Source organism: Chrysoperla carnea, chromosome 1, assembly GCF_905475395.1.
Source record: "Chrysoperla carnea chromosome 1, inChrCarn1.1, whole genome shotgun sequence".
Lineage (NCBI taxonomy): Eukaryota > Metazoa > Arthropoda > Insecta > Neuroptera > Chrysopidae > Chrysoperla > Chrysoperla carnea.
In genome coordinates, this window is record NC_058337.1 from 93,501,855 (window position 1) to 93,783,401 (window position 281,547).

Genomic DNA, 281,547 nt, shown 5'->3' on the forward strand with positions numbered 1-281,547 from the left:
CAGTTTCATTGCGTTTACGCAAAAAAAATAAACAATGGAAGAGTGAGTAGTGACAAAAAGTTGGAACCAAGTATGTTACTGAAACCAAACTGAAATTCAAAAGCTTTCCTCAAACATTTTATCTTTAATGTTAAATTTTCGCTAACATTCACTTTTGTTTTAAATATCAGAAGTAGGATTCAGAATCTAGCAATCGATTAAAGATAGGTTAAATAAGACCACAAATTTGAAAATTATGACCCAAATTTAGTAGGATTACATACTTGGTTTATCAAAATTGAATATAATTTGAAGGTAATAGTAATTTAACACAAATATTATTGATACCTATAGATTGTTACATGGGGTGTATTAAGTAGTTATGCGTTTTTTTTTTTCTTCGAAAATACCCAAAATTATTGTCGGTTATATCACTCATTGTATTGCAAACACTATTACAAGAAGCACAAACTGAAAATTATAAGTGAACCCTAACTGATGAGGTTAGTCTTACACTTTTTACCTTGCTTTCGCTTTTTCTACCCTTAGAACTCGATAAAAATAGTTTCTTTACGGCCTCTACTATTATAAAAAATACATATCCAAATCATTTCAATGTCAACAAAATAATAGATTCCTTCAAGATATCCCGATTCCTTTCTAGATAGACAATCAGCCTCCCATGTGTATTTCTGCTCTCATTTTCTCTCTATCTGCCCTGCTTGGCAAAAAAATAAAGTAAATTATTTTATACTTTTGTTTAGTTTTTAATTCGATTATAGCTTTTACACTTTTAAAGCGCGTAAAAAACATCGAATATAAATTGCTCACGCCCGCACTGCGAATTCAATAAATCCACAACCAAACTTCACCGACATACATCTGTTTTTGATATAATTAACTCATGAGGTAGACTTTACAGGGTTTTCCAAGATTTAACAGCTGGACTTCATCAAATAGTAAATAATGTTAAGATAATGACAATTTGTCACAGCCGAGAGTGTCCTTTTCTTGATACAGGGTGTTGAATTTTCGAAAAGAAAGATATTTTTGTGAATTTATAGTGATAAATTATGAAAACCAGATTTCAAATTTTTAAGCAACCGTTTTAGCAAAATTCATAATAGCATCCTATGTTAAGAAATTGTCATTATTTTAACGTTATCTACCATTTGATGAAGACCTGCTGTTATAACTTGGATCACTCTGCAAATTCATTAAATAAATAAAAAATTTACTGGTTATCTTTGTTTTATTAAAAACAATATTTTTAAAACATACAAATAAAAAAAAAATTAATTTGGCTTTGGTTAACAAATTAAACGCATCAATAAATGTATTAATAAAATCAGGCAGGAAGAAGATATTACGTTATATACGTTATATATAAAAGATTAATTTATTTTGGTCGAATTTTTTCATAAATATATTTCTGAGGATTTGCAACTTTGTCGCCACCATTTTGTAAAACACGTCGTTTCACAAAATGAAATTGTTCCAATGCAAATTCGTATAATTCATTCTCCATTTTCCATACAGGTGATTGTTTAATTTCTTCAACAGTTTTATTTGATGGTAAGATTTTTTGTGCAGTTTTACGTAAATGTGTTTTATTGCTTTTTAAGAAGTGTTCAGTAGCACCTTTAAATATGCGTGGTAATGTTGCCTCTAATATTGCAACAAAATCTTCTAATTCCTCTGTGACACCTACTAATAAATAATGATTGATTAAATTCTTTTTGGCTTCATTTAATGCCCATTCATTGCCCGGTATCCAGCATTCATAAGCATGGCCACAAAAAAATGGTATTTGTAACCACATATTATTTGGATCACAATCAGCTTGCTTCTTTTGAACACATTCATCAAATGACTGTAACAAAATATCATTTGCTAAAAAATTTATAGTGCAATAAATCAAGATTTAATGACGAAAAATTTTGGGCCACCGCTGATTATTCGGTTCATGGAGACTAGAGAAGCAGACCGAACTCCATGTAAACAAATGGTTGTCAAATGGCTTAAAATTTTTGAATCTAACAGTTTTCAAGTATTTCCACCACGATATTTTAGCAAGAGTCACGCTGTTAATGTAGCGTGTAACTGACGAAATTATCAATCGCCAGAGATTATGCAATGGGCATTTAAATTAATTTTGATAATATATGATGATTATGATGACAAGTTGAAGATTTCGTCTATTTGACGAAGCATGTAGAACACGATTAAGAAGTATTACAGCTTTAAGAAGAAGTATTACAATTCATTAGCTAAATTGAGGGTGTGTGTAGAATTGTTTGGAGCCGTTTATGACATGTGGTTGGAAATAAAAGTCTCTTATAAATAAAAGGCCCTTAAGAAAGGTTCCTTTATTCTATTAAGTTTGAGTGTTGACTTTGAATACAGAGATTACCGAATATTATTTGATTTGAAACACATATTTCAAAGCAACTTGAGGTGATAGATTTACTGAACCAGTGTCATGGTGATTTTAATCTAAATCTTTCTTTTCATAAACTTCTGGTCACTTTTGCAAAACTAATGAAAAGGATACAAGAAATTTAAAACTTTTACTTTGAGTTTTTGGAAAATCAAAAACCAATTTTGCGGAAAACTAGCTCTGGGCACGACTCTGGATAATCTATGTTTTATTTCTATATGCTTTTTTTTTCATATATAGTAATAAATTAACTGTTCAAATAATTCAAAATCATACTAACCATTTTATTGCCATGCTTTCTCCTAACTAGATATGGCCGAAAATCATCTCCATAACGTAGAAAATAGTAATAAGAAATAAGTCTATCTAACGGCTTTCTTATTATATTTATGTACGTGGGTTGTTCGGATGCACCAAGTCTAAAAACAATATAAAAAAAAAATTCATTTTTAGTGAAAATTTTTTAGAAAAAATATAATTCGAACTAAAATAATTAATTATATTTTCACAAGAAACAATTTTATAGCTTGAAGCTTCGCTGGACCTCTCTTAACTTTACTGTATTAATAATAGAAGCCAAAAATATTATTGATCATACCTTGTAAAGTCTAAAAATGCAAGGTGTCCATGATACAACGCTGGTTTCATAGCATCCCAATGTGTTATATTTTGCACAAATTTATACTGATTTGGCAAAGATAATACATGCATATTCGCAGTAATATTTATATGAAGCACATGAAACTTATTCTTTTTACATAAATCATACGGTATACCAACAAAACTAGTGGATCCTGTTTTCGGCACACGATTATAAATCACAACCAGATTATCGACTGCTTTAATATTAGTACTTAAATGTGCACTTTCAGCCGTTTGTGATTTAAGTAACAATTGACTTTCTGATTGTATTTGCGCTATTCTAGATTCTAAAAATAAAAATCATTTTAATAAATTTTATATAAATAATATCGCTGATCAATGATATTTACCTAATATTTGTTTATTTTGCTCCAGTTTATTGATTTGAACTTGAAAATATATAACTATTGTACTAAAGCCACTTAATAATATCAACAATATTAACTTTAATGAAACCATTGTTTTATACATTTTAATTATTTTAATAAATTATAATATTTATTTATTTATTTATGTACTGTGCCGGTGAATGTTGTGATTTAATAGTTAGGTTATGTATTTAACGATTTGGCATTCGAAAGGTATAAATATAATGGAAGAAACAGACCATAGTTATTTGTTTTATTCATGTAGAATATCCGAATTTGAATATTTAAGAAGAAATAAAATTTTCATAACTTATATGTTAAATATATTTACAACATGAACATAAGTATTGAGAATAAAACGAATCGTTATCTTATTTGACGTACGTCGATACGTCAAAAATAAACATTTATCATAACAAATGGAGTACGTTCTACATGTACTAGGAATCGGTGAAGATTCACTGATATAGTCTCTGATAAGTTCTTTCCAGTTCTTTCACTTCGACTTGAATAGATATTTATTTTACGTCGTTCGTCTCGTCAAGAACAATTGACGCTTTATAGACTCTTCTGAATCGGCACCGGACTTCATAGTAATGTACGTCTACAATATATTATAACATACATATTAAATATGTGGGCAAGAAAAAAATAAGTTAGAGATTAGACTTTTCTAGGCTGCAGTGCTCAATTCAAGGTTGGAGGGAGAAACCGGGCCTCCGCCCGGATCGGCAAAAATGAAGGGCGGCAAATTCTTAAAATATAATATAGAGTAATCTTCGAAAAAAATTTTCAATAAATCCATTAAAAGTGGTTCGTTTTTCTATAAAGACCATTTTAGTTCAAATTAAATGAACAAACGCACAAAAAGCTAAATTTTCGCTACCATAAAATACTGTCTAAACTATTTGGTTTACAAAAAAAAGTTTGCGTATTTATAAAGAACAACTTTCAACAAAATTTTGTAAGTTTCAAAAACTTAAAATGATTTTCTTTTATAAAATTCGTGAATGTTTGGTCAGCATCTCAGTAATTGACCTTATAGAAAAGTACTGGAAAATGAAAATTTTTAAAATTAAATTTCAATAATGATTGTTTACATCCTGTATGATTGCTATGAATAATAGTTTTTTATTTATTGGCATTAATATATCAAAATTAAAAATAATTATTTAAATTACACAAACTTTTTACATTGTGAGTAAATTATTTAATTGAAACTAACATTTTTTTTAAACTGATAAAATATTAATTATAACAAATATAAAAATTTTTAATTTGGCGCTCTTCCAATTAAATGTCAAGTATGTATGGATAATGCGCAGAAAAATACATTTTTACATAAAAATTTAATCTTTGAAGTTTAGTACACGTCAGGTTTTCAAAAAAGGAACACATTATGATTCCGTGTATCGTTTCATAAAATAAAATTTTAAATAATGTTTAATTTATCAATAAAATTTATTACTTAATAAAAATGAAAATAAGTGGTAGTATTTTATATTGGTTGTTTTTAATACTAATATGTGCATTAAGGTAAGTTTGTTATGAAAAAGTATTTTTGAATTTTCGATTAAAGCTTATAAATGTTTTAATTTTAGGCCTGTGTCGTTTTTATTAGTTGATGTCGAAGATGTGAACACATCTTACGGCAATAGTAATATTGAATATATAGAAGATTTAAATGAAACAGAAAATAGTGATAAATTCGAATATATTGATCCAAATATAAGGGATGAAATGCCCAGTACAGAGGATCAACAGCATATTGATGGTGATATTCCAGATGCAAATGAGATACATTCTAGTTTTACGGATAATTTAGACTTTCAAAATACAGTGGATAAAATACAAAGTGGGTTCCAACAAATTATTTCTGAAGGAGTGTCACAGAATTCGGGTGCTTTAAATGAGTAAGTACTATTTTCATTTACTCATTTTAAAAAAGTAGTATGATTTTTTATTTATTTTGAAAAAAATGGAATAGTTTCCATTAGCTTAAGTATTTTATTTAATATTAACCTTCAATAAATTGGCCCCCAATAAATTGATAAAAGCAGCGTGAATATGTATTCAACGTTAAATTTTAATATTTTTAATTTATGCTTGAATAATCTTAAGTTTGATAAACGGATATTCTAGAAAATGAATTTTAATTACAAATTCTATTGTATGTGGATAAACAAACGATTATATTTTAAAAATTCCCGATAAGCGTGACATTGACTCACACTTAAAAGATTCTAATATCTTATTTCATTCTCGGGAAAATGTCTAGTAGATTTTTAACAAGAAATGTCAAACCATATGTATCTATGTCAGGGCAATGGAGATTAAATAAAAAAGGAGTTAGAATTTAGAAAGTTTAAAAAATATTGTAGTTTGATCGTAGTGTGATAATATAAAGGTTTAATATTAGATAACAAACAGGCGGGAAAATATGTATCTGTATTCTTCCTGTGTATTTCTTATAAGAGTTTATTGTGTTTTGGTTCTTTGTTTTGATACACCTTAAAATTTAAATTAATTAAGTGTAGATGACTATGATTTTTAAAATGATACTTTTTGGGAGAGCCAAACAACCGCCATTACAATCGCTATGAACAGCCGTTAAAATACGGCATCTGTGCGTTTAACGTTGAACCAATCAGAAACAATCTTTGAACTAATTGTCAGCCAATTGAATTATCTATCGACGGCCAATACATCTTAGACCATTTTTGTTTTTGAACATTTACAAGATAAACAGTTTGAAAATTTCCATTTATTATTAGAAAGGGTGGCTTTAAGGCTATGTTTTACTAAACGAAGTGAAAAGAAGTGTATAAAATGTGGGATTTAATATTCCAATAAGTAGTTTAATAATTATATCTTACGTTTGGGCTTAGTTTGCAAAAACCGAGAATGATTTTGCTATTTTTTGAATGCTTTGCACCCATGACTAATTTTTAGACATTATTTAGATAAGTGTATGGAGAATTTACAAAATTAAAAAAACTCCTGACGTAGACGGTGCAAATTTTGGGGTGTATAAATCTGTGAGCGCTGGGAAATAAATTATTTCAAAATTAGTAATATAGAATCCAAGACTCGAGATACTCTTCCTGATGTTCTCACATTTTTGTACCATTTATCAGATTTATAAATTTCGGGTGCCTTAATCAATTTTTAACAAACATAGCTATAAATAACTCTGATTAAGCAGGCCTCAAATATAAAAAATAATATCATCAAAATCGTTTATCTTTTAGTAACTACGTCACCAGTGACATAGACAACCAGAAATGAACTACAATACCTTACTTTTTTGTGCCGTTTTTCTTAATAAAATATGAAATAATTTTATCAATAACTGATATCAAATTTATCTCTTTAATTTTTATATTTTAAATTTTTTTATCTATTTTTCCTGGATCATTAAACGAATATTAAAAAATAAAAAAAATGTTATCAAAAAGAAAATTATTCTTCACTGGTTTCGTGATATTAAATTGGAATTTCATATTACGTCAGCAATGTTTGTCTTAGCTCAATAAATATTTTTCAATGTAATATTAAACGAAAGTAACTGCATATTTCCCTTATTTTTAAATGCCCCTTCTATCAATCTATGACTTGTATTTTTTATTGCCTGAGAAATTTGCAACTTTTTACAAAATATCATGGATGAGTAGTTATGCGTAGCAGATATTTTTTATTGTCAAAAGCTAATTTATGTGGAATTCGTAAATGCCTATTATTGCATACTTAACCGCAATTTTTAAGAATGTACAAATTGCCGATTTGCATATTTTATAATTCATTTTTTAGCAGAAAGTTGGATATGTTGGACACAGTTCGTATCAGTTCTGCAACGCTATTGCGTTTATCTCTTTGGTAATTTTTATTCTATACAAAACTAGAAAATGTGATCTCTTAAACATATATCGGCTGGAACAGAGAAGTGTGCAATTTTAAAAACAATTTATTTTTATCTTTTTTATATCGATCTACAATGTTTGAGCTATGCAGCAATGATCGGTTGAACTAATCAGTCAATCAACGCCGCGTTATCCTTTACCCACATTTCAAACAAATATGTCCCAGTATAGACTTACTTTGCTCAATCGGGGGTCCATTAAATCATTTCGCCGTTCAATTCATTGTGACATTTTGTTATAATTGTCACATTATTTAATAGTCTGAAACTAAAATTTAGCTTGTATGGCTCTTGGATATCCATTCCTGCTAACATTAATATCGATAAAAAAATTGTTTAATCATCGACATTCTGTGTACGTAACTACTGGTGCTTGTTTTTTTGCATATGAATCTTATAATAACTTTTTGTTGTGACGACAATATGACTTTTTAATGAATTCATAAGCTTTTAAAATAGTATTAAAATCTGATAAAACTTTCACAGGAGGAGTATTGTTTTGCAAAAATAATAGTAAAAATTTGCTGATGCCGCTTTAAGTATAATTATTGTTATCAGTACTTATCATTAATTTGTAATATTTTAAAACAAACGTATTATTATTTACCTAATTATATGATGTAATGTTTTTAAAATAAGATCATTAACAATACACTAATTATGCTTATCATGAAATAATCAATTACGGTATCAAAATTACGTTTTGTATTTATATAGTGGCGGATTTATAATTTTAACACAATTAGCCTGTTGGAAGCAATCTGTTTCAAGTATTATGAAATCCCAATGTAATTAAGGCTCCTATACAATTGTCAGACTTCTAAAAAATAATTCTTAAAAAATACACAAATACAAATATTTGTTTCTGTAGGTATTTAAATGCAAAAAATCACTGTTCGAAAGGTGTTTAAATACCGAAAAAATATTCTGAACGTATTTTAAATACAAGTACAAATACTTCTAGTCCTAGTAAGAAAAGTTTATTTAAGTGTCAGATATGATAACCAAGCTTGAAATTACACTAGCCGGACAGATATGATACCCAGCAGAGCTGTCTTAAACATGTCGGATTCTGGTATGTGAAAATCAGACGAGGCGCCGTTTTTTTAGCCTTTGTAAATCAATCTGGTGTTTTTTGCTCTTTGTGGCGCCCTTCTCTACTCTTAATTTTTTTGTAGTCTTCTTTAATCCTGGCGCTTTAGTCTTCATAAATCTAACTGACGCCACTTTGGAATGATTAGCATGGTTTCCTATCCCGAGGGGCTCTCCTGGGTGCCACGTATCTCTTGCGCCGCCGTCTAAAGATGATCATACACTCAAGCTTGGTACAAGCATGCCACCTTTGATCTCTGCCCAAGTTTAGTTACAAATACAAAGAAAAAATTAAATTTCAAATTCTGACTTGAAGCATTATCTGTAAATTGGATCCTTTACTATCGGGACTAATCCATCTACTATCATAATAGTAAGAAACAAAAATAAGGCATGATAATAAATTTGGTTCATCAGTCTTTCTTTGTCAAGGCTTGGATAATAGCTGGCAAATCAAGAATTAGTCATATGCAAGTATTGAGCAAGGACCCGCAAATCAAGACTTGATTTATTATCTTTGGCCACGAACTGATCAAGGGTTGGTAAACCAGGCTTTGAATTTATTACCCTTTGTTGAGGCTTGGGAAAGGGTAGAAATAACAAGGCTGTATTCCCGATTCTGACTCGACATTGATTTCATCGGCAAGTTCATGCAGGATAAAATAATGTGCCACATGCAAGAGACCTATTTATAAGGCCATATTTTATAGTTTTTTTAAATCTGCCGTATCTATAAACAAGAATTGGAAAAATATACATTTTTTGGAAATATTCTTGCAGGCGTGACTTTACAAGGAACATGATATATAGACACTTCCATTTACAGTTAAATAATATATGATTATGTACTTTTAAATAATATTATTGATATTTGCATAACAATTATACTTTTTTCATCATTATAATTACTAGTAATGAATTTATTAATGAATAATGCAAAATGTATTATGAAGTAATTAATTTTATTGTAGATAAATTGTTATAATTAATCTTGATAATAGCTTTTTTTTGTCAACTCATAATACGTAAAAAATGTAAATAATATGCGTTAGAAATATTTTATAACTGATAATTTTAATAAATTAATTATTACGGATAAATTTAATTGCAAATTACAGGAATAGTTTACTTAATTATAAGGTTTGTTATTCTGGAAATAAAAATTATTTGGTAGGAGTGTGAAATTTTGATTACATTAAGTATGTAGTTGCTTTAAAAGTATGTTGACATTAGGTAGTGATATTTTGAGGTGCCTACGTGACCATTGACACATCCTCATCGAAGGCATCGTTACTTATTCTGCTTTGCTACCAGTTCCCACTCGACAGACGCTTACCTTAGACATATTTTTAAGCGAGCTTTTTCTGCTTCTACGAAATAACGTGTTTTCAACTTTCTAATTGCGAAATCTTTAAGCTTTGAGACTTTGATGGTAATAACTTCTAAATAATTAATTTAAATAAAATAAGGTTCAAAAATTAAAAACCCGACTACTACAAAATCACTCTCTAAAAAGTATAATAAGAATATAAGAAAATATTCTCATCAGAAATTGTTATGATAAGTAAACTTGTCATCTCAGTCGGGAGATCTTTTTGTGGGAATTTTTTTAATCCTAGGGATTACCTGACGGTAATGACAATTTTACTTATTATGTCAATTTCAGATGAAAATATTTTCATGGTTTGTAGAGCAGCTATTTTGTAGTAGCCGGGGTTTTTAGTTTGTAAACTTTTTTATTTCATACCTATGATTAAATAAATATTACACAAATAATAAACAAAGTTAAACATTACTTAACTAGCTAATATTTATTCATTTTAGATATGGAATAATTTTTATCACTGTTGCCATTTGCGCTATAGACATTATTTAAATATTATTTACTCTTTGCAAAAAAATTTAGGAAAATTTCGCGAAATTATTAAAATTTCCCTGTCTAGCAGAAGTAACTATATCTATATAAATAAAGTCATAACCTGTTTCATGCTTGTGCGCATGAAACCTGTTTCATGCTTGTGCGCATGGAACCATACTTACGAAATGGAAAAACTCTCCAAATTGTGGACTTTTTGTTCAGTATAGTGGATAGGCATCCGATAGCTAATATCTAATAACAATTAAGTCCACGAAAAAAGTCGTAGCGAATTTTTTCAAAATCCGTTGTATTTGTCTTGAAAAACAAGTTAGCCATTATTTGACCTTCCTTTTATTTTAAACAATACGCAACTTTGTCTCCCTCTGTTGCATTAAAGGGAATTTTGTGAGCGATATTGTCATACGAAGATCCGTATTATCATATAAGCAAACAGTTTGACTTTAATATCTTTTTATTGGTTGGGGCCAAAAATAAAGACTGTATCTAAGTAATTATGGACCCAAGATAAGGCTAACATCAATTCAAGAGTGATAAAAAGAAAATAAATATATTTATAGAAATGTTTCATTCAGAAAATATTGATTATACTTGTTATTTAATCAGTAATTTTAAAGCTTCCCATTTAGGATCTGCTAAGTCTGACGATGGATTAGATGCTGAATCCTCCTTGGTTAATTAAGCCTTGGTTTGCCAGACCCAAGAAACTCCTTGATCAAGGATAATAATTCGAAGCTGGAGTGTCACTTCTTGACCAAGCTCGACCAAGTATTTATTATGTAATTTGGTTTAAACTTATTTAACATATTTTACCTTCAAAATTTTTAAAACAATAACAATAATAGGTTAACGGTTTAATAATTATTAAATTAATCGCATAATAAAAATAAGCCATAATAAATGAATTTATTTTTATTATTTCTGGTTAAATTAAAAAATTTTGTTGAAAATGTTATCAAATTAAAAATGATAATATTTTATATGCATATTGTAAAATACATAAATATTTTTCTACTGATATTATTTTTGTTTTAATGATTGCAACCAACCATATGGTAGCCGAGAAATGTTTTTTGTTATTGTTAAAAAGCGTAGGAATTAATAACGTCATTGACATTCTATGCTTGCGAATGGTGTGGTGTAGTACTATGGGAAAAAAATTGACACCCAGCTAAACACCCAGTATCAGATGTTTTTGTGAACAGTTATGTATAAGCTATTTTATGAATGTTTGATTCTGATGTAATATTTTATTCGAATTTTTGAATAAATTGAAGGGTACAGGGAAAGAACATGCTAATTCGCACGGACATTGAACTGAGATACTTGCAATTAAATTTCTTTTGAATTATATCTGCACACATTGTGAAATACAAATAAATTAAAATATTTATTTAGTTAGAGGCAAGTGAAATTTACAAAATATAAAAACTCCCGACAAATTTTGTGGGTACGGAACCCTAATTTCGACCCTGAAACATATCTAAGAACACTCCATTAAATTACGTTTATCCTTAGAGCCTTCTCCAAACTGAACCGATTTTGAGGATCATGGCCTATTTTTTAGCTGTTCCGGTTTATCTCAATATTTGACCCCATAGCTCGTTTTTTTTTTGATTTGTTGAAAACGGTCCAAATGCATCCAAAATAACTTAGGTATTTGCATTGCACATCATTTTAAAATATTCATCGTAAACCAATATTCGATTGAGAGGCTTTCAAGACGTCTGCTTTATAAAACTTGGTATTGTATTTGTTTATTACTAATGCTAGATAAATACATACTATTTTTCGTATTGCTCTCACTTCGAACAGAGAATTCCGTACTCATAAAAAAACAGTAAGTGCAACTCTTCCGAATTATCTTATTACTCACTCGAGTGATAAAATTAGTAACTTCGTTTGTATTTCTAACTTCTAGCGCGCGATTTTAAGTTATCCTATTTAATTTGAAATTGTAACTTACAAAACAACGTCCGAAGAATGGTACGAAAAAATCTTTTATCTACGGAAATAATGAAAATGCTTCAATTAATAGATGTAAAAGATTATATATGAGCAAAAAGAATATTTAACTTCCAACAACAATTATATCTATAAATAAAAATCTACGGGGGTCATATTATAATTTTGTTAAAAATAAAATATTTTAAAAATAAACAAAGGGCAATTTTATCTGAAATTCAAGATGACCCATACAAAATAAATTTTTGGAATTAATAAATAAATAATTATAAAGAAAGATTCAAGAATAATTTAGTGAAAATATTTAAACAATAAATTTTTTAAATAATGACATTTAAAATTTTGTTGTTGTTGTTGTTTAAGAAAGTTGAAAAAATAATAATAATTTACGAGAAATAACAAACTACTAAAACGCGGCAAATAATTCTAATTGGGAATTACAAAAGTGTAAGAAGTATGTAACGTATCCATTTTAAGATCTAAACATAACCGAATAAACACGATTTAATGAATTTCCGCAAGTCAAAAGTACAAACAAAACATTCGAAACATTCGATAAAAACGCAGTCACGATGTCGTTCCAAAGAAAGATTGTGATTCTTTTTTATGGTAACTATGTCGGAGTTTGTCGACATTCTCAAATGTAACCAAATACTTAAATCTTTTTTCTTACCCACTTTTTAAATGATTAGTTATTACCTGTAACATGAATGGTTAAATATCTTCACCTTTTTAAAGGATAATAAAACAAGTTAAAAATTTTATGTTTGGCCTCAATCTGTTAAAAATTATTTTTCAGATAATATTTTGTTTTCATTTACAATGAATAAAAACTATTGTTTTATCAAGTGAGATTCGAAAACGCATAAAAATTTTTATATTTCTCAGAAAATTTTAGCCAAAAAAGAGTTTTATAAATAATTAAATAAATAATATTTGAAGTTTTCCTGTAAACTACGAATGAAACCCTATTCGAACCCTACATGAGTTTTAATTCAGGCATTTCCGTGTTAACGATACACTACTTTATTAATATAAATGTATGGATAGACATAAAAATCTATGGTTTGTATATATGGCTTACATTGAAATTTATGTTAATTAACATTTTCGTCTCTTATTTTCACAATTTCTAATGCAACAAGTTTAATTAATTTTTTTTTTTCAATAATTTTAATTTGACATTTACTATACCATTTACATGCAAACAATTGAAAATTAGTCATATTTTAAATAAAACGAATGATTTATTGCAACTTTTGTAAACAGTAACAGTAGCTGCAATCGATCCTTCACCTACTAATGCACACAACGAATACCGTTTGTTCTAATTTGTTTAAATTTTAGACTCGATTACTTCCGAGATAAAGCGAGGAGGAGAAATTGTCTATTTTCACTTCTTTTTTTTTTTTTTTAAATTTTCGAATCTAAACATTTTGAAAAATTAATATACATGTGCACTCCCCATAACGTGCTCTTCAATTTGATGTGTCACATGATATAATTGGGAAAACTTACCCCCGAAAATAATTCCCAAAATCAGAATTTGATTGTTTATACTCGATACGTTTGTGACTTATACACAAAACTGTATGTAAGTACCCAATTTCAACTTATTTCACCAAATTGATAGACACAAAAGTGCTCTTATATAAAAACTCCAAAATAAAGTAAACAAATTGTAAAAATGTTTCCTAGTCTGTAATTAGTAAAAAGTTGTAATAACACATAAAGCTAAAAATCATGTAATTAAAAGTAATTATTTTGCATTAAAATGTTAATAAAATGAAAAATAATTTCACTTTATAACGAACGCATGTTAATAAACTTGACCTTACAACAAATACTGTTTGATTTAAATGTTGAATTAAAAATTTAAAAATACATATAGCAAAAAAATTAAATATAATTAAGTACGTTTGGCGTCATTATGATACTGTGTATTGTAGCTAAATTCTGTGATTATTATGTACATTCTTAGTAATAAAAAACTGAACATACCTCAAAGAAAAAAATTTATTAAAAATTACTTTTCAAGTTACAAGCTTTTCTTCCACTAAAATGTGAAAAATACAATTACTGAGTTAAAAAAAAAAAATCAAAATTGTGGATCGTATCACTGTTGAGATATTTTAACGCAAAGAGTAATTTTATTGTTGAACAGAAATAACTAAAGTTCTAGTTATGTAGTTAAAAAGAGTTAACTATATTAACTAAAATTTAAACTCATCGTACTCTGTATATTGTATTTAGAGAAACACTTTAGATGCACAGTAGAATAAATTTCGATTTTAGCCCCAATTTCCTTTTTTTTATTGTTTTTAGTATTTTATACATACGTATTTCGACTACCAAGTAGTCATCATCAGTAAGAATTAGCTAGTCGTGATTATTCTTATTATGAATGTTACTCTTTGCTTATTTGGTGACGAACTGCACGTACACGTCGAAATACGTATTTATAAAATACAAAAAACTGATCTAGGAAATTGGGTCAAAAATCGAAATTTATTTCGAAATATCCTAGGTATGTACAGTATCCTAGGTATGTATCCTTTATGTGTACAGTAGTATATTTAAACATGTATTATTTCCAAATTATATAATCCAAAATTTTTTTTGCAATATTGCAGGAAGACTTTAATTGAACAATAAGCTTTTCAAAAATTTCACTGCTCATTACTGTGTCTTAATTATTAATAGGTGGTATTTCGTCAAAAAAATATCAAAATCTGATTTGGATTACATTTATATTAAATTTATTCAAATTTCTTTAAATATTTCTATTTTACCTAGTCTTTCTTTTTAACTAGACTGCAAAATTTAGATTTTAAATTTTAAGTGATCAAATTAAATAAAATTTGTACTATAATTTGTTTTGGACACGGATTTTTAAGATTGTTTCATTTTTTTTAGTTGATTAATGCATCAAATATGCGGAGTTGTGTTAACTGAATTATGACGTTTTACTATAATATGTTGAGTATGTTGATTTAAGCGTATGTGTGTGTGTATGTGTTATATGTTATATATTATTACTCTAGCAAGTTTTTTTCTATCCTACCCTTATCTTCCTTATTCCTGTATCAAATTGCATTATTCACCCCTAATTTTCAAGCTTATTTTATCTAGGTTTAACGAAAAATATACTCACGGTCTAAAAATGTATCGCTTAGGAAAAAACATGCTAGACAAATAATTTGAACGAAAAAATATCCATAAATTTATTGGGCAAACATGTTACTTTTTAAAGATGCTCTGCTAATACTCTAGACATTTAATACTCCAAACATTATTAGGCAAACATGTTAGTTTTTACAGATGCTCTCATAATACTCTAGTCATATAATTACTATTTTTAATAATGTTCTCCTAATATTAATTTAAAAATTTTTGATTTTTTTCACCACCTTTCTACGAAATTTGGTGTTTGTTGTTCTTAGCCGCGGGTACAGATAGCCACGGGTTACGGTAACTACAGGAGTAGAATTCCTCGCGGGTCGAGCTAGTTTAGTATTATTTAAACATGTGGTCGAGTATGGATATGTCAATAGTTAAGCGTTAGAGTATTTATGTTGATACTAAGTTGTTAAATGCTGTTAATGTTAATCATTTTAAAATTATATATTTATGTACTATTAATAGAAATATTGTTTTCTTTTAATTATTTTATTATATTATATATTGCGTAATATAAATTTTTTTTTATATTATCTTTGTAATATGTTTCTTTAAAGTTGTTCCGTATCAAAAAAATGTTTTTTTTTTTGTTATGCTGCTTATTTCGCTAACCTTGAGTTTGACACATATTTTTGTACTGAAAGGGAACTGCAATTGTTAATTTTCTAAAAATCGAATTTTCTTTTTGCGTAATGTGTCTAAAATACGTGCCTACCTTACCTTGAGATATTTCTATACTGGGTGTGGTGTCTCAAAAGTAACGCACTTCCGATGCACTTCTATTTCCCCTATCTTAATCTACCCGTGTATTGGATCAAAAAATGGAAAAGGATTTTTCGTCTTGATGCAACATGGGGTGCGTTACTTTTGGAACACTCAGTATATACATACTAGGGAAAATGAAATAAAAAATAATATATCAACAAATTACATCATTTAATGAATAACTTATATAAAAAAATATTGATCAAATTACATCAATTAATCAATATTTTTTGTCAGTGATCAATATTTCCAAAAGTAACTTCTTAATTGAAGTTAGGAATATAGGGTATAAAAAATATTTTTGGGTGACAAAAACTGTAATATATATATATAGGTCTTATCTTCTTACTTCCTGATTTAATAATGAATGGTTCTATATTATGAAAAAATAGTAAAGAAATTTAATATTTTATCATATCTATTATCTACCTTGAACATAAAACCTAAATTTGCGGTTACTTGAATATGTGCTTTGAATATTTCAAAATATTTTATATAAACCTATTCTTATAAACATGCTATCAGATTTCGGTGAAGATTTAATTTACAATAAATTTTTTTATAAACAAAATGAAAAATGTTGTCGCATGAAAATTTTTTTCCATGCGATAACCGTAGGGTTAAAATAGATTCTATTAAAAACATTATTTTATAAATGGCCAAGATTTTCACATAATCCGATTTCATTCACTTACATCACCCCAAAAGATATAAATTTCTTTAAGGGAGGCATTTAAATATTACAAGTATTGCGACAAGTAAGCAAATTTTCGATGACTTTAGACCCTTACCTCACCTCTGTAGGAGAAAATAAGAAAATCTTTCCAGAAAATAAGAAAATCTGTCCAAAGTCATAGAAAATTGGCTAAAGTAATGCTAGCTTAAATGCTCCATTACGGGAAACTTACCCAATAAAATATCATTTATCAGGTAACTGTTATTATAAATTTTAAATTGTCCAATAAAGAGGTAACAGGTAATAGAATTTCTCAAGCTTTTACAGAGAAGAATCATATATTAGGAGTGATTCAGGGAAAAATGATTATGTATTTATTTTTTGAAGCTTATATCACACAATCAGACACGTACAAAAAACGACTTAGTTAAAGCATTTAATTATATGAGTTTTATATCGCCGTATATGAGTTTTATTTCAAGCGTTTCCACGGGAACGATACATTATTTTAGATTTAATTGTATGGATAGAAATATAAGTCTATGGTTTGTATACATGGCTTATATTGAAAATTTAATACTATTTTCTCACAAATTTTTCAATAATTTTAAATTAACATTTACCATACCATTTGCATGTAAGCAATTGAAAATTAGTCGTATTTTTAAATAAAACGAATGATTTATTTCAAATTTTATTAGATGGCAGTACTGCGATCGATCACTTTAACCCTCCGCCTACTACGCACCCAACGAATAGGCGATATGTACACTGGGGTCAAATTTATTATTTTTCATAAGGTTTTAAATGTTAATTAACCTTTTGCATAAATTGTTAACATAAATCCTAATAAAATAATTTTTAATCTAAAGATTGTAATTTTAATCTCGGATATAACATAACTTGTTACGTTTGTTTTCAATTAGAATACATATAAAAAATAAAAGTAATTCTAATTACAATGGTCCACACATCACATATATGTGTTTAATGTTGTTGTTATTTGACTATTTATAATTAATATTAATAAATAATAAAATAAAATATGAATGAGAATATAATAACTATCAAGGAATTAATAAACTGAGATATTTTCTCTTAATATTATGCACATATATAGTAGATTTATTTACTTCATTTATTACTCCGTCGATTTTAGATGTAAATTAAAGAAGTTTAAAAAAAAGACCAGTACCACCTTGGTAAATTGTAGCTTTTGAATTTCAGAAATTTTTATAAGCGGGTAGTTTCGGAAAAAATTTTTAATTTTCAAAAAACTAAGCATTTTAGGGAAAGATAACATATCAGTTCATAGTTGTAAAATTTTACCAAATTCTATCGAATTTTCAAAATTGCTCGTTTTTAACTTTAGCTGTATGGTCTGGGGAATGATTCTATATCGGGAAATTGTCATTTGTAAAGGATGTCCTAAAATTAACGCAAGATTTAACTGTTTGCCCATTTGCGTGATGCTGATCGGTGACAAGTGTTGACAATGAAAAAGCAAATACAGCGAGACAGCTGGCAAGATTTTTAAAATAATAAAATTTATGCAGCTACAGCTAACGATTTTCGTATAAATTATGGTTGAAATAGAGATTTAGCTTGATCAAATGTGTAAAGAAAAATTTTTTAAAATTCAGAGATTAAACCATTATAGACCGCTCGAATAATGGGATTTAGCATTATTTAATTTTTTCCACGGAGTTTTTTTTTAAATTTAATGTTTTTGGCAACAAGTCTGCGACCACTCACACCTTGTGGGGGCATATCAGATCTGTATCACCACTATTCGGCTACATTTATGCAAAATGTGCATGGCCCTGCACGTTAAGAAATGCATGGAAATTTTGGGGCACCCTCTATATACTATACAGCTTTTAGATTCAAAACTAAAATAAGTAATGTATTTATCGAAAGTTTGAAGGAATCTTGGGTGAAGATGATAAAAAGGTTAGCCGAAACAGCATTTTGGCATTAAAAATATATGTTTAGAAACGTTTACTAAGTTTACAGATCAATTAAAATATAGACAATTTTAATTGACAGTCAATTTTACACTTTAAAGCTTTGGGTTAAACTCTAATAAGCATTGTTTTTGACTAAATTACAATCAACAATAAAGAAGCTTGAAGAGCTTTGAAATTTTCATTTTTTTTTTCCAATCGTTTCTTTATAAAGCTACTTTTTTTACTTCTGAAATTAGCGATATTCGATCTAAAGTCAACTGAGTATATCATAATAACTTGACTATTATAAACAGACTGTTGTGATTATCTGTCTTATTTCACTCTCTTCAATCAATTTAAACATAGCCTTAAGCCATTTCTTTTCTCTCTATTTGTCTACGATATTGACTGGTGTGTTGATTTTTTTTTATACATATATGCAAGAATATGTTATATATTTATTTCTTATTCTATTTAAATTCGTTTTTATTATTCAAGATAGTACGCCATGCGCCATTGCTTGGAAGTGCATACAAAAAATTTCTGCTAGTAATTACGAGGGTAATCATAGAATTAACCAAGTTAGTAGTAGAAAATTGGTGGAGTGGTTTAAACAGTTATTGAAAATCATGAATCGATGTTGTTTTTGTTGGTTCAAAATGCCTAAATTTTACGAAACTGTGATATTTAGAAAGTAACTGATTAAAAGCATTTCTTTCGTTAGGGTTATTTTTTCAATGATGTTATGTCATTTTATTAGCCACGAAGCATTTTTTATAGCCTTCGCTACAAGAAAATAAATCTAAAATAGTATAATCACACTACAGTTTAATGTTTTCTGTATAAAAGATAAGAATATGAAATTAATAATTGCATTTTTCCTTTGATTTGATGCATTCTTATCTTTTAATATTCTTGTTCAACACTAAAAATATCGCATGCGGAAATCTTTAAAGCACGGGCTGTTTAAAATTCAAGATAATCAAATAATTGAAATATTATAAATAACATGAAGCTGACAATCAAAATTGAAAGTAAATTAGGTTTATAAGGTCAAATTTTTAACTACCAATTATAAATTTTTAAATACTCATGAAGAAATTATGTTTTGTATTTTGAAAATCAATTTTCATCAATTTTGAATTTGAAAGGTTATAATTTTATATGCTGTTAACTTGCTTCGTAAACAAAAAAAATTTTCCATATAAGTTTTTTACTGTTTTTGATCTGCTAGAGTTTCGAAAAAAAACCGTAAAAGAAGATCATTTGCAACTCTCACAATTTTATCTGTATAATTTGCTACAGCACTAATGTCGATACTGTAGCCTTTTTAGTCTTCATTTAATATACATAATTAATATTTCAGAATAATTTAATATGACATTCCTTGTATAGCATTAAAATATATCCATAATCAAATACATGATATGGTGATAAACTTTAGAAATAAAATTGTCATAGTAACTAAAATTCCTTTAACTTAATTTTAGAATCCTTTCCCAAAGATAAAAAAATAAGATCATACAAATCAATGGCCAGAGATTGTTTATTTTCAAAATATACGTTATAATATATATGTTACAATTCCGGCCAATTTTAAGATTCTTTATTTTATTGTGTTTCTAGATAGTGGAGTATCTTTGATGCGCTGAATTATCTTATCTTTATAATCGAAATAATCAAAAAATGAGGGTGACATGCTAACCAGGTTTCCTCCAACTCTCCCTCCTGGAAAAGTCTACAATCCCGAACAATGAAATTTCCAACCAAGTAACTTGCTGTGATCGTATTTCGGTCTTTCTTTGCACCTGCAATTACTTTGTTTTGCTGTAGTTCACTTTTTTGTCTAACGGATTTGTGATTGGTTTCAAAATGCCAGTTGTAATCCACGATGTAACTACAATAACAAACGTGTGCGCGTTCGTTCGTAATATAACACTTCATAAGGAACTTTGTTTACGTGGCGTGGCCAAAATATTGTGTCGCGTGCCATCAATTGCACGCATGAGATTGATTGGCCATCCTTGAACTACAGCTACATTCAAATTAAGTTGTAAATTTATCTATATATTCTGATCACTGATTTTAAATTAAAATACGCCAAATATGCTATTACTTCAAAATAGGTAATATAGACATTTTCGATGAAATTTTATGTATCATTAAAAATATTAATTGTGTTTATATAATTAGATAAGTGCGAATAAAAAATATTTAAATCGCAAAAAGTAGCTATTTGATGACAGTGTATTATATACAGCCACGCCATTGTGAGTATAACGTTAATTTGTTCCGGGATAGTTCAATTTTATTTCATACAAATAAAATAAAGTTCGCCTAATCCTCTTAATATTTTTTAAATAAGGAAACTATACTATAATTCTGTTTAAATTTTAAATTCTAAGAAATAAACTTTAATAACTACAAATTGAAAAGAAAAATATCTAATCTGTTTAAAGGACCCCGCAAAGTTAGATAGGAAAATGACTTTCCCACGAAACTTATTCTAACCCACGATAAAATTTTTTTTGGATCATTCTGATTAAAAGCTCTCACGGCCACAAAATTTTTTAACGGGTAGTTTTCTAGCTGCTCGAGATCAAAGCCACACATACATTATAGTTTCGTAGCCCGTAGCTCGAAAACTATCCTTTAAAAAGTTTTGTGGCCGTGAGAGCTTTTGATTAGAACGAACCGAAGGAGATTTTGGGGGTGATTTTGGCCCTGGTCATATGTTACTAAAACTATAATATATTAGTAGCTTTGATCGCCCGTAGCTTGAAAGCTACTCGTTAAAAAGTTTTCTGTCCGTCACAGCTTTTGATCAGAATGTTCCAAAGAACATTTTAGGATGGGTTAGTAAAAGTTTCACAGAAAGCCACTTTCTTATCTAATTTTACGGGATCCTTTGACAAATTGTATATAATTCGTATTCAAGCATGCATTATAAAAACATAAGTGATTTAAAAAAATTAATCAAAATATTTCACAGTTAAAAACATAAAATTCACAAATGTACAAAACTATAACAATACAAAGTATTGAATTTTGTGACGTATCCATAAAAGTTTTTTAAATAAAAAACTATTTAATTTAACACAATGTATACGTATTTTATGTTGAATAATAATATTAATAATATAAAGTCTCTTATCAAGAGAAAGGTACCCCCTTTCCTTATTAAAAACTAATCTTATATGATGCACCTTTTAATATCAGTGATATCTACAATAGTAATAATAATTGATTTTATTCAATTCTTGACTCAGTGCGGAGTCGCACGAGTTTCTGTGTTGTGTGCACTTCATCTCTTTACTCGTCAAATCAAAACGATGTCACTTAATAATCAATTAAAATTGATAATTAATTATTTAATTTAAATTGTTGTGGTGTAAATAAACAATTTTACTGATTACTCTAAAGAAAAACGTGTTGTATTGCAAGCAGATAATTATAACACGTGTCACTGAACACACCGGTGTGACTGTGTGCTTGATAGTGTGACCATATGACGGTGACGGTGACGGATTAGTGGTTGTAATTCATAAGTGCTGCACATTTTGTGTGTGTTTGTGTTTGAACTAGATGAAGATGAAGCCATTTAAATGCAACATACTTCACTGGAATTATGTCGTTGTTACAATATTTATTGTGAAGGCATTCTATCATGTTATTGATTTAATTGCATCCGATGCAATTCATAATGGGTAGGTGTGATCATGTATTAAGGGTTGCCAATTAAAAAATCTTATCTTATCTTCTAAAAATAAAAATAAACATCTGATAATAATATAATGTATTCCCACCACTCTCACACTAGTGCGTAGAGTTTTTATTGGACTACTATACATTATCTAAATTACTGGAATACAAAATTGTAATTTTTGGCCTCTTGCGAATCACCACCACTACCAACATTTGTGACAATTACCAAGACAAAAAATTCTCTCATGAAACTAAGGTTGTGGAAATAAAGGAATAAATACGGTAGCTAACTTTAAGACGTCATATCGGAGTAATTTTAGCTGTTTTACGTCGGGGTTTTTTTAATAATATAAAATGTCCTCATAATAAAATAAATAATTTTTTACTAAAATGTTTAAAAAAATCTTTTTAAGACATAACAGATTAATGATTATTAATATTTACATAATTAGTCAAAAAGTTACTGTTTAACAAACAAATATTACGAAAATCTTATGAATATAATAAATAGATAAACATTGATTTTTAAAAATCTTAAATGTCATTTCCTACTATTTGTTTATCAAAAGTCTTAAATTTCTTCCCTTCATGCATTTAGCATCCTCTCATTTCATTTGATGAATCAACATGCGCCATTCGAGCCTTGTTCGCAAACGCAAAAATGAAACAAGCAATAGACTAATCAAAAATTTAGTTTCATTCACAGAGTGTTCGCAACTATTGTATACTTAAAATACAGTGGTTATCGGTGCGAAAATTTTATTTCGAGAACAAAACCACGCAGAAAAATATTTCTGTTCAGTTCATTGATTTTGTTAGTTTGAAAATCTGGAAACTGGCTTTATTTTGATAGAAAATTGTATTCTTATGAATGTCTATATTTTTTTGAGGAAATTACAGATCTCATCTAACGAGAATATCGTCGTTTCGATTAGCGCCCAATAATTTATATAAACCAAAAGCAATTTAAAAATATCGATTGGCATAGAATATTGCTATATTATCTAATTAAAATTTGATATGAAAATGTTAAAATAAATGATGCATTAATTACACATTTGACTTATAAAATAGAGTAGAATATTTTTAGAATTTTTTTCATTATTATAGTAACAACAAATTTTTTGTATAAAATTAACTATGTGAACATTTTATTATCTGCACAGAAATAATTTTTATTACAAAGCAATTTTAACTATAGTTTTTAAATAATAATTTGATAAAAATAAATAAATTTAACAGAATTACAAAGAAAAATAATTGTTTTTTAATTAAAAATTTTTGAGAATTTTCACATGTGATATGTTGTTTAATTTAGTTTTTCTATAAGTAGACTAATTGTGTTTTTACTAAAAGTTACCCACACGCTTCGCTGGGTAATTTCAACTTTAACACTAGTAACTAACGCCTTATAGCCTTATATCTTTCCCTCACTTATCCCCTCTTCATAATACTCGTAATATAGACAATCCCAACTTTTAACACAAATTCATCATATGTTGGCATTTATACGGATTTCGTCCACAGAGCTCGCTGTTCTGATAAAATACACCTCATGTCTTATTCTGATGTACAAATGATGTGCAATTTCATCAAAATCCGTCCCGTATTTTTTGAGAGAAAGCGTAAAAAACATCCATACCCTCAAGCATCCAAACAAACTGTTACGATTATAATAGTAGTGTGTACAAATGTAATGAAATTTTTTCATTTTTTTATCCACTTCCGAACGTTTTAATAATTCAAAATTTTACAGACGTATTTAGAGACGATGACACCTAATAAAAATACGATCTGTTTTAGAAATTTGAATGTTGTAGAATGTAAAATTTTTTGTTCAAAGGAGTAGGGCTTGATGTTCATCCTTTCTCATAATTAGCCTACCTTATCCCACGCTTTTTAACATTAAAGTTTAAAGTTATAACTGCATTCTATCATTGTAAAACGTTATATTTTTTTAAATTATAATATTTTATTCCTTTTAATTCAAAGTCTCTGTCTCGTGAAATCAATTGAAATTGTATTTAGTAATAAAATTAAATCATTTTGTTATGATAAACCATTAATTTTCTCATACATCTATTTGTATTCATAATAAAATATAATTGAATCTTATAAGATTAATAACATTTTACAGAATGTAAAAAACATGTGTGTATTCTAGCACGCCAACTACTTATAGCTTCGTAAACGAAAAAATCTCACACTAGAATCAAGTCATATGTTTCTCATCAATCTCATTAGCTCAAAAAGAATTATTGTAAACGGGGTAGATATCAACTTTCGTCATTTAAAATCTTAGGGTAAAGTTAAAGTATTTCGAAATAAATGTAAATGTAGAATTTCTTTGAAGCACTTATTCCTAGGTACGTTTGCTTGCAATTTCAGTTCAAAAATCGTTTATGAAGAGTCATATTATTATTATCAGTATTTTAGTATATTGTAATATTGTAGCTTTTATTTAACTTCACTTGTATATCTTGGAATTTTGCTATCAAATTTGGAGCGCTTCCCGGTGTTCGAGTGAGCTGAAATTTTGCATACTAAATTAGGTATGTAAATTGGATAATAATTAATATTTTGTGATAACCATATTTTATATACGCACGTATTTTAGTTTTAAATAAAATAAAAACATTTTAAGGAATAAGCGTTTACAAATGAGTCAAGTATGAGTAATAGGAAAAATTATTTTTTCTTTTTAGTACAATATAGTATAGTTTAAATTAAGTACTATTAAGTATTGCTCCCTTTTTATATGAATGCTCCCTTATTATTTTCTTGTCAAGTATAATCCGTAAATAATCACATTAGAAGACCAGAGTGAATACAGAATAAAGCTTTTTTTAGAAAGAAAATTATTTATTTTTTGATTCTGATATACCTACCATTAACAAACAAAATGGGTCTTCAAATTAAAAAACCAAAAAATTAACCAAATTGAAAATTTAATTGCCTTATGTAAAATTGAATACATGAATATTTCAGTTTCTAACATATTAAAAAATCGTCTTAGAACAAGAAAATTTCTTAAAAAGATTATTTTCTGCATATGAGTGAACCAAACCGAATAATCCGATTAGTATAACATAAAAGAAAACTAAATAAAGTGGTAGCTAATGCTGCTTAAAGTCTTGCTTTGATAAAAAGATGTATCTCTAAAAGGTCGTTTTAAGATAAAACAATTTTTTTTTATTATACCATGTATATGAAATATACATAGTATATTAAGTTTAGTCCCAAGTTTGTAACGCTTAAAAATAATGATGCTAGGAAAAAAATTTTGTCATAGGTGTTCATAAAATCACCTTATTAGTCCATTTCCGGTTGTCCGCCCGTCTGTGGACACGATAACTCAAAAACGAAAAAAGATATCGAGCTGAAATTTTTACAGCGTATTCAGGACGTAAAAAGTGAGGTCAAGTTCGTAAATGAGCATCATAGGTCAATTGGGTCTTGGGTCCGTAGGACCCATCTTGTAAACCGTTAGAGATAGAACAAAAGTTTAAATGTAAAAAATGTTCCTTATCAAAAATTAAATAACTTTTGTTTGAAACATTTTTTCGTAAACATCACTGTTTACCCGTGAGGGCGCCAATTAGGCGGAAATTTTATAATATGTACTATACTTGATTATCAGTTATGTATGTGTCCATGTTTGTATGTGTAGTGTGATAAAGAAATCAACACTGACTATGCATGGTATTTCAACAATTAACTCAGTCAATTGTTTGTTTTCACTTGTTTATACCTCAGTTTAATTTTAAAAAATATATAACTTTTTGCTACAATTTAATCAACGATATTTGCGTAATTTTTTTAAATAACGAATACTTGATTGCATATCATTAAGATATACGGCATATGGTAGAAAAAGAGGGAAGAAAACATATTTTTTATTATTTTCTTAGAATGATTATGATGGAGATATATCGTTTGATCCGAAGTCTTATTTTAAGGCATAGCGTGGTAACAGACAACTACTATATTATGTTATTATATAAATTTTATTGATGACAAATCATTTTAAATTAAAATATTCAAATATATGTCAACAATAAAGTATAAATTGCATTTATACTAAGGTTTATGAATTTATTATTTTTATTATATTGATATTATTTAGATGAATAGATTAATTTAATTGAAAAAATAATTTATTTACTTTAGCCAAATAAAATTTAATACTTTACAATAAGGACAAAATTAAATTCAACACTGCCATACTAATACTTCCAGCAGTGGTTTCTATCACCAAAACAAGCAAAAAGTTTATTAAATTGTAAGGTTCATTTTCGAGATACAGGCTGATATTTCGAAACAAATATTATATGACAAAAATAAAAAAATTTGCCCAGAGCACGTAATTTTATTTTGTTTTTTCTTGCGTTGGGATACTGCCTGCCTTATTCGTGTATGCACCAGACAGAAAAACAAAAAATATTATGTATCAAAAACCGCTTCAATATATAGAATATACAACTAAACGTTCTTTTAGTTTATGCGGTTTTGCAACGCATGTCGGTTACAGCTAGTATTTAATAAAAAATCCTGTCCGTGATTTTAAAATGATTGTCATTTTATAATAGTACTGGCGCAAATAACTTCCTATTGGCCGACATTGTTGGATTTTTAATGTATTTTAACGTCCTGGTCAAGAAGAGAAAGATGTTCGTTCGCTTAGGCATAAGTTTATTGAATTTCATTTTATACCATGTATATATGAAATATACATAGTATATTAAGTTTAGTCCAAAGTTTGTAACGCTTAAAAATATTGATGCTAGGAAAAAAATTTTGTCATAGGTGTTCATAAAATCACCTAATTAGTCCATTTCCGGTTGTCCGTCCGTCCGTCTGTGGACACGATAACTCAAAGACGAAAAAAGATATCGGGGTGAAATTTTTACAGCGTACTCAGGACGTAAAAAGTGAGGTCAAGTTCGTAAATGAGCATCATGGGTCAATTGGGTCTTGGGTCCGTAGGACCCATCTTGTAAACCGTTAGAGATAGAACAAAAGTTTAAATGTAAAAAATGTTCCTTATCAAAAATTAAACAACTTTTGTTTGAAACATTTTTTCGTAAACATCACTGTTTACCCACGAGGGCGTTAACTAGGTGCAAATTTTATAGTATGTATTAATATAGGAATATCAGTTGTGTGTGTGTCTATTTTAAAGTGAATATCTTTTGTTATTTACGTGACGTCAAAAAAACAAACGATTGCGCATCAACATGTATGTATGTGTAATGTGATAGAGTAATTAACACTGTCTATGCGTGGTATTTCAACAATTAACTCAGTCAATTGTTTGTTTTCACTTGTTAGTTATGTCTTCAGAAATTTTTTAAATTTTGTTGACAATGTTTCTAAAATTAAAATGAAATATCCGAACTAGAATCAACTTCAAAACGAAAAAACTTGTGGCTTTGGGGTCTTTGAGAATATATGGAATTAATATTTGGACACATCAACAATTTTTATCGAAAACTAAGTGTAAGGGGAAATAACCACAAGAGTAAAAAATATTGAATTAACAGATATTATCTTTTAGTTTTTTCTGTCGTTTAGTTTTTGAAATAGGAAATTCATATAATAAAATGTTTTATGTATAATGTCGTGGACAATTATTTTGCGAAATATTCATGTTTATTTAAGTGTAGACTATTTTTCTCCTAATAAAAAAAGTGGAAATTTATTATTGCATTTGTTTTATAAAATACATTTTCATTGCATGTCTTTTATAAAATATTATAAAAGCTCAAAGTCCACTTATTTTAGTTGTTAAAAGTTTCAAAAATAGTTTTTTTCAATTCACCTGTAAAAAATATGATACATAATATAGGCAGAAAGTAAACAGAGCACTTTTTATCTGCGTTAAAATATTTCCGAAATGAACTATTAAAGAAAATACAAACAATTTAGGAAAAAATATCTTTATCTGTCAAAAATAGTCTTATTTCAACTCGATACACTTTTTCCAGCGATGTTCAATAGCTTTGAATCGATACCTATATAAGCAAGCACCGCCGTGCTCTTTAAAATAATCATCAAACGCAGATTCCATCTACACATTGTTTACAAATCTTTACCACTGATCATTATGAACAGGATATTAGGAATACGAATCTTGATGAAACAGTATCTTTTTCGATCGTTTTAACTTGATAAATAACAGCCACTAATTCCATCGTAGCGCCTAAACGGATGAACCGTTTTAGATTTTTGTTCTTACTGAGAAACGTGCTCAATTTACGTAGAACCATTAGTATTAATATCTTTATTTTTCGATAGAGAAAAGTAAGTAGATACAATTTCCTTGTCGTTGTTTACCATCGTTATACACCGATATTACACTTATCAATTCATTTACCTTCTACCATACCAGAGATTCATGCCAATAATAACATATAAATCGCATTAAAAATAACATTCTTTAACCTTGGTGCATATGTAATTTATGTTTTGAATTCTTAAAACATTTTTACGTGAATGGGGAAATGCCTTTCATTTTCATGACTTTTTAATTATAAACTAGCTAAAAAAATTTGGATATAGGTAGCTTTTTGGATGTATAATTCGACTCTTATACGATATTTAAAGGATTCTCACGATATTTAAAGGATTAAAAGGGTGAGAAACGAAGATGTAAGTTTAATAGCATAAGTATAATTCAAAACACGATATTTTGGATTTTGTCGCTATGAATTCGGGGAGTTATTTCATTAATTCGGAGTCTGTGTTTTGAAATATGCGTTATCAAGTGCAAAAATGCTCAATAAATACTTCCTAGGTTGAAAAAATATTTAAGGATTCAGGGAAAGGAAATGACATTTTTTTTGGAATAACTGAGAATTACGAGTTAACGAAGTTCGATTTATCGAGGTTTCACTGGAATTTAATTTCACAGTTCATTGTGAAATTTGGTAAAATATTACAATGATTTCAGGGCAATAATTTATATTTCGTCAATTAAACTTGTCAATTAAATTAAAGCGAAGTAAAATAGTATTTCAAAACCACGATAATTATCATACAATATGTTCTTTAACATATGAACTTTTATATACAATTGTGTGAATAAATCACTAAACTATAAAAATCGCCAGAGTCGAAGTAGTATGGCCACCAAAGAAAATATGGATTATTTTTTTAAAGTTAGTGAGAATATATTAATGACAGCAAAATGGTTTTTAGGTAAAAATTCTATCAAAATTTTGCTTGTAAGTCGAAATTTAATACATATTAGAAATCTAATTTTATGTACATTTCGACTTATCTTCGATATTATTTTTCAAAACTTGTATTCTTTATTCAAATTTTAAAATCTTAAATGTTCTTTTTATCCACTTTAAATTTTATAAATAATAAACTGTAAGTTTTAGTGGAACTGACCCTTTACTAACAACATGTTCTGAAAAAAGAGATATAATCTTAAGTTAAAAAAGGGAAGGGGTTCGAGAAATCTTATGTACCCTTACAGGGGGGAGGGGGGGGTCAAAATCGCTAAAATCATCCTTACGTAATTAATGAATGGACTCTTACCGTTTACAATGCTAATAACATAGTAAAAATTTGACCAAAATAACGAAATAAACATAAGCATTGTTTCGAAATTTCCACGAAAATTTCTACGAAGTTTCGCTTATAGCTCCTATTAATAATGCAGTTTAAGAATTCTATAAGTCCTTAACGATTGTGAGGTTGGAAACATGTTTTTAGAGGGCGAGAAAATCGAAGGGATAAGTTTGCACCAAAATTCCATAAAGATAAATACATCTCTGGTGTATTAATAAGAAAAAATACACCATCGTATAAAAAACCTTATACAAACATCTTTAATATATACAATATTACTCTTTTTGTGCTCTAATTATTTGTTTTAAAATATAATTTATTAGTTCTAATTCTAATATACATATAATTGAATAAACTGCTAACTTTAATATATCTTCATTACAAAATTATTATAATTATTTATGTATTTATAATGTGAACGTACATTCGTTTAAAATCAATTAGCAACAAGTGGCTTACTTTACAAAAGATTTACCGGCTCGATACTCAAACCAAAGCTACGTACACTTTACAAAAAAAGTATCTGGAAAAGGAAAACTGTTAATTTAACCGTTTTTAATTTAATAAATAGATTTAATTTTGTAGTCATTGATAGCATTTTTAATATAGTTCTTAACAGGCTGGAAAGAAAGCGATATCACTTTCATTTTTCCGTAATAAAAGTTAATAAATATATTCGTTAGACCTTATTTATATGGACCTAAATTTTGAAAAATCTCCGAAAAAAATCAAAAAAATAAATATAAAAACGCTCATAAATGACCATAAAGCTCCACCACTAAGGCTATATTTTCCCCGTCATTAGACGCTTTTTATGCAAATGGAATTGTTGTCTTTTATTCATGTTTTTGAACCTATGTAATAAGATATTCATATCTTCTATACATATAAAATGCTTTGTCCTGAATGACTTACTGACGGATCAATACACAGCCTAAAACGCTAATCGAAGAGGCCTGAAACTTGGAGGGTGTACTCTTTGTATGGCGTAAACATCCGATAAGAAAGGATTTTCCGAAAGTTTATTCCTAAGGGGGTAAAAAACGAGGTGAAAGTTTGTATTGGACAACGCGATTCCTTGGTACAATCTACTTCAAATTTTGCATAAAGATTTTTTAACAGAATTGATAGAAGGCATGTTTCGTTTATTGAAACTCCTCGCCTAACGGAGTTAAAATGGGCTAAAAATTTCATCTGGGGCTTTAAATTTTGATATACTAAGCATATCATAGCTTTTAATGAATTAGAGCTGCAAGTTAATTAAGATTAATAATCGCTTATCAAAAGCTAAAATCAAATAAATTTTAGGTGAAACGAAGGTCACCGGGTCAGCTAGTCTTTACATAAAAAGCGAATCAAGGAGTCGACACTATCAAAAGCACTTTCTTATTTACTTTCGGAGATATTTGCAAACAAAAACCCTTCCCTTTTAAGTTCTCACGGAAATCCTTACACCGGCCGTTGCAACATCTGTTTAAAAGTAGATGTGGTCAAAATGAACTTGTGATCCTCCAAAGTTTCATATTTTTATAAACTGGGTCTCATATTTGAAAGTTGCCAGGTTGCCACTCGTTTGAAAGTGATATGGTAAAACTAATGTAGACTTCATTTTCAACCACGCCAATTTTTGTGTTTATATCAGCCTGTTAATAAAGCAAATTTAAAAAAAAAATGATTAGGTATTTGATTTCTTTGATAGGCGTATATGCCTGAGGAACGGAGGTTAAACCCCATTATTATTATTATTATTATTATTTGATTTCTTTATGTACGCAGTAATAAATAAACAATTTGTGCTAAAAACAGTAAAATTTAATTTATATCACGAAGTTCCATGTTTTAGTTCATTCAACAGAAGTATTTGACAGCTAATTTATTAAACATAAAATCTATTTCATTCATTTTCTATGTTCATTATTACACTGCAAAAAAAAACTACAAGTACGATGAAACATTATGAATTGATTTTTAATATCTATATGATATATATATTTTTTTAAATATTGATAAAATGAGAAAGGGTGAAAGTCTTTCTTATATTTTAATTGAAAAGTTAAGATCTACTTGTATACGCGTTTTTTAATATAGGTTACGAAATGTTCATGTGTAGGTGTTACTTTTCTAATACTACTCTCAGTTTGTGTCTGTCACTTTGCTGCCTGTGTGCAATTTTAATAAACATAAAAGCGAAAACGAAAAATGTGGGCGAGTAATAATATACTCTTTATTAAAAGAAAAAGTATGAAACGCAAATGACTCTAAAAAACCAATTAAATGAAGTGAAGTATATACGGAATATTTTCTGTATAAACAACCTTAGCGGAGTCCTGCACAGTTTTATCTCAGACTTCGCAACGAGTTTAGGAATTGTCTCTTACTACTGTTTTCCCCATCAAAAACTATAAATTAATCAACGAAATTATTGGTTGACTTGATAAAAAGAGAAAATTTTGATTTATGATCACATTAGTTTTTAGTATAGACTTCATATTTAAAAAAAAAATTAACTCGTCCGATTTTTCAACGGATAATTAGGAGAAAAATAGTAGCTTTTAAGAACAAATACTTTGAAAAATCGAAATTTGGAAAGTTATCTAAAAAAATCGGAAAAGTGCCAAAAAGCGGTTTTTTTGAAAAAAAAAGAGAAAAAAGATAGTCAGTCATGGTGACTGCGAATGAGGTGAAAACTTAAAACTTTACTATCCTTCGGCTTGGCTAGAGCCTTCAGCAGTGGAGCTTGCTGCGCTCGCATATAGCTCTAATAAATACCTATTCACAATACCTGAATAATAATAAAGAATACCTCAATACTAGTAAAATAGCTGTTCACAATTTTAGATAAATATGTTGGGAGCCCAAATAAATGCATTTGAATAGAAAGATGTAATGTAATATATTATTTATATGCGTTTCAACCCTTTAGGATATTATTACCACCTTACCACCTTAATAATAAAAATACAAAAAATAGGGGATTGTAACGCTAAAAAACGAAAAAAAATAATTTAGTTAAAGTCAAATCCGTTCGATACTTTACGAGAAAACATTTTTTTGTTGCGAAAATATCGCATTTTTCGCCGTTAATTTTCTCGATTTCTACGATAAAAAATAATATGTTTGCGCACAATTTGCAAAAATGAGTGCTTCAGAAAAGCCCTGCGCGATCGGTAACGAAGCATTCTACGACATTAAAATAAAGCCTTTTTTGTGTTATAAATGCATGATAAAACCGTGATAACACCTCCTGCAAATACGTATAATGAAGCAATTCGGCCTAGGATTTTTATCAATCTTAATAATAATTAATTATAAAAAATTTAAGCATTGTTGCTCTATTTAGTATATGCGAAATATACAATCAATTAAATTTGACCGTAGATATTTTCACTTTTTCGAAGTAAAATTAGAAATTTTATTTATTTTATATGATGTTTAAACGTATAGTTAGTTCACTGAGAAGAGAATAAAAAATAAAATTGTTGACTTATTAAAATAAAATTTTCAAAGAGGATGAATATATCATATACGGTTAAGAAATATAGAGTCATAAATAGTATATTGTAAAATGTATAATATATCCTGTAGTAACAAATAGCAATAAATTGCAAGATTATTAGATTTATGGACAAATATAAATATCAGTAATATCAATACGATCGATTGAAAGCGTCTTCTATTAAATACATAACGTGGTACATCCGAAATGTTACTCTTAATCAGAGAGCTTAGCTTGATTTTTGGCAAGTATCATGGAAACTTTATTCTCCCCAATAGTTTGGTAAAGATCCATATTAAGTCGTGGTCTCTAAGTATCAGCCTCAGAAAAGTACTTGATTTTCCAATATTCTGAAAACTTTATGATTAGATCATTAGTCATTGTGATAGATTTAGTTATTGAGATATACTATGTTAAATTTTAGATCAATAGGTAGTAAAATTTGAACTACAGTTTTCAAATTTGCCCGCCTATAAGTCTAAAATTTTAAATGGTATATATACTATATCTCAATACTTAAATATATAAAAAGGGCTATCAGAATTCTTCAGAAAATCAGTGCTCTTCTGATGCCGATATTTGCAACACGGTAAACACGGTACAAAATAGAACAGAGATGCTTAATACCCTGATAAAAAAGTCTGATTAATGAATCATAAATTTCGAATTCAAAATAAACATATTCTTCCTTAAAATAATTTAGGAATTCACTTCTTAAATCCCTGCTTCAAATGAAAAGAAACAGTTTTGCCAACATTTTATAAAAAATGTCACAGTTTTAGCAGACAAAAACAGTTGAAATAACATGGCGAATTCGAAATTTACGATTTATGAATCCTACTTTTTTATCATGGTCGGCTATTGGGACCGATTTCAGGTCCCACATAGTTTTCATGTCATAAAATCCGTATGGACTCTCTGATCATTTGTGTTTTTTATATTTGATTACATAATAGTGTCACTAATGTGTACGTACTACTGCTAAAAGTGTGGTTTAGGCCAAATTTTAGCATCAAATACAAAAAAACCATAGGCAATATTATTACATAAACGATGAAATCATTGTGTGAAAAGTCAGGTTAATAAAATAATTAAACGATAAAATAATAAGTATTTCCGCGAACGGCGCTTAAAACGAATTCTGTACGAAACGAATAAAAGATAATAATTTTCTGATAACTCACAATTCGATTCAAATATTTTTGTTTTTTAACAATTTTTCAGAAATTAGGTTATGAAGAATAAGCTGGAATTCCACATTCTATGTGAATGGGAAAGTGTCTTTTTAAAAAGACACTTTGGGATCTCTAATTATTTAACCTTTGAAGAAACTGAGGTACAATAGCCAACTTTAGTTTTATCTAATTTACGTACGAATTAACAGTATAAAAATTTTGTTGAAAATTTTCTGTTACTAAATCATTTTAAGATGATTCACTTTTTATCAGTACAAGTATACATCATAACAGGCAGTTCCATACAAAGTTAATAATCCAGAACCAAAAAAAATCACAATGGCTATAAAATAATTTTAATTGAATATATAAACTAATAAAGCCCTGGAGAAATTTGACTAAATCCCTTTTGCCATTTGTTATACATATTGTTAACGATGATAGTTTTATAATCTCAATTATATCAACTTTCTAACAGTTTTATGTACTTTTGGAAGCATCAAATATTACACATGCAGTCAACTATTTTTTATAACTTAAATGAAACCTATTGAAATATAAAATTATTTCACAGTGAAAAAAATTACAGAATTTCTAAAACAGCCCTTTTGTTCCGTTAACTAACGACAGTGACAAAATAACTTTGTGATTCGGCAGAGTTGGGAAATTGAATTAGGATAGCTATTGATAAATAAAGACACAACCTAAGACACATAATCGGGATATTAAATTAGGATAGCTATTGATATATAAAGACACAACCTAAGACACATAATCGACAGAATAAAAACAGTGAATACATTTTGGCCACTTTTAATACTCTGCAAATCATTTCACAAGAACTTTTACGTTCATTTTGCAAATTTTTACTTGCTAGAAATTTTGGAACCAAATTTTAACTTTTGGTAAAAATTTTGCATTTAAAAAATTAGTTTTAAAACATGTAGATTTCAAACAACTTATCCCCAGATGTACTTTTCTTTGAATTTTCAAACCCTTTTTTGTTCTATTGTGCCCCAACTATCCGTACAGCTTACGTTCAAAATTTGGCTCTTGGTATATACAAAAACACGATGTAACATTTCGAATATATCATCTTGTATATTAACTAGAGAATAATTATTTTAACTCCCATTCCTTGCACATCCCTAATATTATTAGGTGAGGTTGGTATGAAATTGGACACAATAATCAATATAGAACCTAACAGTATTTAAACTATAATATTTTCGTTATTCTAAGTGCATTTGGTGTCACATTCCGGACATTCGGATTATAATAATTTCTTGCGTCGACTATCGAGCATTCGGTATATATCGACTGTTGTACGATTGCTTCAATAAATTCTGATAGAGCGAGGGGTATAATATGAAATACATCTGCAGAGTGCTTTTCGAAACAAACCAGAAATTTTCTGATCAATTTCTAACAATATCCGACCGACCTTAAAAAGATTTAAGATTTATAAGACCAAGCATATTTGATTTAGCAAAAGACAATGTACATACAAGATAAATGCATGCATGTAAATATTTAGTAAATTGTAGTAAATACGTGCGAATTACGCTGTTACTGTACACATGATTTATTTATGTGCTGTATGTTGGTATATATTTATATATTTAATTATATTTCCATTTAACAAGATCATATCAAATCAAATCATTTTTAGATCCAATTTCCAAGATCGATATATCTTTTATTTTAATACTTGCGATAAATATTATTAATAATAGCAACAAAGGGAGAAAGTGTTTTATTTATTTTAACTATTTGATTTTTATTTGTTTAATAATAATTTAAGCGTAACGTAGTTGAATCAATTATCATAATCTAAGAGCCAAAAGGTGAAAAATGTTGTCATTATAAAGTGGCGTGGGTATAAAAAATAGCCCTTTTATACTATTGTGAAAGTGAATTATGTAAAATTTAAAAAAACTTCCTTCTTAAAAGTAGGCAAATTATTTGCTTCAAGTGCTTACTATATTTCTATTATTGGAGCACAGAGATGGTCATATATTTTAAAATTTAACAATATATAAATTTATTCATTCGAATATTCCCAATGCTTCCACATTATCACAAACAGAAAAACGCTGACTATCTTCAAATTAACACGATTAAATCAGTTTTCAAATGGTTCAGGAAATATTATTCATTTTGAAAACGAAAGCTAATAGATTAAGACGTTTCGATATCAAAACGAGTGTTACCAAAAATCTGAAAAATTTTGTGTGTCAATTAATGAGTACGTCTGTATAAACTTCAAGTCAATTCTCTGCTTATTAAAAATCATGAAATTTTATTTCTGGGAAATATTTCTCGTGCCCTTGTACACGCTGTAGTAAATAATAAAATACTCTCTAGAAAGAGGAACAATATTTATTTTAGTTTACAAACACTCGACAGAGATTTATTTATTAATCAAATCAATTTTTTTTGTTACAGATTTACTGATACTGGACAAGTTTTATTAACAATTGTCGATACAGCAGGTGCTGAATTAAAATCTACTGCTGAATTAACAAAATCACAATCAGATGTATCATATAGTGATCAACATGAAAACATCAATCAAAGTCATTCATCAGCATCTTTACCTAGTCATAGTGTACCATTAATTCCTATTAAACATTCAACATCAAACTTATCAGATAATAATAATGATAACTTCGATGAGCCTGATGATACATTTCGAAATATATCATTAGATGAAAACAATAACATTGTTGATTTGCCGGAAGTCATTGATCAAACTACAACTATTGTTCCATCAGAAGAAATCGAACCCAGTGATGTCTCAGCAGAAAATGATTCAATAAAACTTGATGAATTATTATCTTCCAGTGAAGTTGCCAAAGAAGATTCAATTGTAGTTTCAACAACACCTAAAGCACAAGATTTAGAAGTAAAAGATAAAGAAGACATTCCATCATTTGCCGAATGGGCACAAAAACAATTAGAAGAAGCCGAAAAGAAAAAAGAAATTCAAAATATATCATTTCAACAAAATCAACAGAATCAACGTAATAATGGTAGACATTCAACATCCAATATTAAATTACGTTCAAAAAATTATGCATCACCCGATTGTGGTGCAAAAATTGTTGCTGCAAATGCAGAAGCAACAAGTCCGTCATTAATTTTATCCCCATCCAAAGATGAATACATGTTGAACACATGTAACAGTCGAATATGGTTTGTTGTTGAGCTATGTGAAGCTGTACAAGCAAAACGTGTTGAGTTAGCAAATTTTGAATTGTTTTCGTCAACACCCAAAGATTTTTCTGTATATATAAGCGATCGGTATCCAACTCGTGATTGGAATTCAATTGGACAATTTGTAGCGAAAGACGAACGTGATATACAAATGTATGACCTACAGCCCCCATATATTTTTGGAAAATATGTGAAAGTCGAATTAAATTCACATTACGGTTCAGAACATTATTGTCCAATCTCGTTATTTCGTTTATATGGCACGTCCGAGTATGAAGTACTCGAAACTGAAGACTTTCATCATAATCAACATAATATTCACCATCATACCCATGATTCTGATGATGAAGATGAGTTTATCGAAGAAGAGTTAATAAAAGGTGATGAAGGTGAAACAAGTTATTTGTTTGGATCAGCACGAGAAGTTGTTATGTCATTTGTAAAAAAAGCAGCACAGGTTTTAGTTATGACTAGTGATAGTACAACAAATCGTACAACACAGCGGACAGTGGATTGTAATTTATCAAAACTACCTATTATCACTGAAAAATGTCAAACTCCAAGTCATTTAATTGTGTGTGATAATTGCAGTGATTTGTTTTTCGGGAATGTGTACAGTTTATTAAGTTGTCGAAATAATTATTTAAAATATATGAGTGAAACGTATTTAATTTTGAATGCACTTACTAGGACCGATATATGTTCAATGTATGGTTTAAACTTTAATTCAAAAGAAACATCTTGTTATCCACGACGGTCGTCAAAAATGGTGTCAGCATTTTTTGGTCCTGAATATATTGCTGCTCTATGTAATATCTTAGCGATCAGAGAAAAGAAAGTTGTACTTAATACTAGTAATTCGTTATTAAATAACGTTATTGATGATACTTTTGATAATTATTCCACAACCACGGAAACTCAACAATTTAATGTAGTTCCAAATGAACGGCAAGTGAGTGAAACAGATCAGCAAATTATTCTAAATGAATCCTTAAGTGAGGGAGGATTAACAACGGAAACTAATCCACAATTGTCCTCTAATGAGGAAACAGATAAAATTTTAACTGAAAATGTGGATACTGTTACAAAACCAGAGATTGAAAGTTCTGAATCTATTTGGACAACTCCATCGGAAACAGATAGTTATCAAACATTAGAAACGGATGCATCATCTTCAATAATTACAGAGATTCATCACACTGAAACTCCTCCGATTTCCGCAACTAAAACTATTGTCGATGAAGTTCCGCCTACTGTACAACAAAATGAAGAACAGCAGCAACGAATTGCTGCTGATACTCCTAGTAACGGGGGTGAAAATTATGAAATTGTTCAAGAAATTGATTCATTCTTATCTGAGTGGGATCAATATCCACCGAATAATAATCCTGTTACAACAACACCAATAACACCACCAAGTTCGATGCCACAACAAGGTCAAAAAGAATCAGTGTTTGTACGATTGGTTAATCGAATTAAGGTATGTACTTCATTTTTTCGTTAGCATCAAGATATTAACACTTAAAATTTACATGAATGGCAGGAATGACTCGGAAAGAAATATCTCTATGAAGTAGTTTATTCAAATTTAGTTTCGTAGAAACATTAAAAAAAAGAATAAACTCATTAGGGATCGATTTTTCATATTTTTGTCAACAACTTCTTCATGATAGTCCTTAATTTTTTATGGTTCTAAAATTTCGATACGTATTAATAAAATCAATACGCCAACACTTTCATCTAAGTAAATTTTGTTCAATCGTTTTGAAATACGCTTGGCAAATTGGACGTTTTTTGAAAATCGTTTTATCAACTTCTACCTAAAGTTTTTAACTTTTTTATGTAATTCTCCTTTAAGATCACTAATTTAAAACTGTCTATTTTATAAATTGTAAATTTTTGTTTTCTGCATGTAATTGATGTCAAATATCGGAAAATTGTCTGTCTTAGAATGGTATTGCAAAAATTTCCAAAATTCGATTTGTAAATCAATTTTATTTCGTTTTAATAATTTGGACATATCTAAGTGCAGAGAATAATTATTTTTTATACAGTTATTGAATAAACTGTGTAGGGTTGCCAGATTATTTCGTTTAAATAGGCAAGAAAAATATAAAATTTGAACAAAAATTTTAAACTTGTTGCAACTAGTCATTACTTGATGCGCGCAAACAAAATTAAAAAATTTATAATTAAAAAGATAAATTTTTTAAGGATATTTTGTATATCTAATAGAAACACTAAATGTATTTTTTTATCTTTTACAGGCATTAGAAAGAAATATGTCCTTATCTAGTCAATATTTAGAAGAATTAAGTCGTCGTTATAAAAAACAAATGGAAGAAATGCAACGTTCATTTGATCAAGTATTAACAATTGTTAAAGAAGAAAGTAAAAAATCTGAAGATTTTTATGAACAATGTACCGATACACAAGCTCGCATGAACTCCCAACTAACAACATTAACTAATACTGTTGAAATATTAATGGCGGAACGTAATTCATGGACAAATGTTGTTTCATGGTTTATGCATTTTTTCATTACCCAATTATTTATAATTACTATTGTACTCTATTTTTGTGGTAAATCAGATACGCGAAAATACAGTACAGATTCATCAAATTCAGATGAACAACAGAAAACAAATGAAATAGCAATACCAAAACGTCGTAAATCTGTAGATGTTGTTCGACATGAATCACCTGCAAAGAGACGTAAACGTAGACCAAGTGAAGAAGCATTAAATATAACTGGTACATATAACGATTTGTTAATACCAGATATCACTGAAGTTGATAGTAAACCATGGCAGTTAAGTAAAGCAGATAAACGTCGAAAGCGGAAAAAAAATGCGATATTACGACGCAGTAATTCGAATAGTACATTAGTTTCCACTAAAATCAAACAGCATCACCATCGCAACGTAATTAATACACATTCTTACGATTTTGTGACAACAAAACAAAACTTTAACATACAAAACAGTTCGGTAAATAACATTGATGATTTTGAAACAATTTCAATTGAATCTGTTTCCTCATCATCGGATAGAACAACACCACCACGTCGTCAAGAGAATCTCTTTGATCGTGAAAATGTACTTGCCAAGTTAATAAATCCAATTGTTATGAAATCAGCGGTAACCGAACGTAAAAAACGTTATTCTTTACAAGATAATAGTACAATTGAAGCAGCAACATTGCCACCTAGAAAAGATCCACCAAAACAACAGAAAACTCATGCAAATCACATTACAAATGAGAAAAATTTAGTATTAACTAATGGAAGTGGTAATGTACCTACACGTTCGAATAGTGTGACATCATCGTCGGGTAATCTAGTTACTCCAAAAAAGGAGAAAAAAACAGGCGGACTTAAAAAAATTTTAAAGAAAGTGTTTTAAAAAATTTGTTTCGTTTTTTATTTTTTACCTTTTTATAAACTTAATTTATTTTTAGTAATTCCACTTAAAAAGTGTTCGGAAAATAAAATGAAAATATCGGAGAACTGACTGTTATTTAAAAGAGTGTTTTATGTGTAAAAATATTTTTGAAAACAAGAAAGAAACTTATTTATTATTAAAAATTAAAAATTTGAAAAACTTTTACTGTTATTTTGCTATTTAAATATTATTATTTTTTTAAATACAAGCTTAGAGATAAGTTGAAATAATTGAGACTGAATTCATAATATAATAAAATTTAAAAATTGGCTTGAAAAGCAAAAAACTAAATGAGTTAGTCAAATTAAAAATTCATTATCTTTATTGTTTTGACTGATTTCTTTTTGAGAAATGCATTCTTATTTTTCTTGTTTACTCCTTTTCACTTATTATTTATATTATGTTATCCTTGTGTTACGCTTTAAGGAGTACATTCCATTTAACGAATTATAATTACTTTTTTATATTCGTAGCATTCCAATCTAAAAATTTCTCACTAAACGCACTGTTATAAGATTTATTAAATGTATTAAATAAATCCCAATTACTGTTGCTCTCATGTGGTCATGACTTTACTGCATTCTAGCATAAACTACCATTTTGGTGCGGGTCTTCGTTAATTTTATTTGTTATTTATTCGTTATTTCGAGATTCTATTCTGGTCTCTACAAACCATTTAGCAAACGGAATCATAATACTAGTAAGATGTGCCACTAATATTGCACTTTATATAATATTTGAAGAATATCGTGCTCACTTTCTACGATTTGTTCTCTTATCCATTATCACGTTTCTAATAAAACCAAAATGTTGTAGTAACTGAGTCGGAAAACATCAGCTTGTAGTTCTAAACATTTCTTTACAGTGCAAGGTGGCCTGCATCGACCTTCATTCTACATGAATGCCAAACGAGTTACAAAATTAGGTTGCAACTTATTCATTGGAGCATCTTTAAACTTACAAACGATAACCTACATACCCAAACTTACATACATACCCAATAATATTAATTAAAAATATTAGAAATGCAACCTTTGGAATTATGGTGGATATAAAAAATAAATTATAATTTTATTTAGTAAAATTGTACGTGGAGAACAAATACGTAACGCTGTGCGCTAGTCTGCAACCCTTTTTAAAAATACTATTAGTTAGACAACTTTGTTTCTAACAGTATTTAGAAACCATATCAATGGAAACGACGATTTTACGAAACTATGTGCCATTAATTGGAACGTACTCTTTATAAAACCAAAAAATTTTCCTCTTTCAAGATTTTGTTTTGTGAAATGCGATATACGAAGGCCTAATTGGTGGTGTAGTTTTTAAATGTTTTAAAAGTGGAAGTACACTTTTAGTTAGTCATGTAAATTTATTTTCATAATTGTTAAATTTTTTTATAAAGATATTTTTATCAATTTTTCGGTAATTTTATTTAAATGATATGAAAATAGATCTGGACGTGTCAAATTTTATTGTAGAGATATTCCTAAAAAATTTTAATCATCTTAAACTTGGGAATTCCGCTTACTTTTTTTTTAGTTCTCGCTGGTCGCTTCTTTTAAATATTCCTTGCCGAACATTAGAGGTTGATTAGATAATAATGAATTTATACCTGAGTGGCGAGCGATATTGAGAAAGAATTATTCAATAAACTAACTGAATCATGATTGATGGTGGTTGAGAAACAGATGTTTCAATCAGGATTATTTGGTTTGTTGGTCATTGTTCGGTTCTCTCACGGTATAATAACGCATTTAATTGTAAAATTTTTTTGTGATGAGTAAGACTGAGGTCACATGAACATCGATTTTAACGCACACTTTTCCCAATTCACGTTCATTTAACCGCACGTTTGATAGAAAAATTTACTGTTGAATAGAGCGTCGTAACGTGGGTTGAAATTGACATCCATATGAATAGCTCTATTTAACACAACGTATTGCTAAAACACGTTTGATCCATTATGCGACCTCAAACTAAAATGTTGAATACAAAATTAAAATTGTATAAATTTAATTATTATGATTCGAAATGCGTTGTGGTCTATTGATTAATGTGCAAAACACGACACAAGAGAATTTTCTGAAGTCTTGAATTTTCCCTAATAATATAAAAACCATCCAAGCATTGAATATATTTTAATAAAGCCTAAGTTAAGCGACTAAAAATTTTGCTAGAATAGAACGCGGACGCAAACAAAAATGTGGGGTCCATTTATCGGCTCTTGTTTCATATATAAAATTATATGAAACATTATACGTAAAAAGTAATTTCCTCTTTTTACGTAAAATGTGCGCTCTTAACTTTCTGCTAACGAGAGAATCTATTTAACACTTTATTGGATAATAAGAAAACCCTTATAATATATCTAGCACCACGAAGAAAGAATTAGGTATCGTTAAAAATCATTTCTTGATATCTCCCGATTTTGTTTCTGAAATTTTGAGTATATTTAAGATGAATGCATATTAAACAATCTTATGCTCAATTGAAAGAGTGTTTATTATTAAAAAGCGAAAGTTGAATTAATTGATTGAGATGACATGCATAAAATCAAAAAAAGTTTTAACACAGTGTGAGCATGAAATATCACGATTGAAATATTATTTATAAATTTTTTTCATTAAGTTAAATGTTGAATGAAATCTTTACATTGATGAAAGTATGCACAACGCACGATGAAGATTAATTCAATGAATTGGATGATTTTTGAATGAATGTGAACTTTTCTTCAATTCATAAATATTTTTGAGGTAAAGAGAATGTACCCAACCAAAAATTATATACAAACTGGTTTTTGAACTTTACATAATTCAAATCCAATATCGAAAAATCAAAAAAAATTTGCTGAGTTCAAAAGGAAACACTTTCAATTGAAAATTAATCCTTGCAAAAAGAAGGTTGGAGCAAGTTTTTCAAAAAACGAATAGATTCGACAGAAATTAAATCCTAAAAACTACTCAAACTAATATTTAAATTAAAAAAAAACAAATGGTAACATTTGGTTTGAAATTTTTTTTTTGTAAACCAATTAAATTCAATAGAAGTAGAATGCAAATTAAAATAGTACGAAAAACTCTTTTAACGAAAAGAAAAGCATTTTTCTCTCTTTTGTCGATAACGGATTTGAATTGTCTTTCGAACTATAAAGCTAGCTTACAATTGACAAGTGGCCTAGAAATTAAAAAAAATTACAAAAATTTCCAAGGTAGGATAATTTACTGGAAAAAATCACGATATGGGTACAATTTTACACTTTGCTAGAAATAATTAATTTTTTTATCTCTTATTTAAATATTTTATTATATTAAAAAAAAAAAAAAAAAAAAATACACATTGACTATGTTCGAAGTTGCGACAGTTTTTCTAAAAAAATTTTGAGGTAAGGCTTGCGTATATCATACTACCAGTTGGAAGGACAATATACGCACGTATTTCCTGCAAACAAAATCTATTCAGAATTAGTCATTAAAATAATCTTTGACTTTATGTAATCTTGTTAAAAAGTTTTTTTGTTTGATTAATGTACTCTGAGATTATCCGTACAGTAACATGAAGTGAGCTATTTTAATCACCAAAAATATCCAAAAATACACCAGCTATAAAAGTCTGGTTAAGACAAAAATTTTTGAGTTTGAAGGGGGTAGCTTATTCTTACTATTAGTTTTTTGTTGAGGAAGAACTTTTTAACTGAAAGTGTTTTGTTCAAATTTTTATTGCTGGTGTATTTTAGCAAATTTTCGAATACATGGATTAAAATGACACAACTTGTATAATGAAAATTTAACTTCAGTAAACGAACTTTTCCTACCAATGCAAATCATATTACAGTCAAATAATTTGGAGTGAATATATTTATAGTCTTTATTGGAACGAAGTTCCTTTTATGTTATTGATTTTTCTACTTTTTTTTTTAATTTAGCGAAGAATAAAAATCCACGCACGAATTATGTGTTTATTATTTAAAAATTGACACTAAATACACATTTGTTTTTAAAATCATTTAGCATTTTCTTTAATTTTTTTTATTATTCCTATATTTTTTTCTCACTATTTCCTCTTATTTTTAAGTTGTGTAGTTAATTTTTACTTAAGTTCTATTTGAACATAAAAGAAAGTGGAAACGACTTCGGAAATTATGAATTCTGCTAACTGCTGTATAAAATATATTTTTCCTAATAATACAGTAAAAATAATGATTTTACTTAAAAATATAATTCTCTCGAGTTCTCGCACAAAATATAAATTTGGCAACAGAAATGTTGAAAAAACAAAAAGTAAAGAGAATGCAATAGGGCTTTCCATTTAAAAGATAATTTTTTTTTGTTTCGGACAGATGTCAAACAAGTAAAGACATATTCTCACATATGTTCTATCTTTGTCAAAAAGCGTTGTTTGATAAAGCTAAAATATATTAGATTTTCTTTAGTTGAATAGTTTTTTGACAACTGTTCGAAATAAAAGCAAATGGATGAAAAGGTCTATTGTCTCCTCTGGAAAAACTTTATCGTATGGTAGTTTTTGTATATATATATAATTTATTTTGCAAATGAGAGCAATTTTTTAAAGAGAAACATGGTTTTTGAAAATTATTTTTTTTATTAAAAGACATTAAAGATTACAGTAATTACCACATTTGTTATTCTATGCTTATATACTCCCAATTAATGTTTAGAATTTTCTCAAATAAAAATATTTCGGACTCGGTTATATTGAATTATATTGAATTATATATAATTATATTTCGGTTATAATGAAACCACATACAAGGTTACTTCTTTAATTGTTTATTAATAAAGCAAACCCTTATAGTTTTATTTAAACTTTAGCTTCCGTAAATTTTTTCGATTGCCAAATATATTTTTTGCAACATTTGGATTATGGAATTTATTTTTCTTAGTAAAATTATTATTTATATTGTGCTAATAAAATATTATGTAATTATAATAAAAAAATTTATGTAAAAATTATTCCTAATCGAGAGTTTGAAAATATTAAATAAAAAAAAAACTATTCTTGGTTGTCAGATTGCCAAATTATTAATATTATATAAATATGTTAAATAATTATTAATTTTAGAATGAAAAATGTATATTGCTGTGATAATTTGCACCTGTTAGGCAATCGACTTTCAATTATAAATATAATATTTAAATTACAATTTCATTTTATTTGAATACAAAATATATTATATTAGTCAAATAAAATTTATGCAAAATTTAAATGGTTTGTGTTTTTTATATTTGGTGCGTAAAGGAGTCGCTTTCCTCGCTACGAGGATTCGTCTCAGACCTAATTGAGTAATAGAAATGCTTAATATTTGTTATTATACGATCGAAGTAAGAATAGCGTAGAGTGCAGATTCCTTTATATTTTAAAAGTAAAAAAATTTAAGAAATCTTTATTTTTCTATTTAGTACAAACGGAATATGGAAATTATTACAAGTAAGTATTTTGTGTTGCAAGCATGAAATTTGTCAGAAATGTTTTAAACGACAGAAGGAAAATTTTGCATCCCCTACTCTCTAAACAATTTTCGATGCAATTCGAAAACATATTTCATAAGTCGATTTTGATTTTCGGTATTTTCCAACATTTGCTTTTGAAGGATCTTTACGTTTTTTTACATCGTTAACGGTTGTACTCCCAAAAATTATACCAGACTTCCTTCTATGTGCAGTACTTTTAAAAATCGGTGGAAAATTGAACTCTTCGTACGATAATCTCGACACAAATATCACAAGCGTATATCTCTGTATCGCATATAATTTCTGGTCAATTTTAAACAAAAACGTTAGAATAGCACATCCATAATACCATCTCAAACCCAACATCGAAAATTTTTTGTTTGCTTTTATTATGTTGTCAGTCGCCGATCCTTTAAGTGAAATCAACGATCGTTGATTTAAAATACTTCACACACAAAATGTATTATTACTCAAAGTGCACCACTAGTAAGCGTGTAGATGAAGCATTGTGATAGCTCTCAACCTGTTTTCTCCAACTTAGGTGGCACATTTGAGAAACTAGAGAGGGGTATCAAACGGCACCATCTCCAATGGATTGGGGCCACCTGTTATGACTTCTGTCTAACACCTGCTAATGGATGGTAAGTGAAACCAAACTAGGGTCAAATAACAATATTTTGGGTTTTATTTCAGAAATAACGACACGCTAAAAAATAGAAAGTACCCCAAACATTCCTAGTTTGTTAAATGACAAATTAAATTTGAAAACAATTTTTTGAAGGTGTTACAGATAGAATGTTTATTAGAGAGATTTTGTTTTTTTTAAAAATATATATTTTTTATTTTTATTCTTTTTATACAATCTGAGGAAATAGCAAGCCAAAAATAATTGGTTAAAAAAGTGAAAAATTTGCCTGTATCAAACTCTTAATCATTCTGCGATTACGCACTCTCAAGGCCAGCGCTGTGACCGTAATCTCATAACATTATACATGCGAAAGTGACTTTGTTTGTTCGTTTGTTTGTTAGGCTTTCACGCAAAAACTACTGAATGGATTTTAATGAAACTAAACATTAATATAGCTCATACATCAGAATAAAACATGGGCTATAATATAGAAAACAAAGACTAAATAGTTTGGATTCATAATAAAGCGTATTTCGAGTGTTATGGAAGTAGAATAAGTAAGAGCAAGGGAGGTCAAGGCTATACGTGGGGATCTTTACTTGAAAATTACCCAGCGAAAGGGGCGATATTATGCTAGTTTTTTTTTATAATTAAGCAATTTGGCCTATGAACGGTCACCATACATTGTAACAAATGCTTTGAAATTTTGTGTCATTTGAATCTCCAAATTTAGAATTCTATAATCGATACGCACTTTACAGTTTTTCAAGAAGAATCATCGAATCTAGTAAAATAGATTATTCACACTTGTAAGTAAATTGTAAACAAAGTGTAACAAGCATAACAATTCTGAGGGTCATACACATAAATATAATCAAGGTTTATTCAAGTAAAAGTATAATTTGCGGTATTCAAATACCTTTATTAATATGTGATCAACATTTAAGCTAATTAATTTTAATAGCCAATTAAAACCCGTTAAACCTACAACGAGAGCTCAACCGCTCAATAAATTTTAGCAAAATCGCATACTCCGTTTGCAATTGATTAAAAAAATACATTTAAACCACCTTTTGTACTTATTTTTCAAAAATGTTCCTAGTGGCCATTCATTAATTACGCAAGCATAATTTTGACGATTTTTGAGTAAGCGTATATACATAAGCTTCCCACGTAAGCGTTCATAAGATTGCTCGAACCCCTCCACCTTCTCACGTAAGATTCATTCTCGTTTTGCCGAATAAGAAAGTGTTGTTAGAAAAGGATCAGTTACTCTTAATTATTTAGCACAGAGACGATAGTTCAAGATAAAATAAAATATTACGTAAGAATGGGTTTAACACCCCTCTCCCCACATAAGCACATGAATAGATTTTTTAAACCCCTCCCCCCAAAATGCTTACGTAATTTATGAATGGCCTCATATACATTTCAATTGCTTCCCATCTAAAATTGGAAGCTTATCGCACCCATATAAAAAAATAACTAGCATCTAGAAAACTTGAGTGCGTATAGGTATATTTACTACGGCCAAGTAAGAAGGCGAACACCACATTAACGGACGTAGGCACGTACCAAACACTATTTATGGCATTCAAAAATTATGGACACAGTCGAACACGCGTCCTATATATTTTAATAAAATTGGTAATAACCTCTAAGCTGCGGCTGGGATAAAAAAAAGTTTTTAATCTTAAATGAAAACTCTTATTTTTTATTAGATACAGTTTTATTACAGATTCAGATTCTCCATACTGAAAAAAAGTAATTTTATACAAAATGTTTTTTCATTCCCATTAGTTAACGCTATAAAAAAAATTATTTTTTGTCAATTTTTGAAAAATAAAAAGATGATATTATGTATGCTAATTTGATATAAATGAATAATTTGAAATTTTCTAAAAATTATGAAATAATTTTTTCTGCGATTATAGCATTAAGTTACTAGTCAAAAAAAAACTACTTCAAATAAGCATCTGCATGATAATTTCATGGAAATGAACTTTATTATTTTTCACTTTTGTATGTGTTTTCTAAAAATTATGAAATGTACTTTACGTTGTTGTTTGGTGTTCGCCTTCGTGTCTGGCCACAGCCTTATGATACGCTGACCCACTAAACAATGTTTTTACCTCATAGTAAGATGATATTTTACGAAAGAAAACAAAATGCCTTTACCAGTGGTTAGTTACTATTTGCTTTTAATCATACTCAATAATTTTCTCAGATTTTTAATTTGCAGTAGGTACGTACCTAAAGGTAATTTCAAATTATTAAATTTTTAAATATCGAAGGGATATACGAAGTTTCCAATTAGTAATCACTTAAAAAGGACAATGTACTGTAGACCATAGACAACCAATTAGTATAATATAAATATTTATTATCTATGCTGTAGACTATTTTGGATACACAGAACATCGGACATGCACGTGAATTATAATCGAATATGCATATGAATGTAATATTAAGCATTTCGGCGAACGGTTAAAGGTAATGTTTGATACACTAAAAAGTGAAGAAGGAGAAAATATCAAGTGAATCTTCAACATTTTTTCTCATTATTTGTGGTATATTAATAAAATTAAAAAGGATATTTGATAAATTAAAATAACTTAAACTAGTTGCTAAATTATTAAATTTTGAGCTTGTGTTTAATATTTTATTTTCTGCCTTTAGGTAAGTATTTTACGCATAATGAATTTATATTGTTTAACATACTTTATAATACACAAAAAACATTGAGCATGAATAATTTTCGCACTGAAAATTTTTGTAAGATACCGTTTAAAACATGCTCGGTAACGTAAAAGTGCAGGTTGCCGGTGAAAAAACCGGTAGAATATTGTTTAAACTAATTTTTTTTTTAAACAAATAAGTAATATTGACCGAATCGCTTAGATATTTTTCTCTAAACCCTCCAGTTTTCGAGTAAATTTGTAAAATTTGAAAAAACGCGATTTTTATGATTTTCAACCCTCAAAAAGCCTATGAAAAAATCAGATTTTTAATATGTTTAAAATTTGTTTACGTATTAGTAGTGTAAAGCTTACTCAACAATATCTCACAAATATTTGGGGCCTAATTGCATTTAAAGTGCTTGATTGTTAAATTGTTAATAGAGCGATTGTTAAAAAGCGTTAATAGAGTGAAATAACGATTTTCTGTTCTATACATGCTAGAAATATGGTATTTTCACCAATCGATTTCAAATAAAGTCAAATTAACAGAAAAGTTAATGGAATTAACATTTTCCACAATACAACCCCCGAAAAATGACAAACAAAAACAGTTTTCGGATATTCCGGGAGGTTTTATTGTGGAAAATGATTTTTTTCAATCTTTTCTGTTGATTTGACTTTATTCCGAGTCGATTGGTGAAAATCCCACCTTTTTAGCATGTATAGAGAAAAATGTCATAAAGTACATTTTTTATTAATTTTGACCACGATTATGTGATAAACTTTTCCGAAGCGATCCAATATTACTTTAAACAATATCCCACTAGCTACCCCCGGCAACCTGCACTTTTACGTTCAGGGGCATGTTTTAAGCGGGATTCTGCGAAAATTAATAATGTACAATGACAGATTTTGCGGGATCAATTTCCAAAACGATATGGTAAAACTTGTTAAAAATACCAATTACATGTACCTTTCTTCTTTGTATAGTTTTCTGTGAGATTTTTTGTGGTCTTAGTACAAAACACAGAGTAATAAAGAATAATTATAGGTAAATTACTATAAAATAAAATTACGTAATACCTTAAAATTTTTTTTTTCTAATTAAAATATATATAAAAACAGTTTATTTAATTAAAAATTTTTTTTATTATGAATTTTATAATATTAAAGCAGCATAAAGTTTAATTACCTACGTACTTTGAAAAAACGAAGAAAATTCTGTTAAAATTTTAAAATGACTAGCGGAGAAATGAGAATAAAAAAAAAATGAATTTATATTTGCTCACTACTCGTCGTAGTATTAAAACAATACCAAAAATTCCAGTTTTGCTTCCATTAAACCAAGAGCTGGGTACGCCCATGTTTGGCTTCCTTTCCAGTTATTTTCTTGTTCTGAAGACATTGCCTCTGTCAAGGAAATATTTTTTCATCAATTTAAAACTACGCAGAAATTTCTTGATTTTCTTTACTATCCGGAAGTAAAGAATTTACAATTAGTAGTATGTGTCACATAAACATATCGATTTTTTTAACGATTACCTTGATTGCAAATAAATCACATTTCACGTGCAATAGAATCATTCATCCATAATCTAATTTTTTTTTATCAAACTTCAATGTAACAAATTTTTGTATATAAAAAGAATGTAAACAAATTATTTTTCCGCATTAATTACTTAGCGATTAATAGAAAGAAGGTATATATTATGCATATTACACGTTTATTTTAAATTTTATAATATTAAATAATTTTCACTTCAAGTGTTTCAACATAAATTTTTTATTGTTGGTGCGTTAAACAATGTTACGCTGAGAATAAACCAAATTGTTTTAAACCCACTTACTCCAGGCGCGAGATGTAGACTAGTTTTAGACTTACCATCTTGATCAATTTTACGCGATTTCACAATTTTAGGGCGTTTTTATCACGTATTTTTATCGTAAAACTCGGGTTGAGAATGACCAACGCATAAAAATGCAGTTGGTGGAAAACTTATTCTACTGGTTTTGATTACACATCAAAAAGTATTCTACTGGTTGAAAACATCGGAAATGATATATATCTCAAGAAAATCTTACAGTGCCTATAGAAAATCTGCTAGCGCTTGAACTTTCTTTAGTTTTGTATTTTGTTAATGAAAGTTATTTGAAAAATAACTAGAAACTAGAGACGTTCGATTAGAAATCACAATGTCGTTTCGAAATTATTTTCTCAAAATAGAGACATTACTTGAAATAGCTTAACATAGGCCTCAATTATTGCAATATTTTTATTTTTTGTTGTGTAGTATAAAGGAGCATCTTCACTTTGTCGAGTGCTTAATACACTGGCATAATATGGACGCAGCATTTAAAATTTACTGTGGCATTTATAAGATTAAAATTTACAATAGTACTGCAATACCTATTTGTACTAAAAACGGCATTTTTATTGAATACCGTTGTAAAACGTTTCTAGCATATTTTATTAAATAGCCTTAAAGTATTTAGGTAAAACAAAGTTTGTTTTAAAAAATAAAAATTAAAGGTGATATGTGCTCATTTGTGTGGGTTTAGTTTGAAGAAAATACAGTGAAAATCGTTTATCAGTACCTCTGATAAAAATAAAATAACTAAACTCTAACTGGGGAAATACTTTCTCTATAAAGATATATAAACTCTTCTAATTCTAAAGTGTATTTTTTTGATTATGATTGATTAAGTGATTTATTTTTGATTATTATAAATAAAAGCTTAAAATCGGTTTCTTATAAAATTTTCCAAAATTCGTTAGTTGTGGAAAATTTGCTTGTTTTAGTGTAAATGATTTTTGGAATCTACTCATTTTGAAACAAATTATTAAAAATAAAATTGTTGGTCCCAACAAATTTTTTCCCGTGGTGAAAAAAGTAAAAAAATTATCTATAGTCTGCATTTATCTCTAGAGCGGAATGAAAATAGAATGCGACGGTTTTGTGATGTAACTGATTGGCTTTTTAATATTTTGGCCTGTTTCTAGCATGATTAAAACTTTTCCAGAGAATATATCGTTTACTGAAATAGTCTCTGAACTTTTCACTCTAAAAACTATTGTAGTTTTATTAGGTACTTATTAGAGAGAGATTTAGTTTTATTATAAAGAATTTACTACGGTCAGATCTCTTATTATATCTTACTAGACCGAGGACATGACTAAAAATTGCTATTTGTTAATTTCGCTCAGACTTTATGAATATAATAATAATAAATTATTAGAAACTTCATGGAAAAATTTTGATAAATGGTAGCCGAAAGAGAGGTTTTATCTAATTACTACGTTATAAATTTCATTATTTCTGGAGCTATAATTACTAATCAAAGAAAGTTACATTGAAAATCAAATAAGTGTCTTTTTATTTACCAACTTTGGGAATTGAACGCTAATGATTCTATTTCGCTGTAAATGATTTTTACCGTAATGTACTCGGAAAAAAACTTTCAGTAAATGTGAAAAATGTTTTTATCATCAACTATAATACCTGATAATAATTTTTCTATTTAATTTCAGCAATAAAACTTATTATAATTCCTGGTTGCTGTATGTGGAAATAACATTTGCAAAATGGTATTAAAATATGAAACTATAGAGGGTAAAAGTGGTCAAATTTTAAACGAAAAATTCACTTCGATATTTCGAACAGGATATGTGACTGCTAAAAACACAACAATGCCAGAATATTTTAAGAAATTTGGTGATCGTATTCTAAATATGAATGTTTACGATAGTGATATTTGGGTATGCAGTTTTCCTAAAACTGGTAAGTAATTAATTTAACTTTTGAGCTTTAAAAATATTTCTTGGCTGTTACAAAACTTCCAAATATGTGTGCCACAGTTCAAAAAACTAAAGCATAGAGTTTAGTTCAAATATTATAAGGATTTTTTATTTTAAGTATGAAAATTTGTAAGTCTATTTTTCCATGTCATTGAGGCCTTTTTATTGGGGTAGGTAATTACTTATAATGTGGAATTGAATAAGCTCTGGTCACCTCCGTTGGTTAATTTATAAATTAAAAATTTGTCACAATGTTTTCCAATTTTGGATACATTACTGTAGGTAACATTATAAAATTTAATTATTTTTATAGGAACAACATGGACTCAAGAAATGGTTTGGTGCATTGCAAATAACTTAGATTTTACAGGAGCCCAAGAGTACTTAGACGCAAGATTTCCATTTTTGGAGTAAGAATTGCTAAACTTATTTTGAATTTTATATCAGAAAGTAAAATAAATATATGTTTTAGGCATTCACCTTTATTTGATTATTCTGAAGCACTCAAAATAAATCCTGAAATGTCATCTGTAATTCCAAAGTATGCAGTGGAATCTCTTTCATTCATTGAAGATCTTAAACAGCCCAGATTTATTAAAAGCCATTTACCATGGAACTTGTTACCAGAACAAATACAAACGGGTGCAAAAAAACCAAAGGTACTTATAGGTTTTAAGTTTTTATTTCTTTTAAACTATACAAAATGTTTTCGTTTTTGGAACATGGACCGATTTTGACGTAATAGGGCTCATTTTGTTAATAAATTTTTTTTAAACCTGAACATTTTTATGCAAAATTTAATTTTAAAATAACGTTACCCAAAGGATTTTCGGCATATCTGAATGAAAATTTTAAGTCAGAAAATTTGAAAATTCGAATCGTAGTACCAAATGTTAGAAAATGAGAAAAAATTCAATTTCAAGACAATATAAAAAACTTTTTTGAAATGGAAGCATTTAACATTTTTCAACAGATTTGTATTCCTTGGTTAAAAATACGAGACTTTAGATTAAAACTTTTATTCTTAGGCTTCAATTTCAATTGTCTCTTCTTTCAATAGAGTATCTTTTTTTTCGCATTTAATATCGATCTATATGTATTGTTATAATTAATAGCAAATTTGAATATTTTCAAGGTGATTTATGTAACCAGAAATCCAAAGGATACATGTGTTTCATATTATCATCATTGTTGTTTAATGGAAGGCTACAAAGGAAATTTCGAAGAATTTTTCTCACTATTTATCGATAATAAACGTAAGTCAATTGATAATCAGTACCTAACATGCCAAAATAATTTTTTTCGTATCAAAATTAAAATCTATATAATAGAAATTCTTGAGAAAGCTTTTAAAAATTTATTCAAAATGCTAATTTTTCAATGCCGTATAATACACCAGTTGTTCCCGAAACTTTATCTAAAACCGGCAATTCTGATAATTACCCATTCCTCCTTATGAGGATAAAATAATTTATATGCCTACATTATACTTAATTATTTCTATTAACTTCCTTTGTACAGTATGCTTCGCACCTTTTTTTGATAACGTACTTGGATTTTGGAAGCATCGCAACGATGAAAATGTGTTGTTTTTGCGTTTTGAAGATCTTAAAAAGAATTTAGATTCGGTTATTCGTCGAGTGAGTAAATTTCTTGATAAAAATTTAAGTGAAGAGGACATAGAGAAATTAAAAAAACATTTAAGCTTCGAATCGATGAAAAATAATAAAGCTGTCAATTATGAACATGTTATTGCATTTAATAAACGTTTTAATTTAATTGATGCACAAGGAAAATTTATGAGATCAGGTCAGGTAGGTGATCATAAAGCAGTTATGACCGAAGAAATGGAATTGATTTTTGATACATGGGTTAAAGATAATTTACGTGATACTGATTTTAAATTTTAAAAGGTCTCTAAATAAGATTTAAATAGTATAGATTAAAAAACAGAATGATATAACATTTTGTGAATATTGTTGTAAAGAAAATAAAAAAAATTGTATTGTTTTTGGTTTTTGTAAATGTGTTTTATTTCGTCCCATTTTCCCCTTATGCTGTGGCCAGATACGAAGACAAACGAAAATGTTCAAGTATCAAATGGGTATAATTACATCGCATAATGAATGGATTGTTTTCATTTTGCCTGCGGTGCTATATACTGTTTGATGATTTTCGTCGATGTTTGGTGTTCGTCTTCGTGCCTGCCCATAGTTTTATATAAAGAGATTCTTTATTTTCAGATAGAAATTTTCAAATTGAAATTTTATTTAACAAGAATCTTTAGGGGGTATATGTACCTTTAGATATGAAATGCCACCAAAAAAATTTAGGATCAAAATAATTTTTTCTAAAAACAATTAATTTTTATTGGAAAGGAAAATAGAAAAATATATTTGTTCTTTCGAAGATTTAAGGAAAGAAATATCTTTGTTTAAAGATTTGATAGAAGAGTAATTTCGGGTAATATAGAATACTCATCATATTAAAAAAATTTTTAATCACTGTATTTAGATTACATAAATATATTTTTTAATGTAAGTTTTTGGTAAATTTAAAAACAAGGGCATAACCTATAAGTAACTTAAAGGAAGCCTTTATTAGGAAAATATTATTTTAGATATGACATTTTTTTCTAAAAAGGTGGATTAAGAACCAGTGATGACCAGTGATGATCATATAAATTCCATTCTTGTATAAACTATCACGGACAAAAAGGTAACCCCACCTAGACACAAATACGCCCCCATTTCAACGGTGGATCTTAGTTTTCAGTGGCTTAACAAAGTGAGTGCATGTTTTATAACTTCAAATGTGCAATATTATTAAAGAAAAGTAGCTAAAATAGTTAAAGTTATTTTGTAATAAGCAGTACATTTTCATACCAAAGCGTTTGGACATTAAGTGAAAGGAAATTTTCTGTTTTTTATTTGATAATTACTCTTTTACCAAGAATTTATTACAATTGAGTAATCCTTTGTATGATGGCCTGATACTTGATTTGCCAAAAAGACCCAGCCCTTTAAAAAAGATTTTAAATATTGCATTTGATAGCCCTCCAAGCAATCAAATATGGTTCACAAAATATTTTCACTAAATGGCTAAATAAACTACGTATTTCTTATACTTTGTTATAAATGAATTTATGTTAAAAAAAATGACTTACAGGTCCTTTTTTGACACAATTTTCCATTTCCAATGACTCAATTCTCAATAAAATGGATGTATATATGTATATTAATTAAAAAAAACGCAATGAAATGTTAATTTTACATAATTTTTTCTTCTATATGTAACGGGCGTCCTTGGGCAACAATATTCTTAAGATGGTCCATCACCTATATTTTTAAATTTAGTTATCTTTCAGTTCTAAAACCACTTTCATATGACAAGTTTATGAACTTTCTTTTGCCGGTAAATAAGTAATTATTTTTCTCATGGGAATTTTTTGAAATAATTTATTTTAGAGGATTTGTGGGGTTTTGAAGTTAAGTGCATGGGTCTTATAAGGTTCGAGTACCTTAGTCATTTTTATATGAAAAATAAGATAAGTGTAACGAAAATAGTTTTGGTATTTTAACAATTATAAAAAAGAAACTCCTGAGCACCAGAGCTCCATTATTAGAACCATATTATTATAATCATAAATCAGATTTTATTGTATTCAAATGGCCTTTTGGTGTGTTGCCAAAAACATACAATATCTTCAAGCAAATCTGCTTAAAAACAAGTTTTGAGGTATAAAAAAGGGAGTGAATTTGCTATAAACTTAACACTTACAGAAGGCACATATTTGATACTAACTGAACTAGCATTCCAATTATCAACCTTCTAGCTAAATTTGATGAGGCTGTAGAGGTGTGCAAAGCCTTAAAACCCACAAAAAACATGTTTTTGAGATAGAAAAAAGGGAAAAGGGTGTTTGAGGCACACCCTTACTTAACATTGGCCTAGATTTGCTAGATTTTTTGAAAACCAATTGAAGTTCATAACCAATAAGAATAGAAGAAAAATTTAAATTAGGAAGCTTTTCTTTATAAAATAACAACTTTTGTTGAAATAATTTTTCCATCAACCTTATAATTTCGCTACTTTCGAAATCGAAAGCAAATAGTTTTTCCATTTGATTTCATTTAAAAATACGGGCTTAATGAAAAACCCTTTATAATTTAAATTAGTTATATATTGTGCATTTATTTGCGCTCCCACCATATTTATTAAACTATTAAAAAGTCAAATGATTTTGAAATACAATCACCCTGGATAAAAACGTCTCTTGTGCGACATCTTGTATGAACCATCAATGTACCTATCTGTGATATACAAAATTCGTATGAATTTTTCTTTTAATATAGTACATTATTGACTTTCCCTACTTATTTTCCTGTGTATATTAACACGGTTGGTATATAGGTATATATGTACGCTACGTTAAAGGTATATTATGATAATATAAATAACTAATCATGATATTTTTTCTAATACCACATACCCCAACTATACGAATACTATAAACACGATAATATCACCACGTTTAGTCAATGTAACTATATTAAATGTTGTTTATAAGGTTCCATGGTAACCATTATCCTTATAGCAAATATATAAAAAAGTATATTTTATTTATATGTGTAAATAATATAAAAGATTGTTCTACATCACCCAGTGTTAATGAACTTTTCATAGAAATTGCATAAGTGTACGAAAAAGATTAGGAAATGACAGAACAATGTGGGCATTGTTGATCGAATCATACTTGTTATAAATATATTTTTTATTGTAAAATCTGTTAAAAATTGTAAGTACTTAAAAAAAATTTTATTTAAAAAAAAATTAGTTGTAATTTTTTAAGGAGTTTTGATAAATCTAAAATTACTTTGGAAATTCTTGATAAAGTTATTTAGGTAGTGCCGATTAACAAAATTTTGGAGAATATAAAAAGAGGAATACATTTTTTTGTTTATAATAAATCTATAATCGAGATAAGATCATCTAATACGTATTATTCATGAACTTCCTTAAAAATAAAAATGGTTTAACGGGACTGTTGGAAATATTCCTTTTGGCGCGTAAATTTATGAGCTCTTTTAATAAATTTAATAAAAAAAATTTTTTTACTAAGATAGTTTTTTTTTAGTTAACTTTAATGATTAAATATTATTGCATTGCGTGAGTTAAACAATTTAATATTTTATTATCTTTCCAAGTAAAGTTATTCAATACCTAAATAAATAGATTTGTAGATATTCTATAATTGTTTGGTATAGACTTTGTTGCTAGGAAAGAAAATATCATTCATCGGAAAATCAAATAAAAACAAGTGAAAATAAACAATTGACTGAGTTGCTTATTGAAATACCCTATAAAAATCGTGTTGAATGTTAGTGCTTGTATTATTCTATTAGGAATGTTTTTCGTCTTTTGGAATCTAAATCCCTTGAAACAAATTTTTTAACAAACAAATTTTCCAACGAAAATTTTTGTTCACCCCCTTCCCACTTAATATTATCGAATGAGTTTAATACGAAATTATAATCAACAGACTCACTATTTGAAGTCACTCACAAATTTTTTCGAAAAAAATGCTTCAAACAAAAGCTGTTTATTTTTAAATAAAGAACATTTTTTACTTTTAAACTTTTGTTGGCTTACATGATGGGTTCTATGACTTAAAATTAACCTATGTTGCTCATTTGCGAACTCAAACGCACTTTTTACGTCTTAAGTACGCTATAAAAATTTCAGCTCAATATCTCTTTTCATTTTTGAGGGATCGTGCTCAGGGATGGACTGATAGACTGGCAAACGAATATGAACTAATTAGGTGAATTTATGAATACCTATATCGAAACTTTGTTTATAGCATCAATTTTTCTAAGCATTTCAAACTTGGGACTAAACTTAATATAGGTACTCAGATATATTTCATATATAGGGTATAATGAAGAATTTGAAAATAAAACAAGTGTAACAATGGAATACGTTTTTATTAATTTTATACTACAGCTTTATATTGTTATATTCAATATTTCAAAAGCCATTCTTGCAATTAAATGTTTTAAGTTTTGAACGAATGACATTAAAATTAACTTTTCGTAGCATATTTTAATTTTATTATTGTATTTTATATAAATATTAAGAAAATAATTAATTAACATATATCGTAAATTAAAAATTAAATAGAATTTATTAATTTATTTAAAAAAAAAATTATTAATGCGCTAAAAAATATAATAGTTAAAGGATAATTTTGAGAATAAATTCAAAAAACTCGATCATGATACAAAAATTTTTGGTACTAGTCCAAAATGATTTTTTAATTTGTGACGAAGCAAATTATGGACCACCGACTAAGTTGACAGTCGGGCTTTAAACATAGACTTCCTATTTGGTCAATATCTTATATATTTTTACTATAGCCTGTTTTTTTCCTATCCACCCGATACTTCTTTATCAAATTTAATAATTTACTCCTCATTTTGAAACTTATTTATTATTATGTGCTGTACCGTTTAAGAAAAAAAGGTTGAAAAAATAATTAAATAATTTACTTTTGTTTATTATGTAATTCATATATCATATCTGTAATAAAATTGCCGAGAAATAAAAAGAAAGTAAAGTACTAATACTTGAGTTGTTTTATCGAGGCCAACTTTTTCAACTTGAAAGTGTGTTTTCGAGCCGAATAGTTCAATTTAATTGATTCGAATTTATATTTTTGCTAAATAAAAGGTATTTTAAATTAGAATTAAAAGATCGAATTACTAAAATTTAACTGTGTGCTTTAAAAATGTACTTTGTTTTTTTAAATGTTGGCTTCGATAAAACAACTTAAGTATATATATTATTTGTTTCAGGTCGTTTTTTTATAAAAATCAAAACAATTGAGAAAGACATGTGGTAATTACAAAAATAAAAATCTCTAATGACGTCACAAATTATACATGTAGTTGTGGGACTTTACACCTGTTGGATTTTAATAAAATTATGTTATGGTGGCTTTGCATGTTTAAGTAGTCCATGCATTAATGGAATTTGTATAGATGATGTAAATAGGTAAATATTTTCTAAACGTTTGAGATTTAGAATACAGAATGTTTCATTATAAACGAATCGAATATTTATATTGCCATAGATAAATTTTTCAAACAAGTTTCTAATTAAATATGAGTCATTTCATGGAAAAACAAGTGCAAATCTTGGGGCGAAACCATGAAGGTCAAGACTGTTATCGATAATATGTTTTTCCATACAAAATACCTAAATGATTTTATTAAGCAATTTTTTTTCAAAAGTTTGTCCCTGGCAAGGTTACGTTTAAATGAACATTCTATACAAAAAAATATTGCGTTTAAAAACAAAAATACAAAATTTGGCTTATTTTACAGTACTTATTCATGCTATTGTATTGACGGATTTACGGGTATACAATGTCAAACCAACTGGAATGAATGTTGGTCTTCGCCGTGTAAAAACGGCGGAACTTGTACTGATGGTATAGCTTCGTACAATTGCACTTGCATCGATGGATTTGTCGGTAAATATTTATTCAGCCTTCCCTTACTGGTTTAGCTATCTCAGAAAAAAACAAAATTTTTAACAGATCCATGATTTTTATGTGAATTTCTATTAATAGTATCTTGTTCAGCTGCTTTTCTTCGCTCAGGTATATCGTATTTTGTGAAGCTATCTTTATTAAACACAACGTGTCATGTTTTGCTGAACTTAATAAGATAGGTGAATATACAATAATTGTGATAGACTTCCTGGAATCTGCAGTTTACTTCTAATAAGACTTTTGCTTACAGAAAATTTTGTATTGAATGAAGCTCTTTTCCACAGGTGCAGATTGTGAAATTAATTACGATGAATGTGCTTCGAATCCGTGTTCAAACAATGGCACATGTATTGACGTAGACAATGGTTACGAGTGCATGTGTTCACCAGGCTATGAAGGTATTAATTGTGAAATTGATATAGCGGTTTGTAATATAACCGGGTCTGACAGATGTGCCAATGGTGGGACATGCATTGAGGGACGAGGCTTTACATTTTTTTGTAACTGCACTCCAGGTATAAAATTTTCCAATTGTCAAAGCATAGATAATAAATTATCATTAATCATGGAAATTTATTTTTAGGCTGGAAGGGTCCATTTTGTGAGGATCAAGTTAATGAATGCGAATCTTCTCCCTGTCAGAATGGTGGAATTTGTATTGATTTAATAGCCACATATGCTTGCGCTTGTCATTTTGGTAATATTCAACTAATAATAAGCAAAGACACTCTTGGTCTTGCCATCTTGGACTTGATTAAGATCAAGAGCAATAATACTTATGTGGACAAAGACTAAGACGTCACAAAATTCTTGGTCTTACAAAAGTCTTGTAAAACCATGCAGATCCTTTTTTGTTCTTACGGAAATGGCAGATTAAACTTTTTCTTGCGGAAACTTTTCCTTCCCTTATGATCCTTCAAAGTTGTTGAAAAATAAAAAAGGTGCATGTACCAAAGTCAGCATTTAAGTTTAAACAGAAAACAAGACTCCTTCGGCAAGGCCAAGACTAAGACTAGCTATAAAGACCAAAGCGAAATGCGCAAGACCGAGACCAAGGCCAAGACTAAATATACAAGACCTAAGAACAGTGATATCATCAAATTTTTAATTTTGTAATACAGACTCGACTTTTTTAAGTACCTACGCTTAGAGACTAATATAATTTTTACATCCAAATCCAGTTTGGACTAAACTATTAAAAATATTTTCAGGGTATACCGGTAGTAATTGTGAAGAAAGTATACTACTCTGCAATGATAACCCCTGCGAAAATGAAGCATTATGCTTAATGGAAGATGACAGACTGGTATGCTATTGTGTTCCTGACTATCATGGTGATCGATGTCAATATCAATATGATGAATGCCAACTAGGACCCAGGTGATTAATAAAATACACACACATTTTACCTTAACGTCTATGTTACGCTTATTGGCAATATTGCACGAAAATCTAGATCATTTCTCTCTAGAGATCATTTTCTCTTGCTTAAGGTAGCTTGTACAATCAAACTTCATTACAAGCAAGCAATGTAATCCCACTTAGAAAGATTTTTACTCACCACTAAGTCCTTCTATTGCGAGTTGAGGTAATCTTATATATATATATATATATATTATAAAATATGGAAATGGTTAGTTAATCCTGAAAATCCTGGTCAGGATAATCAAATTATCTTATTAAATTATTGTTTAATTGTCATCGGTCCTTGATAAGTATACCAAATTTCGAGAGTAAATTCGACGTAATGAAAAGGGGGAAATACTAACATACTAACATACGTTTGAAGCTAATAAACGAGTGTTTAAAAAAAGATGAAGCATCGTCTGTAACCTCAACTTTTAAAGCATGTAAAAACGTGGAACAAAATAATAAAAAGTAGCTTACAACTATTAACAAATAAAAATTTGTTCTTTTATAGATGCATGAATGGCGGAACTTGCATTGATGGTATCGACTCATTTATATGTTCCTGTCCACCAGATTTAACGGGCGTGCTTTGTGAATGTTTAATTTTATCCAATGATACGTATGATTGTACATATATCGCTCCAACAACCACAACAATATCAACAACATTACCTTCAACAATATCGACAACAATTAGTCATACTGTACCTGAATTTTCAACGATAAGTTCGACAAATTCTACTCAGCCATACTTTACTTTTTCGACTGAAATTCTTGAATTGAGTAGCTTTACAGTGCCAAAAACATTCCCTTCCATTACTACAGAGTATGAAACTTCTACGCCAATTACTTTATATCAAACTACTGAATACTTTCCAGGCACAACTGATATTGTGCAAAATATCACTTCAGAATTTACTACAGCACAGCGAGAAAATGCTACAGATCTGACATTAACCAGTGTTTCATCACGACTACCCAAAGATACTGTGACAATTGTACCAGTAACCGGCTTTTCGACTGTTCCGACGACAGTGGTTAAGGAAATAACGACAAAGGAATCATTTCCTGGCAAAGCAACAACTTCTAGTTATAACAAATCAAGCTTACCTGACGTTACTGAAAGTGAAATTGTAACATTCTTCACAGTAAAACCTACTTCCATTTTGACTACGAAAATTTTACCACGTACCACTATTGGCGAAGAAACAACAATGGAAACAATATTTTTGAGTAGTACAACAACAGATTTAATAACCACTGAATATCCCGTAAAAAATAAAACAACAACACCTGGAATTGTGGACTGCACAAAATATCCATGCAAAAATGGTGGATCCTGTATTCATAAATTAGAAGGTCCAAAGGTATTGTATAATATTCAGTGGATATCGGTTATAAAGGATCTGAGAAACACATTCTTATTACTCTGGTATCACATATAGAATTCAGTTAAAATGCATTCACACTAAATTTTTTTTGGCTAAAAACTATAAAATAAGGTTTTAAATAAGTCTTAGTAGTATATTCGTCCTGGCATACAATCTGTCCGAATTAGAAACCCGCAAAAAATTTAGATATAGGTTGTTTTTTTATATAGGCGAAAGAGAGAAGATAATTGATCAAGAAAACCAATTTTTTTGCAAATAAAAATCTTTAAATTAGAGCTTTTTGGCTTTCGGAGTTATTATCATTCCTTGAAAGGCTGGACTTCAAAAAAATATACCTAATCTTCCTTAAGCTTTTAAGTATAACCATATTGGCATTGAGTCCCCTTTGATTATTTTTGAAATTTTTTAAACTTCTTTTCAAATTCTTACATTAAATGGAAAATGAGGAGTAATTTTTTTGTCTTGGAACATTGTATCGATGAAGTCAAATCTACAAAAATGGTAAATAAACAAGCCAATAAGTAAAGTCTTTGACATAGATTTTGCTCCACGCTTATAATCGTCTAGACAAAAACCTTAAACACCAATAATTAAATGCTTTATCGAGGTCTGTAAATGGTATTTCTTTCATAAAGAGTCGAGTATTTCTTAGTTCACTTATACATAGGCGTATGTAGGCTAAATATCACCCAATAAGTCAATAGGTTACAAGAGGGTTAGAATTTACCTCAAATTATATCAAAAAGCTTTGGTCTTTCATAATATCCATATATACTTTAGTTTTAGTAGCCGCCTGTAGTCGTTAAATCCTATAAATTTTCTTCAAGCTACTGCGGCACATATCCCGAAATCACAAACTTCCAGTCTTTTGAAGATGTATACCTTTCTCTAGTGTAGTGGCGACTATTGTGATAAGACACAATACACAATTAAGGCCAATGTGATACCTTCTATGTACTGATCATTTATTTGTAAAGGCTGAGTGCACCTTCTTCTAGCTTATTAGGTAGACTTTTGTGCAAATCAGATATATTTAAATTCATTTTTGTTTCGTGGAAGGAATCGAATCCATAACCCACAATATACAGTGTAAATAAGTCCCCAGCTTAAGTTTTTACAAACTGAGTACTGACTTTAAGAATTTTCATTCTTGAATATTGTGTTCATTATTTCAATTACGAATAATAACGAATTTTTAGTTTATTAGGTATTTTTGTACAAAATATTCACTATATCATGTTTCTTTATTTGTTTAACAGTGTGTTTGCAAATTCAATTACGAAGGGCATTATTGTGAAACTGAGTTAATTATTGAAAATGCAGCATTTATGGGACAATCGTATTTAGTGCATCATATTGATAGTAAATCATCGATTAAAATTGAACTTCGTGCCAAAACATTAGCCAGCAGTGGCCTGATATTTTATAGTAATATTGGTAAAAGTGCTTATATGAGCTTGTATCTATTGGATAATCTGTTAAAATTTCAATTTTCTTGTGGATTACAAACAATGGTTTTATGTGAAATGGATTTATTGGTTAATAATGGAAATGAGTTTAAAATACAAGCACAGTTAAGTAAATAGTTTTCAACTGCAGATCATTCATTTTAAGCTTTCTTTAATAGATTGACCCTATCTATTAACATCTCTTATTAGGTGGCGGGCATGCGGGCATGCAACCTTCTTATTAGCTTCTTGAAATGGATCTCATGTTTTTGTCGCTTGTCCATTTGGAATGTCTCTTAAGCCCACTGTATAGAATTGAGTACCTATATCTTTATTAATACCTTTTAGTTTTTGAATTATACTAAGGAGCCTTTATCTTTCGATGCTGATCTTGACTCTCCACTCATTTGTTGAGGATGAATGAAATCTGTCGCATTCTAAAATTAGGAATAAATAATTGACATTAACGTAATCGGATAAAAATGTATTACAGCTTGGAATATTCACATAATCGATCACATTGTAATGCAACTGTACGACTTAATGATTCATTAACAATGAGTGGAGATCAAAAGGCAGTTTTTAATATTTTTGATTTATCGGATTCCTGGATACATTTTGGAAAAATATTGCAACATATACATAATCAACTTGCTGAAATTACTGGTTTCATTGGATGTATAAATTCATTAAAGGTAAAATTCATAAGATATTTTTTTACTAACTAAACATCTTACTTTTTTTAAACTTATATACTTTCTTGTCTGATATCTTTGTTTTGTCAGGCTCTTTTTCCATTTTGCATAACCATTTTCTAGGTTGTTTAAGAGACAGTTAACAAGTTTTCTGAAATCAGATCTTCAGAAGAAACCTCTGAATACCTATTCTTCCCATATAGGAAATGATATTGGCTTAAGTTTGGGAGAAAATATTTGTGGCTTGGGCCAGGGTTTCAAATCCTACGCAGTCTTAATTTAACTCCAAATAATAAAGTCCTCTCATATACCATTGACCAAAACCTGAGGAATAATTACTAAATAAAGGCTTGATTTATTGGAATTTAAATTGGTTTGAACAGGAACTGAATTGCCAATGCAGAATGTCTTAATGCTGACCATACCTCGATTCTATTGCACTCCATGTAACTTCTTTCATTGGAAGTCCACAGCGACTGTTTCTCGGAAGATTCCTACTCTTTTTGGTATTTCAAGCTTCGAAAATACTTCTCATAAATAATTTCTAAATTACTGTGTTATTATTACCCGTGCATTGTCAAACTTACATTAGATCTCCCGTTTATGATTTGACTTTCGCAGAAAACCTTTACGCTTCCATATATTATATAAATAGTTCGAAGAAACTAAATAAAGACGATCATTTGTACATAGATTATTTATTTTATCTTGAAGATCCAATTCTTCTTTCGACAAATTTCCTCTGAGTAATGCATTTTCATTCTCTTTACATAGGTAAATGATATGCCAACAGAAATTTTTAACAATGCAAAGGATGGTTTTGAAATATCTGATTGTAATTCATTGGTATGTCTTTCAAATCCATGCTATAATAATGGTATATGTATTGAAAATGATGGTAAATGGTCATGTTTATGTACCAACGGTTTTGTTGGACAAACTTGCGTCCAATCAATATGTGAGAATAATCCGTGTATGTACGGTGCAAGTTGTGTCCCATATACTAGTGGTTTTCTATGTTTATGTCAATTCGGGAAACATGGATATCTGTGCGAGCAAGGTATGTAATAATCGCAATCGTTTGTGTCCATTCGAGAAACGTGGATACACGTGTGACGTACGGCTGTAAGTATCCTGATACTCACTAAAATTTTAAATTCTTTAGATTTGGAAATAACAGAGCCATCATTTTCCTCCACCATCCATGGAATGTCATCATTCTCCGCACATACCATATCCAAAAGTGTGGCAAATAATATGGAAATTGAATTTAATTTTATACCAGACACAGTTGAACAAATAGCATTACTTCTGTTTATTGGGCAAGATGGTCCACATGATGTTTTATCAGATCATTTGGCTGTTAGTTTCGTTAAAGGTTACATAATGTTAACATGGAATTTGGGTTCGGGTAAGCGTTAAGTAATGTTTTATACAGAAAATTATTGTAGCTAGAATTGGCAAACGCCAGCTTGCGAGCAAATATAAAGTAAAGAACTAAACAAATGCTGCACTCAAGAACGTAGGTAATAATGGCGTAAAACTAAAGTGGAGAGGGTACCACGAAAAAAGGGCTATCTATTACTTTAATTGCATAAATATTTTCTATTTATTGAATCTGCATTAAGATTAACTGTGGTAGATTATCTATCTGCCTTTCAGCCTTTTCATCGCTATCTTTTTCCTATTTAAAGTAAATGTTATTTTTGTAGGACCGAGAAGAATTTTTACAACAAAACCGTTAAAAATATTTCCAAGTAAAGAACATACAGTTCGAATTGGACGTCAAGGACGAAGAGCTTGGATTATGGTCGATAATATGACAAATGTAACAGGCCGATCACCAGGCAAACAAGAGCAACTGGATGTTCAGCCTATAATTTATTTGGGTGGATATGAAAAAACAAATTTTTCAACTTTACCACATGATTTACCCTTACATACTGGTTTTAGTGGATGTATCTATAATGTTTATATTACAGTTGGTGATTTTTCTGTTCCATTATTAAATACAAAAGCAAAATTTGGTCGAAGTGTTGGACAATGTAAAACATCTGAATGCACGAATTATGTTTGTCAAAATGGTGGCGTGTGCTTACAATATGGACCCACATTTACGTAAGTAATCGAAACTGATCTTAGTAGAGATTTTATTTTGCGAAAGTACAGCGCTCTCTTTTACCAAAAGTAAGAACATTAGACCCAATCATCAATCCGCACAGAACTTGTTTTTCTACAGCCAATCTTCAATCAGCCTCATGGATCATGAGCTCCTAGGTACCACAGTGCCCGATGGGTAAAAGGGGCTGTGCAAATACAAACTGAAACGACAATTGGAGACTAAAAACTTAATTTTCTTACTGTTAAAACTTATTTCGAAATAAACCTTTGTACGACCAAGTTTGAATTTATCCATTTACAATATTGCATGAATCCCTCATAAGTAGGAGTACCTAATTTAATTTTCGGGCTATTAACATTGTAAGGACTAGCGCTTAGGATTTTACTCTCAATTAAATGTAAAACTCTCAATTTTCTAGTTATTAATAAGTAAAACTTTTCCAAAAGGTGTTTATGCGCTGATGGGTGGTTTGGACATTTTTGTACAATAAAATATAATCCATGTGATTCCACAAGACATAAATGTAGTCTAGATTCTACCTGTGTTCCATTAGCAGATTCATATGAATGTGATTGTCCATTGGGAAAATCTGGAAAATACTGTGAAAAATGTAATGTATAAAAAAATACCTCAATAATAGCATCTTTACTCAAAAATAAAGTACACGTTTAATTATTTCAGATGAAAATCTTTCTGATGTACATTTTTCTGGAAAACGTTCATATTTAAAAATTCATACATCATCCATAATACAAGCAACACTTTTTAACATTGAAATGCAAATCCGTCCATTAAGCGATCAAGGGTTAATTTGTTTTATGGGTGATGACAGAAAATATATTTCTATATACTTACAAGGTGGTGTTATGGAATTCCGTCTTTTCTCTAGTAAGTGTATTAGAAATATTTAAACTTAAGAAATAATCACAAAATATAAATTTTACATTTTAGCGGAAATAGAACAATCATCTGAAAGTCCAATTTTAATTGTGAGAAGTAGACAAGTATTACGGATTGGAGAATGGTATACAATTAAAGTAGGAAAACAAGGCAGAAAAGTATATATTGAAACTGATGAAAAAGTTTCAGCAAATATATTATCAACTACTAATTCAATCAGACTAGATTTAACAAATTCGCTCTATTTAGGTAATTATAAAGTTGAGTTCTTTTGAATTTAACCAGTCGTTGTCTATCAGATGAATGTACCCTGGTCGAAAAAATATTTGAAGAAAGAATAAGTCTTAATAAGTCTTAGAAAACTCTGAAAAAGTCTTAGAAACTCTTAAAAAGTCTTAAGAACTCTGAATAACTCTGAATTTCTCAACGTTTTCGGACTAGTCTGAATAACTCTGAATTAGACTAGTTCAAAAACGTTGGGAAATTCAGAGTTATTCAGAGTTCCTAAGACTTTTTTAGAATTTTTCAGAGTTTTCTATAATTTATTAAGACTTATTCTTTCTTCAAATATTTTTCCACCAGTGTAGGTACAACGGACATTGAAAATTAGATTATTCCTCAGATAACAGTATTTCTGGAAGGCTAGAAATTTGTTTAGTGATGAATTATAGCATGCTAAGTATAGTAATCATGACCAGGCAGGTCTCAGCCCTAGACATCATGGGACCCAGGTTTGTTAAATTTTTTAAATTGTCAATAAAAATTAAAAACAAAACTTAGCGCTTGAAAATTTACTACAACTTAGTTTAATGATTATAAAGTTAAGAAATAAATTGTCAGGCGATTTTTGTAAGCACAAGTACCTGCCAGGTTGGTCTCAAGGTGTACAGTAAATGGCTTAAAATAGACTTTATTCTGTAAGATTGAAATTGGTACACGTGTTTAAGCAAGGGATCTAGAAACAGGAGGTAAATTTCCAGCCAGTTCTGGCTAGCATGCGACCTTGCCAGACGAGGCGAATGTAAATTCAAAACTTAACACTGCAGTTCGCCACCAAATTACGATTAGCTAATTTATAATGATGATGACTACTTGGTAGTCGAAATAAGTATTTATATAATACAAAAAATTGATCTAAGAGGAAATTGGGGAAAAAATCGAAATTAATTTCGAAATATCCCAGAGTTCTCATTTCTTATCTTTGTATATCAAAACTTAACGCTATAAGCTTGTAAATTTACTACGACTTAGTTTATTGATTATAAAGTTAAGAAAAAATTGTCAGGCTATTTTTGGGAGCAGACTCATAGCATCTTCATTGTACCTCCTATTTCTAGATCCCTTACTTAAACCCGTGCATGCATTCCAACCTTAGAGAACAAAGTTTTTTTCAAGCCATATACTGTACATTTTGTGACCCATCTGGCAGGTACTTGTGCTTACAAAAATCCTCTGACAAAAACTAAGTTGTAGTAAATTTTCAAGCTTACAGCGTTAAGTTTTGTTTTTAACATTTATCGACAATTTAAAAAAATTTCCAGGATGTGCAATGCTGAGATCTGCCAAGTCATGCTTACTATACTTAGCATACTATAATTCATCACTAAACAAATTTCTAGCCTTACAGGAATACCGTTACCTGGAGGGCTCACTAACTCTCAGTCTAAAATAACCATTAAAAATGGTTTTTATTTCCGGTTTGTTAAATTAAGTTTTTAACATATTTGAATGAATATTCACTCACAGGTGGATTGCCAGATTTAGCAAATTTACCACGTGACGCGTCCACAGGATATCCCGCCTCATTCTCTGGATGTATACGCCAACTAAAAGTAAATGATCGACATATATCATTAAATACATCTACTGTCTCTGAATCACGTAATATTGATGATTGTGATGGTACCCCATGTGGGGGTGATATTTGTCTAAATGGAGGGACATGTTGGTTAGATTCACAAATAAAACCACATTGTTCATGCTCAAAATATTACTCGGGTGAAAATTGTCAAACGAAAATATCTTGTCAAGAACTAAGTTGTCAAAATGATGGACGATGCATCCAACAACAAGATGATGTAGATGGAGTTTATAAGTGTACATGTCCTTTGGGATGGATGGGTGATTTTTGTGAAAAAGTTATAAGTCAACCATTAAAATCACCTTATTTAATGGGATCCAATAGTTACATATTGGTGGAAACACGAAATAAAAAAGCAAATAAAATTGGAGTTGCGAGTAGTAGTTTGCAAAATATGGATTGGTTTGGTATTTCATATATTCATATCAATTTTTCAACACCAGAACCCGATGGAATGTTATTATGGACTCAAAATGTTCGTAAAAATTTTACAATACCTAATTTTTTCAATATTTTAATCCTGACAATAACAATTATAGTCACTCATGATATAGTTCTCCAGCACTCGGCTGAATTGATTATATTGTTAAACAAAATTTTCTTTGCATTTGAATATTCGATGCTATCATTTGGTTGCAAAAATTTTTTTTCGGTAGTAATTTTCTCTATTCCTTTAACCGCTTAGAGAAGATTCCAATACAAGGCTCAATATTGGAAAAAAATGCAGTTAGACCACTCTGGCTGTCATGGCCTCAATTGACTATTAAAGTTATCCAGAGAACTAAATTCAATCCAATGTCCAACTATGATGTCCCCCATCAAACTCTACAACTTTTGTTTACGATATTTTTTGATTAGTTAACCACAAAACAAGCTACTAGTTGTAATAAATTAGAATGATCCACTCTGTGTTACTCAGCACCTTCTAAGGCAAGCATAATTAACTACATCAAAGATAAGCAGGTTGCCTCTAAAAAGAAATCAGGATGAGGGTACTAGTCCAAAGGAAAGCAAATATAATGAAAAATATTTCATGGCCAGTTACATAAAATATTTTGCTCAATTAAATTCATAAAAACTTCATTTTTCTAGGGTCCTAAATTTTTTGGAATTGGCATGGACCAAGGTATTCTAAAAATTACGTGGCAAGAATCTGATGTTGTTATTTATGATATATCCACATATGGTATAATTACTGATGGTGCATGGCATAGTTTAACATTATTATTTGACTATGGAAATATGACACTCTATATTGATGAAAAAGAAATTCCATTACCCAAACCAAAAATCGATAATAATTTTCAAGAGGGGGGCGATGAAGATGATACACCATTTACAGATGGTACATTTTATGTTGGTGGATTTCCCGATAATCAATCCATACATCAAGAGACAAATGGTCTATATGTAAAACATTTTAAAGGGTGCATTAGTGAATTAAGTTTTGAACGTGATGAAGAAATTAATGATTTTTCTATCTATCATGGACAACATGTGGATAAATGTTATATAACACCATAAAAATAAATAATTCAATTGATAGTGTTTTTAAAATGGTTATTTTTTTAATTATCCTTTAATTTATTTACAGTATGTTCCATGAATTCTTAGCCACCCTTACGCCATTAAATTTCATAAACTTTGTAAATCTGATCCCAATTTATTTGGAATGACAAAAAATTATCTATGGTGCTACACTGAAAAGGAAAATTGCAGTATATGTGGTCCTTTTTGTCTTTTCTGTGTTTGAATTCTGCCTTGTATAATCTGAGTGGACTAGGTCTAAGTGATGGAACGTATTTGTAACAAAAAAGGTTGCATTCAGGTATTACGAAAGCAAACTTTCTGTGATTTTAAACCTCCACCCCCTCCCCTTTTATAACCAACAAGTGAAATTTACAAAAATTTAAAAAACCCCCGACTAATTTTTCGGGTACGGAGCCTAAACTCGTATTTGAATCATATCTAAGAACACTCTCCATTAAATTGCCTTTTTCCTTAAAGCCTTAACAAAACTGAACCAATTTGGAAGATCATCGCCAATTTTTAGTTTTTTCGGGTACGGAACCTCAAATTCACACTTGTAACATAGCTAAGAACACTCTCTAAAATACCTTTCAAACAAAATCAAAAAAATCAAAATCGGTCCATCCGTTTAGGCACTACGATGCCACAGATAGACAGACAGATAGACACACACACATAGCGATCAAACTTTAAGACCCGTACAGGGGTTAAAAATAATAAAATTGTGAAACTAATCTCCAAAATCAAGTCGATTGTCTTTACTATATCTTTATATGTACTAAATTTCTTTATACATATGTACTAAATATATCGGTTAATTCAAATCGCAAATTCGTCAAAAGTGATTAGAAATGATTTTATAGAAAATTTTGGTACCTATCTACATTTTTCATTTAAAACTATTTCCATATCTTCGTATGTTTTCGAGATATTTTCAAAAAATGATTTTTTAACGTTTTTCTACCCCCTTAATAGAATTCAATATTTTTTAACTATGTATACTTCAAAATGTCGAAACGAACTTGTATACAAAAATACAGGCTTTCGTTTTGATGGTAGTTTAAATCTTCATTTTATTGAAATATTTTTCAATTTCATTGGTGTCTTACACGACAAAATTGATAAGAATTTTATTTTTATACCATGTATAGGTATATAAAACATATCAAGGTATACCTACTGAATTTAATCCAAAGTTCGTAACGTTTAAAAATATTGATGCTACAAAGAATTTTGCTATAGGTGTTCATAAAATCCATATCCGATTGTCCGTCTGAATGTCCGCCTATCTGTGAAGACAATAAAACAAAAACAGATAATCAGCTGAAATTTTTATAAGGTGCTTAGGACGTAAAAAGTGAGGTCGACTTCGTAAATAAGCAACATAGGTTAATTGGGTCTTGGATACGTAGAACCCATCTTGTAAACTGTTAGAGATAGAACAAAAGTTTAAATATAATAAACGTTACTTATAAAAAACCTTTGTTTGAAATATTTTTCCGTAAACATCACTGTTTACCCGTGAGGGCGCAAATGAGATTGCAAACATTATATAACAGTATGTATTTAGGTATTGTATATATTTTAAATTTATACGTTACATATATTATATATGCACTTCTTTGTCTATAATAGTAGATGTATACTATATCCACTGACTTATTACTTTGTGTGTACGAGTGGCTACCTTTCTTTCCTTACATAGCATAAAAAACAAACGGTTTGCAGAATAAACACTGTCTATACATGGTATTTCAACTATTAACTCAGTCAATTGTTTATTTTCACTTGTTTTAAATATATTTATTTTATTAAATGGCATGGAAAATTATTTATAAAAATCTCGCAATAGGTTATTTACACAAGGATTATTAACTAAAATATTTTACCTTGAAAGAAAATTTCTTTTTTTATATTTTATTGAAATAAGTTTTTTTTAAAAATTTTTTTGCCATTAGTATACAGGATGGCTCTCATATAATATTTGTTTGGTGGCGAACACTCATAAATATTATTTACCCTGGTATGCAGTCACTTTATGTAAATATTGACATTTTTAAGTTTTCATACAATTTTGGTGAGAAGTTTAAGAACCTATAGGCAAAGACTGGAAAATTTTAAAAATTCCAATCATTTATTGTTGGAATTTCGTAAGTTTGGAGAGTTCCATATCATTCTACCCATTCACGAATCATTCCATTTTAATTATTTTTATTAAAAAAAAATTTAGATATTCTTTATTTTACAACTATGAGTTTTATCTGTTTTACCCATTTTAACAAAAATTTCCACTGGCTGGCGATACCTTTATACACTCATTTTAGATAGATCATTTTTGAAGTGAAGACACTTTTTAGTTAGCAAGAAAGTTGAGCACTTTTTGGATGGACAAAAATCATGGAACTCGCGTCATCGTCACTCTCCATATCCTACATACCAGATCGAAACAACAAAAATTATAATAGTTTTTTATACACACGTTAATAATTTCAATTTACAAATTATGAAATTTTAATTATTTATAATATAATTAAAAAAATTAAATAAAAAAAAAAACACAGTTATTCCAAAGTTTTAAGTTTTCACTTCCGCCAACAGTCCCTATGACTGACCATCCTTTTTTTACTTTAACGTTAAGTGTCTTTTGATTACTTATAAAGTGTAAATAATTTTCAAACTGACAATAATTAATTTTTAAGATTATTAGAGAATAATGAAATCACTCAATATTATTAATAAGGAAATTACGACAGATTAATATTTATTTTGTCTAATTGACTTCTGACTGGTATAAGTTTTTTTACTTGAAAACTTTCTTTAGTTAAGTATATTCTTATAAATGAAAGTGAATGTTTTATTAATTTTTTTGTGTATGGAAAATTACAATTGCCAATTAAAAATTTGAATATAATTATTAGAAACTGATACTTGAATCTTGAATACACATTGATTTTATCAAAAAAATTACGACAGAAAAACTATTAATATTAAAAGGAAAACTTTAAAGGGAAATATCTCGATTAATTTAGGAAAATTTATTTTTTAACAAACATACTTATGCCTGTAAAGTGTAAACAAATATTAAAATCGACGTCATAACTCACGCCGAGATTGCAGTGGCATGTCTTACGATACAACCTATAAAGTATTGTATTCGCATATAATATTATGTCGGTTTCATGGTCAGTTTTAATCAATTAATAATTTATAACAATTAATTTTTACCCATAAAAATAAATGCTTTTTTGAATAAAATATAAACATAACACTACTAACATCGATATGAAATGAACCTAGGGTATCATCGGCTGCCGATACTTTAAAAACAAAATACATATTATAATAGGAGTGTCCGGTATAAAGTTTTAGTAATCTTTGATTTTTTATAGCTGCATAGTTTGTTTTAAGCAATAATTCAATTGAATAAAAATTATTATATCCATATGAATATTGCGTAGGAGCTAGATTCAACCTTGAGCTTGATACCTACAACAATTTTTACATGTACGAAAAAAAATAGCTTCACTATAAAGAAATATGATTTTTACACGGTGTACCATTTTATATATAGATCCAAATAACTTCTAATATACTCCACGGACAAAAAAATGGCTGAAGTTTTCAAGGTTGTCGCCCTGTAATAATAAATTTGACCTTCAGGTTAGTTTTCAAAGCCATTTGATTGTCTAAAAATACCATTTTGGCCATAAAATTTGCCACTCTCTTCGAATCCACTGCAAAAACAGTAAAAAATGACCTTGACCTTCAAATGATCTAAACAACAGGTATGAAGGTCAAGTTGTTGAGATCGTTGATACCCCTGCAATTTATCAACTAACTAAAGGCACTTTCATTTTTTCTAAAACATCTCTAAAATACGAAAAACCCAATTTTAACCGCTTATTCAACATTTGACCTTTGTTTGGCGTCCTCAAGGTCATACATATCCAAAGTACCATTTGGCACGTAAAATGGCCTACTGTTTTGTTTGACCTTCAAATTGAACTTGAAAAGCGAGTGTTCATTGTCTACCTAGAAAATTATTTTTCACAAATAGCTACAAAACCAAGTTGAATGTTTGTGAAGCGGTGAATCAAAATGTGACTTTTACATAGGCAGAAACGTAGGAAATAAATATTATGTATTATAATTAGTTGTATATGGGCAGAAACAAAGGGTAAAGTTTTGTCCATAGCCAGTATTAAGAAACTAATTATTTAAATAAGTATGTGTACTTATATACATACAATATATTTGTCAAAGCAAGAAAGAATCAGGCAACCCTATTATTAACAAAGTTTTTAATCGTCATGGTACAGGTAATGTAAACTTTCTACCTAAACTAATGAATAAAAATAAAATTTCACGTCATTAAAAGAAGTCAAATCAAAGTATGTATTTACATCTACCTACAAAGATTATGTTGAAGATTCTCTCTTCAGTGGCTTAGTCACTGCATACCAGACTTGATGAACAGTACTTTATTGTTCAGTCATCAAACAACACACATACAACTTGCCACATAGATATAAATTTATTTTGTAAATATTATTAAATTGAGTGAAAAGTAAAATTATTAAAAATTTTTCAAAAAAATTCAATGTTTTAAAACTTTAAAATTGTGTTTGAAAGTAAGTGAGACTTAAAACTTTTTTGTAAATTTATTTGAAACAAAAAGAAATTAAAGTTCAGGTTTGTTGATGCAATTACTTTTGCAATTGATAATTATTTAATCTCTAATAATAAATCACCCGCATAAAACTTATATTTCCGCTAGTTCATAATGAATATCCATATTAGTTTGATTCAGAGTGTATTCCTATATTTAGTGAGTTTATTGAACTTTAATATTTGTCTTCTCTATATATTCTATTAAAATATTTAATAAAAGCTTGCATAAAAATATTTTTTCCAAAATATCTAAATATTTTAAGGAGATAATTTCAAATTTGTGATGATCAAATGTCCAAAAATTACGCAATAATTATTACTGAAGCTTTATTGTTTCAAAATTAAATATTTATTTTTATATTGTCAATATGTAAGTACCATTCTCTCAATGGTACTCGTAAATCCCCGGCTTTTTTTTATGCTTTGTGTTTAGAATTTCTCTATCCACATATTTTTTTCATTCAAAGTTCATCAAAACTTTTTTAATGAAAATATATTAACAAATATATATATAAGGAGTACATTTTAATTTCCAAAGATATTTCTTAAATGAACCATTGTTGGAAAAAGTTTTTATATTCGGAGGGGGCATATTAAACTCCTGAACATGAATTTTTGCGGGTAGAACCGTCACCTTTTGCAATATAAAAACATAGCATTAGGTATTAAAAACATGGGCACTATAAACATTTATCTCAAAAACTAAGCTTTAGTCAAAAAATATTTTGCCAAATTTTTTAAATGATTATAAAATTTATTTTAAAGACCAGAATAACGTTAAATAAGCAGCCCTAGATCAACAAATTTTCTCATTTCTATTTGAAACTTTTTAGAAATTTACAAATAACCAAGCCAATAAACACTTATACTTTCTGAGACATGTCAATAAATCTGAATTCTATGAAATTTCATTTATATGTGAGTTTATCTCAGCAAAATCTGCACAGTGCAAGCAATACATGCTCATGATCGACCTTTCTCCGCAACTGACTTAACAAATAATTGCAATATATAGTACTCACCACTTAGTTTTATTGCATTTTTTATTAGCCATTTTAATTAACACCATGCGAAAACCACAAAAGTGTAAACTTTTCCTTTATAAGCCTTAGCCTCCATAAAAAATTGAAAAATATTTGGTAGCCTTGAATATAATTGGATTTAGTTATATACAATAGGTACACTACAATATAAAATAAATAATTAAAAAAATCAAAAACCCGGCTGCGTTAAATAAAAACAAGTAGTTTACATACCGACTTTAAACAGTGGGGGTTAATGGATTCTGATTGTTAAAGTCGCTATGTAAACTGCTGGACTTGTTTTTTCTTTTCAATTTTTCGGGTTTTTTGATTTTTTAAATAATTTTATTTTAGATTTTTTAGTAGTGTCCGGGCCAACTCTTATGAACCAAAACTGTGTTACTAATTAAATTAAAATAAATTTAACTCCTAATTAAATTTAAACATATATATATTTTTTTAATCTACTTTTAATTTCCTTTATTTTGATACCCTACTCGATAGGTTTGGTTATTTTTTTAACTACTGTATTATTTCCGCCAAAAACTCGCTTTTTTTAAACACCTATCTAAGGCGTTTTTAAGAAGAATATAACGATACCTTAACTGTCGAAATCCATCATGCTGTTTGGAAGAGGCGGGGTAATAGGAAATTTAAAAATAAATATACATACATACAAGATACGCGCGAAACACATAACCCCTCCTTGATAGTCGGGTAAAAGGTATCAAATATTTGTACCTATATTATCTGTGATTATATTAATTGTTCTGTGGATTCATTATTAAAATACTAAAGTACACTATTAAATTCATTACTTCTAAGTATAAATTATTCATTGAAGTTGACGTTGATTAACATAATTAATAAACCACTTGCAATTTAGAGAAGTAATAGACCGTGAACCCATAATGAAGCAAAAATTATGTTATTCGTTTTATCTACCATTTGCAAGACTGAATTGATCTAAAGATAAAGATTGGTAATCAAAAAAATTGAGAATAACCGTGACCTGTGAAAGGGAGTGTTGCAATAAGAAATTACAAAAAAAAGTATCAAAGATATATCTATTTAAAAATTTGTTTAATTAGTTTGACCATACTTAAGCTTCTTTAAAGCGCATAAAAATATTTTATACTTACTTAACATTTGATCGGTATAGCTTCAAAAAAAGGTTTTTTTGTCGATACAGGATACGGATTTTTCTGGTTAATAAAAAAAATCAAGTTGGTTTTCAAATGTAGATTGTTGCACATTTAATGAATGAAAATAATTTTGAGAATATTGAAAAATAACCGAATTCATCTTATAAAACAAAAAATTTCGATTTTAACCTTCGATTGTCGTTTTTCGAACTGTTATCAAAATAAAAACTTATATTCAAAAGAGAGTGAATTAAGAGCTGATATTCAAAATTTTGCCTATTAATTCAGTAAACAACTTATTTATGATCGAAATAAGCTCCGGTACCTTGACTTTAACTTTGAAACTTATCCAGTAGATAAAAACAAATTTTTCAATAAACAATTATTTAAGTTATAGACGTAAAAATTAGATTTTTTCAATTTTAATCTCCATGAATAAGAGCTGGGAGAAAACATTTTTGCAAGTTTTTCCAAAATTTAAGTAAAAAAAAATTCGTATTCAGAAGGCAGATACATTAGAAAACTTAATTAAATTCATCAATAATGATATTGGAAATTTGCAAATTATTCGCAACCGTATTATAAATTGATAAGATTAGATTAGTTACTATAAAAGGAGTCTCGTGGAAAACCACAAAGGAATGGAGATTATAAAGAATATAATTTTCTCTTTACGAACCTTGACCAACAATTTGATACATCTGTATAAAGGTGATTATGTTTCCTTCAATATTTGAATTATTATTTATACTAAATCACCTAATTTCAAACAAAAATATTCTTGTACTAGGAAAAGATTAAAATTGGCACCCGTTTTAGAAAATTGCAGAAAAAATTACTTCATTTATATAAAAATATTACATTAAAATTTAAGGTAAAATTTACGAATGAAAAAAAAATCGACAGGTCTTTTTTGTATTATAAGAATTATTTTTATATTTTTGTGAAGGAAATCTTAATTGATATTTTAACAAAAATTAATTAAGCGTCGTATATCTCGATAAAGAAAAGTCTTCGATCGAAATAAGCGTGTATGCATTTTTTTATTATGGTTTTGCAAATCATTTCACATTGAATTTTTTTGTATTATTAATACACCCTATATAATAAACACAACAATTAATTAAAGTTTACTTTCAGTTGCAGAATGTGTGAAATAATAGACTTTTTAAGAAGTCCTTTAGTACAAGTTCTTGCCTTAGTTGGAATTGTGTTCTTATTAACAGTTTTATCTCTGCTACGATTCTATGCATATCTAACATGTGGTAGATGTACCAGCCGAAGTACAATGGACGGTAAAACTGTATTAATAACGGGTGCTAATAGTGGCATCGGTAAAGAAACAGCCCTGGATTTAGCAAAAAGGGGTGCACGCGTTATTATGGCATGTAGAAATTATTCGACTGGAAAAGAAGCTCGAGGTAATTGAAACTGAAATAGCAAAGAAGCGTTGTTAAATATTTTATTTATGACTTCTTAAAAATTCCTTTGTTTTGTAGACGAAATAGCCGTAAAAAGTGGAAATTCGAATGTAGTTGTAATGAAATTAGACTTGAGCTCACAAAAATCCATTCGCGAATTTGTCGCAGAATTTTTACGCAATGAACGCAAATTACATGTGTTAATCCATAATGCTGGAACAGCTGAAACGCGTATCCAAATTACAGAAGATGGATTTGAGAAAACAATGGCCACAAATCAATTTGGACCTTTCCTTTTAACACATTTACTAATAGGTAAGTAAAAAATGCCTCGAATTGCAAACACTACAATATCATAGAAATATTTTATACCAGAAAGCGTCTTATTATTATTTATGATCACAAATACTTAATAATCAAAAAGTATAGATATTATCAAAGACAATAAATGAGAACTCGAGCATATTTCGAAATAAATTTTGATTTTCATCCCAATTTCCTAGATCAATTACTCTCATATTGTATGTTATTCCTTGCTAATTTGGTGCCCTCCTTTTTAGAGTAAAATATTACTACAGTAATATTCTTTTATTAAGTAGAAATTAATTTCATTTTTTTTCCAGATTTATTGAAGAGTACTGGAAACGCACGAATTGTAGTTGTAGCATCTGAACTTTATCGTCTAGCTAATATTAACTTAGATAACATCAATCCAACAAATTCGTTTGCAATCTACTTATACTACGTTTCTAAATATGCTAACATTTATTTCACAAAAGAGCTTGCACGTCGATTACAAGGAACTACAGTAACAGCAAATTGTTTACACCCGGGAATGATTGACTCAGGAATTTGGAGAAACGTACCAATACCATTAAACTGGTTGTTAGCATTTGTTATTAAAGGCTTTTTCAAAACTCCTTTACAAGGTGCACAAACAAGTATACATTTAGCTGTATCAGATGATGTGGATAAAGTTACTGGAAAATATTTTATGGATTGTAAAGAATGTGGTTTAAGTTCAGGTGCCAGCGATATGGCTAAAGCTAAAAAATACTGGGAATTGACTGAGCAATTAGTATTGAAACCAAATGATCCACGTATTTAAAGTTTTAAATTTATATTTATTTTAATAAGATTTGTTATAGAATCACGTTCCATTCGTGTTATTATAGACACTTGAACTGGTTAAAGAAAATATGAAGATTTTACAAAACTAAGATTTGAATACTTAAATTCTTTGAAATAAACTTTGATTTGAATAATTTATTTATAAATAAATTTTTTTATGAAAACAATTTCGTTTAATAAATAAAACCCAAATCAAAATAAATAATCCCAATTTTTTTCTAACCATAACGTATTTTTTAGGAAAAATGGTGATTTTAAAAATGAAATCAATTATGGTCACGATATGTATTTTGTCATTTTAATGATTACTTAGTTCGAATTCAGAAGTCGAACGTTTCTTATTTCTTTTTTGATAACTCAGTATTATTTTCATTACGAGTTTGATAGGTTGAGCTTGTTTGTCAACCAACTCCTATAGAGAAGTTTGTTGGGTTTCGAAGTTTTTACCCTTGCATTCAAAAATGGAACACTATTACAGAAAGCGGAGATATTATCGTAAACTATATTTGAAAGTTCCAAGTTAGAATTTTACATGCATGTAATGCGTTGTGTTACTACGCAGAAGTTATTAAGTTAATGAAGTAGGGATCTTTAGCGTTTTTATTCAATGAAAAATCAGCTAAGTGTTTAAAGTATGGTATACACTTTTTAACTCGTAGCGCCGACATCTTAGCTTTAAAATAGAATAAAAATTCAAAAATTAAAGATACAAGTTTATTTGGAAACCGTTGGTCGTTATAATCGACGAATTATGTATTAACGTATGTTCGTTATAATGTTCTTATTTTACATAAGGATTCAATCTGGGCATTAACTTTTCGTTGTAATAACCGATTCGTAGTTTTGAGTGACTGTAGTTACTTATAGTTAGTATTGACTTACATTTAAACTCTCGTTATAGTAAACAAATTTTATTTTAAACATAACACCTAGCTCATTGGTTTAATTTTATTATCCAGTAATACGCATTTGGATATGCTTTATATCCATAGATTCACGATGAAGGTATTTTCAGTTTTTATAAATAAAAGCTTGCTTTTAAATGGAACCATTTTTAACTTAATTTATTTTCAAATATTAACAAATAATTCTTGTATTAATCAGAATAATAAAATCAATTAACTATTAATTATTATTCTTATAAAAGAGTATATTTATTAATTAAAATTATAAACTAAAAGTGAACTTAATATTTTACAAAATAACACAGAAAAGGGTGCAAATTTAATGAAAAAATATACACATATATATTTTTATATATAAATGCTACCATAAAAAATGCCGAACAATTCAGTAGACGAGGATAGCGGCATTGAGTGAGTGGAACACAAATTTCTCTTCGTCTCATCTAATTTGAAAGTGATATTTCGAAACTAATACCAACTGAGAACTTGGAAATTAAACTCTCACTAAAAACCTATACACAAGCGAGGCCGTTTCGATAGTTTTACATTTTATTATATCACTTCTGAAAAATGTAACAACACTTATTCCTGTTTTTTTGGATTACTCTTACAAGTATTTTATTCAGTTAAAAAAATTATATTTGGTCTTCTTTTAGCACATTTTCGCGCACATTTTTCTCAATTCTGATGCCTCGATACAATTTCCCAATCATCTTCTCCTTGTACTGGTTGTGACAGATTTGAATTTTGTAAAAGTTCTAATTGACAACATAAATTATGGTGTAATTTTCTCAATTGATCACGTTCATCTTGTAATTTATTTAATTCTTGTCTTTGTATTACTTGTTCACCACCACGTTTTTGTAATAATTCGTTTCTATGTTGTGATAAATATGCTAACTGCGTTTGAACCTAGAAAAGAAAAACATTTTTTATGCATTTATAATTCTTTATTAATATATTTCGAAATAGTCCCGTTTGTAGAATAATCATAAAAACTCATTACAGCATCAAAATTTAAATTTAATCAATGTCATTTTTTACGTCCTAGCACGTTCTACAAATTTCAGCTTGATTTTCGTTTTTGAGTTATCACGGATGGACGGATGGGCGAACAAACGGATCACGGATGGACGAACAAACTGAATTGGACTTATTAGGTGATTTTATGAAAACCAATACCAAAATTTTGTTCTAATGATCAATATTTCTAAGCGTTACAAACTTGGAACTAAAATTAATATCCCTTGATATATATTTGATATAAACAAGGTATAAAAATGGTGTTTTACTGCCCTGATCATAAAATCGTAATGATATGTTGAAAATTTCGATTAGGGTTCTCGAACCGATTACAATAACTTCCTTTTACTGAGAAGTTGATAATACATCATTTTTTATGGAGTTTGGATAAATTATTCGAAATATTTCAATTAATTTTTTTCTGGCATAAAAAGTCTAGAAAGACGACAAATGTGATCGAACTTCACAAGTTCATTTTAACACAAATCTAATTTAGTCATTTTATTTTAATAAAAAAATATAATTTACCTTAAAATATTCCTGTGCTAATTGTTTATGTTCTTCAAATATTTGTTTCGATTGAGGTACATCTAAGTCTGGTGTGATTGGTCGCAGATGAGATTCCAACATCAAATACATATTATCTAAGTCGGGATCTGATTCATTTGTACCACACGCTTCTTCTGATGAATTATTTGTCGATGTATGATGATGCTGAGATCCTTTTGTCATGTTTTCTAAAGAACAAAGAAAAGCAATTTTTAGTAATCTGTATTAGAAAGTACACAATAAGACACATTTCTGTATTTTAGAAAAACAATTAATACTCATTAATTTATGTTTTTGTTGTTTACTTTTAATCATGCATATGATATTTTTTAATTCTCTTTAATTAATACTCAATTTAATAGAATCGGGAATTTAGAGAGACTATTGTTTTTAATAAGTGTATATTACGAACTTTCTGCCCATTTCAGTCTAAATATAGCCAAAGCTAAAGAAGACCCTATAATTTGATAAAAGAGCTATAAAATTATTAATATATACGCCAAAAACATAAAAATGAATTGCGGGACAAGTATGGTTTCGTACAATTATGAATAGGTCCGGAGTAAAATAATAATTATTTTATCCAAAAAAAAGTTATCCCTTAAAGGGGAGAGACATGTATTTTCATGATGCCTCATTTTTTCTGTCTAGTAGGGGACTGAAAAGCATATCAATGTTGACTGAAATAAGGGAAAATTTGCGAGTACCCGCATAAATAACATATCGCCACTGTAATTCCTAAAGTTCGTGGGTCAAAATTTAGATTTTATTTATTGGCTGTAAGATTTTTTTCGTTCTTCAAATTTCTTTTTTATCTTTTAACATTGCCTATAAATAATAATACATGGGAATTATTTTCTATAGTGTGAAATTATAATTTTGCTGCATCTGTCCTGCATGCAACGGAAAACAAATTTTTTTAAATCTTTCGACATAGGTGTCAAATGATATTTCTGAGCATAAAACTATACAGAAATTATATTTCAAAATCTTTTTAAAACCCCTGTATGCGATAAATACTATACGCATTTAATTAAATAACGATAAGTAGTTTTTTTTTTTTAATTGGCAAATAATTCTATTACTATTGCAAAAAATATTGTCACCACTACTATATTATAAAAAGTATCTCAAAAAGCAGTTAAACGTTTTATATTTTTTTTTTAAATACACATGTATTTTATTTTTAATTTAAGATACAAATAGTACAATGAATCTTCCTTCCTTTCTCAAGTTATGACTCAAAATCTATTTTAAGCAGTACGGTACGAAACATTACTATTTACTGTATGTAACATTTTCCTTGGCTTCTTTTTATGTTTAGTGTTTACTCAACACAAGTTTCACCAACACTTATTAATGAGAATAAATTTGTGTTATGAACCATTTAAGGTCGTATTTTATTGGTTTTATTAAAATTCTAATTATTTTTACATCGAAGGACAATTATTGAGAACGTTTTTACGACGCATGAATCATTCAGTTTTATCGAGTAACCAAAATACGTTTCTTTTTACCTCTATAAAGAGACGTACCAAAACAGCTGCGTTAGAAGAGTACAGCGAAATAGATTATAAAATTCTAAGGAGAAAATTTCTTTGTACTGTTAAAGTTCCGATGTAAGGTGTAATGTAAAAAAATTGTAGAAAATAAAATTTACTACAATTTATTATCTTACCATTTTTTTTCTAAGTGTAATATTCACAGAGATAGATAGATATTTATGTTTAAAGTTCTAAAATATAAAATTTGATTTTTTGACGTTAATTAACAAATTTTATATTTTCGAATATTAAACGTAAATATCTCCGTAAACACTCAACTTATGATAAATGAGTTAAGAGAATAAATTTGATTTTCTGTAACTTTGCGTATTATAAATATTTCAATGTGACTATTAATCGAGAAATTTCCAAAATTACAAATGATAATTAACGGATCTTAAAACTACAAACGAGCATCGAAATTTAAAATAGAATTGTTTGTATTATTTTGTCTATAGTTATACACCCTGTATACTTTCGTAGACGTAGTAATATGAAGGTAGTGTTTTCTAACTACTAAGTCGATGTTGAATGAATTAATGTTGAATTTCCAACATACCTTTACGTTTCGGAGTACGTACCTTAGGGGTGTTATGCGATTTTGGTAAAAGGTCCTCCCACTTTAGGTAATGGCTTTAGACCTTTCTTCAATTACGAATTCTGAGATATTTTATTAGTAAATCAAAAACTTCCAAGACCTTACTCTTGATTCTGGGGGGAGGGGGCTTACGGCGGGCCTGCATACTGCATACATCAGAACATTTTAAAGAGAAATAGTAAAGTTTCGATTGCTTATATTCGCCGATTAGTAAATGGTTCATCAGATTGGGTCAAAATAAAGTACCATACCAATGTACAAATCAATTTTTTCTTTTTTGGCACTAACCTAATTTGGAAGTAATAAATCTCGCGGTAAAAATATAAATAAAAGGATTGAGTCAGAACTATGCATCTGAATTAAATCACTAACCATGCATCTGAATTAAATCACTAGTATGTAATATATAAAATAATTAAATCAATCTGTTCTAAAGTACAAACCTTTTTTATGAAGGATAATCCTTTGGTGCAGCTTTTTAAACAATACGAATTTTTATTAGAAATAATTTTCATTTTGCAAACAAAAGGTAGCAAAAATAGAAAGGCATAACTCTAAAAAGATAAAGGAAGGCTCACACAACGTGATTTTAGAGTAAAATTATAAGTCTAAAGACAAATTTTTTATTAGATATATCGTGTAGAGTTAAATAATTAGGTATGGATAACGCTTTCATTATGTATAAGAACTTTAAAAGTTAAGAACCAATGCAAAGTCTCGTATTTGGTATTCAATCCAAGATCTTGAAGAATATATTCCAATAATACATATATTTCGTGTAAAAAAACAAAATATCCCAAAAACAACTAGATCAATTCAAATAATTCTTTTTTTTTTTTGGTATATTCGTACTATCGTACTAATTTTTTTTTTGTTGGTATATTCGTACTATCGTACTATCGTAGGGGTAACTCAACAAATCAGTCCTTATCTTTGGTAAGTTTTTTGTTTTGATAAGTTTATTCATACATTTTCGAATTTTGATTATTTTTCAATGACCACAAAAATTTTTAAAGGACTATTCTATTCGTGTTCTCTGCTATTCGTGTCCTATGATGTTACAACAAGGGAGGGGTATTTACGAGGGAAAATTTTTGTTTATTTTTTTGATAAAATCAATCATTCTCCATATATTTCAAGTTTTATGAAATAAATTTCTACGCTATAAGTTAAATTGATAATATACTACTTATTACTTTGATTAGGTTTGAGTGACTGAAAAACTAAGCTAGGCCGAAGGACGTTTAATTGACCAAGAAATGAAAGTAAATTTTGTGTTTAGCAGGGCCAAGCATTGTATAGGTATTTATAAATTGGATCTGTATGCGAGCGCAGCAAACTCCAGATCCAGACGGCCGAAGGCCATTCAATTTAAAAAGAGATAGAAGTAAAGCATGTGTTTACCGGGCTGCTAAGCGAGAAAAAAATATATAATCATACAGCATAGTACACCAATTAATGAATTGAAGCATCAGGTTAATTAAGGTAATAACCGCTGATCAGAAGCTATAATCAAATAAGATGTAGGTTCACCGGATCGTCAAGTGATATATAAATTTACACGATTTCATCGTGTTTGGTTTTAAATTAAAGATTTTGATAAATAATAGATTCATTAAATTTTTCATCCGATTAAATAAACAATTGAAGGCAGCTTAGGAGAGCTCAGATAATTATATATCTGAGTCAAAATTACGAAAAGTTAATTATATAATCTTAATCAAATTAAACAATACAATGTAAATTCTCGTCAAAACGTCTTATAGATTATGAAATAGATTAAAAGATAATTTTCTTGACATTACCATTAATAGAATGAAATTTTTTCTATTAAAATGCGATCAGATAAAGGTGCGAAAAAATACTATTTATCTATCAGAAGAATGGCTCAGGTGTGTCATCAGTAAAGCAATGAGTCAGTCATTTCAAATAATTAATTCTTTATATTTCCCAACCAAGGTTGGGAACATTGTAAACACTATTAACTAATATTTTGGGTAAAATTAAATTATGTTGGACTTAATTTTTAGAAAAAAGATGTTTTTACTTGGTTTCTTAGCTCAGTTGGTTAAGGCATAACCAATTCCATCCGCGATATGCTTAGTGTAGCGGGTTCGATTCCCGCCGTCGCAACAAAATTAATTTAATTAATAGTTTTGATGGGCTGGTATAGTGCATGGTATATGCATGAAGGGGGTGCACTCAGCCTCTGAAATTGAGGAGCTGATAAATGAAATTATCAGCGGAAAGGTGGTAAAACACATATATGGTATCACAATGGGCTCTATAGCCTAAGTGTGTCCTTCGTGGACAGCCAATATAACCTAACCAAACCTAACCTACTTGGTTTCTTATAATATCGACATCTAACAGATATCGAGCAGCCCTAGTTTATTTTACATAAAATTTATAATTAATTTACGTACTTGTGACCAAATAGACTTTAAATAAAACAATAATAATTTTTCTTCGAGAGCTTATATCTTTCAACGATATCTTTTCTTTGAGTACCATAACCTATATCTTTGAGTACGACTTTAACCAAAGAGGTTATATATAAGATAGAGGCTTAAAAGCATAGGAAACGCAATAAGTGAATAATTAACCGTTAAAAAAGAGAACAAAAAAGGGACCGCCTTCCCTCTTTGTCTCTCAGCCTGACAAAGCGCTGTTTTATTTTGTTGAATAATTGTATAAACACGACCACGTGCATGTCTGTGTATTTCATAAAGGTAATACAAGGCAGACGAAGGCAACTATAAGCGTATTTTTCTTAAGTCTCTCTCTATAACGATAAACCATTTGATGGCCACATTACGGTTTTATTTTATTGCTTCTATGACTTCAACTCAAAAAGGATACGAAATAGTAAAAAAACGAGTCCACACATTTTTTTTAAATTTACTACCTAGTCCAAAATTATAAAAATTGGACTATGGGTTGCGAAGATATAGATTTTCACTTATCACAATTAGTCGTAAAATCAGCCCCGTAAAATTAAGAATTGAGTCCGAATAGTTTTGCATACAAGTGCTCCTATCTCGACCTTTTCCGTTACATTTAAGAACTTGTATATAGATTACAAAATTTTGAAAAGTTATAAATAAATAAAAAAAGAGACGTATTTTGTTTATTTTTACATAACAATAAATCAAAGAACAAAATTCAAACGCAATTTCAGATAAAAATTCTGGTCACAAACAATTAACGTAAATCGATTTTTAATAAATGACGTAAAGCATTCAAAATAGAAAAAAAGTATATAATTAACAATATTATAACAGACCAAAATATATATTCTATGACATAAAATAGTTTATAAATGCCTGTGATTGAAATGTCAACACTTTGATTAAAACTCAATGATAAATACGTCAATTAACATATTTATCATCATGCCATATTGTCAAAAATATTTTTATGTATATTTTTATGAAGTAAAAAATGTCAGTTAAGGTGGTTTATGCATTTTAAGAGCTTTGAGATTTCTTTTAGATGTGAAGTAAGTAGAATTCTAAGAGCATTTCGAAGTTTTTTTTATATACATATTAAGGTATTTCTAGCATGGATGCAGTACTTTTCCACAGATTTAGACTATTTTTTCACAGAATAATATTAGCTGTGAGTTCTCAAAGTTACAGAATTTTTGGTCGTTTAGATCGCGATATAATCAGGTGCAATTTCGCGATTTCCCCCATTAAAAACATGTAAAACTCACTGTCATCCCAGATATTTTTTACGGTATTAAAAAATTCGAGGAAAAGTAGGAGGGTTGAAAGGAATGTTTTTAGAATAAAATCAAATAAAAATAGCACCATGTCGTTTTGTTTTCGAGATATTCATTTTGACGTAAATTGCTCGTTTTTTGCTCACTAATTCTTAACAAGAATGCAACTTAAATAATTTATCAAAATTAAGTCTGTATTTTATGGATATTTATTCCAGAGACTTGACTTAACATAAGCACCAAAGTTTTATTATTCCAAATCCGACTCTGTCACAGATTCTAATCAAACAATGACAAATGAAAATGAAAATCAAAAAAATCAATTTATATACCTTCTTTGTCATTTTTATTATATACCATCCAACTACACTTAACAGTCTCACGGGTTGTATAAATTGTGGTTACTGGACAATCACACATTTTGTTGCTGTTAACTTCAGAATGTATTAGAAAGAAAAACTTGAATAGAAAATAATTTTTCGAGGAGCCAAACAATTAACACCACAACTATAATAACGTGTATATATTTATATCGAATGAATCACTTCTTAAAATATGTTTCAAGTTAAAATCAGTTTTTTTTTTTTAAGTTTTTGTTATTCAAATGGATTAAATCCCCATTTTTAGACGTAATTTAACGACCTTAACATAATTTTATTTATAGAAATTGAATTATTTTGAAATTTGAATAATTAAATGAGTATGTTAAATTCACATAAATAACTGTTCAAGAACACACGAGAATGAAGTTAAAATTTTTCATAACAATGATAGAAAATCATATCACTGACAACAAACATGTTACAGGCACACTCGCGGTCGTGGTCTATGTATATATGTTGCGGTAGTCTACTATGTTCCTACAGGATCCAATACTTTACGATCGAAAGACGTTTATTACTCACCACGCTAGTGAGCAACGGTAGTTGTACAGTTTGAGGCCAGTGCCTTGAGTATAATAATACAGAAAAAGATAGATTGAGTTAATCAAGTGATTCATTTGAGATATCTTTGTCGTGTGTGTTTGGAAAATTTTTCCTTCTTCACTAAAAAAATACTAAAATAGTTAATTTTACTTTTAATTGACGATTTTACTTATAAAGAGCAAATTACTGGTTGATGTTTCGTTATAGCCATATTGTCATTGAACAAAAACTTGTACAATTTGTTTTACATAACAAAGCGAAAGTCTAATTCTTATGGAAGATTGATAAAAGTAAATTTGATAATTGCACTGGAGTGCCAATGACCAACATTATTACAGTTAGTTTTTTGCCCAACTGATATTTTTAAAATATCTGATGTCAACACCGCACGACTTTCTAGCACGCTTATAAATTAGTCACAATGGACTCAGAAATGGTCAAAACCAGGATAAAGATAGCAAGAGAGAGGGTAGACAAGAAGCTCTTCGATATACGAGGAGTAAATCTCTAAATTATTTCCCATAAGTCCGATTTACTTGAAATTTTGACGGTAAGTAGAAAGACCAGGAAACAAAAGTTATATGATATCGAATGGTGCTTCTGCTCAGGGTTTAGTAACCACCCATTCTAGAGAATGGAAAAATTTATGAAAAATAACAACGAGAATCGATAGAGAGATGAATTCTAAGCAAAAAGTGTCATTCAAGCCTAATTCGAAAAGTCAATACTTTCCGAGTTATGGACGATTGAAATTAGCTATTTTTCAATGAAAAAATCACGCTTGTCATTAGTTTTTCTTGAACAACTACAGAAATTGACACCCTACGAAATAGCTCTCTACAGAAAATTTAGCTTAAAAAAAGGAAAAGATTAGTTTACTATTTTATTCGTTTTGGTGCGATATTAGTTGAGATTCAGCTGGTTGAAAACAACTGTCTTTTCACCGGTAACAACTATTGGAGTATTAAACTCCAAATACGTGAAAAATTTCAAGGTTTTTAATAGTACTTTAAAAAGTGTACGATATACTTTTTCAAAAAAACGTCAAAATCGGTGCTATAGGTCAAAATTTAGAGATTTCGTCCTTTTTTATCCTCGTTTATTGGAGTATTAAACATTATACAGCTTATGATTCTGTAGTTTTGTTAAAATTTTTGATTTTGTTAAATAAATATACAAGGGGGGATGCACCACAATTGGATATTACAATAGCCCTAAAAAACGGATAATGAATTTTTAGTTATGCGCACAAATTTACAAGATAAAACTAATCAAATTGGATTCAGGGATACTCAAAAATCGAAGTGGATACTGACGTTAAAAAATGAAGAGCGATTTTTTCTGATTACAATACTTCCCCCACTTTGTACAAGGGAGTAAAAAGTAAATAAGTGATTAATAGGCGTTACATTTAAAGTTTTATTTTTCGTTTGTTGTGTTGATCTGAGAAGTATATCAATGGCCCGGAGACAAGAACAAAATTAAGGTTTCAGATCAACTTTACAGAGAGGGCGCATATTAGGACAAAACTTTGTTGTCCATTTTCTCAAAAACTATAAAAGATAGGCAATTTAAAATTTGCAGTTAGTCTCAACGAGTGATTTCGTAAAACATTATCGAAAAACGAAAAAAATTATAGAAAATACTTTCGAAAACCAAATAAATGGCAGCCGTAATTATGCAAGCTTTGACATTCAACACTTTCTTCTATACAGAATATTTGAACAATTAACTCAGTCAATTGTTTGTTTTCACTCGTTATAATGTAAATTTCTTCTCTTCTTGAATAAAAACAAAAATCTGAATTTTGCAATATTATTGTTTAGACATAATACGACAAAAATTAATTTACATCCAACATAATAATAATTTTACCAAAAAAAAAGTGTTTTATTGTAATAAAGCCAGTGAACTCATTTCTAGGCATTTAAATGTATTAGAGAGCCACAGCCAACTAAACAAACCAATTCTATAATTGGAACAGTGAGTCACTGTTTATATTTTATTACCATTTTACTAGGTACATGTATGTATGCTAATATAAACTTTTCATATACATATATTTTTGTTCCTGTCATATTTCATGGATTTTACAAATTAATCTCTTTATATAAATTAGTGTTGGATTGAACATTGAACTGCTCTGATTCAGGAATTGATTTCATTACTCGAAAGATCATGTCTTTTGTTAATGGTTTACGTTCATTATTATGTGTAATTTTAAATGCTCCCTCAAATAGGCTACCCTCCCCACCTGAAATAGGCTATTGACTGGTTTCTGTAAACCATCTCAAATTATTAGTTATTATTTATAGAGCTCGTAAAAAGTGTTAGCTTTTAATTATTTGATATATTTCTTCAAAAAATACTCGATTAAATAAGTTATTAAAACGATACTTGTAATCGTAAATATACGCACTATCTTTTTGTGATGTCATTAGCAAGTAAATAAGCAAACAGCGAATCGAAATATTATTGAATATATATACAAACGGTATTCCAGTACTTGTAATATGAGGTATACACTACCATTTTTTGATGTCATACGCAAGCAAAGCCAAGAGTACAGTACACGAATGTGGTGCATTAAGTCTACGTTTTAAGGTGCAATTTCATGGTGACGTTGGACGCTAGTTTCTAGCATCAAATTTGATCACATGGTATAATTTCGATCAGAGGACCATCTAGATAAAAAGCAGCGATAAAGATGAAATAATTTGAGCTTCATAACGCTGGTATCAGTTTCTTGAGGCTAAAAATGTCATATCGAACTGAAATACAATCGATATTATGAAGCAATTTTAAATTACTTCAGACAATCAATTGCGTAACGTAATCGTTTATTTTTTTACATCATATAAGTAAAGAAAGATAGTCACTCTTAGGGCCCCCGCAGACTGCAGACTTTTTATCGGCCGATAGTTTGGTCGGCTTCTTAATCAGTATGGAGAGAAATGCATATGCGCACACTACAGCGATTCAGTATCGGCCGACAAAAAAGTTTGATGGGCTACCCGATTACATTCAAACAAATCTGTCGGCCAACTATCGGCCGACTGTTTAATCAGTATTGGCGCATACACGCCTGCGCATACATGGCGATTGTTTAGTCGGCCGATAGCTCAGTTCGCTCTGTGATGTGGCTCTTCCACAGGTATAGAAAGTCTTAAATTTGTATCCTCCTTCGCTATTGCTGGTCCAATTAGCTTGAAAAGTTCATTGAAGCTGGTAATGCTCATTCAATAATAGGCGGAAATTTTTTTCGGGTAATCAAGTAATTTGGAATGCATAGTGTAAAATTTTCCACTAACTAATCTATCACTGAGAATGGGATGCACGCGATACTCTCGGAATCTCTTGTTGATTTTCCTCCTCCGGAGTATGATGAGACCAATAATTTTCCTGGACAATATTTTCATTGTGCGACCGCTTCAACAGTCAGTTACAAACTAGTTCGAGAATAGTCGGCCGACTGCTGGATAGTCTGCGCCCTGTTCACCAACCAAACTGTTTAGTTGGCTCGGTGAGCGCACTTTCAGCCCAACCCGACTAAACTATCGGCCGATAAAAAGTCTGCAGTCTGCGGGGGCCCTTAGATAGCCACAGTCGTGTATATATAACACGAGTATGAAGCAACACACATAACTAATATTCCCATACAATACATACTGTATAATGATCTAAACTAATTTGGGTCCTCGGGAGTAAACAATGATGTTTACGAAAAAAATGTTTCAAACAAAAGTTGTTTATATTCTTATAAGGAATATTTTTTATACCTAAACTTTTGTTCTATATCTAACGATTTACAAGATGGATCCTATGGACCCGAGACGCAATTGACCTACGTTACTCATTTACAAACTCGACCTCCCTTTTTACGTCCTAAGCACGCTATAAAAATTTCAACTTGATATCTCTTTTCGTTTTTGAGTTATCATGCTTACGGATAGACAAGCGGAAATAGACTAAATATTTGATTCTAAGAACATCTATACCAAAATTTTGTTCGTAGCATCAATATTTTTAAGCGTTACAAACTTGGGACTAAACTTAGAATACCTTGATATATTTCATATATACATGGTATAAAAAACATATTAAGTTAATATAACAATGTGCTGTTGTTGATCCAAATAGGTTAGGGAATAACATAGATCGATAAGTCAACTTCACGCTTGACGCTATAGTTTGACTGGTTTGACGCTTCTTTTTATCTAGATATAATTTTGATAGAAATTATACCATGTGATCAAATTTGACGCTAGAAGCTACCGTCAAGTGTCACCATGAAATTGCACCTTATGGTTATAAGATTCAATATCCTAAATGCATATGGTAGCAAACTTCAAATTGATTTCTTTAGAGACTATTCAAAAAGTTTGAGGCAGTAAATTCTTGGAAATATTATTCATTTATTTATTCTGTTTTGTGCATAATAGTCATTAAAAATTTTCAGACCAGTAAACCGTTTTTTATCTATTTAAAGAACGATAAAAATGATTATAACAAAAATTAAGATAAAAAATATTAAGATTATATATTGTGCGATATAATAATTGTTTCACAGATGATGATTCATCAGCGGGCTACGCCGAGATAGTTTTGAAATAGCTATTTACATTTATATCATTATTCAGCAGGTGTACAACAAATTGTCGCCAGCATGTCTGTGTCATTTAAAACAAACAGCTAATCTTTTTTAACTAACACACTATATAATAGAATAGAATATAATAAACTTTGATTTTTTTTATATAAAGTTTTTATAAAAGAGAAACTACAGTGAAAATTATGAGAGCAATCGAAAAAATTTATTATTACCATATTATTTAGGGGAATCCTAATCATAATCGATATTTGGAAAACATTTAAGGACTTTCCCAAAAAATAACGTTTTCCTAGGATAATTTTAAAATCGAATATACCAATGCATTCTCTTTAATGACCATTATAAGCCAGAACATTTTTTAAGACCCTTTACGGTGTTTTTAAAGGTATGCTTTATTATGAAACAAGGCTAATTCTCAAAATTAATTTGGAAAATTAATATTCATTAGTGAAAAGCATGACGAATATTCTCCGATAAAGAAAATTATAACAACTAACTTTCCCAAGTTCTAACAAAATTTACACTTAAAATTTTTTTGTGAACGTCCTTAAGTTTTACGTAATTCTAAGAGAATGATTATCAAAATCGCTGCTAGTGTTTTATTTTGATGGGGACGATATCAACACACTGTATTAAAAAAACAATAAGTATTAAACAAATTGACAACTCAAAACACAAAATTATGTCATAAAGAAAAGAATTAAGACGTTCACGGGTTTTTATTGCAGAAATCGTTCAATGGGAAATTAGATAGATGTGAAAAAGCACCCTTTTTTTCAAATATCTCGTAAACAAAGAAAATTCGATAAATTTTATGATTCGTATTTTTCAAAAATAAAATTAAAAAAATTTTCATGCCAAAACAGTTAAAACAAACAGGAAAAGTCAAAATTTCGATTTTTTGTAGATTTTTGTTTTTTGGGTAGATCTGTTATTTGGGTAGAGAAAAGTATAGGGATTGCTGGAGACAAAAGAAAGTAGATTAAACTATCTTTTAAATGTTATACTGAAAATTTTTTTGATTAAATATTGACCGAGATATAGCCGTTTCAACGTGGCTTCTTTTTGCTTTTGTAAGAATATTGTTTTAGCTCGTATTTTATTGAAAAAATATTGTTTTACTCAACGAAAAAAAATATTTTACGTTTATTGTTTAGGAATATATGACAATTACAACAAGTTTGGAAGAATGGTGTTCAATTTTCCTCAATAATAATGTTATCAAACGTTTTCCTCAATAATGTCGTCTTCTGCAATATCATGCTTCTTGTACATTGTCGCCATTAATCCTCGTGTATTCTTTACAAAAAAAATACTTATTTTACATTTCTTGTTAGACATAATTCATAATAAATGTAACACACTGTTCATAATTGCCATATTATAAATAAGTATACAAAATCATGAAGAAAAACATATATATTTTTAGAGTTAATTGATTAATTATTTCAATTTTTATATTGGCTTAGAGATAACAAATTATAATAAATAATAAGTATAAACATTACCCTGATGAAGGCGCCGAAATTCACGCTGATCCTGAATGTAATAAGACGCCCAGCATTTGTTCCACAAATGACACAAAGCTCAGTAAAATCGAAGTTTACGTATGACTGCGTTCTACTTGAACCCGCAACCCCATCATTTATTAATATGCTGGACGTTCTTATTACATTCGGAATCAGCGTAAATCTCTGCGTCTTCGTCCCGATAATGTTTATACTTTTTATTTATTATAATTTTTTACCTCTAAACCAATATAAACTTAATCAATTAACTCTAAAAGCATATAAGTCTGTGCATTAGATTTGCTTCATGAATTTGTTCCTATCTCTGCCCAAAAAAAAAACGTACAGGCAAAAAAGCAAAATACCACAAAAATCGAAATTTTAGCTTTTTTTCCTTCTGTTTCAACTGTTTTGGCACATTTTGATGATGGCAAATTTGATTCTCTAGAAAAAGTTTTATATAAAATTTACCGAAATTTGCTTTGTTTACGGCAAAATTTTAACAAACCAAAAGGGGTGATTTTCACTCCTATCTTTAATTTCCACCCTCTAATTTAATAGCACTCCGCGGTTTTTTCTTCTTTCATAACCCATTGGACGATTCTTGCAACAAAAACTCGTGAACATCTTAGTTCCTTATTGCCCTGTTCTTAATTATAAGATATAATCAATAACACTCAAAAGTCAAAATTAATAAGTAAAGTGAATAATTAATTTATCGCGCAATATAAAACTCTATTGAATGGCGGGTGTAATAATAACAACATTCTACTGTAAAATAAAAAAAATTCAAAAAAAAAACTTCCGCATTGCTAAATTTATTGAGTTAGAACAAATAATTTTATTTTTTTCTTTTAATAACTAACTGTATTAAGAATATTTATAAGTCCGATATGCGATACCGTTTTTGCTCCATTTATTACTACTAGTTATAGATTAGTCAACAATATTGTATGGTGACGACGGACGTTAATAATGATGCGTCATAAGCCATTGCACCAAATGTTCAAGTCGAATGATGTAGATAAAAATAGTATACGGCATCATCGTAAGAGTAAACAAGGGCCCGTAAAAAAATGACTCTTGACAACAACGAGACTCATTACTGCTTATTTTCACAGGGTCCGTAGACAAAAAACAACTGTTAATTGTTTAATAATATAATTTAGCCTCTTATAGCTCTACAAATTTTTGATAATTAAAATGAAATTTTTTGTCTGTCTAAAATGAAATTTTTTGTCTATTAGATTTTTTTACTCAAATTTGTTGGCCTAATCCATGAACTTAAGATTTACCATGGATTTTATGGGGTAGATATGTAGCGTGACCATACATCCCATTTTGAACGGGACTATTCCTTTTTTCCGACTCCGTTTCGGTATTCCCAATGACAGCTTCGGTATGCAGAATTGTCCTGCTTTCAACTAAGTGCCAAAACAAGACGGTTTGTAATTGTATTTAGTACACGATACATTTTCTTAGAGTGTACGTGGTAGACGAAGTAGAAAACAAATTATGAAACACTTAAGGAAAACGTTGATGGCTCCCACAAAATATTGGCCTTTGGGCTTGAAAATTATACCACTGACCACTATCACTGTCGCGGTCGCTATAATTTTTGACGATATCCCGTTTTGAGCACAAAAAAAAAAAAAACGTAAATATAGCACAACAAAATTAAATTAAATATCATAGTAATAAAGAAAAAATTGATGTATCTTTGAAATTTTCCATAGTTGTTTCTTATGTTGTAATAATATCCGTACCAAAAAGTCGACCTCTCAAGGGCGCACCAAACCAGGTTTTTGGGTGGTAGTTGGGAATTTTAATCAGCTTTTTACAAATTTAAACTTTTGTTCTATCTCTAACGGTTTACAAGATGGATCCTTTTTCATTGATTCTATTCAGCCATCTATTGAACACGACATTCTGATTTCTGACGTACCTGTTTTATAATAAATTTCTAACGATGGCGGCCATATTTGATATTCGATAAATTTTATATGATATAATTTGAAAACATATGTTTGACGATTTTTTTGTATGAATAAATAAATAATTAAAATTTATTAGAGTCTTAATGTTTATTTAAAAAAAAAAATATTTCTTTCATGTTTGTAAGTTAATATAATTATTTAAAATATCAAAAGTATAAATAGTGAAATAAAATGATTATGAAATCTTGAATGAAAATATTAATGTAAATAAATAAATTTTCCAAAAAGTAGAGAGGCTTCTTTTTGTATTAATAATAAACAATGCTTCCAGATGAAAATTTTAAAAATGTATTTCTTAGAAATCATATTATTTGATGTTTTACGAAGTAGTGAAAACTAAATTGTATTTCAATAAAACATTCGTAAATTTTTTTAATAAGTTACTACTTTTAGTGTATTTGATTTTAAAATTTTAACTTTAGCTGAAATTATGATTTAAAATTAATTTAAAGTGTGCATTATATGCTACAGAATACAGAATACGATTATGTTGATAAAATGATGCAACTAATAGACGATTAAAGACAGGATGATTAAATTTTATTTAAATCTTTTAAGCGATTAATGATATTACATAATATTCAAAAGACGGCTATAATATTTACAATATTTAACAAACTGATGACGGTGTGTCATTCAATGAATGCAATCTTTACCGTTTCGTGAAAAAAAGACCGATTGACGTGAAATTTGGTCAGAACGTAGGAAATAGTCCAAGAAACAAAGTGATATTATGCCAATATGCGCTTTCTAAAAATAATTTAAAAAATAAAAAAGATACATAAAAAGGCTAAACTAAAAAAATATAAGTTTTTTTAATTTTTTTGTAGGATAAAAATTAGCCGAGATTTGACTGAAAGAAGTTTGCATTTGAACTCGAGGACTATGTTTCTTCATCCCTTTAATCTTAAACATTTCAAAAACGAAGAGATTGATTTTGTTCGTCGTTCTTTTACCATCTACCAAATGAGATGATAAAGTAAAATATATGGAATCAACAAATAATTGTATGCAGCTATCCGCAAAAACAAATATTATAGATTTAAGTAAGAGATATTATAGATTTAAGTATAGAGCCTAAGTGGCGGAGCGGTCTGAGGCGATAGACTTTGCCCTTTGGTCTACTTAGACTTACTTAACAGTGTGAACAATTATAATTAATGGGGACGGTAGAATTGATCAACGTGTCGTCGCTTGGATAAGAACAAACTAACCGGAACAAAGTAAATATGGATATACTTAAATAAATAAAGATTAACAAATAATGATGTGAGTGGCCTCTGTTATAGGCGAGATATGCCAGAGAAATGGAGGTTAAACCCCATTATTATTATCATTATTATAAGTAAGAGCGTTATTATTTTTTTAGTAGAACACTTTTATGACTTGAGAAATTTTTTACGTTTACATTCTCTCCTTCTCGTGAAGTTTATTATACGTTAAAATCAAAAAATGACATACCTTTTGTAGACATTATTTTTTCATATTCATTTACCAAATACCGATCGGAATCCTCTTCATTTAATTCCCATGCATTCTATAAAAAATAAATATATTATTTCAGAAGTTCTTGACACGAAACATAAATTACGAAAAATAATAATAATTTTATATTATAAACACGCATTTCGACTATAATTTAGTCATCATCAGTATGAATTAGCTAAAATCGGTAATACAGCGAAACTTTCATCAAATTAATGGTGAGTAAAATTTCTATCTAAAGACATGATTACAATTAGCAAATTCATTCTGATGGTAACTACATTTTAGTCGAAAACATATTTATGTAATTCACCTAATTATTGTAAAAATCACTAGTTTATAATAAATCTAGTAATATTGTAAACCGACGGTAGATTGTAAACGAACCATAAGATGTAAAATCTATCGTTTTTGTTTTCACAGGATTATAAACTAACAATGGCTAACTCTCAGTTTAAAATTTAACGATTTGCAGTTAGTTTATAAACGAACATGCACGCTATCGTCCAACCACTGATTGGTCTTATTATTATAGGTGACAAGTGTTTTAGTCTATAGAGTAACAAATTCGAAATGAAAGTTTGAGAGAGTGTCTACGAAATATGCCTCAAAAATTTATTCAAATAAAATAATTATTTAAAGTATGCCATTTATAATTAAAAAAATAAATTATTGTTTAAAAAAGATTTATTAACACTTATTATTTATGTTTTGTTTACTAAACTCATGCATACAATTTTTATTTACCGTCAAAGTCTCTCGATTATAATTGATGTTTTTATTATGATACAAATGGCGTAAAAATATATAGACTATTAACTTGTCGATTTAATCTAAATTAAAGAGAATTGAAAAAAATACACTCGCACCAGAAGTCGAACTTTGTTTTGGCTTTTCAGTTCCCTTTAATTAAATTATTAACATATTATTAAACATATTCTAGTACCAATTAGGCGCCGTTCATAAACCACGTGACGTTGTTAGGAGGAAAGAAAGAAGGAAACAGTTATGTCATATATTTAGTATGATAGTATTGTTTATCAGATGGATGCTTTCCTAGAACATTGGCTAAATTAAAATCTATTCGATTACACTTTTAACTAACTAGTTTTCCGTCCATACTTCTTATTATTTTCCTTAAGTCCAATAAAATACTTTTGTAGTTCTATGGTAAATTATTGTTTAACAAGTTAACTAAGCTCTGTTTCAATTGTCAGCAACTTTATTTTAAATTAAATTAAATTAGTTTGTAATTTATAAATATTTATAAATTTAAAATATATTATCTAAACACTAATTAAATACTAACATAAAATAATGTACACAAAATTAGCTAGCTTATTTATCATTTTATTGTCATTATAGAATAATGACTTATTCAACCAGTCAGTGCGCTCCGTTTTTGCATTTCATCATACGCTAAGTTACGATTTGACTGGTAAACATGCTGACTGATAAACTAAAGAAAATAAATCGTAAGAATTTAAATATTAATGTTTCATCTATCGTTAGTTTATAATCTGACTAGATTTATTATAAACTAACTTAAATAATCCAATGATAAACACAAATTATGACAAAAATGATCCAGGAATTAGGGACGAATTTAAAATTTTATTTGGTACTGTATTTGGTAATTTTGCGAAGTCAAGCTATACCAATTTCCAAGGATCACATACCTCTTTAGGGAGGTATCTTCAAATTTTCTCATGTAAGATATTATTTTGCAAGATCATTCGTTTTTCAAAAATTTCTTTTTGAATCGTTCTAGTGCACTTACAATTAGTCTACATAGTCTATACACTTAGCGTAAATAGTGTGTACGTTATTGTATAAAGAGAACACTTAATATAAAAATATATATAGGCTGGACCAATTTAATTCATCCACGAAGATAATTCTTCACAAAACCATAATTTAAAAAAAAAAAGAAAAAAAAAAGCTTTTGACACTTTGAATTAGAACTTGACCTACAGGATTGTTTTAAAGTTAAGTCATATTCATAACCTTAAAATATTGGCAAAACTGACCTTTCTTCAGGGTGTAAACATTATCATAGAACATATAATTAAATGACAAAAAGGGAATTTCTACTATTTGACTTATCAACTAGAGTTGTAATGATATAAAATATTTTAAAAATATATTTTAAAAATTACATTCAATTTTTAGCCCCCGGTGCAAAACTTGTAAGTTCAAGGCTTGCCGCGAACATAAAAAAATACATTTAGTTAAGATTGCGACCAATTTCTACAAAAAAAAAGCAAATGGTAAAAAGGTCTATTATAATATTCTATTTATCTATGCATTCTATACAATATTTAAAAATAAAAAACAGTAGAATCCCGTTAAGCAGTTATTATTAAATACAGTTATGCATTCGCTTTCTCCTTGGGGACTGAAATTGCAAATTAAAATCTCTGTAATTTAAGCTTTTTAAAGATTCCCTTGAACTTTAACTTATTCAGGTTCTACTATATAGGCAATATGCATATAAACTTACTGGATCAACTGTCAGCTCTAATGGTGTAAGATTTGAATTTGTGTTTGAAAGGGTCAATTGGGGGCCATTCCGTAAAGTAGCTTGTCCTAATGTATTAAAACTTTCAATTTCTTCTTCACTATAATATGGATCCTCTTCTTCTTCTTCATATTCCATGCTTTCATTTGAATAAACTAATGGATTTTCACTTCCAGGAAAAAAAGGTAACAATTCGGTCATAATTCTCACTACCTAAAATTTACAAAGAAAGTAATTTATTTATTTAAAAAAAAAAAAAATAATAATACCCAACATGTTCTATAATTCATTAGGCATCTTTTAATTTGAAATATCTTGCAATCAGTTTAAATTCGATACGTAAAAATATTTCAAACAAAAGTTGTTGATCTTTTAGGAAAGAATCTTCTAAATACGGTGAAAACATTTAAATATCAATTCGAATTCGAATAGTTGATTAATTAGAAAGTTATTAATTGATAAATTAAAAGATATACATTATAAATAATTAACAAATTTTATTTTAAATTTTTTCGAAATGTTAGTAAATTCGTAAGAATTTGAATCTAAAATCCATTTTTAATTCGGCTTTTGAAATTCTACTCAATTTTTGACAAAATATTTCCAATAAAACTTGTTAGCTTTTTTATAAAAACTAATTTCGTAATTTACAGTTTTCCTATCGTAATTATCAGAAATTGAACGCAAAAAATATACTCAAATGTACAAATAGATAAATTTTTATATTCAACTTCTGTTGAACCTTTATGAAAAAATGTTTTGAAACCAAAAAAATGTGTGTTTTTTATAACAACTGTCTAGTTTAAAATACTTTTTTTAACACGTGAAGTTGGAAAAAGATAATCGTACTTTTCTCGCCCTGTTTTGGATTTACATTGCATAAAAATTTATTTATATTCGAGTGGGAGAAAAATTTTACATTATTTTTTAAAGTCATAGGAATATTTTGATCATAGAAGAAAATCGTATATTACAAAAAAAAAGGAAGTTATTTATAACAGAATTTATAAATATCACGTAGCTTGGCCTTAAAGTGGTCTTAATCTCTCAGTCATGAACCTCAACATGTTTTGCCTGAAACATTTTTCTACACCTAATAGACTATATGATATTTTTTTCTAATTAAATGGTGGCTAAGAACTTGTAGAATATAATGGATAAATATTAAAGGCCAAAAGCTGACCCATTTTAGGATAATATATTGGATTTATCTAATTTATAAATTATTACCTCTTTCATGTCAGGTCGATCTGCAGGTTCCTTACTCCAACAACTCACCATTAACTTTTCTAATGGTTTAGGACAGCCTTCAATTAACGGTGGTCGTTTACCTGAAAAAATTGCCCATAGAACACAAAATGCATTTCCAATATTTTCAAATGGTTTTCTTCTTGATAATGTTTCCCATAAAATAATGCCCCAACTAAATATATCACATTTTTCTGTATATGAAGAAGTAGCAAACACCTGAAATACGAGATAGACAAAATTTAGATGTTAAAATGAATAACGAGTGACTACTCGAAATTTAATCTAATTATATTAAATTTGCAGTATATCAATCAATTGGAGATTTTTTCAACATTCGAATTTCATCTGAAGGAGCTATTTCAAGGCCATGTAGATGATTAATAATGTATAGAGGAAAAGTTTATATTACATTAGGAGGCGTTTTTTTTTTTTTTTTTTTTTTTTTTAATAATTGGACTCTTTGAATTGTTCCGTTTTTTAAATTTGATCCTCCCACATTTCCCTGAAAATAAAGATTTATGAACGGGTAAGAGCAGAGGTGTGTTTTAAATCCGTTTCATGACACCCAGAATACAATTTATCAGCTTGGGAGATGTCTGATATATATTTTTTTTTGTTTTATTTCGCTACCTTTGGATATTATCGGTGGTCCCTTTCAAATGAACTGCAATTCAGTATGTAAGGTTGCTTACTGGACAGATCGATGTTGTAAAATCATATCTTATTATCAGCAATTGAGGGAGGAGGGTCATTTCCAGGTGAAAAAAATCGAAATATTGTTTTTCGCTTTTTTTTTTTTAATTTCTACACCTTTAAATCCCACCCAAATTGAGTTGGGGGGTTCGAAATTTGTATATTTGTTAAGTTAGTGCCATTTGTGGAAAGAAATTTGTATGTTAAAGTAGTGTTAAAAAAGTGTCTTTTGGGGAGATGCTGACCTGACAACCTTTTTCTCCCTTTTTTATAAAAATAATCATGTTTTCATGGTTTTTAAAGCTTTGCACACCTCACACTCTCTTTGAATGGAGTTTAAGGTTTAAACATTTGCACGTAAATTGGTTTCAGCTTAAAAAAGTGCCTTTTGGTTGTGGCAGCTCTCCAAAACTAAATAAAAATCGTCTCCAATCGATTCGACACTATCCATTTATTATTAAGAAAAATTATATTTAATGATCTATTCGCTATATTTTTTAGTAACAAACCTCTGGTGCCATCCAAGCAGCTGAACCTTTGTTGTTAGTCATGTAGGTACTTATATCTGCAGCCGTTCCAAAATCACATATTTTCAAATGTTGACCTCCGGAAACTAATAATAAATTTGGTGGTTTCAAGTCGCGATGTACCAATGGTTTAGGCTGCATTGCGTGTAAATAAGCGACACCCTAAAAAATTAAGATACAAAAAATTCAAACGAGATACGAGGTAGAGTTTTCTTCCTATGCCTTTCCTAATCTTTATCCTATGCTTTATCTTCTGCTTCCAGTCCTATACTTCTACCCTTTGATGAATGTAACATTAATAACAGCATCAAATAAAATCGAAATAAATATCAGAAATGAATAAGTGGATATACAACGCTAAACAATAAAAAAAACTTTTTTTTCTCCAATCGGATCTCTACTTCACACAATAACAATGTTGCTTCTTTAATATATAACATACAACATTACTTTATACATATTCGTTGATTGCAAAACAGAGCTAGCAAACTGGATATCAAAGTCAACTTTTAGCACAAAAACAAAACATTAAGTTTGACTAGAACTTAATTTGTAAAAATATTTTTTATACTAATAAACATTTAAAAAGACATTTTTATACCATGCATATATGTAATATGCAAGGTATACTAAGTTTAGTCCCAAGTTTGTAACGCTTAAAAATATTGATGCTAGGAAACAAATTTTGATATAGGTGTTTATAAAATCACCTTATTAGTCCATTTCCGGTTGTCTGTCCGTCTGTCTGTCAACACGATAACTCAAAAACGAATAAAGATATCAAGCTGAAATTACAGCGTACTCAAGACGTAAAAAGTGAGGTCGAGTTCGTAAATGAGCAACATAGGTCAATTGGGTCTTGACCTATGGATCCGTAGGACCCATCTTGTAAACCGTTAGAGATAGAACAAAAGTTTAAGTGTAAAAAATCTTCCTTATCAAAAAATAAACAACTTTTGTTTGAAACATTTTTTCGTAAACATCACGGTTTACCCGTGAGGGTGCAAATTAGGCGTAAATTGTATAGTATATATTATATGTTGATATCAGTTACGTATGTGTGACATGTATGTATGTGTAATGTGATAGAGTAATTAACACTGTTTATGCATGGTATTTCAACAATTAACTCAGTCAATTGTTTGTTTTCACTTGTTTTATTAATAGTCAGGACACAACAAACGTATTTGTTGTGAAAAATTATGTATACATAATGGAAAATGAAACCTTAAGTCTTGCAACTTCTAGTTTAAATTTGTTAACTCGGAAAAATGTTGAACCAAAAACCAAATTCAATTTTTGTAAAAATAAGGCCCGGATAATCGACGTTTTATTACAGATGAATCTCACAATTTATGTATATCAAAACAGTAAACTAAAAAGTTAACAGACACTTTTTTTTTTTTTTTGGTTTGGACCATAAAACTAATATTTGAATTGCGTTTTCGGTCCGTCTTCAAAAAGTTTTCATAAATCACTAAGACAAAAATATCTAAAGTACACTTCTTTGAGTATCCAAACTTACTTTTGCACATTGTAATGTCCAAGATATCGCATGCCCAGCAGTATACTTTGGTTTAGGATTGCAATGTAATACATTATATAAAGAACCACCTTCAGCATATTCCATAACTAGACACACATGAGCCCCTTGAGTGCACGCACCGTACAATTTAACAATATTTTCATGTTCAACTCGTGATAATAATCTCACTTCTGTTGTAAAAGCTTGTTTTTCACTTTCTGATACAATATGCTTAACGGCAACATATTTATCACGCCACAAACCTTTCCAAACTACTCCAAATGTTCCATTACCAATGACCTAACACAAAATAATTATTGTTATCACAAAGAAATAAATGAAACAAGGGTAAACAGAATTCAGGAATGAACCAAATACAAAGGATTAAATGTTATAATAACCTGAATTTTAGTTATCTCATCGTAATTAACTTCTTCAACAAAACTTTGTGGAGATACTTGATTATCCGAACTAATAGCCGCCATCGAATGGGACCCTCATTACATTGATTAATAAATGTTCGGTTTCATATATAATTTTAATTTCTTCAACATTTACTTGAGTTATTATTTTTTACAGTGGATAAATTTTTAATTGTCTTATGACGTTTGAAGGGACAATAAACTGTACATTTTGGTTCTCCGTCTCTTCTCTCTACGTAAGTAGTTTATTATTAAATAAATAGGTGTCGCATCATTAACAATTTATTGAGGGAGTACCATAGAATAATATATGGGGAGTACCATAAAATGATAAAGCTTGACGGAGTACTCAGTCCGAGAGTGACAACAATCATATTAGAAATTTTATTTTTAATTATGGAGTTTATTTATTACATATATGAAATTCAAGCTAAATTAGTTTAAATCCCAAGTGGCCAACAAAACTAATTTAGTGTTACTAATTTAAGTTTGTAACACTTAGAAATATTGATGATACGAACAAAATTTTGATATAGATTTTAATAAAACTACTTAATTAGCCCATTTCCGTTTGTCCGACCGTACGCCCGTCTATCTGGAAACATGCGATAACTCAAAAAACGAATAGATATATCGAGCTGATTTTTATAGCGTAAGTTTGAGTTCATAAATGAGCAACATAGGTAATTGGATCTTGGGTGCTGCAGGACTCATCTTGTAAACCGTAAAAGAATGAACCAAATTTTAAATGTAAAAAATTATGCAAAAATAAACAACTTTTGTACGAAACACTTTTTTGTAAACATTATTTAGTCGCGAGGGCGCAAATTTAGTCAACACTTTTATTTTCTTCAAATAAAATGGAACATAGATTTTATAATTCTAAGCGACAATTGAACCTGCTTTCTGCATTGGAGCAGGAAGCTTCAATGCAGAAAGCTTCCTGCTCCAGGTATGTAGCAGAAAGCTACATACATAAATATGTAGAAAAAGAATTATTTATGTTCAACAATATCATAAATAAAGATGGATTGATTATATTTTATTTTGTTAGGTAAAAGAAAAAGTGAAGGTAAAATTGGAAAGGTAAACTTGTGTGATTGATCATGTGTTGCGCATACTTTGACGTCCATGTCGACACACAATCACACATTGTACAAAGCTCACCTCAATTATTATATGTTGGCTCTACTGTTTAGTTCCCTCCAATGTAGTTGTCAAATTTAAATGTTCAAAACAGTTAAAGTAGTTTTATAAACTTTGCAACAATTTGCTTAAAAATTCATTATTAACATGTATAAAAGAAAATCTAAAACTCAGGCATTGCATCCAGTTAGTACTTCTCAAGGAATATCGAGTTCCTTAAATATTTCAAAATATAAGTTACAAGATAAAACAATAAGTGCTCCAGTAACTGCACAAAGCAAAATAACAGACGACGATGATTATATTCCTGAAGCAGCACCACTATCTAAACGCGTTCGACGTAATTCGTCGGTTGATAAAGAAAATTTACCAGCAAAAAAATATTTCGAGGAAATCTTAGAGAAATGTGGTCTTCAAATTCAGTATGGAAGTTCACCACATACGTTAACGATACTCGGTAATTATTCAGTTCATTCACAATAGATATTATGATTTCCCAGGCGCGAAGTTTTGATCATGTAGTTTGTTAGAACTCGACAACAATATAAAATTTAAGGTTCCGTTGATATTTCTCTTTATTTAGAAATATCGAAAGTTTAAACTTCTCGAAATAAACAAAAAAGAAACTATGAAAACTAATGAAAGTACTCCAGTCAGTATTTTTATTCCAAAAGTAACATTTATTGCAAAATATCCTTGATGGTAAGTTCCATGCACCGTTGTTCCAAAAAAAAAAAAAAAAAACAAAACAACTACTAAATCGGCGGTATGTGGTTTACCTTACAGTCATTCAAATGCTCGGCTCTCGTATTTTTGTTTAAATTTACGATATCAGATATAATTTTCTCGAATAAATCATAACATAAATAGAATTTATGTTAGATATTTTTTGTTTTGTTTATCCCATCGGATTAATTAAATTTCATTGTTTAAACTACTACATGTATTTCGCTACTTTCGTCGATATTTTGATTAAGACAGTTTCAAAAAAAATTTAGTAAAAAATTCTTTTTAAACCTTTTTTCATATTTATTCGTAACTATGTGGAAAATTTATTTTTTATCTGTTAGTGCAATAAGATCTTACGCTTACCAAAAGTTTTATTCAATAAATTTATGACCAAAAGAAGCTTGTAAAATCAATTCACTTTTACACCGCTTCCATTATATTTGCATTTTTCTGTTATAATATTGTATTGCCATTAAATTGCACATCCTAGCCAAATTAAATAAAAGCTTACAAATATGAACAATATGATTGACTTGATTTTAAAATTGAATTATTTTATAAGACGAAACTCGTTATCGAAACTTCAAGAAATCAAAATATTAAGAAATCATTCAATTATTAATTAATTTTGAATTTTTAAGGAAAAGAGCCTATAATTATAGCAAATGAACTACAAACACTTTTTAAGAAGTCTAATAAATCAAATGAGATGATTGAAAAGTTTATGAAAACTTTTGAGGAATATTGTAAAAATGAGAAGTATTTAAAAAAGGCTTTGTTACCAACACAGGTTAGTTCTTCAATTCAATCGGCGACCTTTTAATGTTCAATTTTAATTGTAAATTTAAATATAGGTAGCCAGTTCATCTGATACGGACATCATTGTTGGAATTCCTAAAGACAGTCTTATTCGAATTTTATTAAATGTCGACTTTCTACAAGAAAAAGTTATTGATTTTGTTTTAGAAAAATTAATGGAATATGCTCTTGAAGAGTAAGCACTTTTTTTATTTAAACACTTATTAAACACTAACATTATTAAAAAAAATACTTCAAAATTTGTAGGGATGATGAAAGTAACTGGACCAGATTATTTACACGACCATTAGCGTTTTTACCAACTGTAAACAATAGCCATAAATTAGCAACAAGTTTATTAGATTTAATTGAAGTAGCTGCTGTTGATAGTCAAATGGAATTGATAACAATATTACCGGATATTTTACCAGATCATGAACATGAATTTGTTTCAATTCGATTAAGGTAAGAAACTTACTATCAATTCGTTGTTCAACAACAATTTAATAATTTAATTTTGTATAGTGAACTAATGAAGAAAAGCAGTGAATTAATACCGGCAATATTAGAATGTTATGGTCATCTAACTTTAAATACTGAAAAACATAACGAAGTACGAAAACATTTGTTGGCACTCATACAAACTTCAATTGCAGTTACACATATTCCAATATTAACACAATATTTGTTGAATACTTGTCCTCAGTCCGAAATGGTTGAGGTAAATATTTTTTTTCTTCGAATGATCAATGCGAACCAATAATTAGATTCGTTGAATAAATCATTTTTCACCATTTTTAATATTTGCTTTAATTTTGCTCGATTAGCTCCTATTATTTATTTTATTTCGTACGTCAAGTGTTATCGACAATAGGATAAGATGCAAAAATATTTATTTAGCTATTATCTTTTTTTGTCAAAAAGAGACGATAAATAGAATAGAATATAGACGCTATTGTAAATTTGTAATCGAGTCAAAGGCAAAAATTTAAACCTTCCCGAGCCGCACCTGACTTTGTGGAATAGTCTTCTACATGAAACCTAATACAATTTGGATAGAGATTTATATATAGCTTCATATTATTATTATTATCAAATGCGATGATTTTTTGATGCAGGGGCAATTGTCCATCTTGTTACTCACCCAAAATACAGTGCAAATTTGATTGCAAAAATGGAATTATTTTTAAAACATGCTTAGTTTTTTGGAAATTTACATCGAAATCGAGAGAGGGGAAAAATTGTAATGTGTAATTGTAATTTTCCCCCGAGTAATGAAAGATACAAAACGAGGCTGGAAGTTGAAGTCATCATTTGCAATGTTTTTGAAATGTTCTGATATGCAAATTAAGATAAAAGCACTTGTGAATTAATTATTTTCTTTTTAAAATTTAGGTGATTCAAGAATTAAGAAAAACATTAATAGACACAACATTGTTATTAAATACTCAAGATGAAAAACAATTAAGTTTAATTATGACTTTTTCTACAATTCAATTAGCATTTATGAAATCAAAACCATTAGCAAATGCATGGATTAAAGTAATCCTAAATATTAAAGAGCCAGCAGCACACAGGTAATTAACAAATTTCTATTAATGTAAGTCCAAATTGTGCCTGAGTATGTTTTTCACTTATACAGGCTAAACTTAAACCTCTTGAATCTTGATCACAAACCATTGGCAGGTCATGGTTTTTTACCACAAAATTATGAAAAATTAACTTCAATTCGATTTATATTTTTTGTAATTTTAGGTCAACTGATGTGATGATTTTAATAATTTTATATACAATTGCTACACATAAGAGGAATGTAGAAAATATATTTAAAAAGAAAATAACATCAGGTTTATTTAAAATTATTCTTATTGAGCATCTTTACAACACATTTTTAAAGGTATATTTCTATGTTACTATTGAATCAGTGAGACGAAGGGCAGTAATTTCTGCAAATTATCATTTTGAGATAATCGAGCTCGAAGTTTTAAAATAAAAACTAGCAAATGTAAAGAGAATATTAAGAATAGTTGTGTTTAAATGTTTGGATTAATAAACTTTTTACTTGACCTAAAAATCAATTTGTTTACTTAAAAAAACAGTAGCCACAAAAATTAAATATCACTTGTCTCGATTTCCATTTTCCGAATATAGAGCGATATATCTTCTGCGTCAAATTTGGATAAGTACTGTTTTTAAATTCAAGCGATTCAATTAAAATTTGATGTTATTATTTTTGATTTGTTTTAGAATGAAATATTTAAAGAATATATAAATTCGGTAATTGATATTGCTGCAATATTAATGCGTATGAAAGGTGGTCAAATTTTATCGGATTTTGCATCTAAATTGTTTGTGTAAGTAATTTTAATTTTTTACCGATCCCCTGATGTAGTTAATAGAGTAAAAACAAATCTGTGAACGTTTAGGGTTATAGAATACTTTTAATTATTGTAATGTTTAATATGTTAAAGTATATTTTTGAAAAAATATTATGGAAAAGAATCTGTAAGCTTGTGATAGAAATTATTATTTTTACCACTCCACTTTTGATTTTTCAATATTATGTACTTATATTTTCCTAACAAGCGCGGTTCCCGCCAATTTATTAGATTTAAAAATTTGTTGACTCGTTAAGGGAATTTCCAACCTTACAGGAAGCTCCCACCACCCAACACAGGTCTTTAGCCTTCTTTGATTTCTAGTATACCAAAAGGGGTCGACCTTCTTCACAACAACCTTCTTAAATGATTGTTATCTTAATTGAATATTCGAGCGAGTTAACTGTATCAACCACAAACGAGACTCGTGTAAACGGTTTTTTTACAATGGGTGATTGAAAAATTTTTAATTTTTTTACATTTTTTAATTTTTAGACTGACATTTACGCATCAAGATGCTAATATTCATAATCAACAAGACGTAATTCATTCATTAATTTTGCTTACTGGTGGTGTTTTTAAAGGCAATGTTAAATCATCCTTAAAAGTTTTAACTACTTTAGCGGAAGAACATACAAAATTATTACAACAACACTCATTACTTTTATTGAATTTACTAAATGATATTGATGAATTGGATTTTTTCGATATTAAATGTATTATGGATATTTTATGTCGATTGGCATTTTCTTCAGAATATGCTAATGTTTCTACTTTAGAAGATGATCTACATATTCTGATTCAGAAGCAACTAAATAGCTCAAAACGAGAGTAAGTTTTATGTCTTTTTACTACTATTACACAGTGTTTTTAAAAAAATTTAAAAATTACATAATTTTATTAAAATAAAAACAGTTTTGTTATAACGCCTTCATTACGATTCCAAAAATAATACGCTCGTTGGCTAAAAGTTCAATGAAAATTCCTCAAAATGGAAAAATTTCTTCATTGGAAGCATATATTTTCAAAGATTGGAATGTTTGATATACGATTCAAGGTTGTTACCAGCTAGTTGGTCAGGAGACAAGATAATGGACAGATAAAATCTATAGTTTTTGAGGAATTTGCGAAGGCGATAAATAATGCAAAATCCTGCAGAAAATTCTATTTTCCGGACGGAAAATATAAATCAAACAATAAATTACTGACATTTGATTTTTTTGAATCTTTAAGGTGGGCATGTACATCCTCACCCCTTGGCGACGTCCTTGATACAGAAGCGTTTGAAACGCTTGTATATCAAGGGTAAATAAAACTTGGGAAAAAGATTCAACAACAGCATTCGATTAATGCTAAGGCTTAAATATATGCAGCCAAAGATAGATTTTGGTTGTTGGTATGGAAATGTCGAATTTTCAGTTCATTGAAATAGAAAGAATGTTTGTTCGTTTGTTTAAAGCCTTAATACATCTAAAACACCCCACTGATACTTGACAAGTTCAATGAAAAAGTAATTATCGATCTTTTTTATTTACAGCATTCAATACAAAGGTATTATTGGTGCGGTAATGGCTGCAAAACATTTAGCTGCTATCAATTCTAATGATGAAGACTTATTACACTCAAGTGAAAAAAGTACAATTAGTATTTCTGATATACCTAATGAACAAGTACAACAAGCTGCAAAGCTTATGAGTAAGTTTTTCTTGTTGAAAAATAACAAATGAGTGTGTTTAGCTGACGAAATGAGCATCGTCACGTTTAATCAATCAATAAGAAATATTATTAGAAAATCGGTAATTCTAATCCCATTTTTACAATCCTTCTATAATCATATTTCTTATTGGTTGGTCATTTAGCGCATTAATACGTTTTCCTCTGTTAAACAAATCTAATATTGCCAATTTTTGATCAAAATAATTTAAAGTAGCTTTATTCTTGTTTCTTAATGGTAGGTAATCACGGGTGTAAGCAAGTATATATTCAGACAGATATAGAGCTTAGTTATTGAATTAAAGACCACGATACTTGAAATAAAATTTTTTTATTTCGAGTATCGTGGTATTTATTTCAATAACTATGTCTCAATTCAAAGTCAACAAAAATTCATCCTTGTAGGTATAGAGCTACTTAAAATTATTTTGATGAAAAGTTATACTTTGAGCTATAGCCTTTCTTCAAAACACGGCAGAATGACTGTTTAACATACAGTATTTTTTTAGGTAATGTAATTAGATGTACAAGTGGAAATGTTGAAGCCATAGGATTCGCATATGACCATTTAGCATCTATGTTAGTTACTAGTTTACAACTTAATAGCAATTTTTTGGTAAGATTGTGGTAGATTTTGGATATTTTTTGTTTAAAAATAAAATTTGTATATCGTGTATATAGTAGTAAATTCTAAGTAGAAGTTAAATTTTTTTCTGTTATGTATCATTAACGAGAAACCTCATGAAATATCGAACTTTGGTAATTTCCCGATTAATATTAAGTAAAATTGATATTTTTGTGAATTGATCATATTTTATCTATAGTTTTATATTACGGAATATTTACGGAGATATTATACGTTCGATATAAAAAATATGAAATTTTAGTTTCTTTTGAAAAAGAATGCTTAAGCTTAATTTATTTAATATTTATTAATTTAATTTGCAGGCTTGGTTAGCTGACACAATCACCAATGATTTCCAGAAATATTTTATTGTAGAAGATATACCTGATTTTTTACAGTGAGTACAAAATATAATCGTTTAAAATTGACAATCAAGTGAACCCAGCTTAATCTGTCTAGAACCCAGCTTAATCTATCTATAATTTATTCTGCTTTAATTTTCTAATAGAATAGTTAATAGATATTGGCTAACGTTATTGTTATTATAAAATATTTTGTGATATTTTTGTTGAAAGGGAAGCGTAATTATTATTTTTCCAGAAGAAAAATCAATTTTCCCTTTATTTATTAAATAAAATAAAACTAAACCTTAGAACCTTATTATTCTGGATACATTTGCAATTTGGGATTCTATACTAACAGTTAATACTTAAAAAATAAGAAATTTATCGATAAAAATAACAATAAAAATAAAAATTAATACTTACCGTGTTAATTTAAAAAAAAACTTTTCTACACTAGTTAATTTTTTCAAAAAATGCATATAAGCTGCTTTAAATAAACAAAAGACCGAATTGGGCCAAGTACGTTCTTCCACTTCAATTCAATTTATTAAATTGAATTAATGCGTGTGGCATATCCGATCTTTTTTTTTCGTATATAATTCGATATAAAAAATATGGAAATGTAATTATTTTGCATTGAGGAGTTAAATAGCCAAATTCAATTTCTAAATTAATTCTTAATATAAAATGATCAAAAATAAATAAAAAAATTTTTTCTATCTCCCTTGTGGGAGTAATTAAATAAATTTGTTCTGGAACTCTTAGAGAATACTTAGTTTGAAATTCAGAAAAAGAGAATGTGAACTAAAACTATCTCTGAAAAAAGACAGAAAAATTATGAAAGTACGTAACTCGAAGAATTTAAAACTTTTATTTTAAATAATTTCCTTATACTTCAGATTAGATGGCATAAATTTTGAAATGAGTCATTGCATTAATGAAGAACATGAACAAGATTCAAAATTCGCTGTAAACATTGGGGGTTTATGTTTGAATAATAATTCAAGGTACATGGTTTTAATATTACAAATTTAATAACAAAATGTTTATATCATTATTTGCTTTAGAGTTTCAGTTCTATATTTGTCATCGTTATTCCGTTTAATGCGTCTAGTACATTATAGACAAAATAATAATTTAACTGCAATTGATGCCGTACTAGGCTGTTCAATTATAATGCCTCAAGTTCATCTCGATGTAGGTGGCATTCAAGATTACGATCCAAAAACTTTAAGAGTGATTTTAAATTGTTATTTCAATTGTATAAATTGGTTTCGAGAAGTTATTAGTGCGTTTGTGAGTCAAAAATTACCGGATCTTCAAGTCAAGGTAACTAATCTATTTTTTTTGTACATATTACATAGGAAAAAATCAGAGTTACTATGTCACATAGTCATAGGGCTTAGCAAAATAAAACTGCATTTTATGCAGAAAGCAAGCCACTTCGCACAGTGATACTAGGGACCAAAATAAATGATTTCGTCCGAGGAAACACAATTTTCATCCACTGGAATTCAAGATGGCGGCCATTTTCCAAAATGGCAGATGCATAATTTAAAACATTTACAGGATCAAAACGATTGCACCGATTTAAGCGAGTGAGATGTCAATCAATTCGTCTTGACACCTCTAATCAAAAGAAAAACATACCATTCGAAAAATTAAAGATGGCGGCCAAATATTAAGAAAATTGTGTAATTTATCAATTAATTTTTTCATTCTAGTGAAAATTACAGCTAAATATCCTATGATGAAGGTCAAATATTTTTTGTTTAAATAAAACTTGAGAATATTACCTATAAAATAAAAAAAATTTCGTCACAATCCGTCGAGTAGTTTTTGAATTATACGCATTACAAAAAAGGGTGGTTTTAAAAGCCTTCATTGTACGTAATGTGATGCATTGTCTAATTAAAACGAATTCACTGATTTCAGTAATTTAAATAGGAAATGATTTTTCATGGTATTGTCATGATATGACGTCTGTGAAAACCGGCTTAGTGCAAGTTGAACTCGCGCATAAATTCGTACCGATACACACACAATTTGTTTTGGTCACAATTTACAAAAACTTCAACCTAGAATGCTTTTCGGAGTGGCAACAGGGAATTTCTAACAACTTTTGGAGGAATTAGAGAAATATATATATATATATATATATATATATATATATATATATATATATATATATATATATATATATATATATATATAATAAATATGATATTTTTCCGCTTATTCGTACTCCTCTTTTTCTTCTTCGTCCGATATGGTTAAACTGAAAGAAGAGAAAATTCATATTAAATCAGTTCAAAATATACCTAATATAATTTATAAACAGTAAGTAAAAAATTATATACCTCGTTTTTGCAGCTGCCTTTAAATATGATGCATTGAACTGTGCAGGGTAGATTCACTCGCCGACACGTGCAGCGCATTGTTTCGCAGCCCAACTCACGCCAAATTTCACTGACTTCCGACCACTGCGGTACCCAGCTATCATTAAACGTCTTCCAACCCCAAGAGGATGGTAATGGCACAGAGGCATCATTAAGAGTAAGGGCATTGCCCCATAAGTGGCCCGCTTGATATACAACACGGAGTGCATGTTTTTGTAATGCTGTCAATGTTGGTGGGATATTGGTTACCAATTTATTTTTTGTTGCAAATAGTTCTTTGCGTACCAAGTTAACCGACGAATGTGTTGTTTGAGGATCCTATAGGTAGCAAGTGACCTTTCCAGCATGGCCATTATTCCTTCAGGAAGACTTTGTAATGGTTGCGATATTTGTTTGAAAGATGGTATTACTTCAGGGTGTGATAACCACGTTTTGAAGCATGATTTCTTCCCTTTTGTATGGAAATAAGAAGTAGTTATACACCCTGTAAAGGCATGAAAACCACGAAGAGCAGTCGATCTGTCCGGACCTAAAGTATTAGCTATTTTGTGAACTTCCACAAAACGGCGTTTATTTTCCGTTCTGGTCAATAGCCATAGCTCCTGTAGGCTGCTTTCAATTGAAATTTGGTGAAAATATGATATTAATAACACCAAAACGTCTGTATCCGATGATCTGATCAAAATACGTGTTATTGCCTGTTCGGCCATATCTTCCTCTACTATCTTCCGCCTGATAAGCCTCTTGCATAAGACTATGAAGCACAGTTGCAGTCACTTGATGCATGACTCGAGCTTTGGTGACCTGAGTAACCTGTTGAATGTTGATGAGATATTACAAGTTATCAAAACAAGAGTATTATTGCTTAAAAAGTTTATAGTTGCAAGAGAACGTGAGCTTGATCTGGACACTTTTTTTCAATATGAAAATCAAAGATGCCCACCTTCTTTGTCAGCTAATGGGCAACTTCGCTCAGGCGTTAAGGCTGATCTTGCTGAAAAACTAGAATCTTAAGTAAAAACGGAAAGCGTACCCATTCAGTTTGATGGAATAATCTTTGATGGAGCTGCACTTGTACAAATGATTCGGCCAAAGAACTCCAAAAATTTTCAAGAGTATTACTCAGCAGATCTCAGGCCTCATGTTCTACAACTAGTGCAAAAATTAAATGAAAAGAGAGTAGACCTAGTATGGGATCTTTATCTGCCGAATAGCCTAAAAAGACAAGAACGAGAAGGAAGAGGAGCTGGCATTCGACGTCAAGTTATTGTTAATAATAGCTTACCTTCCAATTGGTCAGAATTCTGAAAAATGAAAAAAATAAAGCTGAGCGTTTTCATTTTCTAGGGCAAGCCTTCCTAAGTGACTTTGATGCTGCTAATGTGGTGACCAATCTTGCTAATAAATTGACTTCCTCAAACTACACTTGTACCACGATATCTGGAAAAGAAATAGGCAGAAGAAGCTGATGGCCGCATCGTACTTCACGCTAAAGATATGGCCGAACAGGCAATAACACGTATTTTGATCAGATCATCGGATACAGACGTTTTGGTGTTATTAATATCATATTTTCACCAAATTTCAATTGAAAGCAGCCTACAGGAGCTATGGCTATTGACCAGAACGGAAAATAAACGCCGTTTTGTGGAAGTTCACAAAATAGCTAATACTTTAGGTCCGGACAGATCGACTGCTCTTCGTGGTTTTCATGCCTTTACAGGGTGTATAACTACTTCTTATTTCCATACAAAAGGGAAGAAATCATGCTTCAAAACGTGGTTATCACACCCTGAAGTAATACCATCTTTCAAACAAATATCGCAACCATTACAAAGTCTTCCTGAAGGAATAATGGCCATGCTGGAAAGGTCACTTGCTACCTATAGGATCCTCAAACAACACATTCGTCGGTTAACTTGGTACGCAAAGAACTATTTGCAACAAAAAATAAATTGGTAACCAATATCCCACCAACATTGACAGCATTACAAAAACATGCACTCCGTGTTGTATATCAAGCGGGCCACTTACGGGGCAATGCCCTTACTCTTAATGATGCCTCTGTGCCATTACCATCCTCTTGGGGTTGGAAGACGTTTAATGATAGCTGGGTACCGCAGTGGTCGGAAGTCAGTGAAATTTGGCGTGAGTTGTCTTACTTGGACCATTGCGGCTGTAAAAAAGGCTGCGAAACAATGCGCTGCACGTGTCGGCGAGTGAATCTACCCTGCACAGTTCAATGCATCATATTTAAAGGTAGCTGCAAAAACGAGGTATATAATTTTTTACTTACTGTTTATAAATTATATTAGGTATATTTTGAACTGATTTAATATGAATTTTCTCTTCTTTCAGTTTAACCATATCGGACGAAGAAGAAAAAGAGGAGTACGAATAAGCGGAAAAATATCATATTTATTATATATATATATATATATATATATATATTTCTCTAATTCCTCCAAAAGTTGTTAGAAATTCCCTGTTGCCACTCCGAAAAGCATTCTAGGTTGAAGTTTTTGTAAATTGTGACCAAAACAAATTGTGTGTGTATCGGTACGAATTTATGCGCGAGTTCAACTTGCACTAAGCCGGTTTTCACAGACGTCATATCATGACAATACCATGAAAAATCATTTCCTATTTAAATTACTGAAATCAGTGAATTCGTTTTAATTAGACAATGCATCACATTACGTACAATGAAGGCTTTTAAAACCACCCTTTTTTGTAATGCGTATAATTCAAAAACTACTCGACGGATTGTGACGAAATTTTTTTTATTTTATAGGTAATATTCTCAAGTTTTATTTAAACAAAAAATATTTGACCTTCATCATAGGATATTTAGCTGTTATTTTCACTAGAATGAAAAAATTAATTGATAAATTACACAATTTTCTTAATATTTGGCCGCCATCTTTAATTTTTCGAATGGTATGTTTTTCTTTTGATTAGAGGTGTCAAGACGAATTGATTGACACCTCACTCGCTTAAATCGGTGCAATCGTTTTGATCCTGTAAATGTTTTAAATTATGCATCTGCCATTTTGGAAAATGGCCGCCATCTTGAATTCCAGTGGATGAAAATTGTGTTTCCTCGGATGAAATCATTCATTTTGGTCCCTAGTATCACTGTGCGAAGTGGCTTGCTTTCTGCATAAAATGCAGCTTTTGATGAAAATATCACCGTAAGCCCTAAGACTAACAGGGTGTACTATTTTTAAAACAGCTCTTAAAATGATTGCCATCATTAGTATAAATTAGTTAATCGTAATTATTTTTATTGTGTATATTATTCATTGCTAATTTGATTACGGTCTGCATGAAAAAATTGATCTAGGAAGTTTGGGAAAAAATCGAAATATCATTCGAAATATTCTAGAGTTTTCTTTGATAATTTTCTTTGATAATATTTATAACACAATTTTTTTGATTGATTTTCATCATTTCAAACTTCAAATCCAAGTCAATGCGAGTCTCCTTGAATATGTTTAGACCATTTAAAACTCATACAATAAATTACTATTTCAGGTTATTCTTCGTTTAAAAGGTTTAATTAAACTCGAAGAAGAATTTACAAAATTAATGTGTTACGCTCCTACAGACTACAAACCTCCACCTAGCTATTTTCCATCAAGAATTGGAACTGATGATACAACATTTGCAGTCTCAAAACGTGAAACAGCGAAAACTAAGAGCAAAGGAGGCAAAAAAAATGATGAAACTGCATTGAACAATACAAACATGTCCTTACCACCTAAAAGTCAAACGAATGCCCCTTCAACATCAAAAATTGAAGTGATTGATCAAGGTGTAATTCGACGTAATTATTTTCGCGATTTAGATGTAGACATTTTAATTGTTTTACGAAATGAGTTATCTGTTCCAACTTTAACTGAAGTAATTGAACTCATCATAATGTTTATTTACAAATGCTTAGAGTATTTTTCTTTTTTTATAGGAAAACACTTTAAATGATGAAGATCCTCCTATTTCAACAACTTTAAAATTAACCGAATTACGATTTATTTTAGAAGATTTAGTAGTAAAGTTACAAGAAATTCTATCAGATCCCGCAGTAAAATTAAAGAATAATCCGATGACATTCACTACATTACAATTAGTAAAACCATCAGATTTTATTACAGATTGTATCCGTTTGTTTCCATACTTAACAAAACATTGCCATAAAATTATTGAATGTATGCAAGTAAGTGGTTTAATGGCAGATTGTACATATAAGTAAACGCACGGATTTACTTAGAGTATATATGTAAATCCGAGCGGTTTTTTTTTTTGTCACAGAGATACACTACAGTTAGAATCAAGGCTGTAAGGTGGAATAATTAGATTCAAAATCAGAATAATTTGGTTATCTTCTGTATCCAGCTCGTACTCTAGATTGTCTCGTATAATTGGATACAAAAATAAATATTTCAAGTATATTTTGTGTTAAAAAATTTTACCGACAAGGAATTCATTTTTTATTTGAGGGTACACTGATCGTTTATAATTTATGCCAATAAAAAAAGGATTTATTTAGTTATATTCTACGTAATTAAAAGTTATTAAAAATTAATAATTGTATAATAAGATTTGATTCGGAATACATTCAGTGACCCAACGGAATATAATAGGTTGTATTCGGAACTACAGTATTCGGAATAGAATACTGTAGTGACTACGAATAAATTTTAGTCTAAGATTTAATCTCCGGAAATTAAAGCTTACCTATATAATATTTTAGGAAATATTGAAATCTACCGATGGTATTCGTGATGCACCTTTATTATATGCAGAAGGTACAATTAACGTTAAGGTTTGCTTCAGTTTAATTATAGAGGTATATGCTTTAACATTGTCGTGGTCAGATTTACAACATCCAAGATATAATGAATTACTTCGAGGTAAGAAAATGATTCAATTTGAACATGTATGTAAATGCAAAGTGAGTAAAATGTTTTATTGGTATTTGTTTTAGATGGTTTAAGAAACTTATTAGACGAAGAACACCGAGGGCTAAAATCAATTGGCCCCATTATTACAGAAATTAGCTCTCAATTACTAAAATACACAGAATATTGTCTATATATTTCAGCAGGTATTAATTTGGTTAAATTAATGAGAACAATTTTAAATTTTACTTCAGAGAAAGTTGTTCGAAAAAGGCTAGGTATGTTTTAAGAGTTATTTGTATTTAAATTAGGGATCGGTCTGTGGTCGTGCGAATTAAGTCGTTCGGTTACTGACTGGGACGTTTGAATCCAGGCAGTGGCAGTGTGAGCAATTATAATTAATAGAGCGGTAAAATTTATCACACTTTCGTCGCTTGGATAAGCACGGAGTAACCGACTCCACGAACATCATAAAAATTTAATTGTAAATTGGATGTAGTTTAAAATAGAATAAATATTTAAAAAATTATGATGTGGGTGGCCCGTGTTACAGATAGATATCTGAAAAACGGAGGTTAAACTCGATTATTATTATTAATATTATTTCAATTATTATTTTAATTAGTATTATTTAAATCATAGAGATGATAATACCATAAAGCTGTATAGAAGACATAGTCAACGAAATAATTGAACTCTTGACCACAGAGAAAGAGGCAGAACTGATAGACGTTCTTCCTTCTCTGTCTCGCAGCCTGTCTGTTTTGTATATGCTATTATGGTTATAGCACGTATAAGGGAGACGAAGACAACTATATGCGCTTATCGTATTTGGTCTTTCTCTATTGCCATCAACCGTTTGAGCGGCGACTTTGCAGATCTATGGTATTATCTTTATGATTTAAATTCTTAAAAATTGTTTTTATTTATATAAATTTACAGTTCAATTGAGTGAAAATTTACTATCAATGAGCTGGACGGATTTAAAAGGAAATTCAGATTGTGGAGCCCAATATAATATTAAGGTATTTTTATTTTATTGTTATTTCAAACTAGCTGATTTTTGCTCGGTTCTTTTGAAAAAACTTTCTGTAGACGTATGAGGCTTTTTTCTTCGGGTCATATTATCGCAAAAAAAGCAACTAAAATTATTGGTACACATTTTTTTCAACAAAATTTTTCTATTTATTGCAGGTTGATACATTAGTTAAAACATATTTATTATATAGTGATATCGATTCCATACAATCAGTAATATCTTGGGTACAAGAAGAATGTTTATTATTAAAAGGAAAAGCAGATAAATTACATACGTTTCCAAGCATTTCAAAGTAAGAAAAAATTTTTACTTAAAAGTAATAATGTTTATCACGTTTTAGCGATACTTTTCCGTGACTACTTTTTATTAAAGATGTTAAAATTAATGATTATCCTTTTTATGCTCATCGGTCGACTATTTAAAAATTGTAATTTTCGAACAAAATAATTTTTTGTTATTCCACTGTGTGCTTATTAGAATAACAATAAAAATGGATATCCATTAGTTTAAAGTTTCTGGTGCAGTAAAAAATATCCCATTTGTATTGAAAGAAAATGTCACATTTAATTTTTAAAACATCATAATTTCAACTTTTATTATTTCATAATTTCAGATTAAATTTTCCGTTATTGTATCGAGGTCTTTGTGCAGCTTTAGTATCAGTATGTAGAGATAGTGTTGATAATTCAAGTAATCATTTGACGCTATGGAGAAAAATTGTTTTAGCTTTACAAAGTTTAATGTCAATTGTTAAAATTCAAGATTCTAGATCAAATTTAGCTGCATTTTTAAGAGTAAATTAATTTTTTGTTGTTTCTTACATGCACTTAACCAGTCTAAAATAATTAATATTTTTTAGCGTTCTTTGGAAATATTAAAAATGTTTTTATCAAAGGGTATAACAATTTTGGAAATAAAAATGAAATCACAACCAGAAACTGTCGTCGAAATTTTTCGCATAATGCAACAATCAACTAGATTTTTACACAGTTTATGCTGCCATTCCAAGGTTTATTTTTAATTTTTAATTTGGCTAGCCGTAGAAAAAACACACAATTTTATTTTATAGGTCAAGAGTGATGGAGGTTTAATGGGTTTCGTACCAGCGGTGAGATCTACACTAGAAGCATTAATTTATCGTGTAAAAGCAGCTTTAATTGCAAATGATTGTTCAGCAGCATTTTGGATGGGTAATTTACGCAATAAAGATATATATGGCGAAGAAATATTATCCCAGGTAATAAAGTGATATTAATATTGTATTATAATATGTTTGTCTAAAAATATTTTATGAAACAAGTCTGTTAAGATAATTGGTTAGGCTAATTCAATGTTGATAGTATATATATATATTTTTTGTAATCTTTTCAAGTTTGTGTTTAATAGTTTTGCAATCAAATTTTAGTACTATTTACTAACAAATTTAAATGAATAATTATATTTAAATCTAAAAAAATATTAATTATTCCAGCTTCAAGAAATCGTATCCATTTCTATTTAATGGATTTTATCGCTAAATCTTAACTTATTTTTAAAGATGTCTATTTTGTCTTTTTTAGCCACATATAGCCCTGGTGCTACAGGTTAAAAATAAAACAAAGTTAAATAAATAACAAAATTTTATTAATAGATTCTGAATTATATAAAACAATAATTTTTGTACAGACAACACAAGACAGTACTGCAAACACAGATGAAGATGGTGATCAATTACCTGAAGATGATGACGAAAGTGATGCAGAAGTACAATTGGAAGGGGAAGAAAAGATCCACAGTTCGAGTGAAGTATTTTAATAATTTATGTATTTAGTTTTATAATTGCAAAATTTAAAAAAAAATATATATGTTTTCTAATAAATCACGGAATATTAATAATTAAGATATCTTTATCATTTTCTCTTTAAAATGTTTTGCATCCACAGCATCCTCATGGAATAAACCTGGCTTTTTTGCTGAAATATTCAAATTTAATGCAGCTTTTTCAAAATATGTTTCCCATTCATTCCAATGTCCATTTACACAATATAAAATTTCATTCTGATCTTGTTCTAATGAGTATGATACAACCAAGGGGAATATTCGTTTCAATTTTCTCAGAACATCATCACGAATTGTTGTATCTCGACAAACCATATTTATTACGAATATTCCTAGAAATAATAAAGTTTCATTACGCCTTTTCAAGTGGCTCAGTATATCAAACTTATATTGCCATTACATTGTCTTTTTTAAACAAGAATCTACTATTTTTATAAACGTACAGAACAGTACAAAAAATACGTATTTTGAGCTTAAAAGACTTATTCTAAGGAAAAATTGTTGATGAATTACTCTCAGTAATACTTACCTCTTTTAGTCAAACATTCCTTAACATGAGTTAAAAACTTTTCTTCAACAAATGCTTTTGGAGGACAGCTCATACCAAGAGATGCATCGTCAGTATTAATATCAAATAAAATACTATCGTATTTATTATCTGTAACACAAATTTCAAAAGATTACGTTTCATCTTTCATAAATTCTAGCTATATAGATACTTTGGCACCAAAATTCATAACTCAAAAACATTTTGAGAGATTTGACTAACGTTTTATTGTCGTGCATATTGTTAGAGACCAAAATGCCGTTTCAAGTTTTAACAAATAATCCTTAATCGTTACAGTTACGATATCGAAGCAAACTGAGTGCTGCTCAGACAGTAAGGTAGATAGACACTTAGATAATATGGAAAACCTAGAATCGAAAACGATACGCATAAGGTATATGTACTTATATGTTTACTGATCGTTTTTGCTGCTAGGTTTCATCATAGAATTCGTATAGCTCCCATGCAGAATCGATAAAATTGTGACAAAATATGTTTTTTTCGGAAAATTTCCTCTCATTTTAGTCAAATGACTTATTTTTCAACCTCCTCCGAAACAGAAGCAATGGAGTACTCTGATCTATCACCATTCTACATTATAAATTAAGAAAACGACGACAAAACTTTAATCCAAATTAAATTGAAATAACAGGATTCAGATTGACTGCAAAAGTTAAAAATGCGTGTATTATCCTAGAACATGATGTAGGGTACTTATAAGAATAAATTGTCAAACCTTTTGTACATTCTTTTTCTATGAACTTTATACCATCGGCAATTTCCACTTTTAATTTTTTATCTTCAGTTAAATTAAACCAATTTTTAGCTATTTCATACATTTCTGGATCAATATCAACAGCTTTTATGAAAATACTCTTTTGTGATCTTTGTAAGAATGAACATAGTCCACCCCCACCTAACCCAACAATTAAAACTGTTGCATCTTTGTTTAAAAATTTAGCCAACTCCACACCAATTGACATAAACTTATGATGATCACATCCTAAATATCCAAAATCTACGACCAACTTTTCGGTACCATGTTCATACACTAAAAAATTCAAATTATTTAATAAATTAATTTTTCCTAATGTAGGTTTTTCAACCCCAATTATTGAATTGTTAATCCTTTTAATACTTATTAGATTGATTTTGAAAACATTTTGGATTCATAAAGATCCATAAATAAGGTGCGATTCACGCGTTAGGATGCATGCGGATGACAGAATGTTTCCCAACGAACAATGGTAAAAAAACATTAGTAATATATAACTTAAAGAGTTTATATACATAGAGAACGTCAGGACCCAAAACTTGTAATAGGCAAAGCGAGAGATAAGACTGCCAGTGTGTTCCCATATGTCCTTGTCCATTACATACAAAAAATAATACAAATATAATAGCAGACACAAAATCTCTATGCATCATATGATTATGACAAGGACACAGGGGAACTCACTGGCAGTATTCTCTCTCGTTCATCATATGGCATTCACTTACAGGCTAGCAGATCCCTCGCGTTCTCTATATGTATTATTTCTATGGTATTACCAAACTCGAACATATTAAAGTCCGCCAATTCCAAGGAATGTCGGGTTTGTACAAATGCTTCGAATTAAAAAAAATTTTTTGTTCGAAATTCAATTCATCCAAAAGGGAAAAGATACATTTTTTACCTAAACTTTATCTTTTCGTAGTGTACACCCTGCCCTGTCCTGCCTTTCGAACCAAACTCAGTGATATGAGTTGAAGACAGCGCATGTTTCAGCTTATGTTGATTAATAAGTGTCTCAAAACAACCTTCGCCAATAGTTGTTTTGAAAATGGAGTATGGTGCAGCATTACCCTCATACGGTTATATAACTTCTTCGTTCTTAATTTGTTTTAAATGTAAACGTACAAATAAACACTAATTTCACTAAGATCGCTCTGTTCGTCTGACCCTGAATAGGAATCGCACCTTAAGATGGAAAAACATTAAATAATAGAAGCACACCTTTTTTCAATTTAGCTTCTGATTGTACCAATGATTGATTACTTAAAAATACAAGTACTCTGTAAATTCCTTCATCTTTGTATACATCTTCAATAACAAATGCACCTGACATTTCACTTTTTCCTTCATAACGAACTTCACGCCGTCCAACATCAACGCCTAACGACAAATACGGTATTTTTGTATCATTATTTTGTGTGGTTTTAATGTTAGTAATAGGCGCTAATGTTTTTATACTCTCATTCAATTCCCTTTTAACATCATCTAATGTCCCATACCTTTGCCCTCGATGCATTGTAACAATTGCAAGGCGGTCAAACCCCGCCGATTCCAGTAAATGTCGCCGACCCTTTGCTGTTGAAAATAACCATTCTGTTTCCCTAAAATAAAATCAATAAAATGATTAAAAATTATTGATTTTTAATAGGCATTTTGTTAGCGACAAAAATGTTAAAGAATTGAACGATATCTATTTAGGTGTAATTTGTGGTATGGCAAAAAGACAAATTTTCTTTGAAATATTAACAAAATATGAAACATCCCTAGTACAAAATCCGAATAGATTTTCGATTTATTCCATTCGGAAATTTTTCAAAATTAATTGAGAAAAATTATATTAGGTTTTATTGAAATCCATTCAAGGAATGAATAGATTTAAATCGGAGAAAAAAATTCTCCCGAAGTTTTTTTTCAATTCAAATTTTTGAATGAATTTTTCCGATTTTTGATTCATTCTTTATTAGTTTTGAGCCTTAATAAACTTGATTTAATATTCAAACCTGCTCAGAATATTGAGCCATAAATAATAACTGATGGTTCATTTGGTTCGAGAAAGATTGTCGCGATAACTATGAGCTGGATAAAAAACAGGGGGGTTTTTACTAGGCTAGTTTAATTGGATTGGTTATAAACCAAGTATATTATAATTTTTTCTAATTCTGTAGGGTTCTGATATAAATATGGAAGCGCTGGGAAAAGTAAAAGACATCAATTTATAATTAGTAATTTTAAAATACATTACTTCCCTGCGCTTCTACAATAAAAATATAATTTGCTTGATGCAAAAAGTTTAGCGTTAGAGAATTTTTCAATTATGCAAAATTTTCACTAGTTAAAAATTATATTAGTTTAATGTTTAAATTTACAAGGGTTTACTGATAAATAATGAAAAGCCAGGTTTATCAGTTATTTTGAACTTCAACGGCATAAGTTATAAAAGCATTTAATGTATTTTAATTAGTCACTAATAATTGAAAATTAATATGGTAGGGAAAAAAATTGGAAGAACATTAATAAACGTTTGTTGATTTTTTTAAATTTAAATTTTTGTTATGCAATTTTGCAACAAATAGAATAAAAATGATAGCTACCCATCATTATGAAAAGAGAATCACAGATTGAAATAAATATTTACAAAAAAAATTATTTTTAGTAAAAACTTATGAATCCGTTCTGCACTGGTGAATATCACTAGCGTTACCGTTTGTGCATTTATCATGTTATATACTCAGGTATAAATAGCCGTGGACCAAAACAACATATCACCCACATATGTAAAATGTGTTGTAAACAAACCTATTAAATTTTTACATGTGTTTTATATGCTAACGTCTTTTACTATCACTTTTCATTTCATTAAGTTTTCTTTATTTAACGGTCGCTAATTTAATATTTCTCCATTGTGATTGTTATATATTTTTTATACTTCCATATTATTAGTAGGTGTGATGTCTGTTACATAATGAATTCTCTACTTGGTGCTAAGAACAGTTGCGCTTAATGTTCGGATGAAAAAATATCCACTAGAAAATTTTAACTTAGCAAAATAATCCGAGATAAAATGACTTTAATAACGGGACTGTGTAGCTAAGATAATGCGTTCAAGTATCTTCTGCGCAATCTCTGGCTACGTTCAAATACGATAGCTCTCTTTGCGCAAATAAGAATACGCTTGTGAATTGAAATTCATAAAGGTATCTATTCATCTCTTTACGTAAAATATATTCTAATACTCGAAAGTATTTCTAGAAGTAGCAGCCCTAGTTTTATCTTTCCCAAAATTTCTCGTCCAACATTCTTTGCTTTTGAATAAAAATTAGATTTGCCATGGAAATGGTATTTAATTTCCTTCTGCTTATACTTTTAATACATGAACAAACGGCAGTTAGATCTTTTTTAGCATTCGATCATTCGTAACATTTTGAGTGATTTCGGCAGTTTATATACTTAAGCTTGATTTGGCTTGTACCTAATTATAATATTTGTTTCTAAACCGATTAGTTCTATGCTGTCGTTTCCCCATCATGTCAAAATACTTTCTTTTGAGTGAGAATATTTTTATATAAAAGAACGCCTACAATGGTTTATCATTGTTAGCCCTAGGTCTTTCCTTTTGTTTCTTTGTATACCTTTATCGTTACTTAGCTTAAGATATTGTAATGCTAACTTCGAATCTAATTTTTTGATAATATTCATTATCAGGTTGATCATTTTTAGGAATATTGGAGATCTTCTATAGCTTTTGTTTGTTTGTTTTGTTTTACACCTGTTTGGACCTGCAAAATAGTGACGCACTGACGCGTAAATCAATGTTATATTTGTGGCACTTTTCCAATACTTGTATAGCAATAAATATTATATCCGAAGTGCCTTTTGTAAAAGCTATCCGAGAGTGACATTTTTTTGTAGTTTGCTAGGACACAGTTATTTAAAGTGACCAATGAATTAATATTTCCGAACATTTTCGATTGAAATGTAAAAATTTTCGACACTGAAGACTTTTTATAATGTGGTTAATTTTTTTTTTCTTGTTAATTTTATCATAAAATATTTTGATGTAATAATTTTTGGAATTTGAAAAAAATATGATATGATGTCAAAATGTAAATTTTGATTAATTTTTTGTTGAATCAATCGTAATTAATCCTCATTTTATAGGTATTAACTAGTATTTATAGTTACAAACATTGTTCTTAACACAATCAATTAAATTAGTTCATGCATTTAATTAAATTTAAATTACGTATTTGGTCATTATCGCAAAAAATATTATAATTAGAAATGTGGCATAATTGGAATTTTGAAAAGGTTTCAAGTTTAAAAATAATGTTTGTAACGATGAAGTTTTTCTGGAATATTTTCAAGCATAATAATAATTTAATATCTGCAGCAGTATTTCATTTAAGAAGAAAATATTTTTAAATTGTTTATTAAAAGTTTGTTATAAATTCAATTAAAATTTCTTTGGAGAGGCAACATTAGGTCAAGATTTGTTATCAACATACAGGATTTACATAACAATCGCATACCGTAGCTACTAAGAACAATTTTGAAGCGACCGAATCTCGTAGGCTCCTTAGGATTTTTAATATTTGAAACTTGAAATATAAAATCCAATTTTTCGATTTTTGTGTTTTTCCGATTATTTATCTGCCGTGAATTCCAAAAAAAAGTCATAATCAACATAACATGTAAAAAGAATGAAGTGCAATTTAAAGAAAACAAAACGATTTATAAATCCTTCCGAGACTTGCAAACTGTCTGCACTTTTTATACGTATGGTGTATTGGCTGTTAACCAGTACAACAGATAAAGAAATTCGCTAAAATACAAAAATCGAAATCGAAAAATAAGTCCTTACTCTGTTGGATTGGATCATTGGTTTGCAATTTGGATTACAAACTTAATTAGTTATCGTTAGAAAATTATTTCATAAAAGTTATTTGCTCCGAAATTAATATTCAATATAATAGTAAATATTTTAGCTTGACCCATGCAAATATTATACAATGTACTTCTTAACAAACGAAAAACACTAACAAATTGATCAAAATCGACAAATTTGGGGATAAGCTTTTTGGACATGAAACGCTCGGTATGACTTACAGAAGTTTTCAAATACATATACAAAAGGAGGGCATATTAAAAAAAAAAATTCTTTTCCCACAAGAGACGATTGGTAAATATGGTACAAATTAAACTAATGTGTCAAAAACACCTACCTCCCTTGTGGCACTATAAACGCAGCATACTTTCCATTCTTCTTTTTGTGTGGTTGATCCAAAACATATAAAGTATACCGCGCAGTCGGAGTATCAACATTCACATCAAATAAATCCAACGTCACTTCATCTGATTCACTCAAATTTGTTTTTCCTAATCCAGAACATATTAATGAAGTCTCTTGTATCGAACGAATTTCCCTATAAATAGTTTCATCACTAACACGTTCAACTTTTGTTCCATTAAAACAACTTTCCACAATCGGTGTCGGTAATGGATTCATTTTAGTACAAACAACCATAAAAACGGGTAACGATGTCTGACCACGACGGGCTGTTGAAACTTCTGGATCAAAACAACGTATTACACGAAACATCCAACCACTTTGTTTGAAATACGGTAGAATATGTTTGATAATATGTTCTTGAAGTAGTGAGATACAAATGTATCTGCCACCGATCCGTAGTACCCGTTTAATTTCATCAAGCATACCGTTTACTTTTTCTAATGTTTCTTTGGAATTATCCGGCATTAATGCATCTAAAGTGCCTTTATCTAATACCACAGAGAATTGATTATCTTGAAATGACATTTTTGTTGCATCCATTTGTATAAATTTCATTTCGTCGCGATCTTTATTGATTTTTGTCATTTGTTTGATTGCAACCTGTGAGACATCGATGTTTGTTATACGTGGAATACCTACATCGTATAAATCGGCACTTAGTTTTGAGTTACCACAACCGATTACTAAGATTTCATCTTTGGGTCGAATATATTTATGTAAATGTTCATACAGTTCGGTATATTCACCATACCTGTAAATTAAAAAAAAAAAGTATTTATGTAGAAAAAGAATGTACCGAAAAATGGTAAAGTGTAAGAGAATTGAAAATTATACACTCGCACCAGGACTCGAATTCGGATCTCTTGGATACATGCCAAACACCTTATCCAATTGAGCTATACGAGCTCTAAACACAGAGTGTAATTCTTTCAACTGGTCGAATTTTTAGTTTCGTTTGTTTGTCAACAATTAACTTTAATATTATTTATGTTTCTTGTTTACTAGTTTGCATACAATTTTTAAACATCAAAGTCTTTATGATTATAATTGATGTTTGCGCCATTGTATCAAATTATTTCCTTTTAAAAAAAAAGAAGTCTTTACTTTTTACTGTAGGCAATCATTTATACAGTTTATTTATTTTAAAAATATCTACCCTTAATAACTTTTGATCTGATGTGATTACTGCTTTGAGTGAAAACACGTCGATTTAGATATCGAGGGGAAAGTGGTACCCAGAGAATTTTAGACCCCAAAATTTTTCCTAATATTAATCTCTCGATTAATATAAAGGAATATTTTGCAATAAGCAAAGTTGGAAACTAAGCTGAACTAAAATTTACCCTCTATTTTTTCCCTAAATTAGTTATATATTATTATTACGTTTAAAAATTCCAAAATAGAAAATTTGAAATAAATTGCAAAATTTCAGAATTTGAACGTTAATATTTTATCTTAAAACTAAAATTGATTTTCTAAAAATTAGCTCTATTTGTATTTAGAATGAACGTTTGAATGCAAAAAACCTTCATTTTAACATCAAACTATTGAATAAAGGTATCATTGTTGGCGGAATTTAGTATATAATGTAAAAAAATGTTAGATACTTCATTTTCATATCAATCAAATTGTTTCTAAATTTTATTTAAATTACAAGTATTATATTTCGGTTTAATCAGGGAAATTCTTAAATACATTTAAATACAATCAGAGAGCGGCTGCTTAGATCGATTGATTGTTTGAGACCCACCACTTGCTAGTGTAGTATCTTGAATTTAATTTAACTTCTAACAGTTTTAATATTTAAATTATACATCAGCTTAAAGAATCCCATGCTTTTGTATCTGGGAGAGGACAAGATTACTAAAACTATATTCAATTTTCTCTACTCGATATTCCATACTCGATCTTTACCTATCTAACAGCTTATATCTTTTAACACTTTTTAATTCAAATTCTGTTTAAATATGATTATTATTATTATTATTTGAGGAGCCTTATTATTCAGTTCAACTTACCATTCGAAAGCTTTTGTACCACGTTTATTGAAAAAGGAATCCCAAAATGCAGATTTTTTAAAATCATCTCGTGTTTTAGGTAATAAGTCCATTTTTATTTTTCGTGCACACTAAGCGATTAACATTTCTAAAATAGTATTATAAATATTAAAACTTCGACCAATTCTTCTTATAAATAAAATATATTTGATACCCACAATATCGGTATACCTTAAATATCTGTAATATTCAATAAAAATGTGAACATTTTCCAAATTTAAATGTCGGCCACATTTTGTTCCTGTAAAAAGAGCCCCGTACGCAAATGAATTATTTAAATGTATTTATTGCCAAAAATATTTCTATTATTATAAATTTTTCACGATTATCTAAATTCGTCTTTATAACCTTTAAAAGTTATATTTACATATATTTTACATGGACATCACATTTAAATTCAGATAGTTTTATATTCTGTCAAAAGGGTACACTACAGGTGTTGAAGTCTATTTTCCAATTTAAAATTTTCGTTTTTTTATTATTGTTGTTTTAAAAAGGATTAGCACAAAAGGGAATCTTTGTGAAAACAAAGTTTACAGAATCAAATTTAAAAAAGTGTACATCTGGGGTGGGTGTAGAACATAAAAATGTTGGGCCTTTTCTGCCAAGATAAACTTTGTTGCAAAAGGGTGTTACATTCGCATTCTCTATACAAAAGGTATTAATAAAAATTTTCGTAATTTGCACAAAAACCGAGTAACGCGATTGAAAAGTTAATTTTGTTTTTGAATGTTTACGACTAAAAATTAAGCGAGCATTTTTGATTGTTTACAAAACGCTCATATCTTGAGAACGAAAATGGATAAAAGCAGGGCCGTAACGAGAGTACATAGCGCTGGTGGCAAGTATTTTTGTTGCGCCTTATATATATTGGAGTCGCCATAATCGTGTCATTTTACCTTTAAAAGAGTCTGTACATTTAATTGTTAAAACTTTTCAAATTTATCAAATGATAGAGTTTCAAATTAAAGTATTGATTTCTCTCTACGTTTCCGAGCAAAACAAGGAACTCATTAATCTCCTTAATGATACTGGGGTATTTTGCATAAGGAACTGATTAGCATCCAAAATCGAAATTTTGTTGATAATAAATAAAATAAATAATAAAGAGTAATACCAACAAAATTGAATTAAAATTTTAATTATTATTAATATATTCGCTGATGTTCATTAAAAAGTATCAAAAAATACCATATTGGCAATTTTGATAAACCAAGTATGTAATCCTACTAAATTTGGAGCATACTTTTCAAATATGTAATAAAAATTAACCTAGCTCTAATAGGTTTCAAGAATGTGGAGTCCTGGTCTCAGAATTAAGCACATTAGTGATAGCTAGGGAAAAATTGACATCACAGCTGAAAAGAATGACCCAAAATTAGTGGGTTTCAAAGAAAATTCCAATTAGATCGGATCAAATTTGACTGTGTTATCAAACAAATCGAATTTTTTAACTTTATGACGCCATCAGAATCAAAAAAATTTAATTTTGCTCTATCAAATCCAATTTTTATTCAATTTTGATAAACCAAGTACGTAATCCTACTAAATTTGGGTCATTCTTTTCAAATTTGTGATCAAAATTAACCTAGCTCTAATAAGTTTCAAGAATGTGGAGTCTTTGTCCCGGAATTAAGCACAGTTACATCTATAGAAGGTGGATACGTAGGTCGTATGTTTAAAACCACCCGTTTACTATTTATAAAAAGTTGCAAACTACTCAAAAGAGTGTATTTTGCCAGTTGAATTTTATGTTGTCTACGTCTCGATGATGGCTTAATCCGTCGCTTCTTTGAATGTAATTGATTGCAGGTTGTTTTTAGATCTTTTGTCGAAGCTATTTCGGTATTTATAATTATAAAATATTATTAATAATTTTTAAGGAATTGATATAAATAATAGTAATAAATTGTAGAAATAGAAATTAATTAAAATAAAAATAATTTATTTTTTAATATATTTTGATAAATATTACATCTTAATTTTGTCTGTGGGTGATAAATTATATTTAAGAAAAGAACAATTGCAATCAGTAGATTAGTAGAATATTATGTTAGTGAAAATCATCATTTTATCCTCTATATACAATGTTAAAAAAGTAACAGGATTATAAACAGATGCACGATGCACCAATGAGTATATACGGTGTGTCACACTTTGAGTGTAACCGCCTTCGTATTTTGGTGTATTTGTTTCGCTGTGCCAAACGGTTGTCCCTCTGTGCCAAACGCTTTCCGCCTCCATCGAGCAGAAAAATAGTATACACACCACGGGAGCAAGTGAAGAATGTCTCAAATCTCGTGTTTGTTAGCCTCGACTGCGCCTTAGGCAACAATGAACAAGGGATTTGAACTGTTTGTTGTTTTACTTTTGCACCCTATATATATACTTACTATATTAATAATAATATACTTACTATTTTGTCGTATATAGTTAGCAATATTATACAAATCAGGAAATTATATGAGGCATTGTTTTATTTTGAATAATGTGGTAGAATAAACAGTATTAAGAATTTGTTCGTGTCTGAAATAGTTACTCAGAAATGAAGTTTCTTAGTTAAATTGTTTCTTAATTTGTGCATGAAACGAAGAAAAACAGTTAGTAAATATTGAAAATTGACCTTAGATTGTTTGCTTTATTCAAGCAATATACCTACTAGGGATTCACTGCGAATTATCGAAATAGCAAACTTGCTAGAAAATTATTAATATTTCACTAACTTACTGTTAGCCCCTTGTATGTTTCTTTAATATGTTTGATCTTAATTTTATATTTAAAATCTTAGAATTTCGGTGGTGTAAAAATTACGGTAACTTAATCCATAATGCCTCCTTTATTCAACACAAAACTAACAGAACTACTAGAACTCGTAGTATTAGAAAGTTTTGCAGAAACAATTTCCCACAAAGAAAAAATTTTAGTAAAAAAATGCTAACTTTTCCATTAAAGATGTACGAGCGCCAGAAAAATTTTGGAAAATAGGCTTGTTTTTATTTTTATATGAAGTTGGACTAAGTCTAAATCAATTCTGAAAATTTAAGGGGGGTTGAACGATTATTAAAATAAATAAATAACTCCAAAAGTAGGCATATTTAACATTGGTATTGTGGGAAAACGATAGATGGGTGATATGTTTTTTATAGATTTCCCCAAACTTAGTCGGTAGAAATTAAAAAAAAAAACTATTGAAATGAAAGTTAAAACCTTAATAAATTATTTAAAACAAAAAAAACCCGTTGTACCCGACTAATTAAGGATGTAGGTATGAGCACGGTAGTGGGGAACCAAATTAAAAAAATATGTATTTTCAATTTTGATGGTGAATTATGTTATAACTTGACAATATAAGTCAAAAAGTAAGAATAAAAATTTTCGATATCTGGAGTAATTTTCAATATATCGAAACTTGAAAATTTTGTAAATTATTTAGCTTTCAATATTTCATAATCAAAATTCATCATCAAAGTTGCAAATAAGGTACAAGTAATTTCAATCACAAGTCTAAACTTGCCTTGGCGCTCGTATTACTTTAAAAAGATATCGTTTATAGAAAGAACAAGTGAAAACAAACAATTGACTGAGTTAATTGGTGAAATACCATGCATAGTCAGTGTTGATTTCTTTATCACATTACACATACAAACATGTGACATATACATAACTGATAATCAAGTATAGTACAAATTATAAAATTTCCGCCTAATTGGCGCCCTCACGGGTAAACAGTGATGTTTACGAAAAAATGTTTCAAACAAAAGTTGTTTAATTTTTGATAAGAAACATTTTTTACATTTAAACTTTTGTTCTATCTCTAACGGTTTACAAGATGGGTCCTACGGACCCAAGACCCAATTGACCTATGATGCTCATTTACGAACTTGACCTCACTTTTTACGTCCTGAGTACGCTGTAAAAATTTCAGCTCGATATCTTTTTTCGTTTTTGAGTTATCGTGTCCACAGACGGACGGACGGACAACCGGAAATGGACTAATTAGGTGATTTTATGAACACCTATGACAAAATTTTTTCCTAGCATCATTATTTTTAAGCGTTATAAACTTGGGACTAAACTTAATATACTATGTATATTTCATATATGCATGGTATAAAAATTATTGTAAGGATAGTTGATCACAGATGAGGACATAGATTTGTATAATATGGAGGTAAAAAATTGCAATTGAATAAAAATGTATTATGTAGACATTCTTTACCCTAACCTATATCAATATTTCTTTTAGTTACCATGTGTTCGCGTGTCAGGATATGCACACATACGTAGCTTTTGTTAGATAATGGCACATCTATCTTTTACCAGGTGACTTTAAGGATTCATGCAGAATATAATATTCACAGGTTGCTGTTGCAAGGATACCGTTATAATATTTATACTAGACTTGCAATTAAAACAACACGTGTCTGTGTTGATTTGGGTCTTAATTGACCCCGATAAGAACAAGGAAATATAATAAGATTATATCAAATTCTATGAAGATAAAAAGAATGAAATGAAGGGTTTCAATAAATTAAACGAAACTATTTTTTTTTTTTTGGGTCTCATGTGCGGATGTTATTTTGCAAGGGTTATTAATATTATAAAGATAACGGGTTTGTTGTTTTTTTAGTTTTTTTTTTGTTAATTTTATTTTTTGATTAAGGAACATTTGTTTAAGTGGCAATATGTTTTTTTTCTTCAAAATGTGTTTTTTTCTACAAATCATGTAGACCAATCATGAGTTTCATAACGTCAGTTATACAAAATTGTCGTACAGGCAGATGAGAGATTTTAAGGATGTTCCAGCATGGTATTTGCAGTTTCTATGTTAAAGCAATGGTACAATTTTTTTTTCGACAGAATTTAACGAAAAATTAAATTTAAGAATTTAATAATGCTTACTATTAATTCCCAAAGTTTCAGAAATTTTGACCGTTTAAAATGGGAAATAATTATGCCAACGTCCCAATTTCGATCAATTTACGTCAAAATTAATATCTCGAAAGTGAAAATTAATTTCTAAATTTTTTTTTTAGAATTGTATTGTATAAACATTTTTTTCTACTTTTTCTTCAATATATAATAATATCATAAAAAATAGTTGGAGAGACCGGACATTTTAAATGCTTTAAATGGGACATGACCCTCAAAATCGCGAACTTTGTCTTTAAATATCTCGCGATCTAAACGGTCAAAAATTATGAAATTTTAGGAATTCATAAATAAAGCTATTATAAACCCGAGAAAAAAAATTCGTCCAAATCTGTCGAAAAGTGATTTCATGCTGGTACTACCTTAAGCTGTCCGTATATAATAATATAAGAAATCTGTATAAGAAATTCTGGTAGGTACCTACAAGACATACACTATCAGAAATTCTTACAAACATTTCTTATGATTTAACCTCAAATTAAGGTTCCACCTAGCTGAAAAAAATAGAGCTATGTCAAGTGACAATATTGAAAGTCGATAATAAAACACATGGTAATAATAAATAAACAGTTATATGGTAATGATAAACTTCGGACTGTCCATGTATACAAAGTGTTCTGTTATTGACTGTAGAAACCTAGCTTCCGAAAATTAGCTCATAAAGAGCAACAAAAAACTCTTTTCCAAATTTGGATCTGAGGCCTAATTTGGGAGATACGGGTATGGCAAAAATTGATACATTTGTTCATTCACTGATTATCATTCGATAACCAGTAGCCAATGATAATCAATAGATATTTGTAAAGCAGGAGCACGAGCAAGGCAAGCTTCAGTAAGGGTTGTAGCGCTAAAATGATAATGATAAATTACGTAGTTCTTTTTTACGTTTGGGATGTGATATCTCGAATAACTCCCTTTAAGAAAATAAGCCTCTAGAAACCTCCAAAGTCCCACGTAGATAGACTAAAGGTATTTTTGCATTTTCAAAAAAGTGTAGGCTGACCATTTTTTAAATTCGTTTAATTTTTCGTTTTCGTTTAATAAATTCTACCCTTGCTTCTTTTAGAAAGAAGATAAACTAAAATGAAGTGTTTTTTGTTCAATTATAACGATATTTTAAGTGCAGTAAAATGATATTGTCTACCGATTTAGAAGAGCCATATATTGAAGAAAAATGAACAATTGTAATTACATTTTGAAAAAAAAGTAGGTCATAATTTAAGTTAAAGAATAAAATAATATAAATGAAATGGAAAAGATTGCAATCGTAAAGGATATGCTTAACCCTAACAATTATATTAATTAAGTAATATATTAATAAGTAATTGTATTTTGCTTTATTACAAAAAACTTTTTACAAGTCAATTACAGTGCAACATGTTCTAATGTAGTAATGCTGTTAGTCAATGATGGCGAATTAAAATAAATTATGTTTTGAAACATTCAGGAAAATCAGCTATAACATACTGATTTAAATGATGACGTTATGCTGTCTATAACTTCATTGAGACTTTTTTCCATTCCTTTCCCCGAAAATACTTAAATCGCAAAAATTATTTGTTTCAAATTTTGCACTAACTTCCCAGTAGATTGTATTATATCTCTCAATGAAAGTTGCAGGCAGCATAACGGGCAATAACATTTGTCTAAACAATTGTTTACTATGACTCGTTGTTCTGCGCGAGAGGTCGCCAAAGTTGCGCACTCCGGAACAAAGCGCATACAGAAATATTTAAAAGCAGCTTATGCGCCTCTAAAACATTAATAATCCACATACGAGAATATGTTGTTATAGATTTATTGCAATGTATCTTAAAATTTCAAAATTAATTTTTTTCAAATTTTGCACTTTTCAGTAGATTGTATATGTGACTTACGCAAAAAAACGCATAGGATCCTTTTTTATAAAGAATTTTGTTCTAAACACATTTTCTCGGCACGTTTTTCTCTAAAATCAATAGTGTAGCAGTTATTGCAAAAAAACCAAACTCACCCCTTTAAACCAGTATTTAAACCAAGGGGTGGCATCCCGAGTTTTCAAATTTGAACTTATCTTTGACCAACCTAACCGTAACCAAATAGTCGGGCTTTCGCCCAAAAATGTGATTAAAAAATCTGGGATGACTGCACTAATATACAGTTGTCAATTAAAGTTATTACATGCATACATGAAGCATATAGGCAGGAGAACGATCGCTATAGAAAATATTGTCCCCGAAATATGGATAAAATAAGTGATCAATACGTAGTATCAATAAAAGCGGGCTGTTATGCGCTAATTTGAAATGATATATCAATTTGTACATTATGCTAACAACAACAGCTAACTTCACAGATACTACTTCTTGATGACAGCGCGGCTGGTGGCTTAAAAATGAACTATAAATTCTACAAATTTTTAGGGACAGGTACGCTAATGCTTTAGTACATAGCGATCTTTCTCCTGTTCTATAATCTTCATGCATGCATAGTTCATTTTTGCTGATAAAAAAACGTAGAGAGAAGTTTGGTAGACTCGCCTAAAGCCACTCACGAAGTTTCAAGTAAGTATTAATCATTTTACAAAGCAATCTTTCTGCCCTTCGGTCTATAACCACAGGGTACCATCCGAACAATTCAGGGGATGGTCGTGAATCATTTCATGATGTCAAAGATTATGCTATATATAGAGAAGATATACTTGCGGCGAACTTCTTCTAAATGGCATGCAGTGATTACGCACTCTGTGTGTGCCCATAATTTGAAGTAATAAGTTTTACTGCAATTGACGTACAATATAAAGAAAATTAATATATACAGTTTGACAGTTATCAACATAGGTACAATTCAAATAATAACTTCTTATTCTTATAAGAATAAAATAATATTTGAAAGCGTATCATTAATAATTTTGAACGCATTGCACTTTTAAATAAAAATATAATGTTATAATTATTTTTACAGTGAACATAACAAATGACATACAATATTTATGCAGACTTTAATTATTTTTGAAAATGTTTATAATAATAGGAACATATATATATATATATAAGTAAATTTGTATAGTAGAAGACAAAAGTAATCAAATTGGAAATTTGATTATTTCAATATATATCTCCATATACAGGTCCAGATGAAGGTATATACATACAATGTGTCGCATTTAAGATGAAGACACTCTCATATTTTCGTTATTTATAGGAATATCGATTTGAAATTTTGCACAGTCATACAGGTTGATGGATCCCATTTTTTGAGATACTTAACAAAAATCTGAACTTTAAACTCGCTCTACTACAAATTTACAAGTAGGGTTGACTCTTAATATTTTGCCTAGCGGCAGAGATGATAAGATATATCGAAAAAAATTATTAGTCATAGTTTTTTTAAGCAATTTTTAGAATAGCACAAATTTCAAGAATTTTGTGCAGGCCTATACAGAAAATTTTAAAAGTGGGATAAAAAAATTTTTGATAAAAATCGTTTCCCATCAAATTTTTAGCTTTCACAAATAGCAAAGTAGAAAAGTGCTATTACATGATCGAGCTTCTAAGTGGTGAATTTATTTTAAGTATAGATTTTATTCTTAAAATTAAGCGGAGGTCGTGTGAAGTTTTTACACCAGATTTAATAAATAAATAAAAATATGCTTTATTACTTACACTTTTATCTTTAATGTATATATTTATGCAAATTTATCATTTTTTTTATTTACCTAAAGGCTATATGCCAGCATATGTGAGTAGATTTTTAGTGTGTGCAGGGGATAATTTTCTGTGCAATGTGTGATTGACTTTTAAAACAAAACAAAAATCGTGAATTCACTCATATTATTGTTTTGTCATTAGTATAATTTCTTTAATTTAATCGCTACATGCTACAGATGATTTTTAATACGGACAGAAAAGTGAAGTTGGTTTTTGAAAATCTTTAGAAGTAAACATAAAAACATAAACATGAAAAATGAACATGAACCTTTAAAACTCCTAATTAAACAAAGAGGAAGATATTTTAAAAATGACGTCATTGTTAAGTATCGCCATAGAGATTACATATAAAACTCTGTTTTGCAAGAAAGAGACGGGTGACAATCTTTGAATGTTTATAACTTCTTCGTTTTTTAATCCGTTTTAATTTATTTTCAAAGTAATGGTGTAAATTCTGCTTATTCGATATCTGATTGTAAATGGGAATTGGCAGAGTAAGTTTTCATCCTAGAGTTAGTGGTATAAATAAACTATGATTAAGACACATAAAGGGCGATCAGGTAAGAGTAATAAAATTTTCCATATAGGTTATCCTTTACAATTGGATATTTCTATATCAAAAAATCTAGAGAGTGTGATAAAAAACTATATAAAATATTTAGACAATCTTGTAGTTTATAATAATACCATAAAAATATAAGGTTGTCGATAGTATAAAAACAAAATTTTAATTTAATTATGAGCTCATCGAAGATCCATCATATAGTGAACAGAGACGACTATAGTTGATTGAAGAGCGATATCTATATTATCAGATTTAAAAGCAGCACTTGCACGCAATACATTATATATTTTTGTAGTTGCGTAGCAAAGCTAAAAATAACACATTATTTGACTACAAAGCTTGTATTTGGTTTATATATATGTACCGTACAATAAAGCAAAACTTGTTTACAATACTTAAGTCATTAATTATAAAATCGTTGCATTAAGAACACAATTTAACGAAAGGGTAACTATATTTGTCCCATTGATTATGTTTAACCAATTTGTTTATTTTGGCTAATAAATTTTATTCACCTTTATATTGTAAATTTATTTATTGATAAGTAAACAAATTGACCAGCGTGCCGCGGTTGGTCGTTAATAATTAAATTGAATTTAAAATTATATTACATGAAAAAGAACACGCAAGGAGATATAATATAAATACATACTTCAATTAAATATTTTGTTTATGAATGCCAATCGTTGTATGATTTTATTTTAAGGTATAGGCAATAGGTGTTTCGAAACATTATTTTTTAATTTCATTAATTTATAATTACAATTTTTACAAGTCAAATGTTCAAAAATATAAATTAACAAGTATAATTGGTTTCTTTTAAACTTTTAGAAAGCTAAACTTTTATAAATATATATCTGAATATCCTAATAAAAAATGTAGTTCTTATCTCACGGACGTATATAAAAGTACTAGTTATTTACGCCCGTGAGGTAAGAAGTACTTCTCACTCAAATCTCAATCAAATTAGCTTAAAAAGGAGTTACATTAATTTCAACCAATCAAATTAGCCAAATTACTGTCAAAATCTAAGTTATAATAAATTTGCAGTACATAGTCGGTGTGGTACTGAAGTCGTGTGAGTGCGACCCCTGTAATCCACACGACTAACTTCTCAGAGGGGGGGGGGCATTAAGAAAAAGGTCTTGTTAGTCTTCATAGATTATTTTCGAACATGTACTGCAGCTTATGCTGGAACGATCATTATCTCCATAGATAAACGATGTATTTTATCCACTTTTCAGATTCTGTTTATTCAGGTTTTTCCAGTTTTTTTATTATCATTAAAAAACGGCACAAATAATTCTGCTGAAAACCCTTTCGGTTCTTAAATACGCGATTATGCGTCGAATAAACCCAATCACGTGTTAATGTCATAGCTGGTTCGCGAGATAATCGAGGCGAAAGAATCCGAAAGAACATACGAACATACACACATACGAACATACTCACATACGTACACACACACATACATCACACAGACATCACATTGAAAAAGTTTGATTTGGATATTAAGGCCTGGAAACCGCGGAAATATGTAAAACTGGAGATTTTCAAAATCGAGCTCATTACATTCTTCTGGGAAGTTAATAAGTTACCATAGTAACTTTTTTAATGTTCTACTTTTCTCAACTCATGACAAATTTTAAATTACAATTATCCTTTATTTCATCATTTATGTATACGCATACGATATACGTGTGATAACGCATTATTAACGTACTTCTGTGATTTCCCAACTCGTGCTTCACACTCGTTATGCAAATTTCGCACGCGTAGGTTAATAATGCTGTTATCCCATTTGTATATTTGTAAATACCTATTACAACCTATGTTATGTTACTTATTAAAAACAATCAGCATAATAAGTATTGTCCATCAAAAGCTTTGATATGAATAATTTGATCTTCATTTGATCTATTTAAATCAAAATTATATTTCGACATTTCGATTTAATATGAACAGGTTTTTAGTACCTACAAACATAAAAAAGTTTTCATAACATTCAACTGGTCGATGAAGTACAGTAATAAACTGTTATTACTTTGGAATAAAAGAAAATTAAAATGATAGATTATTGGTATAGATAAAAAGAAAAAGTCCAGCTGACCATTTCACAGAAATAAAATATTATTTTGCATAATATTTTATTAATATAAAAATAAAATGCATGTTAATATTTATGACATATAATATGATCTAATAAATATTTTATTCAGATTTTTTATAACAAATAATAAGTACCCATGATATGAAGGTACTGTCTAGTCAAGTAAAGGTAGCTGTCATAGATTATTATGGAAAAATCATATGCTTCCAATAATAGTTTTATTCAATTCAGTATGTTATTATAGCTTTATACGCGTTTGATTGATATGAAATTTATGTAAAACATTGGAAATAATGCATAGGTTCGATTCTACAATCGATTCGATTATTTGATTGACAAAAACTTTTTTTATTTTTTCATATACTTGTAGAAAGTTTTTAGTAGCATATTATCAGATAGTATAATGTGCCTTAAACTAAAGTCATTTTTAAGAAATCTTAAGAATTAATTAATTAGTAATTCGACTCTGTGTTGTAAGACTAGTTTAAGAGTTTATGAACTTTTAAATATACCTCTCTCTCTATGAGTTCTTAAAGACGTTTTATCAAAGATTTATAAACGCCTTTATTTTCTCTTAAATGAAGTTTTCAAGATGCATTGATTTTGATACGTGGCATTGTAAGACTAATTGTAAGACTTCATTAACCCCTTTGTAAGAATACATTAAGAATTCTTTAGAAGCTCCTTTTACTGACTTCAACAACAATGTTTAGAATTAATCTAGTTAAGGTACGAATGATAGCAAATGGGCACTTACGAATTTGCTTAAACATTACGTAATTCAGTAGAAAAGACTCGTACGAGAGTGATTAAAAAAGGATTCTGCAAAGAAATGAAGCTTTGAATGCTTCGAATGAAAATGATTGAAATTTTTAATAAAGTTTAAGTGTCTAACTTTGACAGTGCGTAGCCTGGCCAAAAAAACTTGTTCGAGAATAAGTAAAACACATTCTACAGAGAAATGAAAAAGCTTTCTAATGCATCATTCTAACCCTCGTTACAAAGTATTTGAGGGAGGGGTTAATTTTTACTATAAAATGGTATTCTACATAGTCCACAATATAGTAACCCTTTTCAAAAGTGATTAATTAATAAGTTAAAAATTCACACGTGGATTCATAATGCTGAACTAAAAACATTTTTCAGAAAGAAAAATAGGAAAAAAGCTTGGGCCAGGCTTGGGTCCAGGCTTGTATTAGGTACTAATCTGTTTAGAGAATTATACATGTTAGGTAGCATATTTAGAAAAAGACTTGCCACGAGGTTTGACCATACCAGTGCATACCAGCGTAAGTGCTTGCTGCAAGTTAAACGTTTTTGCTCTCACAATCGTTCCCTCTACTTTCATTACAATAAAAAACATTAAAAAAATTTTCAATTTTCATTTTGTTCCACAATTAGGTTTGCCATAACGAAGTCATATACGAAGTTTCAGTCTTTATGAAAATGGGCTAATAATAATACATAAGATGGATAACACAAATGATTTCCTAGCACCAAGGGGTCCGCTTTGCCCTCCTTGAGAGCAATTTGTCAAGGCGAGACATCTGCCGCGCAGAAAGCCCACAGCTTCTCTGCCGGAATTTACCCCAGAATTCATGCTTCGCTGGTGCAAATAACATGAATGGAGGTTAAATTGTCCTCCAAACAAATCCTACAAGTGTCATCATCAGCATGCCTTGCACAAAGTACCAGTAATCTAGATGGACTTGTTGTAGCCATTTCTTGATTCGGTAAATTACGGAGAAACTTGCTTTGGGAACGATAGGCTCGGGTGAAAGAGGCGTTTGAGATGAGCCCTCTCATGAAAATGGCCTATAGTGTACATATCATTTTTATATTTCTGATATCTGAAGGAACTAGCCTAAATATAACGCGAAATCTAAGTTGTAGAGAGAATGAGTCCCTGTAAAGACTTAATCTATCAAAAACGAAAAGGAACTGGAACCCTTATTTTCAGAAAGTTTTGACGAAAACCATTTTAAGGCTCGTGCGGGGCGTTTAAAAAAACAAATCACCTTCCGCAATCGGTCAACATTTGCAAAGTTAAATTTTTTTTATTAAAAACGAGTATATAATAAATTAACAAAAAAAAAACACATGTGAAATACCATAAATTATCATATGGTTTGTTCATTGCTAGAGAGCGCGGAACCCAGCAAAATGTTATACAACGATCGCAACGATACATACCTTGACTTGTGTTGTGTATGTTTTAATGCAAATGGCACCTGCTAGCTGTTATAAATTAAAAGATTGTGCTTTTATTATTATTAATAAAATAATTGAAGTAATTTTGATCATAATAAAACCTGCTTTCATCATCATATATATTGATGATTGTTCATCACTTACTTAATATTTAATAACATTAAAAAAAAAAAAAAAAAACATTATGTATTGCCTTTAGGCAACATGGAACGGCAGCAGTAACCAAGTAAAATCATCTTTACCCAAGTACGTGATATTATTTTTAAATACATCTTTTTTTTGGCAAATATTATTATATTACTTTTTTATGTTAATAAATTTTAATCGACTTTTATGTCGAAAAGATAAATTAAAAATCAAATGGGTCAAGCGTGCGCATGTTTAATCTGCACTATATTACAAAAATCTTAAAATACATAATAACTGGATAACAAGATTATATATTTTATGTGATCACGATTTCGTTTGTGTACAATGGTTCCATAGACAAAGTTTTGGAAAATCAATAAAATGCTCTTTTCTTGATTTGTCAACGAATTTTACTTAGCTTCTATTCGCTTGCTTAGTCGAGAATTTCAAAGTTTGTAGTTCGTAAGAGTCAAGTATTTCCGTGTTCCACTCTTATTCTTCCTTGTCTTTCTCTTTGTGGTCAATTAATACTCAATTGATTATTATTCTTAATTAATGATTTCGTAGTGGAGTATTTATATCACATTTCTGGCCAAAATATAATAAAGGAATTTTTATGCTCAAAAATTGATTAAAAAGACTATTTAGATGTAAAAGTAGCTTTTAATTGACAAAAAAATTTTAAGTCATATTTCTCTTCATCATATTCATCTTCGAACCCAATTAATTCATTTCCTTCTTTAATTTTTTTAATTTCTTATGCTTGTAAGCCATTTTTTTTTATTATGTGTGCTTGCTTTTGATTCCACATAACGTGATTCTGGTATTATAAGTTGTAAAGTTTCACTGGAAAACTGCTTGCTCTTTTTTTTTGTTGAATTTCGCCTTAAGCTATTTTAATCTATCATTATCCTAGTCTTAAGAAAAGGCGCTAGTTTGCGTTTTTTTGTTTCGAGTGTATCCACTGGTTCATTAACACAACACTATACGATTAATTGCGTTATTTTGAAAAATAAATATAAATTTTTAATATAAATTGATATAAAAAAATATATTAATACACAAAATCAAATAACTAATTCCATTTGACACTCAATATAAATAAGACTACCTATATTATATTGAAAAAATTAAAATGTTTAAAATTACATATAATAATTTTTGAAAAAAAAAAAAATGCTTAATAACACGTGCTTGACTGAATCAATAACGACCTACATAAACATATATATTAGGTATATAAATATTAATAATAAAATTATAAATTATATTTGAACAAAATTAGAATATTGTGTAAATAGATACGAATCGAAATTTGAAAATAAACCATAGTAAATATGATCTTTAGAGATCAAAACAATTAATCTATTACATATCCTAAAATCACTTTTACTTAGCACACAAAGCCTCTATAACTTAAATGAATATTTTCGGCATTGGACCTCATTACCTCAGTAACTTCAAGTAATGTTTTGACTACGAGAATAACTTAAAGTATCTATACTTTTATTAGTAATTTAACCTAGTCCTTGTGTGTATACATAAAACAATATAATTAATAAACAAAGAACATAAACAAACCTCACAAAGTAAAAACAGGATTCATTAAAAAGTCCTTTACTTAAACCCATGAGTTAAAAACTCAAATTAATCAACCATGAGATTTATGATTATAAAACAAACATTTTTATTTTCATTTTCGAGGTGAAAATAGATCCTTTCTTTCAGAAAGTTAAATATTAATTAGATTAAATTTCACTCTAATACAGGTGCTATGATTAAGAAAAACAAAAATCTTAATTTGAATTTTTAATTAATTATATCTCAATGTGTTAATAATTACGAATTTATAATTTATCATAGGCAGAATGAATATTATGGGTATATGATTAAACTAAAACTTTACCACACAAAAGATGAAAACCAGCATAAAGGAATATCAAAATCCCGATTTCATTTGAAAATCGTTGAATTCAAAAAGATTTGATCGGAGGCTCAAAACTTGTTTATGAAGGAAGGAAGACCCCCGACTACAAATAGATAGATAGAAGGATCCTTGTTTTTTTAGCTATCTAATTTTAAATATTATCCGTTCTAATAAGAACTATGAATAGACTAGACTAGATCACTAGATAATAATCATGAATTGTGTCTACCCAATGGAAGACACAAAATTAAAGAATTATATAAAATTATTTTTTTCTTCAAATTGTTTAAGTTCAATTATCACTAGAATGTCAAATACATCTATATTTTATTTCTAAAATATTAAGATAGATCTAATTGACTACAAATACTTTAATCTAATTGACTACAATTATTATTGGCTGACAATTTTCCTGATTACCTATCGTAGCATAATATTGAACGAAGTCACGGGTTAGAGCTAGTATAAAATTTAAAAAATGACTCCATTTAATCGTTTATAATATGCGGCAGGTGCCTTGTTTGCATAAAATAGTAAAAACAAAGCGGCAAATAATTAATTATATTACTAGTCATAAAAAATCTTAGATCGATAAAATAAAGACATACATAGATTTTATTAATTATAAGACCTTGAAAATAATTTATTTGCAAATTATACCTAATAAATAACTGTAACAGTTATATGAATAGCAACACTACAATTCTGACGACAAAACTTTTGTAAATTTGGTGATATGGAAAGTAACTAATGGCAAATATGTTAATCGAACATCAGTTACTTCTTATAGAAAATGAAATTAGACTGCTAGAGCTAATTTTTGGTTCATAAGCCCGCCATTGAACTTATTTCATCAGGTTTATTATAGTAATTAATTTTATCTTAATCTCCATTTTCCGCCTTTTGCATTTTTGCGTTTTTACGTTTTGCTTAAAAATAAACAATTTCCGCCATGTTACGGAATTAGGCCATTTAATTTGTATTTTTTTTTTAGAAATGGTGACGTAAACTCCGATAATTTTTAAAGCGTGATCAGATATGAGCTATACACTTTTAAAAACAAAACGGTATAGGATATCAGTAAGAGTTTTTTTTTACTTGTAGACATTGGATCATGGCATTTTTCCTTAAAATAATTTGTTACACAGCCATATTACACACTTTATTAAGTAGGAAAACACGAAATCTTGAATCGAAAACCTTATACAATGATTTTTAAAAATATTTATAATTTTTTTGTTTCAATTTTTTATTCAGATAATTTAATAAAATTCTTTTGTATATAGATTAAAAAAATTGAAGCATCCTTTTAAAGCAAAGCTCCGCAAAAATGGTTCAAATTTTCATATTAATTTCATACAGCATTTTTGTTGTAAAAAAATATGTATTAATATATTTTTTTTAAGTTAACATAACCTTTTTCCTTCCTTTATCTTTAGGTATCTCTTGCTCAGTATCTTCATAATCAGAAGCTGTATTTTCAAAAGTTGGAAGCTCCAATCCTAAAACATCTGTATCACGTAAGCCAGGGTAATTGGGAAAATAAGATTTTTTTTTCATTTCTCCGAGTTGTCGGTGCGACGATCCTTGGGTAAGCGTATTCATAAATTGTTCTCGACTTTCTTCTACCCATGGTGTAAGAGTAGTTGAAGTTTGGCGATTTGAGTTAATTTTTGTTCTAAGCAACGAATTTGAATAAAGACGCTTTTGTTCTTTAAAACAAAAAAAGTATATTAATTCGGTTAGTTTGGAAAAAATATTAAAAAATAATGAATATCTCCAGAATAAACAAAATGAGAATTCTATGTGCCCATTAATTTAAATTCAAACAGTTGATTTGACGAAAATGGTTGCAATTAAAATTTCCAACTTGCCGGAGCCGAGTTGCCTTCTTCTTTTCGTTCACTATTATTGCATATATATGTATAAGTAATATAAGAATTATCAAAGATAATAAATGAAAAAAAAACTGTAGGATATTTCGAAATAAATTTCGCTTTTTGTCCCAATTTCCTAAATCAGTTTTTTGTATTTTATAAATACGTATATCAATTACCAAGTAGTCATCATCGACTGCACAGTCCGCCACCAAATTAGCAACGAGTAACATAAGAGTAATTACGATTAGCTAATTCATACTGATGATGACTATTTGGTAGTCGAAATACGTATTTATAAAATACAAAAAACTGATCTAGATCTACTGAAATTTTTTTGTATAAGTAATACTCATACATATATGTAGACATTATACTATGACATAAATACATAGGTATACAAATTTCTGCTCAATCGGAAACCGGGAAGTGAGTAAAATTTAACTTGCAAAATTTTATTTCGAACAACGGACAGGTGAAACTCAATAAAGCTTAGTAAATATTTAACGGCGTATACACATTTAATAACAATTTCAAAGCAAAAGATACTTATTTCTTTTAATTTTAATTTTTATTATATCATGTTTTACTTTTTAGAATACTCCTAGGCCTGGGGGGAACCGGTTTGTCTATAGGTTTTGGTGCCAGTTTTTTTCTGTCTCTTATAGGAGCACCTATTATTTTGTCTAACCATTCCAAATCTTCTTCATCTTGCGAGCTGTAAAATGATGGTGTTCGCGTTGCTTCTTGACTGCTCATATATTTATGCGAGCCTCGCCGTGGCTCGTAGTTAATTATTGCTTGTGCTGGGGTGCCACCTGGTCGCGATGGAGTACTTTCTGATGTAATATAACTGGTATCGCGTGAGGTGGATGTACGAGCGTTAATACGATCGTTTGCTATGAATCTTCTAGGAGCACGATAGTAGATGTTTTGATTTATTCGATTTTTTGATGCTGTTTGTAAAACAAAAGATTTAAAAAAGAATTTGAATGACTCAAGGACTAAACATGTATGATTTATTTTATAATCTAAGTTGGCTGGAGTAAAATAAGACGTGCAATTTTAAATTGTAATTTCATTATTTTGTCGTGAGACCGTGGGACACCTTCTTAAAATTTTAAACATTTATTCCAGTAATTTTTTTTTTAAAATTTCCCATTGGTACGTGACTTTTTAAAAAGAAACTATAACGCTGATTGAGCTTTGTTACATTGAGGGAGGACATTGAGGATGATGTTAAAAATAAATTGAATTCGATAAAAATGGTTTGCTTGCTCATGTAGGTAAAGGATTGAAAGGGACCACTTCCATCCGTTTCAGAGTCCCAAAAAACAAAAAATTCACCAACTTGCACACGAAACCATCTATTATTGCTGCCAGAATTAATTGAATTCATGGATAATTTACACAGAAATAAATTCTGAGAGTTTTCCTCCAGCCATAAATCTATTTTTTCTTTTACAATTATAAATTAAGCAAAAAATAATGTATTACGTTGATATGGAGAATGGTGCGCCGCCATCAGAGGCTAAGCTCACTTCAAAAAGTTTTTCCAATTATTTTTTTGGCTTATTGACAATTTCCATGAATTTCCATTTTTAACTTCTTTAAATTTTTTTTATTTCTTATTAATATCCATAATTTACCCATACATAATTATTATAAATTAATTATATGAATAAATAAATATAAATACAAAATAATTTGACATTTTCTGTTGATGTCAACTGTCAAAAACTTTTAGGTAACAAATACAGGGGTGGATAAAATGCTTTTCTTATTTCATTTGAAGTATTTTTTTGCGTTGGCTTCAAATCGAAAACTTATTATGCACTGTTGTTGGAGAAGTGCTGGAGATAATTGAGTGCACTGTTGCTGTAGATGGAAAGGGAAAAGGGCCCCTATCCTTGAAAATTTAGTCTCCACTTTGTCCTTTTTGACTCAGTGTAGTACACTAATTGCAATTGTAAGTTTAAAAGGACAGTAACAGTGTAATAGGACTATTTTTTTTCACTTTCTTAACTGTAACTACTAAACTGTTATTGTCGCTAACTAACGCTTAACTGTTATTGTCGCCTGAATGTAGTTGAATATTTGCATATTCAGTCAATTAATGTTATAAACAAAAACGCTCTCTCCAAACGAAACGATTTTGAAGATTAATGTCTCTGGTTTCGGTTACGGAATCCTAAATTTGCACTTAAAACACTCTCCATTAAATTATCTTCCAAATAAACAACAAAAATCGAAATCGGTTCAACCGGAGCTACGATGTCACAGACAGACACATTTAGCGCGGTTAAACTTATAATCCTCGTTTTCGTTCAGGGTTAAAAAAAATATTACCAACTAGTAAAAATCTTACTAACTGAGTTTATGTAGCTCTGATTATATTGGACACATATTTTGACATATTTTTTATCACTTATTTTATTTTTACCTACCTCATGTAATTGAAAACAGTGTGATCCTATAGCTCTACGAACTTACGAAGTGACGCTCAATTTATAACTGCACTAAGCGCATACTCTGAAATTCGAAAGCGAAGAAACAAAAGTCAAAGTTAAATTTTTTAAATTTATTTTTTTATTTCAAACATAATTAATATGACACAATAGCCAATAACTGATATTAAGAAAAATGATAATTACAAAAAAACAAACAAAATGGTTACAATTATTTTTTGTCTTTTTCTTTTTACAAGGAAACTGTGATTCGAGTTCACTCTCAAAATACAATTAAAATACAATTCTTTGGTTCACTAGCTGTATGTTTATTTATGTTGTTCATTTTTATTACTACATAGTCAAAAAATAACAATAAAACGATAATCAATTTAAATTGATTTTCTATAAATTTAAATTCAATTGCTAAATAAATTTCGTCAAAATTATTTAAAAAAAAATGTACATACTGTATATTTAGGGTGCAGTTCATGATAAACATACAATAAATTAATGTAAAAATCCTCGGAAATATAAATTAGAATTTCATCCGCAACGAAAATATTTCGACTTAATAACATTTAGCTTTGGGGCCTTTTAAATCGGCTTCAATTTTATGTCTTATAAAAAACTAAGCTTAATGGATATTGTGTGGAAATTTTTCTACTGACTTCAAAAGTTCAAATTGAAAAAAGAAGAAGGTTCTCGACTGTATTTAAAAAAAAATTTGAATTTATTAAAATTATGTTGTGAAAATAGAATTGTCAATTTTTATAGCGCGGCTAAAGTGTACAACGCATTATTGCCGAAAAAAATCAACGAAAATCGATAGGATAGATTTAATGATTATAGAAAGTTAAATTGATTTGTAAGTTCTAGTATCCCGCACATAAAATGCCGCTTAATTATCTTTCTCTTGAATATAAAAATTATTCGTCAAAATAAGGGTTTGTTATAGTTATTGAAATAAATATCACGATACTTGAAATAGAATTGTATATTAAGAAATTCTATTTAAAAAATACAATTAAAAAACATACAACAGACTTACATTTCTCTAAATATCGAACCCACAAAACCCACTAAGTAATTTGTTGTTAAATGTTACCACCAAAAAGTTTGGTGGTTTTGAGAAAATTGTTTTTGCAAATTTGTGATAATTTTTGTATATTTATTTATTTTTTGTAAGTGTTACTATAATTGTTGGTAATGTTATACATATTCATTTTTAACTTTATGAAAATGTTTCTTATGTGCTATACGAATTAATTTAGCTGCTGACGATGATTGCGTTGCAATCGAAATATCGATATTTAGCGAAATGTAAGTCTGTTGTATGTTATTTTACTGTATTTTTTAAACAGAATTTTTTAATGTACAATTTTATTTCGTGTATTGTGGTATTTATTTCAATAACTATGTCTCAACTCGAAGTCAACTATTTCTTAATTTAGATAAATTCCTTTACTTCCTACAGTTGTGAAAATTTAATTAATTATTGATGTAATAAATATCAAATATTATTTTACCCAGAATATTTAGTAAAATTATTTACACAAGTGTGATGCATTTTAACTCTTTTTGAAACATTGTATATTTTATATTTACTTTACTAGTAATAAAAATAAAAACATAAATTAAAAATGGCAAATTTTGGCAAAAAAATTTTAATAAAATATTTTTTTCTTAAAATCGGTACATGTTATAATACATTTGGTAACATACACTTACAAAAATACTGCTTAACGTTCAAAATAAACTGAATAATTTGTAAAAATTGAAAATAAATAGGAAAAATTTTGTATTTGTATTTGTGAGTATATGTGTACCATATGAAAACGAAAAATATTGTGTCAAAATTTTGTACACAAGTTTTTATAACGACAATACAATCAATTTTTTCATTTTAGAAGAACCTTAAAATAACATTATACATAAAATATTTGGTCCTTTTTTTATTTTTATAAACATTTTTGTCTTAATTAAACTATACAATTACAATTTTTAATTTTTTTTTTATTAACATAGATTTTCTTACATAAAGTTAATAAAACGATGGAGTAAAAGAATGGCACTAAATAAAAATTCAAAAATACTAGGATTTTTTATAGAATATACTTGGAGTAAACAATTAGCACGTGTTTTTCGCAAGTGTACAAATACTTGGATTATTGATATCAGAGTATCCATTAATGCCTATAATATACAAACAAAAATATTAAAAATATTATTGTTACGTAAATTTTGAGACCATTTATACAAAATATTATAATACTTCACTAAAGTCTCAATACATTTTTCTTGATAATAATATTAAAAATAGTTTCAAAACTTTTATCAAATGAATAGATATTTTTTTTTAATGTAGTTTATTTAGAAAAATGCACGAAATTATCAAATAAACTACTTACAATGATAACTTCAAAAATTACATATTAACACTAGACTAGAACTGGTGCACTGTCCCATAATTACTGTAACATTTATGTAATAAAATTGTTACAGGTATATTATAATACAATAATAAAATAGTAAAAAAAATTAAAAATTTGCAAAAATACCTTATACATTTTTTAAATTACTAAAGAATTCGAAAATTTTGTGGAACAGAACTTTATGTTTTCGATTAAATTGCGAGCTTCAACATTTTTCACAAGGATGAAAGAGCATGACAACAATATTCGATTTAAAGGATCTAAATTTTTGTATAGATAGACTTTTACTAAAAGAAATGTTAAAATTTTAGCTTAGGTATCCATTTTTGAAAATTGAGAAATCTCAAAAAAAAACATCTTTTGCAAGTTTTTAATAATTTTCACTTGGAAAGAAGTGAAAACAATTAAACAAAACTTTTTAATAGAAAGTAAAAATTATTAGCAATGATATAGAAAAGAAAAAGACCAAGTATCTCCATCCATATAAGAGATGTACAAGCAAGGTAGATTTAGGATTGAAATTTTTCTAATCTTATTTTCAATTTTGATGATGAATTTTACTATGCATGCAGACGAATATCAGAATGTATTTAAAATATGTCGTTTTTATAAATTTCTCTTAACACCCGAACTAAAAGAAGGGGTTGTAATAAGTTTGGCTGCTTTGTGCCTGTGTCTGTCTGTCTGTGGCATCATAGCGCCTAGACGGATGAACCGATTTTGATTTTTTTGGTTTTGCTTGAAAGGTAATTTAATGATTTTGAGAGTGTTTTTAGCTATTTTTCAAGTGCTAGTTTAGGGTTACGTAGCTGAAAATTTTTTCGGGGGATTTTTATATTTGGTAAATTTCACTTGTTCAATCACTTTTTTCTTAAAAATTTACATGGAAACCTATAAACTGAAATTTTACATCATATCCTTTGAGTAAAAGGCAACCTATCATCAAAAGTCATGCTCCTACATTCTTAAACAAATTGAAATGTTATTACGATTTATAAATTAAACTGTTCTTCAACTACCTTTATCATTTTATAATTAGTTAGAAACGGTGAAAAATCATTTCTCTCGGAAAGTATTTAAGTTAGATATTAAATACCTAGTATGAAAATTTTTTTCTCCAAATTTTACAAACTGAACACTAAGAAATTGAAGCCCTGATATCGAAATAAATTCAAATATTATTTTTAAAAAAATTTGTAGTTGACACATTTTTTTGGAAAATTAGATTGATATTATGTACAGATATAATTGTTTGTTTTATATCTTTCAAAATCGATAATAATTAGAAATGTTAAAATAATTAACCCGAAATTGAAAACATCAAACGTCTCACGGGAAAAGTAACCCTTGTATGTAGAATTAATTACAAATAATTTAAAAAATGTTACTTTGTATTTTTTCTTTCGTAATTAAAAATTAAAGTAATTAACAAAAAAAAAAAGCTTAAAATTAAATAATAAATATAATAATTATACAATACACATTTGGTCTTAGTTATTTTTTTTCAAATAAAAAGCGTTTTTTTTCTTTGTAATATAAAAAAGAAACTACAAAAATTGAATTAATTACTTTGGTTTTTTTTGTTTTATTATGATAATACTTTCATTTTAAGTACGGACAAAACGAGAGAAAATTATAATAAAATTGTTTATTAAACTAGATGAGAACTCACCGTATGGATTTTGATAATACACTTGTTTTATCATTGAGAATCGGCTTCGGCTGGTGATAGAAAAAGTTAATATTTTAATCTACCTAATTAAATCAGCTATGTTTTGAATTGAGGATTTAATGTGTCGGAATTCATATCTCCGAAAATCGAGACCACTTTTATACTTAATGTCAATGGTCTAGATATATCGCTTTTAAAATAATTACAAGGTTTTGAAATAAATACTGAATAGAAACTGTTATAGCATTTGAAATATTTTGTGGTTCTGATATTTAATTGTGGATACGAGACTTGTTTAATCCGCCAGCACTCGCGTTATGATCATTTTGCCCACGCTTGATTTAAAACATAAATAACTAGTATATTTTTCAAATGGTAGATGGGGTTTAAACTTTATTTATCGTGATAGAATTTTATCTATCCACAGTTTTTAAAAATAAAGTTTTTTCAAGTGCTTCAAAAATTATCAGATTTTAAGGTGTAAGCAAAAATACATTGGAAAAATACATAACTTCGGAAATTTGTAGGCCTGTTCGTGTACTTTCGTTGGTCTAATAAGTCATATTCAGTAAATTCAAAAAAATTGTGATAAAAATATGGTGAAATTAGTTAAAATGAATTTAATTATTATTTAGATTATTTTTCTTCTCTAAAATTTTCACTCTCCAACATCAGTCAATAATCACGAAATCAAACTATTTTTAATTAGCTGGTGCATTACAAAATAAATTTATATAAAATTATGTAGCGGTTATGATTTACAAAGTTAAATAATATTTAACGGGCGCAATATTTGACGCATGTGTAGAACTCTAGAGCAAATCTATTGATGCGAGTACTGACGGGTATTTTATCGCTGTAAATAAAGTCAAAATGGTGAGCTCTTGGACTAATATTAATTATAATTATATTGGAAAATTAACTAACATTATAATTAATAAATATAAATAATTAATAATGACTGTACAATACGTATAGATAATAATTATAACAACCCTTTCTTACCATTCATTTAACATTTAAAAAAATATTCTTTACTTGTTATATAATATTTACAAATAAATACAAAGCTCCTTAAAATATACGTTCTTGTTTTAATTTTTTATTATTGGACGGAATTAAGTTTCTATTTTTTGGGCCACTTATCTTTAACAAATTATTGATATTAATATATATGGACGGTATTAGTTTTGATATGATTTAATTCGAGTAAACTAGAATTATAAAATAAAAAAGTTTTCAAAAAAGTGACATTGGATGGTAAAAGTCAGGCAATAACTCTGTTGAACATGTGTATAAATAAATCTCAATTTGAGCCACTTTTTCTTGAAAATTTGTCTTTTATAATAAACTTTTCAATTTTGTAAGAGTAACTGGAATATTCATAAAATACGTATAACTAATTTAAGCGACTAGTTTCATTTTATGTCAAATTTTTCCTTCGTATTTTATGAATTATTCCCGCATTAAAAATGCTCTAAATTAAATAAAAAAAAAATAATGGCACTATTCTAATACGTATGAGAATGGCACTTAAATCTCTTTTGAGGCACAATAAATCACATTCTCAAATATAATAGTATTGGTCGATGTATTTACATTATATAATTATATGGCTAAAAAGTCATTTGGAAACGACTAAAATAATTTTAGACTAGTTGGTAGTACTAATACGATATGGCCGCATTATTCACTTATATACTTACATCAGCACAAATTTTCGGTGAACTATTTCATATATGAATTTTATAAAGTGAAATTCACAGTCTCTTTTAAAAAGAAAATAGTTTTTTGTATAATTTTTCTATAGAGGATAAAATTTTCCACAGTAGTTTTAATTTTGAAACTGCTTTGTACCGTTCTAAAACTCCAAAATACTACCTTTGGTCAGTCAAGACTTATTTGAATTTTGTGATATCATTAAGGTAGTTACGAGCACCAAGGGAATTTTAGATTTCGAGTTGAAATTATTTGTACCTTATTTTTAACTATGATGATGAATTTTGTTATAACTTCATGAATGTAGACCAAAAATAAGAATAAACTTTTTCGATATCTGCCTTGGGTTTCGAAATATCGAAAGATTTAGCTTTAATTAAACAAATTTTCCAATTTTCTATATTTTCAAAACTACTCTAAATATCGAAAAATATTATTCTTACTTTTCGTCTTATATTGTCAAGTTATAACATAATTCAACATCAAAATTGAAAATTTTTATTTTTTTAAACTTGTGTCCCCACTACCGTGCTCATATATCCTTAATTAGTCAGAAACCCTGTTTTCAACAATATATTAAGGCTTCCACTTTAATTTAAATGTTTTTTTTTTTTAATTTCCACCGACTAGTTTTGGAGAAATCTATGAAAACATATCATCCATCTACCGATGGATCAGAAAACTAATGTTAACTATGCCTACTTTTTAAGTCAGTTACTTATATAAATAATCGAGTAACCCCCTTCTCCTCCTAAAATTTTCAGAATTGATTTAGACTTAGTACAACTTCATATAAAACAAATATCAAACTTTTTATTTAAAATTGTCTTGGTGCTCGTAGATTCTTGATATATAATTCATTCATAGTATTTATTTCGGAAAATTACGTTTAAAATCGGAAAATAATTGAACAATTAATATTAATATTTAATATTAATATTTTGCAAACAATAATGAAACCTACCATGTAAAAATTAAATGAAAATGACATTGTCTTTTATACAAATTATTTACAAAATAAAAAAAAATAAAATTATTAATAAATTTACCCTGAATAATAATTAACTACTGCTTGTAACTTCTAAATCCATTTCAGCTTTAAACATATGTAATTTATATGCAGAAGGAGATGCTGGTGTATGAATATTTTCATGATGTTCTATGTTAAGGGATGTTGGAGGTGTTGATGAAGCTGCTGACGATGGCGGTGATTGGATTGATGCTAATAATGCTGTATTCGATTGAGGGTGTTGTGAATCACGATGACGACGTAAATCCACTTTACGTTGGAATGCTTTTTCGCATAAACCACATGAAAATGGTTTATATCCAGTATGTTTGCGCATGTGTGTAATTAAATTTGATGATTGGCTGAATGCTTTACCGCATACTACACATTTATGAGGCTTCTCACCTGTAAAATAAATAAAAAAATAGAAATTATTAGTTTATAAGACGATTTGCAAAGTCTTCATTATTATTCTAATTTGTTTTTACCCTTTGTTTTATTTTTTTTTTCTTTCTTGTAATTGGATTGGATACTGATTATATTGAATTACAAAGTTTTCTATTTTATAGAGGCATTCACCTATGCCAACTCAATGCATTTATCAAAGGTGAGGGCTTATTATATTACAAACCTTTACGTTTTTATTCAAAATATGAGTTTATTAACGTCACGTCAGACATATGTTCTATCTCAAACGGTTTACAATGTGGGGCCTACAAGTTGACCGATGTTGCTCGTTTACGAGCTTAATCTCATTTTTTTACGTCCTGAGCATGTTATAAAAATTTACGCTTGATATCTCTTTTCGTTTTTAAGTTATCGTGTCCACAGACAGACAGACCAACGGACAGACGGAAATGGACTAATTAGGTGATTTTATGAACATATCTAAATTTTGTTCGTAGCATCAAAATTTTTAAGCGTTACAAACTTGGGATTAAACTTAGGATACCTTCATATATATTACATATATACAGAGTATAATAAACTTATCAAGAAATGCCGCGGACTATATAAACATAAAGTAACAAGATGAAGATACCATTACATCTTTATATAGGTGAAAAAAAAATATACGCCAGCGCTGCAAATTTTGAGACTGAATCCCTCAAAGAAGACCCCGTCTCCACTTTTCTTTGCCCTCCGTTTGATCATTCAAACCTAATTTTCTATATTCTATAGTTCCCGAGACAAACTAGCTTTGATAACGAAGATCGAATTCCGATCGATTCCTATTTGGTATCTAAGAAAAAAAGAGTTCAGTTCACTTAACGGCAGGACAAGAAGAAAAGAGATACATTGTGCTTTGATATTTGTTTATAAAATTGGAATATTATCTATAATAGCGAAGCATATAAGTAATGGCTAGATGTTATATGCTTATAATAATATTATTATGACCTCATTACCATAAATAATAAGATTGTGAAATAATCAAATGCAATATTATTTAACACTAAACTAGTAATTATATTATCATTTTACCTATAATATGTAGATAATAAAATAAATACTATACCCAGGTACTGCCTACATATGTACATACGTTCTATTGTAATTATTTTCACATGCAATTTATATGGAAAACTACATAGAAATATATATGTTATATATAAACAAATAAATAGATATAACGTATTGGGTATATTTATTATTTGTTCTATCATAGAAATAACTAATTATTATTATTATTATTATTATAATGTATTTGATAGTTTGCTTATAAAATATTATATAAAATTTTGATTAAAATAAGTAGGTATACTGATTATACATATACAGAGCGTCCTATCTCTCTATCTAAAAGGTCTGCACGACTCTCTACCAGATATAGTACAACTCTTCAGTTTAAATTTTGAAATCTATTTTTTTGTAACTTAACTCCAAACTCGAAATAATATTTTGCTAAAATTGGATATGTTGATATTGTTTTGCTGGACAAAAAAGTACACATTAAAATTAATTTTATCACTAATGCATGGACATAGAACGTTGGATTATTATATTTTAAACCCCCTGTATTTTTACGTCCATAAAGGTAAAGGATTGAAAGCTTTGAATTTAGATACAGTAAATTATGTATATACTGCAAAAAACGAACTCTTGGTAAGACTTTTCTTTAGGGTTTACTCGAAATTTTTTGAGGAAATTTATTATTAACGGTACTTTAGTTTGCTAAAAAGGCGATGTGTCCACTTTAAGCTCTTTGTCGCTTGTTTGATTAAAATCTGTTTCGTTAAATGATATATATGTATTTGTTATTCATTATTACTCTTTATAACGCTTCCATCATAGTAGCGTTAAATGCATTATTTACATAATAAGCTTTAAAACTGAGCTTCAATCTTCGAAATCAGTACCGAGAAATGAATTCCAAAAATTTTATCCATTGAAAATTTTGATGAAATGTTTCAGTTGTGCTTTGTATCTAGATATATCGTTAAAATCTATTTTCAATTTTTAATCACACTTCTATTTAAAGCGGAGTGCTTTTAAGAATCATGGAGTAAGAGACTTTGAACTAGGAGTTAAATATAAGGGCATAATATGGTCTCTAAGTACTGTTTTAAAATTAGCATTTGCAACAATTGAAAGTAATTTTTTATAGTTTTTTTGAGACTACATCCAATGTTGAAAATGATAAAATTCCGAGTACCTAATCCACAAGGATAAATGATGTGTATAAGAATATTTTTTTTTGTAGTACCCAATTTTTTTAGAGAGGAGACATTCTGTATAAGAAATTCAGAACTATGATATATCTACTCATTTATTTTTTAATATTACTATTATATTAATAAGTTTTCGTTTATGAAGTTAACAAATTATATACTTGATAACATTAACTAAAATTAGAATATTGCTAAAAAAAATTTAATAATTCGAGCATTTAACTAAATTTTGTCATCTGGGGTAAGATGGGGTAGAGAAATTTGTGATTATAAAAACGCTGTAAAACAAAACCTTATCAATTTTTCAAAATTATTTTTCACAAGTTAAGAAAAAATTGCATAAATTTAACTTTCGAAAATTGTATTTTTACCTTAATAATGTTAATATCGTAGCTAGCTAGCAAATTGGCCGATTTCAATGTAAATTATATTTCTAAAATATTTCTTCAATCGGTAATCTATCTGATAAATAAAAAAATTCAACTACTGAACGATAAGGGTGTAGCAATTTGGCCGGACACTAAATTTATGGGTAAATTAAAATTTATATATTTAATTTGAGCTTGGAAATTTGGACGACGGGTGGTTTCGATTATGAATAAAAGTAGGGATAATCGATTGATATGATTTTTACCGGTTTGACACTCCTGTAGTTTGATGTTCCTCTTTTTAAAGGTTTCAAGAAATTATTTTTCTATCTGGTATGTGGTTATATTAACCTATCTGGTTGTTTAAAGTTTGATATCATTTTGGTAAGTAAAAATATTAAGAAAAATTGATTTAAAGAAAGGTAACACATAACCCATCGCAATAAAAAAATGTTTAGGGTCTGAATGGCAGATTTTATATATCATCCCCCACTTTTCAAAAGCATCTAATCAAATTTAAGCGCCCTAATCATATAAAATTTATATTACACACACTAATAGCAAAAAAAAAAAAAGAAAAAGAGAATAAATAGAATATCCTGAACGGAAAAAAGTCTTTTGAAATGACTAATATACGGATGGATATCTACATTTTTAGAATGTATTTTAGGGGATTTTATTTACCTATGTATAAGCATTATAATATTAAATATATACAGAGTCTTACAGAAATGATTGTGTCTCCTTTTGATGTGAAGAAATGAGTATACTTATTATTAACGGAACTTAATTATTAAAAACGCGTTGTGACAAGTTTAAGCTCTTTGTCACTTATTTGATTAAAATCTGTTTCGTTATTCAAATATTAAAGGATTTAGGGGGAAGCGCAGGTCAAGGTATAAATGATATATATTTGTTTTTCATAATTACCCTTTTCAACGCTTTCACCCTTATATGCATTATTTACATAATAAGGTTTAAAACTGTGCTTAAACCTGTGCGTTGGCAAGGTCGCAAGAATTGAAATTATTTCCAGATTTGAAAGTGGGGGTTCATCTTCAAAATCAGAGAATGCTCTAACTGTGTGCTTCTGCACAATTAATAATAAATATAAATATATAATTTTGTTTCATACTTTAAATTACGATATTTCGATACTGTAAAGATAAATTCCAAAAATTTTATTTATCAATTAATTACCCTTTTAAACGTTTTTTGTGAAAAACTCATACCGATCCTCTGTACGGATGAGAAATGAGAAATTAACTATCAAAGTCAGTTTATACCAAAAAAACATATTTCTAATATACCTTACAGAGAATCGATATTAACTTTTCCCAAAAGACGTATAAAAGGGTGTTTAATTGAAAAATAAAATTTAAAATTTTAGGAATCAATTTCATTTTCAATCTTTATAAAAAAAAATGCATGTTTTTTACCATTCTAAGTGTAATAATAATGAGAATGATTAAAGTTTTACGTTTATTTTTGACTGAGTATATATCGTATTTATCGTGCACAGTTTTATTAAAATTATTTAATAATGAGACTGAGAAACTCCTTAATTTTTGTATAATTATAAAGCTTAAAACTTGAAGAATATAACATTTTTGAAAGCACTTATTGACTAAAAAGTTACATTTATTACGACTTGTTCAAATAAAACCATGTAGAAAAGGCTGTTTTTTAATAATTCACTTCTCGCAAACCGTACAAATCGACTTTAAATTGATACAAAAGACAGTATTAAATTATCATTACTTGACATACAAAATTTCAGATTTTTGGTAACACCATCGTTTTGGTATCAAAATTCTTTAAGTGGAATACTAATATGATCTTTAAATTAGCAGGAACTTATAGTTGTTGGACGGGGGGAGGGTGTGGAAAAAGTGTTTGAAATATTCTTCTTTTTTTAGCAACATATGTAAGTCGAAAAACAGCAAGGTTCAGGAAAGAGATACTATTTTCCAAAGTAGAAATGCGTTACACGTTTTTTTGAAACATGCTGTACAGTATTTATTGTAGCGTGATGAACATATAGATACATACACACATACGTACAGAACGCACACACGACTCTCACCGATTATTATGACAATATTTGTCGTGTGTTTGGATTTCCTGTTTCGCACGCGTTGGACACTGTCCACATTCACATTGTAAATAGTTGGTCGTTGGTCGTCGGTCACTCCACCAACAATCATCATCATTCATTGGAACATCGAACATCCACAACAAAATGTTATAGACAAAAATAAAAATAAAAACAACGTGTTTTAAATGTACCTAAGTAAGTAGTAACAGTAGATCTTTATATGACATGCAACCTCATACCCTTATTTTTATTTTAATATTATTATAATATTACACATCGATAGTAAAAATGTTAATAAATGAAGTTGTGTATTAAAAATAAATGTATTAGAATAAATAAAAATATGATCATATGTTTAAAAATTTAATCAAAATCATCAAACACTTCCATTATAGTATTTATTATTACGAGTCGATTTAAGTATCGTCTGGATGATATTGCTTTCTACAGGTCAAATCATGACTATTAACATCTTCAATAAATAGAGAAAATGTCCTGAATTCGAATCTGTGATTAACTTGAGGTTTAAACATTTAAATCGAAATATATTTCTTTAGCACACACAATCAAAATTCATTTTTATTTATTTATAATTTGCAGAGGCGGATTAAATATCGAACAAGCCCTAGGCAAGCAGCGTATTGGCACTCCACTTGTAGCCCATAAGTCATAAATTTTAACTACTTTTATAATAACAGCTTCATTGTTTAAAAATTTTCACATGTGCACCCCTTTGTTAGATACTTCGCTCCCTCAAGCTCGTGCCTACTCTGCCTTACGGGGAATCCACCTCTGCATATGAGACGAAGATATAGCCTAATAAAGTAGTTCAAACGAACGGAAACTAATTAAGTTTTCTTAATATTAAATTTTGTCATCTCTTATAATTAAAATTACTCAAAAATTCTGAATCTTGTCATAAGCCTCAGCGAAATTGAATTAGAGGTAGCTAAAATTAGCGTAAATATACAGGTAAGACAAACAGGCGGGTTCTTCATCTTATTAGTATAGAGAGATTATTAATACTAATCAGAAAGATTTTTAAAAAATTTGTTATTTGAATAAATTGTTAAATTCTAGAAGACACAAGCTTATAGTACTTTCTAATTTATATTAAAGCAAATATCCTTCTTTCTATGAAAATTGAGGTCTTTCTTAATACACCTACGAATGATTCTTAATAGTATACAACCTAAAGAAGACCTTTATTTGCTCTCAAAGCTCACAGAAACCGTGTTTCTATCGCCTTCATAAATTGGATAAGGCCAAAGCAAACTTATATCTCACGAAAAACAGAAAGATGGTCTAAGTACTAAGTACATATGAAGACAAAATCTTGACAAATTTTTGACAAATCATCGGTGTTTGTAATTGAAGTCCTCCTAAGCGGATGGGCCGTTTTTGAAGAAATTGTGTGTGTGTGTGTGTGTGTGTGTGTGTGTGTTCAATAGGATGTGATTGAATTTGGTCCACTACAAAATGGTTTTGAGAAAAAAATTAAAACCCATGAAATAAATGGTGGAAACGCACATAAATAATATACAAACATTACATATAACTATTCAAATGCATTTATTTGCGCTCTCACCATATTTATCTAAAATTGTAAACAGCTATTTGACTAGTATTGAGGTATTATTTATTATTATTCAGGTATTGTGAAGAGGTATTTATTAGAGTTTTATGCGAACAAAGCAAGCTTCACTACCGAAGGCTCCAGCTAGACCAAAGTCCAGGCCAAAGGCCGAAGGCCAGTTATTCCAAACTTTTCACTTCCGTTCTCATTGACTTTTTAGCTTAAGATATGTTCAATTATACCAAAAGTTTGAGGATTATTGGATGACGAATTGAAAAGCTCGTAACTTAAGAACAAAGTATTAAAATGTGACATATCTATAGAATGAGACTAATCAGACTAAGTAGTAGAAGTAGTGGTATATGTTTACTTAGATTGTTTTAAATGATTCAATTTCAATGATTTGAACAATATTCAGTCTATAATATTAAAGACACGAAGCTCCACTAATCAGTATTAAAATTTTTCATAAAAAACTAAAATAGAATAATTTATATTAAAAAAAATTAAATAAATAAATAAAAAAAGTATAAAAACATAATAAAACATAATTTATTAGAAAAGATTAATAATGAAGATAATCGCGTTTTGTTTTCACATCACAAAACATACATAATATATTGTATAGAAGCTAAAATATCAGTGGTTACTTATCAATTGTTGTCATATTTTATATTAAAACTAGATGAAACCTGTTAAACAATTAACATTAGAACCAACAATTTAATTTATATAATATGCTAGTAATAATTGAAAATTGAAATAAGACTGTACTTAGACTGTCAGTAAATATATAAGAGAATAGATGACCGAAATTTTCTGAGTGGGTATCATAAAATATGCACCCCGCTTCGCGAAAGCCTTAGCTGCGCGAAAGTTTAAAGAATTCTGTAATAGATAATCATTCCAGACAATCATCTCAATAGAGCACTATGACTTGCTTGCCGTTAAAAATTGAGCTTTTAAAATGAGTGAATAAAGTAAGTGTTGTTGAAGGTGGAATAAAAATTTGATGAGATTTCAGGACAGACACAAAAGGGTATGTTTCTATTGTAATTTTCAAGAAAATTACATTTATTTTAACGAATACAATCATATCCATTTATAGATCTATTAGGAATTTTTCAAGAATTTCAAAAGTAATTTTTTTCGTAGTTCAGTAGCCATGACAGATAAAGCGTCCTTACTTTGATTACTGGCTGGGCGGTTGCGGGTTCGAATTCAGGCAGCGGCAGTGTGAACAAAATAGTTAATGGATCGCGTTAAACTGATCACAATATCGTCGCTTGGATAAGAACGATGAAACCGATTCCACCCACATCATAAAATTAAGTGTATATATTCGATGTAGTTTGACAAATAAATAAAGATTCAAAATAATTATGTGGGTGGTCTCTGTTATAAACGTGGTAATCTTCTTCCGTTTCAAGATAAAAATACAATGATTTTACTAAATAAAATTTTCCGCTGTATGTTAAAAACTAAGCTTTAGCATTTTTTTTATTTATTTGCCAAATACAAGTGTAAATGTTTTTCCGATTTTTGCTATTTACAGTCTGGTTCTTTCATGATAGATTGAATTTAATAAATACATATAAACATAATATATTTTCAAAATCAATCAAGTATCATTTCAGCAAATAAAATAACATTTTACTGGCGTTCATCAAAAGTAAATTACTGATTAAAGTAAAAAAAAAAACGTATGAAGAGAACAGAGGATATTTGAGAAAATTCCCTAATTGTTAAAAAAAATGTAGGTAAACATTTAATTTGTATAATTAATAATAATATATAGTAAATGAATCAAATTATATTAAGTATTTTATTTTTCATGATAAAGTGTCATAAGTGTGATTTTTAAAAGTCATTGTTCATATTAAAAAAATATTAATTGCTTATTCGTGCTAGTTTTTATTTTTTTATTTTTTACTTGTTATTCAATAAAATATTATTACGATATTCTATCATATTTCCAAAAGACACATCAATTAAAAACATAGCTTTTTTTTGACGTTTACTTGTTGATGATAACGATTTTCTATGTAGTATATATGTATGTTTATATATAAATACAACATCGTCATTTAATTATGAAAATAAAAATGGAATTTTATTTTTTATATTACATTTTATATTGCAAGTTGAACTGTTTGCTGTCCCATTAAATGCCCTTTACTAGATAACATATCGAAACAAAGAAATGAGACTGTTGTTGAGAATCGACTACAAGCTTACGACTTCCCAAGAAGTCTAGCAATATAGCGCAAATTCATAGAATAGAGTGCCTTTTTTCTCATTGATTATTAATGAGATACAGTTTCGTTAATTTTTCTTTGTAATTTAGAGAACTTCTCAATTAAGTCTATTAGTTTAATTCAAAGCTTTTTTGCCTAAATTTAATATTGTCGGATTTATTTGGGTTTAATATCATATATAAATTAAACAAGGTACAATGCTGAGAATATAAATTCTAGTGCATTTTATTTTCTACAACTTTTTTCATTATTAAAAATTGATTTTAATCGAGAAATTCTCGAAATTATAAACGATACTTAACGAATTCATATTGAAACTTAGAATCCGAAAGATATACCTAACTTTCTTAGAAAATTCCATCACTTGAAAGGCGGTAGTTTCAGAATATCGAATACAAACTTTATTTTCGACTTAGCTTTATTTATTCATTGTGCCAATAGTATTTATTTTTAACCAATTTTAACCAAAACGATAAAAGGGCCTCTCAATTTTGTTATAAATATTTTTGAAAATTGATATTGACATTTTTTATGATTATATTTTATATTTATAACTTACGTTGGTGGAGGCAATGGGAAGAATAGTAAATTATAATCTGCATATTACTTACATAACCTTTATTTATTTTGTGTAAAGAAGTAAAAACAAAATAAATTTTAAGGAAAATTTGATTTTAAGTATCATATTTACAGTTATTTTTTTTGATAAAATCTCGAATAAATCTTAAAGTGTATTTAACATAAACTACGTGTATTTATTTACTACTTATTCAAGTATTTTGACGATTTATTATTTATTAAATAAACAATGATTTCATATGAAATTGTCATTTGTCGCCCTTTATAGACGTACCACACATGTTTAAGGGTTAGATTTTCCCTAATATTGTCATTTGTGTAGGTAGTATAGATAGGTAAATATAACACGAATATTATCAAATATTAAATAAAAGTAGGTATATCCGAATATTAGGTGCTCTTAATATTATTGTTCATAATTTTATAAAAATATTTATGATTATATATATTTAATTTAAATCAAAATTACTAATTCTAATCAATCTTGATTCTTTTAGAAAACTTTATGGAATAAAAGTCCTTAATAAGCTGTGTTCCTTAAAATAATGGCCTTTGAGATATCCCTAAAAATTAAAAAGCTTTAAATTTTCTTGGTATTTTGAATTAAAATGTAATTCTTAACATAAATATTAATCGTTTTGTATTCTTTGACTTTTATTGATTTAAATTTTAAATAATATAAAATTTTAATTTAAATAATAGATTTTTAATTAACTTGATTTTTAATTATTTTTCATAGTTCACTTGCGATCAATACGTATGCGTAAGAAGTTTCGATTTTTTATCGACTAATGAACAATGGATATTTTTTAATCGACTTTTATCAACATAATTTCGATTCATTTAAATCTACACTAATAACGACTTATATTGTAGTTGAAATATGGCTTGATATTTTAAAAATTGATCTAAATACTATAGAAAATTCGAAATTTTAAATCAATTTTAAGAATTCTATGAATGCAAATATTATATTTTATTATTATATATTGCATTATTATTTATTTACATATCTGAAGAAAGTTTTGTGTTATTCTTTTACCTCGAAACTACCCCTTTATTGTGATAACACCTGCAACTTCCGAACAGTTGAAGTTATTCTCCTGTAAAAGCTTAATTTCCTAAGAATACATTTTGGAAAATTTGCATTCGATTAATTTAAAGATCGTTCTTCGAAAACAATTTTTAACGGTGATAGAAATTAATTTTTTACTAACTTAATAAGTAGGCACTAGGAGAAGAGATATTTAGTTACTGTTTTAACTTAAACTGTAAATTTTAATAAATTGAAAGTTGGTTATAAATGAGTTAACAAAACTGATTTCAATATAAGCTTAAGTAGCACCTTAGTTTTACAATTCTTTTGAACTACTTATTTCTGGCGCCAACCACATTTTACAGTATAGTCACATTGTATGTTTTTTTCATTCATTCAGTTTGACAATAGCATTTAAATCAACACTAAATATTTTAGTAAATAATTAATAAATATGAATTCTATTTATTTTTAAATAAAATAAATATAAAAGCCTAAATAATGTAAGAGCCTGGTGGATGAATCATATGAATGACAACAAAAAAGACAACATTGACAGTAGTTCAACTTTTTTACCGATTCAAATCAGTCTTCTAAATGTAAGGTGAATTAAAAACTTGCCAGTCTATATACAAGAAGATTCAAGAATATTGTCTAGTAAAACGAGTAATGATAAAGCGTATATCTAATTTTGAAAATAAGGTTTGGTTAGATTAAGTTTCTCTTATATCGTTTTTTGGGAATATCACGAAAAAATATACATTTTTCGCCTACCGAAGAATTATTAAAAAGATATATGTGTTCTTTCTTGAGTGTTCTTTTTTTGATACGGCAAAGTTTTTCCTGTTTTTCGCATTGAATGTGTAGGTCACAAACCATGTAGGTAATTCCGAGTTCTCGTTTAGTAGTCACAAGAAATGAGCGATATGTAAACTCGGTACATTAAAACAAAACTTGAAACCAATTGATGAATGGTAAGTAACCAGGTAGTCTAAAGAACTACTGAAAACTTCCAGTTTTAATTAGTACGAACTATTATCACCAGTTAGCGAGTTGTAGCCATTGACATTACATTACATAAAGCAAGTGTCAAACGATTTGAAGCATGCCATCATCTGAGGTAATTGCTTAGGTCTAATCCATTGTAGATTCGTAAGAAAAAACGTAAAGTGATACGTGATAAGTTTTTTTTTTTTTTTTTTTTTTTTTTAGTTGAATGAAATTATGATATTTTATGTAAAACATTTTGTGATATGAAAATTTAACATTCAATGTATGTTTTTTTGATAAATGTCCCTATATTATTTTGATAAATGTATTTTTTTAATAAATGTCCCTAGTTGACCTAAGCAATTACCTCATATGTTAGCACGCTTCTCACTGTACGGAAAGATAGGCGATGCTTAGTCTATGTATAGCTCTAAAGTCAATGGTTGTAACTCTCAGTTATCAATATTGAGTGGGTAAATGTGACTCTTCATATTTTGATCAAAGTTTTTTTATATATTTGTACAATGTACATATATCGAGATGTGACATCCTGTAAAAATTCTAAGAACATCACCTTAAATATTCTTTTTTAAATTTGATAGATGTCAACAATGTGACGTAATTGTGACGATATATTAGCATAACAAATAAATATCAATGACAATCAATGTATTTAACAACATAACATATACACAACACATATAGATAGGTACCATATGACATGTTTGATAAATATAAAATAGATTAAAACACAAAAAGAAATTTTTATTATTTATTTATTTTATGTTGTGGCCTGTTTATGTCGCCGTCTTCTTCTTTTTCTCCACTCTTCAAATAGGTATAAAAATAAATATTATTTTACTTAAATAATATGCGTAGGTTCATATACAATTTATGTTTTTCATGTGATTAGTATTCATGGTAAACGTGAAGTTACAGTTCACAACACTACAAAATTGTATCGATCTGTAAGTAAGAGTCTAAAATGAATGAATTTTATTCATCATACATATCATACATACATAGTAAATATTATACGATCAATGAATTTTCTATTTTTAAGGATCCCTAAATACAAATTTAACAATTTTATAGCCAAATTATAGTAAAGAAAACTTCTGTAAATCACAAGTTTCGTCGTTGATATTTACGTATGGAGAAAGATAGCCCAATTGTTTGAAATCAATTATGGAACTTTTATTAATAATGTCAATATAGACAAATATCTTGATTTTAATACTAAGAAAGATTCTATAAAACGTTAAAGAATTATATAAAACATTGAAATAATTGTTTTTATTTTAATTTGGGTCATTATGTGGTTTAAAAAAGTAAATCGCGCGTTAATTTTTTATAAATTTCCAAATTGAAATCAGAAAAGAAAAAATTTCACACACAATTATAAAATTAAAACTGAAAATGTATATGAAAATATTTAACCAAAGAATTAAAAATTCAAAATGTAAATCAAAAACAAAAAATTATAAAAATTAAAAAAATAGGAAAAATCTTAATTATAAAAGACTTGGAGAGCTGACATCTTAGCGTTAAAATCGAATAGTTGAACTTTCTATAATAATCTATGATAGTTGGGAATTAGTCTCATGGGAATTGTGGATTATTTGACTACATGGAATTTCTATATTTGTTATTTAGAACTCAGATGACGAATTAACAGTTTCGAGAAGAATCATTTTCGAACATTATAGAATAACTTCTTTATATTTAGAGTTCATGTTTATCTATAATAATACTTGAATTCATCGAATATATTTATTTCCCCTTCTGAATATTAAAAAGTTTTCAATTGATTTCATTTAGTTTAATATCAAATAATTACATATTTACCAAGTATACATAATTAGATTACCTTCAATATCGTATTTCTAAAAGATATTTTAAAAATAATATTATAATTATATGTTTTGAATTTTAAAATACAATGAAATATTACAGTGATCCAAAGGTTGATCAAAAAAAAAAATTTAGAATATCAGAGCTTCGACTCCCATCCAGATGTGTATATTTTTTAATGCCAGTATCCACTTTTTCTGACTTGTTTGGAAGCATATTTTATGGAAATTTGTGGGATATATGATATTAGTCGATTAAAGCCTGAAATATCGCTGGAATTTACGCAAAATATAATATTTTGAATACTCAACTGGATGATTTCAAATTTCTTATCAAAAGTCGTCTCTTGTAAATGAAAATGTGATACATGGTAAGTAGCTAAAACTGAGCGCCAATTTATTTAAAAAAATTCTACAGTTTGCATTTTTTAACTTTTGTATGATGACTTTCCCAATATTAATATCACGTTTGTCGCAGAAACGTTATGTTATATTTTACTGGAATCATATATCACACAAATTTCTTTTAAATAAAAAAAATTATAATATCTCCTACAGTAGTAAAATTTAAATTTAAGGTTTTAGCATTCATGATGGAAAACGCCTTACAAATCTTAGCTTTTCAATGAATGGGTGAGTATAAAGTGTCCACACACAATAAAAGTGTGTTTTTTAAAAGTATTTTTTCATATAATATAATTTTGATATTAGTTATTAAAACTTTCAATGAAGTTAATTATATTTCCATACTTTATTAATAAAAGTAAGTGATGTTCCCAACAAATTGACAATACTTAAACTTGATCGGTCATTATTAAACCTTTAATATCGTGAATGACAAAAGCAAAGTAATTTATATCACTTCACTTTAATTTAATACGTAGGTATGTATAGATATAGGTACGTGTAAAAATATGGGCTAATCATAGACATTAAATTATATTTTCAATATTTGAAATTACTTACTTTTTACATAATTAAAATTCTAAAATATGATGGTATATAGATTGGTATTGTTATTAATACATCAACATTTTATGATAGCGTTTTTAATACACAAATGCTTCAAATACTTTTTCTGTTATAATACAACAAAATTGTCGTCTGAAAGTAAAGGCTAGTTTGCGTCAAATCTGGTAGTTATGATTTTTTGCAGACTTGTTTATGATGCTAGTCTAATGAATAATCCAAATTTGTGACCTCGAGCGCCAAACGCAACTTTGTCGAAAATAAAAAAAACCGTAAAAATTTCAGTTTTTTTTCGAATTTTGGCAATTATATACCTAAAAGGCTTTCCTTAGAATATTTTTTCAAGATGTTTCTAAAGTATACTAAATTTGATATAATTTGAGTCGGAGGTAAGTAGACCTCCGTTAGAGTTATTCGAGTGATGTCTGAAATATTTGCAAAATATTACGAAGTTAGAATACAAGACGAGTTTTGAAGAGCTTTATCTCGGACACAATTGTGTGTACAGGGATGGTTCTAGTTGTAAAGTAGACGCATTCTGTAGCAAATTTAGTCTACTCGAAAAATTTATTCCTGAAAGGGTATACTATCAAAAACTAGTCCTTAAAGGTTATAATCGTTATATAAAACTAAGTAAGAAAGAGGGTTAGATTAGGGTTCTGGAAATTTCATGCAAGTATAGTATAACCTAGCCGATTTCTTGATTGCTAATCCTTTCAACATTATAATTATAGAAACTTGTAATAAGTTATTATATCATTTTCTTACAATTAATTCAGAACATTTAAAAGTTTAACAGAAGTTAGTTTTCATATTTAATTAGATAGTAAATTAATAAAAGTTTTTTGTTTTAGAATCACGCGCGTATTTAAATATTCCTATATAACGATAAAATAACTAAATCTATCTACGTATCCTGAAATCATGAACATCAATTTGATTACTTCAATAAAATATTCACAAACTTTATTCGATTCGATTTATTTGATATGTAATTATAAATATATATGAATATACCTACAATTTTAATTTTGAAAAGAGAGATTATTATTAAGTTTTAAACGTTTTGTAGTTATTATAAATCAAAATAAATTAAATAATGTAAAAGTTTTCTTGTATTTAATAAATTGTGATTATAAGTTATTGATTATATTTTCTACATATATGCTTTGGTTTACTGCTTATGGCAGCCTTTTGTCAAAAATTAAATCTAAGGTATAATCAGTTCATTTTGCAATTAACATGCCATTCTCTATATTCAATTGTCTAGCTAGTGTGTGCAATTGTTTAGAAAAAGAGTTAGAGTTCCACACCGATAGTATTTGTTTAAAGATAAAAATGGCCCAGCGAAGCGGATGTGTAACTGCTAGTAGTTACTGAACATTAAGTTAATGCAAAAAGTTGAGCAAAATGAACTTGCCTTTTTAAGTTATACTTACATCAAAATTATATAGCCAACAAAAAAAGAAGTGCTCTTTAACACGCTTTAATTAGCTTCATACGTATCTTAGTAAGTAAGTATACTTGTTAGTATGTAGCGGAAACTTTGAACATGATTTTGACTCCCTTCAAAATTTAATAAGTTTTTGATTTTCAAGATTAACGATTTTTATATCTGAAAATATATACATTTATTTGCGCTCCCACCATAATTATACTGAATTTTTGATCAATAAAGAGTCTAAAAAACTAAAAAACACAAAGTAATCAATAGTTTAAAAAAAACTAAAAACACGCTTTTTTAATTGGCTGAATTAAAAGGTAGAAAATAATTTCTTTAAAAAAATCATTTTATGGTAAAAAGCGTATGGTGCTTTTTAAAATATTTTATAATGACTTTACTTTTACCAATATCTGTCTATAAAATATTTACAATAATTGAAATTTAGCACGCTTTTTTGCGATAAAATGAATTTAAAGAAATAATTTTCTACCTTTTAGTTCAGCTCGTTACAAGAGCGTGTATTTTAGTTTTTTAAAACTTTTTTTTTCTTATTAACTAGACAAATGTTTAAATATTAAAACTTATGTAAGCAAAAGTTATAAAACTTAAAACTGTAGCAAACAATCAATAATGCAAATAATATTGAATCCAATTTTAATTTTTGTTTTCGTTTATTTCTTTGAATTTAGAAGATATAAAACATTTAAACTTAGAATTCAATATTAAGTATTTACTGCATTTGAAAACAAATATTAAGAAAGTATTTAATTATTAATAAATCCTATAAAAAAAGAACTTGAAAATATTGGTTTAAATGTTTTTATTGTTTTGCATGAAATTAATGGTTATTATTTTTTATTAAATAGAACAAATCTTTGTATAAAACATGTAATACTAAGAAAGTATGAATATAAATAATATGTGTAAAATATACTGTAACAAATTACACAAAACTTTACTATTTTACTCATATGCAGTGTGAATATTTCGAGATTCTAGCTTCTTATCTATTTCACTATTGAATAAAATGTGAGATTTCAAAACTACACAACAAAATATTAACGTATTCGCACCGTGCGTGAGTTTTATTGGAGGCATTTCCAAGGTAACGATACACTTCTTTAATTATAGAATTGTATAGATGCATATATAATTGTCTGAATTGCATTTTTGACTTACATTGAAATTTTAATATTATTGTCTCACAAAATAAATAATTATGATAATTTACATTTGAAAAGTAATATTTGTGAAATTTGATTTCTTATTTTCATAATTTTTAATGCATTAAGTTTAATTAATTAGTGTTTTTCAATAATTTTAATTTGACATTTTCTATAGCATTAACATGTAAAGAACTGCAAATTAGTCATAACAGATTTTATTGTCCTTACCATGACTATGCAAACAACGAATACCTCGTTTAAAAATATATATATAACATTTAAGAAATCTATAATCATCCTATGGAAGATATATTAAAGATATTTATATTGGTCTCAGAGCCAGTGTTCAAAATTCATGAACACTCCCTATTGGTATATGAGTTCTGTTTTTAAACTTATGGAATTAAAATTAAAAATATCAATGATATAAAAAGGTTTACTAAAATTATACGATAATAAACTAACGCTGTAATACAGGATACAACAATTATGGGTTAAAATGTATTCTTTTAACTACACTCCATACTTATCATAGATATAAACTATGAATATTTAATAATGCGGTATAAAAAAAAATATAATTATTTAAACATAGATTAACAAATAATGAAAAAACAATTTTTTTTAATAATACAATGCCAATTATATTTGTGAAAATCAATGTTGGATTTTTTGTTACTTACTTATAGGTACTATATGTATGCAATTTTATAATTGAATATAACTATAGTATGTTTAAAATATAGGTATTATTATAATCAATAAATATAATTGTACATAAAATTGTTTTTTCAATCGATATACTTTGATTGGTAAGAAGAAAACACTTCACTTCATTCGTAGTAGAAGAAATATAGTATACGTAGTAAAAGTATACTAAAAGACATTTAGTTCATTAAGTAAAGCATTTAAACTTTTTAAACATTTTTAAAAGCAGGCTCTGAAGTTCATACCATATTATCGCCGTATAAACTACTGCGAGGGAAAACAGATGAGATGCGAGGGAAATAGAACAGAGATGATTACAAGCCCAATTTTCGATGAATACTCGAGAAACAGATAATGATAACTCTATAAATTTTTGAGCTGTAAAAATGAAACTTAATGTACATACTAATCACGCGAAAGTAAATATTTTAAATTCTGCAATATTGTTTGGTACCTTGATGCAGCATGATGACAATAATTCGCTCTTTTTTTAGTTAAGGACACGCCGAGAACACTAATAAGTCATTTTTCGCATTCACACTACCGATCGAGCAATAAGCGGTCTCGATTTAAACCAACGAGCTTTCATTACAATGTTTGATTGGTTAATATAATGTTCGCTCACTGAAGTAATCAGTAGTCAACATTCACTAAATATTACCTTGTTTGTTGAAATGAAATATTCAATTTTCCATATTATAAGAAGAAACTTTCAATTTTCGAAATTTCGAAAACTAAGACAGCAATTGAAAACTTAGAATACAATGAAAAATTTATTTTTACTTCTCTTCTAATTTCATCAAGTAATATCATAATAGAAAATTAAAAATATAATTATAAAAAAATTTTATTTCTGAAATTATTTTTAAAATAGTCGATATCTTTGAAGCCCGTAGACATGGTTTTTTATTATTTTAATGTCTTTATTAATGTCTAAACTTTCAATAAGATTGTTTTTTTCTTTATTTTCATGGTCAAATCTAGGTGAAAATTAACAAAATATCTCTATATCAGTCGTTTTACTATGCCTATTTCGGCAATGTTAACTATGCCTATTTTTGAAGTCAATTATTTATATAAATAATCCGATAACCCATATTTAAGCTACAAACAAGTGAAGCTCTTTATTGAAAGTTGATACCTTGCTCGTGCTTGAAAAGATCGGTCTATAAGTGTTTATCTGATGTTTAACAGATGATTTAGTTACCTACCATAGCTATCTAAGTTTAGCATCAAAACTTTGTGGTATATCCATATTTGTGCATAATAATATAAAAGTATATTAGTTTGATACATAAATATTATTTAATAAATACATTAAATCTTATTATAAACTATATACTGTCACGAAACATAGACATGTTAGTACTTATATCAGTACACCATCTGTTGCAAATCAACTACGAACTACGACTATTGTTTTAAATTCAAATTCAATCAATATGACACGTGATTTTTTTATTGTATTATTGCGATCATAGAAATTATAAATAATGAAAATTATGAAAGTAGTTGTAATATGCAAAAACTATGTGTCGCGGCCCCGGCAGGAACATATTATTTGTAGTCGAGAAACTAGTAGTTGTACCATTAAAAATTTGTACATCTAATAAGAAATTATTTTACATATACTTTATAAGAAACAATAATTGAGGGGTTTTCTGGCATAATGGTGTAGGCGCAGGAAATAAACAATTTTTTTTTGAAAAGTATGCCTTAAAAAAATTCTTCTTATAATTGAACAATAATAAATTGGGGATGCGTAGATTTATGTTTGGAGATGAGTATCAAATGTTGTGCGCCTATCCATGTTTTGTATTCTAAACTGATTACTATGGATTGTTTATATGGTTTAAATTGAAAATTTAATACTATTTATTAAAAATTATTATTTGTGCAATTTCGTCTCTTATTTTCCCATTTGTATGTAAACAATTAGCTAGTCATATAGAAAGCTAGTCATAACAGCCCCTTTTTTACGCTAAAATTATCCACTGAGAGCGCTGAAGTCAATCTGATTCTCCCTACCATGATTACGCATTGAGTGAATATAACAATATAATAAATTATCTGATATCTATTACTCTTTGTGTAATTAAGATTAAACTATTATTTTTTAAGTCATATTCATTTCCTATTCTAATCAACCTATTATTTTTTAAGTCATATAATGATTTTATGTAATTCAAATATATTAATACAGTATCTTATTCCTAGATTTTTAAATCAAAGGGTAATTTTGCTACGTAAGTTTTGAAACATGATAAAAATAAATATATTTTAACACTTACCTGTATGAATATAAGTGTGCTTCTTCATATCTGATTTTTGATGAAAACGTTTACCACAAAATTGGCATGGATATGGTCGTGTATCTGAATGAATTAAAAGGTGAGTTGATAAAGTTGAAGAGCGTTTAAATGATTTTCCACATTGTTTACACTGCAACAATAAGAAAAAAAATTCTTTTAATATTTACGTACTGCTTTTAATAAAATTGATTGACAATCAAGAGATTTGTACACCTATGTTTATCAGTTGATAAAATCATAATATTAATTTCTTGGATAATCTTTATATATAAATACGAAAGTAAGCATGTTTGTTTGTTTGTTTGTTATGCTTTCACGCTAAAACTAACGAATGGTTTTTAATGAAACTGTACAGCAATATAGCTCATACTTTAGAATAACACATGAGATATAATTAATAAAGATATATTAATAAAAAATAAAAAAAAATTTAAAAATCAATTTAATTTGACATTACCATAAATTGCAGATTTCTGTAAAAATAGCCAAAATAAAATATTTTACGGTCATTTTTTCTAATATACTCAATGAATAATTAAGACTATTATTCCTGTAAAAAAATAGAAAACCATACATATATTTTACCTGTGTAAAACAATTCTTACCATTATTTCGAGTGTTATAGAAAGGGGATAAGCAAGAGAAATCTTTACTTTTAAACCCAGCGAAGCATATAGGTATCACTCTAGTTATTAATAAACAGAAAAGAAATAACCCATTTTAAATATAAAGATAATACAAAAATAATTGAAATTAACTTTTCAAATAGTACTTAGGTTTAAGCCGATCGACACTAATAGAAGTAGGTTTGGATTATAACAAATATGTAAGAAAAGTTAAAGAAAAGGGTAAAAAGCAGAATCCATAAAGTGTCTTCTGTACATGTTTATATAATTTTGTCCACAGTTACTCTTGTTTATATGACAAAAAAATGGCTTTTGGGACAATCCTTGTCTAAAACGACTTCAGAAAAATTTCTTCACGCTTCTTTAACGCCTGTATATATTTATGTCAGAATCATTTCAAGAAGATTGTGTTAGATGAAGTTATGGAGCAAAAATTTGAGCATTGTGCAAGAATATTTTTCCAGAAGGTTTTTCTAGTAGTAAATTGTAAAATTACTTGATTATTTTTTATTTTTTTAAATCGAAGAAGCGGACCAACTAGGGGATTATTTAGATATAAACTAACAGAGTAGTTCAAAGAATGCTACGGACATGTAAAACCAAATTATTTGAGAATTTCTGAAACTCAAATATAACGTCACAATTATATATGGAAGCATAAATATATTCTCAAAATTTCTGGTTGTATATGTTTCCGTGTTTAAACTCACGAAATGTATTTTTTTAAATAATGTAAACATAGCTATAAATAATAAAATTTTAATAAATAATTATGCACGTGGAAAGATTCTCTTATCACCTGTTAATTATAAAACAATTAAATCGATCTGATGATATACTTATATAGGTATATGTAGTACATAAGTACACCGCACCCCGCACCCGTGAATATTGAATTTTTTAACCCTTTTATAATAATTATTAATTTGTCTGTAATATATTCAACCAATCAAATGTAACATAAGTAGTACAATAAAAAAAAAATAGATTAATGATTTAATATCATGATAATACACCTGGTTATTAAGAATAGAACAGCGTTTCTTTATTTTCAAATTTTGTAAATCTTTTCTAAAATTTGAAATTTAAATTCAGGTTGACAGTTTAGTTATCGACTATTTGATTTCGTAATCAAAACTAATTTGATAATGTTTTCCTCTACAATAAAAGAAATTTATTTAGCCTAAGCGAAGAGTTATAAAACTTAAGCGTTTAATTTTCCTATTTTATTACGTGATTTTCAGCGTTGTGTAACATATATTCCCGCATAATTTTAGTTTTGAAAATTCTACCTACTCCATAATTATCCTATTTAAATAAAACTTTTTCTTTTCAATACTAAACTTTTTCTTTTAAATAGTTATTTCATTGCTTGTCATTTGTTTCAATGTTACCGTGCCACGAAAAACCGAAAGGGCTAAGATATTCTATCTACGGAACGAATAGCGATTTTTATTAATTTATGATTTTTTGTTAAAAGCAAAAACAAATTACTTTTACAACTTTTTGTTTTTATTTGCAAATCCTCTTTTATTTGATAAAATTGTTGATATGTTTCAGTTTTAAGTCCATTATCGAAACTGTTGTGAATATATATAAATAATCTCTAGACAATTCTAAAAAGAAACAAACAATATCGTTTTATATTACTTAAACAAAGATAGAAAACATAAACAAGTAAAATATATGCAATAGAACATACGTGAAAGTTCTAGAATTTGCTAAACTGCACGGTAACAATTGACTGTAACTATATAAACAGCGCACAGTGTACGATACCGACAGATCACAACACAGACTCTGCAAGTTAATTATAGCCAAGTTGTATCATCTATCAGAATAACAATAAAATAAAAGTATTGTGAACTATATTTGTATGTAGTAAAAAAACTTAATAATAAAAATTCGTATAAGTATGGCGATTTCGTTAAAAAAGTTGTAAAAGTAATTTATTTTTATCTTTGATAAAAAACTATCATTATGGACTTAAACAAATTGAGAAGTTCTCTAAAATCAAGGACATTACAGTTTTTAAAAACAAATCGTAAATTGAATGCAGTAAAAATATTTAATGAAATGTTAATCGTATAAATATTTCATTATTTAAAAATAAAAAGGCAATTTTTATCAGTTTTTTTTTATAATAACTAATATTATATTTCCATGATATGACATTATATTTCAGATATCTTTTTGATTATATTCAAGAAATTATAAAGTAAAAAAATATATAGATATGTGTAATTTTGTCCCATTCAAAAGAATACTACTTATAACTATGGCAGGCAACGTTTAATGATATTTTATAAAAATCATAGATACTATGTAGTTATAAAATGAAATTAATTTTAATATTTATCATATATAGAGTGTGCTATTAATTTTGTTCATAAAGGGACAAAAAATTTGTTTATCAAAAATTCAGTATAAATATGGTGGGAGCGCAAATAAATGTACGTGAAGTTTTTGACAATACATATATATTATAAATGTGAAAGTAAGGTTGTTTGTTTGTTTGTTTGTTACGTTTTCACGCAAAAAGTACTGAATGGATTTTAATAAAACTTGACAATAATATACCTCATACATCAGAATAACACCAAGCAAGAGCTTTATTATAAAGATTTATGTAAAGAAAAAAAAATAAAGAAAAAAATTACTTTTATTTTTTTGATATTTCATAAAACAGGGTGAAGGAGATACAATTTATGGACGTTTTTCAAGTTAAAAAAAATTTAAAACCTATACTTTTACCATATATATATACAGTTACAGTTACAGTTTAACCTGTATAAAACAATCGAAGATGGTTTCGATTACACACATGGACAAACATTGCAAGTAGGATTGGTGCATGGAAAAGTTTTGCTTTTTCCATGGCCAACTATATGTAGCGTTTTTGCTTGTCGAATGCCCAAAATCTTTACATATTTGCACCGGAGAGAAGAAAATGTAATATAGTATAGAGTAGAATCCAACAATAATATTCTGTTTTGGGTTATTCTAAAGAGGAATTAATTTATTAAACTATTTATATATTTGAAGCAATAAAAAAAGTATCTAAGGGCAAAAACATAAGGTGAAGTCGCAAGTTAAAGCTATAGTACAAAATGTAAATGATTCAAGAATATAAATCAAAGATAGCAACTTTTACTTTTTCGAAACACTACAACGAATATTAATGAATGAATATTCTTCTAGGATTTTAAATCATATACATCTACTTCATAGAAATACCTTGTATTATCATATGAAAGTATTAAATCATTGTTGCAATCATTCAGAAAACACAAAACAAATTCATCACGTTCAAAAAAAATAAAAAATTAAAAGATATTTATAACAAATATTGTGACAATATTTAACACATAAAAAACAGACAACAGAATAAAATATAAATAAATTAAGGATATAATATAATATAACTATATATATTTATTATTATTAATATAATATAATATGAATAATGAATTGTTTATATTAATATATTGTTATAAGTACCAATATGACTTTGTTGTTGAGGTTTCAGTATCAGATATATGGGATTTCTAAATATTGAAACACTTGTATCAACAATACAATATACTTGTGTAAAGGTAACAATAGAATAATTTATTAATTTGTAATGTACTCATTTTGTTTTATACGGCTTTGCTCGTGTTGTTTTGTTAATTTTTTATTCGCATCTTTATAACGTTTCTTATTTCTTGTTTAGTGACTTAGTGAGATCTTATTTCTTGTTTAGTGACTTAAAATGGGACCTTTATTTTTAGAAATTTCAAAAAAACGCAACTTCAAAAAGTGTTTTTATGCGTATGGATGCACTAACTTTTACCTGCAGCTTTGTCCGCTTATTTGTCCTTAAATAGCTGGCAAAGATTATTCAATAGTAAATAAAATAATTTGAAACAAACAGGGTGAAGGAGATACAATTTATGGACATCTGTTCAACCGAGGTTATCAAACATACTTCTTACAACGAAATTAATTTGTTTAGAAACAAATTAACTATTGTATTATGTAAAAATGATTATTTCTTTTAAACTACTTCTTGTCAATGAATATTCACTTATCAAAAGTACCTACACTTCCTCGATTGTTTTACACAGTTAAAAGTGTATGAATCAAATAATTAGTTTTCCATATTGGTGTAAGTCGGAAAATCTATACTATATATTAAGTACTGCAGATACTCATTTGTGGTTTGAGGAATTCGCTACCAAGTATTTTTTTTAGGTAAGTACAGAGCAAAAGGGAGCCGAGGACTCTGAAAGAAAAGCAAAGAACAAAGCTTGCGTATACAGAGGTAAAGATTTGATTTTGTGTTACGTAATAAGGAAACCAAATAAGTATTTGATTGAAATAATTCAAAAGTTTCTCAACTTCTAAACCACTTGTTTAAACATCCGATAATAAAAAAATAATCATTGTCAATTTGTAATTAATTATTTTCAATGTTATACATATATAAATTTTTTGAACAAAATATTCGTCAAGCAGGTGTTGCATAAACTTAGCGAATTCCTTCTTAAGAATAAAATTACCACTTCCTTAAGGTCAAATACTAACAGCCTCCTGGAGCAGCACATAGTAATTTTCCGGCCAGTCACTCTTACTACCTTCATAATTAATTTAATTAAGACAATGCTTAAGATTAAATATAAAGTCTGGCAACTTTATTAAGATCTGGAGTCATGATAGATTTCAACTTTTTATATAAACAAACATCTTGAAAATATTTTCCCTAACTTAAAACTTTATTTTTCCATTTATATAGTATTTTGAAGCAAATCTGGGACCCAGATTTTTTAGAAATATTTAGAAACATAATTTTAAAAAATTGAGAGATTGATTTTATTAATAATAATAATAAATAATATAATGCAAGACTTGTTTTAAAATATTTTAATTGTTTAATCAGGAATGAAGCATAACGCAAATTCGGTAACAATAAGCTACCGAATTTGCGTTATGCTTCAGTTAATATTCAGGTGAGGAAATCACTCACAAATTTGCTTTTAGCTCTAGGGCTTTGTAGATTTCTAATACCGAAATATTTCCATAGATATCCTTAAATAGTGACCGCCAGAACTTATATGGTCTTTAAAATTTATATAGAAATACCTAGCAGAAAATTTTAACGGATGCAATTTTCGCTGTCATTAACTTAATGTGCATTTGAAGAACCTGTTTCAAAAATCCGTCATCAAAACAAAATCTGTGTATAGAGTATGTTATAAAATGAGCATGGTTATTTGTAGTTAAATACATCCTTAATGATAATAAAATTGTGGAAAAGCAGTTGGATTGAGTTTCTTATGTTGACACATTTGCTTGGAAATATCAGCAATTGATACAATCACTATATCTATCTCCTGACTACCCCCCACTGACTTAATTTAATAAATAATAAATAATCTTTTTGCTTTGAATTATTAAAAATACTTAAATCATGTTCATTTTGCAAAACAAACAGCAGAAAACGGTTACAAAAATTCTATAAAATGATAACTGTTTTTGTTTTAAAATTTATTGAATATTATAATTAAATTGTCAAAATTAATTTTGCATACTAAAATTTGAAAGACCTCCACAGCGATATTTTACTTATCTGAACGTTGATACTTTTTTTTAATACGTTTCGTGAACAAATGAATTATTAGAGCAACAGACTGTATTTTAATATAACATATGTTTTTATACATACATAGGTATTATAAGTATTTACTACTCGTATAACGTATATTATACAGAATCAATCTATATAGCGTCAATTTTAAATTCTTTTGTACGTCATCAAAAAATATATAGCAGCTGTTTGTTTTGTTTTGTAAAATTTTATTGCTTTTTGGATATTCATTTAGAATTTTTATTTAAAAACAAATGAGGTTAGTAATTAGTTCTTTGTTTACCTATGGGAGCTATTCAGACTTCCTGAAAAATCGGCTTTTCAGTTTATTTAAAATTACACATTCAGCCTGAAACTCATAATTAATAAGCACTTCCAAATGAGTTTATGCTTTCAATATTTTATTTTTAAAATTCATTTAAGTCAAGTAAAACAAGTGAAAACAAACAATTGACTGAGTTAATTGTTGAAATACCATGTATAGACAGTGTTGATTACTCTGTCACATTATACATACATACATGTCACACATATATCACTGATATTCCCATATAATACATACTATACAATTTGTGCTCTTACGGGTAAGCAGTAATGTTTACGAAAAAATGTTTCAAACAAAAGTAGTTTATTTTTTTATAAAGAACATTTATTAGATTTAAAGTTTTGTAATATCTTTAACGGTTTACAAGATGGATCTCACTTTTTACGTCTTCAGCACGCTATAAAAATTTCAGCTTGATATCTCTGTTTGTTTTAGAGTTATCGTGATGACAGACGGATAAACGACAAACAGACAGACAGACAACCGGAAATAGACTATTTAGGTGATTTTATGAACACCTATACCAAAATTTTGTTCATGATGCTATGAATTTACTACATACAGAACAGTGTACGAAAATGCATAAGAAAAGAATTTTATCTGTATAAACTACCTTTTCCATTTTGATATAAATGTTGAAAAATTGAATTCCAGAAATTAGAGGAAAAATCTTCTAACAATAATTTTAAAATTCTTTGTAAAAGTAATCATTCTTCAATAATATGCAATAAAAAAGAGTTATGGATGTAATCAATAATAAAAACAATGTGATTTATTATTTTTACAAAAAATGGAAGAAATGAAATAATTACAGGGTGAAACAAATTCGAAAAAGTTTTTTGCCCTATTTTGTTTTTTAAATCTTAAGTTTCTTATATTTTTTATGTTTATTCAACTTGGACATTCTGTACATTACCTAGACAATATAATAGAAATAATAAATCATGAATTAATCTAATTAATTCCTCCTTCAAAAACTTTCATAATATTTCTAATAATATATGTATTTACATGAGCTTTAGATTTATGATTTAAAAGCATTCAAATTTACCCCATTCTACTTCTATCATGAGTAAATTTTATGAATATAACTTTTTTATACTTCGGTGGGTAATTTTAACTTTAAAAACAAAGATTACCACGTTATATTCTTTATTTCTTGATTTTAGACTAGAAAATCAAATGTTTTGAAAAATAGTATTTATTAAATATTTTACAAGAGCAAGGAAGTAAAAATGCAGAAAAGATTTCAAACATTATAAAATATTTAAATTGAAGAACTAAATATATTATAGATCGCTTTTGGGTTGAAAAATTATTAATAAAAAAGTTTATGGTGGCATACTTTATTTTCATTCTTAAAATATTTTGAATTAATAATTTTATGAATTAAAATCCAAGGGTAAAATATTGGAAAATACAGAGCGGAAAAATTTCCCGCCCAAAGTTGATTTTGTGGAATGTTTTAATGAACTAAATGGCACTGTGTAATTTTATGTTATCTGTTTTTTTTCTCAGTACTGATTGTATTAAAAATTGTTTTTATTATGTACACAATTTTTTAAAATCCTGGTCCCAGCTTAAAACAAAAAGCACTATAACTACATATTTATACTTTATTTACAGACAGATTAAATCCAATAATTTTGGCTGGATCGTTGGATATATTCAATTTTTTACAAATTAAAATATGCTTGGCCCTAGCCTGTGAAAACCTGTAGAATAGCTACGAAAAAGTTGATAATCTTTGAACGACAAATTTTTTTTGTGTGGAAGGTAAAAAAAAGAGTTTTAGTAGCTTTTTTTTTTCTTATCATTGTGATATTTAAGGTCACTGTTTGAGTAGATCTGTTTTCATAGATAAGGCCCATTAAAGATTCCAAATAGGTTTTAATTTTTTAACTTCTATATACTAATAAAATTTAAAGTCAAAAACATTTTTTAATCACATACCTGAAATGTTCGTTCGCCATTTGATCCAACACTTGGTGATATTTTCATACTCGATTTGATATCTAATTCAGAATCCCATCCATTTTTCTGTCGTACAAAATTCCATTGACTATCTTCATGTTGTATGTGATGTCGTTGCTGTTGACTATTTTCATCATTTTTTAATGAAAAATTTATTGAATTATTTAAACATTTTTCAGGTACAGTCGTTAAATTATTGTTAATAATTGGTGATCTTGAACGTTCTTGTTCGCATAAACTACCTGGTGACCAAATACTATGGCGTCGTGATTTTGTACTCAAATTTAATGGTAATTCATCATCTGAAAGCAAATACATACAACAAAATAAGTTTTTGGGTATGAATCATTTTTGTTACTTAATCTTAAAAATGAATGTACCGGGGACCATTTTAATCTATCATGGCTAACAGCTTGTTTTATAGCTAACCATAAAAAAATAACTTAAAAAAAGTTGCAGAGATTGGTGGGTGATTTCATGTTCTGAAATCAGATTGGACCTAGTTTAGTTTTCCGGGTTGTTTTAATAGTCAATTTAGATTCTGAAAGGTAAGAGATAGAATAACACTTCAAATTAGAAAGTTGATCCTCATAAAAAAAAATAACATTTTTTCGAAAATCGTTAGTTTTCGGAAAAATATGTTATTATTGCATTTAATCGAAAGAAAATACGCTACAGAAAAATGATTCAGCCAAAAGTTGTCAAGGGAAATAGAGGACATTTGCATGTGTCTATAACTTTGACCAGAAATTCTAGTCATTTGTACTTGATCTTCAAATGATCATAAGAATTTACCTGGGCTTAAAATTTATTAACACATTCGAATGACCTTTATCGACTTTTGTCTAAAAATTTTTCTAAAGTAAGATTGTTTGTTTGTTTGTTTATTTGTTTGTTTGTTACACTTACACGCAAAAACTACTGAATGTATTTGAATAAAACTTAACAATATTATATAGTTCATACATCATAAAAACACATGAGCTATAATTTATAAAGATATATTGAAAAAAAAAAAAACAGAGTGACAAATTTATATTTATTGTTTTGGCATTTCATAAAACAGGGTGAAGGAGATATAATTTATGGACATCTGTTCCACCAAGGTTATTAGACATACTTTTTGTAAACTGATTATTTGATACATATGCCTTTATCTTTGTAAAACAATCGAGTACACTTTTGTTTATTTAAAAGAAGTAGTTTAACAGAAATCATTTTTACATAATACAAAAAAAAATTATTTGTTTAAAGTTTAGTTTTAATCCTATTTTCTCTTTATTTATTTCCATTTTTTAAGCAATAGTTTATATGTTTCTAATCAAATTAATTTTTTTGAAGAAGTATGTCTGATAACCTTGGATGAACAGCTGTCCATAAATTGTATCTCCGTCATCTTGTTTGTCTCATATTATTTTATTTACTTTTAATGATATTTGCCAGTTATTTAAAGACAAACGAGCCGTCAAGGTCGCGGGTAAAAGACAGTGTGTAATAAATTATTGCATATAATTAATTATAACGTTAAAATAGAAAAAAAAAACCAAAAAATTAACATTTATAAGAGTGATTAGAATATAATAATATTTCCATAAAATATATCACATGCAACTAATCGCTGACAAAAGGCTACAAGTAATTATTAAAATTATTTAAATACATGCATATAATGTCGTTTTATACAACGATGATAGTATGCAAATAATAATAATAATTTTCATTATAAATTTTGATTACAAAAACTAATTAACAGGCTCAAGTTATTTTTTTTATATACAATCGTGCTATAAACGTGATTCTAGCTGGATTTGAATATTCAAAAAACTATTTAGCACATAGAAATACATAAGAAAGCATTAATATTTTCCTATTTTCTGGAAAATTTTGATTTTATCGGTCCAGTTTATTTTGATTTTAAATTGAATCTCTTGAGAGATTTTTACACTAATAGTAAAATTATTATCTATTTTTTATATCGTTTGTCTTGGAAACGATTGATGTCTGTGTATATTTATCAAAATACAATGAAAACATTGGCTAATATTTCTGGACAAAAACACAATAAAAGAATTCGTAGCGCAGGAGCTGCGTTAGCTAAGCGAATTCCCTCGAAGATTGAAAAAAAAAAAAAACACAATTCTCTTAAAATATAATATTGCAATTTTAATTTTTCAAAAATTTTTATTTCGAAAACTAAGCCTCTAGATAAATAATCACAGAGTACTTTTGTGCTTAAAACTGTTCAAAAAATACAAAAATACTTTTTATTTTGAAAAAATTCAAAATTTTGTACCTTGCGAAACCAACCTCCCCCCAAGCCCTTGTTTGTCCGTCGATTTTTCTCATTTACAATCTTAGAGTTTCAAATAAAAAAAAACTCTCTTGATACCAAATTTTATTCAAATCGGACTGAGATTGCGACCGCTAGAGAGGGTACAGAGGGTATATATACATACACAAGCAAGAAAATAGTTGTTTATAAATTTTAGTTGTTAACAAGTTTTTGGACTCATTTAAAACAAAAATAGGTCTCTTTTTGTAGAGTTGATGGCTTAACAATGACTAAAAAAATTGAAATGTGAAGTGATTTTTCTAAAATATTAAAATTATCTTTAAAGATTTAAATTTTTAAAAGAAATCGCAAATATTTCATTCTATGGCTTACCTACGAGTCTATTTGAGCCCATAAAAGTTGAGTCACCAATTTTTAAAACAACTAGCATTCTTTCGATATTGGAATTTACATTAAACATTAAGTTTTTTTTTTTTTGTCTTAGCAGAAGTGTTATATATACTACTTAAATAATATATAACTGCTAATCACGGATTGTAAAAAATGTTTTCAAGCTTCAAGAATTATTATTAATGAGGTTTTGTTTTGTTTTTATCGTATGGAATGTTTTATTTTTTTCACATTCTATAACACATTTTTTCTACAGCGATTTGATAAAATATTTTTCCTTGACACTAAAGAAACATAAACACAAACTTTTGCTTTGAAGGAAAATTTTTAAAGTTAAAAAAAATAACGAAAGCCGAAATAAAAAAACTATTATATTATTAATTTAATTATGAAGGTAAAATTTCTAAGTACCTACTGTAATATTACTAGACTGTATCGTATCCTACTCTAAGAGATAAATATATTGAATTCTACTTTATTTTTGGACACCTCATCACAGTTACGGAAGAGGAAAAGATTGAATTTGTCAAGACGAAATAAGTTCTAAAACATAATATTTGAAATTAACTTCCCGATGAAGGAAGTTATTGTAAGGAATCCGATTTTCAAAATAGAAATTTTCCATATATCTTTACGTTTCGAAATAAAAATTTTTGAACAATTAAAAATGCAATATTCGATTTTTAGAACAATGCATAATGTTTTCCAATCTTTTAGGGAACTCGCTCAGCTAACGCATTGTTTATGATACATTGGATCGAAAAACTAAATTTTAACTTATTTTGAGTTCATTTTTTAAGATACGAAGTGTCTAATGATATACCTGTACCTATATCAGAAAAGCAAACTAGGACATGTTGGTTGGAAATACCCTTTCTATAATTTACTTCACCTTTTTTATAATTTAGAAAAATTAAAACTTACCACTTTTTGTTTTTTCTGATGTATAATTATTGTTATCGACTGGACTAGCACGTTCAGGTGACATTTTTTCAGTTTTTCGTAATAAGCCAGGTGAGTATGGTAAAAATAAACCAGATATATGTGGCCATAAATACGGTGGATAAGGAACTGGTACTAGGGGACTTAAAGGACTACCATACATTACAGCACCCATTTCTGTAATAATACAAAAAATTTGTTATTAATTATGGGGTTGTTTCTAAAGACTTGATTTGAGATCGTGTCGATATAGATGTCGATAACAGAATCGACCAATAATTTTTTAGCCTGTTTTGGCACTTCAGAAACAACAAAAGGTTTAAAAGACAAATCGGCATGCTTTTAGATCGGAGTGGTTGAAGATAAAAATTGACTTAGTATGAGCTTTCTCATAAGGGTAGGGGAATAATTCTTATGTAAACCATGAGATAACTTTGAAAGGTAGCAGTATCATAGAAAAAGTAGCACATTTTTTTGGAATTGAATGAACTAAGCATATTATTCGTGAGCATTTTTTAAACATAAATTTTTAAATCTCATTAATCTAAATATTCAATAAATCCGATCAAAAAAAATTTAGACAATTTATAGTAGAGTTCAAAATTAGGAAGTAATAAAAAAAAAGGACCAGAAGTCATTATACAACAATAATTTCTCTTAAACTAATCTACACAAAAATCAATAAATGATTTAATTTCGAATCAATTTCAAATCAATTTACCTTCGAACCAGGTAAAAGCATCATAAAAACTTTTAACCAAAACCATAAAATGTAACATAAAACCCGATTAGAAAAAAATTTTTATTGACTCAAATGAAATCATAAAACATCACATTATTTGTGATTTAAAATCAATTTCCAGGGTAATTAATTTAAAATGAAAAAAAGGGTTTATCCTTTTGATACACAAAAACGAAGTTTAAAAATCGATAATAAATTTTAGTTTCATGAATTTAATGACTTTTATTATTACAATTATCAAAATAAATTCGGATATACATATTGAAGATTTAAGATGAACGGATGTTCGATTAGATATTTGATATTTTTTTTATTAAAATTTATTCGAAAAAATTGATTTAAAAACATCACGCATATGAGAGACAACTGTCTTTTCTTTTTTAATCTAAATTCATTTGCATTAAAATATATTTATGTTTCGGAATTTTTTTAATAAATAAATGAAAATGTTTATATTCGTGTTTTAGTTTAAGTTTTACAGAATTCAAATTTAATGGTTAAAATTTTGATAGAATTCAAATGTAATCATGAAAATTTTGATAATATCCAAATAAAATCATTAAAATTTTGGCAAATTCAAAGGGAATTATTATAATAAAAAAGTTGCATGTTTCCAAAGATTACCTACTAAAAATTATTAAGATAAATAAAAAAAAAATTTTTTTCATTGATTTTTTATGTAATGTTAGAATTGAAAATGGTTTTTCTTAACTATAAATTCAAACAGCAATGACGTCAACATCTCGCTTTCGTAAGGCCATCGCATGGAGAAATGATAATATAACATGAATGATGGTAAAAGGTTTGTAACTTAGCTGGCTTTCACTATATTATAAAGCAAATTTCCATAGAAACCGATTGGCGTCAACGTCTCAATAGAGCCTCAACGGGGGTTAATACGTCACTACTGTTTTATTTATTCAAAAATAAAACTATTTATAATTAATAAAAAAAAAATGGAATTATCAATTTAAAAAAAAAAGTAAATATACTTTAGATTAATATACTGATTTTAATCATCAAAAAATTCTAAATTTTGTGTTTATTCTTTAAATACAAATATGTCTTACCTCTAGCCACAGCATATTCCTTTAAGTGAAAATCACGAGCCGAAACCAATGAAAATGCACTTAATCGACTATCGCCATATATGCCGGGAGATGTCGGACTAACACTTCTTGATGATGTCATTGCAATAGGCGAAGATACTGGTGACGGTGGTGGTGAATCTCCTGAGCACGATGTCACTATATATGAGCCGGGCATCGCAATTTTTCTGCAATAGAAAAATAAAATAATAAGATTTGATGGTTTTTAAATTTTCATTATATCTAACATTTTTACATATTTATTTGAAAATATTTTTTATAGACCGTAATTTTTGGCCTCAGAAGATTCCTCCATTAAGAAAACTTTTCAGCATAGAATTCTCAAAATAATAAATTTTTGTATAGATTTTGAAGAACTTATTGTCTAATAATATTATTCCTGCAGTTTTTAACCTTTAAAAATCGTAAAATCAGGTTTAGTAATCGAAAATTGACATATGGGATAAAGTTTGAAACAAAAGTTGATTTTTTTAGGTATCTAAATAATAAGTAGTTTTATTTAAAAACAAAGTTTGTCATCGTTTGACTTGGAAGGCGCTCTTGGAAAATAAAACTAGACACTCCCCTATTTTACCTTTTTAGTTATATCAGTCCGTTTTAAAAAAAAATTAGCTGGAAGCTTAAAAAAAATCACTCTGCATAGTATTTACAATGCTAATAGAAATATGAAATGTAGAAAAGTTGACAAAAAACATCCCGATTAGGATCCCAGCCAGAAAGGATGCAAAAGAAAAAAACCGATTGATTGATTTTAAATTTATTTTTATCTTATCTGTGCACACATATGTTTTAAACCAAATATAAAATAATTAGGAAGCTATATTATTTCCCAGATAGTAGTAGAACTTTACTCGGGAAACCAAACGATTGATTTAACTGAGCAAATTATCACCTGATTTAAAAATGATAACAAAGTGCATTTAATTGGTGAGTAATAAAAAAATATGTAATCGTGTAAACTCAATTTACATAAATCCTTTTTATATTTTTGTTTTGTTTTGATTACAATATTCAATCAGTTAAAATGATTTTAACCATTCTTCCTTCCTTCGATTTAGTTTGGTCGTGTGCTGTTGACGTAATGCATTTCTATCGTTAAAATTACGTATTCTATATATTACTATATATTACCCAGATAGGTATTATATAGGGTCATATATAATAATATAATGGAAATACTAGACCATCATTATTTTATAATTTTGTTGTTTATGCGATGTACAATATTGTTCGTACCTCAAATACTTTAAATTTTGTTTGGAAAAAAAGAATATCATCGAATTCTATTTATTTTAATTTTCGAGGAATTTTAAGCGGTTAAGTTTCGGGAATTATCTCGGCTATAATTTGACGCATGTAAGTTTTTAGGTACTCCAACGTTGCAGGTTTGTTTATATAGGCACGACACTAAAGAAAACCCCACAAAAAGAAGTCCAATAGATTCTCGTCTAAACAACAAACCAGCAACGTTAGAGTGCCGTCAAGCTATAGTCGAGAGAATCTCCAAAACTTAGACTGCGAAAGGTTCACAAGCGCCCATTTGGTTGACATCATTTTTCGTATTTAATGCATTATATACAAAATATTCTATTAATCAAAATATAGCTAAGATAATACCGATTATATTTTGTGTGTTTCAAACAAATTATTGTAAGTTAGTAAAATTAATTTGTATATTTATTGTAATGGAAGAAAGTCTGACACGGTCGAAATTCGAAAACACGCTATGAAATATAAAATTTAGGATATCGTTTCAAATTAAAATTAATCTTTGATTGGTTCACTGCACAAACGAGGCACATCTGATCTTTTAATTTATTAGTCGATATGAATTAGTGAACACTGCCAAATTTATCTCTTAATTTTAAAAAGACGCTTTTTAATATTTTTTGTATACATAATGAAAAATAATCTGCTTCTATTAATTTTTCAACAGGCATCACGTTTTATTATTATATAAAGCAATATTCATACATCCTATATTATTAATATTATATTCCTTATGCAATTGATGCATGAATGGATTCAAAACTCATATTACGTCATAATTATAAAAATAATACCATTCTTAGTTTTTTACTATAAGCGCATATGCCTGTATGTCTCTTGCAATAGTACAAAAGAGTGCTTAATATGCTTACTGTGTGCAGTTACTTATGAGCTCATAAGTTTTATCGAACATTTTAAGAGATAAAATGTAGATGCTAACTAGCTTTTATAATAGCGTTTATTTAATTTGTGATACAAAAATGTTAATAAAAATTATGACCATGTAGCATAGTAATCAAAAATTGTAAAAATTATACAGCATTTCGAAGTTTGCAATAAACAATAAATCTCTTGAAGATCAAAAGTCAAGAGAATGATTACGATAAGCTAATCCATACTGATAATGACTGCATTGTAGTCGAAATACAAATAATCCACGCATTAAGGTTTTAAGCAACCATTAACGTGATTGTAAACCTACAGTATTGTTAAAAAGTTTTGGTTTGTTGCACGGTACGTAGTTACATACATATAAACCAAATACATGTTTTATTGTGAAGTAATTACTATACATTTACTATATTTTTGGCTTTACAATACCACGCAACTAGATAGTTTTTTATCACACTCTCTAGTTTTTTGATATAGAAATATCCAATTGAAAAGGATAAACTATATGATTCATCATTTTTTCAGCCAACTTTGAACGATAAAATACTAATAAAAAGCCTGATGACCTAGGAATTTTTTATAAACATCAGTCATCTTAAACATCAGTATACGACTATGATGTAAAGTAATTTCGATATTGCTTCAGAATTATAAAGAAAATTATCGTGCGATGCTTATACATATATACCTACATCGGTATAGTGTTATTAGTTATAAATATTTATATATTGAATATAAATGAGTTGAGTTAAGCTTTGATTATTTTAGTATTATTAAATACTAGCAGTTACTCACCCGCTTTGCTGTGCAATATCAACTTCATAAACAAAGACTACCAAAGTCATTGTCTTGACTTCTCTTATTCTTACTTAGGTACCAATTTTGTTCATGGATTTCACAATTTCATGAGTTGTAAATTTTTGTTGGCAAGTTGATTTATTTATCTTTAACTTTAAATTTTGTGAGTGACTTTCCTTTGTCAAGTCTACCAACTCTTTACGACTTTTTTCGAAAGCGCTGCGTTCTATTGAAAGGACCCTTTTTACCCCACGGTCTATATTGAGAAATCGCTTCGTTACGTTATGGAAAAATTAAATGTGCTTAAATCATTTAACATCGGAATTTTTTGGATTATGTAAAAGAGATATGTATTAAGAACTAAAAATTAATACTTTAAATCAACAATTAGCATAATATTTAGAAAAGAGAATAAATTGTATGTGACAATATCAAAGATTATTCCATAATTCTGATTGAGGTATCCTTTATATAGACGTCTAAAACTTAATATAAACACTACTGTAAACCACTATTCTCTGTAATTCTAATTGAGACACCCTTTATATAGAAGTCTAAACTTTCCAATGGCTATTATTAAAGAAAATTATTTATCATTTTTATGTAAGTGCATACCATATATTTTGTTATATGTTTTAATAATTGACAATGGGTTGCGTTCATCACTTGCCACGATGCCACGAAGTGATTTTATATCGAATATTTAATGATATCGAATTCAATTTATTTAACGAGACTATTTTTATTCTAAGAATTTTTCATTAAAGACGATTACTTGGTTTCGCGTGGAAGTAAATATATTTATTTCAGAGAGCTTAACACGAACAGTTAATAGAGAAAAATATTTCAACTCAATTAAAACAGTTAACAATTTTAAATTAATTATCTGATAAGCATAATAAATATGATAATATCTGCTAGTTTTTTGTGCGTCCCTCTTTTAACTCTCGACTAAAAAGAGGGGTGGTATAAGTTTAATATGGTTGTTTATCTGTGTGCTAGTCTGTGGCGTCGTAGCTCCTAAACGGATGCAGAATTTTAATCTTTTTAAAGGTAATTTGAGTGTTCTTTAGAATTAATGTTCTTAGCTATGTTTCAGGTGCGAAATCAGTAGTCGATAAAAACTAGAAAAGCGGTGATGATAACGAATCTAACGGATGAGCAAATTTTCTTGAAATATAGCTAGGAACACTCTCGGTCAAATTACCTTTCAAACAAAAACAAAAAAATTATAGTTCAACGTTCAGTTCATGCGTTTAGGAGGTACGATGTTACAAACAAATCAGTTTTGTTTAATATTGAAATTACTCGTATGTGGTATACACAGTTTCGAAATTAAGGTTAATCCCAAGCGCAAATGTCTTAAAACATACAATTGATAGGAAATTGTCCCATTTTATTGCTATTCCTCTTTCCTTTCTAGATTAGTTTTTATTGTAAACTATTTTATTTCTACTAGTTTAATTAGTTTATATTAAAATGTCGATTTTTTTTTTATGGAAATTGAAAATCGTTGATGAACGGGCACCAATTTAATATTTCATAAGTTAATTGTTTAGAAAAAATAAAAACAAATGGTACTGAAAATAATAAATTATCCAAACAAAAATGATTTAATACTTTTTGAAAGCTTTTGATTATTAATTTTTGTGCAGAAAAAAAAAAGATTGATAAATAATTTATGTGATCCATTAGCACTAATTACGTAACTTTTTTTAATTTTATTATGTATATAATATACACATGTCATAATATCATTGTAAATACAGTATGTTTCAAAATGTTTAGTATATTCTCTAAATGTATAATTTAATATCCTGTCGTAAAACCCATTAACCACCCCATAAATTCCAAATGAAGGAGAAATTGGGGAAATTGGTGGTCCTAAAAATCACGCAATACAATGACAGGTAAATTGAATTTTTAATATGAATTTTCGTTTCCCGTCTTACAAGATTTTTCGGCATAAAATAAAGATAAATTATTTATATACAATAATAATAAGGAATAATTATTGATCGATAATATTTCTATTTGAATCAATATCATTGCGAATTGAAAATGACATTACATAAATCATAGAGTACCTTGGTAATAATTTTCACAGCTATATCTATTTTCTTAAAGTAAAAGCTCAGGATCTATAATGAGACTTTACTGAAGATGATTTTTATAGTTAGCTCCTTATCTTACATTCAGAATGAATTTATCAGTGACCAATTACTATTTTATGTATCTATATATATATATCTATGTAACGGAATCTTTGAACATGATTTTCACCCGTTCTAAAATGTCAGATTGAATGGAAATTTCGCAAACTAATCAAAGACCGATGGCTATACAATAATTTAATAAGTTTATCTAATTCTCTTGAGCAGGATCTTCAAGATTAATGATTAATTAAAAAATTTTTGATGGTGGAAACGCAGATAACAATTCATAATATTAATAAATGATAGTTTAAGAAACTGAAAAATACTCTTTTGCTAACTGGACAAAAAAGTAGAAAATAAAAATAGTTTTAAAAAACTAAAAAAAAAAAACACTAGATGAACTGAAAAATAGAAAATAATTTCAAAAGTTCAAATTAAAAAAAAAAAGATTAAGAAAAAAATTGTTTATCGTAAAAAACGTGGGATGCTTTTTAAGACATTTTATAATGACTTTTTTTTTACCAATATCTGTCGAAAAAATATTTACAATAATGGAAATCTAGCATCCCACGCTTGATTACTAATTCACTCCTTGTTTTTTGAACTTACAGAAATTATTTTCTACTATTTAATTCAGATAGTTACAAAAGCGTGTTTTGTTAGCTTTTTTAAACTATTATTTTTAACCAATATTTTTTTTCAGTCTAATAAATTGACTAAAACACAACAAAATTTGAATTTTTATAATTTTTTATTTTTGTCCTAACATTTGAGCTATGAGAATTAAAATTTCTAATGTTTAGAACTATCGATTTTACAATCAATCAAGTCTACACAAAAATCCGTCTTGGTCCGTTTACCTATTTTAGTCTAATTTTATCAGAACCCTCATCATAAGTATAATAAAAACTAATTAGTTAATTATAATTACGGATTGGCAACTTTAAATCACTTTTAATAATTTCGAAGTTGGTTTTTTTTTGCAAAATTTAATAAATATTAGTTGTTATAAAATTGATTTATAAAACAATAATATTAAAGGTTAATTAAGATTTCTAAAACAATCTTACTTAGTTAAAGTATTTTTAAGTAAGGATTTTTAAAATGTTAAATTTTAATTGAACCATAAAATCTTAATACTTTATATAAGTTAAAATAAGATACCGATATTAAAAAGATAAGTAAATTCAGAACTATAATGGTTAGTTTAAGGTATTCATTAATTATTTAAAAAATTGATTTATGATTTAAATAAAACCTCTTAATAAACATATAATTAATTTTAAAATTGTGTCACTAGAGCTTTAATTCTTCATCATTCTTCCAGTAATAGAAATTATTTATCTACGACGTTATTATAATGTTGTAGTTTTCTTTAGTTTTGTATCGCATGCTTTGCTTCCCAACTCTTCCACCAACAATTAAAAGATTTTTCATTTTTTAAATTTCGTACAACGGCATAATATGCTTAAGTTGTTATGTAATTTGAATAGTGCTTTGAGGAACATTCTGATATTCTGTTTCCTTCAAAAACAAACTTTTGGAGAAATATATGAATAATAGCTAGTAACAAGAGTTTTGTTACATCGAAAAACTGTATTCTATTTTTCAACCTCGTTGGCAAATGGATGTTTTTACAAACATCCTACTATTTATTTCTACTCTGCTTATTGTGCTAATTTTCTTTTAACATAAACGGCAGAACATTATAAAATTCCATGAATGGAGTCCATGAATAGTTAAAACTTCTCATCAAACTTTATAAATCCTTCAAAAGCAGACAAAAATAATCATTGAAAACAATCACTTAACTAAAGCTTCGATCTATTAAATTACTTAGTCTTAAAAGCAATAAACTTTTTTTGAAATAGGAACTAAATAAAATAATTTTTTTACTCTTTATCGTTATTTAAACCTTTGGTCGATGAAATTTGATGATCTAATCTATTGATCGTTGAAATTTGTTAAGGCATATGAAGAACTTTTCCTTTCCACATATTTGAACAAAAACGTTTTATGATTTAAAAATATATTTGTGAAGTTTTAGGTTTTAAGTGAAAGCGTGTTGTAAGAGTTTTTCAAACATATATTTTTTTCCTCATACACAGTAATTCTACTAATATTTTCCGAGTGATAAATCGTTAATTGCTAATTGTATGCATAAAATGGATTGGTCGCACTTAATTTTTCATGTGACAAGTAGATATATCATAAGCGTTGAATGAGCACTTATATATTTATCGTTGCATAGAAAATCGTGCACATATAAAGAACCTATTTCGCATTCGTACACAAATAATATGGAGAAGCCACTGGAGTGGGTAATAGGAAACAATCTGTGCTCGTTGCAAAATAAACAATTATGTAGCGTTGCAAAATATTTTTCCCATCGCTTCCACCAATTTATAAAAATTAAAGTTACTGGGTATATTTTGAAAAACTTCAAATTCATGGATTTTTCGCAGTTAGTGTAGAGTAAAATTATTAACTTTAAAACACTACAATTTTCTACATTCTAATATTTTAAAATCCAAAACAAATTAATCATAGATCAATAAAAAATCAACGATCGATCTACTTACCTAAATTAAATATTCTTAAAAACAATAAAAATGTGTTTTTAAAATAAAAATTTCCGTATAAAATTCGATTCACCGCAACGAAATAATCGTATATAACATTGTCTTGAACAGTCTTGCAAATTACACTATGTTATCACTTTTAAAAAATCCTCAAAGTCACAAAACACAATAAATCATCACATAACTACAAACCTCAACAATGTGATTATAACTACGGCGAAACAATCAAAATAACGTGAGATAATAACGAACGCTTTGTGAGCTGTGTGTGTATGTATAAAACAATCATTAACATCAGCCGGTTGATTGCTGATTGAATCTGATATACCTGTGTAATCATCATATTTCTTCCTTACCCTACCTGTGTGAGCGTTTTGAAAAATAAAAAAACAGATTTGGATCGTTTCTCTTTCTTGCACACAACCAAAACGAACCCTATATGAAATGTTTAACATAATATTTATTTCTTTGTTTTACATATTACTTTATCAATATTATTGTTTCATAAAACTTTGGTAAGTAATTTAAGATTATGAATATCATATGTCTTTGTTTTCCTTTTTTAATGAATCCAGCAGATGTGCGAATGTTTTGTGAAACACTGTCTACGATGTACTCGAATATAGAAGCATAGTAACTCCACCTTTTCATCATATGTGATTGGAGTTTAATCGGATTGTAGGTGGTACTTATGTATATATGTGATCATATTATTGGATACGGTTTTATTTTTTTTGTTTAATGAAAAGTTTTCTTTATTTTTTCTATATAAAAGTTACTTTTTAGCTAGGCTTTTGTTTTTACTTTTTAATAGAACTAGGTTTGTGTGAATTATGATTATGTAATGACATATATTATTTATGAATTTGTTTTGGTCAGTTAAATATGAATAGTAAATTAAACGCATTGAAAATTATGTGCATATTTTGATAGATATTCTTTTAATTAATCTATTTTGAAAAGCTTTTATTTAACTTGCAATGGATGTTACGGTGGATTCTTTGAACTCAATTTTGATGTAGATACCTTTAACCGATTGAGCTGAAATGTTGCATGTATATTTAGTTTGGATAACAGTGCATGGTAAGGTTGCGCCGTCCTGAATTTCCCATCGCTTCCACCATATTTTATATAAATACATTTTTTTAGTACTAAATTAAAAATTTTAATAAAAAATACTTTTAAGGGAAAAGCTTTTATTGTACTAAAAAGTAGAAAATAATTTTATCTATAAATCACTCATACCCGACTATTTGTAAAAGCTTGCGGCGCTTAATATCCAGAATGAATCGAAAAGTAAATAGGCATGTTGAGTAGATGAGGCGTTCCGATTCATTTTTGATATTTTAAATTAACCGCCTCAAGCTTTTTACAAATAGTCGGGTATGAGTGACTTATAGATAAAATTATTTCCTACTTTTTAGTACAATAAAACTTTTTAGTACCCTTAAAAAGTATTTTTTATTAAAATTTTTTCTACACTAAGTAACGACCCAATTGCTATGACACATTCCGAAAATCCCGAAGTGGTATGCTTCTAATAAAGAATATGCATGAAGTTATTTTTTCACAATCCTTAGCAAAATATGAAAATTGCGTAAAAGAGATGATAAAAAGTGAAATTAAAATTAAAATCGTCCAAGAAACACGGATGATTTAAGCATTTTAAACAACTTATTAAAACAGATATTATACAGAAATAGATTCGACATATACTGTGACGTGTTACCATAGCTACACCAAGCTAAATTCTGTTTTGCTAGAATGAGATACCAACAAATCTTTGATGAAAAAAAAAAATCATGCATTTTCTCTATTGCAGTACACAATAGCCATATCTAATAATCGTACCAACGGCGTATACATAACGATAAAGTGTATTTTTCTAAAGTTAGATAATCAAGTGCGAAATCAAGTAATTTAAGTACCTCTAAAACTATAATTAAACAATGTTATTTGTTTGGCAGGTAATTATAAACACAGATATATAAATATATATCGGCTGTCATTTTGTCATGTAATCGTCGATGTCTCAAAGTAGAATTGCCCTAAACTGTGTTTCAACTGAGTGATTTTTGAATTTTTTATTCAAGTGTTGCAAAATTGACATGCCCAATTTGTTTTGATTACTTCAAATTTTTAGAACTATTCAATATTTCTCAAAAGGAACCGTCTTACTTACCTTGTAAAAATAGGTGGGTAAAATGATCCTACTAAATTTTTTACCAAACAGTTTACATAAAATATTAATTGTTCTTTTACATTGGTTCAACGATTAGTATGGAAACAAAAATCACTGATAAAGTCATCAAATTTAAGTCAACACATTCAAGACCCGATTTTACTCATAAAGGAAGAATCATGTAACCTATATAAAGGGGATTATTTTACCCGTTATACGACATATTTGAAGATCGTCATAAAAAATGGCCCAAAAATTTACTATACGCCTATCAAAATGTAGTAAAACAACTAGCCGGCAAAAACTAACAAAAAAAAAGCAATTTGACGTTAAAATTTGGCTTATCATCATAAGGAGTAAAATTAATATTTTTGCAACGAAACACAAAATAGCTTATACATCGCCAAGTCTTTGTTGGACGATTAATTTGATCACGTGGAAGCAAGCCATCTACGGATAAATATACTAGATGGATTTAATGGGTCACTTAAAACAACGAGGAGTCATCTTACCCTGAGGGATCATTTTATAGCACTTTCTTCTATATACGTACCAAAAATACACATGTGAAGTCTTCTCAATTCTGAAGACTCACTTCACAATTCTATCAAGTTTTATTAATCTAGTCTGTAATTTTAATCAATGTTAAATATTTTTCAAAAAGATTTATTGTCACTAGGATTTGTAAGAATATTAAAAAGCATAACACATCGGACATTCAATAAAATTAACGTAGGTACACCTATGTGATAAATAGATTTTTTATGTTATGAAAAATGTAACCAATGTATGATAGCTTTTTGTCTGTTTATTTTATTAACGTTTATAAGTAATTTTGAACTAGGGCTTGCAACTAAAATTTATATAAGCCACAGAACATACATTATATCTTAATAGCTTTTGTCATATTAACACACATGAAGATATTCGATCTAGGACGAAACGAAAATGTTCAAGATGCACCACCTTCTTGGAAAAATAATTGTTATTTAAAACATTTTTCGTTACCTCAGCTCATTACTTGGAAAAAGGTATTAAGGTTGTTGTCTTGCTGTGGGCATATCGACAGAAAATTCTAAATTTGTGTATACTTATTTGTGTTATACTTATACTATTAGGAATATAATAATAAATTAACCTAAAAAATTCGAAGCCGATTGACCGTCTCTAACTCGAGTTAAATTACAATTAAAGTTCGGATAATTAACATGGAGAGCATAGGAAAGATTGCGTTTTGTTATGTTTTTAACAAGTTTTTTAATTCTAGAAACTAGATTTAAGATATTTTGAAAAACTAACTGAACATTCATGAATTTGTGCATGTGAATTTAAAAAAAAAAACAAAACTATTGACAGTTTCATACAAGTTTTTTAAAAGTTTTGTTAACAGAAACAATTATATTTAGAGTATAAGTAGTGTAAGAGAGATGCCTATTATATACAGAATTACGGATGTTTATTATCATGCTATTATCATACAGAATACGTGATAAATGGACAGTTGAATTAAAAGCATGTTAAAATTAATACTTATTTGAGTACTGCATCATACCACTGCTGTATGATGTAGTACACTATTTTGACAATATTGTACAAAGACAACCACCAAAGAATGGATTTTTAAAATTTCAAATAAAAAAAAAATTTTCTAGTATGAGTATATATATTTTAAAAATGAGTGTAAATTATTCCAACCCTATATTCCCTATTCATTGAATTTAGTAAAGACACACAAACCTAATAAAAAATGATTGATTACTTAAAATTAAATTGTTTCTACGTCATAAATGTAGAACATGTCTGAATATCATATTTATAGACGAGTATACAACACATATTAATGTCCATAAACCAATATTCAATAACTACTTATTAGCTACATAGAACAATTCAATTCAGAGATATACTTTAGAGCTTTTACTTTTACTTTTAGAAGGGGGAAATTTTAAGCTTTCAATATATTATTTATTTCATTTATACAGGGTGCTGAAAAATAAGAGGCACATTTTAAGTACAACTTTCTATTAGGAATTAATTGAAAATTTTGATTTCAGATACTTAAATAGTAGACCTAAGAATTTTTTTTGGTACTGTTTTTACTTGACTGCAAACGAGTATTACATTACATTGAAACGGCTGAATAGAAATTATATATTGTAGTTATCACTCAAATTTTCTTGGCAGCCCAAGCGCCCTAGAATATGTAAAACCAAATAAAAACAAAAATTGTGACTACATCATTTGCAAATGTATAGCGGAAATTGAAATTTAAGTCAGTATCGATTACTCGATTACTCTGCGCCTCCACCATAATTAATTCTGAAAAATAATTTTGATATTAAGTATGTTTTTCTCCATAAAACAACATATTTGTCTTTCTCATAATAAATTAAATTTAAAATTTAATTTATTTTTTATCCAAATAACATTTTTTAAATGTATTTATTTTTGGCATTCATAAAAACAAATGGATTATTTATATAAAGAATAAATGATTTTTTTTTAATATTTAAAAAAACGAGAAAAGCAGATATATCGTCCTGTGGAGAAAAGTATATTTTGATCAAAATTTAGCTCCCGAGGGCAAACCATTACAAATTACAATTTTTAATTATCTTTTTTATATTGTTTTTCATACAAAATAATATGTTCGTGGAAAATTTCCATTTTCATAGATTGTATAAAATTTTTTTAGACTGTACTGTAATGTTTAAACTGTAGAAGAATCAGCAAGTCTGAAATAAACAAAATAGTTAAGCGAATGCTTTATTGAATTGAAATAGACGGTAAGATATTTACGACTTAAAATTCCCCTTTCTATGACTTCTGTTTTAGAGGGGGTGAAAAGTGTTTCTATTGATAAATTGCATTTTTCACTCCAAAATATCAATAACAAACTGATTCAATACAAGCAGATTCTGATAGAATATTCTAGACCCTAGACTTTTAGATTGAAACTATTTATTGATGAGTGAGTATATATAATAGATCAATCGGAGAAAATTTTCTTGAAGTAGGAAAACGAATTAATAATGCTAAGAACGCTTAAAGGAAGGCAAAAATTTTTTTTACTCAAAAAATTTTTTTTTCATTGTAGACAATAAAATTCTGAAGCCCTATTATGTGTACGTCAAGATGATTTACCTTTATCATTAAAAAAATGAATGGAAAATCCAATATGTGTTAACGAGTATCGGCATATTTTTTATACAGGAACGATTTCATGGTCAAATAATGGCCAAATTTGTTTTTATAACTACCTATTTTTTGAAGTAGATTCTTACTCTTTGCCGTTAAAAAAAAAAACATTTTATTAGATGAAAATTTTTGACATCTGATCGTTTTTCAGTTCGTTTTTTAATCGAAAAACAAACAACTTTTTTCTTCTATACTATTCTTCCAAGTTTTTAGCCTTAAAAACCGAAAAATCGAGAACAACCAAGTATTTTTTGTTTGTTTTTGGCATATACTACTCTTAATTAAAGCTATCCCAAATATTTATATGTATATATAGCCTTAAAATTTTTTAAATAAAAGATACTTTTTTATCGACAAAGAACAAGAATCTGCCACAAAAATAATGATGATCTTTTTTTGGCCATAAAAACGTTTCCGTAAAAAAAACTACAGGCTTTATTTTCCTTCCCTCTTCTCGATTCTCCATTCCATTTTCCATTTAGAGTGGGTACTTTTAAAAAACCTTTCTATACGAACAATAATATAAAAAAGGATACTTGGATTGCTTTATTTTGTTTTATTTGATATGAATTTTAAATGGATATTAATTCACTTAAAATGTTATATCTAATTATTATTATCTTTGTAGTATATATGTTGCAATGTAGGTAGTATAGCAATGTAGTGATTCTAATCTTTAACATTATATTAATTTTGTTTCATTTTCATATGTATTGTTCATTTATTATCTATTTATTTTTTATATTATGATGTTAATATGAATTTATACAATTATCTATCTAAGTCTAACTAATAATAAATTTCATTTTATTAACTAAATTTATTAAATATTTATACTTATATCGTTTTATATAAATTAATTTTAGTATATGTATATACTTACCTAACATCTAACATAAACATTATAATAAATAAATATCCATATACCAAACTATCACAAATAGTCGATATGAGAATAACAACTAAGAGATTTAATGTTTAAATACTCTATAGGATACCCTAATTATAGGGTACCTATATTATATTATTTGATAGTTCATTATTATTAGGATTGTTAATTTACAATGAAGTCGATGGTTAAATATTATATGTTTATCTAATTCTTTAATCCATACGTAATGAATTTATCCTAGAAAACACTAGAGAAACAGAATTTATCCTAGAAAACACTTGGGTTCTGACGTTTTTAGCCTTTGCGTACAAAAACATGACACTCTTAAAGAAATATTTTCGGTCTCCTTTTGCCGAATATATTTTTTCCGGTCCATTTTTTCCTAAATCAAATTCAATCACAAATTTTCTATAATTCCCAAAATTCATCAACCTAAATTTGGAATAAGATTTATCAAAAAATTTTCTTTATCAAAACTAGAAGTTACTCGCTTGTACTGTATATGGTTTTTACACCCTGTATATATGAAATATATCAAGGTATACTAATCTTAGTTCCATGTTTGTAACGTTTAGAAATGTTAATGTTACAAACAAAATTTTAGTAGGTATAGGTGTACATAAAATCACATAAGTAGTTCATTTAACTCGATAACTTAAAAACAAAAAGAAATTTCTGACATTTTATAGCTTACTGAGTACGTAAAAAGTGAGTTCGAAAGTGAGCAACATAGGTCAATTTCCTCATAGGTTCATAGAACCCATCTTGTAAACCATTAGACATAGAAGAAAGGGTTAAATAAATAAAAAATTTCCTTATAAAAAAAATAAACAACTTTTGTTTGAAACAATTTTTCGTAAACATCATGGTTTACCCGTGAGGCAGCAAATTAGGACAAAATTTTGGTGTTTTTTTTTCTCAAAATTATAAAAGATATAGAGTTGAAACATTTTTAGATTTTATTAAAATAATATACAAATTTTTTTAGAAAATACTACGAACAATTTTCAAAATTTTCAAAACAAATATAAATGGAAGGCCGCCATAAATATGTTTGTTTTTTAAACTTCTTTAACTTATTAAAAAAATTGGCACTGATATTCAACATTGTCTATACAGGGTATTCCAACCATTAACTCAGTCAATTATTTAATTTCCTTTGTTTTATAAAGAAATATGAAATATTTGTATCACATTATATGCAAAGTTCAATTTTTTGAAAATGTTCGTTACAATTTCTAAAATATAACATATAACGACTTTCGTTACAGATTGTTGAACTTTTGAGACATATGGTGTTTTTCTGAAAATAATAATAAGTTATTTGCACCACATCTTTGAATATAAATTTATTCAAAACATATGTCACCCAAGGTGCGTTTTATTGTATCTACCTATCTATTTTAAAACGAAGCAAGTTTTTTTTTCAATTATATTAAACTTACGGCTTTTCAAGTTTACGTTCCAATAATCACGCACGTGTCTTGTAAATTATTCGCTTATAAATATTAAAATTTTTGTAAAATTATCATATCCATCTTAAAGCCACCAATATTTGTGACTGATCCGAATATTTTAATAATATTTCGATTTATTATTTAATATACCTTTGTAATCGAGGCAGAAGAAAGATTTCAAATTCTCAAAAAAGTAAGTAAATAAAAATAGAAAATGTTTAACTCTTTATTAATCTTTGTTCTTTTCACGAAAACTATTTACCATTCAACAACCATCAAATTTAATCCTGAGGCGTGGAGCAGTTCAAATTTTAAATCGAGATTCATTCAATACCACATATCATATTTTTTATATAACCTATATTGAAACTGCTGAATCTTAGGCCTGACTGGAGCCTAATAAATACCTGTTCACAATACCTGAATAATAATACATAATACCCCAATACTATTCAACTAGCTGTTCACAATTTTAGATAAATATGGTGAGAGCGCAAATAAATACATTTGAATAGTTAGATGTAATGTTATATAATATTTATATGCGTTTCCACCATTTATTTCATGAGTTTCAATTTTTTTTTTTTTTTTTTATATATTTATTATACTGTATTTTCAACAGATAATGTTATTTATACAGTAAGCTTAATAAAATATTATGAGTAATTGCATTAATACATATTGGTTATATTTGATTTGTGAGCCCTGTGTCTTGAATGAAGTTGAGCACTTTCTTAGTGTTTTCAATTTTTTTGGTGTGGATTTTCATAAGCAATTTGTAGTGGACCAAATTGCGAATATAAACCCTCCTCCCTCCATGGAACGCGAGTTCCATGGTGAAAATATATTCTTAAAGAGGAAATCTTTTTTTATTACATCACTGATTTTAATAGATTGACAAACAAAGCAGATGGTTACTTGATGTATTATTTTTTGCTGAAACGTTTCACAAATCTGTGAAACACAAATTTCTATGGAATTATCCGTGTGGATAGACGCCGTCAGATCTGCAAGATCTGCAGAGGGTGTACTTAGAAATGACACCAACATTTGTCAGGTCGGAGACTTTTGATAACACGCCAAATAGCTGTAATCTGGACCTTCTGCAGCAGTTTGAGGTAATTTTCTATGGTATTTCGCAACTTTCCTGGAGTTATTTTAGCTATAACTTGGCGGATGTTAGCGTTTAGGTGCTCCAACGATGCATTCTAGGTAATATCGACGTAACTTTCAAGAAAATCCCACAACAGGATATGGATTCCCAAATTGCACAATGATGTGAATTATTTGCTCACTAGAACGAGTGAATTGGCCAGTATCTTTCGGTAAAAGTCTATACACAGTTCTAAAAAATTGTCATTTCTGTAATACAAGTGAACAATTTTAGCGTTGAGCGTTAGTTAAGGTGTTCACTTGAATTTTAATTTACAGAGTTGAAAAACATAGGAAATTAAAATTGGATTTCCTTTATACTACAACCTATAAAATATTTTTGATTTACTGAAAAAATTATGTAATAAGTATAAACATTTTGCATTTGGATACTACTTATTTTTGATAAATCAAAAAATTATCAAGTGAAAAGTTCATATTTAAATGCGTAAATATTATAACCCTAGGAAATAAACTCTCGTAAAATTCTTTATAGCGTGTTTAATCTTCAAATTAACTGACATCAGCTTATAATTTATAATTTCGAATACAATTTTTATAATGATTTAAAATAAGATATAGAAATTTTAAGTTTTAATGAAGTATCCGTGTAATTATATATCACAAGAAAGACAACTAATTACAAAATCTGTAAGATAATTGTATGCCAAAATGCAGCTGGTTTTTTCAAAAACCATGTTTCTTATCTGTTTTTGATCTTTTTATAGCAGATTTTTGTCAACTAAGCTATTAAACACGTCATATTAATTTTAGATTTAAAATTCATAAGACGAATTGGTATATTGGATGAAAAAATAAATTGAAAAAAAAAGTAAAATTATAATAAGAGTATACAATCATATCATGCCGGATTTGATACCACTCAAATTAAACATCAAAAACTTATAAATACATAAAAGTAAAGAAATATACCAAGTTTGCAACAACAGTCTAAGACCGGGAGTTATAAATAACAAGTAAATAGGTTTATGGACGTATATTAATCAATTGCATTAAATTTGTCTTATACAAAGCACTCGGTATTAATACAGGATACAGAGAATTTTTTTCTGCATTAAATTACACGAGCTATTGTAAAAAAATAGGTTTACTATCACGTACTGAAAAGAAGGCAAATTATTTATTGCTAATTATGTCACTATCACTCATATTTTTTTTTATAATTATTAAATTTTCGTCATTAAACTATATATACCTCTTTTTTATTAACCTTGCAACCGGTGGCTGCAACACTGGCCGCGTTAAAACTTAATAAATATTTTTTTCAGAAAAAAAATTTAGATAAAGTAAAAGTTTTAGGAAATTTGTAGAAACATTTTATTGTAAACAATTATTAGAAGAGATATCGGTCAAATAGTCAATAAGTAAATCGTCATGGTCGTATAAGTCATAAACGGTTAGTAATAGAGATGTAAGAAAAAACGGTTTTCCTTAAAATGAAGGCACTTCCGCCTTCTTTTTTTGTAAGGATTTTGTGCATTTACATTCAGTACGTGATACTGAACCTATTTGAATTTAAAAAAAAACTTCTGTAATTTAGTGTATTATTTAACGAGCCTCTATATTAGCTGTATTGTATCTTAAATGAGTAATAAGGATAGGTTAATTGACTTCTCTGGAAATGAAGACTGGATGAAAATTTTGCAAACATTTGTGCCAAATAAAAACTGATTGTAGTCGAAAAAAATGTTATCGAATGGTAAAAAACCTTTAAGTAAATCGAATTTATTCAAAGTCAAAGACAAACGCATCAAGGGCTACAAAAATATGTAATCGGCTATAGGTGCATAATGGAATTCTACACATAAAAATAAATGACAAATTTTTAATTACTTTTCTCGATTTAGGACTTTATTATCTACTGTAATTTATGGAATTTTTAAATAGTCTCTATTTTGAAAATTGTCTGAATTTGAATAAAAAAATTTTGAGTTTAATTTATAGAGCTACGAAATAGGAAATAGATTTGCTGAGTTTCATAAGAATAACTTGAAGATGTTATAAATATTATTTATACGTTTTCTTTTTCTAAAAAACAAAATGCCGGACCACGACTAAGCATAACCGAAATCGTAAAATAAACTACTAAACATTATTTACTTATTTTTATTTGTACGAGTACAAAGCTCAAAATGATTAGCTTTAGATTCTCAAAAGTGTACTGTTCTCAAATTTATCTTAAGTCATTATAATGACTAAATGAAGTATACATTTAATTAATATTTTTATTAAATTAAAATTCAATTCAATTGTAAATCACCCCTAAAAAGCTTCCCTTATTTTTGAAATACAATTTTTGTATTATAATTTTTATTTATATTTTTTCAGTGATTGGACATGACGTATTTTGTGGGTAAAAGAAGATACATACTCCAAATGAAGGGTGAGTAGCACATATTATAGGGCACACGACCCGACCCTTTTTATTATATACTCGCTATGGTCGAATGACCTCGTTGTTGGCGCATCCACACCTGTACTTAAGGTGCTTCTATTCAAACAACAACAAATAATGTTAATGTCTGTCAGTTATTTTTATTGAATATAAGTAGGTACTTGTAAAAAGTGTACCTAGCTATATTTACATTGCATTAGGTACTTGTACGTACAACTAAAAATCTCGTTGAAAAATTAACAGAACGCTATTTAAAATTTTTACATTTTCATCTATTCGCTCCGAGCGTGAATTTCGTTTCCATGACAACGATACACTACTTTAATTATAGAATTAATGGATGCATATATAATTGTGTGGATTGCATTGAAAACTTACATTTAAAATTTAATATTATTGTCTCACAAATTTAAATAAATAATTACGATAATTAACATTTGAAAAATAATATTTGTACAATTTGATTTCTTATTTTCACAATTTTTAATGCATTAAGTTTAATTAATTAGTGTTTTTCAATCATTTTAATTTGACAGTTTCTATATCATTAACATGTAAATAATTGCAAATTAGTCATAACAGCCCACTTTATCTCCAAAATTTTTCACTTAAAGCGCTGGCATCGATTTTATTATCCCCACCATGACTACGCACACAACGAATACAACCTTGTATATTTAGATGCAATTAACAAACTTAGAATATTAATGTATTTCCAACATCGGTTAAACCCGGTATTTTATTTTATTTTTTATTATAACCTCTTGAGGATTGGAAAGAATTTTTTGTTGGAAACAATTTGATAGAAAAATAGCTGTGAAAAATGTATAGGTAAATAATTTTGGTAGCTGTTTTGCTATTTAACCACAAGTCTAAACTTGTCTTGTCGTTCGTACTACCTTAAGGAATAAATGAAAAAGAACATTACTAAATGACTGAAAAGATTGGCGACAGGTGTTTTGAGCCCAATCTATTTTTCATTTCCGATTAATAAACTCGTCGCAAAATAGAAAAACAAGTGTCTGTCATTTAAAACTATAACTTTATTTTTTTGAATATACAGAATTTGAATAAAATTTCAAAGCAATGTTGTTGGAAATACTGTTATTTTGCTCTAAATATTGCAGTTTGTCGACGATATTACTGTATATATTATTTGTAGATAGGGATATCAGATATCACACACGGGGCATCGAATAGTTTAGAAATTAATAAAAATTTGTGATGATAAAAGTAATTCGTCACATTTCAGTACCCTAACAATTGTTGTTATAGTTTAAATGATTTTTGAGTTTGGACATAAAAATTATTAGTTTGACTTTATTTTCGTAGAACGTTTTTTGATGCTCTTTTTCGGTGGATCGTTGTGGAAATTGGATCACATACAATATTTGAGAATGGTTCACTTTATTATTATTATTGAGAATGGTCAATTAAAGTCAATTCAGAATTTATCTTTATCAGTAACTCCCCATGTAGAAATTTTGGGACGACCGGAGATCATCCCGACTATTAACCGATGGATCGATGTCAGGTGTAGGTATAGAATGATAACGCAAGTCGAGCATCGTTTTATATCACTCTTTTCAATATTGGTTTCGTACCATAAATGGTAGAGGGTTCGATTCATTCTAGCTCTATCATCAAGCATTGGAAAACCTTTGAAATAATAACGCTATCCTGATAGAATTTTATACCATAGTTTCAAAAATTGCTTGGACACTATAATCGAATATTGAATCAACACAAATTTCGGACTTTTCAGTCAGCATTCAGACAGTCTCAATCAGAAACAGACGGACGTTTGGAATGATAGATTTAGCCCAATTTCATTTAAAAACATGACTTCAAATTTTGATTAGATACCATTTTCTGAAACCGCATCAGTATTAATTTATAAAGCCTTTCTAGAATTGTTATTTATTGTATCTTTTCCTAAAGAACAATGTACGCGGTTCAAATTGATCCTGTTCATTGATATTCAGGAGAGAATTTTTTCAAGAAGAGTAAAACTGTTCAACTGGTGAACCTCGTTTGCAAGGTATCTCTCATTGGTATCTCTCGGATACCAATCGGACATTAAAACCAGCATTCGTCTGCTTTTGACTCCGTCCAAATGCCGAAATTCGGTTGGTAAACTATTTGATATCAACTTGATACTAGTATTACTATTCTGTTACTAGCCTGATACCAGTATCTACCTCAGTTTTATTGAATTGTTTTATTGTTTTATTTTATTGAATATCCGTTAAAATACCAATACTGGGCTGGTACAACATTCTTATACCAAAACGGCGATAATACCAACCTACGCTTGATGGATTGTTTTACCAAATATCGAGATATGATTGGCTGATTTTTATGCCATTTTGAAAACAATCGGAATTAGAAGCAGCAATCCAACGGTTGCCAGCTTGGCTCAAATATTGATTCTTCGGCAAATGGATTACCTTCTTACAATCCAAATTTTAATAACAATCTCTGATACAGCACATGACATGGCTCGGTAATAGTCAGGATATCAATTTTGTACGTAGAAAAACATGCATGTCGGCTCACTCTCGGCATTCCTATATGGAATAATCGTATAAATCAAATAAAATGCATGTACAAAATTCTAGGATCCATCTTAATAAAAATTTGAATTTGCCGACTAATCGAAAGCATGACTTCCAGATTACAATACATCATATAAAAACAAAATTATAATAAATATTTTATAATTCAATTATACACGGTGATGTGTGCAAACTTTTGAAACAACAAAAGGTAGTTCGTACGTTAATTTGGCGTGGATAAAAAGGTAAAAGGCCTACTTTTTAGATTCATTCGCTTTCATACGATAGCTAATATAAATTTATATTAAAAATAGCGGCAGATTGTTTATATCGAACTAACTCACTTCATAGTTTATAGTGATAATACATAATAAAAGAGAGATGGTTACTGTTGCGTGGAATGCCATACGGTTGGTATTCCATTCTATCCAAAAAAAAATATTCTTCATCACTTTTATAGGTAGGTAGGTAGGTAGGTACAGCATATTAAATTATTATTAGTACTAGTTATATACCTATGCAAGTATAAAAATACTGCCACGTGTTATTGCACGTGTTATAATCATAGAACCGGAACTATTTTAATTTTTGTAAGTATATTTTTAAACTTGTAATTTTAATATCTTAAATCCGTTATAAATTTATGTGCTTTAGTGCGTATAAATATTTTTTAATGTTTTTATTTATTAGTAAATATGTGCCCAAGTTATATATGTTGGGTGCTTATGTATTAAAATTCTGATGAGAAAGTTTAGCTTCAATCTTTCGAATTTTTAGAGAACTTGCCTTCCTACATTCCGCTACAAAATTGGTGGATATTTAATGATAATCACTCTTGTGAAATGGCTTCCTACGAAAATAATCGTAGTATATTACTCTATTTAGTACATTTATTTGTATGCATACCCTCTGTATACGTATTGCTGATATTAAAATCGGTTTAAGATAATTTTCTTAACTAATTTTTAAATGAGTCATAATCCCTGAAAAAACCGCCCTTTAATCGTAGGACTGTATAACAACATTTTGAGCGTAAGTCCCCTTCTATGTTACGATGTTCCTATATTAACAACGTTTTAGAGAGTGAATTTTAATTTTAATTGACAACACATTACCTTAAAACTGGCAGTTAGTTTGTAACTTTTAAAAGAGTTAAGAAATGGTTTTGTTTTTAACACGCTTTTATCAGCTTCATACGTATGTTAGTATGTTAGTATGTAACGGAAACATTGAATATAATTTTGACCCCCTTGAAAACGTTGGATTAATTCGAAATTTGACAAACTTATCAAGAATCAATGAAAGAATTATATGAGTTTATTTGATTATCCTGATTACATTTTTCACGATTAACGATTTCCATATAGAAAATACATACATTTACTTGCGCTCCCACCATATTTATGCTGAACTTATATATAATCTAAATAGGCTAAAAATCTAATTAACACAAAATAAATAATAACTTAAAAACACGCTTTTGAAAAGAGCTGAACTTAAAGGTAGAAATAATTTCTTTCAAAAATAATTTTATCGTAGAGAAGCGTGGGGTCCTTTTTAAGATATTTTATAATGACTTTACTTTTACCAATTTCTATCTCTAAAATTGTGGGAACCCCACGATTTTTAACGATAAAATGTATTTTTTGAATTTAAAGAAATTATTTTCTACCTTTTAGTTCAGCTCTTTACAAAGGCGTGTTTTTTAGTTTTTTTAACTATTATTTTTCACAATTGTAGTCCTTTTTTTATCCCTTTGAAGGCCTTGGAAAATTGTCGCTACCTCAAATTTCAAAACTAACATCTTTTTCAAAAGTGTCGAACAGAGAAATGGAGAAAAATTGGAGTAATTAATATTTTATTTTATTATAACAATAAAATTTACAACTAAGTTCTACATCCTCGGCAATTATTATAAAATAATTAAAAAACTGAAAGTTTGAAAGAGCCCATTAGCATTTAAGTTTACAAAACAAGAAAAGTAACACCACCCTTCAAAAACTACTGTTATCGAAAGTGGGAACCAATGATTAATTCTGCAATATTTGTTATTTGTTTGTTATACCACATAAAGTTGAATGTATACGTTGTAGTAAAATACCGAATTTCAGCTTAATTTAAAAAGTTTAGTCATAACAAGTATTGAAAAAAAAATCATTCGAATTTATATACTTTTCTATTTTAAACAAACCAAGCAATAGACCTTTTTCCCATTTTTTTTTCTTTTTTTTTAAATGAAAGTAAAAGTCTTGATAAATGGGCTTTTTTCCCCCGATTTTGGAGCCATATGACCGAGAAAACAGACAATGAAAATCATTAAAATTCAAATTGACGAAAACGATATGGAAACGCACGAAGTTACACGAAGGTCGGTTTGACGTCATTTAAAGTTGATATTAATGATATATTAATGCGACTGTTGACACTGTTTTATTGTCGTTGCGTGTCGGATTGACATCACATATCACGTGTGCGGTGGAGCCAAAAAAAAAATCGTTTTAAATTATTTCAAATATTGTGACTTTTTAACAATTTTTTTGATAGTGTTTTTATTGTTAGAATGCGTAATTTTCGAGTTACAGGCTCTACTCGACCTATATTTCCATAAAAAATTAACAAAAAGCATTCCTGTTTTTCATGAAAAAGGTCTATTATCTTGGAAAGATCTCTTGCTCAAAAAATTTTCCTAGATTTCTACTTTCTTTAAAAAGTTTTTGAGTTTTTACCATAAGAAACTAACAAATAAAGAATTTCGAATATTCGAAATATTTTTTCAAACTTAAGAAAAAAAAACCTTTCTTAGACTTCAAACTTACTTCTTGGACTTAAACCTATGGGGAGTAGCTCTCCGATAATTTAGTTTTTTTGAGAAGTAGTTCTTAACATACCGATTAAAAGTCTCATTGTTTGAAACTACACATTGTTTGAGATATTTAGAGTTAAGAAGATCCATATCTCTGTATGAGCTAGGATCGAGTATTTTGTAGTTTAAGTAGGGGCAATTCCTGCCCCTAAGGCTCAGAAATTCGATGAAATTACAACAGATACATTAATTTAAAACAGTTTTTTTCTTCAAATTCAAATAAAAACACCAATTTATGTAATTAAATCTTTATTTTTGAGTAAAAAATGGAGAATACAAACAAAAACTATATCTATGTTCGGACTTAATCTACCTCAGTGTTTTCTTGATTGAGACGTTCCTTGATTGCCACTTCGAAGGTAGTATCAAGCAATGATTTGTTGAAATATTTTCCTATGTCTTCATGCCTAGCACATCTTAAGACTCACAAGACAATTTTGGCTACATGTACACATGTGCCTACAGCTTGTACTCCAGACTGGTATGTACAATTATTCACTAAGTTTGGGTTATTATCATCCGCTCAATTTCAACATCTCTATAATTTGGTGTATAGGAAATAAAGAGCTAATGTTTTGCTGAGTTCCAAAATCTCGTGTAAATCCTGATTTTTAAAACCTTCTACCTTCATTAATATGTCCATCTAGCTAGAATTCCGCATTTTTGTTGTGAAGGTTTTCCGAAATAAACGATGATCTAGATTGTTAATGATATATCGTGTTTTTTCACTGCAATTGTTTTGAAACTTTTTCTGTGCGGGCGGGCCTATAAAGTAAAAAAAATAAAATCTATAAAGTAACAAATTATATTAGTTTAGAGAGCCTGTTGGGTGAATAGCAACAAAAACAAAAACAACAACAATATCAAAAGAAGCGTGCCACAGTTAAAACGTAACAAACCAAAAACAACCATATGGTTTGTATAGAAAAAAAATTAAAGAAGGATCAATGTGCTTACTGCTATAAAAAGGTATTTTTTAAATGAAAGTGATACACACACATATATATACATATATACCCTTCAAAAGTTTGTATACCTTATAAATGTTCTTCTATAATTTATACGATCGTAAATTTATTGATTTAATATTTCATTTTCAAAAAAATCTTGAATTTATTTTCGATAAAAAGAAAGCAGGGCTTTAATCTTCTGTCTTGAGTCTAGGCTGCTACTAATAGAAAAAGCGCACGAATTAGGTATGTATCAATGTATCGAAAACCTTTAACTACGAATTTGATATGGCAAAAGTAACAAATGAAGATGGCGGAGCTTTTAAAGGTTGGCTATGATTATGAATACATCAAAATATCCTTTACAATTTTGTAAGGCAGTATACCTGCATAAGTTATCTATTTCAATCTTGCAAAGATTAACCAAGATAATAAAAATACTCTGATTTGTTAAAAGTTGATCATTTACAGAAGTATGATCTAATAAGTAAAGTTTAAGTTATGATACCTTATCTTATACATGGTCTAAGACGTGATAATTTAACTTAAACAAAACTTTCCACTTCGTGAAAAAGCGCACTCCTGAAGAGGAAATGAAAACGTAAAGAACAATTAATATTTCTTACTATTCCAAATGTTCTAATTTAAACTTTTAAACTCCTATATTACGCATAAAAATGTTAGTTTAACATTTTATACCATGACAAAATTTGAAAGTGAAAGTAAAATTGATTAAAAATCAAAGAAGTTATAAGCATTCAAAGATTGTTACCCATCTTCTTTTAGCAAAACAAATTTTTTTATATATTTTATATATATCTTTATGGTGATATCGGAGAATGACGTCATTAACCTATATCTTTCTCTTTGTTTAATTTCGTATTTAAAACGTTCATATTTTGCGTGCTGTACTTCTAAAGATTTTAAAAAACCAACTTCACTTTTCTGGCCGTGCAATGAGAATTCTTCACCAGAAGTGAAAAAAAAAAATTTGTCAATATGCCTATTACAATTTCTAGCTAGAAGAGAAGAAAACGGTAACCAGAGCCGTGGCATATTTCTGACTTTTACGAACCATTTTTGGCAAATTTCTGTATACTTCATTTTCAAGAAGTAAAATATAACTTCTATCAAGGAATAACTCCAATTGATATACTAAATGTTATCGACAGATAATTCGTTAAAAACTTGACTTCTAATCAAACCGGTCTAAATGCCCGCGATGCCGATTTTAATGAATTTTCGTTAAAACTGGAAAATAAGGAAGAATAGATGAGAAGATCTGAAATCAGAATTAAAATCTTATTTTTGCAAAACAACTGTTGATATGTAGCCTCTCTGCCAAATGCAGGTTATGACAACAAGTGTTATTTTCCTCTCTTTCTATTTGTAAATTTAAATCCTTCATGTTTTCGTAGTTAATAATGTAATCCAAAAATTCATTTTCACACAATTATTTGGCTCCATAACAAACGTATTTTGAAGCAATTAAGAAAATTTTAGATAAAAGGTCCATTTATTGGATTAGTTATTTGTTGCAATTGTTTCAGTCGATTAGTGATCGAACAAGAATTCATAATAATTGTGATTTAAGTAAGGTTGATTACTTACTTAAGAATATAACTATATACCTATGTATGAATACATAAACCATAGCAAGATGTTATGTGGTTAGTTCCGAGTTGTTGTTCTTTTTTTTTTTTGTTCATTGTTTTAAAAAGTTATTGCCCTTATGCGGTATTTATCTGTGACAGGTTTATCATACATAGTAGTATTACTTCTAAGTATTGATAAATGCTTCATTTAAAGGTTTGTGAAGATGGCACCCCCATGACCGAATTTTACGTTCTTTGTGAGCTTAATCGTTTGACCATCGTAGGACCACTTTTGACCACCCTCAATTTTCGTTTGACCACCCTCCGTTCGGAAAATATTCACGATTCAAAATTTTATTTCTCGTAGCCTCCACCATAACCAGCATAGGGAAAATAACATGGTAGCACCCCCATGAACGAAATTTAATTTAATTGTGAGCTCAATCGATTCTAAATCGTAGGACCACTTTTGACCACTCACAATTTTCGTTTGACCACCCTTCGTTCGAAAAATATTTAGAAAAAACAATTTTTTTTTTAACGAAAAACAAAAAAGGCTGGATTCTAATGAATTACTACAAATTCTGGGGTGTTTTTGTGCTCAATCGTTGGAGAATCGTAGGACCACCTGGGAATATTAACAAAAAACGTTAGACCACCCTCCGTTCGAAAAATATTTAGAAAAAACAAATTTTTTTTTAACGAAAAAACGTTCCCTCCACCATCCAAAGATTGTAATAACGACAAAAAAAAAAAAAAGCGATTTTCTACTAAAGGAGTGAAAAATTTATAGATTTTTTCATCCAAATCCATTCAAAATCGTAGGACCACTTTTGACCACCCACAATTTTCGTTTGACCACCCTCAGTTCGAAAAATATTTACAAAAAACGAATTTTTTTTTAACGAAAAAAAATGAAAAATGAATTTTTATATAAGCAGCAGGAATTCTGGGGTGTTTTTGATGTCAATTGTTAGCGAATCGTAGGACCACCCCAAAATATTCACAATTTTCGTTTGACCACCCTTCGTTCGAAAAATATTTAGAAAAAACAATTTTTTTTTTAACGAAAAACAAAAAAGGCTCGATTCTAATGAATTACTACAAATTCTGGGGTGTTTTTGTGCTCAATCGTTGGAGAATCGTAGGACCACCTGGGAATATTAACAAAAAACGTTAGACCACCCTCCGTTCGAAAAATATTTAGAAAAAACAAATTTTTTTTTAACGAAAAAACGTTCCCTCCACCATCCAAAGATTGTAATAACGACAAAAACAAAAAAATCGATTTTCTACTAAAGGAGTGAAAAATTTATAGATTTTTTCATCCAAATCCATTCAAAATCGTAGGACCACTTTTGACCACCCACAATTTTCGTTTGACCACCCTCAGTTCGAAAAATATTTACAAAAAACGAATTTTTTTTTAACGAAAAAAAATGAAAAATGAATTTTTATATAAGCAGCAGGAATTCTGGGGTGTTTTTGATGTCAATTGTTAGCGAATCGTAGGACCACCCCAAAATATTCACAATTTTCGTTTGACCACCCTTCGTTCGAAAAATATTTAGAAAAAACAATTTTTTTTTTAACGAAAAACAAAAAAGGCTCGATTCTAATGAATTACTACAAATTCTGGGGTGTTTTTGTGCTCAATTGTTGGAGAATCGTAGGACCACCTGGGAATATTAACAAAAAACGTTAGACCACCCTCCGTTCGAAAAATATTTAGAAAAAACAAATTTTTTTTTAACGAAAAAACGTTCCCTCCACCATCCAAAGATTGTAATAACGACAAAAACAAAAAAATCGATTTTCTACTAAAGAAGTGAAAAATTTATAGATTTTTTCATCTAAATCCATTCAAAATCGTAGGACCACTTTTGACCACTCAGTTCGAAAGATATATAAATATTAAATTCATAATCGTCTAATCGTTTGACCATCGTTGGACCAGTGTTGAAAAACCTGAAAATTCGTTACCACAAACCACAAACTTTATTGGACCACTCTTAGTTTGAAGAATTCTGGTGGTGAAAATTGATACTTTATATTCTTATATTTTATTTATATCATACGGAAGGATGTTAATGAATACAGTTTAGATTCATTAATTAGTGAAAAAATAATGTTCGAAAAAACTAGTTATACTTTTTTACACTTATTATCTATATTACGATAAAAGTTAAGCAACAGCGATAATTAGTATTAAAAATTTGGTTTTATGGTGGTTTTTTTTATTACTTTTTACAATTAAATCAACCAATGTATTTCATAAACGAAAGACTATAAGTTACTTTTTATAAAATCCATTAAATTAACAGGAAAAAGATAAGCTTTTGCAATTAAATTATCAAAAATGCTTTATAAACGCAAGAATTTATGAATGATTTCTTTAAAAAAATTTTAAAAAGAAGGTTCCAGTTTGTTAGTCATTTCCACACCACCTTCGAGGTAGACTTTTTTTTAATGTGGTATCCCCAATAGGCCTATTCCAAATGAATCTAAGATTATGAGTTTTTAAGACTAATAGAATCAAATTAGATCCTTTGTTGCCATAACAACGTTTTTTTTTTTCTGAAATGTTATTCTGTTAGTTAGCGTTCTTATTTAAAATTTTAAATAAATGTCTAAATCTTATTTTAAAAGCGGATTTTGAGAATGTGTTTTAGATTTGTCATTTTCTGATTTAAAATTTTGTTTTGATGTCTATGTTTAAATAAAAATTTCTTTGTTGAACAAATTTTCATTTTTTGGCCTATTATTGCACACATGTTAAAAAACTTAATAAAATTTTAATTTATTGTGCGTACACTTAACATAGTGGTGTACGGTTTTCTAGCAAATACTTTAAAAGTTTTTAAATTTTTTAATACTGGAACTTGATAAATGTGTTCGATTTTTTAAACTTCGTTTTTCGATATTCGTTTTTCGTTAAAAAAAAATTGTTTTTTCTAAATATTTTTCGAACGAAGGGTGGTCAAACGAAAATTGTGAATATTTTGGGGTGGTCCTACGATTCGCTAACAATTGACATCAAAAACACCCCAGAATTCCTGCTGCTTATATAAAAATTCATTTTTCATTTTTTTTCGTTAAAAAAAAATTCGTTTTTTGTAAATATTTTTCGAACTGAGGGTGGTCAAACGAAAATTGTGGGTGGTCAAAAGTGGTCCTACGATTTTGAATGGATTTGGATGAAAAAATCTATAAATTTTTCACTCCTTTAGTAGAAAATCGATTTTTTTGTTTTTGTCGTTATTACAATCTTTGGATGGTGGAGGGAACGTTTTTTCGTTAAAAAAAAATTTGTTTTTTCTAAATATTTTTCGAACGGAGGGTGGTCTAACGTTTTTTGTTAATATTCCCAGGTGGTCCTACGATTCTCCAACAATTGAGCACAAAAACACCCCAGAATTTGTAGTAATTCATTAGAATCGAGCCTTTTTTGTTTTTCGTTAAAAAAAAAATTGTTTTTTCTAAATATTTTTCGAACGAAGGGTGGTCAAACGAAAATTGTGAATATTTTGGGGTGGTCCTACGATTCGCTAACAATTGACATCAAAAACACCCCAGAATTCCTGCTGCTTATATAAAAATTCATTTTTTTTTTTTTTCGTTAAAAAAAAATTCGTTTTTTGTAAATATTTTTCGAACTGAGGGTGGTCAAACGAAAATTGTGGGTGGTCAAAAGTGGTCCTACGATTTTGAATGGATTTGGATGAAAAAATCTATAAATTTTTCACTCCTTTAGTAGAAAATCGATTTTTTTGTTTTTGTCGTTATTACAATCTTTGGATGGTGGAGGGAACGTTTTTTCGTTAAAAAAAAATTTGTTTTTTCTAAATATTTTTCGAACGAAGGGTGGTCTAACGTTTTTTGTTAATATTCCCAGGTGGTCCTACGATTCTCCAACGATTGAGCACAAAAACACCCCAGAATTTGTAGTAATTCATTAGAATCCAGCCTTTTTTGTTTTTCGTTAAAAAAAAAATTGTTTTTTCTAAATAGTTTTCGAACGAAGGGTGGTCAAACGAAAATTGTGAATATTTTGGGGTGGTCCTACGATTCGCTAACAATTGACATCCAAAACACCCCAGAATTCCTGCTGCTTATATAAAAATTCATTTTTCATTTTTTTTCGTTAAAAAAAAATTCGTTTTTTGTAAATATTTTTCGAACTGAGGGTGGTCAAACGAAAATTGTGGGTGGTCAAAAGTGGTCCTACGATTTTGAATGGATTTGGATGAAAAAATCTATAAATTTTTCACTCCTTTAGTAGAAAATCGATTTTTTTGTTTTTGTCGTTATTACAATCTTTGGATGGTGGAGGGAACTTTTTTTCGTTAAAAAAAAATTTGTTTTTTCTAAATATTTTTCGAACGGAGGGTGGTCTAACGTTTTTTGTTAATATTCCCAGGTGGTCCTACGATTCTCCAACAATTGAGCACAAAAACACCCCAGAATTTGTAGTAATTCATTAGAATCGAGCCTTTTTTGTTTTTCGTTAAAAAAAAAATTGTTTTTTCTAAATATTTTTCGAACGAAGGGTGGTCAAACGAAAATTGTGAATATTTTGGGGTGGTCCTACGATTCGCTAACAATTGACATCAAAAACACCCCAGAATTCCTGCTGCTTATATAAAAATTCATTTTTCATTTTTTTTCGTTAAAAAAAAATTCGTTTTTTGTAAATATTTTTCGAACTGAGGGTGGTCAAACGAAAATTGTGGGTGGTCAAAAGTGGTCCTACGATTTTGAATGGATTTGGATGAAAAAATCTATAAATTTTTCACTCCTTTAGTAGAAAATCGATTTTTTTGTTTTTGTCGTTATTACAATCTTTGGATGGTGGAGGGAACGTTTTTTCGTTAAAAAAAAATTTGTTTTTTCTAAATATTTTTCGAACGGAGGGTGGTCTAACGTTTTTTGTTAATATTCCCAGGTGGTCCTACGATTCTCCAACAATTGAGCACAAAAACACCCCAGAATTTGTAGTAATTCATTAGAATCGAGCCTTTTTTGTTTTTCGTTAAAAAAAAAATTGTTTTTTCTAAATATTTTTCGAACGAAGGGTGGTCAAACGAAAATTGTGAATATTTTGGGGTGGTCCTACGATTCGCTAACAATTGACATCAAAAACACCCCAGAATTCCTGCTGCTTATATAAAAATTCATTTTTTTTTTTTTTCGTTAAAAAAAAATTCGTTTTTTGTAAATATTTTTCGAACTGAGGGTGGTCAAACGAAAATTGTGGGTGGTCAAAAGTGGTCCTACGATTTTGAATGGATTTGGATGAAAAAATCTATAAATTTTTCACTCCTTTAGTAGAAAATCGATTTTTTTGTTTTTGTCGTTATTACAATCTTTGGATGGTGGAGGGAACGTTTTTTCGTTAAAAAAAAATTTGTTTTTTCTAAATATTTTTCGAACGAAGGGTGGTCTAACGTTTTTTGTTAATATTCCCAGGTGGTCCTACGATTCTCCAACGATTGAGCACAAAAACACCCCAGAATTTGTAGTAATTCATTAGAATCCAGCCTTTTTTGTTTTTCGTTAAAAAAAAAATTGTTTTTTCTAAATAGTTTTCGAACGAAGGGTGGTCAAACGAAAATTGTGAATATTTTGGGGTGGTCCTACGATTCGCTAACAATTGACATCAAAAACACCCCAGAATTCCTGCTGCTTATATAAAAATTCATTTTTCATTTTTTTTCGTTAAAAAAAAATTCGTTTTTTGTAAATATTTTTCGAACTGAGGGTGGTCAAACGAAAATTGTGGGTGGTCAAAAGTGGTCCTACGATTTTGAATGGATTTGGATGAAAAAATCTATAAATTTTTCACTCCTTTAGTAGAAAATCGATTTTTTTGTTTTTGTCGTTATTACAATCTTTGGATGGTGGAGGGAACGTTTTTTCGTTAAAAAAAAATTTGTTTTTTCTAAATATTTTTCGAACGGAGGGTGGTCTAACGTTTTTTGTTAATATTCCCAGGTGGTCCTACGATTCTCCAACGATTGAGCACAAAAACACCCCAGAATTTGTAGTAATTCATTAGAATCCAGCCTTTTTTGTTTTTCGTTAAAAAAAAAATTGTTTTTTCTAAATATTTTTCGAACGAAGGGTGGTCAAACGAAAATTGTGAGTGGTCAAAAGTGGTCCTACGATTTAGAATCGATTGAGCTCACAATTAAATTAAATTTCGTTCATGGGGGTGCTACCATGTTATTTTCCCTATGCTGGTTATGGTGGAGGCTACGAGAAATAAAATTTTGAATCGTGAATATTTTCCGAACGGAGGGTGGTCAAACGAAAATTGAGGGTGGTCAAAAGTGGTCCTACGATGGTCAAACGATTAAGCTCACAAAGAACGTAAAATTCGGTCATGGGGGTGCCATCTTCACAAACCTTTCATTTAATCGCATGTAACACATATGACATGCTAAAGACTGGATATCGTTATTTGACACCATATACATATTATGTAAAACATTATTTAAAAAATATTTGTCCAGTTAATTTAAAAAAAATTAAATTAACTTTCAGTCTATAACTACAATTTTAACGTTTTTGGCCTATTTACCCTAAATTCCGATTTAAAAAAATGTTTGTATACAATTTTGGACTTTGCTACTTTTGCTATATAAGCTATATTTAATTTACTTGCGCTTCCACCATTTTTTTACTATATCTTTAGCAGTATTGGCCAAATCAAATTTGGAATATTGAACTACTATTGCAGGCTTAAGCTGGCTTACAATAGACGTTGAATTAATAGATTTATATTAAGAAAACATATAATTTACAACAATACTTTTCAAATGTATATGAATGAACTGTATATTAAAAGAAACTGAAAGTATTACAAAATGCTACAAAACGAATGAAAAGGAAGAAGTCGGATTTTCTTCAGTTAAAACTAGTGTAGATGTAGATACTCTTATGAATATTTGTTCTCTCAATAGATTTTTATTTTAATATTACCATAAAAAGCTACGAAAAGTTTCAAATTATTTGAATTTATACTTTTTAGAAATAGCTTTTCACAATTTTACTAACTGTTGAGAAAAAAAATAGAAAATAAATGGAAAACCTGGATGCACTCCACAAATTAATTAGGCGAATACGAAATTCTAAACATTCTTAATGGTCTAGTCATTCCATAATCCACTGCCCTTTCTTGAATGTTTGGCTTCATTAGTGATTTTCCCAATACTAAATCAAGTGTTATACTGTTTTTTTTTTTTTTTTTTTTTTTTTTTTTTATTTAAGGTCGCTTTTAACGTCTAGGTCATTAGCGACCGCAGAGACTTATACATTATTTACATTTATTATTATGAATACAAAATGGGTTCATATAATTAAGTCATTGTCCTTAATAAACTTGAAGAGACTTGGGAAATATTTGGGATCATTGAGGATATCCTTGGCTTCCGAGAGTAATCCATTTTTGTTTCTTTGATGCTGGTATCCCTGACATTGTGAAAGGACATGATTCACCGATATTATTGCGTTGCAGTGTTGGCATCGGTTTGGGTTATTCTTGGTTATGAGATGAATGTGGCTCATGTTCGTGTGTCCAATCCGTAATCTAACAATTGTACAATATTTTTGGCGGTCAAGGGTTGGTAGCTTGTCGAAAATATTATCGCGTATTGCATGGAGCTTAGTCGGTAAAAGTTGTAGCCATTTTTGGTTCCAGTGTTGCATTATTACATTTTTTATGTGTTTCTTAGCCTCACAATGTGTTACTGTTGTATTTGTGATATCTTCATTTCGTGTGGCTTCCTTAGCTGATTGGTCGGCTAATTCGTTGCCTTGTATTCCTTGGTGTGCTGGGATCCATGCTAGTACAACACTGGAACCTTGATTTGTTGTTTCGTCTATGAGTTGCTGAGCTATATGTACTAGTGAATGGGTACTATTCTGATTGCTGATAGCTTTCAGTGCGGAGTTGGAATCGGAGTAGATGACTATCTTGGATTTGTAATTTTTTGTTGTGTTGATTTTTAATGTGTAGATAATGGCTGAGATTTCACAGGTGAAGATGGAGCACAGGTTGTTTAAGCGTTGGGTGGATAATACAGCTGTTTCGGTTGTCACCGCATATCCTGCTCGATTATCTACAACGGATCCGTCAGTATAATTATACTGATTTGCGACCGCGAATAAATACAAATGCAAGTATAGTTGCCAGAACTCGTAATTCGAAGTAGGATATATTACGGCAATTTTTAAACCACCTTAGAGTCTCCGACGCACCATTTTTCGAGATACGCCTGTGATTTGCGAGCTTCAGCTAAAGCACTGCAAATTATTATCATATGGCTTTCCGTTCCTAATAATATACTTTTAGATATAAGATATATATATCTGGATTTTTCTGATTGTGAATACCTACCATTCTTTCATTCTGTTCACATTAGGCATATAACAAATGGTAAAGATGCATTTGGGCAAATATTATTATTTTATTGTCGAATTGAGCTGAAAAAAAGTTGAAAACCAATAGCTTTTTCTTTTTAAAAAATATTATTTACACTGCCAAATGAATCAATCGACATGCCTTAATAAGCCCCTATGATCATAAATACATAATTTTATCATTACTAATCGCTATAATGTATAAGTCAAAAACGACTATAAATTAATGTCATTACATTCAACCCTTAACTATAAAAATGTGTGATATTTGATTAGACATTATATTTAATAAAAAAAAAAAAAAAAAAAACTGAATAAAACAAAAAAAAATTATTGATCATAAGATTAATTTGTCTGATAAATATCACTTTCACTGTTGTGCGTCTTTAGTTACTGCAAAGCAATAGTTATTAGCCAGTAGTTCAGTACTGTGCACATTTATTGTACGTGCGGGCGAGTGATCATCGACATCGACACAATATGGATATTTAATATAATGTTTATTACAGGATGTTACATAACGTAGGTAAGTTATATCAGAAAACAATTGATTCATAGATGAAAACTAGCCTATATTCGCCAACAGAAAAACTGTTCTTTTGTTTTTACTTAAAGTACTGACCTATGGAAGTTTCACTGAATCAATTATTCTAAGAAGCCATCAAATTATTCTAATATTCAGTTATTCAAAAAAGAACCAAATGTTGTATACTATAACGATAACGATTGTTACGATAATGAAATTCGCAAATACGATAGATACCCAATACAGATTTAAATGTTGGAGGTGCATGGTAAAACATACATTCGGTTTGTGATGTTATGATTGTGGTATAGATTGAGATTTTTAGTCATATAAGACGCTAAAGAATACCCCCAATTCTAAGGATTATTAGAGCACTTTATATGTTCTGTTATAGTAATTACTACATACTTAGCCTTAGGTATTCGGTTGCCTAGCATGGCCATGCAAAATCACGTGACTGAACTGCCTGTGTTCTCATAACATCACGTTCTCGCTATACTGACAAACGTAGTGTGTTGATGTCTTCAACGAACATTTGTGGTGCTTTTTATCGTGTTATTGCAAGTTCTATTGAGAAAAATTATGAATGCATAGAATGGTCTGAAACTCTGCAATTTCCGGTAAAGTCTCAAATTGTTGCTAAATAATAATTCAATATCAGAATTCAACAAATTGACTCGTTGGTCGATGTTAACAAAAAGAAGAAGATTATTGCAAGAATAGGATGAATGGACACAAATCTAATATTTCTGAAAGACATAGTAAGCGCATTAAATATTGCTATTTTACACTATACTGCTGGTGTAGGGTATACTAGTTGTAGTATATGATGTTACGTTACTTTTGCTGTTCTTGTACTCTTCACTACTCCCATCAAATTAGGTAAAATTAACTGAAGTTTTGGAGGAAGCAATGCCACAAATGTGAAGTTTGAGCTTTTTACCTGCAGAATAAAAGTTTTCATATGCGCCAAAAAAAGAGGTGATTTCGGAATAAGTTCCACTATTTCCACAGCTTACTCAAAAACTTCGAATTTTAGAGAAAAGATAGATCAATTCAAACTTATCGGGCGAAAAATTTCTGATCGATTTATATATATAAACTTTGTCTTATTTTTCATAATTTCTGAAAAGTTTACATCGGTGTACAATTTTCCGCGTTATTGTTGGTTTTTTAATTTTTCTTAAAAACTGTGCATTATAGAGAAAAAATACTTGGAATAGTTTAATACTTAGAAGTTTTTAAGGTAGTACCTACACGAAAGTGATATTCCAAGAATTTCTCAAAACTCAGAATATAAAATATTTAATTCATAATACACTTGCTGTTAAAATTAGAAGATGATTTACCATGCCATACATGAGATATTAGCAATTAAAAGTGACGCAATTTGTACGTGTACATGGGAGAATTGTATAAAAATACACAAATTTACAAATATTATATTTATTTACCAATGAATGACGTCCACCATCTCTATGAAAAACTAATATAATGTAGAATACTATATTTAGAAAATATATAAATAAAAATAAAAATTATTTACCATATAGTTTCGATAAAAAACTTAAATAAATAACTCGTTTTAGCGATGATTTTTGTGGAAAAGATATGAAGACTAATGTTAAAGGCATATGTCATAGTGTGTGTGTTTATATGTATACTAGAAACAGTAGTGAGGAACTACAGTCTTGTGAAAATAATATATGGTATATGTATAATAGTCATAGCACAGTTAATGCACTGAATGATAGTATTAGTCCAAAACTTTTTGACTGGACGGTCGCGGAGGAACTACCTTAATCATAACATTTCCTATCTACCTGTATATTGTTATTGTTTTTGCATTTTTGAAAAAATTATTTATAAACTATGCATTTTCGGGAAAAAATTTGACTTTGACATTTTAAATATCAAAATCGTTCTTAACACCAAATTTTATTCTAACTTAAGAGATACATTTTGACGATGGCCATTTTTGACATCTATTAGGTATGATCGATGAACATCGAACGATGAATTTTTTTCAAAATTATATCATCCGTACGAGAGAAGTACATCCATTTTCTTCGAAAATTCACTAAAATCTAGGAAAATTATACATTGATGTAGGTTTTTCAGAGAAATGAAAAATAAGAAAAATTTTAAATATAAATCGATCGGAAATTTTACGCCCGATAACTTTGAATTGACCTATTTATTTTCTAAAAAGCATTGTTTTCGAGTAAATAGCTAAAAATTGTGGAAAACGTGGAAAATCGTAGATTAAAACGTTATCATGTCCTTTTTCTGAGCATATGAAAATTTATATTCTACATTTATTCTACAGGTTCCTACCTCCAAAACAATAAGTCATATGAAATTTCATTTTATTTTATGGAAGTACTACTGATGTGTTTCGTTAAAGCTGTTATGGTGCTTGCTGTTCACTTGAGTGCTTGTTTGCTGGTTGTTGCTGTTATAAGGTATACCTATCTATACCTTTACCTATATTGCAATGCAATGAAATGCAATGGATGCGTGCAACTGTCTGTTGTCGCACGAACACAACACAACAGAACGTATAAGCTGTCTAAATCATCGTTCGGACTTAACGTACACCATCTGTCATATGGCTCGTGCTGGATCTCTGTATTCGTTTCCCCCTTGTCTCATTCACAACACAACACAAACTATACATAATTCTTCTTACACATTATTTGTGTATCTAGGTAAAGAATTTTATTATTATTTTTATATAAACTTTTTTTTTTATATTATGTTTTTTTATACATTTTGATTGTACATTCATTTTTTAGCCGTTATACCACAAAATAATTATTATTATTAAGTATTTACATTTTAAATGTACAAAAAGTTGTTATTTATATTTTTGGTGCGTGGTATAATGACAATGTATCTTCGTTGATTGACAAAAAATAAAACCACATAACGCATAATAATTGCATAGAGACGAATCTTCTTCTAATCTGTTCTAGTTTTTGTACAAATAAGAAAATAATAAAAAATAGACCATGATATTTAACGATTTTTGTATAGGAGACAACATTTTTTTATACCATGTAGGTATATGAAATATACCAAGGTATACTAAGTTTAGTCTCAAGTTTGTAACGCTTCAAAATATTGATACTGTAACGACATTGCAATTGCATGTATGTGCATTCGATAGATACGACTTTGGTTTGAAGACAAATATAACTAAGCAACGCCTGTTGTTTGTACTCCAGATAAGTTCGGCCCGGGTACGCTTCCCGGACGATGCACCAAATTTATAATTATCTGGAGTAAAAACAACAGATGTTGCTTAGGTAATATTTGTCTACAAAGCAAAGTCGTATCTATCGAATGTACATACATTTGATATAAATGCAATTGCAATATCGTTACAATACTGTTAACATAATTTTGGTATAGGTGTTCATAAAATCACCTAATTAGCCCATTCCCGATTGTCTGTCTGTCTGTCTGTCGCCTGTTTGTCCGTCTGTCATCACGAATACTCAAAAACGAAAAGAGAAATCAAGCTGAATTTTTTATGGCGTGCTTAGGACGTAAAAGGTTCGTAAATGAGCAATTAACAATTGGGTCTTGGGTCCGTAGGACCCATTTTATAATCAGTTAGAGATAGAACTAAAGTTTTAATATCAAAAATGCTTCTAATAAAAAAATTAATAACTTTTGTTTGAAATATTTTTTCGTAAACATCATATATAGCATATATATGCGCAAATTGTATAATATGTGTTATATTATTATGGGAATATCAGTTATATATGTGTGACATGTATGTATGTGAAATATGACAGAGTAATCAATACTGTCTATACATGGTATTTCAATAATTAACTCAGTCAATTGTTTGTTTTCACTTGTTATTATTACCTTAAAGGATTTTTGTAACCAATTTGATTTCTTGAATAATATCGACACTTTAAGGTAGTTGGATCACGCAAGCAAAGTCTTAAGAAATCTTCAAAACTTTGAATATAAGTAATTAAAATGCTTTTATTGGCGTTATAAGATCGAGTCTTAATGAAACCACCAAGATATATGTTTTCAAATTTTTTAAGTTTTTTTCTTGAATCGATTACTTGTCATATACCTAATATTAGTCATACACCAGATTTAAGGTAGTTCCTCCGCGACCGTCCAGTCAAAAAGTTTTGGACTAATACTATCATTCAGTGCATTAACTGTGCTATGACTATTATACATATACCATATATTATTTTCACAAGACTGTAGTTCCTCACTACTGTTTCTAGTATACATATAAACACACACACTATGACATATGCCTTTAACATTAGTCTTCATATCTTTTCCACAAAAATCATCGCTAAAACGAGTTATTTATTTAAGTTTTTTATCGAAACTATATGGTAAATAATTTTTATTTTTATTTATATATTTTCTAAATATAGTATTCTACATTATATTAGTTTTTCATAGAGATGGTGAACGTCATTCATTGGTAAATAAATATAATATTTGTAAATTTGTGTATTTTTATACACTTCTCCCATGTACACGTACAAATTGCGTCACTTTTAATTGCTAATATCTCATGTATGGCATGGTAAATCATTTTCTAATTTTAACAGCAAGTGTATTATGAATTAAATATTTTATATTCTGAGTTTTGAGAAATTCTTGGAATATCACTTTCGTGTAGGTACTACCTTAATGAATATTTTAATAGTTAGTTTGTAAACAAAGAAGTGGGTATAGTAATTACTATTGCCTATAAAATTTAGTAATTATAATTTATTATTCATCGATATGCAATGTACACATACAGACTTAGAAATATCATTAAATCATAGACAATGGTTTGGTTTTAATATTATGTATGTCTAATGTATGTACATAAATATTGGTAACAATCTTCTATTCCAGAAGGCCCCGCATTACACTCTAATATAGCTAGTAAGTATTAACAAAATGACATATTTGTACGGGTATTTCATATACATAAAACAAAACAAACATATGATAGAATTTTAGACAAAAAAAATGTACAAACCATAAATTTTTATTGTGTATGTAAGAAAAAAGTATAATAATTCCTATAAATTAGAAAAACTTGTTATACCATGTATAAGAAATATATCAAGGTATACTAAGTTTAGTCCCAAGTTTGTAACGCTTAAAAATATTGATACTACGAACAAAATTTTGGTATAGGTGTTAAAAATAATAAAATCACCTAATTATTCCATTTGCGATTGTCTCTCTTTGGTCTGTCTGTCGTCTGTCTATCGTCTATCGTCTGCCCGTCTTTCATTACGATAACTCAAAAACGAAAAAAGATATCAAATTTTGTGAGGTCAATCAAGTGAGGTCGAGTTCGTTCGTAAATGAGCAATATAGATCAATTGGGTCTCGGGTCCGTAGGACCCATCTTGTAAACCATTAGAGTAAACCATTAAACCATCTTGTAAACCAAGGAAGATATATAAAAATTTAATTCCTTTTTTTCGTCTAAATTCTTGAAGTTACAAAAAAATTCATCATCAAATATAAACTTGCCTTGGTGCTCGTACTTAACAAACAGGCGGATCTCATAATATATTATATAATTGAAGAACTAATCTGATTCAGAAGAAAAAACATCTCTTTGACAATAATGAGATAGCTTCTAAAAAGGTACTCTGGTCTGTTTAGAGAATAAAAAATAATGAATTAAATTTTTAAAATAATGTATTATTAATTTTATTATTTAATTTAACTTATCAATCAATAATTTCTAATTTAATATTAAATCAAACTATTATTTAGGATTTTATAATAATACGTTAAATCCTGAATAATAATAAAGTAAGATTTGCTAAGTATAGACCAAAATAATGAACAAATTAAAAATGCGAATTTTTCTAATAGTTTTTTTCGATATCTCTAACTATCTCTGACGCTAAACAAAATTTTAAGAATCAACCCTATTTTTCTATTTTTCAATTGATTGTAGGCTGAGTTAAAGTTCTGATTTCGGTTAAGTATCTTAAAAAATGTGACCAATCATCCAGTATGACTGCAAAATCAATATTCTTACAAGTAACGAAAGTATGAGGGTGTCTTCATCTTAAATGCGACGCATTGTATAAAAATAGTCGATTAAAAGTTTTCTTTCAATTACAAACAAAAATTGTCAAACCTAAATGGAAGATTCGTTTATCAGTTACAATATACCTTAGATCACTTTCAGTTTCTTGAAAGATATTGCTATACCTGCATGAGACTATATGAAGATAAAAAAGGAGGCAAGTAACCAAGAGAATGGATGTTCATGTGCCTATTGATTTAAAGTAGAATACCTATTGATTTAAACTACAACTGATGTATATTATACCTACCTAAGAAAATAGATATGTTCTAATAAGGATTCATGCTTACACAGAACCAAACACAATTAACGGCTTAATTTATGTTCATAAATTTATAATTAAAGAAAATATGAAAGGTAACTTAACATTTACGCATATAAAATAATTATTTATTTTAAATTAGAATTACTTTTTATAATTATTAAAGACTAACTACTGATTGATATGAACTTAATTTTATAATTAAGTATATAAAAAAATGATTCATCGAAATTAAAAACATTAAAAAAATTATTTTAACCTCAATGTTGCACCTGGAGTCTTAAAATAATTATTTTTATGACAGGACAAGAGCCATCTAATCTTATTATGTATTTATTCACCGCTATAACAAACTCCTTTTGTTCAAAATTATTTAGATTTCCATATTATTATTGTTGTTATTATTATTTCGATCGTATAATTTAAATAAGCAATTAAAAGAAAAATGTCCATTAAAGCCTTAACGTCGCGTCGCATCGTGTGCCTACAATTATTATTTATATTGACCAGAACTAAGTGGTTATAAAATCTAAGTAATTAAATTCTTTTTTATACATAAAATATTCAGTTAAGAGTAGTTGGACTTTATCAAAGACCTTTTGTAATAAGATCATTATTTCATTGTTTCTCTAGAATAGTCTACATATGCCCTTTTTCATAAATTATTACTAAAAGCCTGAAACTTTCTTTTAAGGAATTCCGAAAATACGATTTTTTGTTAAAAGGGTAATATACAGCGTGTCTACTTCAGTTGCTTTATATAGAAAACTTTTTGACTATAAGGTTTATGAACAAAATCAAAATCTCTGCTTTCGAAAATATTAACATTCAGATATCCACTTTAAATATCGAATGTACAGGATGTTACAAAATGAAAAAGTTGATGTTAATGGTCGACTAGAAATGTAGACCATTTAGAATTGATAGTAAGGGAAACGGTTCAAGAAATCACTCCCGGGATATATGTAGGAGTGTAATTGGAGAATTTTGTAAAATAACAATAACATATATGGAACGCGAAGGTGGATACGATTAGGAAAAAACGAAATTTCCGCCCTTTCCGAGGAAAGAGAAAAAACATGAAATGACAAAAAATATTTTTCAAAAAGTATATAATGATAAGAACCACGTAATAAGAAGAATTTATGAGCTTATGAGCGCTAGCGCTAAAAAGGATATAAGATGAAAGATTCAATGTCAATTTGATTCAAAAAATTTGTTGATTAAAACTTTCCTTAGACAAATTTGTTAATACCAAATGTAATTATTCGCTGTCTATATAATTATTTTCAGGAAAGACTTCCCGATTAAGTATCTTTTTTAGCGATGAACAAAATTTCAATTTTACAAGACAAGAAGATAGACAAGTAAGATAAGAAAACTTTGTCCATCGCTGGTCTTATTTAGGGCTACAAGCATCTTCAAACAAAGAATTATTGCTGTGAAAAAGTTGAAACCCTCTGTATTATAACCTTCACTTCATATGCCGTGGCTTACACCCTTTTGTTCACAATTTCCTTCAACCTCTAAAATTATCAGTGTTTCTCTACTATTATGCACGTATTATACTTAAAAACTTTCCTCTTAAATCACTCTTTCTATTAGAAAAAACCACATCAAAGTCCGTTGCGTACTTTTAAAGATCTAAGCATACATATGGACATAGGGATAGACAGCGGGAAGCGACTTTGTTTTATACTTTGTATTGAAGCCGAAGATATGCTTTGAATTATTTGAGAAAATAATTTTTAAAAATCGTTGATTTTTTGAGTATGTAAAAAAACACTCTTAAACCTTCATTATAGCAAAAGGTCAGGACGAAATTGAACCTCATAGAGGTAAGTTTTTGTAAAAAAAAAGTATTGTGGTGCCAAGAAAGCAGAAAAAATTTATATGCACTAAATTAATTCGTAAAGTAATATTTGTACAATAAATATATTATGCAAATTTAAAAAAAACCACATTTTTAAATTGAAAGAACCTACACGGATGAGAATTGTCAAAGAAAAAGTCAATGTCCCCCGAATATATTCTACACACAATATACAAGAAAGAATAAGTGATATTTTTATGAGATATAACCATTTTTTGCTCTTAACATTATTACTAAGCAGTGTCTACCTTAAAATATACCGTAGATGTTGTATAAATGTATACGTAGTATAGCAGCTGTCACATTATAGAATCGAACCGCTGCAATCACCGTTCGGTAGATAAGAGAAGAGAGACTTACTTACCACCCAAACGATTGTGAATGCACCACCTGATCTCTTTGAAACTTAACCAGCATCATCAGCATACACACGACTGAGCGACGATGGCACGAGCTATGTATATTACTTTACTTACTACATCTTGTTCATTTGTGCTCTGTCTTCTTCTACTTCAATAAACAACAAAAATAGTCGTAAGTCAGTTCACTTGTTATATTTAATTGAGTATGTTGATCACAGTATGTTTTTTTTTTGTTTCTTCTTGTTATTGTTTCTTTTTAAAGAGTACCTGTGTACCTGGCGTAAGGAAATCCGTATTAGATCTTACTTTCCTCTTGCAAGGTATTTTATTTCCTTTACAACTATAGACTTTTAAAGAAAGAATCTTGGACAAAGTGATCCAGTCTCTGAAACGTGGTGCTACTTTATTTATCCAGCAAATTTAAGATTAAGCGCACATTTAAACAAATAAACAATGGTCTTAACATTAGAAATCAACAAGGATAGTACCTACCTATCATGTCTGAACAATGCGTCAGTTTTATGCCTTCAAAGTTATACAAATTATAAAACTGTAAGAATTGTGTAATTGTGTAGAATTGGGTTTTGCTGTAAAAGTGAATAACATCAGCGAACGTTATTTCGAGCTGATAATACTTTAATCATATTGGTAATTACTGGACAATTTACAAACTATACCATAAATGGTGGAGGTGTCGGGAAGATATTTGATGAGTATTAGTGACGTACGTTATAACAGCAGGACTTCATCAAATTGTAGATAACTTTAATATAATATAATGACAATTTCTTATTAAACTAATAATGTCTACCGCTGGTTACGTAATCACAATAAGCCCTAAATCATGAAGGATCCACATGGCCCATACTGTCAAATTTCCAATTTTACTATGTAGACGTTATAACAATATTCAAAAATTTCCTTTTCCTATCCAAATTCCAATACTCTATATATAGAAAAGGATAATTATCCGGCTATAAATGTATTAAAAAATTTTCATTATTTTAAAGATGGCCTGCTGGAATTTCCATTCTATTTATGATGAGTTTTAGTCTTATATTAAAAAAGAATTGAAAATGTTAAGTTTAAATGAAAAATATTAAGTTGAAAATCATTTACTTAATTAAGTGGTCATGCCCGCCATCTAGTAGTGAAAATAAGAAGGAAAATATGTATGCATTATAAGAATATGTCATTTTTCAATAGAATAATCAAGAAATTCAGCTTTATGGAAATGTGGACAATGCAAAGTACAAAATAATTGGGACTCAGTGTGCGTAACGTATACTAATGTTGACTAATTTTGGCGGTAATTGATATTTATGATAAATGAATAAAACAAGTCATCAGAAATCTTAGTCATATAGGTAAAAGGAAATGTTTATGTAAGAAGAGAAACATTTATATGAATGTGTAGGTAAAAATAAATATGTATATGAGTAAATACTTTTTTGAATGTTTCTTTTAAATATTTTTTAACTTGAATATAAAAATTCCCAAACGCGAGAATTAAAATCAAAAATTTTTTGATTTTTCTTCAACCTGATTCGTAAGGCTATGTAAGAGTAACATAGCCACAATAATAATTTCCATATTCATTTACAGGAAACTCAAATGCGAGCAAATCGTTTACTTTGAGATATGTTTTATAATAAATAAAAATTTCAAAAATCATTTTTAAAATGTGATGCATACTGATACAATTTTCATCTCATGCAATATACCTTAAAATTATTTTGTACTTTTCATTTCAGATTTTAATAAAAACAATGTTTTTTATTTATTTATTTATTTTTTTTAAGTATAATTTTTTATATAATGTATGTTTATTAAATACATAGGGTATCCATCAGAGTACTTGATTAAAAGTCAGTTGCTGATTAACTTAAACCAAGAACATCTTTTTTTATATAGATATCATTACATTTACAATTTTAATAATGAAAATAAAGTGATGATCATCATCACAATATAACTGCTGCTTGCTGCTCCTGTCATGTTTAATGATTGTTTCATAATTAATTTTTTTTTTTTTTTTAATGTTTGATGTTGTTGTTACACTCTCAAATCGATATTAAAAATTCTTAATCGAAATTTGATACATCAATAATAATTATTAAGTATACAAACTGAACGGACATGTTACTGGTTTTTTTTATTGTTCATTATTAAGAATGATAATTGATGCTATAAATAAATATTAAAAATGAAATGAAGATCATTCATTTAGGCGCCATTAGACTGTAAACAACAATCGTTAAATTTTTCTTGTAAAAGTATATTATTCTTATTATGTAAGGCCGGTATTTAAGGTATTTTCTGCAGCATGAAAGTATTTTTCGACATATTTGGTTTATTTTTTTCACAGACTCAGAATAATGTTAGCTGTAAAATCCCGAAGTTGCAGATCCTGTTTTTGGTCATTTAAATCGCGAGATAATCAGCTGTCAAGTTCGCGGTTTCGAAGACCAAGATATTTTTACGATATTTAAACAATCTTTCGATAGAATCGAAAAAACAAGTATATCAGTTGACAAAAATGTTTTTAGAAAAAAAAAAAACAAAAATATCACCACGTCTACTCTTAGCCTGAGAAAAAAATTCATTAATTCTGTCGAAAAGTACGTTTTACCATAGTTTTAGCTTAGGAACTGCAAATACCATGTTTGAAATACCTGAAGACCATAAGATCGTTTTAGTGAAGTTTCTTAAAAAACGTTTTTATTTCTAGGCAAAAAGAATCAATATTTACAATCGATATGATATTACATTTGTATTATCTGCTTGATATCATAACGTTATCGTTTTGAAAATACGATATAATCTAGGGAGCAATAATAAATAATGTCTCAGATCTCATATTCATTGTCACGGGGACAAACATGAGATCTGAGATATTCTTCCTTTACCCCTGTCGTGTGTATACTACTTTTCTCTCCGACGAAGGCAGAAAGCGGCAACTTCGTTTTGCACAGTTGGACGAAAGTTGACACTTTCTGCATGGAGGTGAGAAAATGTATTTTACCAAAAATACCCTGTTAACAATGTCGACATACCTTATTTTAGCGAAATAGAATTTAACGTACTAAACGAAGTACTAAAACAACTTAAGCAATATCGAATTAATATTATTTAGAGATATTCTTTTTATTATTATGAATACTTAAAAAATATTATGAAGAGTCTAGAATTGTGATTTTTAATTATAATTTAAAATTATCAGTTTAAGAACACGTTGAGCAGATCTTATTACTATTAAATCCCAGAAAATGAAATTCGTTTTTTCACCTTATGTGGATAATTTGTAAAAATGTGAGATCTCCGAAGTATTACTAATAGTAAATTATTTCGAATAATTTCGATGAAAGGATTAACGACTATAAAAAAAAGTTTTTTTCGTAGAAAAATGTATTAGCCAAAAACGGTTGACTTTAAAAAAAAAATATCAAAAGCTTAAAATACTTAAAATTTATAAATTAGTTAATTAAATATACTAAAAAGTGTATTTAATTTTTTTGAGTGAATATATGTGTTAGGACAGCCCGTAATGAAAGACTCGTAATTGGTACAAATATAAAATTAATATAAGTTCAAACACTATAAAAAGTAAAAGGTAATATTTTTTAAAATCATATTTTTAATTCAAGATATTGTTTTTAAATTTTTGAATCTTTTCAATGTACGTTTTAACAGGTCATTGAGACAGGTGGTATTATATATTAACTGAAGAATATACAAGGTTCATTTATCTTTCATATAGGTACCTACGCTACCTATTCTTTTATAAACGTGTGTGTATGTTGGAGTGGAAACCGAAATTTAATTTTATTATTGAATTAATTAACTTAGCAAATCACCAATTATTTATATGCTAACATAAAAGCTCTATAAAACTAGATTTGCTTGAATAAATAAAATAAATATAAATATGTATTGCATAAAGGTACTACTAAATCATATTAAGAGCTCTAATTATCTGTAATAAAAATATTTTTATAATTTCACGGAGTGCTAGAACGTACTTAATACTTAAACAATTTTTTGTAATTTAGAATTAGTTAGTTTAAGCAAAGCTTATTACCACTGATACACACTTTAAAGTGAAAATAATTGCAAATTAACCTGTTATAGATCATCGCGGTTATAATTTTAACCTCATCCAACTCTTACCTTCATGCTTACCTTCACGCTTTCAATATCATCCACTATTCTGGCATTCTCTAGATCCTTTTGAATGGCTGGATATTCTATCTCCTACATTTTATTCTAGGCTAGCTGTGAACTATCCGCTTTGCTGGGCAACATTCTCACTTTCATCCCCTCCCACTACACCCCCTTGCGGAGTGGTTAAAGTTTTGTAATATGCACCAACCTAAGGATAAAATAGATAAAAATAATCCTTAAATCTGGTTGTATATCTTGTCAATATTTGAGCTTAATTGATGCACAACTTTTTAAGTTTTTGAAGCACATCCCTTTCAATCCCTATTTCAACCCCTTATCCTACTATATTATGCATGTACTACACATAGAAACTTTTCTCTTGAATCACTCTATCTATTAGCAAAAAATCGCATCAAAATCCGTTATGTAGTTTGAAAGATTTAAGCATATATAGGGATTAAGGACAGACAGACGGAAGCGACTTTTTTTTATACTATGTATTGATATCGAAAACTTTTATCATTTTTACTTCCGGATTCGAGAGTAGAATTCGTGACTCTATAAATTCCTTACTTTTAATTCGAATATTCTTAATTTCGAAATATGTGTAGTAGTTACCTTTAATTGGGTTGCTCTTGACAGTAAACGACGTTTGGTATTGGATATTGACAAAATGCGACTGGTTTCCAAAATAGTTGTTAACTTTGTGCCACTGTTTTACGTATTATGTTGTTAAAAGCTTTTGGCATATACACACACACAAATTTTCAAGAAAAACCATTTTTAATAATTCACAAAAAACAATCGTGCCATAGTTACAACTTTAATATTCTTTCATCGGCATACCCAAACTTATATCATATCTTACAAAATGCAGACAAAAAGAATCAAAACAATTTTTCATTACGGGCCAATATGATAAAATAAGTTTATTTCGAAAACTTTACAGTTGATTTCGTATATTTATTTGACTAAAAAATTTTAATTTCATTGGCATGAAAATGAATCTTATATAAAAAAAATACTTAAAAAAATATCGTTAAAAAAAAAGTATAGAATGTTAAAAAAGTAAAAGTTTTAAAAATCAGTATAAAAGTTGAATGAATTTTATATCTAAAATGTATACTTTATTTTTTTATTTATATATTCTATTAAATATTATGTGGTATCCATATGTTGGTAAAAATCTCTGCTCAACCGACTGGCCCTTAAGCCACTTAAAAATGCAAGGTGTTTTTTAGTTTAAATAGAACGGACATGTTAGTCCTTTTTTTTAACATAAGATTAAAACATTATTGAAGGTAGTGTATCAAAAACTATATTACATGGGATTTTTATTTTTAAAATCAGGGGTTTTTTTTCCAAATCTGCTTACAGAAAATATTTTAGTTTTTTCATTATTTCTATCTGAACTGGTTTAAGCACGGAATATGCGGACACGGAGATATAGATCTTTGTTGTCCCTATATTCTTGGTTGTTTTGGGTTACCAATTAATTATCGGTGTATATTTATTTTAAGTTTAAGTGAGAAAAGAAGTCATAGAATGAACGGAAACGATTAATGGTGAAGAAAGTACAAACGTTGGGGGTGATTCTTGGTACTTTAGAGTGGGAGCTCCAGGTATATTACAATGTTCTACTATGATTTTTATCGTTAGTTGTTTTAATACCTATCCAATGTCTCGAAAAAAAAATAACATAGTGTTGAGGACAGAGGAAGAGGATAATTCAAACAATTTCTATATCTGAGACTTCATATATGTTATATGTTACAGTAAAAGTCAAAAGCTCAAATAACTTAGATAATATTCTGTCCACGATGATTTTAAGACTGGGAGAGTATACTTTACATAGCTATAGTTAACTCAAACTAGTAAATGTAGATCAAATTTCAACACTTTTCGGTTTTAATCAACTTTTACTGAAAAGGCCATTAACAGTCGACTTTATCTAGAAAGAGTCAACTCTTACTGGAGCATCAACTTTCCCTGTAACATATTTATCGAAAACTTTTCATTCCACGACTTCAAGGCAATAGAAATATTCATTTTTTTATATACGGTTTATAAAAGGGCGTCTGACGTGTCCATATCAAGATCGATATAATTAAGAAAGTAGTCTTTAAGAGAGAAATCAAATTCAGACGTAGCTTGGTTTCAATTAAAGTGAAGAAACAAACTACGCCATCTTACTATACAGTAAACTACCCATAACCTCCCATGGATAAACCAGCGTTACCCATTGACCTCTATCCACATAAAATTTCGTCACGTCACCTCACCAAGCTGCGTCTCAGAGTGCGCTCGATTTAATACTTTGATATTAGCTTATGTTTTACTAAAATTGATTTTACACACAATGACGTCATGAAATAGATAGATACAAAAAGAAATTGTTAATGAATATAAACTAAAGCGAATCAAAGATTATTTTTCCTTTATAACATTTTGAACACAGCCCAATATAAAAATATCCATTATTGAATAATATACTTTAAAACCTAATCATGGAAAAGAATGTTTTTGATTAAAGGAATCAGGTGCAGTTTTTTATGTTTAAAAAATATATACAGTTTTATAACATGGACATAAAAAAACTTATATTTTGTGAAATTATATTAAACATTTTTATATTTCTTCATAACGGCAACAAACTATCTAACGGCAAACATCTAACTGTGACCCACACAAAAAAAATTCGAAAAAAAAAATTGTAGTGGTAAATCTCGTTTTAAATCAGTTTTATCCTTTTTTTTTCATAAATAAAAATCGTTTTAGTAAACGTTATAAAGCCACTGAAATGAATATACTAATTATGTGGGTAATGTCGGACACGAGATTCTGCTTTAATAATTTTAAAAATTTTTTTCTTATCGAATGAATTAAGACTACAACAATTTGACGCTTCACAATAAGGAAGCGTCCATAAACTACGTGGTTCAATTTCAGCATCTTTGGAAACAGCTCCTCCCTCCATGTAGCCTACCGTAGCATTTAAAGTGACCCGCCTCCCCTCCAGATTCCAAGGGGGTATTCCTCTCCCCTCTCCACTCCAGTCAAAAAGGTATTTTCTGAAACCCCCAATGTTTGAAATAAATATCTATTCAGATGGCAGCTTAAACTTCAAATTGTTTTCATTGTTTCAAAAATTATATGAAGAAAATTACGTAAGATAACTATATTGTCACCCTCCCTTGACGTAGCTCAGAGTAGCTTTTGAACTAATCTCCTCCCTTGGTTGACTGGATCACATAGTTTATGAATGCCCCCTAATAAAATTGTGTTCGTTGATTCTTCTTTATTTTTCATTAATATTGCCAACCATCAATCATCAATATGAAACTTCTACTTACAGGCAGAATAATATCAGCAAAAGGCTCATTAAATTTCTTTTGCAGAATTTTGGAGAAATTTTGAAACTGAACGCCTCAAGGACTCGAGAAATCAATTCCTTGCGCTAGGTAACTTAAAAAAAAAGCAAGCTTATAACACATAGATAATAGATTAAATCCAAACTCAAATTCTAGTTTGAACGGAGTTTCAGACATCGCGATCGCCAAGAAAATTAAGATGACCTCAAATTCAGCTTAGAATTATTGTTACTTCAACTAAATAGGCCATTATAACAGCTGAAACTGCATACAAAACCAGTCACATTCACATTACTAGAAATTAAATGAAAAAACAATAGGGTATCGGACTAAATTTTTTTTTATCACTTCAGATGAATAATTGCCACTTCACGAATAGTAAAGTGAAGTTGGTTTTTGAAAATCTTTACTAGTATGTAAGATAACGTTTAAAATTCCTAACTAAACAAAGAGGAAGATGCCCATTAATGGCGCCACACGTGACTATCGCAATAGAGAGTACTTATAAAACTTTGCTAAAAGGAGATGGACAACCTTTGAATCTTCTTTGATTGCTTATAACTTCTTCGTTTTTTAATCAATTATAATTTCCCTTTCAAATTTTGTCATGGTATCAAGTCTAGTTTTACATTTTTATGGGTAATATGGCCAATTCGACGTCAGGATTACCCCCTATTTCAGTGATTTGAGTCGACGAATTCCTACTCTTGAAAAAATGTATGAAGCTGTAGTGACTATTAAACCAAAATTGGCGGAGAATGGGTGTTCTTTTCTCGTAATCGGGAGACATTATCATTAAAATAAGAAACCGCCTATTAGCTGATCCTGTTAATGACCTTGTATTTCTGAAAGCCTATTTTTAAACCAAAGTTTTGAATTAAAGTTTGATTTTATTTGTTGATTATTTTTGCACGTTACTGGTATAATTTTAGTTGGCATTAATTTGAGTAGGTACATAGCAACTTTTAAGCTTATCTTGTGACCTAAAACTTGTGAGCTCAAAATCTTGTACTATAATATATATAAGACAAATAATTGCAAAATGTGCAACATTCTCAATATAAATTAACATATCTTAATAATGAAATTGATATACTTATGTAAATGAATATTATAACAGGTATTTTGACAAAATTTACATTTGTATTTAATTATAAATGAACATTATTTTAATTAATTACAATCATAATTAACAATATCACATCGAGCATGTAACTTTGCCACTTTAAATCGTATTTCTTATAATTTATTTTGTAAATGTTTTTGTTTACCTCTTGCGCTTAAATACCTATCAAATATTCATCGATTAGAAATTTAATTTAAGTATTTGTAAAAAGACAAATTGGATCAATAAGAAGGTTCTTAAAATTCTATTAAAAAAAGATACTTTGGCAACTTTTTACAGTTATATCTATAGATGCTATGTAAGGGATCGAACTGTATAGATAAGGTTTCTCAAAATTGAATGAAAGTGCTAGAGAATGTTATTAACAATAAAAAATACAAAAAAAAGCTTCTTCTTCGCTAAAAAACTATTCGCTGGCAACTTTGTTGGCCAATTCTATTTTATTTTTGTTTTTATCTTGAAATATCGTTTTCTCAGCTCCATATATAATGACAATGTTGTGAGAAGCAACACCCTTGGTCGTCTGACATCCATAAATAAAAATTTAAACGTTTGGCTCATCCATCATCTTATTCCTAAGTATGTAGAAAATTCGGTAAAATGAAAAAATTTTGTTTTTCTTCAAATAATTTTGCAAGTGGGATTTAACCCGCTTTTATAATTAGCTTCATACGTATGTTATACGTACCTTCTTTATACGTACGTTAGTATGTAACGGAAACTTTGATTTTGAACCCCTTCAAAACGTCGGATTAATTCGAAATTTGCCATACTTATCAGAGACCGATGTCAATACGATAATTTAATTAGTTAATTTAATTATCCCGATCAGGATTTTCAGGATTAACGATTTCAATATCTGAAAATATATATATTTATTTGCGCTCCCTCCAAGCTTAAAAAAACTTAAAAACACGCTTTTATAACTGCTGAACTAAAAGGTAGAAAATGATTTCGTTAAATTCAAAAAAATCATTTTCTCGTAAAAAGCGTGGGGTGCTTTTTAAGATATTTTAGAATAACTTTACTTTTACCCATATATTTTGAATGTTAACAACTTTTAGTTTTCTCTAATGAAATTGTTCTATGAAATAAAAAATAAAGGTACTTTTCTCTTGAAGAATTTGCATGTTTTACTAAATTTTTCCCCCTCTGTCAATACATTTTTTAAGCATCTATTATAATTAATAATTAAATAATTAATAATTATAATAATAATTAAAATAAACTTCACTTCATATACTAAACTTCACAATTAAACGAGAAAAAATTTGTTTCCGATTATGAAAAATGTTTATAAGATCCAACTTGAAAATTTCGAAATTTAATGAAAAGTAGCCATGCAAAAGTACTTTTGTCCACGAATTTTACACTCATTATGAAGTCCACGAATTTTACACTCATTATGAAAAACAAATTTATTAAATCGCGCGGTTGTTACGCGGAAGCAGTAATATTAACTTAGTTATATACTCACAATAATTATAATTGCTTTTTTTATAGCTTAGCGCGAATATAATAAAAGTTGCGAGCGCACAGTCAGTCAGTACATAAATAAATATAAAAACACCTTTCAGTACAATATGTATAGAAGAACCTGATGCCATTAAAATTTCAAAAATGTCTATAGACCATATTAATTTATGTTTAACTTTAATTCAATATTTAAAGTCATTAATTCATTTGGTTGGCACACTTCTTTCGAATTATATTTTTTTTTTAAATATTCATTATAAATACGAAATTTGATTTTTATACCTTATGTTAGCTTGAATTTATTGTAAAATTTATTATTTCCTGTAAACGATATTTACCTACTTATAAAATAATCAAAATGTTTATTTTTTTCGACATTACCAATGCCAAATAAACTGTAAAAGAAAAGTACGGACTCGCTATTGCTGTAGAGAAAAACTGGCTGTTGGTAATAGTTAAATTAAAATTAATATTTATCAAAAATTGAAATAAATCTTTATTAATTTATTAAATTTAAGATTATTTTTGATTTTTTTCAGGACTTTATTGCTGTTACCTTAGCGTTAGAGTTGTCAACTAATTTGTTTAATTATATATTCAATGAAAAAAAAATATTTTAATAAGTAAATATCGCTTACAGGAATGTTTGATCGAACTTATTGGATTGAAAGCAAAAAAAAAAACAAGTGAAATACGATGTATAGACAGTTTTGATAGATGTCACACATACATAACTGATAAACCCATTTTAATACATACTATAAAATTTGCATCTATTGCTTAAAAAAAAATGTTTCAAACAAAAGTTGTTTATTTTTTGATAAGAAACATTTTTTATATTTAAACTTTTTATCTATCTCTAACGGTTTACAAGATGGATCCTCCGGAACCAAGACCAAATTGACCTATGTTGCTCATTTACGAACTCGACCTCACTTTTTACGCCCTAAGTGCGCTGTAAATGGAAAAGGGGCTAATTAGATGATTCTATGAACACCTTTCCCAAATTTTTTTCGAAGCATCAATTTTTTTAAGCGTTACAAACTTGGGACTAAACTTAATATACTATGTATATTTCATATATACATGGTATAAAAACTCTATATTTTTAGAAAGATTCTTTAAAAGTTGTCATTTAAGCTAAAAATTTATTTGTTAGTTTGCACTATATTCTGTACTCTTCTTTGATTCCATTAGTAAAGAAATGACATGATTGAGATAGTTTATGAAAGAACAAATTGTAGTTCGCTAATACGATATTGAATTATGGTGGAAGCGCTGTGAAGACAATAGACCAAAATGTAAACTGGCAACAGGCAAGGTCTAACATACATTTTCATAAACAGCCAATTTTCTTAAACTGTCGAGGTTTATTTTAATTATGTATTAAGAACTTTGTATTATTGGTATAACATAATTAATACTAATTGATAGGAGTTGATAGCTTTAAAGAAAGCTCACTTTATTCTTGCAATTCTGCTCTCGCGTGTAAGTAACAATTCAAAATGTTTTATAATATACTTTTGTTTAACTTTCTTTATTGTCTACCTGCTTGCTACAAAACTTGTAATCAAAATTATGACTAGTTCTCATTAAAAGCTTTAAAATTTCTATAATTTTGCTGACTTTTCAAATATTATTAAAAGCGGAAACCATGGAAAAATCATTAAATTTTTGAACAAAAATTTAAGAATTTTTTGATTATTTGATCGTACCTACTTTAAAGTAATCGATATTTATCATAATTTGCACAGGGTATATAAATAATTGACTGAAGTCATTTGTAATTTTCAATTTTTTTTTTTTATTTAATCAAAATATTTGGTATTTATGTTTATAAAGCAAGCAAAAAAAACCAAACCACTTATAAACCTACTTTTTTAGCAAAACAATTTTTATTGTGAATTATATTAAATGCAGATGTCAAACATAATATAGATAAATTAATGTGTCGGTTCATTTCCTTAATTTTATTGAATTGATTAATAAAAACTTGTTTTAATTCATTATATTATGAGGAGATATGTTTCTCAGTGTTCACTAGTAAATGATCTTACATTAATTGCTTATTAATTTCTTTTTCATCTTCACTTTTAAATCAAGAGTAAATATGGAAAAATGTTTCCAAACTATTTGAAAAAAAAAAAAAAAAAACTATGAATACTTAATTATAACATCGAAAATAATTTTTTGCGTGAAAGCGTAACAAGCAAACAAACAAACATCCATACTTTCACATTTATAATATACTAGCTTGATTCCCGCCCGCTTCACTGAGCTTAAAAGTAAAAACCACCGCTCCACCTGTCTTGATCTCACTTATCCGGCTTCCATAACACTCGAAGGAATTGTTTTACACAGCTAAAATATATGTACAGTTTTCAATTTTTTTTAAGTATAAAATAGTCATAGTTCATTGAGTATATCGGAAAAGATGGCCACGAATTGTTTTTCATTTATTTTTTTTAAATTTTTATAGAAATCTTTCATTTATGGTTCAAAATGATGATCATAGATGGAGCAGTTAAGTGTCAGATTAAATTTAATTTTTTTAATAATTTTTTTAAAATAATCTTTATAAATTATAGCTCATGTGTTATTCTTATGTATAAGCTATGTTGTTATCAGTGGCGGATTTACCAGCAGGCTGAGTAGGCTGGAGCCTAGGGCGGCAAATTTTAAGGGGCGGCAAATTTAGTTCATAAATTTTTTATTTCGATTGACAAAATTTAGAAAAAATTATAATACACACACAAAATACGAATTTCAAAAATTATAGAGGAATTAAAATATTCAACAAAAACCGAAATATAGTCCTATATACAGTGCTAAATAATAAATATCTCAAAATCTCTGCATAAACAATTGCTAAACGCTTTTGATTATAATGTAATGATCATGAATTTTTAGAATATCGCAATAGCGATTCCATATTATAGTCGAAATTTAGTTATTTTTACATATTTTCTTCACTGATAATTACTATAATTTTTTCTCCGTGTACCTAATAATTATGAGATCTCCTTACACAATTCAATCTTGATACAATATCGATGGTCTAATCATGATTGCTGCAGCAAGTTTGCAAATTGTCAAATTCTATTCCAGAAAGTTATTTCTTTATGCGTAAAAAATACTGACTAATTTTTATTAAATAAAAAACTAGTTCGATATCTTATAGAGATTCAGAATAAGTATAGTCTTTTTGTTTAAATCAATCGAATAACTGATATTTGAACGATTGCAACATGACAATAAAAAAATTCCCTCTACTAAATATGAAGTTAGACAATTTGCGGATTAGAAAATGGATACATTTTATCAGTTAATTATTTTATTTGTAGTAAGAAAAAGTTTGGAAAATCCAAATGATCATGCCTTAAACGCTTATGTCGTACACGAATTATTTAAATTGAATGTTTACATTTGTTAACTTTTTCAACTAACTAAGATATCAAAATTTAGAGGCGGCAAAAATTGAATAGCCTACGGGCGGCAAATCTCTAAATCCGCCACTGGTTGTTATACAGTTTCATTCAAATACATTCAGGTAGTTTTTGCGTTAAAGCGTAACAAACAAACAAACATACTTACTTTCACATTTATAATATATAGGGATAGGGATAGGGATGTTCTTAATAAGTATACACTTAATTAGATTTTTCTGTCGATATACCTGCCCATAGCGAGACAACAACCTTAATACAATAAATTCGCGTTATATAAATGTACTTATTTACTTATCACTAAAAAATCATACACTTCAAATTGATATTTTTATAATGCCTACTTAAAAGTGATTTTTATAAAGCTTACATACACTTTCAATTGACAAGCATTTTATTATAATAATATTTAAAAAAAATTTTTATATGTTGTTTATGTATGCATAAATAAAAAAGTTTTAAGCAGATTGTAATAGGATTTTTTTCTCTTTTATATTATTATTAAGAATGAGTAGAAAATAACATTTATAAATAAAGCAGGTGTCTTGAGATACGTTACGTCTTCTCTTAGTATACATGGGTAGGTACATACATACAACAGAAAATGTTATTTATACAGAATGGGTATTCGAAAATAACACATCATAGACAGAAAATGAAAAATACTTGATTCTTGTATTGGCAGGAAGTATAGTAGGCAAAGAGGACAGCTATATCGACCGTAGCGCTGTCATCTTATAAAATTTGCAATAAATCATGCGTTTTATTTAAAATATGACTAACTTGCAATTGTTCACATGTAAATGGTATGATTTTTGAATGAAAAATAACATAATGATAGGAACATTTGATAGGAAATTGGATTTTTGTTAAACTTTTTCTAACCCACCCTCAAATGTTCTTTCTGATCAAAAGCTCTCACGGCCACAAAATTTGTTAACGAGTAGTTTTCGTGCTACAAGTTATGTTACTATAATTTATGTGTAGCTTTGATTGCCCGTAGCTTGAAAACAACCCGTTAAAAAATTTTGTGAGCGTGCGAATTTTTGATCAGAACGATAAAACGATTGTCCTGTAGAGACGTAACACCGTTAAACCCATTCCGCCGTTAAACCCAGCCCAAATTTTACTACAATCTATTGGACAATCCACGGCCTGACGTTCGGCCTCTGGCCTAGCCATCGGTCTAGCTGGGATAATTACCTATTCACAATACATAGTAAGTTGTAATAATAATGAAAAATATTATTTATATGCGCTCCCACAATTTAATGAAATGCAATATTTTACTTTATTATATTATAAATATAATAAAGTATTGAGATAGAAAAAAAATCGATAACGTGGTTTTCTACGGAAATACACGTTTTGAGAGTCCTTGATTCCAAAAAAGTGGTTTTTTAAAAATTTTGCGTCCATCGGTGTGTTGGTATGTCTGTAACCAAGCTGGACCCTTCAATTTTCAACCGATTTTTCTCAAACTCGGTACATAGGTTCAGTTTGGTACAAATACAGGAAAATGGAATTTTCTAGGGAGAGGCTGAGGGGACAGCAGTGAAACTCCGTATCAGGGCTTATATCAACAAGGTCCTAGGTTTGATATAACTCCCCTCTGGGACTCCTCCTCCTGGAGCCGTGGAGCTGGAAGGGATGAAATCGTTAAAAGTGGTCAAATCAACTCTACCCAAAATTGATCAAATATTATTTAAAATGTTTTTTTAAGTAACTTTTGTAACTTGGTGGCTGGTTTCAATAAAAATATTACAAGAATAATATATCAATTTTATAGTATAATAAAGTCTTGTCCGATGTTTCGGACCGTTTGTTTGAATTGAATACAGATTTCAAGTTGTTGGATGAACACTATTTTTTAATTTTACCAATTTTCTAAAAGCTTTACGTGACAGCACGTTTAACATGTTGTTTAACATCCTTTCAAATACCTATAACCAAACTTTCAACGAGCTTCTAAATAGCTTTCATCTTTAAATCTGTATTTCTTCTAATTTTTATTAAAGAAAATTGAGCATTAGTATTGTTTAAAATTTTGTTACACTTATTAGTAGTTCCACCCTGTACACAAAATATATAAGAGAATATATTATATTATGTATATATTAATTGAACAATCCAGGTTGCAATGTGCAAACGTAATATGTTTTACGTAAAGTTTGGATTTTTTTTTATCAAAAGATTCAAAAATAAATAAATATTTTTATTATAAAAAAAAATGATAATAAAAATACTTTAAACATGTACAATTGTACACAAAACAACTTTTATAAAGCACATTAATATTATATGTAGTAATAATATTAATTTCAATTAATAAATGTGAGTATATTATCGCATATTAGTATAATTATGAATGTTAATTATTGAAATTCATATAATAAGTGTTGTTTTAATTTACATTTAAATATTGAAACATTTATATGAGCAAATTTATTTTTACTCTCTGTAAATATAAAAAAAATCAATGTTTACTAAATTTAGTCCTAAGTTTTAAATGGTTAAAAACATTGATACTAAAACCAAATTTTCTGTCCATCCCCGTTTGTCTGTCTGTCATCACGGTAACACAAAAACAAAAAGAGATGTGGAGCTTTTTATAGCGTATTCATAGTGTAAGCCGTAGGACCAATCTTTGAAATCATAACAGAGAATACAAGTTTAAATTCATACAAAGTTCCATACTAAAAAAATTAATCGATCGTTTGATCGAAAACATCATAGTTTCGCAAAGATCATAATTTTCCCGTAAATTATATGCAAATTAGGGTAAAACTTTAGTATCCATTTTCGTAGTGGAGTCTATTGATTCTAATTTCATTACAAACCATTCGAATAATATTAAGGGGGTCAAATAGAAAAATTGCGAAATGGCAAACGGAAGGCCGTCATTTTATTCTACATAAATGTTTTGGTTTTTCTAAACATTATTTAAAAAAATACTCTGGTGTTCAAATCTCTCTATACAGGGTATTTCAACAATTAACTCGGCGAATTGTTTATTTTCATTTGTATATTATTTAAATTAAGTATTTTAATACTATCAATTGCATTTAGAATATAATAAATCTTTTCACTGCGAAATTTATTATTAAATATATTTTTAAAAGGAATTCTAACATACTTTTATTTGTAATAAACAGCACAGGAGCACTGTGTAGGTTTTTAACAGCTTTTTATAGATTGTAATCCTCTGAAACTGAGAAACATAAAAAACTTCTGTCATGTTATGTCTTCTTGCAAAAATCATTTAAAAAAATACGAGGAATTCAAAGAGATTATAGGGAAATGCTGATTCAAAAGGGAACCTCGTAGTCTTAATAGGAAATTGTCAATTGATTATATCCACATATAATCAATTGACGTATATATTTGACTATGATCATATTAGTCGCGGAAACAAAGTACTGAAGTTCAAAAAATTTGAACAGTAAGACAGATTTGAATGCTGTTTTAAACGTTCCATTCGTTAGAGCGTCAGGAAATTTTGTGACCTAAATTGATTTATTATAAATTAAAAATATGCAATTTGCATAAACAGAATTGAATTACCTGGCGCCCAGGGTGAACGGTATCCTCGCCGTCTCTTGGAATTCATTATATAACCAGTCCAAACTCGTTACTCCGAGGTTTTTGAGGTCGCTGAACACGAATCTCGCGACAGAATTGATCTCCAAAGAACCTGAATTTACAGTTCATACATTGGTAATCAAATATGTACAAGATGTTTAAACTATTATCTCTGCTAGCTGTTATTTTCCCACGGTATAATTTGTTTTACAAATTATAGGCTTTAATTATAAAAATTCGTTTATCTATAAGCCTTAAATATAAAAATAGGTTTTTCTCTTAGATATCTATGGGAATAACCTAAAAAATCACAAAATTGTCACATTAAAATAAGATATTAAAAATTTACAAAACCACTTATATTTTAAAATTATTATTATTAGCAATTTATTATGATTTGACTTAAGCTCATAAAATAAAAAATTCGTGAGCAGCAGAGCTCCGTCACCAAGGTTATATTTAGTCTTGTTGGACGTTTCTTATTATTTTATGTTTTCTATGGAAATGGGATTTTTCTTTTTTCTTGTTTTTTAACATAAAAATACATATTTATATAGGACTAGAAGTGAGTGGAGGAGTTGATACTACCAAAAGACACATCCCTGGCACATACTAAAAGATACCCCTTTTCTCAATGCGGTTGTTGACTCAATTTTGTTAAACACTTGAAAATCTTTAGAAATATGCAAAATACGAACGTTTAAAACTTCTTATTAAAATAAGAGAAAAATATCGACTAGTGACGTCATTACACGGTATTGCCATAGAAATTACATATAGAACTTTGTTTTTCAGAAAAGAGACAGACAACAATCTTTGAATGTTTATAACTTCTTCATTTTTTAATCCGTTTTAATTTAACTTTCAAATTTTGTTATGGTATCAAGTCTACTTGTATAATTTTATAGGTAATGTGGCAAATCCGGCATCAGGAAACTACCCTGTTTTACAATCCTCAAGTTCAAGTTGGAGAAGCTTTGGAGGTGCGCAAAGTCTCTAAAACCACAAAAAAAGATGATTTTTAGACATAAAAATGAGTGTAAGGTAGATAGAACTAAGAGAGCAATCCATATTTGGCTCAATTTAGATATTTTCTAGAAATGAACGAAACTCGGAGAACATCGAAATAGTAGGGGGAGGTGGAGGAAATATGAATATCTGACATTATCAAAGTCTCTTTAACTCAGCCAACGATACAGAGCATAAGTCTATCGATACTTACGTGAAATATATATGACTAAAAACAAGTAAAATTTAATATATACTGTAATTGCAGTCATTTCAACGATATATTATACATTTTACGGTGACAATATTTAATGAAGTAATTTTAAAATCAAAATGAGGTAATTATAGATTTTAATATTTAATATTACATGGATACCTACAATTTTTGAAAAACATTAATATATTTATTATACTTTATTTTTTATAAATATTACTTATATGATAGTAATTATAAAAATAACATATAAGATCATAATACAAGAGCAAGGGTACTTAAATAAATTTTAATAATCAAAATAAATGTATATGTGCGTATGTATATATTAAATTTTTAACAAAAATCAAGCAATTATAATTATAATTTTAAAAACTACTTTCTAAAAAAACATACGGTATAATCAATGATAAAATAATGAAAGTCTTATTATTATTAAACATAATATATAAAGATGTACATAATATACAGGGAGTTACAAATTGCATAATGTGCAGCTACAGGTATAGAGTTTTAATATAGACTTTGTTATAAGTTGTTGATTTGTACAAATTCGAGCCCTTTTTGAAATTGACATGACCATTTTAACGTAAAACAAAAAAATTGCAGTGGTTGCGTTTATTTGAAGAGAAAACTCCAACCTTGAGGTATGGGGTAGGACATACAAAAAAGGTTTCAATTTTTTCTATAATTTCTAAGACATTAAAATCACTTTTTACCAAAAATAGAAAATGATTTGAAATTCTTCCATCAATTTTTTTTTTAATTCCGTAAAGTACTCGTTAAACGCAAAAATGTAATGGCGTTCTGATGCACACTCAATTATAGGGCCTGTCAATTTCTCCTGAAGTTGGCCATAGCCGTAACCCATGAAAGAAGGTACTAGCATACCTCTAAATCTCTAATCGTGAAACACAAATTTTGGGGCGTCTCTGAGCGGCGCACATTGTGGGCTGTCCCTCATGTGAACACTTAACACATGATCCTGGCAATTTAACGAGAAATTGTTACAGCCATAGCTGTATATCGAGAAGAAAGGCACTTACGAGGCTCTAAGTAGGTTTATAATCTACCGTAAATTATGAGCAAATTATCCGTGATCAAATTAGTTGCTGATCAAACTAACGCTTAATTAAGTATCTTGTCAAGGATGCAGTCAATAGTGTAAGAGTAAATAAATTATATTAGCTCGATCCGTGCGGATCCGCTAAAAATAGAACTTAGAACTTACTTTCTTTTTATTTGTGGGCAATTTTATCATAGATATGATACACAAATTACATACACAACAAAATTAAATCTAAATGTTATTTCTCTAGCCTATTTTTCCCTATCGGTAAGGGTACCCCCATATTAGATAGGAACTTGTTCATTGATCCAAAAATGTTCTTTGAATCATTCTGATCAAAAACTTTCACGGCCACAATGCTTTTTAAAGACTAATTTTCGAACTACAGGCGATCAAATGTACATACATACTACATTAATAGTACCTATATGACTAGAAAAATGGTTTTCTGTGAAACTTTTTCAAACCCCCCTCAAAATGTTCTTCAAATCGTTCTGATTAAAAGCTCTCTCGGCCGAAAACTATTTTAAGGGATAGTTTCCGAGCTACAAGCGATCAAAGCTACACATACATTATAGTTATATAGCTCGTAGCTCGAAAACTACTTGTTCAAAATTTTTGTGGTCATGAGAGCTTTTGATCAAAATCATCCAAAGAACATTTTAGGGCGGATTAGAAAGTTTTACAGAAAGCCATTTTGCTATCTAATATTGCGAAGTCCTTTTCAGACCGTGAATCTATTTTTCGTCCGCCAGCACGATAAGCTTTAAAATGAGGGGTAAATCAAGGGAATTGATAAAGGAATAAGGAAGATCTCCTGATGTGATAAACAAACAGGAATAGAGAAATAATATATATGACATAGTTTACATTTACCCGTCTCACGACAATTAATCTACACTATTTAATCTACTCTCTGATCTAAAGCATCTTTTTTCAAACAACCTGTATATATGAGTTGATTTGAGGTGCTCAATTATGCATGTGCATATTTTAATTGTATAATAAGCATAATGTGGTTGCTTTTGGGAAAACACGGAACCGCCTGATTATCTTCTTATGCTGTCTACCATGATGCACTCATTCACTGCTCGCTGACTGAACAAACAATAAATACAATCAAGTAAGAAGTATGCATATACAAAACACATACATACGTACATACAACAACAACAATAACAACAGACTTGTTGAATTTGGTTTATTGGGCACGTGCGCATTCTATAAATAAATAATATATCTGCCTTAAAAACATACATACTATATACTATGTACATATGTTTCATGTTACGTTAGGACGACGGTTAGAAATATACAGGAATAAATATTATGCATATACGGAAACTACTTACCTCTAGTACAAAAAAAATTGATAAGTTTAATTATAGTCGCGGAAACAAAGCACTGAAATTCAAAAATTTGAACAGTAAGACGGATTTGAATGCGGTTTTCTACCTTTGCGGCCTTAATTGATTTATAAGAAATTAAATTCACAAATCGGTAAATAGTGATGAAAAACTTGTTAGTCGACGGTTTTTGGTGTATTTGAACACGAATATCGTCAGAATTGATCTCCGAGGTACCAGGTATCCAGGGTAAACAGTATACCCGTTGTCTCCTGGAGTTTTTTTGGAAATTTGTTATATAATCGATCCAAACTCGTTCATCGGGGGATTTGCTGAATACGAAAATTGCGACAAAATTGATCTTCGAGGTATCTGGTGCCCGATTCTGTTAGCGCTATTCGTGTTCAACGACCCCGAAACTTCCGAGTAAAGAGTTTGGACCGATTATATAACGAATTTCTCCAAAACTCCAAGAGACATCATGGATGCCGTTTACAATATGCGCCAGGTAACTCGGAGACCAATATTGACGATATTCGTGTTCAGCTACCCCAAAATTCGCCGACTAACAAGTTTGGAATCATTTTCATGACTATTAACCTAATTGTAAATTTAGTATATTTATGTTACATTTACATTTATTTAAAATGCAATTATAAAATGCATATTATTTATGCAAATTGCATATTTTTAATTTCTTTCCAAATTTAGGTTACAAAATTTCCTGATGCTCTGGCGAATCGAATGCATAAGACCTAATTTAAATGCGTCTTACTGTTCAAAATTTTTGACTGTTTTTGTGTTTCGTTTCAAGGATATCATGCCTTGTAGACAGAAAATAGAGTAAAACAAGTGTAACAAACAATTGACTGTGTTAATTGTTGAAATACCTTGTATAGAAAGTGTTTAATGTCGATGCTTGCATTATGTTTACTAAATAAATTAGAAAAGTTTAAAAATTCAACGCGAAAATATATATAGTTTAAAAAAACCAAAAAAGTACGCTTTTGTAGCTAGTTGAACTAAAAAGTATCGTGTGGTTTATTATTAATATTATTAATTATATGCTACTATTTATTAGTTATTGTATACCATTATTTATTAAAATTATGGAGTTATCTGCGCTTCCACCATCACAGATTTTTTAGTATTCTAATTTAATTCGGAAAATACTCATTAATTGACATACAAAATTTCCAATTTTGCGTAACAGTATCGTTTTGGTATCGAAACGCTTTAATTGTATTTTGTATAATTGTTTGCAGTTGGCACAATATTTTTGTATAAAAATGTACATAAAATCAATCACCTTCCCTATACACACATAGGTATAATTAATATAAACTATTTAATTTACACTTACACTAAGAAACATACCTATACTTAAACCAAGTTAAACCAACTCCGAAATTTGAAAATCACAAATATCAAAAATATGCATAATATATAACTTCACACCTTAAATGTAGATTCACTGTTCATTGTTAATCAATTTTATATGCAGGTGCAAACTTATTATTAATTTAACTGTTATAAAATGCTTACAAAAATGTGTATACCAATGATATTTGAATAGAGAAATGTCTAACTGAGGTTGAACATGCTACATTATGTTACAAAAGCATAAGATTAAAGATTAAGTTTCAAAAAGCCACGCCAATTAAAAATTCTAGACAAAAAAATTTCATAGCTTACTGCATCAACCAGATAAAAACCTTCGAATTAAGGCTGTTATGTACATATTTTAAACATTCTTTGATTCGCGTGAAACTTAATTTTTTTTAAATCCTCTTAAATATTCATTGGAAGAAAATTGAAAAATTTCCTTTCACCATTTTAATGGAAGGATATTTTTACCTACCCTAGGACTATAGAAATTTTTCTTATTCGACTGTACCTGGGTGTAAAAATGAAAATTAACTAGATTTTCAAAAAATAAAAATACTCAGGGTCCAAGAATACCTATAATATCCAACTTTAAAATCGGTGAAGGATATAATCGCAGTGCTTGAAATTAAATTGCAACTTTAACCATTTTTATCAGGAAAACCGCTTTTCTTTATAAATTTCACTCCAATAGCTCCACACCGTAGCTCCAGTCTTTAATTTATGAAAATCGAGCTTGTCTACTTTTTTCCTGGCTACAAGTGTTGAAAGGGTCTAAAAATGGAGACAATGAGTCAGGGAAATTTTCAAAATATATATAGACGCGTTTCGACTATGAAACGATAAAAATTATTCTATTAGGCAGGGCAAGCTTCCATATAAAAATTTCTCCCCTAAGATGGAGAGGAAGGGGTTTAGAAATTTGGGAATGAAATTATTTGAAAAATTATCAGTTTTCAGCAATTATAGTGCCTCCTAGATAATTCCGTTGAAATTTGAAGAAATAGTTTCTTCAAGGATTGGAGGGTCAAAAATTAAGGGTTGGAAAGTCAAAATTCTAATAACTGTAACATCATTAAAATATTTTTACAAATAGAAGCAACTTTTAAAAAATTCAAATAAAAGTAAAATATAATTTTGATATATATTATTCCAATAATATTTTTCCTGTAAGAAATTTCTACTGGAAATCATTTTATTGACTTTGACTTACAAACTTAATTGCTCGTAAGGAAAATAAAATACTGAAATATTCATTTTAAAATTATTTTTACTTTTTGTGCATTTCTTTTAAGTCAATTCTATTTTTTGTAAAAAACTGTCTATTCAAAATAAAAATAATAAACCAAAACAAATGCTAAATATACAAAATACCATATGCATATTTAATATGAAATAATCCCTACCAAAACTAATTATACATATAATAAAAAGCCATTAAGGTATTCATTTTATTTTGGACTTGGCTGCACACATTATAAGATTATATTATTTGCAACTGTTCACTTCATAACATACTTTTATCTCAAATATTATCTTTACATTAAAAGTAAGATGAAAAATAATGAAAATAATCACTCTAATTTATTTTAAATATACTCACATTTTTAACATCTTTTTAAAAATGTGCAATGTTAATAACGCCACACAGCTTCTATATACATATTTTGACCTTGTACAGGTTGGCCTTTTTAATCGTCCATTTCCTACGGAAATTCGCTAAAAATATTTTTACAATCAGTAATAAATCTGTTGTAAATCTGTTACAATCAGTGGTAAATATGTTGTGGTGTTAACAATTATCACACACATATAGTAGTATAGTATAAAGAAATGTAATCTAGACAATTCCAAAAAGAAACAAACAATATCGTTTTATAGTAAAATATATGCAATAGAACATACGTCACAGTTCTAGAATTTGCTAGATGGTACGATAACAGTTGATTGTAATTATATAAACGGTGCACAGATTACAATACACACTCTTCAAGTTAACTACAGAACGAGTGAAGTGAAGAACTCATCTATCATAATAACATTAAAATAATTAACAATAAAAATTCGTATTATTATTTGAGTATAGACAGTTCAATTTTTTATTATACAAATTCGATTACGTTAAGCCCGCTACACTGTTGTAAAAGAACCATCCCTATACAAGATCAAAAGCTACAACTTGGCATTGTTTCTTTCAATTTCATCTAAAAACGATGGATAAAAAGTATATTTTGAATATGTACATAGAAGCTGTGTGGCGTTATTAACATTGCACAAGTGTTAAAAATGTGAGTATATTTAAAATAAATTAATGAGAAAAATCGACGGATAAACAAGAGGTGGGGAGTCGCGCAAAGTATAAAATTTTGAATTTTTTCCAAATAAAAAATATTTTTGTATTTTATGATCAGTTTTAAGCAAAAAAGTACTCTTGTGTTATTAAAATGTGTTATTTTTTCAATCTCTAAAGGAATTCGCTTACCTAACGTAGCTCTTGCGCTATGAATTTTTTTCGTATTTAAAATCTACTATTTCTGAAGTCAAATTTAAGGTACGTCACCCTTTCAACCCAACAACTTTTGTTTGAAACATTTTCTGTACCTAGCGTACGCAATCAAATATTTCTCCTTAAAAGTTGCCTCGATATATCTGGAAAATCATGTAAGCCATGCGAACTTAAAAAAATATGAATTATTTGTCGACACAAAAATAATTAAATCTCACCTTCAATTTACGTAACCGAAAGCATCACCTGTACTCTGTACATATAGAGGTAAATAACAAATCAATATAACTTACCTTGTTAAAAATAAACCATACAACATGTTATGAACCCCGCAAGGAAATCTCTTTAAGGAATTCGTGCTCAATGAAAATACAAAATTAGTCTCTCAATTAACACACCCATCGAAAGGGAATCTGTAATCTTCTCTGGTTAATACATCTGGTGAAAGTTTAAAAAAATGTTGTTTTTTTCTTAAATAGTTTTTTTCTTCGATAGGTAGATCTGTGTTATTTTTAAGCTAGTTAATTGAACGCCTTAAATTAGAAAGTTGTTCTTTGTAAATACGCAAACATTTTATGTTTGAAACATTTTTTTGTAAGCCGAATAGTTTAGGCAGTAATTGTTAGCAAAAATCTAGCTTTTTGTACGTTTATTCATTCAATTTGATCAAAAATGTTCTGTATAGAAAAACAAACCACTTTTATTGGATTTATTGGAAAATTTTTTTCGAAGAGTGCCTAGATTTCACAGAAACAATTATATGAAATAACAATTTTGATAGGAATCCAATTTTGGATAACTTTACGGTTTACGGAAAAATGTTTCGAACAAAAAATATTACTTTTTTAATCAATAACAACTTTCTAATTTAAAGTGTTCATCTATGGATTACCAGTAATGGAGAAGAGTGAGCTTTTCATCAAGTCAAGTTTAATGTCTTCGTAAGATGTGCATATACTCCCAACATTTTTCGCTTAATTCAAGCTTGAAGCTTTATCGTAAAAAGTTATTTTTCGAGTTTCAAGCATAAGTCAACTTAAAAAAGCACCCTGTATTGTCCTGAAGAATTAAGTAACTGGTTTCAATCTACAAATATTTACAAATAATTGTGGATACGAATATTATGTAGACGAAGGATTGTTAATTCAAAAATATGCTATAATATGCAGAACACAAGTATAAAATTGAGCATTCACCGCCAAGAGTGCTGACAAATTGCTTATTTATTCATACACGACCGTTTTTATACGTTTATGAGCCCAAGCAAGTAGGTATACGCATCGTACCTAGGTATATTGTTTTAAAACATCCCGTATACAGCGATGAATATTCATTCAACGATTATAAATTGCCGATAGGTGCAACAAACCAATCAACAATAATTAACAATTGATAAATTATTTTTTCAGCAAGATTAATATAATTTATACATACATGTTATACATACATATATGCTCTTTTGCAAGGCAATTATAGCAACAAGCACAAGGCCATGTTAGTGGACATCACCTAAATATAAATGTGTAATATCATGTGTTTTTGGGTTAATTTTCGATCATCTTTAATTTTAATAAAAATATCTATGTATAGTGTATATACGTATTATTATTACAAAATTTGTTGTGCAATGAGATTGTGTTACATGCTATAAAAAATGCTTGGTTTCTTGAACCCACACATCGGAAAGATAAAATAGATAACAGGCTAAATAACGCCTGCTTCCTGCAACCTATTACATTATTGGTCTATTTTATATAATGTCTAAGTTCTGAAAAAATCTACGTTTTTCATTTTAGTATGTTTAAGTCTGGTTTCTATTGGACATCACTGGTCCACAAAAATTCTAGATAAATTATCTCCCTGATCTCGAATTTAGATTTTAGATAAATGGATTCCTGGCCATTGTATATAGGAAATGCCTTTCGGTCAAAAGTCAGCAGAATTTAGGAAAATATTCTTCATGTGATTCTGAACAAATATCTCAATGGGCATAAATCTCACCAACCGTTTTTGAGATATTCCATGTCAAAGTTTCCGATTTTCATTTAATTTGAAGAGGTGCTATATCATACGCAATCGCATAATTAACGCCTAAAACGATGAGAATAATGAATTTTTTTCTGCAAAATCGACTAATAAAATGAACATTAGATTCTAGTATCATTACTGTGCTGTTTTGGTTTTAAATGAAATCGAATTTCTATGGATATTCATTATCTTAACAAAATACTAATACATTCAAATGCCATTCAAGATAGTAAAATCAGTGAAATATTTTAACAGCTACTATCTTTAAAGGCAATATTCAAAGCGCTTTTACTGGGTCTCTTTTCCAAACATAGCAAAAATATGTTCGTTAAAACAATTCTTTCCGTATACTTACCTATTTGTCTGATGGTAAAAATATTACCGCATTATATAATATTTCATTAATGGAATAAATATCAGAATAAAAATAAAAGAAGAAATATTTTAACATTATTTAGATGAAGATACTTATACGACTGACTTTATTGAAGAAAAAATACATGTACTTACTACAAACATACATTTATTTAAATCATACACGGCGAAATTTTTTCAATTGATTAAATGCTAGTTTATACCAAAGACATATAAGAATAGACTGTAGAAGGGGGCGTGATCTGCCCAGATTCGATAAAAAGAGAACGATGATCTGACGTACGTTTTGTTTCTTTTTAGTTGCGTTTGCGCATTAACAGTCTTGGAAAAGAGCTTACTGTAAGTGGACAAGTGCGCCAGTAAGACACGCCCAAAAAAAGAGACAAAACGTACGTTAGAGCATCGTTCTCTTTTTACCGAGTCTCAAATCCCACTTACACGATCGTCCGTTACTAGCGTGGTCTATGCTTATATGTCTATGGTTTATACATTGCTCTAACCTTATAATATTCCACCAAAAAACTAAATTTTACAAGAATTAAAAAAATACAAATCCTGCATTAAAGATTTGATTAGTTCGAATGTGTTTGAAGTGTAAAAGTAGTTTTAATGTTGAAATCTTTGTGTTAATATTAATATAATGGATTTTTTAAATTTTTTTAGGAATAAATTCATTTAGGCCTTCACAAAACGATCTTAAACTGGAACTAGGGAGACAAGGGCTCATGCAAATGCCATTACTCTTAGTAGGAAAAGCGCTTAATTTTTAGTTCAAACACTTTTTTAATACTGTTAATATTTGAGGTTTTAAAAAGATAACAAAATAATAAATTAGGCGAAAATGGTGAGGCGCACATTTCAATGTTTGCTAGAAACTTTTTATTTGTTGACCTACCGATAGCAGCGGTAATACCTTTACTTTGAAATTGTGTTTTCCGATCTCGTATAATTGTATATAACAAAATCGGATTTAGGAAAAATTAGTTCGAAAAAAATAAACCCGGAAAAAATAGACCGTAAAAAATTTCTGTAATAGTGTCCTATTTTTGAACGCAAGGGCTAAAAACTTCAGAACCCAACCAACTCCTCTACAGTCGACAAACTCAACACAACCAACTAGTAATTACATCAATAATTCTGGCCTATAAAATTTGTTGTGTATTTTTACGGTATATTTTTCCGGGTTTATGTTTTCCGATTACCAACAAAATCATATTCTTGTACGATGAAGTTTTTTGTAATTTACCGTAGTATAGGTATAACAATCTTGGAGCATTATTTCCTGTCAAAAATATATCTGGTAAATAGAATTGCACATGTTATCCGTATGTAGAGGTTGTGGGAAAGTAAAACAATGCTCCCCACCGCACCTCGGTCGGTGTTTTAATTATTTGTTACAATTTAATTTTAATTTTGCTGTTTATTCCACAGCATTGCGGTACCGCTTGATGCAACCTTCCTTGAAATATGTAATGTACTTATATTATGGACAATTTTTTTTCTATTATCAAGATGTATGTATGTAACTTGTTCAATAATGTTTTTTTCTTATAATAGTGCGGAAGTTTTCTCCTGCTAATAGTTAACATAGTACAAATAAATAGTTGGATATAACAAACATTCTCCGTGTACGCACGTATGCAGGTGTATGTACGTATTTATGTGTAGTTTTACTGACTTTACTTATTATTATACGAATGTATAAAGACTCACCTGTCTTTGATCACAGGTGCCCCACCCTCATCTTTCTGTATGATGATGAGTTAGCGTAGTCCGTTTGTTGTTGAGGCATTGACCACTTTACTATAAATTCTTACAACCCTTCAAACCGTTTAATTTATAAAAACAGAAGTAAATTATTTTATGTAGGTATGTCTGCGTTTGTGTGTTACGCTTATCAGTGGAATAAACAGACCGTTTACGCTTCGAAAAGATTCGAAGAGACCATTACTTTGATCTCTGGCCATGTCAACATTCCATCAGCCTTGTCGGTCCTTGATCGTTTTTGTCAAATATTTTTAAGAATACGTTTTTCTTAAAGAAGTGAATATAGACTTGCAGATAATTCATTACCCTTAAAAACTAAATTAACCCTCCGTATTTTACGAAGATGGAAAGAAAATGTTTTTTCATTTCAAAATTGGTGAAATTAAGGCTGAAATAAACAAAAAACTTTTAAAATATTTTTCAGCAAAAATATTTATATCTACAATTAGAAAAAATGAGCAAAAAGAATTTTTAGATACATGGACTTTTTACGAAATATTGAGGAAATCAATTTTTTTTAAGAAAATGTTCATGTTTCTAAACTTTTATCTTGTTTAAATTATCGAAAAGAAACTAAAAAAGACTCATGAGGCAAATTTTATTTTCCATTCAGTCAATTCAAACATATTTTGTTTACAAATTGTCGGGTTATGCCTTTATATTTAAATCAAGTTTTTATCGAAAGGTACTTTCAATTGATTATATTTCCGAAACCAGTCAATTATTGCTTAAAATTACATCAAAATATTTCTTTCACAATTTAGAAAGGAGTAATAAACACATCTTCCTCCCAAAAGCAGAATGTTTACTGATATTAAAACCACAGGCCAAAATTTATTTTTTAAACCCCCGACCCAAACAGAGTGGTGTTATAAGTTTGTCCACCATGTGTGTGTGTGTGTGTGTGCCTGTTTGTCTGCCTGTGGCATCGTAGCTCCTAAACGAATGAACAATTTTTTTTTTTTTAATTCAATGGAAAATGTTTTTAGCTATGTTTCAAGTGCGAGTTTAAGGTTGACTACCCAAAACAACTAAGAAAGAGGCAATGATCTTCAAAATCAGTTCGGTTTGGAGAAGGCTTTAAGTAGAAAGGTAATTTACTGGAAAGTGTTCTTAGCTATGTTTCCAGTTGAAGTTACAGTTCCATACCTGAAATATTTGTCGAGGGTTTTTAAAAATTTGTAAATTTCATGAAATATACGATTTTTTTGATGACAAGTGTTTTGTTTTTGAATGGCAAACAAAATTAAATAATAGGGAAATATTATAGTGATTCTTTCTTGATTTAATTTGGCCAATATTAAAAAATTCGTTAAAATTGCTAATAACTAGTAAAAGTCGTCAAAATGACCTAAATTATTTTCAAGTCTATAGATTCGAAATTTACAGCTTTATAAAAAAAATTATATAAAAAATGATGGCCAATTTATTTTCCGACCTTAAATAAAATACTTAATTTCTTCTTTCTCTATAATTTTCAAAGAATATGTTTATCACTTACATATTCAAATCAGATCGATATCGATTTTTTTCAATTATTTAAAACTTTATATTTTCTCAAACTTTAAAAACATGATAGATAGATAGATAAAATATTATTCCAATATATTAATGTATATTTTATGTAAATTATGTGGGAAATAAATTTTATTTTATTTTTATTCGAAAAAAGTAAATTTTTATCTTTATTTCTTTTGTACATCGCCAATAAAATCTAATTTATAAATTATTTTTTCGTTGTAATTCTTCCCACAATTTTAATTCAATTCGATATAATGATGGTAATATAACATTTTAAACTGATGTCCCTTACAATTTTTTATAAAAAAATAAGGGTTGCTTATCTATTTTTTTAATATATTTTATGTTATATTATTTTATTCGCGGACATGTGAACTAATGAAGTCTAAAAAATACACAATAATATATGTAGATAAAAGATGATTTATTAACTTTAGTAAGTATGTACAGATGAAATGTTTTAGATCAAAGTTTTAGCTCACTTAATTTTTTTTTTTTTTTAATTTTCAGCCTGCCAAAAGTTTTGTGAGGTAGTGCCACAACAGCGCATACTACATAGTTCCTTATTTTACATCATTCTCTATGAAGATTGTGTAACGATATCCTATAAGGACTTTGGATTTCACCCTTTCGTTCACGCGTTGCTATATTCCATGGGTTTATTTATAATACATCATTAATTCAAAGTAAAAAAGTCTGATGAGGGGCTTGAATCCTGCAAGTTAACTGCAATATGCTGTACATACTAAGCTACTTCGACTTATTTCCCAGATTCCCAAAAATGCATACAGCACAGAAATGTATAGTTCTGATATTAAAATTATATTATTTCTCAGCAATATAAATTATCGCTTGAGCACGGACTTGAACCGTAGACCCTTACTGAGCTCTTTCTTGTAGGCCACTATTTAAAAGATATTATATTTTAGAAATAAAAATAACCGGTCCAGCAGGACCTCGAAATACTGGACACTATAATTAATGATCTACCAACTGAGCTGCCCGGGAAGATTTTTCCTGAAAAATTTCAATGCAAGACAGAACCATATAATGCTGAGGTGGGTATTTAATACACTTTTGTGCATTAAAAATGATCACTCGAGTAAGAACTTGAACCTTGAATCCTTGGATTAAAAGAATTAATAAGGTATATTCGTTAGAAGAATGATTTTTGAACCAATCCACACAATCAAACAGATAACAGTAATTTAAATTTTAAATACGTATTTTTTCACAATTATAAATGTATTCTTAAGAATAAGTTTATATTTTAAAAACAAAATACAAGGAACATGGCGGAATCTGATAGAGAATACCAAAAGTATACGAAAAAAAGTAACATAGAGTAGAAATTTACCTGAACCCCAATCTCTCTACCGTACTCGGACTTGTATTTGGTAAGCATGAGCCAATGAAAATTACATTAGCATTAACAAAATTAGCACAAATAAAAAGAAATTAAAATTTGTTGATATTTAATCAATCATCCAGTACTTAGAATATTTCTAAGGGTAACATATCTAACTTTGAATGAGTTTAAAGATATATTATTATATTGTTTAAGTGCTCTTCTCACCTGATATGTAGGTAAGTATTTAACGGATACCTACACTAAGCACAAGTGTTCAAAAATTTTATTAAGTATAAGCAATAATAATTTTCAAATTTGTATTGGATTAGAATATAAATATAATAAAAAACACGTGAACTTTATTTAAATGTAATAAAAATATCTAACGCAAAACAAATGAATACATATTTATAATTATCGAAATTTACACTCAATATAATAAAAACTATAAAAACTTAGTCTGTGTTCCCGTGCCCGCCAGCGAATGTTGATAAATACACTTATAGAATATATTATACTAGGCCTTACTTTTTTATGGCTGCAGTCAGTTTTTTTACAATTTCTTGTTTTATGGATGACTGATACCCCACCCCGCCAAGAGTTGAAGAACTTTTTTTTGCCTTTCGTTTAAAAAGTAAAGAGAACGCATTCCTCAAGAGAATTTTCATACAGGAAAACATTGATCGTCTTAACATAATCAATAAAAAGTTTTAATGGTAGGTATATTTATCAATGAGAGTATTTGCTGACGGACACGTGTTATCCCACGATCGTACGATGGATTTTACGAAAGCAAGGTAGTCACAATTTCAAATTTAAAGATCCCGATCTACCCGTATTTTTGTTTATTAAAATCAAGTTTATTTTTAGCTGGATTAGATTCGATTAAATTTGTGCTAAGAGTTAGTCTTAGAATATCTTTTGTACTGCGATCAGTTGGACCTATTGTCCCACCATTGCTTTTAAGGTGCTCCAGAAGATTCACAGCTTTATTGAGCTGGCTTAAAAAGAAGGTTCTATTGTCGATATCCACTGCTCGAGAAGTTCCTTGGTGGAACAATGCTCTAACAAAATATAATTGAGAAATGAGGAAAGAAGTAGAAGACGGCAACACGGCAGCTCGTCTCTAATTTCCCATTGTAAAAAATTAAATTAAGGGTAAAGTATTACCTTAGTGACGGGGCCCTCCTGCTCACGATTGTTTTTTTCAATACGCGAGTACCCAAACAAACAATCCAAAAAACAATTATTAAATCTACAGGTGTGTTAATAAATAATTTGGACAGATCAAGAAAAAAATTTTCGCCACAAGGGTTAATCGTGATTGAATTTTTCGTTTTGCTTTAAAATTATTTAATAAAATTTAAAAAAAAATAGAAAGTTTTTTCGCCAATTATTATATTCAAAAAATTATTTATTTTTGTTAAAAAAAAAATTGGCTAACACCTATTTAATAATTTGCATCAAAAATTGTAAGAACAAATCTTAATACAAAAATGATTTTTTTTAATAGCTAGGATAAGATGTAGTACCTAGAGTTACCTTGAATGTTCTGTAATTTCTCGGCAGATATTATTATTTACTGGACAGAATTTATATTTAAATGAAGGTATTTTATGAGTATGCACATAGGCTAAAGACTGATTGTCAATGTGGTTTTGTTTTCGAATAAACTAAAAATAAACTTTAAAAGGAAACTTTTTTATTATTTATACAAGCTGACCATTACATATTGTAAGAAGAGCCTTCAAATACAATCGAAGGAGTTGATTCTAGGTATATAAGGGTGTGAACCATGGTACATTATATTGTATATTTTGTCATAATTCACACGTTTCTTATCAAGTTTTTTAATATTTAAATTCTCAAAAAATTACTTGATAAAGAATGACAGTGCTAGTAAACAGAGCCAATTTCCATTGTGCTATTTTAATACAAGGCTTTGAAAAGCACATAAATGTAAGTGTAATGTTCGCTTTTTTTACTTAAATGAATGAACCCTTAAATGAATGGTTTGAGACTGTTCCTCCTTAATATTCTTATTATTGAAGAAGCTCGTTACTCTTGTCCATAATGCACTTAATTACAAGAATTATTTTTTTATTTTAATAGATACAGTATCACGTACCGAATGTAAATGCACAAAATCCTTACAAAAAAAGAGGCCGGAAGTGCCTCCATTTTAAGGAAAACCGCTATGGTCTATATCTCCGTAACCGGGCACTTTCAACCAAAAATGGTAATTCGAAAGAAAATTTTGAACTTTTTATCAGGATGACAATATCAACCTATCGAGATATTTCGAGATCAAATATCATGTGTAGATATTATGTAAAATTAACCATACTGCGCAAAAGAAATCATTTGATAGGTCTTTAAAATAGTTAGGATGAAAAATACTTGCAGTAGAAGGACTTCTTTGATATTCAAATTTTTAGGTCTCCAGCTACAACTATTTATAATCCTTTAGATCTTTCAAACGAAATCAGAATTTTTATATTTTAAATCAGAAACTTTTCTGCATAATTAGGGCATTCAACTTAATTTATTTAAAAAAAATATTACTTTTTACTTACCATAAAGATAATTCCATTGGGTTTACATTAACTTGGCTGATTTGCATGTCCCCAAACAAGTAAAAAATGATTCAAAGCATAGAACCATACGCTCTATATTCTTCGTTATTCCATGATTTTTGGCTTTGCAATTACTACATACCTTCAATAAATCTGGTACCATTTTTCAATTCAACTTATTCTTGCAAATTTCAATTTCAAAATTTTAACATAAATTCCTGAAAATATTTGCAATTTAATAGATTTTAATTCATTAACGATTTATAGGTAGTCCTGGGACGCCAAATCAAATGAAAACGATTTCGAAATTGAAATGCGATCGTGGAGTCATCAATTTATAAATTATATTAAAATTAACGATTTTTGAATCCCACTCTAACCCATTTTAGAAATTAGTTTGTATTCAGATATTTTCTGATGTAGTCTTTTACGCTGTATCCGGAATCGAATGGAATGGTAAAATTCTCAAATTTTATCAAAATTAAAGATTTTAAGCCATTTGAGAAATTTGTTGGCGTTAAGATCTTTTCTAATGCATTTTTTTTGTCCTAATTCGAAAACAAACAAACGAAAACAAAAATAATACAACCGAAATAAAATTTCAAAAATGGGTTTCGAGTGAGATCAAAAAAACATAAAAATTCACTTATTAAACAATTCCAGGGCCTCAACATGAACATGAAACCACCTATAATTGCTACTAGTACAGCAAAATACGTAAGAAAAATCGGCTAATTAACGAAAATGAAATAAACCGCTCACTTTTAGCTAAAAGATAGTGGAATGTGTTTCTTAGGTGTCAAATATCATTCGTAAACCGTGAGTTAGTTGCGCAAATGTGTCTATTTGTTAATAAACAATAAATTATTAATTAAGTGAAACGGTCAGTGTAAAATTTGACTTAAAAAATTAATGAATAAGCACTTTTATTATGTATATGTGAGGGTTTGCCAAATAACTGAGAAACTATCATACTTGTATAACATATATATAATACAAGTTGCCTATTTATTAATTTTAATGTCAAATTTTACATTGATCGTTTCATTTAATTAACAATTTATAGTTTATTAACAAATAGAAACGTTTGCGCAACTAACTCATAGTTTACGAATGATATTTGACACCTAAGGAACAAAATCCACGAGATTTTAGCAAAAAGGGAGCGATTTATTTCTTTTTCCTTAATTTGTTAAATCTTTCACTATACTGGATTATTTGTGGGAAAATACATACATGATTTATAAGTTGAAAATGTTATTTTTATCAATTGAAATGTTATTATTATTGTAATGTTTACATTTAAAGAACTGTTTACAAATAGTTAAAAATGTTTACAAGCGCTTCTACATATTTGTGTTACTGTTTGATTTTGTTAGTCCAATGCTATAAATTATTTAATCAAAAACTAATTTTTTAAAGAAAATTTAATTTAAATACGCTTTTTTAAAAATGTAAGGCCACAGTAAAGCTTCAATATATACCAAATAGTTTATATATTACGTTATGATGTATATCAATTATTTCAAAACATTATTTTTTATCAAATTTTTATCTTATTCTTTCCTACATATTCATTTATTCTTGTTTCATAAAAACCTGATTTGGATCGGTAAAAATTTCGTTAGGGTAGGGAATCAGATTAATTATCGAAGATTTATCATCTAAAATTGAGACATTATATTGCAAAATTGATTTTTCAATAAATAAATAAATCGTTCAATGTACAATTTTCCGTGCTTTTGGTAATTTTTTAAATTTTTCTTAAAGAATGTGTATTTTAGAAAAAAATACTTCCAATCAAAGTTGTTAAGCCTAAAATTTCCTACCGATTTGTATATTTTGATTGTTTCCAATCGTTCGCATTTTTAGAAAAATTGATATTTAAATAAAATTTCATTTTTCCGCAGTTTTAAAATTGATTGCATAGTTTTAAATAAATTATAAAAAACTGGGAAGACTCGAGAAAATTTTTATTTAAATAGGATTTTTTCTGAAAATATGAAAGATAAGAAAAATGTCCATATCGATCAGAAAATTTACGTCCGATAACTTTGAACTAAGCTATGTTTTCTCTAAAATGTATGGTTTTTGAGTAAATTGCAAAAAATTCTGGAAAAACGTGGAAAATCGTTGATTTTTCTGAATTTATCTTTTTTCCTGCGCATATGTGCAATTTTTCTAATTTAAGCTCTTCTGATTTAATCGTGGGATGGCCGAAATCATTTTAATTCTGTCGATTCAAATTTTCTAATTTAAACTAACGCTTTAGTGGAAGAATAGTTTTTTATTAAAATAACTAAAGTATATTTTCACAGCAATGTTAAGCAGCTTAATTGTTAAATATTTATGTGTAAGAATATAGTATGCATATATTCATCAACTGTCAGCAGAAATTATTATAATTTGCGTGGAACACTTACGGTCTAAACGGAACGAGAAAGCATCCTCTCGCTATAAGTAGAGTGGTGCTATTGATACTTTAAATCAATTTATTCAACCCATAACTTGTTACTCAAAACAAGTATAAATTTAAAATCGTTAATATCTTTGTAAATCTTAGGTTTGACTCATGAGATAAGAATATGTCCAGACTTCGTGAAAATGTTAGGTGATAAATTTATAAAAATCGAATCTGTTGAAAACCAATTCAAACTAACTTATTCTATCTTGAAAATTAATATCGATCCTAAACGTATAAAACTATATTTCTGGGAGTTAATATCGAATAACAAGCATTCTCGAAAATTTTTTCGTTCTTGTTTTGATCAGGAACTACCATGTTTATTTTTTAATTGATATTTTATTATCGAATACAATATAAATTTTTTATAGTTTTCACGTTTTAGTCTCCTTCAAAATGCCTAATTAATAAGATGTTTAAAACTATTCCGTACGGCATCTAATTTCATACTTAAAAATTTTTTTATCAAAATTATTTCCTGGAATATTATTTTCTATGATAAATATAATGAATTAATTCTTTGTTAAGCATGCTCAATTATTAAAAACGAAGTACAAGATAGTTGGTGTTCAAAATCGTTGTAAATTTAGGTCTACGGAAAAAGGATATGATGATCTTTCAAGATGCTATATTCTCATAAAAGCAAAAAATTAAAATTATTAAAATTTTCTCTAATTAGCGTTGAGTATTATATTTTTATGAAATTTTCAAATCTTAACTTTATACTTTTCCGATTCGACAATCAATTTTTAAATTGACGGAGCATCATTGAAGCTACTCTTTTGTGAAAATTAAATAGCTCAAAATTAAATTAGTAGATTTTATTTAGTAGTTACTGACTAAATAAAACTATGTATCTTTTAAAAGACAATTTTGAGACAAGACAGGGTTTTACCACAAAAGGTTAACCACATTTTAGAGCCTTACAGTTAGAAAAATAGGAAGTCTATGTGTATTGTTAGTTTCTGACCGACAATTTCAAGTCAGATTAAACATTGAACACTGCATCAAATGAGGTATTTTTGATATGTTATTTGTAATGTAAAGGCAATGTTAAATCCAAGTTTTCGACCTGGGTAGGCGACCGAGTCATTCTCAAAAATAAAAGGAAGGAAATTATGCTAAATTTGCAACAATTTAAGGACAAAACGGTTTTTAAAGGGCCGATACTTTGGAAAATACAGTTTTTCAAATTTTGATCAATTTTTAAGTTAAACGATTACTCATCCACAGATGACATTCCAGGCGAGGATGAAAGTGACGAACAATTGTCGGTGCTCGTCTGGATATTCTTGAAAACCCTCCTGACTAAAATAAATACATTCGCCAAATTGTTGTCAGATTTTCAGATAGTTTTGTTCGATGTATTTGCACATAAATTCCTTTTTTTATAATTTAACAATTTAGCAAAATTTTATCATTTTTAGTATCATTCTAGTTTCGAAAGACCTAGCATTTCCTGGGATACCTCTCTCTTCTTCTCTTTGCCTCTCTTGGTTGAGACGGATCACTTTCCATGTCTCCTGAGACTACAAGAGAGTCAACTGAGAGAAACGGAGAGGGTTTCCAAGGAAATACCATCTGGAACTTGAATGGTACTGAAAATGATAAAATTTTGCTAAACAATATCAAAAATATATGTGTAAATACACCGAGAAAAACTATCTAAAAATCTGACGTCAGTTTTGAGAATTAAGAGTATTATTTTAATCAAATTTTTTCCTCTTCAATGGATCTGGTTGACCCAACAATTTTGAGATGTCAGGAGGGCTTTCAAGAATATCCAGAAGGACACCGACAATTCTTCGATTACTTCATCTTTGTCAAGCATGTCTTCTGTGAATAACTACTAATCGTTTTACTTAAAAAAATTAACCAAATTTTTGATAAAGCTATATCTTCGAAAACATTGGTCCTATAAAAGCGATTTGGCCTCAAATTGTTGCAAGGTTTGCCTACTTTAACAATAAATCTGTAATCTTCTATGAAAAAAACTCCTTCCGGGTCAAAATCGACAATAACTGAAATCAGGCAAAAATTTTTATTTGTGAGAACGACCCGGTCGCATTTACATTACAAACAACATATATAAAAATACCTGATTTGATGCAGCGTTCACGTCCTTTTCATTTTTAATTTGACTGAATTAGTAGAGTAAAATAAATCGAGGAAACATTTATCAAATAATGAAATACGATTGAAAATTATTAAATAAAACAAAATTCATTTTCGTGACCAGCTATTTATTGTAAAATTGGCGTACGTAACATTCATTGGTTTGCAAAATTTCGTTGTATATATATATATACAAATTGTATATTTAAAAAAAATACTCTTTACAATACATTTGTTTTACTCATTTTAAAATTACAATTATGACAATAAAATACATCTGGTCTTCGCGAATATTCTATTAGAAATATGCATTTATCTAAATATATAAAAAGTATCTAAATACATTACACCACTGCATTTGCCCTACTTTTTTTTACTTCACCAATGTAAATCAGGCTTTGCATAGAATACTATACTGTTACAAGAAAAATTTCTTAGATAAAATTTTCAAAAAAATAATGTTTAAAGACAATAATGTAAAAATTCAAATTCATTAAAAAATTGAAAATAATGTCGAAATATTTAAAAAAGTGTTTACAAAATTTGTCGAAAAAACAAACATGTGCACAATACGCTATGAAGAAAACCTGCAGCGCATGACACATGTTTTCCATTATAATAAAATTGTTCCCAGTAGAATTAATTAGTTTAGTAATTGAAAAATTGTTCTCTACTAAGATATTTTAATAAATTTACTACAATAGCACAAAGGCAATGATTACATTTTTAGTAGTTTAGAAAAACTTTAGATTGTGGAAAAGTTATATATACTGTTTGTTTCTTTTGATTGATATGGCATATATTAATTATTATGTCGAATTTTTAAGAAGTTTTAAAAAAAAAATGATGGCTTTACTGTCTTTTTTTATGGACAAATGCAAATATTTTTATAATACGTCTTTTTGGCCTGCTGTTACTAGGCCAATTTCTAATATGTTATTTTATACAGGGTTCGAAACATCGAAGAGATTCATTAACAAGCAAAATTCAATTCAATGTCAAATATATCAAATGTAATATTTAAGACAATATACAAAATTTCAGATACCATATATAATAAAAAATTATCTACAAAAATAAATTTGTGATACTATTACAAAAGAAATTATATTTATAAAGAGAACCACTGTAAAATAAGATAGCGATTTTTGAAAAGTAGACTTAGTACAATAACAATTGATCACTAAGCAACCTTGCGAAACCATTCAACAGCAAGAAACACCCCAAAATTTAGTACTCAATTTGGTACAAAAAAATTCGTTGGAAAAATAAGAATCTTAAAGAAAAAAAAATAAACTAGAAAGTCATTTTGTTCGATTAATATTTATCATGATAGCCGTATATATTTAACTCTTATTCTTAACTATTAACTCTCCCGTGAGAAGCTGACACACTGACTAACCCATCTGAACAAATTCGAAGAAACTTCTAGGCATGAAAGAGAGATTGCGCAATTTTGCATTCGACTCAGAATTGCTTGAAACCTACGGAAAAATTGGAAAACTTTTTCATTGCAACTCCTCGGAAAATTCAATCATAATTTACAATAATTTAAAATGAAAAAGTCTATTATTTATTATTTATTTAGTCTGATAACGATGCAGAAACTGAAAGCACTCGTTAATTTTTTTTTAATCTTAAGCTGGGGGCGAATGTTTTTTAAATTAATACAAAACCAAAAGCGGGGTGTTTCTATCATAATATTTAGTTTGCAAAGTTGCTCATTAAAGCGATTACGTGATTGTACAAAATGAAAGGTCATTACCATGCACATCTCTAAGATATCTATGGGCAATGCACACTTCTGTCTTACATCTTCTTTAGCAAATTTTTATATTTACACAAAATATTTAGGTTATAACAAGTTCTATTTTAAAAATACTGTTTTAAAATGAATTGGGATTATCTAAGAACATGTTTCATTGAAATTGAACCTCGTTTTTAATTAATTAAATAAAAAATTATCGTTAAATAAATCACTTGAGATATTTAGTACATTGAAAAAAACTACCGGAAGTTCGTTATAAAACCGCAAAAATGTTTATCACTTAACTATTCTCGTTTTAAAACATGAATACAAGTCCAAAAATATATATGTTTTTAAATTTGCGTCATTATGAACTTCCAGTAAATATATTTCATTAACGATACGACATTGAATTTGTTTTTTAATTCACATATTCTAAAAACAATTAAGACAGGCGAGTTTCCACCTTGTTGTCTAGGAGCTAGTTGGCTATCCATAAGAAAGATAATTTCTATTAATTAAATCAGAAATTTTTTTCATAGGTTCATTTCAAAAATGAAAGATCCCAAAAAAAGTACACGATTAATATATTTTCCATAGATTATAATACGAATGGACTTCCAGTAAATCAATTGTTTTTGACAATTTTACTCGGGATTAAATTCATGTGGACTATTTGAGATTTGTTAATTAACAAAACAAAATCAATAGTTCTGATGTCCAAAATAAATCGTTAGCTCGTGACTATGATGTGTACACGCGTTAAAAAGTTCAACTTAGAAATTAATTTTCTTTAGGCAGCCAACTCTTAGGCTATTGTTTTTTTTTAAGATTTACTTTATTAAGTTTAAAAAGTACTTTATACAATATACAAAGAAAGATACAGAAAATTT

The 281,547-nt window shown here is 28.5% G+C and overlaps 11 protein-coding genes across 14 annotated transcripts; 6 read left to right on the forward strand and 5 right to left on the reverse strand.

The window, feature by feature from the left end:
* Positions 1-1,284: 1,284 nt before the first annotated feature.
* LOC123306062 (heparin sulfate O-sulfotransferase) lies at positions 1,285-3,808 on the reverse strand. The gene is made up of 4 exons (XM_044887933.1): positions 3,412-3,808; positions 3,018-3,348; positions 2,700-2,838; positions 1,285-1,852 (listed from the first exon to the last, which is right to left on the reverse strand). The coding sequence occupies exons 1-4, from the start codon at positions 3,530-3,532 to the stop codon at positions 1,379-1,381; spliced, it is 1,065 nt and encodes a 354-aa protein (XP_044743868.1). The 5' UTR covers positions 3,533-3,808; the 3' UTR covers positions 1,285-1,378.
* Positions 3,809-4,914: 1,106 nt separating this feature from the next.
* On the forward strand, positions 4,915-41,431 carry LOC123306050 (SUN domain-containing ossification factor). Its single transcript, XM_044887915.1, has 4 exons — positions 4,915-4,965; positions 5,031-5,342; positions 37,257-39,507; positions 40,295-41,431. Exons 2-4 carry the CDS (start codon positions 5,170-5,172, stop codon positions 41,429-41,431), a joined length of 3,561 nt encoding a protein of 1,186 aa, XP_044743850.1. The 5' UTR covers positions 4,915-4,965; positions 5,031-5,169.
* Positions 41,432-50,230: 8,799 nt separating this feature from the next.
* On the forward strand, positions 50,231-56,021 carry LOC123306064 (luciferin sulfotransferase-like). 2 transcript variants are annotated; one of them, XM_044887937.1, is made up of 6 exons: positions 50,231-50,248; positions 53,780-54,029; positions 54,360-54,456; positions 54,519-54,705; positions 55,182-55,302; positions 55,568-56,021. In XM_044887937.1, the coding sequence occupies exons 2-6, from the start codon at positions 53,834-53,836 to the stop codon at positions 55,954-55,956; spliced, it is 990 nt and encodes a 329-aa protein (XP_044743872.1). In that variant the 5' UTR covers positions 50,231-50,248; positions 53,780-53,833; the 3' UTR covers positions 55,957-56,021. The 2 variants fall into 2 exon arrangements, with proteins under 2 accessions (XP_044743872.1, XP_044743871.1); XM_044887936.1 differs by lacking the exon at positions 50,231-50,248 and adding an exon at positions 51,925-51,950.
* Positions 56,022-60,971: 4,950 nt separating this feature from the next.
* Positions 60,972-72,955, forward strand: LOC123292292 (protein eyes shut). The gene is made up of 16 exons (XM_044872890.1): positions 60,972-61,102; positions 61,435-61,583; positions 61,889-62,119; positions 62,188-62,301; positions 62,816-62,984; positions 63,526-64,381; positions 65,665-65,978; positions 66,347-66,548; positions 67,323-67,608; positions 67,714-67,959; positions 68,261-68,666; positions 69,117-69,280; positions 69,352-69,558; positions 69,622-69,819; positions 71,317-71,906; positions 72,524-72,955. Exons 1-16 carry the CDS (start codon positions 60,972-60,974, stop codon positions 72,953-72,955), a joined length of 4,695 nt encoding a protein of 1,564 aa, XP_044728825.1.
* A 4,436-nt stretch (positions 72,956-77,391) lies between these two features.
* On the forward strand, positions 77,392-82,436 carry LOC123306063 (retinol dehydrogenase 12). Of its 2 annotated transcripts, none has more exons than XM_044887934.1 (4): positions 77,392-77,502; positions 80,940-81,220; positions 81,299-81,535; positions 81,844-82,436. In XM_044887934.1, exons 2-4 carry the CDS (start codon positions 80,947-80,949, stop codon positions 82,326-82,328), a joined length of 996 nt encoding a protein of 331 aa, XP_044743869.1. In that variant the 5' UTR covers positions 77,392-77,502; positions 80,940-80,946; the 3' UTR covers positions 82,329-82,436. The 2 variants fall into 2 exon arrangements, with proteins under 2 accessions (XP_044743869.1, XP_044743870.1); XM_044887935.1 differs by lacking the exon at positions 77,392-77,502 and adding an exon at positions 77,550-77,592.
* A 1,137-nt stretch (positions 82,437-83,573) lies between these two features.
* Positions 83,574-108,381, reverse strand: LOC123306057 (mitogen-activated protein kinase kinase kinase 7-like). Its single transcript, XM_044887926.1, has 8 exons — positions 108,144-108,381; positions 107,743-108,042; positions 106,200-106,379; positions 104,977-105,213; positions 103,729-103,959; positions 101,202-101,277; positions 84,808-85,016; positions 83,574-84,168 (listed from the first exon to the last, which is right to left on the reverse strand). Exons 1-8 carry the CDS (start codon positions 108,225-108,227, stop codon positions 83,935-83,937), a joined length of 1,551 nt encoding a protein of 516 aa, XP_044743861.1. The 5' UTR covers positions 108,228-108,381; the 3' UTR covers positions 83,574-83,934.
* A 998-nt stretch (positions 108,382-109,379) lies between these two features.
* LOC123292303 (Fanconi anemia group D2 protein homolog) lies at positions 109,380-113,737 on the forward strand. Its single transcript, XM_044872901.1, has 8 exons — positions 109,380-109,767; positions 110,681-110,829; positions 110,894-111,033; positions 111,105-111,302; positions 111,363-111,558; positions 112,233-112,414; positions 112,593-112,650; positions 113,711-113,737. Exons 1-8 carry the CDS (start codon positions 109,458-109,460, stop codon positions 113,735-113,737), a joined length of 1,260 nt encoding a protein of 419 aa, XP_044728836.1. The 5' UTR covers positions 109,380-109,457.
* A 119-nt stretch (positions 113,738-113,856) lies between these two features.
* LOC123306052 (Fanconi anemia group D2 protein homolog) lies at positions 113,857-126,058 on the forward strand. The gene is made up of 16 exons (XM_044887920.1): positions 113,857-114,046; positions 114,753-114,910; positions 115,438-115,544; positions 115,877-115,950; positions 116,797-116,904; positions 116,965-117,226; positions 121,834-122,202; positions 122,264-122,512; positions 123,050-123,209; positions 123,284-123,475; positions 124,140-124,222; positions 124,392-124,528; positions 124,850-125,030; positions 125,096-125,245; positions 125,306-125,473; positions 125,902-126,058. Exons 1-16 carry the CDS (start codon positions 113,937-113,939, stop codon positions 126,028-126,030), a joined length of 2,637 nt encoding a protein of 878 aa, XP_044743855.1. The 5' UTR covers positions 113,857-113,936; the 3' UTR covers positions 126,031-126,058.
* LOC123306055 (eEF1A lysine and N-terminal methyltransferase homolog) lies at positions 125,878-135,096 on the reverse strand. Of its 2 annotated transcripts, none has more exons than XM_044887925.1 (7): positions 134,895-135,096; positions 134,685-134,812; positions 132,599-133,417; positions 128,598-128,977; positions 127,338-127,652; positions 126,584-126,712; positions 125,878-126,386 (listed from the first exon to the last, which is right to left on the reverse strand). In XM_044887925.1, the coding sequence occupies exons 2-7, from the start codon at positions 134,774-134,776 to the stop codon at positions 126,112-126,114; spliced, it is 2,010 nt and encodes a 669-aa protein (XP_044743860.1). In that variant the 5' UTR covers positions 134,777-134,812; positions 134,895-135,096; the 3' UTR covers positions 125,878-126,111. The 2 variants fall into 2 exon arrangements, with proteins under 2 accessions (XP_044743860.1, XP_044743859.1); XM_044887924.1 differs by having other exon boundaries at positions 134,685-134,811; positions 134,882-135,096.
* Positions 135,097-151,687: 16,591 nt separating this feature from the next.
* LOC123292310 lies at positions 151,688-153,773 on the reverse strand. The gene is made up of 3 exons (XM_044872912.1): positions 153,661-153,773; positions 152,754-153,119; positions 151,688-151,998 (listed from the first exon to the last, which is right to left on the reverse strand). Exons 1-3 carry the CDS (start codon positions 153,686-153,688, stop codon positions 151,688-151,690), a joined length of 705 nt encoding a protein of 234 aa, XP_044728847.1. The 5' UTR covers positions 153,689-153,773.
* Positions 153,774-161,497: 7,724 nt separating this feature from the next.
* Positions 161,498-195,661, reverse strand: LOC123292317 (zinc finger protein 80-like). The gene is made up of 6 exons (XM_044872927.1): positions 195,466-195,661; positions 193,636-193,830; positions 190,223-190,330; positions 190,008-190,096; positions 181,454-181,604; positions 161,498-161,850 (listed from the first exon to the last, which is right to left on the reverse strand). Exons 1-6 carry the CDS (start codon positions 195,659-195,661, stop codon positions 161,498-161,500), a joined length of 1,092 nt encoding a protein of 363 aa, XP_044728862.1.
* Positions 195,662-281,547: the final 85,886 nt, after the last annotated feature.

What these genes read in the sequence shown, in the direction of transcription:
- LOC123306062 (XM_044887933.1), bottom strand. Translation starts at nt 3,532, where the DNA reads ATGTATAAAACAATGGTTTCATTAAAGTTAATATTGTTGATATTATTA. An exon ending in GCATTTTTAGACTTTACAAG is followed by an intron (nt 2,839 to 3,017) that starts GTATGATCAATA and finishes TATTGTTTTTAG; the next exon opens with ACTTGGTGCATCCGAACAAC. An exon ending in GAAAGCATGGCAATAAAATG is followed by an intron (nt 1,853 to 2,699) that starts GTTAGTATGATT and finishes ATTTTGTTACAG; the next exon opens with TCATTTGATGAATGTGTTCA.
- LOC123306050 (XM_044887915.1), top strand. Translation starts at nt 5,170, where the DNA reads ATGCCCAGTACAGAGGATCAACAGCATATTGATGGTGATATTCCAGAT. An exon ending in AATTCGGGTGCTTTAAATGA is followed by an intron (nt 5,343 to 37,256) that starts GTAAGTACTATT and finishes TTTTTGTTACAG; the next exon opens with ATTTACTGATACTGGACAAG. An exon ending in GATTGGTTAATCGAATTAAG is followed by an intron (nt 39,508 to 40,294) that starts GTATGTACTTCA and finishes TATCTTTTACAG; the next exon opens with GCATTAGAAAGAAATATGTC.
- LOC123306064 (XM_044887937.1), top strand. Translation starts at nt 53,834, where the DNA reads ATGGTATTAAAATATGAAACTATAGAGGGTAAAAGTGGTCAAATTTTA. An exon ending in ATGCAGTTTTCCTAAAACTG is followed by an intron (nt 54,030 to 54,359) that starts GTAAGTAATTAA and finishes TTATTTTTATAG; the next exon opens with GAACAACATGGACTCAAGAA. An exon ending in GCAAGATTTCCATTTTTGGA is followed by an intron (nt 54,457 to 54,518) that starts GTAAGAATTGCT and finishes TATATGTTTTAG; the next exon opens with GCATTCACCTTTATTTGATT.
- LOC123292292 (XM_044872890.1), top strand. Translation starts at nt 60,972, where the DNA reads ATGACGTCACAAATTATACATGTAGTTGTGGGACTTTACACCTGTTGG. An exon ending in GAGTTTAAAATACAAGCACA is followed by an intron (nt 65,979 to 66,346) that starts GTTAAGTAAATA and finishes AATGTATTACAG; the next exon opens with CTTGGAATATTCACATAATC. An exon ending in GGAATTCCGTCTTTTCTCTA is followed by an intron (nt 69,559 to 69,621) that starts GTAAGTGTATTA and finishes TTTACATTTTAG; the next exon opens with CGGAAATAGAACAATCATCT.
- LOC123306063 (XM_044887934.1), top strand. Translation starts at nt 80,947, where the DNA reads ATGTGTGAAATAATAGACTTTTTAAGAAGTCCTTTAGTACAAGTTCTT. An exon ending in GACTGGAAAAGAAGCTCGAG is followed by an intron (nt 81,221 to 81,298) that starts GTAATTGAAACT and finishes TTTGTTTTGTAG; the next exon opens with ACGAAATAGCCGTAAAAAGT. An exon ending in TTTAACACATTTACTAATAG is followed by an intron (nt 81,536 to 81,843) that starts GTAAGTAAAAAA and finishes TTTTTTTTCCAG; the next exon opens with ATTTATTGAAGAGTACTGGA.
- LOC123306057 (XM_044887926.1), bottom strand. Translation starts at nt 108,227, where the DNA reads ATGGCGGCTATTAGTTCGGATAATCAAGTATCTCCACAAAGTTTTGTT. An exon ending in ATGAGATAACTAAAATTCAG is followed by an intron (nt 108,043 to 108,143) that starts GTTATTATAACA and finishes ATTTTGTGTTAG; the next exon opens with GTCATTGGTAATGGAACATT. An exon ending in TAGCACAGGAATATTTTAAG is followed by an intron (nt 84,169 to 84,807) that starts GTAAATTATATT and finishes TTTCTTTTCTAG; the next exon opens with GTTCAAACGCAGTTAGCATA.
- LOC123292303 (XM_044872901.1), top strand. Translation starts at nt 109,458, where the DNA reads ATGTATAAAAGAAAATCTAAAACTCAGGCATTGCATCCAGTTAGTACT. An exon ending in AGGCTTTGTTACCAACACAG is followed by an intron (nt 110,830 to 110,893) that starts GTTAGTTCTTCA and finishes ATTTAAATATAG; the next exon opens with GTAGCCAGTTCATCTGATAC. An exon ending in TTGCTACACATAAGAGGAAT is followed by an intron (nt 112,651 to 113,710) that starts GTAGAAAATATA and finishes TTTAATTTTTAG; the next exon opens with ACTGACATTTACGCATCAAG.
- LOC123306052 (XM_044887920.1), top strand. Translation starts at nt 113,937, where the DNA reads ATGGATATTTTATGTCGATTGGCATTTTCTTCAGAATATGCTAATGTT. An exon ending in AACTTAATAGCAATTTTTTG is followed by an intron (nt 115,545 to 115,876) that starts GTAAGATTGTGG and finishes TTTAATTTGCAG; the next exon opens with GCTTGGTTAGCTGACACAAT. An exon ending in GTTTATGCTGCCATTCCAAG is followed by an intron (nt 125,246 to 125,305) that starts GTTTATTTTTAA and finishes TTTATTTTATAG; the next exon opens with GTCAAGAGTGATGGAGGTTT.
- LOC123306055 (XM_044887925.1), bottom strand. Translation starts at nt 134,776, where the DNA reads ATGGACTTATTACCTAAAACACGAGATGATTTTAAAAAATCTGCATTT. An exon ending in TTTATAGTGCCACAAGGGAG is followed by an intron (nt 128,978 to 132,598) that starts GTAGGTGTTTTT and finishes ATTTTATTTTAG; the next exon opens with GGAAACAGAATGGTTATTTT. An exon ending in AGAAAAAGAATGTACAAAAG is followed by an intron (nt 126,713 to 127,337) that starts GTTTGACAATTT and finishes TTTGTGTTACAG; the next exon opens with ATAATAAATACGATAGTATT.
- LOC123292310 (XM_044872912.1), bottom strand. Translation starts at nt 153,688, where the DNA reads ATGGCGGCGCACCATTCTCCATATCAAC. An exon ending in GCACCATTCTCCATATCAAC is followed by an intron (nt 153,120 to 153,660) that starts GTAATACATTAT and finishes TTTTACAAACAG; the next exon opens with CATCAAAAAATCGAATAAAT. An exon ending in GCCTAGGAGTATTCTAAAAA is followed by an intron (nt 151,999 to 152,753) that starts GTAAAACATGAT and finishes TTTGTTTTAAAG; the next exon opens with AACAAAAGCGTCTTTATTCA.
- LOC123292317 (XM_044872927.1), bottom strand. Translation starts at nt 195,661, where the DNA reads ATGCCCGGCTCATATATAGTGACATCGTGCTCAGGAGATTCACCACCA. An exon ending in ATCAGAAAAAACAAAAAGTG is followed by an intron (nt 190,331 to 193,635) that starts GTAAGTTTTAAT and finishes ATTTGCTTTCAG; the next exon opens with ATGATGAATTACCATTAAAT. An exon ending in GCACACTTATATTCATACAG is followed by an intron (nt 161,851 to 181,453) that starts GTAAGTGTTAAA and finishes TTTATTTTACAG; the next exon opens with GTGAGAAGCCTCATAAATGT.